Source organism: Hyla sarda, chromosome 2, assembly GCF_029499605.1.
Source record: "Hyla sarda isolate aHylSar1 chromosome 2, aHylSar1.hap1, whole genome shotgun sequence".
NCBI classification, from domain to species: Eukaryota; Metazoa; Chordata; class Amphibia; order Anura; family Hylidae; genus Hyla; species Hyla sarda.
Window position 1 is genome coordinate 228,744,389 of NC_079190.1, and position 288,358 is coordinate 229,032,746.

Here is a 288,358-nt window from a genome sequence, read left to right on the forward strand (position 1 = left end):
TGTTGTAAACCCAAGGCATTCTGTTTGATGCCTTGTGTATACCTGTTTTTGCTGTTGTGGCATGCATTAATTGTCTGCCATCTTGATTCCTATTCCCCTCTGACATGATTTCCAACAACTGCCTATATTTTGTCTAATGATTTTGGTAGGGATGAGCGAATCGAATCTGACGAATCCAAATTCGTTCAGAATTTCAGGAAAAATTAGATTTACAACAAAAAAATTTGAAAAATTTGATTCACAACAAATCCAAATAGTGCCGCAATTCAATCGCATTTAGTGCGGTCCAGGCTCCAGGGCATCTAAGATGGCGGCTACACATGTCACGACATGGGGGAAGGAACTCTGGGAAGTTGGGAACAACTGTAGGCGGGATGACCCTGAATCACATGCAGCATGCAGCCTATCAGCAGCCAGCCACCCCTGTGATGTCACTGTAGTGATGAGCAGCAGTGGCCATATTCGAATTCTCGAATGTATGGACGAATATTCGTCCTGTGCTCGCAAAATTCACATATTCGCTATGTTTGTTCTCTTTTTTTTTTTCCATGCGAAAATTCCTCATGAAATTCGCATAGTGCGCATCACTTAAAAGAAGGGAGGGATCAGTGTCCTCTGACTGGAAGTGCCGATATTCGTGAATATTTGCATATTCACAAATATTTGCATATTCGCATATCCGCAGATATTTGTATATTCGCATATGTACTCATATATTTGCACTTCGCAAAAAAATATATATTCTTCATTGCGAATATATCACTATTCTAAATATTCACAAAATCTGATATTTGCGTTACCAATTTGCATTTTGAATATTCACGCTCAACACAAGTCCCAGCCCTATATAATCAGCAGCCAGCTTGAGGCCAGTCACTTCAGCGTTTAATTGCAGAGAGAGAGGGACAGAGAGCAGTGTGTGTTGCACAGAAAAGCTTTTTTATAGCAGCGATTACTCTCAACCCCAAATCCAGCCTAGAAGCACTGATAGGGAAGGGAGAGAGATTGAGAGAGAAAGTGCAATTTTGGGTGTAGTACACAGCGACTGTGTGCTGCAGCACTGGTGTGTACAACAACCGAAAAGCTAATAGTAGCCAGCCAGTTAGGGTGAGCAGAGCACAAAAAGTTATAATCACCTGCTATTAGTGCCTAATGGTTGTGTAGCGGAGCGTATTGTCCTCTATTAAGTGTAACCTGTGCGTACATAGGTAGTGTACCATTTTGTTCCTGTTAATGTCTTAAAGGGGTACGCCCCTGGAAAATGTTTTATTTTAAATCAACAGGTGCAAGAAAATTAAACAAATTTGTAAATTACTTCTACTTAAAAATGTTAATCCTTCCAGTACTTCTCATCTGCTATATGCTCCACAGGAAGTTATTTTCTTTTTGATTTTCCTTTCTGTCTGACCACAGTGCTCTCTGCTGACACCTCTGTCCATTTAAAGAACTGTCCAGTGCAGAATAGGTTTGCTATGGGGATTTGCTCCTACTCTGGACAGTTTCTAAAATGAGCAGATGTGTCAGCAGAGAGCAGGTAGGAGGTCGAGATAGGAGGACAAGATAGGAGGACAGGATAGAAGGACGGGATATGAGGACGGGATAGGAGGTCGGGATAGGAGGTCGAGATAGGAGGACGGGATAGGAGGTCAAGATAGGAGGTCGAGATAGGAGGACGGGATAGGAGGACGGGATAGGAGGTCTGGATAGGAGGTCAGGATAGGAGTTCGAGATAGGAGGATGGGATAGGAGGTCAATATAGGAGGTCGAGATATGAGGACAGGAAAGGAGGTCGGGATAGACGGTCGTGATATGAGGACGGGATAGGAGGTCGGGTAGGAGGTCGGGATAGGAGGACAAGATAGGAGGACGGGATAGGAGGACAGGATAGGAGGTCTGAATAGGAAGTTGGGATATGAGGTCAGAATAGGAGGTCGGGATAGGAGGATGGGATAGGAGGTTGGGATAGGAGGTTGGGTAGGAGGTCGGGATAGGAGAGAAAGATAGGAGGACGGGATAGGAGGTCTGGATAGGAGGTCGAGATAGGAGGACAAGATAGGAGGACAGGATAGAAGGACGGGATATGAGGACGGGATAGGAGGTCAGGATAGGAGGTCGAGATAGGAGGACGGGATAGGAGGTCAAGATAGGAGGTCGGGATATGAGGACAAGATAGGAGGTTGAGATAGGAGGTCGGGATAGGATGTCGTGATAGGAGGTCGGGATAGGAGGACAAGATAGGAGGACGGGATAGGAGGTCTGGATAGGAGGTCAGGATAGGAGTTCGAGATAGGAAGATGAGATAGGAGGTCAAGATAGGAGGTCGAGATATGAGGACAGGAAAGGAGGTCGGGATAGGAGGTCGGGATATGAGGACGGGATAGGAGGTTGAGATAGGAGGTCGGGATAGGATGTCGGGATAGGATGTCGGGATAGGAGGTCGGGATAGGAGGACAAGATAGGAGGACGGGATGTGAGGACAGGATAGGAGGTCTGGATAGGAAGTTGGGATATGAGGTCGGAATAGGAGGTCGGGATAGGAGGATGGGATAGGAGGTTAAGATAGGAGGTCGAGATAGGAGGACGGAATAGGATGTCAGGATAGGAGGTCAGGATAGGAGGTCGGGATAGGAGGTCGAGATAGGAGGACGGGATAGGAGGTCGAGGACGGGACAGCAGGACGGGATAGGAGGACGGGATAGGAGGTCGGGATAGGAGGACGGTATAGGAGGTCGGGACAGGAGGTCGAGATAGGAGGTCGGGATAGGAGGTCGGGATAGGAGGTCGGGATGTGGGGTTGGGATATAACAACAATATATGAGGACTGCATATGAAGTCAAAAGCTTCCTCCTTTGTTCATTTTCCTCCCCAAAAAGGATTAGGAAGGAAAAACCGGGCAACGCCGGGTACTCAGTTAGTAAACAATAAAACACTTCTAGTTCAGTGAATCTAGGGAAATTTGGGTCACCCCCATGCGCCTTCTTGTCGTGTTCAATCAGGCGGGGGGATCCTATGCCCGTGTGGACTGACTTGAATTGTTCCTGAATTCTATGATAAAGTCTGCAGGGGGATAGGATCACGTACACAACATATTTTCTTTTACACGTCATTAAATTTCTTACTTTACATTCGATCCCCCCAAGGTTGAGGTATTTTGCTTCAAGATTAAAATTACAATAACACTGTCTACATTTGAAGTTACCTTGAGGGGCAACGGGGCAACCCCCTCTAACCAACTGCACTTTTTGTTTTCTTTAAATTGATTTGTGCCTAGAATACTAGCCGAGCTTTTATTTCTATGATAACTTAAAAGGAGGCGTCTTGTTGCTATTTCTTTTAAATCAGGGTGGCTCTCTATGATGCACCAATGTTTATTACCCACGTTTGTGTGCTTGAAGGAGAAGACAAATCTTATATCTGTTTTCCTTTTTGTTCTTTCCTTCAGCAAATCAACACATCTCAAAGTTTTAGCCTTCTCATAGGCCTTTTGGATTACATAGGTGGGCTAACCCCGTTCCTTTAACCCCTTCATGACCCGGGGGGTTTCCGTTTTTGCACTTTGGTTTTTTCCTCCTTACATTTAAAAAATCATAATTCTTTCAATTTTGCACCTAAAAATCCATATGATGGCTTATTTTTTGCGCCAACAATTGTACTTTGTAATGACATCAGTCATTTTACCAAAAATCTCCAGCAAAACAGAAAAAAAAATCATTGTGCGACAAAGTTTAAGAAAAAACACAATTTTGTAACTTTTGCGGCTTCCCTTTCTACGCAGTAAATTTTTTGTGCCGCGATCTGAAGTTTTCAGTGGTACTATTTTTGGATTAATCAGACTTTTTGATCGCTTTTTATTCATTTTTTCATGATATAAAAAGTGACCAAAAATACGCTATTTTGGACTTTGGAATTTTTTTGCGCGTACGCCATTGACCGTGCGGTTTAATTAACAATGTATTTTTATAATTCGGACATTTCCGCATACGGTGATACACCATATGTTTATTTTTATTTTTATGTACACAGTTTTTTTTTTAAATGGGAAAAGGGGGGTGATTTAAACTTTTATTAGGGAAGGGGCTAAATTATCTTTATTAACTTTTTTTTCCACTTTTTTTTTTGCAGTGTTATAGCTCCCATAGGGGACTATAACACTGCACACACTGATCTTATATATTGTTCGATGGTTTCTCATAGGAAACCATTGATCAATGATTCTGCCGCTTGACTGCTCATGCCTGGATCTCAGGCACTGAGCAGTCATTGTCACGATTCGGCTTACAGGTTGTGGATCCACTGTGTCAACGAGGGATTGGCGTGGACCGTGCCGGTGGACCGGTTCTAAGAGGCTACTGGTGTTCACCAGAGCCCGCCGCAAAATGGGATGGCCTTGCTGCGGCGGTAGCAACCAGGTCGTATCCACTAGCAACGGCTCAACCTCGCTGACTGCTGAGAAGGCGTGGGACAGAAGGACTAGGCAGAGACAAGGTCAGACATAGCAGAAGGTCGGGGCAGGCGGCAAGGTTCGTAGTCAATATGGATAGCAGGAGATCAGCTAACACAGGCTTGGACAACACTAAACGCTTTCACTGGCACAAGGCAACAAGATCCGGCAAGGAAGTGCAGGGGAAGTGAGGTGATATAGCCAGGGAGCAGGTGGAAGCTAATTAGGCTAATTGGGCCAGGCACCAATCATTGGTGCACTGGCCCTTTAAGTCTCAGAGAGCTGGCGCGCGCGCGCCCTAGAGAGCGGAGCCGCGCGCACCAGCACATGACAGCCGGGGACCGGGACGGGTAAGTGACTTGGGATGCGATTCGCGAGCGGGCGCGTCCCGCTATGCGAATCGCATCTCCGCCGGCAATGTCAGTGCAGCGCTCCCGGTCAGCGGGTCTGACCGGGGCGCTGCAGGGAGAGAGACGCCGTGAGCGCTCCGGGGAGGAGCAGGGACCCGGAGCGCTCGGCGTAACAGTACCCCCCCCCCTTAGGTCTCCCCCTTTTTTTGTCCGGCAACTGCTTCACATGGGACGAGGACACCGGGAGTGATAATAGGGTTTCCTCAAAGGCAGGCAGTACAGCAGGAGTGGGAATGGGGAGGGAGGGCAGAGGGTGAAGCTTGGCACGGGGCAGGGTGTCACCAGGACGGGGGCCAAGAGGAGGCAAGGCACAGTCCTGATAAGCCTTGGGGAGACCAGGTGTAGGAGGAGGCACTGAGGCTTGCCTGACGGGACTGGGAGGAGAGGAGAGGCATTTGTGGCAAGCAGAGCCCCAATTCTTGATCTCCCCGGTGGTCCAGTCAAGGGTGGGAGAATGAAGCTGGAGCCATGGCAGACCGAGGAGGACTTCGGAGGTGCAATTGGGAAGGACGAAAAATTCTATTTTTTCGTGATGGGGTCCAATGCACATTAAGAGGGGTTTTGTGCGATAACGCATGGTGCAATCCAATCTTACTCCGTTGACCGTGGAAATGTAGAGCGGCTTGACGAGACGGGTCACCGGGATGCAGAACTTATTCACCAAAGAATCCAGAATAAAATTCCCAGAGGCACCAGAGTCCAAGCAGGCCACGGTTGAGAGGGAGGAGTTGGCAGAAGGAGAAATCCGCACGGGCACCGTGAGACGTGGAGAAGCAGACTTCGAACCAAGAGACGCCACACCCACGTGAGCTGGGTGCGTGCGTGCGTTTCCTAGACGTGGAGGACGAATAGGGCAATCCACCAAGAAATGTTCAGTACTGGCACAGTACAGACAAAGATTTTCTTCCCTAAGGCGATTCCTCTCTTCCTGGGTCAGGCGTGACCGATCCACTTGCATGGCCTCCTCGGCGGGAGGCACAGGCGTAGATTGCAAAGGATACTGTGGGAGAGGTGCCCAGAGATCTAGGTCTTTTTCCTGGCGGAGCTCCTGGTGTCTCTCAGAAAAACGCATGTCAATGCGGGTGGCCAAATGGATAAGTTCTTGCAGGTTGGCAGGAGTCTCTCGTGCGGCCAGCACATCCTTGATGTTACTGGATAGGCCTTTTTTAAAGGTCGCGCAGAGAGCCTCGTTATTCCAAGATAATTCGGAAGCGAGAGTACGAAATTGGATGGCGTACTCGCCTACTGAAGAATTACCCTGGACCAGGTTCAGCAGGGCAGTCTCGGCAGAAGAAGCTCGGGCTGGTTCCTCGAAGACACTACGGACTTCAGCGAAGAAGGACTGGACTGTGGCTGTGGCAGGATCATTGCGGTCCCAGAGCGGTGTGGCCCAAGACAAGGCCTTTCCAGAAAGAAGGCTCACTACGAACGCCACCTTAGACCGTTCTGTAGGAAATAGGTCCGACAACATCTCCATATGCAGGGAACATTGAGACAAAAATCCACGGCAGAGTCTAGAGTCCCCATCAAATTTGTCCGGCAGGGACAAGCGGAGGCTAGGAGCGGCCACTTGCTGTGGAGGAGGTGCAGGAGCTGGCGGAGGAGATGGTTGCTGCTGTAGCAGAGGCAGAAGTTGCTGTAACGTGGCGGTCAACTGCGACAGCTGCTGTCCTTGTTGAGCAATTTGCTGCGATTGCTGAGCGACCACCGTGATAAGGTCACAAGTCTCGCCTTGGCAGCGGCACCTCAGCGGGATCCATGGCCGGATCTACTGTCACGATTCGGCTTACAGGTTGTGGATCCACTGTGTCAGCGAGGGATTGGCGTGGACCGTGCCGGTGGACCGGTTCTAAGAGGCTACTGGTGTTCACCAGAGCCCGCCTCAAAGCGGGATGGTCTTGCTGCGGTGGTAGCAACCAGGTCGTATCCACTAGCAACGGCTCAACCTCGCTGACTGCTGAGAAGGTGTGGGACAGAAGAACTAGGCAGAGGCAAGGTCAGACGTAGCAGAAGGTCGGGGCAGGCGGCAAGGTTCGTAGTCAATATGGATAGCAGGAGATCAGGTAACACAGGCTTGGACAACACTAAACGCTTTCACTGGCACAAGGTGACAAGATCCGGCAAGGAAGTGCAGGGGAAGTGAGGTGATATAGCCAGGGAGCAGGTGGAAGCTAATTAGGCTAATTGGGCCAGGCACCAATCATTGGTGCACTGGCCCTTTAATTCTCAGAGAGCTGGCGCGCACGCGCCCTAGAGAGCGGGGCCGCGCGCGCCAGCACATGACAGCCGGGGACCGGGACGGGTAAGTGACTTGGGATGCGATTCGCGAGCGGGCGCGTCCCGCTATGTGAATCGCATCCCCGCCGGCAATATCAGTGCAGCGCTCCCGGTCAGCGGGTCTGACCGGGGCGCTGCAGGGAGAGAGACGACGTGAGCGCTCCGGGGAGGAGCAGGGACCCGGAGCGCTCAACGTAACAGTCATTAGGCAATTGGACAGCATGGAGGCAGGTAGGGACCCTCCAGTTGTCATGTAAGCTGTTCGGGGTGCCACAATTTCATTGCGGCAATCCAGAACAGCTCCCTGAGCTAACCGGCATTAGTTTACTTTCACTTTAGACGCAGTGTTCAACTTTGAACGCCGCGTCAAAAGGGTTAATAGCGCGCGGCACCGCGATCAGTGCTGTGTGCTATTAGCCACGGGTCCCAGCCATTGCTAGGTGCCTGGCCCGACCCGCTATGACGAGAGGCTACACAGTGGCCCCCGCGTTATAGAATGGGAGCCGACCCATGATGTACATGTATGTCATGGTTTAGGAAAGGGTTAATCTGCCTGGGTTTTTTGACATGCGGGGGATGGAAACTCTGGAAGTGGAGGATCAAATTAGTTGCCGTAGCTTTTCTATAATTAGATGATTTTATTTTTTCATTTTCAATCTCCACCATTACATCCTGGAATTAAATCTCACAACTGCAAAATACATAAGTGAAGCGCATCTCAAAATCTCCATTGCTGTTAAGGTAATCTATGAATTGACTAAATTGAGACTCGCTGCCCTTTCAGACCACAAAAATATCATCCATGTACCTTAAGAATTTACCAATATATCAGGCAAAAGGGTTCCTGGCAGAAAAAACTAAAAACTTTTCAAAAACTGCCAAAAATAAATTTGCAAACTTACAAGCCACGCGCAAAACCATGGCTGTACTAGAGTCTTGCATATACCATTTATCGTTGAATCTGAAAGCATTGTGGGATAAAATAAAGTGAATCCCTTAATGATCCGGGTTTTTTCCGTTTTTACATTTTAGTTTTTTCCTCCTTACCTTTAGAAAATAATAATTCTTTCAATTTTGCACCTAAAAATCCATATGATGGCTTATTTTTTGTGCCACCAATTTTACTTTGTAATGACATCAGTCATTTTACCAAAAAATCTACGGCAAAACAGAAAAAAAATTCATTGTGAGACAAAATTGAAAAAAAAAACGCCCTTTTGAAAATTTTGTGGGCTTCCGTTTCTACACAGTAAATTTTCCAGAAACAATTACACCTTCTCTTCATTCTGTAGGTCCATACGATTAAAATGATACCCTACTTATGTAGGTTTGAGTTTGTCGTACTTCTGGAAAAAATCATAACTACATGCCGGAAAATTAATACGTTTAAAATTGTCATCTTCTGACCCCTATAACTTTTTTATTTGTACGCGTATGGGGCGGTATGAGGGCTCATGTTTTGCGCCGTGATCTGAGTTTTATAGCGTTATTTTTGCATTGATAGGACTTATTTATTGCTTTTTTTTTTTTTTCATGATATAAAAAGTGACCAGAAATGCACTATTTTGGACTTTGGACATTTTTGCGCGTACGCCATTGGCCGTGCGGTTTAATTAACAATATATTTTTATAATTCGGACATTTTGGACCATAAATTCTTTTAATTCGTATAAAGAATGCAAGCAGATACCCAGGGGTTATAAGGAGCATGCCCAGTACCAGGAAGATGAAACCTTCATGAATCAATGGAGAGAGGCACACCTAGACCATGCCTTTAAGCTGATATGTATGATCCTGCAAAGGGATGAAATAGAATACGAAAACATCACAGCAGAATTATGCCGAACCAAAACAGAGTTAAAAGACAACTGTAGTGGAACACTTTTATATATGATATGTGATAGAATGAGCCCACTGTCATGTAAGAAGCCGGCCAGAGCTCCTTATATGACAGTGGGCTCAGCCTATCACAGGCTGGGGCGGGACATCGCTGCGGCCGGTGATACGCTGACGGCTCTGCAGCGTCCCCATCCCCAGGAAGTGGAATGAGGTCAGCACTGCCGGACTGTGAGGCCTGTGCCGGACCAACTGGGGCTCGTAGGAAGGTATGTATACGTTTATTTTGTTTATTTTTTAAGGCACGGGCATATATAAAAGTGTTCCACTACAGTTGTCCTTTAAGGAAGCGCCATATGGAGGAACAACATACCAACTTCATTAAAAAGTTGGAGAAGAAATTACTCATTACCAAAGCTGATGTTAGGGATAAAAAAAAGGGACAAATTTGTCAGGGACAAACTTGATTACGAGAATGGCCGAGTATTTCAATGGAGTCAGAAGAAGGTTCAGAGGTGCAGAAATCAACTTAAGAAGAAAAAACAGGACTATGGCACTACTGATTCAGACTCTAGCTTGTCTGATGAGGCTAAAGATGTCCCTCCATGGGAACAACCTAGATCCCTGTCCCTTCATAAGGAAGATCAGAAGGGGGAGGGAGAGGGGGAGGAGTAAAAGCCAACAGAATGCAGCTTGCACAGAAGCACAAGCAAGTTACATGGAGGGACTAACAGATAATTTGGAGACGCCCCAGGCCCAGAATGTCATTAACCTGTCAGAGTCCATCTTACCTGCTGAATGTGTAACACTTATCTAAAGGGCTTAACTATTGTCTTGCCGAACCTTTTGATATTGTACATTTGCAGATTGACATTTTTAGAGCTGTCAGAAAGATGAATCTGTACAAGCACTTTAAAAGAAGTGGTACCAGTGTTCAACTTCAAAAAATGGGTGAAAGACCCCTTAATATAGAACTGCTTGGTTTTAGAGCTTGTACAGATCTATCTATAGACATCCTAGAAGGAGCTCAATTGTTGGTTGATTTGACCACAGAGGAAAAAAGAAATGTCCAGCCGTTAAATGTGACTGATTTTGAGTCACAGATTTTCACAGGGGGGGAAATACATCAACCTTCTGTCCACCGCTACACCAGGGGGCAGCCTTGAATTGTTCACACAAATGGTAACCAAAGAGGTGAAATCTATTATGTATCCCAAAATAAATAATAATTTATCAAAAACATAAGAAAAAACACTTATTTGGCTTAAAAATTTGAAAAGATTATATTTTTAGGAGAGGGAAGGGAAGGAACCTAGTGGTACATATTAGGGAGCACTACAAAACAGAGGCCCTTAGACTTCTGGGTGATACAAGTACTTATACCCCTTCAGAAGATCCAATGAATAAATATTGTAACCAACTTCAGTCTCTTCTGCGTAAATATGTTGAAATGGGAGTGATTTCACTCAAAACAGCAGAAAAGCTGTTACCAAGATTTCCTAAAAAACCCTATTGGTACTACATACCAAAAGTTCATAAGTCACTGACCCCTACTTGGGATGTCCTATCGTCTCCGGGATCTGGTCAGGGACTTTCTAAATATGTGGACTGGTATAGGCAAGACTCTGGTACAGCCATGGCTTTGCCCGTGGCTTGTACGTTTGCAAATGTATTTTTGGCAGTTTTTGAAAAGTTTTTTTTTTTTTCTGCCAGGAACCCTTTTGTCTGTTGGTAAATTCTTAAGGTACATGGATGATATTTTTGTGGTCTGGAAGGGAAGCAAGTCTCAATTTAGTCAATTTGTGGATTACCTTAACAGCACAATTCGTAGATTACCTTAAAGGGGTACTCTGCCCCTAGACATCTTATCCCCTATCCAAAGGATAGGGGATAAGATGTCAGATCACCGCGGTCCCGCTGCTGGGGAGCCCTGGGTTCCCCGCTGCGGTACCCCGCTCTCATTACAGCACAGAGCGAGTTCGCTCTGTGCGTAATGACGGGCGATACGGGGGACGGAGCAGCGTGACGTCATGGCTCCGCCCCTCATGACATCACAGCCCGTCCCCTTAATGCAAGTCTATGGGAGGGGGCATGACGACCGCCACGCCACCTCCCATAGACTTGTATTGAAAGGGGCGGGCCGTGACGTCACGAGGGGCGGGGCCGTGACGTAACGATGCTCCGGCCCCCGTACTGCCCATCATTACGTGCAGAGCGAACTCGCTCTGCATAGTAATGATAGCACGGTGCTGCAGCAGCAATCCCCGGGGTCCCCAGCAGCGGGACCGGGGCGATCTGACATCCTATCCCCTATCCTTTGGATAGGGGATAAGATGTCTAGGGGCAGAGTACCCCTTTAACAGCAATAGAGATTTTGAGATGCGCTTCACTTATGTATTTGGTGGTCTTTGGATGGAATTCCTGGATGTAAAGGTGGAGATTGAAAATGAAAAAATAAAAACATCTAATTATAGAAAAGTTACGGCAACTAATTTGCTCCTCCACTATATATCCCACACGTTAAAAAAAAAAGCCATTCCCTATGGCCAATTTATTTGTATCAAACGAATAAACAGTAATGATGCTTCCTTTGAACTGTAGGCCAAACAATTGGCAGGCAGATTAAAGGAACGGGGTTACCCCACCAATGTAATCCGAAAGGCCTATGAGAAGGCTAAAACTTTGAGACATGGCAATTTCCTAAAGGAAAGAACAAAAAGGAGAACAGATAAAAGATTTGTCTTCTCCTTCAAGCTCACAAACATGGATAATGTTATACAAAACGCCATTCGTAAACATTGGTGCATCATAGAGAGCCACCCTGATTTAAAAGAAATTGCAACAAGACGCCCCCTTTTTAGTTATCATAGAAATAAAAGCTTGGCGAGTGTTCTAGGCACAAAACAATTTTAAGAAAACAAAAAGCGCAATTGATTAGTATTGAAGCAAAATACCTCAACCTAGGGGGGAACGAATGTAAAGTAAGAAATTTTATGACGTGTAAGAGCAAATGTGTGGTGTACATGATCGTATGCCCCTGCAGACTCTTTTATATAGGCAAGACAATTTGTTGTCTTTATCATAGAATTTGTGAACATTTCAAGTCAGTCCACATGGGCATAGGTTCCCCCCGCCTGAGTGAACACATCAAGAAGGCGTATGGGGGTGACCCAAATGTCCTTAGATTCAATGGCCTAGAAGTGTTTTATTGTCCATATAATGGTGGTGATAAAAAATAAATTACTACTTCAACAGGCCCCCCAGACAAAATAGATATGTTGGGTTTTCTCTAAAAAGGGTTTTGTTATCAGTATTGTAACTAAATATGTATTTCTACTAGTTTTATTCTTCACATAGAATGTATTTTATCTCTCCCTCAGTGAGTAAAGGGTTAATTTCAAATAGCGTATCTTCCTCCACTTTTTTCCTGCAGTGCGCAGCTGTGGGACAAAGCGGCATCTATGGTTGCTAATCGGGGGATCATGGGTTCAGCACTTTAGTGATGCCGACGTTGCTCCACTGTGCGGGGGGTTTCTCTCTGTGCGGGGGGAGGAGGCATGGTGGTGGTCACGTGAGTCGAATCACATGACCTGGCGAGCGCGGCAACTTCTGGTCTCACCACCTGGCACAGCAGGCATGAAGTAAGATTAAGCCTGATCCAGAACAGTAATCACCATTGCAGCTGAGGAGCAATTATGTCTGTGTATATATACAGCTATGTACTGAAGGGTTAGTAGAGAGCCAGACGATGCGCTGTTCAACGCAAAACATATGTCGCTCCAGTTCTTGAAACCACCCGCACTGTGTACCCCCACTAAACCTAAATAAAGCACAGAAGAAACGGACCGGTGAGTGCAGCCTTTTCTTTCTACCATTGGAATTATTGCATATGTACTGCATAGGCATTGCAACACCGTCAGTTTGCTATGTGTATGTTGCATGCCGCCTACTGATCATTGTATATGGACATTGCCTCAATAATACCAGTAGTGACAGCTTTTTACCTGTGTATTTTGTAATTTACAAATCTGTTTAGCTTTATGGTACCAGTTGATTTAAAAAAAAACAATAAAAAATTTCCAGTGGAGTACTTTAAGGGCCTAGTTACTGTGAAAGGCCAGCCAAAAGGACACACCTGCTGCTGTTCTAGACAAATACTGTTTTTAGTGTAGCGGAACGTATTGTACTCCCCTCATAAGGGCATACCACATACGTACATCTACATGGTGTACAATTTTGTTCCTGTTAAAGTCTTAAGTACCTAGTTACTGTGAAAGGCCAGCTAAAAGTAAACACCTGCTGCTGTTCTAAACAAATACTGTTTTAAGTGTAGTGGAGCGTATTGTACTCCCCTCATAAGAGCATACCCCGTACGTACATCTATGTGGTGTACCATTTTGTTCCTGTTATAGTCCTAAGACCCTAGTTACTGTGAAAGGCCAGCCAAGAGTGCACACTTGCTAATGTTGTAGACAAATACTGTTTCAAGCATAGTGGAGCGTATTGTCCGTCCCTCATAAGTGCATACCACGTACGTACATCTACGTGGTTTACCATTTTGGTCCTGTGTTAGTCCTAATGGCCTAGTAACTGTGAAAGGCAAGCCAAAAATATACACCTGCTGGTGTTGTAGACAAATACTGTTTTAAGCGTAGTTGAGCGTATTGTCCTCCCCTCTTAAGTGCATACCACCTACATCTACGTGGTGTACCATTTTGTTCCTGTTAAAGTCTTAAGGGCCTAGTTACTGTGAAAGGCCAGCCAAAAGTACACACCTGCTGCTGTTCTAGACAAATACTGTTTTAAGCATAGTGGAGAGTATTGTCCCCCTCTCATATACGCACTAAGTTTGTCAGGCAGAAAAGTGCCAGGACGTGCACAGCAGAGGAGTGGCAGAGGCCTAAATTCATCAGGCACAGGCAGAGGTTGCAGCAGACTAGGGGTGAGTGGCAGCAGGAGTCGCAGCGAGAGGCCTGAGCTCCCTGTATAAGCTAGCGGTCATGTCTCGACCAGCAACCCATCTGCCATCATCGATTGGCTAACTCGGTCATCCACTTTATCACAAGTAAGATCTGAAACTCCTACTCAACAGTCAGTGGGTTCCTCACATAAAATTCTCAGTTGGCATGGTCTGGGAGCCGTCCCTGTCCTCCCATTGCCTTTGTCCTATGCTGTTCCCTCCCCCCACAGAAGTATCGTATGCTGTGGGTTCATCTCCAGTATTAAGTGAGGACGATCTACTAGAGGACAGACAGCAGCTACTGCCCAGCCAAGAAGTGGAGGAGACATCCGCCGCTTCCTCCGCTAGGAGGGCAAGTAGTGATGATGAGGGTGGCGTGGGGGGTGGTGTTGCGAGCATTCAGGCTCCAGAAGCAGACACTGTTGAGGAACCTGAGGAGGACATCAGTGACATGCAGACACAATTCGATGATGATGAAGCCTATCGCACTTGGGAGTCATCATCATCAGGTGAAGAGGGTTGCAGGTTGCCCGTGAGGCAGCAGCTGAGCCTGCAAGGTGGTAGCATGGTTGGCTGTCAGCATGATGGCAGAAGTGGGAAGTCTGGAGCCAAACGTGCCCGGGCTAGACCACCTGCTTTGCGGCATCCTACCTTCACGGGAGGTAGTGGAACAGGGGTTTCTGGAGTCAGCGGCAGTAGCAGTCAATCAGTGCAGGCTATTGGTAGGAAAATCAGCTACTCGGCGGTGTTGCAGTTTTTCATCAAACATCTGGAGGAGGTAACCTGACCACATGCAAGATGTGTCGGCAGGAGGTAAAGCATGGCCAGGGTCCCAATGTTGGCACCATGGCCCTGTGTCAACATATGCAGCATCACCATAAAGCGGCCTATGAGAACCATGTCTCCTATGCGGTGGTCCAGCCTGCGGCATCACCTAGTGGCACATCCCTCTCTGTTTTTAGCCAGCCAAGGCTCCACCGCCTCAGCTGAAGGGAGCTGTCTGTCATACTCATCTCCAGTCTCTCCAGATGCTCCTGCTTCTCTTCGTTCGAGTCAGTCATTCCGCCAGCAATCCATCTGCGAAGCCATGTCCAAGTGACAACTTTGTGCCCACACTAATCCAATGGCGCAGATGTGGGAACCAACAACAAAATACATGGTAGGTGGAGGTCCTTGAAGAATAATTACAAGGAACTAGGTGCCAAGCTGAAGGGAAGGACCTCTATGGTTGTGTTCTCTGGAATACTTCCTGTGCCATGCGCATCGCAGGAAAGACAGCGGGAGCTTAGGGAGTTAAATGCATGGCTTAAGTCGTGGTTTAAGGGGGAAGGGTTTGGGTTTTTAGAGCACTGGGCTGACTTTTCATTGGGGTTCAAACTCTATTCTACGGATAATTTGCACCTGAATGGAAGGGGGTCCGCTGTGCTGGGGGAGAAAATCCTGGAAGGGGTGACAGAGTATTTAAACTAGGTGAGTGGGGGGAGGATAATAAAGCAAAGAAAGCAGACAGTGGGATGGATAGGTTAGAGAGGGGTCAGGACATAATGGTGGGTGGAAAGGAGTCCTGTAGGGGGAGGTTAAGAGCAGTGGATAAGGAGATCCATGGGTTACAAACCAGCCGTAAAAATAAATGTAGCCCGAAAAATTGTAACCCCAATAATTCAAAAAAAATTCCATTAGCCCCAATAACTCAATAACTACAATAAGCCCCATTAACTCAAAAAATACCATTAGCCCCAATAACTTAAATAGTACAATTAGACCTTATAACTCAAATAATAACATTAACCCCAATAACTCAGAAAATCCCATTAGTGAGACTATATGTGTAAAACTTAATGGAAATGTAAAGTGTATGTTCACAAATGCCAGAAGCCTAGCAAATAAAATGGGGGAGCTTGAGGCCTTGATACTGGAGGAACATATTGATATAGTTGGGGTCACTGAGACATGGCTGGACTCCTTGCATGACTGGGCTGTTAATCTGCAGGGTTTACATTGTTTCGCAAGGACAGAACAAACAAAAAAGGTGGTGGAGTATGTCTGTATGTTAGAAGTGGTATGAAACTCAGTGTGAACGATGCCATAGTGTGTGATGATTCTGAGAATGTGGAATCATTGTGGGTAGAATTACAAAAGGAGGGAAATACTGAAAAAATAGTATTTGGTGTAATCTACAGACCCCCAAATATCACTGAAGAGATAGAAGGTCAGCTGCATAAACAAATAGAGAGGGCTGCCGGGGCAGGTACAATGGTAATAATGGGAGACTTTAACTATGTAGATAAGGATTGGGGTCCGGGGTTGGCTAAAACTACAAAGGGGAGAAAATTCCTAAATTTATTGCATGATAATTTTATGGGCCAGTTTGTGGAGGGCTCAACAAGAAGTGATGCCATGTTGGATCTGATCATTTCCAACAACGCAGAGCTAGTTGGTAATGTAACTGTGCGGGAAAACCTTGGTAATAGCGACTACAATATAGTTACTTTTGATTTAAAATGTAGAAAACAAAGACAGACGAGGAAGGCAAAGACATATAACTTTAAAAAGGCAAATTTCCCTGGGCTGAGAGCTGCACTACAGGACATAGACTGGGGGGAGGTGTTCTCAATTACTGATACAGAAGGTAAATGGGAAATTTTAAATCAACTCTAAATAACTATACAGCTAAATAAATACCAAAGGGGAACAAATATAAAAGATTAAAACTAAATCCTACATGGCTGACAAATGATGTTAAAAGAGCAATAAACAACAAAAAAATTTCCTTCAAAAATACAAATCTGATGGGTCAGCTATAACATTTAAACAGTACAAGGAGCTTAATAAAATCTGTAAACATGTAATGAAAACAGCAAAAATTCTAACTGAGAGACAGGTGGCCAAAGAAAGCAAAACTAATCCTAAATATTTTTTTAGATATATAAATACAAAAAAAACAAGGACAGAGCATGTAGGGGAGGTTGTCACGCGCGATTAAGAGAAGGCGGAGCTACTGAATGGGTTCTTTAGTTCTGTATATACTATGGAAGAAGGAGGAGCTGACATTGGACAGGTCAGTGCTGGTAACACATCATGTAATGTACTGAACTGGCTTAATGTAGAAATGGTACAAGGTAAGTAAAGTAAAGTAAATGTAAGCAAATCTCCAGGGCCAGATGGATTGCACCCAAGAGTTATTAGAGAGGTAAGTTCAGTAATATCTGTACCCTTGTTCATGATATTTAGAGATTTTCTGGTGTCTGGTATTGTGCCAAGAGACTGGCGCAAGGCGAATGTGGTACCAATCTTCAAGAAGGGCTCTAGGTCTTCCCCAGGAAACTATAGACCGGTAAGTTTAACGTGCATTGTGGGTAAATTGTTTGAAGGACTTATAATGAACTACATACAGGAATACATAGGGGATAATGAATTATAAGTGATAGCCAGCATGGGTTTACTAAGGATAGAAGTTGTCAAACCAATCTAATTTGCTTTTATGAAGATGTGAGTAGAAGCCTTGACAGAGGAATGGCTGTGGATATAGAGGGACATTTATCAACGTTTGCTTATGTATTCCTTTTTTTAGTACTTTTTTCCTTACTTTTTTTTTTTGCTTATGTGTGACTTATTTATCAACTGCTTTCAGCCTGTTGATAATTTTCTTTCACGTAAGCAATTTTTCCTTTTTTACTTTGGTAGTAGCTTTTTCTGCTCCATGTTTGAGCTGGAGTAAATTTAGTAAATTTTTAATGCTGTTGCGACTTTTTTTTGCGCAGTTGCGACTGTCGCAGTTAATAAATACCTGACTACCCGTAGTCCATTTTAAAATTATTACTACATAGTAAATTTTAGGAAAACTTGCTTTTCTCGCTTTCCAGTCAAAATGTCGCACGAAAAAGCGTGTAGTCGCAGTTGCGACAATTTTGCGACAATTATAGTATAGAAAACCTGACTAAACCCGTTGATAAATGTCCATAATAGTGTTTCTGGATTTTGCTAAAGCATTTGATATTGTCCCTCATAGACATCTGACAGGTAAGTTAAGGTCTTTGGGCTTGGAAACTTTAGTTTGTAATTGGATTGAACACAGGCTCAAAGATCGTACCCAGAGAGTGGTGGTGAATGATTCATACTCTGATTGGTCCCCGGTTATTAGTGGTGTACCCCAAGTTTCTGTACTGGGCCCGCTGTTGTTTAATTTATTTATCAATGATATAGAGGATGGCATTCACAGCTCTGTTTCTATCTTTGCAGATGACACCAAGCTTTGTAGCACAGTACAGCCTATAGAGGAGGTGTATAGGTCACAAGATGACTTGGATAGACTAAGTGTCTGGGCATCCACTTGGCAAATGAGGTTTAATGTGGATAAATGTAAAGTTATGCATCTGGGTACTAATAACATGCATGCATCGTATGTCTTAGGGGGGATTAAACTGGCAGAGTCACTGGTAGAGAAGGATCTTGGTGTACTTGTAGATCACAGACTACAGAATAGCATGCAATGTCAGGCTGCTGCTTCCAAAGCCAGCAGAATATTGTCATGTATCAAAAGAGGCATGGACTCAAGGGACAGGGACATAATACTCCCCTTTTATAAAGCATTGGTACGGCCTCACCTGGAATATGCTGTTCAGTTTTTGTCGCCTGTCCATAAAAGGGACACTGCGGAGCTGGAAAGGGTGCAGAGACGTGCGACTAAACTAATATGGGGCATGGAACATTTTAGCTACGAGGAACGATTAAAGGAGTTACAATTGTTTAGTTTTGAGAAGAGACGTTAAAGTATATAAATGGCACATACAAAAAATATGGAGAAAAACTGTTCCAGGTTAAACCCCCCCAAAGGACGAGGGGGCACTCCCTCCGTCTGGAGAAGAAAAGGTTTAGTCTAAAGGGGCAACACGCCTTCTTTACCATAAGAACTGTGAATTTATGGAACAGTCTACCTCAGGAACTGGTCACAGCAGGAACGATTAATAGCTTTTAAACAGGGTTAGATATATTCCTGGAACAAAATAACATTAATGCTTATGCAGAATTATAAAACAACATCCCTCCCCCTTATCCCCTTACACCCTTCCCTTCAATTCCCTGGTTGAACTTGATGGACGTATGTCTTTTTTCAACCATACTAACTATGTAACTATGTAAGAAGCTGAATGTGCTTCTGTCCAAGTTGTTGGTGCTGCAGTCCCTCCCTTTTCAAGTGTGGACTCTGCATCTTTCAGAGAACTGATGGCTTGTAACGAGCCGAGGTGGAGAGTCCCAAGCCGTCATTTCTTTGTGAAAAAGGCAGTACCAGCCCTGCACATTTTTGTAGAACAGAAGGTGGGGCAGTCCTTGAGCCTGTCAGTGTCTACCAAAGTTCCAGGCAGCACCGACATGTGTTTCGCTGTGACTAGAGTCAGGGACAATGCATGTCCTTTACGGCCCACTTGGTAAATGTGGTCCCTGCACAGCCACAACAGCAACTTGGCAGGTCACGCCGCTTCCACTTGCTCTCAGGCCGTTGGTCCTGTGACAGTGTACGACTCCGCCGCCTAATCCTACACCGTGTAATCAGCCTCCACTGCACTGACAGGTTTCAGTGCCCCTCCAGCATACCATGTGTGCAGGGCATGGTGGTGTCATGCTGTTCTTCACATGGTTTGCCTTGGCGAATGGAGTCACCCAGGAGAGGAACTTCTAAAAGTCATTCAGCAAGAAAGTGAATCATGGCTTGCTCCATGTAAACAGGATCCATGGTGACCGACAACAGGAATAACATCTTTTCTGCACTGTGACAAGGAAGCCTGAGCCATGCGCCCTGCATGGCACACATGTTCAATCTGGTTGTCAAGCTGTTCCAGAAGTGTTCACTCCATCTGCAAGACATCCTAACAATGGGAAGGAAACTTTGCATGCACTTCAGCCACTCGTAAACCGCAAAGCACACCCTCCTTGAGCTGCCGGGTCAGAACAGTATCCCCCAACATAGTATATCACAAATTCAATGTCAACCAGTGGCAGCTCATACGTGACACCTGCTGTTTGCTCAGGCCCTTTGGGGAAGCCACATTATTAGTCAGTCCCCAGGATTACGGGATGAACAACGTCCTTCCACCGCTTCATTCACTAGGACACGTTTTGGAAACTATGGCTGGTCAGGGCACTGGAGACGTGGCGCCTACATCTCATGGCCACATGAGCCCTCTGGGGGCTTAACTGGAGGAGAAGGGGGAGGGGGACAGTGGAGCAAAGTTTAGGTTTCAGAAAATGAGCGGTTTTTATAGTCATCTGACACCATGGCTGCTGGGAAGGGGCCGGGTGGCAGGAGCAGTACCAGCTCCATCAGCAGCAGCCTGAATCTACAGTCGCTGATGAGTACCTTTCTTCACTCGCATAGTGAAGCAACTCATCAGCAGCAGGTAGACGTAGAGCAGGACCAGAACCAGCAGGTGGTGGCATACCTTGACATAGTAGAAATGAAGTCTCGGCACTCACAGGTCTCTTGCAAATTCTTTCGGTGTTTATTCACACATAAAATGATATACAAAACGCGTTTCAGCCACAAGCCGTTGTCAACCATAATTACGGTTGACAACGGCTTGTGGCCGAAACGTGTTCTGTATATCACTTTATGTGTGAATAAACACCGAAAGAATTTGCAAGAGACCTGTGAGTGCAGAGACTTAATTTCTACTATTTGGATTTACCTATTGGTCTGCAAGCACCACTTTAACTACACGAGTGCCGACTCCATCTATTCCAGCATACCTTGACATGACCATGCCAACACACCTTGAAGATCCGCTCGAATTTTTGGGCAGCCAAACTTGATTTGTGGCCGCAACTAGCAGAGTTTGCCCTGGAAAAGCTGTCCTGCCCGGCCAGTAGTGTGCCATCAGTACGGGTGTTTAGTGCAGTGGGAGCCATAGTAACCCCAAGGATAAGGCGTCTGTTTATGAAAAATGGGGAGAGACTGACCTTTGTGATGATGAATCAGGCATGGATCAGCCAGAATTTCCATCCACCAATGCCTTATGCATCAGAGTAAATTGACCATGGGGCCAAACCGACACTTCACGAATATGGATATTGCTAAACATTCTTAAGGCGCTGCTCCCCAGTTACAGACATTCCTTGGTATCAGACCACAAGTAAGAATTTAGGATATGAATTACTTAAAATGTAACTTTTCATAATATGTTTAGGATAAAATATATAGACCCTAAATATTTTTTTTTAATTGAACATAAGGAAAGGTGTGCAAAAAACACCATGTGCCACCTACACCACCAAGTATTGATGTGATGCAAAGACCTCTAAAAGGTGGAAGGGAACAACGTATGATCCATTGTAACCGGTGGAGGTAAAAACTTCCCCTGTAAGTCCCTACTCTCGCAATATTAATTCCCTTCTTAGCAAGTGTTAATTGCCATAAATAGGGCAGCTCCACACGGGAACCTATTCCTATTTCCACCTGCAAACACTGCCATTTCCCAGAGATTTTAGGTGGAAATATGGAGAGCTTCCTGTGTGGGGCAGCCCTTTTTAGGGTGAGTAACACTTGTCAAGAAGGGAATTAATAGGGCGAGAGTAGGGCCTTACAGGGAAAGTTTTAACCCCCACCTGCTACAATGGACAATACATTGTTCCCTATTACCTTTTCGAGTAAAGTGTTTCTTGTCCTAAAATGGTAGTGGTTGTAGGTGGAAATGGGGAGAGGTTCCTAATTGGGGCTGCCCTTTTAAGGGCGAGTAACACTTGCCAAGAAGGGAATTAATAGTGCAAGACTAGGGCATTACGGGGGAAGTTTTTACCCCCCCCCCCCCACCGGTTACAATGGACCATATGTTGTTCCCTTCCACCTTTTAGAGGTCTTTGCATCACATCAATACTTGGTGGTGTAGGTGGCACATGATGTTTTTTGCAAACCTTTCCTTTTGTTAAATAAAAAAATAATAATTTGGGTACATATATTTTATCCTAAGAACATTATTAAAAGTTAAGTTTTACGTAATGCATGTCCTTAATACTTACTTGTGCACTCTAACACTTACAAAAGAGACTGTTTTCTTCTGCCTACCTGCCTCAGCTACTATTCTGATACTGCCACCCACCTGATGCCACACATCTGATTCCAAGTTCTCCTTTTTCCACCCACCTTCATCACCAGGTACTGGTATTGCCACCCACTGCTCTTTCTCCGGGTCTTTCAGGACTACTGATGCTGCTGATGCCAGCTCCAGGCTGTCTCATACCGCCACCATATGTTCTCCTCATGCTGAGGCCAGCTCCAGGCTGTCTCATTCTGCCACCATATGTTCTCTTCATGCTGATGCCACCTCCAGGCAGTCTCATTCTGCCACAATATGTTCTCCTCATGCTGATGCCAGCTCCAGGCTGTGCCATTCAACCATTATATTGTCTCCTCTTGCTGCTGCCAACTCCAGGCTGTATAATTCAGACTATATATGGTCTCCTCATGCTTGCGCCACCTCCAGGCTGTGTCATTCAGCCACTATATGGTCTCCCCTTGCTGTCGCCAACTCCAGACTTTATCATTCAGCCACTATATGGTCTCCTCATGCTTCTGCCACCTCCAAGTTGTCATTCAGCCACTATATGGTCTCCTCATGCTGCTACCAACTTCAGGCTGTGTCGTTCAGGTACTATATGGTTTTCTCTAGCTGCCGGCAACTCCAGGCTGTGTCATTCAGCCACAATATGTTCTCCTCATGCTGCCGCCACCTCCAGACTGTGCCATTCAGCCACAATATGGTCTCCTCATGCTGCCGCCACCTCCAGGCTGTCATTCAGTCACTATATGGTCTCCTCTTGCTGCCGCCCACTCCAGGCTGTGTCATTCAGCCACTATATGTTCTCTTCTTGCTGCTGCCCACTCCAGCCTGTGTCATTCTGCCAGATTATGGTCTCCTCATGCTGCTGCTACCTCCAGACTGTGTCACTGTGCTGCCATGTGTTCTTCTCATGCTGCTGGCACATTAAGGTTCGTCTATTTGAAATCTTCAATTTAAATGTTAAAAAATAATTTTAATCTTTTCAATTGTGAGGCCCTATGGTCTTGTCAGGCTGTTGTTACCTCCACGCTGTGTCATTCAGCCACTATATGGTCTCCTCATAATGCATGTTATGGCAAGGCAAAGTGTTCTACACCCCTATTGAGGCTCCCTGTTGACCAGAAATAGCAGTTTTTAATAAATTCGGACCAAACCAACGTTTTCTGGAAAATTCGGCAAATCATCCAAATCACATTTTTACAAAAATTCACTCATGTCTAGTCTTTGGTTGAACAGAACATGTGTGTGTGTGTGGGGGGGGGGGGGGCAGTAATGTCTAGTCACAACATTTGCTTTAACTTGCATCTAATTGCAGGAAGTAACAATGCTCTTCTGTCCCTCACTTACACTATAGAGTATTATATTGTAAGATACAACTGCAGCTGTAGTAAACGTTTCCTTCTCCCCCTGTCAGCTCTTACACACAGGAAAGCAATGACAGACTCCATCACATAGGCATCACTACAGAGTCTGAACAAAGGAGACACTGTCAGTGTGATCAGTTACTATATATATATATATATATATATATATATATATATATATATAATCTGCAGCTGATCAGTGCATGGATTCACCAACTGTTGTGCTTTTTATCTTTTTAGGGCAGATAAGATGATCAGCAGAGGGGACATAGAGATGAAGAAAGAGGGTGAAATTGGGTTTGTAGGGAGGAATCTGGACCATCTGAAGGAATCTTATAGGTGATGATATAATCATGTTGTTTATAGGAAGTCATCTGACACGTGACATATCCCTTCCTGTTACACATTAAGCCTGGCTGGTTTAAAAGTTTAAACCAATGCACAATTGTCTCCTGAAATGTTGCAGGACGGGGAGGGAATCGGGCAACGGCAGCAGGACTCTGGCCCCGCAGAAGCTGCTGCAGCTCAATGATTTAACCCCTTAAGGACTCAGCCCATTTGGACCTTAAGGACTCAGACAATTTTATTTTTACGCTTTCGTTTTTTCCTCCTCCCCTTCAAAAAATCATAACTCTTTTATATTTTCATCCACAGACTAGTATGTGGGCTTGTTTTTTGCGCGACCAGATGTCTGTTGTAATTCCATCACTCACTTTACCATTAAATGTATGGCGCAAGCAAAAAAAATACTATTTGTGTGGGGAAATTAAAAAGAAAACCGCAATTTTGCTAATTTTGGAAGGTTTTGTTTTTATGGCGTACAATTTATGGTAAAAATTACATATGTTTTTTCTTCTCTGGGTCAATATGATTAAAATGATACCCATGATTATACACTTTTTTATTACTGTTGCGCTTAAAAAAAATCGCAAACTTTTTAACTAAATTAGTATGTTTAAAATCCCCCTATTTTGAAGACCTATAACTTTTTCATTTTTCCGTATAAGCGGTGTTATGAGGGCTAATTTTTTGTGCCGTGATCTGTACTTTTTATTAATACCATATTTGATTATACAAAACTTTTATTACATTTTTAATAAATTTTTTTGGGAATAAAATGTTAGCAGCTATTTTGGACTTTTTTTTTTTTTTTTTTACGTTCACGCCGTTCACCGTACGGGATCATTTACATTTTATTTTAATAGTACAGATATTTACGCACGCAGAAATACCAAATATGTATATAAAATAATTTTTTTACACTTTTTGGGGGTAAAATAGGGAAAATGGGACAATTTACGTTTTTATTGGGGGAGGGTGTTTTTCACAATTTTTTTTTACTTTATTTTTTTACTTTTATTTTTACACTCTTCTAGTACCCATAGGGGACTATTTATAGCAACCATTCGATTGCTAATCCTGTTCAGTGCTATGTATAGTACACAGCAATGATCAGGATTATCGGTCATCTTCTGCTCTGGTCTGCGAGAAGGCAGATCAGAGCAGAAGACTCCCGGAAGACAGCGGAGGCAGGTGAGGGGACCTTCTTCTACTGTGCAGGATGATCGTATCGCCGCGGCAGCTCTGCGGGCGATCCGATCATCCTGTTAAGTGATTGTGATGCTGCAGATGCCGTGATCTGTATGGATCACGGCATCTGAGGGGTTAATGGTGGACATCCGCAGGATCGCGGGTTTCCACCATTACCGGCGGGTCCCTAACTGCGATCCACAGCCGGGACCTGCCGCGCATGATGCTGGCATTGCTCCGATGCGTTAAGTACCACATCACCAGGACGTACATTTACGTTCTGCATCGTTAAGAGGTTAAAGCCCCCACTTTAAGTAATTGAACTGCAGCGGCTTCTGCGGGGCCAGAAATAATTTATCAGCGTATAACACGCAGATAGACTTTAGGCTAAACATTTTTGCCTTAAAAATGTGTGTTATATGCTGATAAATATGGTAAATAAGTTTGTTTTTATATAATAGTCTCTCTGCCTAGTTTGGACCATCCTCAAATGCAGCAGTAAGGACTACCTCTTATAACAGCGGTATTCTGGATTGTCCCATATAACAAATTGTTCTGTGTAGTTTTGAGCATCCTCTATAAAATTAGTCTGACAGTATAGTTAAAAAATGCCCTATATAGACTGTGTATAAAATAGTAGACTTTCTCTGTAGTTTGTCACATACCCAGTAACAGTAATCCTGCTATTTTGCAACATTTTATGATTTTACATACTCAAAATGTCAGTCATTCCATACAAATTTGATTCAGTTGAATAAGTTGTTCAATGGAAAACACACCACTTTTTTGTTGTTTGCAATGAATGGAACAGGAAAAGAATACATACTTTATATTTTTATAAAGTTGTGTGTGATATAAAAAATTTTTCCCATAGCTTTCTTATATTAAGATCCAGTATGGTATTCAATGAAAAGTAAGAGTTCATGTTTGCAATTTAGGCCCATAATTATTTTCCCAAATTGGCTGATGTCTAAAGCTTAACTGAGTTATGAGATACAAGTACTTTAACCTTTATGTGCAGTACCGAGAGACAACTTCCCTTTCAGTTTGAGTTCTTAAAGAAGGCTTCGGAGCTGATATGTAATTTAAGAGAGCCGTTAGCTGCAGGGATGTTATTGTCTAGGTAAGGGCCACGAACTTAGCATTGCTGTGTTAAAATTTATGAGCCACTTATGTTACTGAGCCTTGTTGTTCTGCCCATTAATCATAAGATTCAGCAGTATCATGGAGGGAGCTAGCCTGTAAGATGTCCACACTGACAAAAAGAATTGATATTACAGTATTTCATAATTTCTGTTTAGTTCTTACACACATATATTAAAGGAAGCACATAGTTAAAGTACATAGGATAAATAAGCATTTGAGTATATAATTATGTACATATTGTATAATGGCCAGAATAGTATCCATGTTTTCACATTTTATTGCAATTTGCTTGCTTTCTTTAAACAGTCCATTTAGATAAATCAGAAACTATTATTTAATTCATTATGTATACAAAAGAAAGACGTTATCATGAGCTCACCACAGTTCTTTCAGTGGCTCCCACCACTTGTGCTCTTTGCCAATACATAGACCTGGAATTCTGTTGTCGATTGACAGGTGCAAATACCCCATTTTGAGAATACATTTTTATTTTGTCTTGGAAGCACCGGTAAAGCTGGAAGATCCGACACAGGTAGCCAGTTAGGGATTTCAATCGGCTCAACGTCTAAGGCCGCCCACACAGCTCCGAGATCTTCCTGGGACCGAACGGTAAGTCGTTTGCCATGCAGATTCATGGAAAGTCCAAATGGAAACAGCCAGGCATAAGTGATATTATTCGCCCTCAGCTTCTCCAGCAACAGTCTCAACAGCCTCCTCTTGGCTAAAGTTATAGGTGAGATGTCCTGATAAAGGGAGAGTTCGTCCTCACCGTGGACAAGCGGCTTGTGGTCTCTGGTTGCCTGGAGGACACAGCAGTGTCCACATAAGACAGAAGTCCACATATGACTCCCTGGGGGGTTCTATGGGACAGGGCTTGGGCCGCAGCGCCCGGTGTATTCTTTCAATGGTGACGGAGGCAGCCCTCTCTGGGCCCAGCAGGCTTGAAAAGATCTCCCTAGCCACATCTTCTAGCGCCTCCGGTGCCCAGGCCTCAAGGAATTCCTTTAAATCTTATATTTTTTCTGTTCTCTTGGTCTTCAATTTGGGCTACCATCGTATTCACATGCTGCACCAGCCTGTTCTGCTTGGAGACCACAGCGTCTGAGTGTGCCGCTATCCCGTGGCATGCCGCCTCTAAAGCTTCCGTTCTATGACCTATGGCGTGTACCTCTGTCTTGATTTCTGTGAGGTCCGCTATGACGGGCTTGAGGGCATCTGACAGGGCCATTTTCATAAAGGTTTTTAGGAAGTGCTGCATGACAGTTGCTGGGTCAGAGCAATCGTCTTCTCCCTCAAAGCCGTCAGCATCCCCATACAACTGTTGGAGTTTTGGGTTTTCTAGCCTAGGAGACCGTGTTCTTTTTCCTGAGGAACTTCTACATATCGGCTTGATTCTTGCCCGGACCAGATGGTTCTCTGGGGTCCTGGTATATTCCCCTGCCGATTTTGCCCATATTTGCGCTGAAAATAAGGTAGTGGTAGGTTGTAGGAGCGTGCAAGGATGAGGAGCTGCAGGCTCACGCGTCCATCTCGGTCTGCAGCTAGGCTCTGTCCCCCCGAATAACATTTTTATTTAATGGCATTGAATAAGAATGTTAAAAGCATAAGAAATAAAGCAAAGAGTTAAAAGTATCATTTTCATTCCAATGTGATTTTATGTTTTTATATTTTTATTGCAAAATAACAATCCTATTTATTGTGTTCAAGAAGCAAAGTGTTTCTAACATTCATAAATATTTATATTTCCAGAATGTAGTGATCTCATTGGTCTTTTGTCACCACACTGCTTGTCATCAGTTGTGTTATGAGTTGCGTCGAGATCTAGGTTGAGTTCACCTATGCCGGATGCCGGACATACGTCAACCCAGCCTTAGTAGGGCCAAGCACACATGTACAGATCTGTGCTTGTCAACCAATAGATAAACCTGACTCTCTAGCCAACCAGGGATTATGTTAGTGCTGATTCTTCATTTTATCTTGCTCTGCCAGTTATTGTGCTTAATACTACCTAGTACAATTTAAACACTGTTTACTTTCTAACCCGGCTATTATCTAACTTCTAATCTGGACTAACTCTTGCTTGTCTTTAACTTGGATTGTTTGACCTTTTTTGCTTTTCTCTCTATCTTGTTAAAGTGTTCTGGTTTGACTTTGGATTCATTTGGACTTGTATATTTGGACTTGTATATTTTAACTTCCTTTTCTCACCCCATGGCTATGTTATTTCTTTCTAGCCCCTCAACGCTACCTGTCAGTGGCTACTGTGTAGATGAAACCCAAGGGATATGAAGTATCAAAGTTCAGATCCCTGTATAGAAAGAAAACATGTATTGCCTTAGACTAAACTGAATGACCAGAGCAAATAATTACTATAGAAGCACAATTACTTGACAGGTTGTTTCAGCTGGTTATTTCATTCATTGTAATACATAGACATTCAGCATATGTCACTTAAATGTATTACTTATGCGGTTCCTAAAATACGGTCAAGGTTCATTCACACTTCCACATGAAAATATGGATCGAGTACTGATGTGCAATACAGGTAGTTTGTTTTATAGAATTTATTGTGTTTCTGATTCTTTATTGTATCTTTGTTCTGAATATTATTATAGGTTAATTCTTTGTTTACATTTGTTCAGTTTTTTGGTAAAAATCCCAGTAATTTTCCATTCCTACAGTGGGTATCAAAAGTTTGGGCACCCCAGGCAAAAATTTTTTTAATGTGCATAAGAAGCCAAGGTAAGATGGAAAAATCTCCAAAAGGCATCAAATTATAGATTAGACATTCTTATAATATGTTAACATAAGTTAGATTTTATTTCCATCATTTACACTTTCAAAAAAAATGGCATCTGCAAAAGTTTGGGCACCCTGCAGAGTTAACATCTTGTACTGCCCCCTTTGGCAAGTATCACAGTTTGTAAACGCTTTTTGTAGCCAGCCAAGAGTCTTTCAATTCTTGTTTGAGGTATCTTTGCCTATTCTTCCTAACAAAAGTCTTCCAGTTCTTTGAGATTTCTGGGCTGTCTGTCACGCACTATTCCTTTAAGGTCTATCCATAGATTTTCGATTATGTTGAGGTCAGAAGATTGTGAAGGCAATGGCAAAACCTTCAGTTGACGCCTCTTGATGTAATCCCCCGTGGATTTTGAGGTGTGTTTAGGATCATTATCCATTTGTAGAAGCCATCCTCTCTTTAATTTCAGCTTTTTCACAGATGGCATCAAGTCAGCATCCAAAATTTTCGGAAATGTTATTGAATCCATTTTTCCTTCTACTCGTGAGATGTTTCCTGTGCCACTGGCTGCAATACAACCCCAAAGCATGGTTGATCCACCCCCATGCTTAACAGTTGGACAGAGGTTCTTTTCATTAAATTCTGTTCCCCTTCTTCTCCAAACGTACCTTTGCTCATTCCGGCCAATAAGTAAAATTTTAACCTCATTGGGCCACAGAACTTGTTTCCAAAATGCATCAGGCTTGTCTCTATGTTCATTTGCAGTTCAAACGCTGATGTTTGTGGTGAGGACGTAGAAGAGGTTTTCTTCTGATGACTCTTCCATGAAGACCATATTTGTAGTCTTTATAGTGGAATAGTGTACCACAACTCCAGTGTCTGAAAGATCTTTCTGGAGGGATTGTGCAGTCAAACGTGGGTTTTGAATTGTTTTTCTCACAATCATGTGAGCTGTTCTGTCTGATATTTTCTTGGTCTTCCAGATCTTGCTTTAACTTCCACTGTTCCTGATGACTGCCATTTCTTAATTACATTCCGAACAGAGAATACTGACATCTGAAAACATTTTGCTATCTTCTTATAGCCTTCTCCAGCTTTGTGAGCGTCAACTATTTTCAGTTTCAGATTTCTAGACAACTGTTTAGAAGAACCCATGGTGCTGATTGCTGGGGCAAGGTCAGATGAGTCTGGGCATTTAAAACCTTTGAGATTGACATCACCTGGTCTTCCCAGATGTTGATTGAGAACAATCCATGACACTGGTAGATCTCAGCTTTGCAAAGGGGACAGTGAATGCTATAAGTTCTGCAGCGTGCCCAAACTTTTGCAGACACCATTTTTTTGTTTTCTGTTATTTTGAAAGTGTAAATGATGGAAATAAAATCAAACTTTTGTTGACATATTATAAGAATGTCTAATCTGTAATTTGATGCTTTTTGAAGATTTTTCCATCTTTCCTTGGCTTCTTTATGCACATTAATACAAATTTTTACCTGGGGTGCCCAAACTTTTGATCCCCACTGTATATATTTGCTGGATTTTGATGACCAATATTTAAAAAAAAAAAAAGATTTCTTTCTTAGGAGGATACTAACATAGTCAGGGAAAATGGCAGTTAGTGAACTCAGGGCTGTATGTATCCTTGCTCTACATGACCTTTTGGTGATTTTTTTTATATATAACTTTGCATTTACTATCTATATTTTATAATAATCATAAAATATTGCAGTTTCCATTCTGACACTAGACCTAAAACTAAGCTAAGACTTCCAGTTCTGTACAGATCCCTTTTCAGTAATTCTTCTAAACACAGACAGAATCACAGCAAAAAGTGATACCAGTACAGTGATCCCTCAACTTTCAATGGCCTCAACATACAATAGTTTCAACATACAGTAGTCTTTTCTAGACCATTGTAACTTGAAAACAGGCTCAACATATAATGGTACGGACAGTCCAGATCTGCGAAACATGGCTGGAAGAACTGACCAATCAGAATGGGCATTCACTGGGAAAACTCCTGTATTACTGAACTGCAGGCACTGACTGGCTGTCTGGTAGCGCCCCCTACAGTACAGGGAGGTAGTACATGTTCTGTACTGTTTACCTGTGCCCCAGTAAGCTGCTCCTTTGGACACCAGGTGAGGGCGGCTCCATGTTACTTTTTAAGAACACTGTGTACTGTACAGGACCCTGAAGAAGATCCTGTCCTCTACATAGACAGCAATTTACAGCTCCCAGCAGCTCTTTCTTACTTTTATATGGAAGGACTTTCTTTATCTATATTAGTTATCTACTTATTTTTCTTTACTGCGCCAAATAGCAGCCACATTTATCATATTTTTTATAAATTCAAAAGAAAAAACTTTACAACATGGGTGAGTATGCCTAGGTAGTGCAACCTAACATGCTGTATAGGTGTATCCAATCAGAACATAGGATAGTATATAAATAGCTCAGATAACCAGGTATCTTCCTCTTTCTTTGCTGCTTTGGCTAGCAGTCAGTTAAGTATCTTAGTGTCAATTTTGTCATTTGTCAAATTAAATTGCTGGTTATTATATGATTTCTTATTATAATAAATCTGTTCATTTATATCTGTATCCTTTTTTACTCTGTTTCCAAGTGTGACCTATATCTTTTCTCTGTCTGGTTATATATATATTGTAGGAGACCAGCAGGCAAAGTGGTGGAAGGTAGATATGTGCCAAGTAGATTTCTGTATTCACTACTAAACTTCCAGGGTTGTCAAAGAGGCCGATCCGGCACTCCGTTTCAGTGTTGCCATGCAGCTAAGTTAAAGCAAGGAAGCTGCAGTGTATGTGCCACCGAAGTCCCGGGGCTCGGTGGGGGAAAAGAGCATTTTTTGTAATCAGTAACAGTAGGTTACTGATATGTGCATAGCTAGGATAACTGCAATGCAGTTTTAGTGGGCTCTTTTCCTGGAACGGCTGTAGTGTGGGTGGGAGGCCGTTCCCAAAGTCCGGTCCGGGCTTTACTGGACTTAGTCTGTATTAAAACTGCTGCTCCTAGACCTCAGGTGAGGAGAGTGTGGACTAAAGAGTGGGGTTGCCATGTTTTGCTCTGCAGTGAGCTACAGACTGGAGCAGTCCCAGCAGTGCCCTGAGAACAGGACTGAGAGAGCCTTGCTGCCCTGTAACCACCACTACAAGGTCATGTATGGATGGTTATGGGGGAGCAACCTTCTATTTTTTTGTTGTATGGACAGAGTTAACCGGCTGCTGGGAAGCCTTCTGCTGAACTGTTATGTTCCTGCTTGTTTTTTTTAAATAAACCCTTTTGTTTTGCACCAGTCTTCTGCCTGTCAGCCTACCATTTGTTCAGCTAATTCACACAATATAACTATAACTATATATATATATATATATATATATATATATATATTTTTTTTTTTTTTTTTTTTCCAGTCAGTATTCTCTATCTGTGCCTGTTCCTTTACCGCTTCTTCGGCGGTATAACAGCTTGTATACAGCGCACGCGTCCTTCTATTACGGTTACATCGGTCTGAGGCAGCCATTATTACTGCACGCGCTCCCCCCCTTTCCTCCTCTTCTCTCCTTCTCTTCGTGCGACTCCTGTAGTCTCGCGAGACTGTGATGTAAGTAGTCATCACTTACATTGCTCGAGCTCTCTCCTGTCAGATGTGCCCTGGTCGCATGACAGGAAAGTTCTCTCTTCACAACCTCCGCTATCTCCCTCACTATTACCTAATTACCTGTGTTACTATGATACTGTCCTTATTAGGACATTCTTTATTCTACTACCCCATTATTTTTTACCTGATATTTACAAATGTATATTTACTAGTTTATACTTAACCACATATATAGTATTGACATAGTGAATTCCATTATCCCAGTTCAATATTATATATTATATTATCCTCTTCACAAATTATAATGTCTTCTGAACAACAGAAATCTAATACTTCTGAAATAGTCATTAATGACCAATTACAACTGTTAGTGGACCACTCAGTAGCCAGGTCGGTCCATTATGCTGTCAATAATGCCACGGTTGCAGTGCAAGAGACTATTGCTGACTCAGTAGTAAAAGCAATTTCCCAATCCTCCGCCCAACAGTTTAATCAATCCCTTCAGGCCAAAACTACGAATAGGGGAAAAGGTTTGGATACTTCTGACACCAGGCCAGGTGTAAGTAGCCAAATTATTAATGCTGACATAGAACAACCAGGACCCTCTACCCGGGAGGAGTTACATGATACACGGGTTAATAAAACCTCCAATCCTATTATATCTAATGAAACTGAAGAGGATTATTATTATGATTATAAACATGAGGATGATGAGGATATTATATATGAATCCGATATGTCGGATATTAATGACCCCTCTTACTTCCCACATGATTATGAGGGCGATACCTATTTTGACGATAAGACTACACAAGATTCATTCATTTGTGATAGTCAGGGAGTCCCATTTTTTGATCCTTCTCAGATAGTTCATCCTAGGTCTGGAGAATGGACTCCTAACACTGAGGTGGATAAATTTATTTGCCATTGGCTCAGAAAGGGTATGGACAGCTGTACTAGAAGTAAACTTCGGGCTGAGCATCCCAGACCAATCCTATCCACTCTCTCCTCTCAAACCCCGGAAATAGACCCGATCTTAACCAGATATATACAAAAGTCAGGAAAAAATCCAATTAAGGGAATTGATAGAAGTTTTAAACTTTGCCAAGATAAGTTTGTTGACCTTCTTGGCCCCTTAACAAAGATTATGGACCTGTCTGAGGATGCCTTTAAGTCAGTTAATCCTATAAACGTTGGCTCAATGAGAGGTTGGATACAACGGGCCATATGCCTTTTTGGAAGCATTAATGAAGCATTTTGTGTTGAAAGGAGGCACTCCATATTACTAAAATTAGACCCTCAATTAACATATTTAGCCTCCACTCAAATGTCTACCCCCTCTGAGGATCGTCTCTTCGGAGACAACTTCATTAAGGAAATATCAAAATATGTTGGCTTATTCTCTTTGGATAAGGCCAAGTCTTCTTTAAAAAAGCTTTTCCCTACTAGAGTTTTTGGAAGGGCCGGGAGAAGAAGGGGCTGTTTTCCCTGCCGTGGCTCAAACTATAGAGCACAATTCAGAGGTCCCTCTTATCCAGACAGATCCATCTTTGCCAATTACCCTCCCCAACCTCAACCTCAACCCTTCTTCCCTTATCGTCCAAGACCATGGAGAACTCGAGGTCAAAGATTCAACACCCGTTCCAGACTGTCAGGTAAGTTTTTCCCTTCCTCCAGTGGGCGGAAGACTCAATCTTTTTTCCCAAAATTGGGAAGGGATATCTTCCGATCAGTTGATTCTCAATACTACGAAGGGTTACCTAATAGAATTCATTTCTTTTCCACAGCAAATAAATCCCCCTCATCCCATACAATTTTCAAAGATAGATCAGATTTTGATAGAATCAGAGATCAAAGATCTCGTCACCAAACAAGCACTTATTCAGATTCCCTTGGATTCCCCAGGATTTCTAAGCAATCTATTCCTGGTAAAGAAGAAGGATTCAGGTTATCGTCCTGTAATAAATTTAAAAATACTCAACAACTTTGTTCGATACCGACACTTCAAGATGGAGGGCATCCATCTGTTAAGAGATATGCTTCTGGAGAACGATTGGTTGATAAAAATCGATCTCAGGGATGCGTATCTGACTGTACAGATTCATCCCTTTTCTCAACAGTTCCTTCCGTTCATTTGGGACAACAAGAAATGGCAATTCACTTGCCTACCGTTCAGGCTATCATCAGCCCCGTGGTGCTTCACCAAACTAATGAAGCCAGTCACTGCCCTTCTACGCGCCCGGGGTGTTTATCTCATAATTTATTTAGACGATATCCTTATCATGGCCAAATCAATCAATTTAGCCTATCTTCATATGAATTGGACCCTATCTTTACTATCCAATCTGGGATTTCTCATCAATCACGACAAATCCATTCTCGTTCCTTCTCAGGAAGTGGAATTCTTGGGTTTTGTAATCAATACCCAAACATCGTTATTGAGCCTACCGATGAAGAAATTAAAAACTATCTGCAAAGAAATCCTTTCCTTACTCAACAAGGATTTGATATCTCTTCGTGCTATTGCAAGGATTGTAGGTCTCCTGTCAGCATCCATTCAGGCGATATTCCCAGCCCACTTACATTATCGAGCTCTTCAACGTCTGAAGATACAATATCTGAGAGAGGGTTTCGGATATTCGGACGAAACTCATATGGTGGCTTTCAGATTCCAGCGACTGGAAACTGGATCATATGATATTCCTTCAAATTCAACAACTTTGGGGTCCTTTTCATCTAGACCTCTTTGCTTCCAGACTGAATCGACAACTAACAAAGTTCTTCAGTTGGCGCCCCAACCCAGAATCATCAGGAACAGACGCTTTATCTCAGAACTGGCCGAAGAAAACATTATATGCGTTTCCTCCGTTCATTCTTATTCCCAGACTTCTCCTCCAAGTAGCTGTTCAGAAGGCCACGATTGTCCTGATATCTCCATGGTGGCCATCCCAACCGTGGTTCCCTCTGATTCTGGAAATGTTGATAGATTTCCCCAAAATCCTTCCTTCTTCCCCGAATCTGCTATCAGATCCTTCAGGGAATCCTCATCCTTTAATTCTTTCCCATCAACTTCAACTAGTCGCTTGGTTGATTTCAGGTCAACCTCTTCTGAACCAGAGATTTCTCAGTCATCTAGAAATCTCTTATCAGAAGCTTGGGCACCAGATACCAGGATCGCTTGCAGATCAGCCTGGAAACTTTGGGCTCATTGGTGCTCTCAACGGGATCTGGATCCCATATCTGCATCTATCACCCATATTTTGAATTATTTATTGGAATCTTTTGACTCTGGAAAAGCCTATAGCATGTTGAACCTCTACCGTTCAGCTATTTCATTCTATCATTTGCCCATTAATTCTTTCCCGATTGGAAGGCATCCATTAATTTGTAGACTTCTTAGGGGAATCCGTTTTAAACGTCCCCCAACTCTTAAATACCAATCCACGTGGGATGTCAATCTAGTATTAGACTTATTCAATTCTTGGCCAGACAATGATTCTTTATCTTTAAAGCTTTTGTCTTTCAAGCTTACTACCTTGCTTTGTTTAATATCCATAAAAAGGGTTTCGGATGTTAAAGCCCTGGATATAACGCATAGACAATTCTTCCCCCAAGGAGTTTCTTTTTCCATTCACAGAAGGACAAAAACTAACCTACATTCAGTGTCCTGTCCTTCTTTTCCACACAACAGCGAACTTTGTGTAGTCAAGTGTTTGCAATCTTATGAATCCAAAACTCAATTCATTCATCATCCTTCCTCCTCTCAGCTTCTGATCTCCTATTGTAGGCCTCACTTACCCGTATCATCAGCGACACTAGCTAGGTGGATAAAAAATGTTATGTCTATGGCCAATATAGATATATCTCAATTTGGTGCCCATTCTGGGTGGTTCAGGTGGTTCCTTATTAGACTTACTCAAGGTGGTCATCTGAGTCTACTTTTAAAACCTTCTATTATAGACCAGATGCTCATGTCTCTATGAATTTATTTTAATATATGTACTTAATGTTATTTTATTATTATAGCTTTAAACTTGCATATAATGTGAGCCAACTGTCTTTTAACAAAATTGAAGAGTTTCCTAGGTTAGATGACGGAAAATATAGATTTTATAAAAGACCAGAGGCGAACATTATCCCTCCCATACCCTCCCTTCTAATTGTATATATATAATTTTAATATTTTTCAGCTTACTAACCATTCGCGAATGGCAGTTTGTTTAGTCAACTTCATACTCTACTGGTGGATGGCTTCGTTCCTTGCTCAAGTCTTCTTCATAAAAAGTTTAATCTATAGTTGAACTTCTCCACTTCTCATCTCAAGTTCAGAAGAGACTTATCTTCAGTTAAAAAGATTGCTGGGAGTATTCTTCGGTTATTTAAACTGACATATTCTATGATGCACAAAGAAAGAGGAAGATACCTGGTTATCTGAGCAATTTATATACTATCCTATGCTCTGATAGGATACACCTATACAGTATGTTAGGTTGCACTACCTAGGCATACTCACCTGTGTATGATAAATGTGGCTGCTATTTGGTGCAGTAAAGAAAGATGTTGCATATAATGTTCGCCTCCTGTCTTTTATAAAATCTATATTTTCATCTGTCATCTAAAATATTCAATTACCAGGCTTCCATAGAGTTATGGTCTCAACGTACAATGGACTCAACATACAATGGTCGTCCTGAACCGATTAATATTGTAACTTGAGGGACCACTGAATATAGATAACACTGAATCCACTACCATTCATGGCATGGATCAAAATCCTTCCTCTCTGTAGAATGACCTCTGAAAATGCCACAGAGAATGAACTATAGTGTCTGTGGTCCATGGGACCTGCTTTTAAACTGCTTGCAATTAGAAAATAGAAACAGTTTAGAAAAAAAAGGAACATGTTTCTGAGTCTGGCTCTAATCAGGAAAAAATACCTAGGTGATACATTTCCTTCTGGAGTTTAACCCCTTAACCCCGTCCCGCTATAGGACGTATGCATACGTCCAATCATCCGACACGTTCCCGCATTTGGACGTATGCATACGTCCTAGGGATCTACGGTACTGCGGCGGGCATCGCAGGAGATCGGCGAAGGGACCCGGCTGTTAATTACAGCCGGAATCCCACCGCAGCTACCGGAGCCGCGATCGTGCCGGTCCCGGCATCATTAAAGGGATACTCCGGTGCTTAGACATCTTATCCCCTATCCAAAGGATAGGGGATAAGATGCCTAATCGCGGGAGTCCCGCCGATGGGGACCCCCGTGATCTTGCACGCGGCACCCCGTTTGTAAACAGTCCCCGGAGCGTGCTCGCTCCGGGACTGATTATCGGCTACTACAAGGCAGGCGGCGTGTGACGTCATGAACCCGCCTCCGTGTGATGTCACGCTCCGCCCCTCAATGCAAGCCTACAGGAGAGGGCGTGATAGCTGCACGCCCCCTCCCGTAGGCTTACATTGAGGGGCGGAGCGTGACATCACACGGGGCGGGGGCGTGACGGCACACACCGCTCGCCCTGTAGTCGCCGGTAATCAGTCCCGGAGCAAATACGCTCCGGGAACTGATTAAAAAACGAGGTGCCGCGTGCAAGATCACGGGGGTCCCCAGCGGCGGGACTCCCGTGATCAGGCATCTTATCCCCTATCCTTTGAATAGGGGATAAGATGTCTAAGCACCGGAGTACCCCTTTAACCCCCTAGATGCTGTGATCAATCCTGATCATGGCATCTATGGTGTTGACAGGGGAAGCGCCCTCCCCCTGTTCTTCAACGGAGGTGCCGCGATACGATCACAGGTCGCCGTTGGTTGATATGGCAGCTGGAGGTCAGATCATGACCTCCTGTATGCCTGCTACGGAAGCCTGTGAGATCAAGCCAGAGGCTGGATCGCACAGGTTGTAGTGTGTGCAGCTCATCAGGTCATACTGTGCTGCAGTACAAATGTATTGCAGCATAGTATAACTAGTGTAAAAAGTGTAAAAATTAAATAAAAAGTTCTTCAATAAAAGCATGAAGTGTAAAAATTGTTTTAAAAAATGCCCCTTTCCCAATAAAAGCCCTGTATTATATCACCAAAAAAGATCAAAAATACAAATCATATACATAATAGGTATTGCCACATCCGTAATGACATGTACTATAAAACTATAATGTAAATTATCCCGCAAGGTGGACACCGTAAAAGAAAACATAAAAAAAGCGGAATAAAAAAGATCAAAAGGTAGCATGTAGCACAAAAATTAGACCAATAAAAAGTACAGCTCATCCCACAAAAAATAAGCCCTTACTCAATGGTGTTGGACAAAAAATAAAAAAGTTACGGCTGTTGGAAAGTGAATGGCAGAAAAATAATTTTGCTCAGGAAAGAAAAAAGAACATAGAAAGCTATATAAAATGGGTATCGCCATAATTGTACAGAATAAATATAACATCACTTTTACCGCACAGTGTACACTATAAAAAATAAAATAAAATATTTTGAAGTTTTTCAAAAAAAATGCTGCATGTGTCAACAAAAATGCACCACTTATATAAAGTACAAAATGTCTTGAAAAAACTATCTCAGAATCGCTCTGCTCAGAAAAAGCATTCTGAAGTTATTACCATTTAAAGAGATACATTTCAAAAAAAAAAAAAAAAAAAAGAGCCTGGTCATTGAGGTAAAAAATGGGTCCCTCCTTAAGGGGTTAAAGACATAGGATGTAAATGTACATCCTGATGGGCAAAAAAAATTGACATCCTGTACATGACGCGAGTACCAGAACACGTATCAGCAGCCAGGGACCTGGCAATCACGCTGATGTCCGCCATTTATCCCTCAGATGCCGTGATCAATACAGATCACTGCATTTGTGGCAGTGCGGGCATTCTGATGGATGGTCGGATTGCCCGCTGCACGGTCTAGATGGTGGCTAGAAGCCCCCTTACGTAGCTCTGAGATGAAGATCGCTGATAGTACTGAAGATAAAAGAAAAAGTGTGAAAAAGCCTCTCCCCAACTAAAATGTAATTGCCCCATTTCCCCATTTTTCCCAGCGTTAAAAAAAAAGTATAAACATATTTGGTGTCGCCGCAAGCGTAAATGTCCAAACTATTAAAATATAATGTTAACTATCCTGTATGGTGAACAACGTAAATGTAAAAAAGAAAAAAAGTCAAAATTTGCAGCATTTTGGTCACATCACATTCCAAAGAAATAAATAAATAAAATGTATTTAAATAGTCACATATATGTGGTACCCAAAAAACTTCAGATCACGGCGCAAAAAATGCGCCCTCATACATCCGTGTATACGGAAAAAAATAAATTATAGGTGGTCAAAATAGGCCAATTTTAATTAGACTTCTTTTGTAAAAAAAAAAAAAATAAATACAAGTTTAGTTTTTTCAAAGCATTACAATAATAAAAAAGTATGTAATCATGGGTATCATTTTAATCCTATTGCCCCGCAGAATAAAAAAAAAGTGTCATTTTTATCGTAAAGTGCACGACGTGAAAATGAAACCCTGCAAAATTGACATTTACATACATGTACATTTTATAGTAAAATGAGTGATGTTATTACAAAGTACAATTGATCACGCAAAAGAAACAAGCCCTCATATGAGTCTGTGGATAGAAATAAAACATAGTTATGATTTTTCAAGGTGAGGAGGAAAAAAACAAAATTCTAAAATAAAATTAGCCCAGTCCTCAAAGAGTACCTGTCATGATCTTGTTAAATATTATAATCCTCCCAGTTCACTGTCCCCATCATGGAAACCACCCTCTGCCTTTATTTTTATAATTTTTTAGTTTTCTACCTTGATATTTCTCTGTATTTTCTGCTCAGTCAGATTCAAAGACTGGGAAGGGGTGTTACCCAGCAGGCATGACATCCTCTGAAACTATAAAGCGGAGAACTTCCTCTCTTACTCTGCTACACTCAGCCCAGAACAGTTCCATGTGAGATGAACTATGATTGGCTAAGGCTGCACCCCCCCTCTTCAGCACTCCAGACTGCATTTCCTGATTTTGGACTTCTGCCAAGCCAGCAGGAGTCCAAAGTCTGTACAAGAGATAGGGGGACAAGTAGGAAGACACCTAATTGCAGATTTTTTTAAACACAAATAAAACAGATTTTTTTTTTTTTAAACAAAGTACATTACAAAGATTTTTATTTACCATAGGGAGTACAATAACAAAAATTAGTTTTAATGACAGTGCCCATTAAATGCCAAAATGGGCTGTTTCCATAAATAAAATGCTTTAGATTGCCCAACATATGTGTATTTAAAATAATATGTAACTGAAGTTTAAAAAACATGTGCAATGCTACAGCAAAAAGTAAAACAAACTATGTATGATTCAGAGCTTTACAGGTTACAGCTTTTGCCACATTTATCTTGCTTGAAAAGCCTTGACAAATAAATCCTATAGCAACTGGAACCCTAGCTTCAAATAACCTGAATGGCAGGAATTTGTGAATATAGATCAGATCTCTCCCCATATAAAGATTATTCCAGGCCTGCATGTGTCCAGTCTGAATAATTCATACATTTACTTGTGACAGGGAATGTGCAGTGTTGAAGAAGCGTGGACAGTTCCGTTCACGGATCACTTCCCAATCGGGCAGCCTGTGTTCACTGTAGAGGATGTTATGCTACCAGCTTGCTACAAGGCTTTTTTAAGCATTACATCTTTTCATTGTTCAAGCCACCAAGTAGTAGCTGCAGGGAAGATAGTGTTTTGTATCTATGTAACGTAAAGAATGCAACCCCACAAGGCAGATACACAGGGACAAAAAAAGACTTATTCATAATGCTAAGAGAATGTGGAAAATGTCTGTGGTTGTTAAGAAGATCTGGGAATCACTGCTCTTTTATGTACTTCTAGTCTCTCAGAAATATTCACAATATCCTATTAAATGTAAAATAAAACAGCTGTTTGATGATAAAAGAAACAAATGCAAACCGCCTATTATCAAATTGTCCTCTTCCCGCGACATAAAGGCTCATCATTCCTTTTCTCTCCTCGTCTTCATCTTTTCATACAGTCTTGTCGGCTATTGTTGTTCATACTAACTTTGAGATATTGTTTATAATAAATAGCTAATAATCATGATCATCAAATCATTTCTTATGTACGTTACTTGAATTTTCCCTTCACTTGGTTAACCTCTTGGGGAAGCAGGGTGTACCTGTACATTCTGCGCCCGCTCCCGATATATATTGAGGGGTCGTCCAGGTGGCCAATGGTAGCCGGGACCCGGGACTAATAGTGAAACCACGGTGTCCCGATCAGCTAGGACACAGCAGGAGGGTCCCTTACCTGCCTCCGGCACGTCGATACTGAGATCGAGGCTTGAGCAATCGACGGCCGATAACACTGATCAATACAGCATTGAACAGTGCTGGCAATCAATGTACTGCATGTTATAGCCCCCTATGGGAGCTATAACAATGAAAAAAAAGAGTTAATAAATGTGATTTAACCCCTTCCCTAATAAAAGATCAAATCACCCCCCTTTTCCCATACAAAAAAGTAAATAAAAATAAATATAAACATATGTGGTATTGTCGCATGCGTAAATGTCCGAACTATAAAAATATATAGTTAATTAAACTGCATGGTAAATGGTGTACACGTAAACATATTCCAAAGTACAAATTAGCTTATTTTTGGTCACTTTTTATACAATAAAAATAAAAAGGTCAGATCAAAACAAATATGGTACCAATAAAAACTTCGGATCATGGCTCAAAAAATGAGCACTTATACTGCCCCATATGCAGAAAAATAAAACATATAAATTTTCCTGCATGTAGTTATGATTTTATTCAGAAGTAATACAGAATCAAACCTATATAAGTAGGGTATATCATTTAAATCATATGGACCTTTAGGATAAAGCTAAGGTGCCAATTTTACCGAAAAATGTCCTGCGTAGAAACGGAAGCCCCCAAAATTGACAAAATGGCTTTTTGTCTTCAATTTCATTGCACAATGATTATTTTTTTTGTTTCAGCATAGATTTTTCGGTAAAATGACTGATGTCATTATAAAATAGAAATTGTGGTGCAAACAATAAGCCAACAAATGAGTATGTATGTGCAGGAATAAAATGAAAATGCAAAAATGGAAAACCCCGGAGTCCCCAAGGGGTTAGATAAGTGCAGCTATTCTCAATTCTACATTTTTTTTAAAATAAATATATTTATTACGTGTATGTTGAGTGTCCAATGAAATAATCAGCATGTACAACAATGTATGGGTCTCAGCAAAGACTTATAGCACTTGTAAGAGATCATTTCTATCCACGCATAGTATTATTACAAAAACTATAATCACTAAAACACTAAAACCTCTTATAGACCTGGTTAGTTTTCCCATTCATGGCCAGACATGGTCAGGAATAGCTAAATATAAACATTGAACTGATATTGAACTTTATTTTTAGGACTTTTGGACTACATTTTGTCATGGTATAGGATTCCAGCTTTTTCATTATGATTACATGTAATGAATAAACAGAAAATAGTCCATTATTTGGAAGTAAGGAGGAAATATTACATGCATTTTGAAATCATTTACAAAAAAAATCTGAAATGCATTGAATGTGCATTTGGGGAAGATTTATCAAAACTTGTACAGAGGAAAAGTTGACCAGTTGTCCATGGCAACCAATCAGATAATATTTTAAAATTTTAAGAGGCCTGAGTAAGAATGAAAGAAGCAATCTGATTGGTTGCTATGGGCAACTGGTCAACTTTCCCTCCGTACAGGTTTTGATGAATTTCCCCCCTAGTGCGACCAATAGCCTTTTTAAGTCACATTTGCAAGCCAAATAATTTGTGTCAGAAACTGTCCTGAGCAGGAGAGGTTTGGTATGGGGATTTGCTCCTGCTCTGGACAGCTTATGTCCTTGATAGAAGTGGCAGCAAAGAGCACTGTGATTAGATTGGAAAGAACTACACAACTTCCTCTGGAGCATACAGCATCTAATAAGTACTGGAAGGCTTAAGATGTTTAAATAAAAGTATTTTGCAGATCTGTATGACTTTCTTGCATCAGTTTATTTAAAAAAAAAAAATTCCCATTTTTCCCAGAACAGCAAAAAAAAACAAAAAAAAAAAAACACATGGCACACTATTTTGGAAACGACACCCCTCAAGGAACGTAACAAGGGGATCAGAGAGCCTTCATACCCCACAGGTGTTTGATAAATGTTCATTAAAATGGGATGTGAAAAGAAAAATTACATTTTTTTACACAAAAATGCTGGGATTACCACAAATTTCATTTTCACAAGAGGTAATAGAAGAAAATATCACCGATAATTTGTAAATACATTTCTTTGGAGTAAGGACATACCTCATATTAGGACGTAAACTGCTCTGCGGGTGCACATCAGGTCTCGGAAGAGCAGGAGCACAGTCAGGGGCCTTGAGCATTTACATGGAGCTAGAACGGCGGGACCCCCCCCCCCCTTAAAAGGAGCATTACATGGGGTACACTAAGTTGCTAAAGTGGGGTATAGTGGGCAGAAAAATTATAAAATAGGTTATGTTCCCAGAATGATGACCCAAAGCATAGCCAAAACTAAAAAATATGCCCACCCCAAACCCTATGCTCTGAATCATCATTCTGGGAATGTGATGTGTGTGGCCGTCCCTAACCTGTTGCCTCAAAAGCACACCCCGCTCAGGGGGAAATAGAGTGCTGCGCATTTGAGGCAACATAAAAAAGTCCCTGATGATAGTGACTCAGTAACCCATGACCCATTTTTGAAAAAAAAACAGAGGTCTTATCAGGTTTATTTTTTATTTTTTATTTGGAATTCACTCTGGACTTGGTACATTGGGGTCAAATTATGGAAAATTAAAATGAAAAGGGAAAATTTTGTACTGCATGGAAGTGTGATACTCCCTGAAGCAGTTTTTAATGCAGAGGCCCGGATGATCGGAGGAAGTGTCACACTTCCGCAAGTGTCCTTCCTTATCCCCCTCGTTTGACACACTCTGCATTTTTTATGAGATTGTCCCTTCTTTCCAGTGTGGGGGATCTCACCTGGAAAGTGTTGGCCTGGGACGATCCTGGCACCCATATTTCTAGTTCCTTGGGAACTCTGGCCTGCTCTTTCTCGGTCGCCAAAGATCAGGACATTTAGGACTTCTTCTTGGAACTGGAGGAATGTCCCTGTGTTGGACAGTGCATTGTTACAAATGGATCTGGATAGGTTGGAGGCTTGGGCTGGGAAAGGGCAGATGAGGTTCAACACTGATAAATGTAAGGTTAGGCACATGGGGAGGAAAAATCCGGGCTGAGATTATGAATTAAATTGGAGCACACTTGGGACGACTGATGTGGAAAAGGACTTGGGAGTTTTAGTTAAAAGTAAATTTAGCTGTAGTGACCAGTTTCGGGCAGCTGCTGCCAAGGCAAATAAAATCATGGGGAGCATCAATAGGGGCATAGATGCCCACAGCAAGGAAATAATTCTACCGCTGTACAAATCACTAGTCAGACCACACATAGAATACTGTGTACAGTACTGGGCACCAGTGTACAAGAAAGATATAGTGGAGCTGGAGAGGGTTCAAAGACGGGCAACCAGAGTAATAGGGGGAATGGGAGGATTACAGTCCCCAGAATTAGGGTTATTTAGTTTAGAAAAATGAAGGCTTAGGGGAGACCTAATAACTATGTATAAATATGTCAGGGGACAGTACAGAGATCTTTCCCATTATCTATTCATACCCAGGACTCTATGAATAACAAAGGGGCATCCTCTACGTTTAGAGGAAAGACGGTTTCTACACCATCACAGTTCTTTACTGTAAGAGCAGTGAGACTGTGGAATTCTCTCCCTGAGGAGATGGTCATGGTGAACATGTAAAAGAATTTAAAAGAGGTCTGGATGCATTTTTGGAGAATAATAACATTGCTGGCTATGTATATTAGATTTATGGGAACAGAACGTTGATCCAGGGATTTATTCTCACTAGACATGTGCAATTCGTTTCGGAACGAATACTAAACTTTACGAATTTTCCCGTTTTCGGGTGTTCGTTACAATCCGAATGCACGAACAAAAAAAATTTAATATTTCCGAAAAAGAATACGAATATAAAGTTAACGAATGCATTCGTTAAATAACGTATAACGAATAATGCATGTTAACGAATAACGAATGCATTCGTTATCAGTAAACCGAATGTAAGGAATGAATTAGATTTTTTTTTCATTAGGTTTACCTGAGGAAAACTTGCCTTCCTACACAGAGAAAACTGCAAAAAAAGGTGAAAACAACAAGAATCCTAAGGTAACACCTGCTATTTATAACAAAGGAGGATCAGCAAGTGAAACTATTTGCATTTCATTTAGTAACGAATGCTAAATTTAACGAATTTTACAGATATAACGAAAGATCCGAATTAACAAATGCATTCGATGTTATTAACAAATGCATCCAAAAACGAAAAAAAATTTAGCCTATACATCCGAAAACCGAATATAACGAATTAACAGCATTCCAAATATTCGAAGTACCGAAAATTTTAAAAAACGAAAACGAACGAAACGAAAAGAAACAAAATTTTGGGTTCTGCACATGTCTAATTCTCACTGCAACATTTGGAGTTGGGAAGGAATTTTTTCCTCTAGTATGAGGGTTTTTTGCCTTCGTCTTGATCAACTGAGTAGGGACTCAGAGTTATAGGCTGAACTTGATGGACTCTGGTCTTTTTTCAACCTTATGAACTATGTTACTATGTTACTATGTGTTGCCAGCGTACTGGGACAGTACAAAAGAGTTGTACATGGCAACCTGTGCAAGTAGACCGCAACTTTTTTATAGCATACCCATGTTTTCCACATGGCCATGTATGGCTTGAGGACTTGATAAGAGAGATCAATTCCCCCCATATACTGATTTTAGTCCAGAATACAATCGGGCTTGAGGACCGTTGTTGTGGTACCTCGCACAGGGACAGGTGAGCTGCCGTTACCATGAATAGTGGTCAGCATAAGGACATCCCACTTATCCTTATACCTGTCCTGCAACAGGTTTTCATGGGTAAGGGCACGGGACCCACCCTTGGGCATAGTGTCTGAACAAAATTTAGAGGGAGGCCTCTCTGGTTCTCCTACATGGTCCCATAAGCAGATGTGGATCTGGCGGCAAGGGTTGTGAACAGAGGAATGCTGGTATAAAAGTTGTTCACGTACACGTGGTAACTCTTATCCAGCAATGGGTGCACACGGTACAAAACAAGTTTCCCGCTAATACCCAGAGTAGGGGGACATTCTGGGGGGTTCAATACAGGAATCCCACCCCTCTAAACATGCAAGTGTACCCAGAGGTACTCTTGCAAAGTTTATAGAGTTTCACGCCATACCCTGCCCACTTCAAGGGAATTTACTGGCGGAAGATGAGTCTCCCCTTAAAACTGATAAGAGACTCATCTATCGAGAGCTCCCTGAGGGGTACGTAGGCCTTCCAAAAATTGGCCCCAAAGGGATTGATGACCGACCTCACTTTGTAAAGCCGGCCATAGGTGGGATCAGCTCGGGGGGGGGGGGGGGGGACATGCCACATCATCAGCGTAATGCAATGATCAGCGTAATGCAATGATCCCCACCTCCCTCTAGCTACAAGAGGTGATTGGCAGTGTATAGAACACCACCAATCACCATCTAATTCCGGGTCATCTGGTCACACGTGACCCATAGGACCAGAATCGCCACAGATCGCCAGTGTGAATTCACCAGCGATCTGCGGCGATCGCCAACATGGGAGGTATCAGGATCCCCCTGGACAATGTCACGGGATGCCTGCTGAATGATTTCCCGTGGCGGAGACCAACATTCCCATGGGCGTACAGATACGCCCTGTGTCCTTAGCTACCAGAACGCCAGGGCGTACTTGTACACACTGAGTCCTGAAGGGGTTAACATCCATGAGAAGATAAAGATGGAAGCAAAAAGGTTAAAATCAAACCAAAAAAAAATCATACCAAAAAAATATTTAAACAAAAAATATAAAGCTGTAATAACCAGTCATCCAGTCAGTGTCACAGATATAAAGCACATGAGTGCGTGAAGTGTAAGAGTTACTGTTAAATCAAAGGATCTTGGCAACAATATAGAAGTGCAATGGTATGGAGAGGATAGCTGGATTAAGAGGTCTGAAAAACCTAAACTTAAACGATTTCTATGTTTTTTCTTTCAGTTTCATCAGAACAATATATGATAATACATGTATAGAAATGTGCCGACAGACCTTTCCAAATGTTACAGAGAGACCTTCCCAAATGCTTGTGATGTTGTGATGTCAAATTGAAATACACCATGTTCCAAATCGTTATGCAAATTCTATTTAAGTGTCACAAAGATTAAATATTTTGTTTTTCAGTTTAACTCATGGATGGCATTCTGTATCAGGGCTCTTTTCTTTTTATCACTGAAAACAATCTTGGACACCTGTGATAATAAGATTGCCAGGTGAGCCCAATTTAAGGAAAAACTACTAAGGGTGAGTGTTCCACATTATTAACCAGAGCCCCATTTTCAAGCAATATGGGGAAGAAAAAGGATCTCTCTGCTGCCAAAAAGAGTGAAATAGTTCAATGCCTTGGACAAGATATGAAAACATTAGATATTTCCCGAAAACGTAACCGTTATCATCGCACTATTAAGAGATTTGTGGCTGATTCAGAGCACAGACGGGTTAGTGCAGATAAAGGCACATTGAGGAAGATTTCTGCCAGATCCACGCATCGGATCAAGAGAGCAGCTGCTAAAATTCCATTACATAGCAGCAAACACTCTACACGGACATCAAGGTGTAGAGTCCTCCAGAGTCTTGCATCTGTGCATAAACCTTTAATTCGCCACCCCTAACCAACACTCACAAGGAGAAACAGCTGCATTGGGCCAAAAAATACATGAAGACTAATTTTCAAACAGTCCTGTTCACTGATGAGTGCCATGCAACCCTTTATGGTCCAGATGGATGGAGTAGTGGATGGTTGGTGGACGGCCACCCTGTTCCAACAAGGCTGCGTCATCAACAAAGCGGTGGAGGAGTCATGTTTTGGGCCGAAATCATGGGAAGAGAGCTGGTTGGCCCCTTTAGGGTCCCCGAAGGTGTAAAGACAACCTCTGCAAAGTATGTGGAGTTTCTGACTGACCCCGTTCTTCCCTAGTACATAACGAAGAACTATGCTTTTCGTAATAAAATCATCTTCATGTATGGCAATGCACCATCTCATGCAGCAAAGAATACATGTAGCATCAATGGCTGCTATGGGGTTAAAAGGAGAGAAAGTCATGTAGTGGCCTCCATCCTCCCCTGAACTCAATCCTATTGAGAACCTTTGGAGCATCCTCAAGCAAAAGAAGCAAACAAATCCAAGCAGAAACTGTCCAAAAACTCACAAGTTCAATGAATGCAAGACTTGTGAAGCTGCTATCAAATAAGGGGTACTATGTTAAAATGTAACTTAACCTGTTAACTTGTTGGGGACTGAGGGCGTATGGATATGCCCTCGCGTCTAATCGCATAAGGACGGAGGGTGTACCTGTACACCCTTCACATTTCCGATCACCGCCGCTCGCCGGCAATGCCTAGGGGGTCCTGTAAATTCAGACCAGCGATTTGCGGCGATTTCGGGCCAATGGGGTCCCCCGAAAAATAATAGTGATCGACCATGCTAAAGGATAGGAGCGAGGTGGCAGTGCTGCAACCTCCTCTATCCCCTGCCATTGGTCGATCAGGCTGACGACCAATGGCAGTTGGGGGCGGGAGGGATAAAATTAATTTCCCCCGCTCTGCCCACCGATCGAAGTTCGGGCAGAGCAGGGGAGAAACAAGGGGCGGGGGAGAAACAAGGGGGTGGGGAGACCGGACTTACCAGAGTGGTGGCGGCATCGGGAGAGACCATCGGGCAGCGGCAGAGACCTCAGGAGTGCGGCCGGAAAGTGCGGCGGAGCGGGAGGAGATTGCCGGTAAGTGATCTTCACTGTGGCCTTCTTAAAGTTGCAAAACTATAACTCCCAGCATGCCCAGACAGCCTTTGGCTGTCTGGGCATGCTGGGAGTTGTAGTTTTGCAACATCTGGAGGGTCACAGTTTGGAGACCACTGTGTAGTGGTCTCCAAACTGTGGTCCTCCAGATGTTGCAAAACTACAACTTTCAGCATGCACTGACTGTCTGGGCATGCTGGGAGTTGTAGTTTTGCAACATCTGAAGTGGCACAGTTTGGAGACCACTATACAGTGGTCTCCAAACTGTAGCCCTCCAGATGTTGCAAAACTACAATTCCCAGCATGCCCAGACAGTCAGGGATGCTGGGCAGTGTAGTTCTGCAATATCTGGCCCTTCAAATGTTGTAGAACTACACCTCCCAGCATGCCTGGACAGTCTAGGCATGCTTGGAGTTGTAGTTTTACAACATCTGGAGGGCTAGAGTTAGAAGACCACTACTTAGTGGTCTCCAAACTGTTCTTCCCCAGTTGTTGCATAACTCCAACTCCTAGCATGCCCAGACTGTCCAGGCATGCTGGGAGTTGTAGTTCTGCGACATCTGAAGGGCCAGATATTGCAGAACTACACCGTCCATCATCCCTGACTGTCTGGGCATGATGGGAATTGTAGTTTTGCAACAGCTGTAGGCACACTGGTTGGGAAACACTGAGCTAGAGTCAGTGTTTCCTAACTCAGTGATTCCAACCCGTGTGCCTCCAGCTGTTGAAAAACTGCAACTCCCAGAATGCACTGACAGACCATACATGCTGGGAATTGTAGTTATGCAACAGCTGAAGGCACACGGGTTGGAATCACTGAGCTAGAGTCTGTTTCCTAACTCAGTGATTCACCACCAGTGTGCCTACAGCTGTTGCAAAACTACAACTCCCAGCATGCATGGTCTGTCAGTGCATTCTGGGAGTTGTAGTTTTGCAACAGCTGAAGGTTTGGGGTGACCCCCTCCGATGTGAATGTACAGGCCATGTGCGTTTTCAAAGTCCCCATGGTGCCAGAACAGTGGACCCCCCACATGTGACCCCATTTTGGAAACTACACTATTACTTACATGTAATGTATTAAAGGGTGCAGTGAGTATTTACACCCCACAGATGTCTGACAGATTTTTGGAACAGTGGTCCGTGAAAATGAAAAATGTAATTTTTAATTTGCACAGCCCACTGTTCCAAAGATCTGTCAAATGCCAGTGAGGTGTAAATGCTCACTGCACCCCTTATTACATTCCGTGAGGGGTGTAGTTTCCAAAATGGGGTCACATGTTCTGGCACCATGGGGGGCTATGTAAACGCACATGGCCCCCGACTTCCATTCCAACCAAATTCTCACTTCAAAAGTCCAATGGCGCTCATTCTCTTCTGAGCATTGTAGTGTGCCTTCAGAGCACTTTACATCCACATATGGGGTATTTCCATACTCAGAAGAAATGGTGTTACACATTCTTGGAGGCTTTTTCTCCTATTACCCCTTGTGAAAATTAAAAATTGGGGGTAACACCAGCATTTTATTGAAAAAAAAAATGTTTATTTAATTTTTACGTCCCATTTTAACAAAAGTTTGTCAATCACCTATGGGGTGTTAAGGCTCACTTTACCCCTTGTTACCTTCCTTGAGGAGTGTAGTTATCAAAATAGTAGACCATGTGTTTTATTTTTAATTTTTTTTTACTGTTCTGGCATCATGGGGGCTTCCTAAATGCGACATGCCCGCCAAAAAACGATTTCAGCAAAATTCACTCTCCAAAAGCCAAACGCTCAATCCCTTCTGAGCCCTCTAGTGCACCCACAGAGCACTTCACATCCATATGTGAAATATTTCCCTACTCGAGAGAAATGGGGTTACAAATTTTGGGGGGCATTTTCTCCTATTACTCCTTGTGAAAATGAAAAGTTTGGGGTAACACCAGCATTTTAGTGTTAAAAATCAAATTTTTCATTTTCACGTCAGACTTTAACGAAAGTTCGTCAATCATCTGTGGAGTATAATGACTCAATTTACCCCTTGTTACATTCCATGAGGGGTGTAGTTTCCAAAAAAGTATGCCATGTGTTTTTCTTTTTTTACTGTTCTGACATCATGGAGGCTTCCTAAATGTGACATGCCCCCCAAAAACCATTTCAGCAAAATTTGCTCTCCAAAATCCATTTATCGCTTCTTCCCTTCTGAGCCCTCTAGTGCACCCACAGAGCACTTTACATCCACATATGAGGTATTTCCTTACTTGAGAGAAAATTAATTACAAGTTTTGGGGGGCCTTTTTACCTTTTACCCCTTGTAAAAATGAAAACAATGGGGCTACAATAGCATGTTAGTGTAAAAAATTTAGATTTTGATTTTTCTCCTCCATTTTGCTGCTATTCCTGTGAAACACCTAAATGGTTAACAAACTATTTGAATGTCATTTTGAATACTTTTAGGGGTGTAGTTTTCATAATGGGGTCCATCATAGGGGATTTGCAACATGAAGACCCTCAAATTCCCTTCTAAACTTAACTGGTCCCTGAAAAGATCTGATTTTGAAATTTTCGTGGAAAATTGCTGCTGAACTGTGAAGCCCTCTGATGTCTTCAAAAAGTAAAAACATGTCAACTTTATGATGCCAACATAAAGTTAACATATTGTATATGTGAATCAATATGTAATTTATGTGACATGTCCCTTTTCCTTACAAACAGAGAGCTTCAAAGTTAGAAAAAAAAACTTTTCGAATTTTTCCTGAAATTTTTGAATTTGATGCAAGAAATGATGCAAGTATCGACAAAAATTTACCACTAACATAAAGTAGAATATGTCATGAAAAAACTGTCTCAGAATCAAATTTATAAGTAAAAGCATCTCATTATAATTGTTTAAGCTTTTTTGAGTAAAATAGGGGAAAGGGGTGATTTAACCTCTTAAGGACGCAGGGCTGTCCTGGTGTATAACGTGGGGTCACGCTGTATGCCTTGCACCAGTCACGCTAATGAAAGCCGGGACCCTGGGCTAATAGCGTGCGGCACCAATCGTTGTGTCGCGCGCTATTTACCCTTTAGACGCAGCGTTCAAAGTTGATCGCCGCGTCTAAAATGAAAGTAAAAGCTTCCCGGCAGCTCAGTTGGGCTGATCGGGACCATCGTGGTAAAATTACGATGTCTCGATCAGCTAGGATGCAGCAGGAGGGTCTCTTATTGTCGTATCCGTATCCGATTGATTGTTCCAAGCCTGAAATCCAGGCTTGAGAAATCGACTGCCGATAACACTGATCTTTGCCGTGCTAATGCACGGCAATGATCTGTGTATGAGATTGGTATGTGAAGTGTAATAGCCACCAGGGGGGGCTATAACACAGCAAAAAAAAAAGTGTTAAAGAAAAGAGAATAAAGATCATTTAACCCCTTCCCTGATAAAAGTTTGAATCATCCCACTTTTCCCATTAAAAAAAACGTGTAAACATATGTCCAAAATAGCTTATTTTTGGTCACTTTTTATTTAATCAAAAAATGAATAAAAAGCGATCAAAAAGTCCCCTCAATAAAAAAAATGGTACCGATAAAAACTTCAGATCACGGCGCAAAAAATGAGCCCTCATACCAGCCCGTACGCTGAAAAATAAAAAGTTATAGGGGTCAGAAAATGACAATTTTAAACGTATACATTTTCCTGCATGTATTTATGATTTTTTTCAGAAGTACAACAAAATCAAACCTATATAAGTAGGGTATCATTTTAACCATATGGACCTACAGAATAAAGATAAGGTGTCATTCTTACCGAAATATGCACTGCGTAGAAACGGAAGCCTCCAAAATTAACAAAATGGCCTTTTTTCTTCAATTTTGTCGCACAATGATTTTTTTTTCGTTTCGCCGTGAATTTTTTTGTAAAATGACTAATGCAAAACAGAATTGGTGGCACAAAAAATAATCCATAATATGTTATATTAGGTGCAAAATTGAAAGAGTTATGATTTTTAGATGGGGAAAAAATGAAAATACAAAAACGGAAAAACCCTGCATCCTTAAGGGGTAAAATTTTTATTGAGGAAGGGGATTTAAAAAATTTTTTTTTATTTTTTTTAAACTTTTATATTTAACCTATTATGTCTCCATAGAGGCCTATCTATAGCAATCTTTAGATTGCTAATACTGTTCAGTGCTATGCAGAGGCATAGCACTGATCAGTATAGTTGTCGATCTTCTGCTCTTATCTGCTGGAAGGAAGATCATTGTATAAGGCCCCCGGGAGAGCGGCAGAGGCAAGTGAGGGGATTTCCAGCCACCATCTTAGCTGATCTGTATTGATCACGGCATATGAGGGGATAATGGCGAACATCAGCGCAAACACTGATGTCCGGCATTATTAGCAGATCCCCCTGCCATTATTGACGGGACCTGCCATGCATAGTGCAAGCACCGCTCCGCTGCTCACGGTCATGTGCAGAACATAAATGTACGTCCTGATGCTCTTAGTACCAGTGGATCTGGACCTACATTTACATCTATTGTTGTTAAGGGTTTAATCCATGTAAGTGGACACATTAAGACTGCGTTCACACTAAATAAACTTTGGCGCAAGTTTTATTTTATGTGCAATATTGCAATGAAACTGCATCTGCAATCTGTAAAATGTGGTTGAATTTTGCTAGAATATCCGCAGGCAATGTTGAAATTTTAACGTTGTGTGAACTTCCTGACAAATAGGTCATATTGAAAAAATAAGAAACACCATGAAAGTGGTGAAACCATAAAAGCTATGTGGACAATTAACTTCATATACACAATCTCCCTCCAGGACAATCATGCTGGCTTTCTGTAGAGGCACATCCATCTACATACATTTGAATGTACTCACTAGTGTTGAGCGGCATTGGCCATATTCGAATTCGCGATATTTTGCAAATATATGGACGAATTTTCGTCATATATTCGCAAAATTCGCATATTCGTAATATTCGCGTTTGATTTTCTCATATGCGAAAATTCGTGTATGCAAAAATTAGCATATACAAAAATAAGCAAAAGTAAAAATTAGCATATCCGAAAATTAGCATATGCAAATTTTCGCATATGCGAAAATTTGCACGCCTGTCTCACACAGTAGTATTAGAGCCTTCTTTATACCACACAAGCTGGAAGTAGAGACACATGATGTGATGTGTACTGGGGAAAAAAATTAAAAAAAATAAAATGAATATTCGTAATTATGAATATATAGTGCTATATTGGTGAATTCGCGAATATGCGATAGCCGCGAATAAAATTTGCATTGCGAATATTCGCGAGCAACACTAGTACTCACAAAAAATTTATGCCAGCTCGGAATGGCGTAGACACCATGCCTACTTTATATTAAGCTCCTCCTACTTGGTGAGTTTGGCACAAATTGTTAAAAAGTCACAACAACTATACAGTTTATGCCAGGCACTGGGATTATAACCCTTCCCCTTAACTGACCCCCCCCCCCCCCCACACACACACACACATTTCATTACTAAATAAATTAGCCCAACTTTCCTCTTGCTGGAAAAGAATAATCTAAAAAAGCTAACTTCTTTTTTAGTATTGGAATTCCATTTAAGGCATACTTGTCATATCACAGATAAAATAATGCTTACATATGTTACTTACTAAGTCATGTAGATGCTTTACATGTCTTTTTGTGTGCCTAGCCTCTGTATTTTACACTCCCATGTTCTTGTAAACCCATTTTTTTTATTTTTACAAGGGGTAAAAGGAGAAAATGTATACTTATATTTGTAGCCCAATTTCTCTCGAGTAAGGACATACCTCATATGTCTATGTAAATTGTTCGGCGGGCGCAGTAGAGGGCTCAGGAAGCGAAGGAGCGACAAGGTGATTTTGGAGAGTAAGTTTTTCAGAAATGGTTTTTGTGGGGCATGTTGCGTTTAGGAAGCCCCTATGGTGCCAGAACAGCAAAAAAAGAACACATGCCATACCATTTTGGAAACTAGACCCCTTGAGGAACGTAACAAGGAATTAAGTGAGCCTTAATACCCCACAGGTGTTTCACAACTTTTGCATATGTAAAAAAAAAAAAAAATGTTCACTAAAATGTGTGTTTCCCCCCAAATTTCACATTTTTCAAGGGTTAATAGCAGAAAATACCCCCCAAAATTTGTAACCCCATCTCTTCTGAGTATGGAGGTACCCCATAAGTTGGCCTGAAGTGCACTCCGGGCGAACTACAATGCTCAGAAGAGGAGGAGCGCCATTGAGGTTTTGGAAAGAGAATTAGTTTGGAATGGTAGGTAGGGGCCATGTGCATTTACAAAGACCCCCATAGTGCCAGAACAGTGCCCCCCCCCACATGTGCCCCTATTTTGGAAACTACACCCCTCACAGAATTTAATAAGTGGTGCAGTGAGCATTTACACCCCACTGGCGTTTGACAGATCTTTGGAACAGTGGGCTGTGCAAATGGAAAATAAAAATTTTCATTTTCACGGATCACTGTTCCAAAAATCTGTCAGATACCTGTGGGGCGTAAATGCTCACTGTACCCCTTATTACATTAAATGAGGGGTGTAGTTTCCAAAATGGGGTCACATGTAGGGGGAGGTCCATTGTTCTGACACTATGGGGGCTTTGTAAACACAAGTGGCCTTCAATTCTGGACAAATTTTCTCTTCAAAATCCCAATGGCGATCCTTCTCTTCTGAGCATTGTAGTGCGCCCGCAGAGCACTTTACATCCACATTTGGGGTATGTTCTTACTCAATAGAAATGCGGTTACAAATTTGGGGGGCTTTTTTCCTATTTCCCTTGTGAAAATGAAAAATTTAGGGTAACACCAGCATTTTAGTGAAAAAAAAAATTTCTTCTCATTTTCCCATCCAACTTTAATGAAAATTTGTCAAACACCTGTGAGGAGTTAAGGCTCACTATACCCCTTGTTACATTCCGTGAGGGGTTTAGTTTCCAAAATGGGGTCACATGTGGGTATTTTTTTTTTTGCGTTTATGTCAGAACCGCTGTAAAATCAGCCACCCCTGTGCAAATCACCTATTTAGACCTCAAATGTACATAGTGCACTCTCACTCCTGAGCCTTGTTGTGCGTCCGCAGAACATTTTACGCCCACATTTGGGGTATTTTCTTACTCAGGAGAAATTGCGTTACAAATTTGGAGGTCTTTTTTTGATTTTACCACTTGTGAAAATAAAAAGTATGGGGCAACACCCCCATGTTAGTGTAAAAAATAAAAAATAAATTATACCAACAAGCTGGTATAGACCCCAACTTTTCCTTTTCAATACGGGGTAAAAGGATAAAAAGCCCCCCAAATTTGTAGTGCAATTTCTCCCGAGTACGGAAATACCCCATATGTGGCCCCAAACTGTTTTCTTGAAATACGACAGGGCTCTGAAGTGAGAGCACGCCATGCGCATTTGAGGACTTCATAAGGATTGCATAGGGGTGGACATAGGGGGATTTTACGCCAGTGATTCCCAAACAGGGTGCCTCCAGCTGTTGCTAAACTCCCAGCATGCCTGGACAGTCAGTGGCTGTTCGGAAATGCTGGGAGTTGTTGTTTTGCAACAGCTGGAGGCTCCGTTTTGGAAATACTGCCGTACGATACGTTTTTCATTTTTATTGGGGGGACAGTGTAAGGGGGTGTATATGTAGGGTTTTACTCTTTATTATGTGTTAGTGTAGTGTAGTGTAGTGTTTTTAGGGTACATTCACACTGGCGGGCGTTTACAGTGAGTTTACCACTAGGAGTTTGTGCTGCAGCGACAAATTTGCCGCAGCCCAAACTTGAAGCAGAAGACTAACTGTAAAACTGCCTGTATGAATGTACCCTGTACGTTCACCTGGGGGGGAGAACCTCCAGCTGTTTCAAAACTACAACTCCCAGCATGTACTGACAGACCGTGCATGCTGGGAGTTGTACTTTTGCAACAGCTGGAGGCACACTGTTACCTAACTCAGTATTTTCCAACCAGTGTGCCTCCAGCTGTTGCATAACTTCAACTCCCAGCATGTACTGATCGCCGAAAGGCATGCTGGGAGATGTAGTTATGCAACAGCTGGAGGTACGCAACTACAACTCCCAGCATGCAGAGACAGCTGTTTGGGCATGCTGGGATTTGCAGTTTTGCAACATCTGGAGAGCTATAGTTTAGAGACCACTGCACAGTGGTCTCCAAACTGTGGACCTCCAGATGTTGCAAAACTACAAATCCCAGCATGCCCGGACAGCAAACTGCTGTGTGGGCATGCTATCATTTGTAGTTTTGCAAGATCTGGAGGTGCACAGTATAGAGATCACTGTGCAGTGGTCTCAAACTGTAGACCTCCAGCTGTTGCAAAACTGCAAATCCCAGCATGCCTTAAAAGCTCTCTGGGCATGCTGGGAGTTGTAGTTTTGCAACATCTGGAGGGTTACAGTTTAGAGACCACTATAGTGGTCTCAGACTGTAGCCCTCCAGATGTTGCTAAGTAACTCACCGGCTTCCGTAGGATGCAGGCAGCTGCGTCGCCATCCTCTTCTTCCGCCGATCGTCGCCCACTGCCACCGCCGATTGTCGCCCGCTGCCGTCGCCGATGGGTGAGTGGACTTCGGCACCCAGTGCCTGTCGGTTTCCCCGTCCTGCCCCGCCTATTGTGGGTGGGCAGAACGAGGAAACCGAAAGTAAAGCCCCCCGCCCTCGATCTGCTATTGGTGGCCGCGTCTAGACCAACAATAGCAGGGATTGGAGGGGGGGCACCCCTGCCACCTCACTCCTATCTCTACAGGGGGATCCTGGGTGTCATGGACAACCGCAATCCCCCTTCTATTCCGAGTCACCGGGTCACCATAGACCCGTATGAGCCGGAATCGGCGCAAATCGAAAGTGTAAATTCACTCGCGATTTGCGCCGATCGCCGACATGGGGGGGTCTGATGACCCCCCTCTGCATTTGCACGGCATGCCTGCTGAAGGATTTCAGCAGGAATGCCATTCCGATCTCTGCCCGGCGGGCGGCAGAGACCAGAGAAACACCAGGATGTCCGGGGACGTCCTTGGTCCTTAAGAGGTTAATAAACTACGGCAGTATTCAGATTCTTATCAATATGCCTTTATGTTATCATTGCATAGTTTTCTATTGTAGCAGGAAGTCCTTTGTTTGAAGAATAAATTCATTTATAAACTTGGAAACTAAAATATTTTCATTTAAGATTTAGATTACACAAATGATTCTGAATGTTTTCCAATTTACAGCTTACATGTCAGGACGCAATACAAATTAAATGAGATCCTATGATGCTTGGACGTATCTGTAACCAGATCTGTAAGGGGTTGTTCAGAATTACAAAAATATGGCTGTTTGCTTCCAAAAACAGTGTAATGCCTGTCCATGGGTTATGCCCAATTTTGCAGTTCAGCTCAAGCAACTGAGGCTGAGTTGCAATCCCCACACAAAATTTAGGGATAAGCATGGCACAGCAAAAAAACAATTTGACAAATAATCTTATTTGTCCTTTTACAGCACTAGAAATTTGCTAGTAAATTATTTGCAGTGAAGAGTATGGATCATAAATGATAGAAAGATGTGTCTTTAAGAAACAACATTGCATCTGAGATACATTGTGGAGGTTCTACTCCTTTGCAATGTTCCAAAAAAAAAAAAAATACTCCTATATTTACTCCCTCTGCTTTCCAATGACTTGTGTTAATTGCCCCCTTGCTATCAATCTCCCCTTCATTAACTTACAGGGTGCAGAAGTTTAAAAGAAAAAGAAAAAGAAAATGCTATGGCTTTTATGTTCTTATTCAAATAACAGTTTTAGAAAATAATGATGTACTAGTGGATCTTTTATGCTTATTAACACTAAAATAAAGTGGCATAAAGTATTCCTGGTTGTTGGAAGATACCTACTGGTGATCTTAACACAAAAGTATCAGAAGGTGCAATGGCTTTTTCTAAGCATTCCAAAAATTATCATTTTTTGGAAGCAGCAACAGGTTTTGAGTCTAGCAAGGGAAGAAGATTCCATGGATTTTTCCAATGATTTCAAAAATTAGCTCTTTTTGGGAGAAACAACAGAAATGTCTCAAAATAGTGATGAAAAAATTGTTTTTATATGAAAAGCAATGGTGATGGCAGACTGGTGGGATTATTGTGTCCAGCATACAGCAGAAGATTGCGGCCAGTAGTATCCAGCATACAGCAGAAGGTGGCGGCTGTAGTACCCAGCATACAGCAGGAGGTGGTGGACTGCTGGAACTAGTAGTAGCCAGCGTACTGCAGGAGCTGACTGATTCTGCTTTGGGGAGTTGCAGCAGGAACCTGTACACAGTAGTTTTTTTCTATTGTTTTGTAACATTTTTACAATTTCAATTAATTATATAAAATTCTGCCTTTAGAGAAGTTGTAATACCACTATGAAGATGAAAAAACTGTACAAAGTTAGTTCACATTTTCAAAATTAAAAAAATTATAACAATTTAACTTTTTGAGAGTTACAACAGATTTGTACATGAGAAAAAGCTCTTTCTAATGATGTCATCCTGGCCATTGTTACTACTCCACGTATCTAGTCTGGAATGCACTGTGCTGCACACTGACAACTACATGGAATGGCCCACCCTCTGCACCACATGATGGTACAAAGCGAGGACTAGTGGTAGCTGTAGGCAGTGGACAGCAGGCAGTGGTGAAGTAGTGCTAGCTATAGCCCCTAGAACTAGTGTTACTTGTAGACAAGCTTTGTAATGCCTCTCCATGGGGGACATTTATCAAGGGGTTTAGTCAGGTTTTCTTTACTATAATTGTCGCAAAATTGTCGCAACTGCGACTACGTGTGTTTTCGTGCGACAATTTGTGTGAAGAACAAGAAAATTCAAACTTGCTTGCGTAGTAAATTTTTCAAAATGGATTTGCTTTAGTCAGGTATTTATTAACTGCGACAGTCGCAGCTGCGCAATAAAATGTCGCAACGGCTGTAAAAATTGACAATATTTACTCCAGCTCCAACATGGAGCAGGAAAAGCTACTGCCGCCCGGGCTGCGGCATACTATCTCCCCGCTACCCTCACTTCGCTACAGGGATACTGCAGTGATTTACATCCCACCCCTCTCACCTGCCAGCGCCACACAACTCCCATCTGTCTGCTAACTGTTGCAAGACTACAAGTCCCAGCATGCCCTTATAGTGAGGACACGCTGGGAGTTGTAGTCTTGTAGCAGCGGGAGCTGAGCGGCGCGGGCGGGAGACAAGGGGGGGATGTATATCACTGTCCCGATCATTATTAAGTGAGGGTAGCTGGGAGGCAGTATGAGGAGCCCGGGCAGCTGCACTGTAATGTCAGCCCGGGCTCCTTATAACATATACCAGCGCCGCAGACTCCAAAATCCCCTGCTGTCATTTCACATTTCCCGCTGGGTCATGTGATTGGCCAGGACCAGCAGCAAATCACAGGACCCGAAGAGTGACATAACATTAGGGGATATAGAAGTCTGTCAGGGGGGGTCCGTCAGCTGTGCCTGTCTGTAACACATACCCCCCCCCCCCCGACCTTCACCTGCACTGTGCCCAGCTTCCGCCCCCACCAGCCCCCCCCCTCACGGCTTTCACCCAAATCCAACCCCCCCTCCAGCCTTCACCTGCACTGTGCCCGGCCTCCGCTCCCACGTCTTCAGTTGCGCCGTTGACGTCCCTCCATCAGTGATGTCACTCGCAGGGCGCCCGGAGAGAAGGAGCGCTGCGCTGGATGGGTGAGTGTGTGTGTCTGTCTCTCTGTCTGTCTCTCGGTCAGTCTCTATCTCTGTCTGTGTGTGACTGTCTGTGTGTGACTGTCTATGTGTGACTGTGTGTGTGTGTGTGACTCTGTGTGTGTGTGACTCTGTATGTGACTCTATGTGTGTTTGTGACTCTGTGTGTGTGTGACTGACTGTGTGTGACTCTCTGTCTGTGTGTGTCTCTGTGAGTGTGTTGTGTGTCTCTCTGACTGTGTGTGTCTCTCTGTCTGTCTCTCTTTGCAGGACTACAACTCCCAGCATGCCCTTACTGTAAGGACATGTTCAGAGTTGTAGTTGTGCAGTGCAGGTGAATGACAAGCTTGTCCCCTGCCCCCAGCTGCAGGACTACAACTCCCAGCATGTCCTTACTATAAGGGCATGCTGGGAATTGTAGTCCTGCAGCTGGGGGCAGGGGACAAGCTTGTCACTTGCCCACACATCTCCTGCACCACACAACTACAACTCCCAGCATGTCCTTACTGTAAGGGCATGCTGGGAGTTGTAGTCGTGCGGGGTGGGAGATGTGCGAGCAGGTCATAATAAATGTACTAACCCATTTTTTGTGTTTTTTTTTTCTCCTCTCATTTCAGATCCGTGTATCCTGTGTACTCCTCCGGATTCGGTGGACTACTTCGATGACCAGCGTTTTTCTTTGTTTGATTTTAATAAAATGGTAAACGAGGACATGTGGGGGAGTGTTTTTTGTAATAAACAATGTTTTAAACCTCTTGTGTTTTTTCCTTACTTTACTTGACAGGCTTAGTAGTGGAAGCTGTATTATAGAGGGAGTCCATTACTAAACCGGGCTTAGCGTTAGCCACAAAAACAGCTAGCGCTAACCCCTAATTATTACCCCGGTACCCAACGCCACAGGGGTGCCGAGAAGAGCCGGTACCAACAGACCCGGAGCATCAAAAATGGCGCTCCTGGGCCTAGGCGTTAACAGGCTGGCGTTATTTAGGCTGGGGAGGGCCAGTAACAATGGTCATCGCCCACCCTGGTAACGTCAGGCTGTTGCTGTTTGGTTGATATTTGGTTGGCATTTGGTTGGCATAGGGGACCCTATGGTTTTTTTTTTTATAAATAATTAAATATTAAAAAAACGCATAGGGTCCCCCCTATTTTTATTCTCAGCCAAATACCAACCAAACAGTAACAGCCTGACGTTACCAGGGTGGGCGAGGACCATTGTTACCGGCCCTCCCCAGCCTAAATAATGCCAGCCTGTTAACGCCTAGGCCCAGGAGCGCCATTTTTGACACTCCGGGCCTGTTGGTACCGGCTCTGGGTACTGGGGTAATAATTGGGGGTTAGCGCTAGCTGTTTTTGTGGCTAACGCTAAGCCTCAGCTTGCTAATGGACTCCGTCTATAAGACAGCTTCCACTACTAATCCATTCATATAAAGTTTGAAAAAAAACACAGCAGGTTTAAAAAAAAAATTATTACAAAAAAACACTCCCCCACAAGCCCTCGTTAACCATTTTATTAATACCGAGCAAAGAAAAACGCTGGTCATCGAAGTAGTCCACCAAATCTGAAGGAGTCCACAGGATCCACGGATCTGAAATAAGAAGTAACAAAAAAGAAATAAAAAATGAGTAAGTACATTTAGGTAGAAAAATCAGTGGTAAAATTTTTTTTTTATAAATAAATACTCACACACGTGTGTATATATATATATATATATATATATATATATATATATATATATATATATATATAGCCGCAAAGTGGTGTTCTGTAGTCATTATTTGGTTTTTGCTTATGTGTGCTAAAAAAATGGTATTTAAAAGTGATTTATTGATTTTTGCTCATGTAAGCCAAATTTATCAATCCCCTGTGATAGTATGATAAATATGTCATACATAAGCAAAAAAATATCAAGAAAAAAATGTCTACAGAACTTGCTTACCAAAGCAACGATGATAAATGTCCCCGCATGTGTTTATGTACAGGCCTAGTTCCCTAATATTGGACCCTTGCTGTGCCTTACTTTTCTCTCTGCAGAGATGGCACTGTATCTGTTTCTTGCATCTAATAACATAGTTAAGAATTTCCACATGACAGGATACTGTAAAGTACATCTCCAGCTAAATGTGTCCCTTCTCTGAAATGCTTTTTTTCTCAAACCTGCAGATGTAGCAGCATTATCGATGTAACCTGCTTCTCAGCCGATCAGACCAACATGCCTGCTGACATCCTAATCCTCAAACTCCTCCTTATCGTCCTCACCACTCCTCTCAGTAAGAACTTCTGATGTCTGATTGTGGGCTTCTAGTTTCACCTCAGCATACCCACTCTGATGTCTTACAGTATCCCTACCATGCCTACCACCTCAGTCCCATTAGTGATTTGCTCAGCAATTGCTTCCCCCTCCAGCGCATCAGCAACACACTCCGAAGGCTGACCATGTCAAAACTCCTCCTCTTAGCTAATGCTATTGTTCAGCTTAGGACTAGGGGGGAAGCAAAGACAGAGATGATGAAACAAACCATCTAGAACAAATATTTCCAAGGGCCATGTAACTGTAGACAATAAGAAAACATGTATACTGTGTGTGCGATTAAACAAAGAATATACAGAGAGGCACTTTAGCTGGCTAATGCATGTTCAATGTACACACTTTAAACCCATATCACAACCAGGTAGAAATACTTTGTGTGTGAATAGACCCAGAAAATATACCTTAATGTGCTTTAGATGACTAATGTCTGTTGAATGTACACACTTTAAACTGCCTTATCTTATAATCAGGTAGGTATACTGTGCACGTAATCCAAGAATACATACGGTAAGGCATTATAGATGGCTAATGCATGTTCAATGTACAGATTTTTTTTTATTGTGTTATTTTATGACCAGGTAGAAATACTGTGTGCATGATTAAACCCTGAAAACATAAGTAATATAACGCTGCTGGATGAGGATCCTCTAACCTGTGTGGTAGATGACACGGGCAGTATCGTGGAATGGAGTCTAAGGTGCTGCTGGTCTTCACCAGAGCCCGCCACAAGGCAGGATGGGCTTGCTGCAGGAGGCAACACCCAGGTCGCTACACCCAATACGACACAACCTCCCAGGTAACTAGGCAAGACGAGGTACAGAAGGATGAGACAGAGGCGTAGTCGGACTTAGCAGAAGTTCAAGGTAAACATACAATTGGGAATGCATAATCTCAGGCTAGGGGCACTGAAGATTGGGCAGGGAAGAAAGGGTGGAGCTGCCTTATATAATTTTGGCAGAAGGACTAGGCACCAATCAGTGGTGCACTAGCCCTTTAAATTTCATGAAGCCGGTGCACGCGCGGCCTAGGAGGTGGGGGCGCATGTGTCTGGAAGCGGAGGCCAGAGTGGAGGCAGGTGAGAAGCGAGTCACGATTTGCATGCAGGCCTGGATGGGAGAGCGGGGAGGTGAGCGCTCACGGTCAGAAAGTCGGACCGGAGCGCTCACCGTAACAAGTAAAGGTACTTTAGATGGCTAATGTCTGTTAAATGTACACACTTTGAACTGTGTTGTTATCTAACAAGCAGGTAGGTATACTGTTTGCCCAATTTAACCCAGGAAACAAGGAGCTTTAGATGGCTAAGGCGTGTTTAATGTACACACTTTTGATTGTGTTATCTTAAAACCAGATAGGAATACTGTGTGTACAATTAAACCCCGAAAACAAAGGTGCATTAGATGGCTATGCTGCATTTACAGTGCTCTTTATACTTATTGCTATCACACAGGTCAGCCCACAGCTTTGCTCAGTTGTACAGATATTTGTATGTAATACTATTTATGGCCAGAAGCAATGCTGTCAGGGATTTGTAGTGCACAATCAGACTTGTGCAGGTAGGGACAAGAGGTCCCTGAGATTTTCCCACAGATAAATGCTGTGCTTATTGGTAATTAATGTGGTATTACTTCAGTAAAAGCTAAAGATTTACCCCAATGAAGTAAGTGGAAACTGTTTCCCAATTAACCATCTTGCTGTACTTATTTATAGCGTAAAACTCTGTGCCCCTTTCTACTTGGACTTTTACTCCCCTCTCCTGTGTTCCTGGATTTCACTTTCAATAGACTTTGTAATGGTTTTACCATTATGTAAATATATGACAACAATGTAAGCTATGGTTGATCGAGATGGCTCATATCTTTCTGCTAAAGTAAGAACAGAAATAATGATCACACAAGATGCTCAGGTTTTTCAGCTGCATTGAGTTCTTGATGATATGGTCTCTATTGAAATTCATTTCTTTCTTTTAGAAAAGGTTTTATTCTGTTCGCAGTCTTAATATACTGTATCAAATGTATTCCATCTGTAATTCAACAGTCATAGAGAATGAACAAATCAGTCACTAGAACAATATCCTTTTTATACATGCCATCTACAAAAGGTATGACTGGGAAAATAGCCAATAGCCGAGGTTTTACTTCAAAACCCCAACAATCTTCAGTTTAAAGGGATTATCCATGTATTTTATCATTTCCATTTTGTTACAGTGGTCCCCTATCAATATACTGATCAAATTATATCTCACTTCTGAAGACCCCAGCAATAAAGCTAAATATGTCATCAGGTGTTAAGTTTCTCTTTAGCACCACCCCAAGGGAAGTAACACATTGCACAGTTCAGTGTGCTGTTCATGAATTGCAAAAACTCTCTGGGTCCCCCAGAGTGAGATATATTGTTTGTAGCTACTGTCTCACAACCTTTACATTCACACTGTGAGGGTAATATTCAAAACTCTTCACGTGAAATATATCACATTTTGTGACAAAATGTTGGCAAAAAGTTTTCCATCAGATATTGAAAGTGTTTTAAGTGAAAATGATCCAAGGTTCACACTAGTCACGCCAGTTTTTCCAAAGTGGGCGTGCTTATGTAAATTTTATGTTTTACATGATATTTTCAAAGGGGTGAAAGTCCATTTTGCATCAAAAATTTCACACTAGCTCTTTGCTAGTGTAGAAATCAAAATAAGGTAATTTTTTGATAGTTTTTTTGTGAAAAAGGTGTTGCTTAATTGGTTCTTGAAAAAAAATATTATTGGAAAATGTTCATAAAAAATAATAATATATATTTTTTTCATGTTGACTACACCTGCACTCACATTTAACCCCTGGTCATGTTTTATTCATACAGTGAATGCTTGTCATGGCTCTAGTAATCATGGAATATTACACGAGATGCTTAGTCCAGAATTTTATGCGATTTACAATGTGGCAGAAAAATTGATAATTTTGGTGCAAAAAAGATTCAATGTGGTGGCAACAAACAAAAAAATTGGCAATATTGGCCAAAACAAAACAAATAAAAGTGGCACGAAAATGAACTGTCACATATTTTCATATTTTGAAAGCAGCAGAAAAGAACTTTGAAAATGTGAGGAGAAAAAAAAAAAGGGTGATGAAAATCGGTTTCACAGAAATCACAGTAGTTTTTGCACCTGTACCTTCATTATAAGTTTCTGCACCTCCCCCCATTCCCTGCTGGATCTTTCTAGCCCTAGTGCCTGAGATAAAGTGTTTCTGTGTATTGCCTTGCCGTGTATCATACCCTTTGCTCCGTGACCTGACCATGCTCCTTTGCTGCCTGCCTACTGATCACGTGCAACATTCCTGACTATGCTACTGTGCCACCTGCTTTGACCTTTTGCTATCCTGACCACGAGTTGCCATATCCTACCTGTGCCTCGTATTCCTCAGCCGCCTGTGTGGTCAAGCCGTGCCAGGGGTAGCGATCGGGGTGGCGCCTGCTGCAGCAAGTCCATCCTGCTTTGCGGCGGGCTCTGGTGAAAACCAGTGGCACCTTAGATTCCGCTTCCTGGTACGGTCCGTGTCATCTGCCACACAGGTCCAGCGGATCCAATGTTCCTGCCTACTGAAACATAAGAGTTACAGAAAGATCCGGCCATGAATCCCGCTGAAGTACCCCTGCCTTAAGTCCCGGGTGTTCCTTCCCTTGTTGGATGTCAGTCTCAACAGTTAGCTCAACAGGCGCAGCAACTTACCCAACTTTCTGCTATGATACAACAGCTATTGGCCATTCAGCAACAACAGTCTACTGGATCCCTGCTACGTCTGCCTTTACCCTTAAAGTTTGATGGTAATTCCAAGTTATGCAGAGGCTTCGTTACACAGTGCTCCAATCTTAATCCTTCCAATAATTATCAGCTGCTAAAGTTGAGTTGTTCTTTTCTGTCTAAGTGCTCTCTGATGACACGTGTCTCGGGAGCTGTCCAGAGTAGAAGCAAATTCCCATAGCAAACCTATTCTGCTCTGTGCAGTTCCTATGGGAATTTGCTTCTACTCTGGACAGCTCCCGAGATGTGTCATCAGACAGAAAAGAACAATTCAACTTCAGCAGCTCATAAGTACTGAAAGGATTAAGATTTTTTAATAGAAGTAATTTACAAATCTGTTTAACTTTCTGGAGCCAGTTGATATATAAAAAAAAATGTTTTTTTCCTGGATAACCCCTTTAAAGATGCCCTTGCAGCACATGATCCTCCATTCTCTTTGACTGAACTTATCCATTTGGCCACACGCATTGATGTATGTTTTGCTGAGTGGCAAGAAGAACTGTGCTTAGAGAGAGAACCTGCCCGAACACAGAGATATCCTCGTCTGGCACCCTTGTTTCAACGTCCACCTCTACAGTGGGAGGCGTCCCTAGGTGTGAATACTACCTCTCCACACTTGACCATATCAGTACAAATCTACGTTTCAGTCTAGACTTCTATCACTACTTCAACATTTCTGGACTCTGGATCCGCAGGCGACTTTATTGATGCCTCCTTGGTCCTGGGCTGCAAGGTGCTATTCCGCACTGAACCTCTCATTATGCAAGTGGGTGTTTTGCATCAGGAAAAAGATTGAATTCTATGTGCTACCTCCCTGTACTCCCTGAACTTCTTCTAGGACTTCCTTGGCTTAAACATCACTCTTCACAGCTTGATTGGAGAACAGGAGAAATTATTCGCTGGGGACAGTCCTGTCAAAATCATTGTTTAAAATCAGTTCTGCCTAAAGTTGTTTCAGCCCATCCTGCTATGCCAGGTCTGCCTCCTTTTTATGATATAGCGTCAGATAATCTCACGTCCAGATGAGGTCTGTGATAGAGTGGTGAAATTTTTTTAGGAGCTATATGGGTCTGAGGTGTGTGTATCAGAGGGGCAAGTGTTAGAATATTTAAAAGATTTGGGACTCCCAGTGTTATCCACAGAACAGATCAAAGAGTTAGACCGGCCTTTAAACTTGGTAGATGTTAAGGAAGCTTTGAGATCCTTTTCAGGTTCCCTCCACCCCTGGATCAGACGGATTTTCAATAGAAATATATAAAGAATGGGAAGAGGTGTTTGTCCCAATCCTCCTCCAAGTTTATAATGAATCCTTAATGAATGAATCCTTAATTAACAATGGCCTACCTTCATCAATGATGAAGGTGGGTATTGTTCTTTTCCCAAAAAGAAGAGGATGTTTTTGAACTAGCAGCATATTGACCTATTTCTTTATTAAACGTTGACAGAAAAATATTGGCTAAACTGCTGGCGCATAGGATTAAAAATGTAATCCCTGATTTTGTTAAAAAATAGTAGACTGGGTTTATGTCAGGTCGTCTTATTCAAGATAACATACATAGAGCCATGTTGAATTTGATTATTGGGGGAGACCCGTTAAGTTCCACTCTGTCGTTGGACGCGAGGAAAGCCTTCAACCTTTGAGCAATGGATATAGTGGAGGAATATGGGTCCTTGTCTGGAGCAAAGTTAAATTGGTCAAAATCGTTTCTGTTACCAGCGGTAGAGGGAGTAACACAGGGGATTGGCGGTGTAAAGATAGTAGGAAAAGGCAAATCCATGAGATATTTAGGTATAGAATTGGGCAACGCAAACTATTTTTTTTTTTGAGGAAAAAAATCTTACACCATTAATAAATGAAATAAAGTCAAAAATGTTTGGAGTAAATGTATGGAGTAAATTACCACTATTGCAGGCAGATCAGGTTTCATTAATAGAAATGGTGATCCTTCTTCAATATTTGTTTATGTTGAGAGCTTCAACGGTGTGGGTTGGAGGCTGAGATGAATAGATTAATTTGGGGGATAGGTAGGGTAAGAATGAAATACGGTACATAAATTTTACCCTTCCGGAAGCAGAAGGAGGATGGGGTCTCCCAAATTATATTTTTTATTTTTTAGCAGCCAAAATTCAAGATTTGGCACGGGGGGGTTGATATGGAATTGGGTATAATATGCTTGAACAGTTTGGTGGTTGTTACGAGAATATTTGGGAATTGATGGAAGCCCAAGCAGGTAGAAAAATTAGGAATGGTACAGGAGGAGGTCTGGGTATGGTTTATTACAAGGTATGGTGTAGATTAAAGGAGGTGTGTCGTGTTGAGTTAATAATAGTTTGGAATTTACTCTATCATGGAAAAATAACAAACTTGTTGAATTTAATAAAGGGTTAGATAAGATGCTTTGGTTAAAAAAAAGGGGTAACATTTGTAAATCAATTATTTAGTCACAGGGTTTTGATCCCCTTTGAAGAAAGGAAAAAGTTGTTTGGGTTGAGTGAAAATATGAAGTTTTGGTTTCTTCAATTGAAGGAAGCAGAGAGACTAAGAGTGGGAAAAATATATTTCATTGTGGAATCACATCCATTATTCACGAAAATAAGTCAGGGTGTAGAGGGCACAAAAGTGGTGAAATTTTTTTATAAAAATTTAATATTGGAGACTCAAAGACATTTTCACAAAAAAATTTGTAATAAGTAGACACAAGAAGTAGAAGTAGATGAAGTAGCATGGAATACAATATAAAAAAAATGCCACCAATTGTACAAGTAATAAGCGACTCCAATTTCAACAGTTAAAGGAGAACTCCAGAATATAAAAATTGTCCTCCATACTGCTGGCAGTAAAAAAATAAAGCTGTACATACCTTCCTTCGCTCCCCCGGGGCCTCCGGTTAAAGGTTCTGGTCTCCGCCGCGATCCTCTTCCTGGTTGCTGGTGATCGGCGAGTCATACTGCGCTCTGCCAATCACCGGCCGCAGCGAAGTCCCGACTCGGCCGGCGATAGGCTGAGCGGCAGTGTGACGTTTTCCGCCCCGGCAGCAGGTGCCGGTGTAGTGAAGAATTTTGTGTCTTGAAGCGTTCTCACACTGCCGCTCAACCTATAGCATGCTGAGTGGGGACCTCACTGTGGCCGGTGATTGGCTGAACGCAGTATGACTCACCGACCACCAGCAACCAGGAAGAGGATCGTGGTGGAGACCGGAGGCCCCAGGGGAGCGAAGAAAGGGATGTACATCTTTATTTGTAACCCCATCTATTCTGAGTATTGAGGTACCCCATAAGTGGACCTGAAGTGCACTGCGGACGAACTACAATGCTCAGAAGAGAAGGAGTCATATTTGGCTTTTTGAGAGCAAATTTTGCTCGGGGGGCATGTCGCATTTAGGAAGCCCCTATGGTGCCAGGACAGCAAAAAAAAACACATGGCATACCGTTTTGGAAACTAGACCCCTTGAGGAACATAACAAGGAATAAAGTGAGCCTTAATACCCCACAGGTGTTTCACGACTTTTGCATATGTAAAAAAAATATATATTTTTTTTCACTAAAATGTGGATTTCCCCCCAAATTTCAAATTTTTTGTAAGGGTTAATAGCATAAAAGACCCCTCAAAATGTCTAACCCCGTCTCTTCTGAGTATGGAGGTACCCTTTAAGTGGACCTGAAGTGCACTGCGGGCGAACTACAATGCTCAGAAGAGAGCTTTTTGGGAGCAAATTTTGCTCGGGGGCATGTCGCATTTAGGAAGCCCCTATGGTGCCAGGACAGCAAAAAAAAACACATGGCATACAGTTTTGGAAACTAGACCCCTTGAGGAACATAACAAGGAATAAAGTGAGCCTTAATACCCCACAGGTGTTTCACGACTTTTGCATATGTAAAAAAAATATATTTTTTTTTCACTAAAATGTGGGTTTCCCCCCAAATTTCAAATTTTTTGTAAGGGTTAATAGCATAAAAGACCCCTCAAAATTTGTAACCCCGTCTCTTCTGAGTATGGAGGTACCCTTTAAGTGGACCTGAAGTGCACTGCGGGCGAACTACAATGCTCAGAAGAGAGCTTTTTGGGAGCAAATTTTGCTCGGGGGCATGTCGCATTTAGGAAGCCCCTATGGTGCCAGGACAGCAAAAAAAAAAAAAAAAAAAAAAAACACATGGCATACTATTTTGGAAACTAGACCCCTCACAGAATCTAATTAGGGGTACAGTGAGCATTTACCCCCCACTGGTGTCTGACAGATCTTTGGAACAGTGGGCTGTGCAAAATTTTTCATTTTCACGGACTACTGTTCCAAAGATCCGTCAGACACCTGTAAATTCTCACTGCACCCCTTATTACATTTCGTGAGGGATGTAGTTTCCAAAATGGGGTCACATGTGGGTGTGTTTTTTTTTTTTTGCGTTTGTCAGAACCGCTGTAACAATCAGCCACCCCTGTGCAAATCACCTCAAATGTACATGGTGCACTCTCCCTTCTGGGCCTTGTTGTGTGCCCCCAGAGCACTTTGCGCCCACATATGGGGTATCTCTTTACTCGGGAGAAATTGCGTTACAAATTTTGGGGGGCATTTTTCCCTTTTACCTCTTGTGAAAATGAAAAGTATAGGGCAACACCAGCATGTTAGTGTAAAAATGTTTATTTTTTTACACTAACATGCTGGTGTAGACCCCAACTGTTCCTTTTCATAAGGGTTAAAAGGAGAAAAAGCCCCCCAAAATTTGTTAGGCAATTTCTCCCATATGTGACCCTATTCTGTTGCCTTGAAATACGACAGGGCTCCAATGTGAGAGCGCCATGCGCATTTGAGGCCTGAATTAGGGACTTGCATAGGGGTGGACATAGGGGTATTCTATGCCAGTGATTCCCAAACAGGGTGCCTCCAGCTGTTGTAAAACTCCCAGCATGCTTGGACAGTCAATTGCTGTCCAGAAATGTTGGGAGTTTTTGTTTTGCAACAGCTGGAGGCTCCATCTTAGAAACACTGCCGTACAATACGTTTTTCATTTTTATTGGGGAAGGGGGGGTGGTAGGGGGCAGTGTACGTGTGTATATGTAGTGTTTTACTCTTTATTTTATGTTAGTGTAGTGTAGTGTTTTTTTAGGTTACATTCACACTGGAGGTGGATTACACTGACTCTCGAGCTAGGAGTTTGAGCTGCGGCGGAAAATTTGCCGCAGCTCAAACTTGAAGCGGGGAACTCACTGTAATCTGCAGTCAGTGTGAATGTAGCCTGTACATTCACATGGCAGGGTGGGTCACAACTACAACTCCCAGCATGCACTGACAGACCATGCATGCTGGGAGTTGTAGCTTTGCAACAGCTGGAGGTACACTGGTTGGAAAACCTTGAGTTAGGTTCTATGACCTAACTCAGTATTTTCCAACCAGTGTGCCTCCAGCTGTTACAAAACTACAACTCCCAGCATGTACTGATTGCGGAAGGGCATGCTGGGAGATGTAGTTATGCAATGGCTGGAGGCACACAGGTACAACTCCCAGCATGCCAAGACAGCCTTATGCTGTTCCTGAATGCTGAGAGTTGTAGTTTTGCAAGATTTAGAGGGGTTCAGGTTGTAAATCACTTTCCAGTGGTCTCAAAACTGTGGCCCTCCAGATGTTGCAAAACTACAACTCTCAGCATGCCCAGACCGCAAACTGCTGTCTGGGCATGCTGAGAGTTGTAGTTTTGCAACATCTGGAGGGCTACAGTTTGAGACCACATAGTGATCTACAACCTGAACCCCTCTAAATATTGCAAAACTGCAAGTCCCAGCATGCCCAGACAGCAAACAGCTTTCTGGGCATGCTGGGAGTTGTAGTTTTACAACATCAGGAGGGCCACGGTTTAAAGACCACTGTAAACTGTGGCCCTCCGGATGTTGATAAGCAACAACTCACCTAGCAGGACCCGAAAGTATTGATGCCGCCGCCGCACGTGGGGGAGGATCGCGCTCGGGGATCCGGGATCCAGGTAAGGGACCTTCAGCGCCGACCTTCCCTGGACGGTTCCCCCATTTTGCCCGGACACCGATAGGTGGGCAAAGCAGAGGAACCGAACTTTAACCCCCCCTCCCCCGGTCTGCTATCGGTCGGTCGCTCGGCCGACCAATAGCAGGGATAGGAGGGGTGGCACCCCTGCCACCAAACTCCTACCCCTTCAGGGACACCCCCGATCACTCTTATTTTCCGGGTCACTGGGTCACCAGTGACCCGTATGACCCGGAATCGCGTAGATCGCAGGTCTGAATTGACCTGCGATTTGCGCCCATCGCGTTCATGGGGGGGTCTCAGGACCCCCATCGGCGATGTGCCGGAATGCCTTCTGTTAGATAACAGCAGTCATCCCGGCCCGATCACCGCTACCGGTGACGCGGCGCTCCTGGAACCCCGCGACGTACATGTATGTCGCCTCGCGCCAAGTGACACTTCGCGGCGCCGTACATGTACGTCGCTCGTCATGAAGGGGTTAAAGGGGTACTCCAGTGGAATTTTTTTTTAAATCAACTGGTGCCAGAAAGTTAAACAGATTTGTAAATTACTTCTATTTAAAAATATTAATCTTTCCAGTACTTTTTAGGGTCTGTATGCTACAGATGAAATGGTTTTCTTTTTGGAACACAGAGCTCTCTGCTGACATCATGACCACAGTGCTCTCTGCTGACATCTCTGTCCATTTTAGGAACTGTCCAGAGCAGCATATGTTTGCTATGGGGATTTTCTCCTACTCTGGACAGTTCTTAAAATGGAGAGAGATGTCAGCAGAGAGCTCTGTTTTCCAAAAACAATTTCCTCTGTAGTATTCAGCAGCTAATAAGTACTGGAAGGATTAAGATTTTTTAATGGAAGTAATTTACAAAGCTGTTTAACTTTCTGGCACCAGTTGATTTAAAAAAAAAGTTTTCCACGGGAGTAACCCTTTAAGGACAACAGGGTTTTCAAATTTTTGCACTTTTGTTTTTTCCTCCTCCTTCTAAAAATCATTACGCTTTCAATTTTACACATACAGCCTTTTATTTTGCGCCACCAATTGTACCTTGTAATGACATCAATAATTTCACCCAAAAATGTATGTCAAACCCAGAAAAAAAATATTTGTGGAGCAAAATTGGAGAAAAAAACACCCCACTTTGTAAATTTTGGGGGCTTCCGATTCTATGCAGTGCACTTTTCAGTAAAAATTACACCATATATTTATTTTGTAAGTCCATACAGTTACAAAGATACCTAATTTATACAGGTTTTATTTTATTTTACTATTTTAAACAAATTATAACTACATCAACCAAAATTAGCATGTGTAAAATTGTCATCTTCTGACCCCTATAACTTTTTTATTTTCCATATACTGGGCTACATGAGGGCTCATTTTATGTGCCGTGATCTGAAGTTTTTATTGGTACCATTTTTGTTTTTATGGGACTTTTCAATAGCTTTTTATACATTTTTTTAAGGTATACAAAGTGACAAAAAATATGCAATTTTGGACTTTGGAATTTTTTTATGCGTACGCCATTGACCATGCGGTTTAATTAACATTAGATTTTTATAGTTTGGACATTTACACATGTGGCAATACCACATATGTGTATTTTTATTATGGTTACATATTTTTATATGGAATTTGGGAAAAGGGGGGTGATTCAAACTTTTAATATGGAAGGGGTTAATGGGTGATTTTTTTTCTCACTTTTAGTCCCCTTATGGTATAAAGTCCTCTTTCATAGAACCACATTGATCTGTGTGCTCTGCGCTCGATTGATGAAGCCTGGTCCTGCCTCAGCAGTGGATCGCCCCTCCGCAAAGCTCTGGGGGGGGGGGGGATCCACCTCACTGGACCACCAGGAATGGTTTAAATGTCAACTTTGACAGCAGCGAGCGCCCCATGTCAGCTTTTAACACCGGCCCTCAGCTACAAGAATCATCTGTGGACCGGCCAGTATGACGCTGGCTTGAGTCAGGAGCCTGCGTCATACAACGCTTGCCATCTCAGGACGAGCAGTCTGGTCTTGAGATGGAAACTGGTTAAGGCAAAGGTAAGGTCCAGTTCTTAAGAGGTCAACCCCTTAAGGACCAAACGTTTTTCAGTTTTTGCACTTTCGTTTTTTCCTCTAAAAATCATAACCCTTTACATTTTTCACCTAAGATTCCATATGATGGCTATTTTTTGTGCCACCAAGTCAACTTTGTAATCAGTCATTTTACCCAAAAATCTATAGCGAAACAGAAAAAAAATTATTGTGCGACAAAATTGAAGAAAAACGCCATTTTGGGGGCTTCTGTTTCTATGCAGTACATTTTTCGTAAAAGTTATACCTCATCTTTATTCTGTAGGTCCATACAATTAAAATGATACCCTATTTATATAGGTTTTATTTTGACATACTTCCAAAAAAAAAAAATCATAACTACATGCACGGAAATGAATATGTTTAAAATTGTCATCTTCTGACCCCCTATAACTTTTTATTTTATTTTTCCATGAGCGGGGTGGTGTGAGGACTCATTTTTTGCGCCGTGATCTGAAGTTTTTATCAGTATCATCTTTGTTTTGATCAGACTTTTTGATCGATTTTTATAAATTTTTTTATGGTATAAAAAGTGACCAAAAATACGCTATTTTGGACTTTGGAATTTTTTTGCGCCTACGCCATTGACCATGCGGTTAAATTAACTATATATGTTTTTTGTGGTTTAGACATTTACGCATGTGGCGATATTAAATATGTTTGTTTTTATTTACACCCTTTTTTTAATGGGAAAAAGGGGGTGATTCTGATTTTTATTAGGGAAAGGATTAAATCATATTTATTAACTTTTATTTTTACTTTTTTTATGCAGTGTTATAGCTCCCGCTAGGGGCTGTAACATTGCATATACTGATTGCAGGCACTGTTCAATGCATTGCCATGGGAATGCATTGATCAGTGTTTTCTGAGCTTGATTGCTCAAGCCTGGATTTCAGGCTTGGAGCAATCAAAAGCCAATCATACAGCCAGGAAGAAGGTAAGACACCTCCCGCTGTCCTCTCAGCTGTTCGGGATGCCATGATTCCACCTCGGTGGTCCTGAACAGCTCTGCTGAGCTATCGGCAGTGTATTTTCACGTTTTAGACACCGCGATTAACTTTGATCATAGCATCTAAAGAGTTAAAACTTGAAATCAGCCCAATCGGCCATGTCCGGTATTAGTCACGGGTCCCGGTTGCTGATAGAAACCGGGACCCCGCAGAGAAAAAGTGCGCACAGCTTCTGATCGAGCTTCACAGATCAGGAGCAGGCCACAGGACGTACATATACGTCCGTGGTTGTTAAAAGGTTAAACAGTATCTGGACAGCTTAATGCACCATACCAATCTCCAGAAAAGGATTTATTTCTGCATGCTGGTGATTTATAAAACACCTGTGTGGTTGAAATACATGTTTCTTTAGTATTCCAGAAAATTGGCAAATATTTATTGTGTGAATCCCACATGCTTTAGAATATTTATAAAATATACAGACAAAGTCAATCGCCTTGTAAATAAGTATGGCTCTAACAGCCCGGCATTTTAAATGAGTTATTGAAATGTTTTTAAACCCCATCTGGAACATATTCAATAAATAGTTTACTCATTAAGTGCTCTAGATAAGGTTGCCACCTCAACAGCTGGAATACCACCTTCTGTTGATAAGGGAAGGGAATAAAAGCAACAACAGTTTAGATTTGTCAGTGTTTAGGGAACAATCAGGAGAAAAAATAATTTACAATTATAATTAAATGAACTAGTATATCAATTTATTGCCAGGTTTTAAGTAACATGAAGTGTGGCAGAAAATGATGGTGACAAAATAATAACATATAGGTATTTGACTAGATTACATTTATTATGTGTCCGATCAAAATGTAACGGCAGAAATACTAGTAAATCAGTAGTTTGTGGGATGTCATAGTTTTGTCATTATGTCTTATCTCCTCTATAGAGATATAGATTTTTTTTTTAATGTTTTGTTGTGGTAGCCCATTTTATAACAGGAAGAACCTTCACATTAGTAACCTGTTACTTTTAATTAGTTTCTCTATACGTGATAATAGTACTGTCATACCGTTAGCATGACACCGTATGACAGCTTTACATATGTTTCTGAGAAACTAATTAGAAAGTGACAGCTAATATGGTTTGTCATCACTTTTGCACTTATAGTCATCACAGCAGAACAATAAAGTATCTCTGTCTCTGTAAGGTTATGTTCACACACAGTTTTTGCTGAAAAAAAGAACCAAAACCAAAAAGTAGCTAAACAATAGTGTTGCTCGCTAATATTCGCAATTCGAATTTTATTCGCGAATATCGCATATTCGCGAATATAGCGCTATATATTCGTAATTACAAATATTCGTTTTTTTTTGTTTTTTTTTCACAGTGCACATCACAGTGATCATCCCTCTCTGCTTCCAGCTTATGTGGTGTAAGAAGGCTCTAATACTACTGTGTGAGACTGATGTGCAAATTTTCGTATATGCGGAAATTTGCATATGCTAATTTTCGCATATGCGAATTGTCGCTTATGTTAATATTTGTATATGCAATTTTCGCATATGTTAATTTTCGCACATGCGAATATTCGCATATGCGAAAATAAAACGAGAATATTACGAATATGTGAATATTCGCGAATATGACGAATATTCGTCCATATATTCGCGAATATTCGCGAATTCGAATATGGCCTATGCCGCTCAACACTACTAAACAAAACTGTGTTTGAACACAAAAATTGCTGAAAATAAGGCTCAAATAACTGTGAAAATAGCCTAAGAAAATGAAGCTTAACCCCTTGGGGACGGAGCCCATTATAACCCTGACCACTGTCACTTTAAGCATTAATAACTCTGGGATGCTTTTACTTATAAATTTGATTCCGAGATTGTTTTTTTCGTTACATATTCTTCTTTATGGTAGTGGTAAATTTTTGTCGATACTTGCATCATTTCTTGGTGAAAAATTCAAAAATTTGATGAAAAATTTGAAATTTTGCATTTTTCTAACTTTGAAGCTGTCTGAAAATAGACATTCCAAATAAATTATATATTGATTCACAAATACAATATGTCTACTTTATATTTGCATCATAAAGTTGAGATGTTTTTACTTTTGGAAGACATCAGAGGGCTTCAAAATTCAGCAGCAATTTTCCAATTTTTCGCAAAATTTTAAAATCAAAATTTTTCAGGAACCAGTTCAGATTTTAAGTGGATTTGAAGGGTCTTCATATTAGAAATACCCCACAAATGACCCAATTATAAAAACTGCACCCCTCAAAGTATTCAAAATGACATTCAGTTAGTTTGTTAACCCTTTAGGTGTTTCACAGGAATAGCAGCAAAGTGAAGGAGAAAATTCAAAATCTTCATTCTTTACACTCGCATGTTCTTGTAGACCCAGTTTTTGAATTTTTACAAGTGGTAATAGGAGAAAAAGCCTCCAAAAATTTGTAACCCAATTTCTCTTGAGTAAGGAAATACCTCATATGTGTATGTCAAGTGTTCGGCGGGCGCAGTAGAGGGCTCAGAAGGGAAGGAGCAACAATGGGATTTTGGAGAGTGAATTTTGCTGAAATGGTTTTTGGGGGGCATGTCGCATTTAGGAAGACCCTATGGTGCCAGAACAGCAGAAAACCCCTCATGGCATACCATTTTGGAAACTACACCCCTCAAGGCAAGTAACAAGTGGTCCAGTGAGCCTTAATACCCCACAGGTGTTTGACGACTTTTCGTTAAAATCGGATGTGTAAATGAAAAAAAAAATGTTTCACTAAAGTGCAGTTTCTTCCCCAAATTTACCATTTTTACAAAGGGTTATGGGATAGAATGCCCCCCAAAATTTGTAACCCCTTCTCTTCTGAGTATGGAAATACCCCATGTAAGGATGTAAAATGCTCTGCGGGCGAAATACAATGCTCAGAAGAAGAGGAGCGCCATTGAGCTTTTGGAAAGAGAATTCGTTTGGAATGGTAGTCAGGGGCCATGTGCGTTTACAAAGCCCCCTGTGGTGCCAGAACAGTGGACCCCCCCACATGTGACCCCATTTTGGAAACTACACCCCTCACAGAATTTAATAAGGGGTGCAGTGAGTATTTACACCCCACTGGCGTTTAACAGATCTTTGGAACAGTGGACTGTGCAAATGAAAAATAAAATTTTTCATTTTCACTGAGAATTGTTCCAAAAATCTGTCAGACACATGTGGGGCATAAATGCTCACTGTACCCCTTATTACATTACACGAGGGTTGTAGTTTCCAAAATGGGGTCACATGTGGGAGGGGGGTCCATTGTTCTGGCACTATGGGGGCTTTGTAAACTCATGTTGCCTTCAATTCCGGACACATTTTCTCTTCAAGATCCCAATGGGCTCCTTCTCTTCTGAGCATTGTAGTGCGCCCGCCGAGCACTTGACATCCACATATGGGGCATGTTCTTACTCAGAGGAAATGGGGTTACAAATTTTTGGGGGCTTTTTTTCCTATTTTCCCTTGTGAAAATGAAAAATTTAGGGTAACACCAGCATTTTAGTGAAAACATTTTTTTTTTTCATTTTCCCATCCAACTTTAATGAAAATTCGTCAAACACCTGTGGGGTGTAAATGCTCACTATAACCCTTGTTATGTTCCGTGGGGGGTGTAGTTTCCAAAATGGGGTCACATGTGGGTATTTATGTTTTTGCGTTTTTGTCAGAACCACTGTAAAATCAGCCACCCCTGTGCAAATCACGAATTTAGGCCTCAAATATACATGGTGCGCTCTCACTCCTGAGCCTTGTTGTGCGCCTGCAGAGCGTTTTACGCACACATATGGGGTAATTCCGTACTCAGGAGAAATTGCGTTACTAATTTTGGGGGGCTTTTTTTCCTTTTACTGCTTGTGAAAATAAAAAGTATGGGGCAACACCAGCATGTTAGTGTAATTTTTTTTATTTTTTACACTGACAGGCTGGTGTACCCCCAACTTTTCCTTTTCATAACGGGTAAAAGGAGAAAAAGCCTTCAAAATGTGTAGTGCAATTTCTCCCGATTACGGAAATACCCCATATGTGGCCCTAAACTGTTTCCTTGAAATACGACAGGGCTCTGAAGTGAGAGAGCGCCATGCGCATTTGAGGACTAAATTAGGAATTGCATAGGGGTGGACATAGGGGTATTCTACGCCAGTGATTCCCAAACAGGGTGCCTCCAGCTGTTGCTTAACTCCTAGAATGCCTGGACAGTCAGTGGCTGTCCAGAAATGCTGGGAGTTGTTGTTTTGCAACAGCTGAAGGCTCTGTTTTGAAAACCCTGCCATACAATACGTTTTTCATTTTTATTGGGGGGGGGGGGCAGTGTAAGGGGGTGTATATGTAGTGTTTTACTCTTTATTATGTGTTAGTGTAGTGTAGTGTGGTGTTTTTAGGGTACATTCCCACTGGCGTGTTACGGTGAGTTTCCCGCTAGTAGTTTGCGCTGTGGCAAAAAAATTGACGCAGACCAAACTTGAAGCTGGAAACTTACTGTAAACCTGTCCATGTGAATGTACCCTGTACGTTCACATGGGGGGACAAACCTCCAGCTGTTTCAAAACCACAACTCCCAGCATGCACTGACAGTGCATGCTGGGAGTTGTACTTTTGCAACAGCTGGAAGCACACTGGTTGGAAAACCTTCAGTTAGGTTCTGTTACCTAACAGTATTTTCCAACCAGTGTGCCTCCAGCTGTTGCAAAACTACAACTCCCAGCATGTACTAATCACCGAAGGGCATGCTGGGAGATGTAGTTATGCAACAGCTGGAGGTTATGCAACTACAACTCCCAGTATGCCGAGACAGCTGTTTGCTGTTTCAGCATGCTGGGATTTGCAGTTTTGCAACATCTGGAGGGCTACAGTTTATAGACCACTGTCCAGTGATTTCCAAACTGTGACCCTTCAGATGTTGCAAAACTACAAATCCCAGCATGTCCAGACAGCAAAGAGCTTTTTTGCAAGATCTGGAGGGATACAGTTTAGAGACCACTATATAGTGGTCTCAAACTGCAGCCCTCCAGCTGTTGCAAAACTACATATTCCAGCATGCCCAAACCGCTAACAGCTGTCTGGGCATGCTGGGAGTTGTAGTTTTGCAACAACTGGAAGGCTACAGTCTCAGACTGTAGCCCTCCAGATTTTGCTAGGCAATTTACCGGCTTCCGTAGGATCCAGGGAGCCGTCCTCTTCTGCCGCCCGCCGCCCGCGCCGATCTCCGTCGCCGCCCGCCGATCCCTGTCGCCCGCAGCCTCCGGAGGGGTAAGTGGACCTTCGGCGTTCGGTCCCCGACGTTTTTCCTGTACTGCCCCGCCTATTGTGGGTGGGCAGGACGGGGAAAACGAAAGTAAACCCCTCCGCCCCTGATCTGCTATTGGTGGTCGCGTCTAGACCACCAATAGCAGAGATAGGAGGGGTGGCACCCCTGCCACCTCACTCCTATCGCTGTAGGGGGATCGTAGTTGTCTTAGACAACCGCGATCCGCCTTCTATTCCGGGTCACCATAGACCCGTAATGACCTGGAATCGGTGCAAATCGCAAGTGTGATTTCACTTGCGATTTGCGCCGATCGCCGACATGGGGGGGGTCTAATGACTCCCCTGGGCATTTGCACGGGGTGCCTGCTGATAGATATCAGCAGTCACCCCGGCCCGGTCCCCGGCCGGCGCGCGGCGGGGACCGAAATTCCCACGGGCGTATGGATACGCCCTTTGTCCTTAAGTACCAGGACGCAAGGGCATATGCATACGCCCTTCGTCCCCAACAGGTTAAAGGGGTACTCAGCTGGAAAACATTTTTTTTTAAATCTACTGGTGCCAGAAAGTTAATCGTATTTGTAAATTACTTCTATTAAAAAATCTTAAGCCTTCCAGTACTTATCAGCTGCTTTATACTCCACAGGAAATTATTTTCTTTTTGAATTTGTTTCTGTCTGACCACAGTGCTCTCTGCCGACACATCTGTCCATTTTAGGAGCTGTCCAGAGAAGAGAAAATCCCCATAGCAAGCCTATCCTGCTCTGGATAGTTCCTAAAATGGACAGAGGTGTCAGCAGAGAGCACTGAGGTCAGACAGAAAGGAAATTCAAAAAGAAAAGAACTTCCTGTGGATCATACAGCTGCTGGTAAGTACTGTAAGGATTAAGATTTGTAATAGAAGTAATTTAAAAATAAGTTAAACTTTCTGGCACCAGTTGATTTAAAAAAAAAAATTTCAGTGGAGTACCTCTTTAACCCCTTAAGGACGCAGGGTTTTTCAGTTTTTGCATTTTAGTTTTTTCCTCCTTACCTTTTAAAAATCATAACCCTTTCAATTTTCCACCTAAAAATCCATATTATGGCTTATTTTTTTGTGTCACCAATTCTACTTTGCAGGTACATTAGTCATTTTACCCAAAAATTCCCGGCGAAACGGAAAAAAATATCATTGTGCGACAAAATTGAAGAAAATGTAACACTTTAACGTTACATTTCTGAAGACAGGAACTCCGGTGTATGTGGATCCGCTGGACCTGTGTGGCAGATGACTCGGACCGTGCCAGGGAACAGAGTTTAAGGTGCCGCTGGTCTTCACCAGAGCCCGCCGCAAAGCAGGATGGGCTTGCTGCTGCAGGCGACACCCAGGTCGTAACCCCCGGCAACGGCTTGACCACACAGGCGGCTGAGGAGATGCGAAGCACAGAAGGGATGAGACAACTCGTAGTCAGGATAGCTGTAGGTCAGGGCAGGTGGCACAGTAGCGTAGTCGGGACATAGCAGAAGTTAAGTAGGCAGGCGGCAGAGAAGCAAGGTCAAGGTCACAAGAGCTGGAGATCTGATACATGGCAGGGCAATACAAAGGAACGCTTTTTCTAGGGCACAAGGCAACAAAGATCCGGCAGAGAACTGAGGAGGGTGGAGGAATTTATCAACAAGACACAGGTGGTTACACTAATGAGCGTACTGGCCCTTTAAATCTTAAAGCTCCGGCGCGCGCACACCCTAAGGGATGGGGACACGTGCGCCGGAGCAGAGAGGTGGAAGCAGAGGCAGGGGAAACATCCGGAGAATGACGGACTGGGGCTCGCATGCAGGTGCGTCCTGCAGTGTGAGTCCCAGCCCTGTCGGCAGCAGAATGTAAGGGGACCATGCGCTCACGGCCAGGAGGAATCACAGCGGGTGTCAGGACTGACATCCGCAGTGATCTGTTCTTACCTGCAGGTACTACTACTCCCAACATGGAGCACACTCTTCTCCATGCTGGGAGCTGTAGTACCTGCATTAATAGACAGATTGCAGTGAGTGTAACTTCTGACACCTGTTGCAATCTATCTATTAATGCAGGTACTACAGCTCCCAGCATGGAGCAGAGTGTGCTCCATGTTGAGAGTAGTAGTAAACGCAGTTACGGAAAGATCACTGCGGATGTCACTCCTGACACCCGCTGTGATTCCTCCTGTATAATGTATAGATACGGCCGGTGCTCTTCTATGGTCCCCTTCACTGACGTATATATACACATATTCATATATCCCACAGAGAGTTGTGATTGGCTGGAACCATCTGGCCAATCACAGCTCTCTGCAGGAAATATGAATAGGTGTATATATATGGCAGTGCAGCGGACCATAGAAGAGAAGCCGGCCGCATCTATACATCATACAGGAGGATTGCAACGAATCCCGGTATCTGTCAATTAGTACAGGTACTACTACTCCCATCATGGAACAGTGTGTTTCATGCTGGGAGTACAAGTATTACCTAAAAAAAAAAAGAAAAAAAAGGGAAAAACACACACACACACTACATTTTTATTTTTGTCGGCTACATTTTTAGTGCCCTGCCCGCCCACATAAATTGATCCCTGTTTAAAAATGTATAAAAAATGTGTTATAAAAAAAAGATTAATTTTGTTAGATACAATTTTTTCCTTCACTACTGAATCTTTTTTATTTTAGTTTTTTAATGGTACCCTATGAAATTTTATTTAAAAAGGAATCTCCATCTCCAATAACCATAAAAACGAATAATGAAATCGGCCGAAAACTAAAATAAAACTAACGGCATGTATAATGAATAGATCCGAAATAACAAATTCATCCGAAAGCCAAACAGTTTCCGAATAGAACCGAAAACAAAATATACGAATGCATCCGAAAACAGAATACAACTAATTACTGTATTCAGAAGGTTTAACAGAACCAAAAAATGTTTCATCCGAAAAAAATGAAACAAAACTAAATTTTTGGTTGTGCACATGTCTACCAATCAGATCGCTTCTCTCATTTTTAACAAGGCCGCTGCAAAATGAAAGAAGCGATCTGATTGGTTGCTATGGGCAACTGGGCATTTTTTCCTCTGAACAGGTTTTGATAAATCTCCCCCACAAATTTGGGGGGTTTGGTTTTTACCCAGTGCACTTTATGGTAAAAATGGGAAAATTAGGTTGACTTGATTTTATTTTAGGGAAGGGGGTTTTATATAATTTTAACAGACTTTTTTTTGTTGCATTTATTAAGACTGCAAAGGGGACTTTTATATATAACATTAGATTGCACATACTGCATTATGCTATGTAATAGCATTACACAGTGTGATCGGCAATCCACTGATAAGCTCAGCCAGGCTGCATCATAAGATCGGTGATGGGCAGCGAGAGGCAGGTAAGGGGACCCTCCTGCACTATTTGAGCTCACGTTGCGATCACGTTGCGGTGGTCCGGTAAGCTCCACTAAGCTTCTGGCAATTTACACTTTCCCTTTAGATGCCATGATCGCCATTGATCACAACTTCTAAAGGTTTAAATGCCAGGCAGCGGTGGTATCATCATAAGCAGTGAGGGTCTGGCTACTCATAGTAACAGACACTGCTTTGAAGCGAGCGCAGCTCCTATGCCAGCCTCAAAGTCTCTTTAAGATTCTGGGCGTACAGTTGTGCCTTTGTTCCTTTAAGGGATATTCCACCCATAGACATCTTATCCCCTATTCAAAGGATAGGGGATAAGATGTCTGTTCACGAGCGGCCAACCGCTAGGACTCCCCGTGATCTCCGTGCAGCAGTGATCCTATCCTTTGGATAGGGGATAAGATGTATGTCTATGGATGGAAGACCCCTCTAACAGGTTAACAGGTTAAGGAGAAAGTATTTTTGAGAAGGAGAAAGATTTGTTATGTGTTTTTTTTTCTAACACATAAGTATATTATTCTGGTTCAATTGTTTTTTATTAAGAAGAAGTTTTTGTTAACAATAAACTCAAAGGAAAAAATAACAGTGCAAATGTTCGTTCCACACAGGGAACGCCAAGATCAATATAATCCAATATTCATAGGTGGAACTAGGAGGAGAGGGAGGGGAAGGGGGAGAGGCGAGAAGAGATAAGCAGGGGATTGGTGTGGTGGGAGGGGGCTGCATCATATGGAGGAGGAGGAACATAGGTGTTAATACAAAATACACAGAAAATGTGGCGAGCAACCGAATACAATAATATTATAACACGTCTGTGAAAATTTTCTACTAGTGCATAGCTATGTAGATAACCTTATTGTCCATAATAATTTGCCTCAGGAAGCGTTTGTCCACAAGTCTGAAATGGTAAAAATATGTGATAGTGTACAGTTATATACCATTAAGTGGGAACATGAGGTACTGTGTTGTATGTTGAGAGTAGCCAAGGTTTCCGTTTAGCGTGAAATTCGTTATAGGAGCCTGAACCCAGGAAGATGGTCTTTTCATATATAGGCATGTAGTGTTGAGTTTCTCAACTCTATCAGTTACTGTAGGTATATCATGTGTTTCCCATCGGCTAGCAAGTGTGACTTTAGCTATTGTGAAAATGAGGTAAGCTATTGGTCTAAGAAGCGGGGGGATAGTATCTACACCCAAAAACAGTAAGGCCACACTAGGTGTAACGTTCACTTGAAGCTGGAGAACTCTTCTCAATAGGTAGATGCAAACATCCCAGAAGGGGCGTACAGATGGGCATTGCCACAAAATGTTTAACAATGTACCCTTGTGTCCGCAGTTACGCCAGCACTCCCGAGAGGAGCCCGGATACATGACTGCTAAGCGGTCTGGAGTGAAGTAGCACCTGAGAGCAGTTTTTACAGCCGATTCAATGTGGGAGACATAAGGAAACATTTTTTAAATGGCTTGAAATGCACGCCTCCATTCTTGTTCAGTAAAGGTGGTGTCCAAATCCCTTTCCCATGGAGTGAAGTAGCACCTGAGAGCAGTTTTTACGGCAGATTCAATGTGGGAGACACAAGGAAATATTTTTTAAATGGCTTGAAATGCACGCCTCCATTCTTGTTCAGTAACGGTGGTGTCCAAATCCCTTACCCATGAGCGTAGAAGATGGAATAATTTAAAAGTAGTAGAGTAAGCCATAATGGAACACAGTGGCTTAAGACCTTTCAGGTTGCTAGCTAGGAAAGTAACAGTTGCTTTATGAGGGTTAATTCCAGATGGAGTCAGAGAGGCCAAAAAATGACGTATTGGTAGGTATTTGTAGAAATCCCTGTTGGGGATGGGCCTGTATGTTCTGAAATGTACGTATACCAGCTGGAGTGCATATTTGACCCATAGAGGTAATTCCTGCTGCTTTCCATCCATGTAAATCAGTAGCAGTTTTCCAAGCTGCATACAATGCCCTAATTATTGGGTAAGAAGTATTAAGAGCGCACTCGGCACCATCTTGGGGCCGCTCCTTGTGGCTAGTAAAGTAAAATTTAGCTAGCATGCCTTGCTTGGACACCTTTTTTCTTCTCACCGGCATGATCACGGGTGATCTCAGGATTGGTGGGTACCAAATATGTGTCGGCACGTGCTTGTTTAGCTGCTTATCTGAGCTTAGGGTTCCGGAGCTCAGCTAGTCAGCATCCATGCAGTCTGGCAGGCAGGCCACACCCCTATAAGTTTATTACTCCCGTGTGCATTTCATAACAATGTGTCAACAAATAAACTTGAACAATAGCAGCAACATTTTGGGTCAAAAAAGACTCTTCCTCAGGCTGGACTTTAAATGAATACTGAAGTATGGTAAGGTAGTTTAAATGTATTTCTCAGAAGCTCCAGGATAATACAGACATAACAAGGTAAGGAACACCACAGCCTCCAGCACAGTGCACAGTTTAGTTATGTTGATATCAGAATAATATTTCTCTTTTTTCTAGGTTGTGTTGTTTTTTTATGATGTCATAACAGAGTATGTCTCATAAATCTTCATTTTTAATTTAATTTGTCACTAATATGTAAATCCATTCAACTTACATTGTAAACAATATTTATGAGTAAACACTTAAGGTCACAAGTATTTTGCATTTTTGCACTTTAACCCCTTCCCACCCCAGAAAATATGCATGCCACCGATTAGGCAGTACTACCACCACCCCTGCTGGATGCTAGTGACATCAGTTCCCCATCTCATGCTGTACGCTAGTGACATCTTTCCACCATCTCATGCTGTATGCTAGTGACATCAGTTCACCATCTTGTCCTGTACGCTATAAACATCTGTCTTTTATCTCATGCTGTACGCTATTAACATCAGTCAGCCACCATCTGCTGTACATGGGCTACTACTAGACTTTCTTCTTCAGTCTTCACTATTTTAGAACACTAATTCTGTTACCACTCCCAAAAAAGGGATAATTTTTGGCACGCTGTGATAAAGCCATGGTGTCTTCTGATGCCCTCACGTGCATGTTTACACTGGCAGGCAAATACCGACAACCAACTAAGCCTAAAAAATGGGTTAGCTGGAATAGTTACAATGGGTTACCACATGCAGCCATAACTGAGCCTTAAAAACACTTTAGAACTACTTGAATATACTCCTAACAGTGTTATACTGTTATAGAGCTGTTGGGCAGTGTTTTAAATGTGTTTAGGGGCTTATACATTACAAAGCGCATGTGCATCTAAGAGAAAAAATATATATACAAGGTAAACAAAAAAGTACAAGCATAAAATAACTATACTGGCCATGAGAAGCCACTGACCCCACAAGACCCCTCACATTCTGCTGCACACAACAGCAGCTTCCTTAGGAGACTTAGACTGAGTGTAGTAGGTGAGATATATTTATATGCCTCCACTCTGTACATGCTATTTTTAATTGTTGGTGTCCTCTTTCTGAGTAAATAAAGGTTTTCCATTTTTTGCATATAAGGTGGTGTGCGATATTTTTATGACTACCAGCTTTACTCTTTGGTATTATACAGTTCCTCCTAGTGGCAGCCTTTGCACCCTCATTTCCATTTACCTTGTAACTGTGCCCATCTATACATTTTCCATTACTACAGGTTACTTAGGCTGCCTGCAAATTTGGAGCCTAGGTCGGACAAGGAAGAAGGCAGGTAGGGACCCTTTGCCCTATCTTTCAGGAGATCGCGACCCTGCAATTTTTTTGTGGTGGTCCCGATCAGCAACCCTTCAGCTACTACAAACTAATTTCTGCACTTTTAGATCCCTCATGATGTCTAAAGGGTTAATGCCGGACATCAGTCAATACAGCAATGTCATGGATCCATAGCCCAACCCTGTACATGGAACACTCAGCTCCTGAGCGCACTTCATATACTGGGAGTGGGAAAAGGGCGTACATTTAGGCCCTGTGTCCTCTAGAGTTTCAAATTTTATTGTGTCATCACAGTCTAAAAATACAATCATTGATTGTGATATCAAGACAATAAAACACAGCTTAGAAATTATGTAATATACTATAATGACAGCACGTCAACCACGTCGACCACGTTTTTGCCTGCGGTCGGGAAACCGCATACGGCCAAAAAAGCAGCCGCGGTTCACTCCGGTCGGCTCATAGACATACATTAACTACGGTTCCCGAATGCTACTGAGTGCAGGCGCCACGATTAAGCCCCGCCCACCCCTCCTTCCAGCCGTATACGGGAACCGTAGTTCAAATCGTAGTGTGAACCCAGCCTTATAGACAAAAAAACAAGCCATTGTTATATCATTGCAAAATAATTCAGTCTTGGAAAAACACAAACTCTATTGTGACATCTTACACAACCTAGGAATAAACATGTTTATATCTTCGTTCATGCATTCACAGTGCCAAGATATAATGCAGTGCTGTACAAACATTTCAGTCCCTGTCTTAAATGGGGTTCATAGTTACTTATATAGCTCATCATTTTATCCTATCTAAGATATTAGGGTCAGTTTTATAGGAGGCCAGGTAACCTATGTTCTTTGGAATGTAGGCAAACATATGAAGAATATATAAACTCCATGCAGATGTTGTCCGTAGCTAGATTTAACCTATTCAGGATTGGGCAAATATAGGCCTTTGGCTTTATAGGCTACTGCCTGTTTTTACTTTAATGACAAAGCCTAATTTTTCAAATCTGGCCGGTGTCTGTTTGTAAAGTGGTAATATCTCTGACATGTTTTTACTTAGCAACGCAATTCTGAGATAGTTTTTTTGTGATATTGTTCTGTATATTAGTGTTAAATCTTTGCTGATCAATGCAGCATTTTTTGTGAAAAACTCCAAAAAATGTAGAAAAATTTGAACATTTCTGGTGTTTTAAAAAAAATATATTTTTAATGGCATTTACTGTATTGTAAAAATTTACTTTAACCCCTTAAGGGCCAAGGACGTACCGGTACGTCCTTGGTTCTGCTCTTCTGATATAACGCGGGGTTACACAGTAACCCCGCGTCATATCATGGCGGGCCCGGCGTCATAGTGAAGCCGGGACCCGCCTCTAATAGCGCGCAGCGCCGATCGCGGCGCCGCGCGCTATTAACCCTTTAGCCGCGCGCTCAAAGCTGAGCCGCGCGGCTAAAAGTGAAAGTGAAAGTTCCCGGCTAGCTCAGTCGGGCTGTTCGGGATAACCGCGGCTAATCGCGGCATCCCGAACAGCTGACAGGACAGCGGGAGGGCCCCTTCCTGCCTCCTCGCTGTCCGATCGCCGAATGACTGCTCAGTGCCTGAGATCCAGGCATGAGCAGTCATGCGGCAGAATCGTTGATCACTGGTTTCTTATGAGAAACCAGTGATCAACATAGAAGATCAGTGTGTGCAGTGTTATAGGTCCCTATGGTACCTATAACACTGCAAAAAAAAAGTGAAAAAAAAAAGTGAATAAAGATCATTTAACTCCTCCCCTATTAAAAGTTTGAATCACTCCCCTTTTCCAAAAAAAAAAAAAACACAGTGTAAATAAAAATAAAAATAAACATATATGGTATCACCGCGTGCGGAAATGTCCGAATTATAAAAATATATCATTAATTAAACCGCTTGGTCAATGGCGTGCGCGCAAAAAAATTCCAAAGTCCAAAATAGTGCATTTTTGTTCACTTTTTATATCATTTAAAAATGAATAAAAAGTGATCAATAAGTCCTATCAATGCAAAAATGGTACCGTTAAAAACTTCAGATCACGGCGCAAAAAATGAGCGCTCATACCGCCCCATACACGGAAAAATAAAAAAGTTATAGGGGTCAGAAGATGACAATTTTAAACGTATTAATTTTCCTGCATGTAGTTATGATTTTTTCCAGAAGTCCGACAAAATCAAACCTATATAAGTAGGGTATCATTTTAATCGTATGGACCTACAGAATACATATCAGGTGTCATTTTTACCGAAAAATGTACTACGTAGAAACGGAAGCCCCCAAAATTACAAAACAGCGTTTTTTTTTTCAATTTTGTCGCACAATGATTTTTTTTCCCGCTTCACCATAGATCTTTGGGCAAAATGACTGACGTCATTACAAAGTAGAATTGGTGGCGCAAAAAATAAGCCATCATATGGATTTTTAGGTGTAAATTTGAAAGAGTTATGATTTTTTAAAGGCAAGGAGCAAAAAACGAAAATGCAAAAACGGAAAAACCTCCGGTCCTTAAGGGGTTAAAGTTACTTTTATTCTGTAGGTCAGTACGATCATGGCGATACCTACTTTATTTCGCCTTTTTATGTTCTTTATCCTTTTCTCAACAAAATCCTTTATTCACTTTTTTTTTGTGTTGTCATGTTCTGACAGCCATAACTTTTAAAATTTTCGTCCAACTGCATTGTGTTGACTTTTGATCTTTTTCTATGCTTGTTTTGGATCAAAATTTGCGTTTTTTTTTTTTTTTTATACATACCATTATCGTTTTATTGTACAAGTCATTGTGGATGCGGCGATACCTATTATGTATAGGTTTGGGCTTTTTTTGGGGGGGGAGGGTGATAATATAGGGTTTAATGGGGAAAGGGGCATTTATTTATTTTCACTTTATTTATTTCAAAACCTTTTCTTTTTTTACTTTTCCCTTTTTACAGGTTATACTGTGCTGCAGTACATCTGCAAATTATGTAGTACATTTGCAAAACAGTATAACTGTCATTATCAAACTGACATGCCTATGGCTGGACCTCAGAGGCTGCTGTACTAGGCAGAAAGGAGGCCATCTGCTGGCCTCCTGCTGCCATGGCAACCAATGGAATTTCGCGATTGCATCGTGGGATCACTGTTGGTGAACAGTGTCAAACCCATAGATTCAGTGATCATGACTGATCACAGCATCTATGGGTTTAATGCTGCTGAGAGCGGTGCGATCCTGGTCTTGGCAGCTGCCACAGGATGATGGCTGTGATTGATAGCTAGATCCCGCACATTGCGCTGAGCAGGATATTTCCAGGATGTATACATACGTCCAGTTGTGCTAAAATATTAGCAACTGGGATGTATACATACGTCCCAGGGTGGGAAGGGGTTAAGGACCAATTTCCTTTTTCCTAATCTGACCTGTCCCCACTTGAAGCTGTGATAACTTTGGGATAGTATAATTTATCCAATTGATTCGGAGATTTTTCGTGACATATTATACTTAATGCTAGTGGTAAATTTTGGTTGATGTGTTCAACTTTTTTTGTGAAAAACTTCAAAATTACATGAAAAATGTAAAAAAAAATAGCATTTTCCTAAATTTCTAAATCTCTGCTAAAGATAGCCATGTCATTTAAATTAGTTATTAAGTCAGATCTACTATATATCTCCATTATTTTGACATAATTTGTTGATTGCCCTTTTATGTTTTGGGAAGTTAGAGGGCAAATAGATTTTGCAGCAACCTTTCAAATTTTCCAGTTTTTAAAATCAAATTTTTTTGGATCCCCAATAAATCACCCCATTTGAAAAATTGGACCCATGATAGTTTAAAATTACATTTTTTTTTTGCAGAATTTCCATTTTAAGGAGCACCTTGTGAATTTCAAGATCTCCTTTTATTTAGCATATGTTGTAAACATCATATCAAGATGCAGAGGTCTTAGGGTTTCAAAATATTTTTGCAAGACAATATGATGTTTTCATTGGCACCATTCTGGGGTTTTCTGTGACACTCTGAATATACACATTTATGGCAGCACCTAATTTACATATTTTTATATGGTTTACCTTTACACCATGAACAACATTGTGTGTTGCCATATCCTGAGAGCTGTAACAGAGCTGTGTGAGGGCTTGTTTTTTTTTTTAAGAGATGAGCTGAAGTTTTTGAACAATTTTGGGGCATGTGTGATATTTGGATCACTTTTGATTTGTTTTAATATTCATTAGTTCAAGTCTGAGGATGTATTTTTTTATATGATTTTCAGAATTGTCAAGTATTTAAATATATATATATATATATATATATATATATATATATCTTGTCGTGGTTACTGGCATAGGAGTAAGAAGATCACTAGAAAGATCTTTATACTTCCCATTTATATAATTTTTTCTCCAAACTAAACAACCCCAAACTTCATAAACTGTTTTGGTACTCTAATCCATCCATACTATTAATTACCTTTCCCTCATCCTTCCATGCACTTTTCCAATTTACTTTTCCAATTCAACCATATCCTTCTACTCACAATACACAATAATAGCGGAAAGAGGGATTGCTTTTTTTTATATTGTGTTTTTTACTTTTTTTTTATTTTTTACTTTTATTTATTGTCTCACTAGGGGAATGTGCAATCTACTTATCACACACATAATACACTGCAGTACAGATTTGTACTGTAATGCATTATAACTGTCAGTTTTACAGTGGCAGTCATAGTCAATTAGACTCAGACAGAGCATGATTGGTTTTCATCCAGACCAGAGGCTATTCTCAGTCCTCTTCAGTTACCAGATACCATCAGCACCCTGAGATCACTTTGTGGGGTGCCGATGGAGAACAGAGGACAATCCCTCCCCCTGTCATCCTGCCAGATGCTGTGATTGGCATCAACCGCAGCATTCAAAGGGTTGAATGTCATGATTGGAGCACATCTCCACTTCTGACATTTAGGGCGGGAACCTGGCAATATGTCACAGCCAGCTCCTGCCATGGAGGACACTGGAACAGCTCCTGTGCTGGTTTAATCCATGATCATTACTGTACATACATAAGCAGGAACACACTGCAAAAATGGCTGTATATTTACATTCTTAAATAATAACAGGTTAAACCACTGAGCAATTGTGTTTCTGATTAACACTATTGTAACTTATAACAGGAAACTGTCTAGGAATATTATCAAATACATGCTGCTTAGACATAAAAACAATCACAAATGTATCATAAACAGAAAACAGTCTAGGAATAAATCTAAATAACTTGTGACATAAGGACAATAGAATACAGTCTAGAAATAGAAGCAAATTCTATTGTGATAATATTAAACATGTTTTGCATCTCTCTTATTGTTCTCAAAATAAAACTCCATTGTGCCTAGTGTACATCCTATGTGGAGTACATTCATAAATCGGACTGTTCCAGCGATCTCCCTACAGCATCCGCATTATGTGCGGAGCTGCGTCTCCAGGCTTGGAAACCGGAAGTTTTCGGGACTGGAGACGTAACCCCACGCCCCCTTAAGACATCACATCACGCCCCTTCATGTCTATCCTCTATCCTTTGGATGGAGGATAAGATGTTTTTGACCAGAATACCCCTTTAAGTTGAACTTCACCATACAAATGAATAGGATCAGTTCAATGATCAGTTTCCCTTCTGCTCTTTTCCAGTGCCAGAGTCAAACTATGCTGGATCGCGGGACACATGTCATGGCACCCTAAGAAACTTGTTAAAAAATCTGGATCACATCCCTTTCTGAGGTGGCAGGAGAAGTCTTGGGCACCAGTTGTGTGATAACAAGTTGTCATTTTTGACAGAAAGTAAAGTTCAAATAAATGTGATTGAACCTTTTTGACAGAGATAGAGATATACAGTATAATTTGTACCAATAGGAGTGGAGAAACTTGCTCTTGTTTTTCAGATCTGTTGAAATATTACATTATATGTCAGTATTAATGCTACAATTTTGCTATTAGAAATGCTATGTCTGTGTTTAATAGCTTTGTAGAATCCCACTTGTTATATATGTTAACACTAAAGCATTGCACTAGCTGCTCTATAAATCAGGGGAGTGAATAGTCTTCTTCCAGGGGATAAATTAATATTTAATAAAATTTACTTTTTTTTATGATTTAAACTCAATTATGTAAATTTGTATTGAAAACGCTGAAATTATTGAATTATACTTGAAAAGCTTAGATGAGCTGCACAATAGGATTATGGTGGCTGAGCTCTTTAGATTATATGAGCGGATCCAGACTAATGTCTGTCTTTTATTTAGCCGCTATTCATTTGTGAAGATTATTTGATTTTAATAGCTTATAAATAAAGAACTAATGTAAGAAACATGCTTTTCTGACATATGTATCATAGGCTTGTTTTATTTTTGCAGTTTCATAATATTTAAATAAATATAATAGAGAAATATTGTTTCTTCAAGTTAATATATTGTTGTAGGAAAAGCCTTTTAATAATAAACAATAGACAAATTATCTGTTCTTTTTTTTTTTTCTTTAGGGGATACTCCGGCCCTAAGACATCTTATCCCCTATCCAAAAGATATAATATATATCTGCAGCCATCTTGTGGTCAGTTATTTCAGCCTTTTATTCTAGAGATATAAAAAGGGACAGACAGTGCTGTGTGTTGCACAGAAAAGCATTTTTCCAGCAGTGATTCACCTTGCAGGCACATCAGCGTTCTGTTGCACAGAGAGAGGGAAAGAGAGCAGTGTGTGTTGCACAGAAAAGCATTCTTGCAGCAGTGATTCACCTCCCGGTCACTACAGCATTCTATTACAGAGAGGGATAGAGAGTAGTGTGTTGCACAGTGTGTTGTACAGAACAGCAGCGATTCACCTCAAGCCCAAATCCTGCCTAGAAGCACTGATAGGGAAGAGAGTGAGATTGAGAGATCGTGCAATTTTGGGTGTAGTACACATCGACTGTGTGCTGCAGCACTAGTGTGCACTGCTGGTGTTGTACACAAATACTGTTTTAAGCGTACTGGAGCGCATAGTCCTTCCCTCATAAGTGCATGCCACATACGTACATCTAAGTGGTGTACTATTTTGTTCCTTTTAAAGTCTTAAGGGCCTAGATACTGTGAAAGGCCAGCCAAAAGTACACACCGGCTGGTGTTGCACACAAATACTGTTTTAAGTGTACTGGAGCGCATTGTCCTCCCCTCATAAGTGCATACCACATACATGCATCTAAGTGGTGTACTATTTTGTTACCATTAATTAGCCTGGAGGGCTAAAATGGCAGCAACACGTGGGAGGACATGGTGCAAGGAAGTCTGGGAAGGCGGGTAGGCGGGATCACCCTGAATCACATGGCGGGATCACCCTGAATCACATGGCGCCATGCAGCCTACCAGCAGCCAGCCCTGTAATGTCACAGCCCTATAAATTCGGCAGCCATTGCCAAAGACGGGCATTTCCGAGAGCAGAGACTGTGTGTGTGCACTAATCACTGTTACTGACAATACAGATCTTTACAGCGGCGAATCCATTCACCTCAAACCCGCATTCATTCTGGCTAGAGAGAGAGCAGACACTGTGTGGTCACTAATCAGAGTTACTAAGCATACAGATCAGCACAGGGGATATCCATTGACCTCAAGCCTGTATCACTGCAGGCAGGTAGAGTTTAGAAGTAGTTTCATGGTTTGCCAACTGAAATCATCACAGGAAGCACTCCCCAATCAAGACTGTCATTGTGCCGCTCTGCAGCAGTGATTCTAATAGCGATGCCTGTAATCTGCATGTCATACTGAATAACAGTATTATTTCACTACCCCAGCACACACCCTATGCATGTTACGGCAAGACAAAGTGTTCTACATCCCTATTGAGGCTCTCTGTAGCCCAGAAATAGCCATTTTTAATAGTGCTGCACCGTGAATATATCCGGATCAAACCAAATTTTTTCCAAAAATGTGAATTTCTGAAAAATTTTCCCATCTCTATAAATGAGGGCCATTATGTCCCAATATGGGCTCTGTGTGCCAACCTCTTTTTGTTTAATTCTGCTTTTATTTTTGACAAGTAAAGCAAATCAATAATAAATACAATTATACTAATGCAAGTAAATATATTTCTAACCCAAATTTCTAATTTGGGATAACATATAACATTTTATGATAAGGTAGTATAATCACTAATAAGCATAATAATAGCATATAATTTGAAATAAATATTTTGTCTTGTTTAGAACACAGTAATAATAATACTATAAGCGATGAAGAACACAGAGAACACAAACCTGCAGTACAAAAGACATTTCCCCCACAGTTGGTGCTTCACAGAATTATTTGTTTCCTAAGGAAAAGAACTGTGGGAACCTGTTCCTTAGGCTCTCATTACATAAACAGTGATCAATTTGGCAATTGCACTTCATCAAATGTTTACTTTTATGGGCTATAAAAAATGTTCTATAGCAAATATATTTCATTTCATTTTCAGTTAGGGCTTCTGTCAGTTAGGGCTGGCAGAGAGTAATGTGGGATTTATTCCACTATAAAATGTAGGTGTGATTTTTACATAAAACCGGGATTATTCATTTCTTGTTCAGGTAGAAAAATGTGAGAAGAAAATGGGAGAATTTCTCACACAGGGACCATTTCACTCATGACCAGTTTATTCATAACATTGACCATACGTAAAACAATATTATAGCCCATTACGCTAGTTATGGAACTTTAAATGATAAGCTTGATATGATCAAAGGTCATGAAGGGCTCAATAGTACAGAATGAGACAAATTATTCTTGTAATGTTCTCATAGGAATGGTAATAATCAATCCTTGTGTGCACAGACTGCACCTCCTTGGCACTAAAAGGATGATTTCATACACAGCAATTTTTGGAAAAAATGTTACTTCGGTATTTCAACACTTTTTTTTTTTTTTTGCCCCCCAACAAAAGAAACAGCCAATAATCCTCAAAAAAAAGAAAACAGATCTGTGTAGTGTTAAATGACACAAAAAAAAAAAAAACTAATTTAACACTACCACCAGAGATAATTCAATCATATAAACCTTTATTGTAAATATAAATGTAATAAAATCATTAAATAAAGATTTCATACAGGAATACAGAGCGACGGAAGGCAAAGGATGTCAAATAATAATAAACAGTAAATAACTATGTCTCAATTCATATATACATATCATGCATAACATAAAGAAAGTCCCTGCAAAATACTGTACAAACACGCCTTACCATCATCCGCATAAACCCCAACATATGTTTCGCTCAATGCTGAGCTTCCTCAGGGCACATGGTTAACACCGGGTCTCGTACCCTCTGATATACATGCACTTAGCCAATCCGCTAGCTCTTCATATCAATGCCCCATCATAAGGACCAATCGAAGATCACAGTTATTTATTAATCATTATTACTTGCCCTACTTTACCTTCCATTGATCCGTATTCCTGTATGAACTGTTCTTTGGTACCTTAATGAAAATATACATGTTTTTTTAATTATTTTTTATTTTTTTATTTTAATATATTTATATTTACAATAAAGATTTATATGATTGATTTATATCTGGTGGTAGGGTTATAATTTGGGGTGACATTTTTTTGTCAAAACCAGAACTGAATACAAAAGAAGACAAATAATTGAATGACTGGATCTGCTTCTGCCTTTGGCGACAAAAGCTGTGTAAAAAACTGCATTGCACAGTCCACACAGCCTGCTTTATTTCAATGTGAACTTAGCCTAAGGCTAGGTTCAAACAACTAAATGCTTGTTCATCGCCTGATTGCATCTTTCTGTCTGGTATAGAAAATGTTTTAAGGAATACGTGGGCAATGTATGACAGTAGCAAAGGGAAGCATGAACAATCAAATGATCATTCATGGAGCCCGACCCTCAGGATTGTTGAGGCTCTGTAAAGGAGTGGCAATCTATGAGATTTGTGTTTTTTTCCCTGAATGTCAGGAAATCTAATAGGATCTTTACAATATTTTAAAGGAGTAGTATCATGCCTGAAATTACAGAAAAATGTATCCCCTATCCCATAAGAAAAATGTATCCCCTATAAGTTTTAGATCGCAGGGGGTCCGACCACTGGGGCTCCCAGCAATCTCCTGTATGGAGGCCCGGTTCTCCCCCACAGCGGCACATCATGACCCCCACTCGAAGCAGGGGCTGCCACACCTCCTTCATGTATCTCTACAGAAGAGCCGAAGATTGCCGAAAAGATAGGGGATAGTGGATAAGTTTTTCTGTAATTTCAGGGATGAGACTTTTCCTTTAAGGATGGGAAGCAAAAAAGGTATTACTACACCCTCCCACACTCACACGCAGTGGCCAATAACCACGTAATATTGCAGGAACATTGGCAACATCATGTGATTTTGCCCCCATGTGGCAATTGTTTTATGGTACACCCCCCCCTCTTGTCATGGATGGTTTACTTTTGAGAATACAGGGAGCAGAAAGTGAAGCATTATGGAGCAAGAAAAGGTAATATCTTTTTTGGTCCCCAGACAATTCCTTTAGTGAGTCAGAGCTGATTTGACAGCATTAGGGGGGACCTATATAATGTTAAGAGGTACCTATAAGGACTGTGCCAGTGCACAAATTTCTTTATAAAATTACAAACAACTTCTGATCCTGTGACTTCAAGACTAGTGTGCTCTGGAGACAGATTTTCCAATCTACGTCTTGCACTGTGCATGCAAATTGTGTGCAGGTGTGAGATTCGGAAACAGGGCTCAGTTTCCAACTGACTGTCAATTAAGCAGAGATAGAAATCTGGAGGGAGTCCACAGCACTTCAGTGGCTTGGATTTTTCTTCATTACGACAGCACAGATAGATAAAAGAAGGGTACCATGTGAATCCTTGTCCTAACAGCTAACTAAGTGTGAGCAGTGGAACATGAATTGCAGCTGACAGATTCCCTTTTAATCTTGAAATTGGGACAGCTCTTCTGCCCAAACTATTATCATGAGACCTGTACCCATAGATATATAATCCCTGCCCCACAAATAATATGCTTTGCTATAAACACTGATGTCTCTTAATAATACAGTAATGCACTTATTAAATAATATCACTATACAAGAATAAAGAAAACCCTCCACACAAAGACCCCAAATATGTATCACAAAGACCAATATAACCAATAAAATGATCATATAGTACCCAAATATTAGTCACATGGAGATGTGCAGGGTATAATCCCACTGATTACAATACAATAATATCCAGTGTCATCTTCTATGACTGCATTTGTTCATGGTCCCATTTTTCCCACAATCTCTGAAGAATTAAGTGCTCGCGTTAGTGCACCACTTGGTAATAGTGCCCCCTTTGTTCCCTACACAATACTGGTTTCTCTGTGTGCTTCCCCACCCGCAGTAATGGTGTACCCTTTGGGTCCTCACACAGTAATGGCATCCCTTAATTACCCCAACAGTAATAGTGAGCCCACACAGTCTAAAAGTGCCCTCTGCTCAGTAACACATCTGTACATTTTAAGAACTGTCCAGAGTAGGAGAAAATCCCCATAGAAAACATGCTGCTCTGGACAGTTCCTAAAATGGACAGAGATGTCAGCAGAGAGCACTGTGGCCATGATGTCAGCAGAGAGCACTGTGTTCCAAAAAGAAAAGAATTCCCTCTGTAGTATTCAGCAGCTAATAAGTACTGGAAGGATTACAATTTTTTAATAGAAGTAATTTACAAATCTGTTTAACTTTCTGGCACCAGTTGATAAAAAAAAATAAAAAAAAGTTTTCCACTGGAATACCCCTTTAAATGCTACCATAACATAGAATTGATCAGTGTTATCTGCGCTCCACTGCTCCTGCCTGGATGTCAGGCACGGAGCAGTGAATCGGTGATTGGACAACAAGGAGGCAGGTAGGGACCCTTCCTAATGTCCTAACAGCTGATCAGGACACCTCTGTATTGTTTAATAAAACCCTCTTTGGATATGTAAAAAAAATAAGTTCAGCCTATTTTCCTGCATTTTAAATCCAGAGGAAGGCAGACATGAGGTAAAAGCAAATCTTTCTTATTTTATGGAATATAATTCCTTCCTGAATCCAAACCTGACAATTGGAATAAATCCCTTTTTTACTGGTCCTTCCCCAGAATCTAGTAATGTTATACAGTGACCACCCGACCAACGATGGCCCCGACATATGATAATTTCAACATGCGATGGCCTCTCAGAGGCCATCGCATGTTGAAGGCAGCATCAACATATGATGCTTTTGTATGTCGGGGCCATCGCATAAACGGCTATCCGGCAGCACAGACTGCTTCAGCTGGCGCCGGATAGCCGTTTACGGTGCCCCTTGTGCTCTGGTGATGGTCTCTTACCTGTCCTCGGGGCTCCGGAGCATCCTCTTCGGGATCTCCTGCATCGCCGGCGCTCTCCTTCGTCATCATCACGTCGCCACGCACGCCGTCCCTTCATCCAATAGGAGTGGCATGCGTAGTCACGTGATGGCGGCGACGGAGAGCTAGGATCCCGGGGAAGCAGAGATGACCGGAGCATCGGGGACACCCCGGGGACGTGGCAACAGCGATGGAGGGCGACATCCAGGGCAGCGGTGATGAGCGGTGATGGTCCGGAACGGCGGGGACAGGTGAGTATAACTTCCTATTATTTCCATTACATGGATCCCTCAACATAGGATGGTTTCAACAAACGATGATTCATTTGGAACGGATTACCATTGTATGTTGAGGGACCACTGTATATTTAAAAAAAAATCAATACATTTATCCAGTACACTTTTGAAAATTTCCTCTAGCAGATGGATTCATTGCTGAACTGCTCTTACAGTAAAGAACCCTGTTCCTTGTTGATGGAGAAACCTTCTTTATTCTGGACATGAAGGGTGTATAGGTACAGTCTTCAATAAACTGTAAATAGCATAGGGCAGATCTATGTGTTGACCTTTAATGTATGTATGAAGTACAATGTTTTTCCTTAATTGTCTTTTCTCCTTATTTTAATGATCTTTCTGGGCACTGTAGTCCACCCGTTCTATTTATTACTTTTGGTTGCAAGCCTTTGAGTTTGCAAAAAAAAAAAAAAAAGTACAAAGTGACCGAGGAAACTATCACACAGAGAATTTATAGAGATCTATGAACTGTGGAGTTAGAGAGAAAGAGACAGCAAAAAAGATTAAAAGAGATGCATTGTGCCATATGGCTGAGTTATTGCTACATCAGAGCCACTTAAAAATGTTTGAATATGAAAACTTTGATTCATGCAGTGACTAGTTTGTTGCTGTGTCATGCTCCACCGATTCCCTGGTTTTGACAAATAGCAGCACTTCCAAATTGTACGACACAATAGATACAGTGAATATATGGTGTACACTTTACAGTAACTGAATTGGCTTGAATACACGCGGCTCTAAATACCCACAATGTCTTTAAGAATATCATCTGCATCATCCTGCAAGGAAATCATGAAAGCAAAGAAGACGAAAAAAAAAAAAAAAAAAGTTTATGAGCCTCCAAGAAAGTATTCTTGTTGGAGGGCGGGGGAGGTTTTCGTGGGGGTACAGATGCTATTAAGACAAAGCCTCAGACTTTGTTTAAATGCTGCATGGCACCAAGAAGCCTTCTAGCCTTTCATATTGATATCTAATAAAAAAAATTACATCTCATTAAAAAGTACTCAGAACACATTATTATAGACTATTTAATTACGCTTCATTGTGCAGGAAACGCACCATACAGTTCACGGAATGTTGTTGTCTTTTACTATCCAAACTGCAAGCAAAACATGCAGTGTAATGTATGGGTCACTTGTGCAGGGAAAAACATTTGTTTCATCCCAATCGTTCCCATGTCCTTGAAAAAAAAAAAAAAAAAAAAAAACAATGCCTTAAAGCAGTTAGTCTTATCCACAGCAACTAAAAGAAACCTTTCAAAGCAAAAAGGTTCACGAAAGAGACCGCTGAAGGGAAATTGTGTTGGTAACTACAAGAATACAGTGGTCACAATGGTCACCTCGGGTTACAATCATTACACTTACAATTGACTTTCCTGAGAATTCGTCGGGTGATAACAATATGTGGTACATGTGATTAAACCAATCAGCTGGTACATTTCCCTGATGAACAAACTGTGATTGGAAACAGTGAAGAGCCAATCAGTGCTTCAAATTGGTTGTCTTTAGTGTCTTCGCGAATATCGCAAATTTGCGAATATTGCAAATATATTCACTATATATTCAAAATGACGAATATTCACTTTTTTCTGCATATGCTCATATTCACCAATTAGAATGATGCAAATACACTTGTCAGAGGTTATCAACAACATCCCTAGAAACCAATAGTAAAGTTGCCCACCCCCTCACTGTTTTCTTCCTTGAATACGCGAATATGTGAATATTCACATATGCGAATATAACAAATACGCAAAATTCTCGAATATTGGATGAATATTCGTCTATATTGTCGCAAAATATCGCAAATTCGAATATGGGCAATGCCGCTCTTGTCTTATATCACCTCTCTGAGCATTCTACCAGTGTTGTCTGTATTGTACTGCTCTCTGCCTGTGCTACATGTTCTTTGTTGCTATCGACCTGTTCCATACATGCAAATAGAAAGAAATTTCCAGCTACCGGCAGTTATTTTGAATTTTTGTATGTAAGTATTTGCTTTACCTTTATTAGACTTTTTTTTTATTCTTCTTGGTTGACATTGGGGCAAAGGATATCTGCATCCAGTTTCTAGTTTTGTGTTAACTCACGTAGCAATATTTTCAAATGTAATTGGCCATCCAAGTGCCAGTTAATACTGTAACTTCAGGGAATACTGGGAAAAATAAATAAAATAGCAAATTGTTAGCTTAGGCTAAGTTCACATGACCGGTGAGCTCCAGTAAAGGGAATGACGTTAGCAGAGAGCACTGTGGTCAGACAGAAAAGAACAACTCAAATTCCTCTGTAGTATAAAAAAGCTGAAAAGTACTGGAATGATTAAGATTTTTTAATAGAAATCATTTACAAATCTGTAACTTTCTGGGACCAGTTGATATGAAAAATATTGTTTTCCACTGGAGTATGTCGGACAGAGTGCAAATCTTGAATTCTTTTTGTCTAATTTATTTTGAAAATCTACAACAGATTTTGAACTCGAAATCCCCCCTCCCCCCCCCCCTTCCCCCACTGTAGTGGCTAATGCTCATAATCAAACTTTTTTTGAAAGACATATAAAGCCTTTGCCATCTCTGAAAAGAGCATTTTGTATGATAATGTGTTTATTAAACTTTCTCTAATATTGTGTGATTGTGAATCAAAACTATGCCCATTGTGTGGGATAAAAAAAAAATCCATTGCTCACCTCAGCTCTCCCACTGTGCCTCCAGTGTCCTGCCCTGCTCCGATCATCCCGATCATTTTTTTGGAGTTGCAGCGTGGCTGTCAGTGTCATACTATCACTGGATAACCATTTAAAGAAAATCTGTGAGTTCTATTTGCTGCTAAGAGCTACAGACACTATTTGATAGCTGTTAGGGTATAAAAGCAAGGAAGCAGGGCTGAGATGCCCTCACTTGCCATAAAGTGCAGATTGGTGGAGTGCTGCAGTGATGGTGTATCTTATGGAAGTTTCTCCTGTCTGCACATCTTTGGATCTTTGGAGCCCGAGTGACCATTGAGTTCTTTGTAATTTCTCTTGCCAAGGCCCATCTTCCCTGATTACTTAGTTTGGTGGGTGGCAAGTGCTAAGAAGAGTTTTGGTTGTTCCAAACTTATTGCATGTAAGAATTATGTAGGCCATTGTGTGCTTGAGATTTGTAAGTTCAGTAGAATGTTTTTTTTTTTTTAACCTTTTCTTGATCTGTGTCTCTACACCATCCTTTCTCTGAGTTTTACAGGCAGCCCTTTCTTCCTCATGGCTTGTTTGGCTCTGACATGCATTGTCAGCTGTGATATATTACATACAAAGGGGGGGGGTGTTTTCCAAATCATGTTCAGTCAACAGAATTTACCACTAGTGACTCCAATAAAGATATTCAAGACAAATAGAAGGTCCTAGAGCTACATTTCAATTGTCACCACAAAGGGTCTGAATACTTATGTCCATATATTTAAGTTTTTTCCATTTTAATACATTTTCAAAAATGTCTTACATATATTCTCCATAAGGAGAATGGAGAAAAATCATTTATTTATTTTGATTTATTTTAGTCTAAAAACTTTCCAAATGCAATGTACAGCCAATAGATTCTCTTTAAACTAGGAGAATTATGTTTTCTTTTTTCTTAGCTATTATCCAAACATCACAATATATTCTGTGCTGTTTAGTCCAGTAGTATAGTTAGCTAGACCTTAAATGGGGCAGCATATTTTCATGACAGATCCACTTTAATGACATTATTGCATTTGATTTACTATTACATGGCTCTTTATTGTGTTTTCATTATGTATGCATCCATTGGGATACTTGAAGTTAATTCACATATCTTTAGTTTTACTTCTTATTATAATTCTCCTTTATTTCTTAAAATCTTAAAAATAGACCATAATATAACCAAGAAATGTTGTGTTAATTAGAACGTTCTCCTAGTTATTTTGATTAAATCAGTTTGGCTGACCTGCTTTAGGCTGTAATAATCACTGTCCATGAGCAAAAAAGATCATGTAGAAATGTGATTGTCTTAATACTGGAATAAATCTTTCTCTAGGTTTCCAATACTATTCAGGCACCGTAAATACAGAAATGAAAACTGTAAATAAGGACAAAACTATAATTTACTATATAATGGATAGCAAGTACTATATGCTATGTAAATGATGGGCAAAACTATAATGAAAAATGTAAAATCAAATCATAACTTAAAGCTACTGAGCTCCAATGCGAAACTTGTAATTGTGGTGAGCCACGGGGTTTGAAGATGAGGTGGATGGGGCAGATGTTGTAGCCCAGGGGCAGATGGTGTTAACCCCTAAATGTTCATGACGCCAGGGCATGGTTTGAACCAAGAACCACCCGAACGGTAACACCGCTAGTCCTAGTTAGGCAGGGCAAATAAGGCCAAGGCCAAGTCAGGGCCGGATTAACAATGGTGCATATGGAGCTTGTGCTCCGGGCCCCTGGGCACCCAGTCAAACAAGAGGGCCCTTTGATGTCTGATTATTTTTTTTATTAAATTCATTTGCAGCTTTGGAGTTCTTTTCACCACACTACAATCGCGCCCCCCCCCCCCCCCCCCCTGCACTTGGTATCTTCCCTCAGCTCCGGACTCTTTGCGTCTGAGCAGGAGGAGGGGGAGGAGGGAGGGGAGCACAGAGCTGGCTGTGAGGAAATGAGAGCACTGCAGAGGCTGTACAACATGAGGCCTGACTAAAGTAGGTGTCCCTTCATGTATATATGTGTATAAGCATGTGTGTGTGGATATATAAGTGTGTGTACATATATGTATGTCTATGTACTGTGCGTGTTACTACTGTGGATGTCTATGTACTATCTATCTCTATGTACTATGTACATATGTGTATGTATATGTACTGTGTGTGTTACTACTGTGGATGACTATATAAAGTGCATGTGTTTATCTATACCAGTGTGCCCCCAGTTGTTGCAAAACTACAACTGCATGCCTGGGCAGCCAAAGGCTATCTGAGTATGCGGGGAGCTGTAGTTTTGCAACAGCTGGAGGCTCACTGGTTGGGAAATACTGATCTATTCTATGTGTGTGTATGAAGCATGCATGTACAGTATGTAATGTGTGCTGTGTGTGTATAATGCATGTACAGTATGTAATGTGTGCAGTATGTGTGTTGTGTGCATATAATGCATTTACAGTAAGTAATGTGTGCAGTATGTGTATATAATGCATGTACATAATGTAATGTGTGTAGTATGTGTGCTGTGTGTATATAATGCATGTACAGTATGTAATGTGTGCTGTATGTGTGCTGTGTGTATATAATGCATGTACAGTATGTAATGTGTGCAGTATGTGTGCTGTGTGTATATAATGCATGTACAGTATGTAATGTATGCAGTATGTGTGCAGTATGTCTATATAATGCATGTACAGTATGTAATGTGTGCAGTATGTGTTGTGTGTATATATAATGCATGTACAGTATGTAATGTGTACAGTATGTGTTGTGTGTATATATAATGCATGTACAGTATGTAATGTGTACAGTATGTGCTGTGTATATGAAGCATGCATGTACAGTATGTAGTGTGTACAGTATGTATGTTGTGTGTACATGATGCATGTACAGCATGTAATGTGTGCAGTATGTGTATATAATGCATGTATGTATGTAATGTGTACAGTATTTGTGTTGTGTGTGTATAATGCATGTACAGTATGTAATGTGTACAGTATGTGTGTTGTATGTGTATAATGCATGTACAGTATGCAATGTGTGCGGTATGTGTGCTGTGTGTACATAATGCATGTACAGTATGTAATGTGTGCAGTATGTGTGTTGTGTGTATATAGTGCATGTACAGTATGTAATGTGTACAGTATATGTTGTGTGTATGGGAAGGCAGATGTCCCGGCTCAATCCCTGGTCTGAATGCTGGGCACGGAGTGGGTGTGGACCTCACCCGGATAAATCACGAAGAAAGAGAGGGACTCCAGCTCGGCTCAGGAAAATACGGCTTTATTCACATCAACGAGGCAACAGGTAACAGGGAGGAAGTGACACGTTTCGGCCAGGTGCTGGCCTTAGTCGTACCAATACGACTACGACTAAGGCCAGCACCTGGCCGAAACGCGTCACTTCCTCCCTGTTACCTGTTGCCTCGTTGATGTGAATAAAGCCGTATTTTCCTGAGCTGAGCTGGAGTCCCTCTCTTTCTTCATGTTGTGTGTATATAATGCATGCATGTACAGTATGTAATTTGTACAGTATGTGTGTGTGATGCATGTACAGTATGTAATGTGTACAGTATGTGTGTTGTGTGTACATGATGCATGTACAGTATGTAATGTGTGCAGTAAGTGTATATAATGCATGTACAGTATGTAATGTGTGCAGGATGTTTGTTGTGTGTGCATGTAATGCATGTACAGTATGTAATGTGTGCAGTATTTATTATTTATTTATTTTATTTATTTATATAGATCCTACAGATTCCGCAGCGCTTACAATTATGGGGTAAAAACAAAGACAAGTATCAGACATAAAATTACACAATAACTATTCAAACAAGCGGTGTGGGGATATATTGAGCATATGTTGGGGATATGTTGGGGATATGTTGGGGATATATTGAGGATATGTTGGGGATATGTTGGGGATATGTTGAGCATATGTTGGGGATATGTTGGGAATATGTTGGGGATATGTTGAGGATATGTTGGGGATATGTTGAGGCCAATTAGAGACTGTTGTAGGCCTGTCTGAAGAGATGTGTTTTTAGGCCACGTTTGAAACTATGGATGTTGTTGTTGAGTCTGAGGGATTGAGATATAGCATTCCAGAGAACCGATGCAGCACGAGTGAAGTCTTGGAGACGGGAGTGAGAAGTTCGGATTATAGAAGATGTTAGTGTGAGATCATTAGCAGATCGGAGAGAACGTGTAGGATGGTAGACGGAGATGAGAGAGGAGATGTAGGGAGGATCAACATTGTGGAGAGCTTTGTGTGTGAGACTGAGGATTTTGTACTGTATTCTGGACTGAATTGGTAACCAGTGTAGTGACTGGCACAGGGAGGAGGCGTCGGTGTAGCGGCTGAAGAGGAAGATGAGTCTGGCTGCGGCATTAAGGATGGACTGGAGAGGAGAGAGTTTGGAGACAGGAAGGCCTATTAGTAAAGAGTTGCAGTAGTCGAGGCGGGAGTGAATCAAAGCAATAATGAGAGTTTTAGCAGTTTCAGTAGTGAGAAACGGGCGGATTCTTGAAATGTTTTTGAGATGCAGGTGACAAGAACGTGAAAGAGACTAAATATGGGGAGTGAAAGACAGATCAGAGTCAAGTATAACTCCAAGACTGCGAGCCTACTGCCCGGGAGTTATGGTAGTACCACATACCGAGATGGAAATGTCAGGGTTAGGAACAGTATCAGTTGATGGAGAAAAGACAAGAAGTTCTGTTTTAGAAAGATTTAGTTTCTGATATAAAGAGGACATGATGTCTGAGACGGCAGAGAGACAGTCACTGGTATTCTGTGGGAGTGCAGGGGTGATGTTGGCGGAGGAGTTATAGAGTTGGGTGTCATCAGCGTAGAGGTGGTACTGGAAACCAAATCTACTGATTGTTTTTCCAATGGGGGATATGTAGAGTGAAAAGAGTAGAGGACCCAGGACCGATCCCTGGAGAACCCCAACAGCAAGGGGAAGAGGAGAAGAGGTAGAGCCAGAAAATGAGACGCTGCAGTATGTGTGTTGTGTGTATATAATGCATGTACAGTATGTAATGTGTACAGTATGTATGTTGTGTGTGTATACAATGCATGTACAGTATGTAATGTGTACAGTATGTGTGTTGTGTGTATATGATGCATGTACAGTATGTATTGTATACAGTATGTGTGTTGTGTGTATATGATGCATGTACAGTATGAATTGTGTACAGTATGTGTGTTGTGTGTATATGATGCATGTACAGTATGTATTGTGTACAGTGTGTGTGTTGTGTGTATATGATGCATGCATGTACAGTATGTATGTTGTGTGTATGAACATGTATGTATGACGTCACATAACAAGGATAATACACAGTGCTGTAATAGTACAGGGACAGGACTCAGGAAACAGTATGTGGGGAACAGAGTCTAAATAAAAAGGACAAAAGGGTCTGGAGAAAGGGACAGTGGGGTGATGAGGATCTCTGGAACAGTACTGAGGGGTTGGGGAAGGATGGAAGAGAGAGATCTGGAGGAGGAAGGGTGATGACGTAGGGGTCTAGGGGTGACTGAGGGATCTGTAGGAGGACTGAGGAGTCTGGGGGTGACTGAGGGGTCAGTGGAGGATGGGAAAGAGGGGTATTGAGGAGGGCTGGGGGTGGCTGAGTGGTCTGTGGGGAGGTGACTGAGGGATCTGTAGGAGAATTGGGGTGTCTGGGCGTGACTGATGAGTTGGGGGAGGAGGGGACATAGGGGTCTGGAGGAGGACTAAGGCATTTGAGGTGACTGAAGGGTCTCGGGTGACTGAGGGGTCAGGGAGGAGAAAACAGGGGTCTGTAATACCACACAACCTGGAGACATATGGGGAGCTGTTTTTGAATGAAATTAGCCCGGTTTTTCTATTCCTGGATAGCCCATTTAACAGCTGGCATTTAAAAAAAAAGTTGGACTTACCTAACGCTGCTCTTCCGTGGCCTCCGCCTTTGCATGTAGATAGACTTATCTACATGCAAAATGATGGTAACAAACTTTTGTCTTGTTGTGGCCTTTTTGGTGTTTGGTGCCAATTTATTGAACAGTCCTTACTTGAAGCAGATAAAAACATCATCATGCTCCAGTTTGAGGGACACTGAATAGTATTGATTAGAAGATCCTATAGGCCTTTTGGGCATTTTGAAATTGTCTTAGCTGAAGACCTAGCTGACTGGTACTTTAGAATTAAGCTATTTAATGTTTTTATTTGGACAGTTTTACTCTTGTCAATGATTATGGTAACAAAGTTTACAATGCATATTTATTTATGACTAAAAAAATATTCCTCTGTTTTTTTTGCCCCACTGGCCACGATTACGTAGACAAGCAGCCCATATGTAGTAGATAGAATGTGGTGGTACTGGGCTGTCTTTTTTCTCATGTGTTTGTTAAAAATGCCTCTTTTTTAACAGATTTATTTATTTTTTGCAGCCAGATTTTTGCTTTTTTGTAATGCAGTATGCTTTATAAGCATGGTGAGATTTTTTATCTGTATCTGTTACTTTATTTTTTTCTGTGCATTTTAAATGCATGTAAGCTGTAACAGTCAATAAAAATTGCTACAAAATGTCATAAAGCATGCAGCATAAAAAAAATAAAAAAAATGTTTTCATGCTTTTTAAAAGCCAGAAAAGAACACTATGAGAAAAAGCCCTTAATGTCAGAACATTGTTTTCTCTCTCCACTTAGAATATTATGAAGACATTGAAGTCTTTAATTGCCATGCATAAATGCCTCTGCTTCTCAGAACTGGCGGTTGAATTGGTTTTTACTCTAATGCCATTATATCTGACTCTGCCAGAAAAAAAAGTATCCATACTAGAAGCAGAAAAAACATTCTATGATTCATCCAGTCCTAAGAAAAATTCTAGGAGATTTAAGTCTTTAAAGAGAAACTGACAGCTAGTTTACTAAACTCAATATACTAGTATATAGTGTAAGTAAATAGCTGTAAAAAAGAGGAGTTACTCACATATTTAGGTAAAGTATTTCCGGAATCATGCCTGTTACTAATATTGTTGCCATTGCACTCATGGGTGCAAAGGAGGCAGTGAGCCGGCTGGCCCAGCAACCTTGTCTCATCAATATTAGTGAGGCAGGGGAGCTGGGCGAGCCAGCTCCCCACCTCCATTGCTTGCAGGAGTGCAATGGCAATGATATTAGTAACAGGCACTTAGGAAATACTTTACATACATATGTAAGTAACCTGTCTTTTTACAGCTATTCACCGGCACTATAACCCAGTAAATTGAGTGCGGGTGAACTAGCTGTCAGTTTCTCTGTAAGAAACTTGATGCAACACAGATTTTTTTTGTTATATTTTATAATTAACATCATGGGTAATGAATGTCCACATATAGACATACAGTATTTAGTATGCATATACTCCTCAACATTGAAGAATGACCAAGCCATAAGGTTATGCAGTAATCGAGAAAGTAGCAGGTGTTGCTAAAATCTGCAAATGACAAAATTTTCAAGCACCTCCAATCTGTGGCATGGTGGAGGGGCTTTGATGGTTTTAAAATAATATAGAAAGCTATTTTTTTTTCAGCCACATGAAACCTCAGAAATCAGATCAAGTCAGTAGAGTATGCTTGTGGGATATCTGTTCATTAATGTGCCGGCTATCCCCACTTGACTGTCAGAATACATGAACTGAGAGACCTTGGTTTATCACTCCTGCAGAACACTACACATGTATGCTGAGCATGTCAGCACTATGAGGGACATTTATTATTGTTGCTTTGGTAAGTGAGTTCTGTAATAATTTGCTTTGGTCTTGCTTATGTGTGACATATTTATCATACTATCATAAACAGTTGATAAATTTGTCTCACATAAAAAAAATACAATATATCACTTTTGAATACCATTTTTTTAGCACACATTAGCAAAAACCAATAAATGACTCTAGAACACCCCACCTCAAGTTGCAGCTGTGAACAAATATATATATATATATATATATATATATATATATATGTGGGTGTGTGTGTGTGTGTGTGTGTTTATACATGTTTTTATCACTTTTTCCCCCTAAATGTACTAACCCATTTTTTTGTTTGTTTTCTTCACTACGATGACCAGCATTTTATTTTTTTAACCCCTTAAGGACCAAGGACGTACCGGTACGTCCTTGGTCCTGCTCTCCTGATATAACACGGGGTTACACGGTAACCCCGCATCATATCACGGCGGGCCCGGCGTCATAGTGAAGCCGGGACCCGCCGCTAATAGCGCGCAGTGCCGATCGCGGCGCCGCGCGCTATTAACCCTTTAGCCGCTCGCTCAGAGCTAAAACTGAAAGTGAAAAACCGAAACTGAAAGCTGCCGGTTAACTCAGTGGGCTGTTTGGGATAGCCGCGGCAAAATCGCGGCATCCCGAACAGCTTACAGGACAGCGGGAGGGCCCCTACCTGCCTCCTCGCTGTCCGATCGCCGAATGACTGCTCAGTGCCTGAGATCCAGGCATGCGGCAGAATCGTCGATCACTGGTTTCCTATGAGAAACCAGTGATCAATGATGAAGATCAGTGTGTGCAGTGTTATAGGTCCCTATGGGACCTATAACACTGCAAAAAAAAGTGAAAAAAAAGTGAATGAATATCATTTAACTCCTCCCCTATTAAAAGTTTGAATCACCCCCCTTTTCCCATGAAAAAAAAAACACAGTGTAAATAAAAATAAAAATATATGGTATCACCGCGTGCGGAAATGTCCGAATTATAAAAATATATCATTAATTAAACCGCACAGTCAATGGCGTGCGCGCAAAAAAATTCCAAAGTCCAAAATAGTGCATTTTTGGTTACTTTTTATATCATTTAAAAATGAAATCAATAAGTATCAGTGTAAAAATGGTACCGTTAAAAACTTCAGATCACTGCGTTTTTTTTTTCAATTTTGTCGCACAATGATTTTTTTTTCAGTTTCACCGTAGATTTTTGGGCAAAATGACTGACGTCATTACAAATTAGAATTGGTGGCGCAAAAAATAAGCCATCATATGGATTTTTAGGTGCAAAATTGAAAGAGTTATGATTTTTTAAAGGCAAGGAGCAAAAAACGAAAATGCAAAAACGGAAAAAACCCCGGTCCTTAAGGGGTTAATACTAATTAAATGGTCCATGAGAGCTTGCGGGGGAGTGTTTTATGGAATAATAGTTTTTTTAAACATTTTTTTTTACTTTACAGGATTAGTAGTAGAAGCTATGTAATAGATGAAGTCCTTACTAAGTCGGGGCTTAGTGTTAGCCTCAAAAACCGCTAGCGCTAACCCCCAAATATTACCCCGGTACCCACCGCCACACGGGTGCTGGGACGAGCCGGTACCAACAGACCCAGAGCGTCAAAAATGGTATTTAGGCTGGGGAGGGCCAATAACAATGGTCCTCGTCCACCCTGGTAATGTTAGGCTGTTTGGTTGATATCTGGCTGAGAATGAAAATATGGGTAACCCCACAAATTTTGCAATAATAATAAAATAATAATAAAAATAAACACATAGGGTTCCCCCTATTTTTTTTCTCAGCCAGATACAAACCAAGCAGCAACAGCCTGACGTTACCAGGGTGGCCCTCCCCATCCTATATAGTCCACAGAATGCACATATCTGAAATTAGAAGAAAATAAACAGAAACTAGGTTAGTACATTTCTTGTCACCCGCCCGCACATCTCCTGCCCGCGCTGCACAACTACAACTCCAAGCATGACCTTACTGTAAGGGCATGCTGGGAGTTGTAGTCAGGTTGCACGTGTTGGGGATGTGAGGGCTGGTGACAAGCTTGTTAACCACCAGCAAATTTTCCACCCGCCCGCTGCGCCCTACAACTCCCAGCATGTCCTTACTGTAAGGGCATGCTGGAAGTAGTGTTCCCTGGCTTCCCATCCGGAAAAATTAAGTTATGGCACTGTAACTTCATATTTTCTGCTAGCAGCTTTGATTGGCCAGACGACATGGGCAAATCACTGGTCCATCCAGGAAACAAAATTACAGTGCTGTAATTTCATATTCCAGTCATCCGGCTCCATGCCTGTAAGCTGTTGGAACTATAACTCCCAGCATGTCTGCACTGTAAGGGCATGCTGGGAGTGATAGTCCTACAATAGCTTGCGGGTGGGTGGTAGATGCGGGCGGGTGGCCGGGGAGTAGAGCTGTGCAAAAAAACGCAGTTTGCGACTTTTTGTGCGACTTTAAAAAAATGCTCTCAAAGGCGAGATTGTAAGCCAGGTCTGACCTGGCTCATAATTGCAACTTTTTAAGGGAGTTTATGGGGGCCTGGGAACCATTTTCCAACACGTCAACATGGCTGGTCTTCCATTGAGAATATCTGAGACATCATTGATTGGCAATTGTAAAGCAGCTTAAAGCAGCAGATAATGATGACTGACCAGCCCTAGTGCATTCAGCGTGCCAGAGCATCCCACAATTAACCATAATTAACCTCATTAATAGATGACTAGGCATGTAAGTGCCTGTATTTCTACATGTGAAATTCATACTGAATAAAGTAAAATGTTTAAAATGTTTAGAATTGTGTTCCTGTTTCTTTATTATTTGCATATCATTAACATGTCAGTTAGTCATCTTCTTTCCTTAAAGAAGTACTGCAGTCTTAGACACTTGTCCCCTATCAGCAGGATAGGGTCCGACCGCTGGGACCATGCTGGGACCCCCCGCAATCTCCTGTACGGGGACCGAGCATTGCTCCGGCTCTGCACGGCTAATGCGCGTGTTGTCGACCTCACTGAGGTAGACGCCATGCCACCTCCATAGAGCTCTATGGGAGAGGCAGGAATACACAAACGCTGCATCTCCACCTCTTCCATTGAGATATGTAGAGGGGACAGGATCATTCTGCAAGGAAGAGCCGTGGCAGAGCTGTGCAGAGGAAAAGTTGGCCAGTTGCCCATTGCAACCAATCTTCCTTTCTTTTGCAGAGGCCTTTTTCAAAAATGATACAAGCAATCTGATTGGTTGCTATGTGCAACTGGTCCACGTTTCCTCTGCAAAGGTTTTGATGAATCTCCCCAATTATGTTTTACTATAATAACAGGGCTGACTCTCATAGTTGACTCTACATTGTTACATTGTTTCGTAAGGATAGAATGAACAGAAAAGGTGGTGGAGTCTGTCTGTATGTTAGAAGTGGTATGAAACTCAGTGTGAACGATGCCATAGTGTGTGATGATTCTGAGGATGTGGAATCATTGTGGGTAGAATTACAAAAGGAGGGAAATATTGAAAAAATTGTATTCGTGTAATCTACAGACCCCCTAATATCACTGAAGAGATAGAAGGTCGGCTTCATAAACAAATAGAGAGGGCCGCCTGGGCAGGTACAGTGGTAATAATGGGAGATTTTAACTATCCAGATATAGATTGGGGGCGGGGGCTGGCTAAAACTACAAAGGGGAGAAAATTCCTAAATTTATTGCAGGATAATTTTATGGGCCAGTTTGTGGAGGACCCAACAAGAAGTGATGCCTTGTTGGATCTGATCATTTCCAACAACGCAGAGCTGGTTGGTAATGTAACTGTGCGGGAAAACCTTGGTAATAGCGACCACAATATAGTTACTTTTGACTTAAAATGTAGAAAATAAAGACAGGTGGGGAAGGCAAAAACATATAACTTTAAAAAAGGCAAACTTCCCTGGGCTGAGGGCTGCACTACAGGACATAGACTGGGGGGAGGTGTTGTAAAATACTGATACAGAAGGTAAATGGGAAATTTTTTAATCAACTCTAAATAACTATACCGCTAAATATATACCAAAGGGGAACATATATAAACGATTAAAACTAAATTCTACATGGCTGACAAATGATGTTAAAAGAGCAATAAACAACAAAAAAATAGCCTTCAAAAAATTCAAATCTGATGGGTCAGCCATAACATTTAAACAGTACAAAGAACTTAATAAAATCTGTAAAAATGTAATAAAAACAGCAAAAATTCAAAATGAGAGACAGGTGGCCAAAGAAATCAAAACTAATCCTAAATATTTTTTTAGATATATAAATACAAAAAAACCAAGGACAGAGCATGTAAGACCCCTTAATAATGATAATGGGGAGGTTGTCATGGGCGATCAAGAGAAGGCGGAGCTACTGAATGGGTTCTTTAGTTCTGTATATACTATGGAAGAAGAAAGAGCTGACATTGGACAGGTCAGTGCTGGTAACACATCATGTAATGTACTGAACTGGCTTAAAGGAGTACTCTAGTGCAGAGTATTCCTGCTCCGTTCTGCCCGGGCTGCAAAATAAATTAAAATTAACCATCACTCGCCTCCCTGGGTTCCCGCGGAGCGCCACTACAGCTGTTCGGTCCTCCGGTCCATCCTCTTCATACTTCTGGGTGTAACGAAGCATCACATGGCGCTCAGCCTGTCGCCGGCCGCCGCGATGTTCAGCCTCGGCAGGCGATAGGCTGAGCGCCATGTGACGCTTCGTTACACCCGGAAGTACGAAGGAGATGCACCGGATGACCGAACAGCTGTAGTGGTGCTCCGCGGGAACCCAGGGAGGTGAGTGATGGTTCATTTTCATTTCTTTTGCAGCCCGGGCAGAACGGAGCAGGAATACTCTACACTAGAGTACTCCTTTAATGTAGAGATGGTACAAGGTAAGTTAAGTAAAGTAAATGTAAGCAAATCTCCAGGGCCAGATGGACTACACCCAAGAGTTCTTAGAGAGGTAAGTTCAGTAATATCTGTACCCTTGTTCATGTTATTTAGAGATTCTCTGGTGTCTGGTATTGTGCTAAGGGACTGACGCAAGGCGAATGTGGTGCCAATTTTCAAGAAGGGCTCTAGGTCTTCGCCAGGCAATTATAGACCGGTAAGTTTAACGTGCATTGTGGGTAAATTGTTTGAAGGACTTATAAGGGATTACATAGAGGAATACATAGGGGATAATTGTATTTTAAGTGATAACCAGCATGGGTTTACTGAGGATAGAAGTTGTCAAACCAATCTAATTTGCTTTTATGAAGAGGTGAGTAGAAGCCTTGACAGAGGAATGGCTGTGGATATAGTGTTTCTGGATTGGATGACAGGTAAGTTAAGGTCTTTGGGCTTGGAAACTTAAGTTTGTAACTGGATTGAACACTGGCTCATGGATCGTAACCAGAGAGTGGTGGTCAATGATTCGTACTCTGGTTGGTCCCCGGTTGTTAGTGGTGTACCCCAAGGTTCAGTACTGGGACCGCTGTTGTATAATTTATTTATCAATGATATAGAGGATGGTATTAACAGCTCTGTTTCTATCTTTGCAGATGACATCAAGCTTTGTAGCACGGTACAGTCTATAGAGAATGTGCATAAATTACAAGATAAGAAAAAAAAGCACACGTGCAGGGGTGGGCCTCCAGCTGCTCCAAAAAGTCCAATTAGAAAATTAAAACTTCACCTTTAATGTAGCATGTTAAAAACAAAGGATATCCATGGTGGAAATTAAAAGAAGGAAGGGAAACCGACGCGTTTCGAGCCTGTACTGGCTCTTAGTCGTGGCACATAGTATATCGGGCAAGTGCCCCCTTATATAGTGTAACTCCAAATGATCCCAAACGGAAACCCCGGAGGCCCGGGTTCCGGAGGGGTGATGACGTAGGTCAATGATGAGAACAAGTATAAGACCTGGACTGGATGGATGATCATGTGCTGGGTAAGTGCATAATATTTAACACTATGTGTGCGGAGGCCATATCAAATTCATGAGTGCCAACCCCGGCAGCATAGCGTAGCCCGTATATGGGCATAATTACTCAGACCTAGTTTAGGTTGCCGACCGGTTGCACATATGTGAAAAGGTCTTATATGGGACGTCAGGATAAACCGCATCCATAAGGCGCGTAGTGTGAATACTCTGTAATGTGTGTACACACCGTTTGGTCCAGAATTAAAATATTTTTGGAACCATGCTCTGTCCTCATAGATCTATAGGGATAATAATGGTTAACGTATATTCATATGCACGTGGACCATGTGCATCAAGGGCAAATACCACAAGTATCCAATATAATAGTATATATAGCAATGCGCACACGTATATATCTACGGGCCATACTGTGCCTTTGAGTCATAAAAAACATATGCAAAACATATATTGTAGAGAAACCGCAACGGTAAACAGTTCCTAAAAAAGAGGGATAATTCTTTCTACTTGGACAGAACATGAAAGACCTGTCATAAGCCTACAAAGGCACAGTACCAATCCCAGTCTGGTAGAAATAGTAATAATGGTATACGTGTCTAGTCCCATATAGCATACATAGTATTGTAGTATGAAAAACTTTTTCATACTACAATACTATGTATGCTATATGGGACTAGACACGTATACCATTATTACTATTTCTACCAGACTGGGATTGGTACTGTGCCTTTGTAGGCTTATGACAGGTCTTTCATGTTCTGTCCAAGTAGAAAGAATTATCCCTCTTTTTTAGGAACTGTTTACCGTTGCGGTTTCTCTACAATATATGTTTTGCATATGTTTTTTATGACTCAAAGGCACAGTATGGCCCGTAGATATATACGTGTGCGCATTGCTATATATACTATTATATTGGATACTTGTGGTATTTGCCCTTGATGCACATGGTCCACGTGCATATGAATATACGTTAACCATTATTATCCCTATAGATCTATGAGGACAGAGCATGGTTCCAAAAATATTTTAATTCTGGACCAAACGGTGTGTACACACATTACAGAGTATTCACACTACCCGCCTTATGGATGCGGTTTATCCTGACGTCCCATATAAGACCTTTTCACATATGTGCAACCGGTCGGCAACCTAAACTAGGTCTGAGTAATTATGCCCATATACGGGCTACGCTATGCTGCCGGGGTTGGCACTCATGAATTTGATATGGCCTCCGCACACATAGTGTTAAATATTATGCACTTACCCAGCACATGATCATCCATCCAGTCCAGGTCTTATACTTGTTCTCATCATTGACCTACGTCATCACCCCTCCGGAACCCGGGCCTCCGGGGTTTCCGTTTGGGATCATTTGGAGTTACACTATATAAGGGGGCACTTGCCCGATATACTATGTGCCACGACTAAGAGCCAGTACAGGCTCGAAACGCGTCGGTTTCCCTTCCTTCTTTTAATTTCCACCATGGATATCCTTTGTTTTTAACATGCTACATTAAAGGTGAAGTTTTAATTTTCTAATTGGACTTTTTGGAGCAGCTGGAGGCCCACCCCTGCACGTGTGCTTTTTTTCTTCCATTGTTCTCCGGGACACGGCCCGCATCCTGCCTGCCTTGCTCTCCTGCAACTACGGAGCTCCTGCATCCAATACCGCACAGTGGTGAGCTGAATCCCCTCTTTTTCTTCTTTTTTGCATAAATTACAAGATGACTTGGATAGACTAAGTGTCTGGGCATCCACTTGGCAAATGAGGTTCAATGTTTATAAATGTAAAGTTATGCATCTGGGTACTAATAGCATGCATGCGTCGTATTTCTAAGGGGGGATGAAACTGGCAAAGTCACTGGTAGAGAAGGATCTGGGTGTACTTGTAGATCACAGACTATAGAATAGAATGCAATCTCAGGCTGCTGCTTCCAAAGCCAGCAGGATATTGTCATGTATAAAAAGAGGCATGGACTCGAGGGACAGGGACATAATACTCCCCCTTTATAAAGCATTGGTACGGCATCACCTGGAATATGCTGTTCAGTTTTGGTCGCCTGTTCATAAAAGGGACACTGCGGAGTTGGAAAGGGTGCAGAGATGTGCTACTAAACTAATATGGGGCATGGAATATCTTAGCTATGAGGAGCGATTAAAGGAGTTTCAATTGTTTAGTCTTGAGAAGAGACGTTTAAGGGGGGATATGATAAACGTATATAAGTATATAAATGGCCCATACAAAAAATATGGAGAAAAACTGTTCCAGGTTAAACCCCCCCAAAGGACGAGGGGGCACTCCCTCCGTCTGGAGAAGAAAAGATTTAGTCTAAAGGGGCGACACGCCTTCTTTACCATAAGGACTGTGAATTTATGGAACAGTCTACCTCAGGAACTGGTCACAGCAGGAACAATTAACAGCTTTAAAACAGGTGTTAGCCAAAGAACTATCTAGATAATAGTACTATAGGCCACTATAGCATACTCTCACCAAAAACAATGAGGCCACATATGGAAAAGATTCATATACTTTATTGAAAATACAGTAAAAACTTGTACTAAAAAATTACATGACAATAATAAGTTGGTGGTCATACAACACACACTGCCACAAAATTATGAGAATGTCCCGTATGAATAAACAGAATGCACATAATACAAAAAGTCTCATCCAGAATGGGGTACCACATGGGGTATGTCAATATGAAAAACACATAATATGTATGAGAATGAGACTATGAAGAACAGGAATCAAATGCGAAGAAAAAAGTATATGAATCTTTTCCATATGTGGCCTCATTGTTTTTGGTGAGAGCTTTAAAACAGGGTTAGATATATTCCTGGAACAAAATAACAGTAATAACGTGTGGAGAAGAATGAATCGGAGCACTCACCCAGTAGAAGTATGCAAAATCTTCAGGCTTTATTCAATATTGGAGCAGGTAACAAACACAGTGCAGGAGAGAGGATTGGCGTGGGGGGTTGGGCAAACGGACCGTGTCAGGCCACTCTGAGTGAGAGTGGCCTGACGAAGCACGATCTCGCGCGAACACGGTCCGTTTGCCCAACCCCCCACGCCAATCCTCTCTCCTGCACTGTGTTTGTTACCTGCTCCAATATTGAATAAAGCCTGAAGATTTTGCATACTTCTACTGGGTGAGTGCTCCGATTCATTCTTCTCCACACGTTATTGCCAATGTTGTTTATCAGTTCGTGCAGCACCACTCTTAGCTTTACACGAGGAGTTCAGGATATTCACAGCTGTTGCAGTGGGCATTTAAATTAAGGAACTCCAGCGGTGCCAAGGTGCTTTCTCTCTCTTATGTCGAAAATAACAGTAATGCTTATGCAGAATTATAAAACTACATCCCTTCCCCTTATCCCCTTACACCCTTCCCTTCAATTCCCTGGTTGGACTTGATGGACGTAGGTCTTTTTTCAACCATACTAACTATGTAACAATACTTGGCTCTACAACTAAAATTAAAAAGATTAAGTGGCTAAGAGTTTGGAAAAACAATAGTTGCCTCTTAAACGCGTTACTGTCATCAAAATCACCTTTTGGCATATTGCTTAGACTCGACAAGGGTTGTTGATAGTGGTGAGTCTCAGGAATGAGTGAGATATATGGTAGGGTCACACATGCCGTATTTTGCTGCGCATTTGTTGCTGAGTATCTTCTTACCCATTGAAGTCAAATCAATGCAAAATATGCAGCTGATTTTGCTACCCATTGACTTCAATGGGTAGAAAAATCTGCAGCAGTAAAAATGCTGCAAAATACAGAACGTGTGACCCTACTCATAAGCCAGGAAAGCAGGCCATTCCCTGGCTGGCTGATTGCAACTTTTCTCTACTGGCCGGATCTGCTGGACAGCCGGCAATGCTTATAGCCCACAATTGCGCTAGTTGTCAGGACCGAGGCCCGGTTTTATCAACCACTTTTCACATGTCTGCGCAATACACCAAAAAGTTGCTTTTAATGACAATAACACTTTAAGGACAAAAAATTTACCTTAAAAAATCCTCACAATTTGGGTAATTTTACGCATATGATCTAGTACAGATCTTTGAAACCAGTCTAGACAACCCATTTATTATATATTACTATTCTGTTTTTTTATATATACGGAACAAAAAGGTTAAGCAATAACCTTAAAATGTCATAATCTAAATTCTTTGTAGGAGAAGGGAGGAAGTCTCATTGCAGTAGGTCAACATAATCTATAACCCCCAGATTTACTATCCATTTATTAAATAAGTGGTTTACCCAGGGATTTTATTTTTTTAAAACAACATTCTTCTTTCATTTTAGTTTTAGCCGGGACTGTAGATAGCTCCTCTCATCATAGAGTCCCCCACTGAATGTAGAAAAAAATAAACAACTGGTCTCTCATATGCATCAGGAGGGAGAAAGGAAATAATAATAAAAGTGTTCATTGAAATAAATGGATACGTTTTTGGTGTCCATTGTTTTAATAAGTATACTGTGATTTTCAAGTAGTGTTGAGCGCGAATATTCGCAAATTGAATATTTATCAAAAATTTCACATATTCACGAATATGGCGAATATAGTGCTATATATTCTAAATTATGAATATTCGTTTTTTTTCACAGAACACATCACAGTGATCATCATCCATCCCTGCTTCCAGCTTGTGGTAAAGAATGCTCCAATAGTAGACAGTGAGACTGTGGAGCGCAAATACTATGGGTACTATAGAAGTGTCCATAAAGGTTTAAAAAAAGAGTAAAAAAAATATGAATAAGCCCCTCCCCCAATAAAAATTAAAATCCCCCTTTCGCCTTTTTCCATAAAAAAAAGTGTAAAAAATAAATAAATAAGTGAACATATCTGGTATCGCTGCATGTGTAAATGTCCAAACTATTAAAATATAACTTTAATGATGCCATACGGTGAATGACGTGAACATAAAAAAAATGAAAAAGGTCAGAAATTGCTGAATTTTGGTCACATCACATCCCATTAAAAATGTATTAAAAGTCATCCAAAAGTCACATATACGCAAATATGATTCCAATAAAAACTACAGATCCATTATATAGGTCTGTGGGAAGAAAAATAAAAAATGTATGGATTTTAGAAGGCAAGGAGGAAAAATGGGCTTAATCCTTAGGGGATTAAAGCACTGACAATTTACATTGACATCTTATGGATACAAAATTCTAATGCTGCTTGCACATATTTACCCTCCTGGCGGGGAGACAGGACAACTTCCTCCTCCTCCAAGTCATCATCACCAGCTTGGGGGGGGGGGGGGGGGGGAGGGTTCGGCTCCTCTTCTGCCTCCACCTCCACATCAGGTAGTGTTGCTGGAGCAGGTTCCTGATGGGAGGATCCTGCCTGCTCTCCGACATTACCACCACCTCCATCTCGTCGGCTGCTCTCCTCTGCCGTCGTATAGCAAGTGGAATTTCAGCCTCTGTAATCACACAATGTTCAGAATGTTGATAAACAACTTTAACAATAGACTTTTTCATGAGCAAAACATTTCCCTTCTATTAACCCCTTAAGGACCCAGCCATTTTACACCACTGTCACTTTAAACATTAATAACTCTGAAATGCTTTTAGTTAGCATTCTGATTCCGAGAATGTTTTTTCGTCACATATTCTACTTTAACATAGTGGTAAAATTGTGTGGTATCTTGCATCCTTTCTTGGTGAAAAATCCCAAAATTTGATGAAAAATTTGAAAATTTTGCAGTTTTCTAATTTTGAAGCTCTCTGCTTGTAAGGAAAATGGATATTCCAAATAATTTTTATTTTTATTCACATATACAATATGTCTACTTTATGTTTGCATCATAAAATTGACGTGTTTTTACTTTTTGAAGACACCAGAGGGCTTCAAAGTTCAGCAGCAATTTTCCAATTTTTCACAAAATTTCCAAACTCACAATTTTTCAGGGACCAGTTCAGGTTTGAAGTGGATTTGAAGGGTCTTCATATTAGAAATACCCCACAAATGACCCCATTATAAAAACTGCACCCCCCAAAGTAATCAAAATGACATTCAGTCAGTGTTTTAACCCTTTAGGTGTTTCACAGGAATAACAGCAAAGTGAAGGAGAAAATTCACAATCTCCATTTTTTACACTCGCATGTTCTTGTAGACCAAATTTTTGAATTTTTACAAGGGGTAAAAGGAGAAAATGTATACTTATATTTGTGGCCCAATTTCTCTCGAATAAGCACATACCTCATATGTCTATGTAAAGTGTTCAGCGGGCGCAGTAGAGGGCTCAGAAGCTAAGGAGCGACAAGGGGATTTTGGAGAGTACGTTTTTTTTAAATGGTTTTTGGGGGGCATGTTGCATTTAGGAAGCCACTATGGTGCCAGAACAGCAAAAATCCCCCACATGGCATACCATTTTGGAAACTAGACCCCTTGAGGTATGTAACAAGGAATAAAGTGAGCCTTAATACCCCACAGGGGTTTCACGACTTTTGCATATGTAAAAAAATAAAATAAAAATTTCACTAAAATGTGTGTTTCCCCCCAAATTTCACATTTTTGCAAGGGTTAATAGCAGAAAATACCCCCCCAAACATTGTCACCCCATCTCTTCTGAGTATGAAGGTACCCCATAAGTTGACCTGAAGTGTACTATGGGTGAACTACAATGCTCAGAAGAGAAGGAGTCATATTTGGCTTTTTGAGAGCAAATTTTGCTCGGGGGCATGTCACATTTAGGAAGCCCCTATGGTGCAAGGACAGCAAAAAAAAACACATGGCATACCATTTTGGAAACTAGACCCTTTGTGGAACGTAACAAGAAATAAAGTGAGCCTTAATACCCCACAGGGGTTTCACGACTTTTGCATACGTTAAAAAAAAAAAATAATAATAATTCACTAAAAGGTGTGTTTCCCCCCCCCCAAATTTAACATTTTTGCAAGGGTTAATAGCAGAAAATACCCCCCGAAATTTGTAACCACATCTCTTCTGAGTATGGAGGTACCCCATAAGTTGACCTGAAGTGCACTACGGGCAAACTACAATGCTCAGAAGAGAAGGAGTTATATTTGGCTTTTTGAGAGCAAATTTTGCTCGGGGGGGCATGTCGCATTTAGGAAGCCCCTATGGTGCCAGGACAGCAAAATAACCCCCACATGGGATACCATTTTGGAAACTAGACCCCTTAAGGAACGTAAGAAGGCATAAAGTGAGCATTTACCCCCAACTGGTGTCTGTCATATCTTTGGAACAGTGGGCTGTACAAATGTTTTTATTTGCACAGCCCACTGTTCCAAAGATCTGTCAGACACCTGTGGGGTGTAAATTCTCACTGCACCCCTCATTACATTCCGTGAGGGGTGTAGTTTCCGAAATGGGGTCACATGTGGGGTTTTGTTTTTTTCGCGTTTGTCAAAACCGCTGTAACAATCAGCCACCCCTGTGCAAATCACCTCAAATGTACATGGCACACTCTCCCTTCTGGGCCTTGTTGTGCGCCCTTAGAGCACTTTGCGCCCACATATGGGGTATCTCCGTACTCGGGAGAAATTGCGTTACTGTCACGATGCCGGCTGGCAGGTAGTGGATCCTCTGTGCCAGAGAGGGATTGGCGTGGACCGTGCTAGTGGATCGGTTCTAAGTCACTACTGGTTTTCACCAGAGCCCGCCGCAAAGCGGGATGGTCTTGCTGCGGCGGTAGTGACCAGGTCGTATCCACTAGCAACGGCTCAACCTCTCTGACTGCTGAAGATAGGCGCGGTACAAGGGAAGCAGAAGCAGAAGGTCGGGGCAGGCAGCAAGGATCGTAGTCAGGGGCAACGGCAGGAGGTCTGGAACACAGGCTAGGAACACACAAGGAACGCTTTCACTGGCACAATGGCAACAAGATCCGGCCAGGGAGTGCAAGGGAAGTGAGGTATAAGTAGGGAGTGCACAGGTGGAAACTAATCAAGGTAATTGGGAAGATTGGGCCAGGCACCATCATTGGTGCACTGGCCCTTTAAATCGCAGAGACCCGGCGCGCGCGCGCCCTAGGGAGCGGGGCCGCGCGCGCCGGGACAGGACCGACGGAGAGCGAGTCAGGTACGGGAGCCGGGGTGCGCATCGCGAGCGGGCGCAACCCGCATCGCGAATCGCATCCCGGCTGGAGGCAGTATCGCAGCGCACCCGGTCAGTGGATCTGACCGGGGCGCTGCGGGAGCGAGAGTGTAGTGAGCGCTCCGGGGAGGAGCGGGGACCCGGAGCGCTCGGCGTAACAGTTACAAATTTTGGGGGGCTTTTTTCCCCTTTACCTCTTGTCAAAATGAAAGTATAGGGCAACACCAGCATGTTAGTGTAAAAAGTTTATTTTTTTACACTAACATGCTGGTGTAGACCCCAACTTCACCTTTTCATAAGGGGTGAAAGGAGAAAAAGACCCCCAAGATTTGTTAGGCAATTTCTCCTGAGTACGGTGATACCCCATATGTGACCCTAAACTGTTGCCTTGAAATACGACAGGGCTCCAAAGTGAGAGCGCCATGTGCATTTAAGGGCTGAATTAGGGATTTGCATAGGGGTGGACATAGGGGTATTCTACGCCAGTGATTCCCTAACAGGGTGCCTCCAGCTGTTGCAAAACTCCCAGCATGCCTGGACAGTCAACGGCTGTCCGGCAATACTGGGAGTTGTTGTTTTTGCAACAGCTGGAGGCTCCATTTTGGAAAGAGTGGCGTACCAGACGTTTTTCATTTTTATTGGGAGGGGAGGGGGGCTGTGTAGGGGTATGTGTATATGTAGTGTTTTTTTTACTTTTTATTTTATTTTGTGTTAGTGTAGTGTAGTGTTTTTAGGGTACAGTCACACGGGCCGGGGATTACAGTGAGTTTCCGCTGCGAGTTTGAGCTGCCGCACAAAATTTGCTGCATTGCAAACTTGCAGCCTGATACTCACTGTAAGCCCCCTGCCCATGTGAATGTACCCTGTACATTCACAGGGGGGGGGACCTCCAGCTGTTGCAAAACTACAACTCCCAGCATGCACAGTCTCAGTGCATGCTGGTAGTTTTAGTTTTGAAACAGCTGGAGGCACACGGGTTGGGAAACACTGAGTTAGGAAAAAGACAATGTTTCCCAACCAGTGTGCCTCCAGCTGTTGCAATATCACAACTCCCAAACATTCTCAGGCATGCTGGGAGTAGTAGTTCGGCAATATCTTTAGAGCCAGATGTGGCCGAACTACAACTCCCAGCATGCTTGGAGTTGTAGTTTTCCAACATCTGGAGGACTACAGTTTGCAGACCACTTATACAGTGGTTTCCAATCTGTGCCCTTCCAGATGTTGCAAAACTACAACTCCCAGTATGCCAAAACTGTCCAGGCATGCTGGGAGTTGTAGTTCTGCAACATCTGAAGGGCCAGATGTTACAGAACTACAACTCCCAGCATGCCTGTACAGTAAGGGCATGCTGTGGATGTGTAGTTTTGCAACATCTGGAAGGGCACAGTGGTCTCCAAACTGTGGACCTCCAGATGTTGCAAAACTACAACTCTCAGCATGCCCAGATGCCAAGAGCTGTCTGGGCATGCTGGGAGTTGTAGTATACATGGTCCCAATACAGCAACGCATGTCGCTTTACGGCGACGTGCATTGCTGTAAAGGGCCCGACCGCGGCTGAAGATCTACTCACCTGTCGCCGCCGCCGCCTTCACGCCGGGATCCGGGTCTTCAGGGATGAGGTAAGTACCGGGGCCGGGCCCCTGCACTCCCCCGTCCCCCGCCGCGTCCTCCGGTCTTCCTCCCGTCCTCTCCGGACTTCAAGGGGCCGGGCAGGACGGGAGGAAGTAACCGCCCCCCCCTGCGATTGGTCGGTTAACTAACCGACAGATCGCAGGGAATAGGAGGAGGTGGCCGGCTTGCCACCTCGCTCCTATTCTTTAGCATGGTCCTGGCTGTCTGTGACAGCCGGGATCATGCAAAATTACCGGGCGGTCGGGTCCCAGAGACCCGATCAGCCTGGTATCGCCGCAGATTGCAAGGGCGATTTCCCTTGCGATTTGCGGCGATCGCCGACATGGGGGGCCTACATGGCCCCCCTCGGCGTTTGCCCTGGATGCCTGCTGAAGGATTTTTAGTAGGCATCCAGTTCCGATCTCTGCCCGGCGCGCGGCAGGGATCGGAAAACGCCAGGACGTACGGGGACGTCCTGGGTCCTTAAAGCCCAGGGTGCGGTGACGTCCCCGTACGTCCTGGGTCCTTAAGAGGTTAATGGATGATCAGACTCTGGTGCATGTGTTGCTGATATTGATTATATTGTGAATCCCTAGCTACCCATATAGCAGTCACAGAATGTTGATATCGTATTTTTACATGTATTTTTACATGTATATAGAGTTTGTGGCAATTTGGAGGGCTGCGCTATTGTTTTCTATTTTCATAACTGTATATATACATTACCGTGTTGGCGATAGAAAGAAAAGTCATGTAAGCATTATAACTGGGCAATGTTGGTTATGGATCCTTTTGATCCTATCAATGTTTCGTCTCTTGCCATCTGACCATCATTTTACAGGGGCCAGATATGTGGAATGTTGCTTATATTTACAATTCAGCTCCTTTTGCACCTCTTTGGCTATCACCTGCTTCTCTGACTGGACCCAGATTTGGTCGTAGCCTCTCTCCAAAAAGCGCTGCTTTAAAGGGGGCCCTGCTGTGAGTGTCATCTAATGGGGGCCCTGCTGTGTTCCCTGTCATGTATGACAGTAGCAGGCCCCCTTTATATGACAGTAGCATGTCCCCCTTTATATGACAGTAGCAGGTCCCCCTTTATATGAAAGCAGCAGGTTCCCATTTATATGACTGTAGCAGGACCCCCCTTTATATGACTGCAGCAGGTCCCCCTTTATATGACAGTAGCCGTTCCCCCTTTATATCACAGTAGCAGGTCCCCCCTTTATATGACTGTACTAGTTCCCCCTTTATATGACTATAGCAATTACTTACAATGATTAGGAGTTCTTCCTCCTCCTCACGAAATTTGCAGGGACCCATTCTCTTACACTGTCTTCTTGCATGCTATATTCGAATGTAAGATAAGGCGAGAAATCGCTAATGCGTGCGTAAGACATAGGCAACGAATATGCGAATATGCTGTGAATACGCACATGCGCATTCGTGAATAAGCGAATATGCGACAAATACACAAATACATAACGAATATAACAAATACTGAAAATTTGCCAATATAGAATGAATATTCGTACATATATTCACGAAATATCGCAAATTCTTAAAGTACTTGAAGCCAGTATTGTTTTCTCCTTTGTCTTTAACTAACATGAGACAATCTCAATGATGAGACATTGTAGCTCAATATGCTCGAACAGGCCATTTTAGAACAGTGTGTTTATTGCATTTATCCAATTGAAATTATATAACTAAAGATGAGCCAATCGAAGCTGACAAACCCGAATTCATTACAAATTTCATGGAAAATTCGATTTGCAGCAAATGCGAATATCGCCACAATTCGCCTCACGAATCGCCTCATTAAACTCCATTTACTGCAGTCCATGCTCCAGCGCATCTAAAATGGTGCATCCACATGTCAGTACATGGGGCAAGGAACGCTGGGAAGGCAGGAAGGCAAGGCTGGAAGGAAGGTAGGCAGGATGTCCCTGTATCACATGCAGGATGCAGCTTCTCAGCAGCCAGTCACCCCTGTAATTTCACAGCCCTATATATTCGGCAGCAATTTTACGGCTCGTCATTTCATTCATTACCCTCCATAGAGATAGGGCGGACATCGTTGTGTGTGTTACACAGAAACGCTTGTTGAAGCAACATTTCACCTCATAGGTGTCAGGATTCGGCAGGCTGGAGGTGGATCCTCTGTGTCAGAGAGGGATTGGCGTGGACTGTGTCGGTGGACCGGTTCTAAGTTGCTACTGGTTTTCACCAGAGCCCGCCGCAAAGCGGGATGGTCTTGCAGCGGCGGTAGCAACCAGGTCGTATCCACCGGCAACTGCTCAACCTCTCTGACTGCTGAAATAGGCGCGGTACAAGGGATTAGACAAGAGCAAGGTCGGACGTAGCCGAAGGTCAGGGCAGGCAGCAAGGATCGTAGTCAGGGGCAACGGCAAAAGGTCTGGAACACTGGCTAGGGATACACAAGGAACGCTTTCACTGGCACAATGGCAACAAGATCCGGCAAGGAAGTGCAGGGGAAGTGAGGTAATATAGGGAAGTGCACAGGTGAACACACTAATTAAAATCCATGCGCCAATCAGTGGCGCACCTGCCCTTTAAATCGCAAAGAACCGGCGCGCGTGCACCCTATGGAGCGGGCCGTGCGTGCCGGGACAGCACAGACGGGGAGCGAGTCTGGTAAGCGGGTCGGGATGTGCACCGCGAGCGGGCGCGTCCCATATCGCGAATCGCATCCCGGCTAGGGACATTATCGCAGCGCACCCGGTCAGCGGGTCTGACCGGGGCGCTGCGAACAGGAGAACGCTGTGAGCGCTCCGGGGAGGAGCGGGGACCCAGAGTGCTCGGCGTAACAATAGTCACTTCAGCCTTCCGTAGGAAACAGAACACAGCATTTTTGCACAGAAATTCATTCTCACAGCAGCGATTAACCCCTCAGTCACTGTGAACAGCATTGCATTACAGAGAGGGGCAGAGAGCTGTGTGTTTCCTCAGCTGCAGAAACGTTTTCCCATGTGGGAGAAATAATTTTTTTGTGCAAATCTTTGTCTTTGTTCCACAACAACTGGTCTGCTGGTTACACTAGTCTGTAGATGGTATAATCAATACCCAGCAGTCCATTCGTAATAGTATTTGAGTGAGAGTCTTTTTGCAATTTTGGGTTTAGTACAGAGTGATTGTGTGCTGCAGCATTGTTGTGTACTGCTGGTGCTGTGGGTGATTTTTTTTTTACGCGTACTGTGGCACATTTTTCTGCCCTCATAAGTGCATACCACATACCTACATCTAAGTAGTGTACTATTTTGTACCTGTTAATCTGCCAAGGGCCAACATACTGTGAAAGGACAGCCAAAAGTAATCACCAGGTTTGTGTGTTTTACTCCAATACGTTTTTTTAAGCATACTGTAGTGCATTTTTCTGCCCTGTTTGTTCCACCACAAATGGTCTGCTTGGTAATACTAGTCTGTACATGGTATAATACATACCCAGCAGTCCATTCCTAATAGTCTGTGAAAGAGTGCAATTTTGTGTTTAGTACACGACTGTGTGCTGCAGCACTGTTGTGTACTGCTGGTATGCAAAAATAAGTCCATTCTTAATAGTTTTTGAGTAAGAGTCTTTTTGCAATTTTGGGTTTCATACAGAGTGACTGTGTGCTCCAGCATTGTTGTGTACTGCTGGTGCTGTGGGCATTTTTTTTTGCGTACTGTAGCGCATTTTTCTGCCCTCATAAGTGCATACCACATACCTACATCTAAGTAGTGTACTATTTTGTATCTGTTAATCTGTCAAGGGCCTAGATACTGCGAAAGTCCAGGCAAAAGTACTGACCGGCTGGTGTTGTTATTTTTTCAAGTGTACTGTAGCGCATTTTTCTGCCCTCATAAGTTCAAACCACATATCTACATCTAAGTAGTGTATAATTTTGTACCTGTTAATCTGTCAAGGGCCTATATACTGTGAAAGGACAGCCAATAGTACACACCTACTGCTGTTCTAGACAAATACTGTTTGAAGCGTAGTGAAGCGTATTGTACTCCCATCATATATGCAATAAGTATGTTAGGCAGAGTAGTGCCAGGAGGTACACAATGGAGTGGCCAAGGCCTAAATTCATCAGGTGCAGGCAGAAGTTGCAGCAGAGTAGGGGCATGTGGCAGCCGGAGTCACAGCGAGAGGTTTGAGCTTCCGGTGTCAGCTAGCATTCGTGTTTCGACCAGCAACCCAGTAGCAGTGATTGATCGGTTCACTCGGTCATTCGACACCCCCAGTCAACAGTCGGTGGGTTCTTCAGACTCAACCCTCCTTTGGCACGGCCCTCATGCTGCTGCTGCCACCTCAAGGCTCTCTCATTCTGCTGCCTTGTGACATGTGCAAACATGAAATGGGTGGCTCAATTCAGTACTCTATTACAATGGGTACTACCCATTGAATTCAATATAGTCAATGGAAAGAAAGCTACACTGAAATACAGTAGCACACCAAAAATATATAATATAAATATACAAGTAATCTTTATTGCACAATTACATAACAGATATGTGAAAAAAGCAGGCGCAAAAATGTTATTAAAAACAATTAAAACTGGCCAATTAGAGCCAAAGTACAATTCAGAAGCCATGAACCCCCTCCCCTGGAGAAAAGCACCCGCCCCAAAAATATTATAAGATGTAATACCTGATGCACCCCAGTCTGTACATATGACCAATAGTTAACCAATTTATAAAGGTCAGTGATGTTCTAATAACATATCCTAATCCACATCAATAAATAAGTGCCATAATGCAGTATAATGTGTCAAACCATATGAAAAGTACATATAGTAATAATAATCCGGTGGATCGTATACACCTCCTGTAATGCGTGTCACCAAGTTTGTGACCCACCCCCTCACCGATCTTCCGCTATTATATCTTACTAAACATAATAAATGAAACAGCGGGGAACATACATATTCTAATAAGGGTGTAGACCAACTACAGCATAATATAAAAGTGTATCTATATATTCAAAGATGTAGAGTGTAATAATAAATGGCAAACGTGTAGATCATTACATGCATAAAAAATATAAATAAAAAATATGAAAGAAAAAAAGATAAAAGGAAAAAAATACTGTAGAAAAAAAGGACATTTTTTTATATAAAAGTGTATTAAGAAATAATAAAAATTAATAAGAAATAAAAAATAAATAAGAATAAAATATAATAAAATAATAAAAAATAATAATAATAAACAAATATATAAATAAAATTAAAGATGAAAAGTAACAAATGAGAGAATAACAAATACAGAAGAAAATAATCTATAAAAATATATATAGAAGAAATACTATAAAGAAAAATTTAATTATGAGAAAAAGTTAAATAATAAAAAAATATACAAAGTAAATACTAATGAAAATGATGAGAAAATAATAGTCAAGACAAATAAATATATATATAGATATATATATATCTATATATATATAGATATATATATATATATATATATATATATATACACATAAAATGGGGTCAGTACTTTCCTTAGGGGGAGGACACCTCTTCAGGTGTAACGGAGATTCAAGTTAGGCCATATAGCACTCCGCGGGCTTCTGTGTAAAAAAAATATATATATAATTTTGAATATGGCGTGTTGTACACAGAAATACCAAAAATCCAAAATAGTGCAATCATCAAATAGACAGTGTCATTAATAGACACAAGCATAACTTATTAAATTGTCAATACCACCTAAAGTGATCTACAACAAACAAACCCAAAATTTTTCTTCCCACCCTTGTATTTGACCAAAACCATGATATAGATATCAAACTCTAAGGCCTACTCTCAGGCCTACTCATTATGCTTAATACCCATACATTGATACACCCTAGCATTAAAGCGTAACTGTCATGAGTTTTAACCCCCATAAAGCAGCCCCAGCTTGACAAAGTTGTTAGAAATAACAGTTAAATCATACCTTTTTCTCCTTTCTAGCAGCTTTAATGATGCTAAAAAATGCTTTTAACGATAGTCAGCAACAGTCGGATAGGCAGGGCTATGCCCGCAGCCGCCACACCTATCCCCTGTATGTCAGTGCTAGGGACCCTGAGTGATTGGTCCACAGGTCCCAGCACTGAGAGCCCTTATTACGCGGCGTAATGCTGTAGCGGAATGATCTGGCCGCCCGCATTGCATCACAGCAGTAGATCAGACCGGGCCAGATCATTCCGCTACAGCATTATGCCGCATATTGGGCTATAGGGAGCAAGTACTAGCAGAAAGAGAGCTAGTGCTTGCTGTAAGTGCTGGGTGCTCGCCTCACCGGAGTGCATAGATGAACGGGTGACGTTTATTCTTATACAGTACAGTAATAAGGACTCTCAGTGCTGGGACCTCAGTGTAAATTGTGCGTGTCATTTATAGTTCAATTAGTATCAAAAAGCATATATATCAAATACTACGCATATCTATGCAAAACAAAAATATACAAAAATAGTGCCCTCACTGTAGGGGATAAAGATATCTCTAATACATCTCTGGAGTAGTCTGTAGCCATGTGCCACTGAGTCCATAAGTAAGGAATGGCTGAGGAGACTACATAATCCAATAATGCCCCCCTCAAAGGCATACGTAATTCAAAGTCCATAAAGGGGAAGTCCATGCCATCCAGTACCGTCCTCCCCAAGAAGATATATACATATACATAGTTTGGAATCCACCATAGAAAATGATATGATCCGTCAGATACTATAGATGCTGTAAGTGCCCTAGTTGGTGTTCCAACCAGGAAGTCCATCTTATTCAGTCCTTCCAAATGTTAAACTCCCGGTGCCATTTTTTAAAATAATTGTTATTTTTGTAAATAATTTTTTTTATTCTTATTTTTTTTTGTTATAAATTTTTATTATTTCTTAATACACTTTTATATAAAGAAAATTTCCTTTGTATTTTTTTTCTACAGTATTTTTTTCCTTTTTTTATTTCATATTTTTTATTTATATTTTTATGTATGTAATTATCTATATGTTTGTCATTTATTATTACACTCTACATCTTTGAATATATAGATACACTTTTATATTATGCTGTAGTTGGTATACACCCTTATTAGAATATATATGTTCCCCGCTGTTTCATTTATTATGGTTAGTAAGCTATAATAGCGAACGATCGGTGAGGGGGCGGGTCACGAACTTGGTGACACGCATTACAGGACGTGTATGCGTTCCACCGGCTTGGTGATGTGCACGCGCATTGACGTGTGCGTCTCACTATGCGCTCCATATTGCGCATGCATATTGACGTATGCATTTCATTATGCGCTCCACTATGCACAGGCGCACGTTATTCTTATTATTACGTTCTATACCCCTAATTGACATGTGATGCGTATGGGAGGTGACTCATACACAGAGACCGGAAGTGACTCTGGCGTCTCACTATGGCTAGCACACCATGAAAATATTTCCATCTTCAAGGTATGTCTGTACTAATTAGGAGACATATATAAGGGCACATGTATTAGGTAAAGCACAATACCCCTGAGGAAGTTGGCAGGAAGCGACGGAACGTGTGGGGTTCTCGCAGCCCCGTCCTTGTTGCACTAGTGTTACCATCTTGGATACCCTCCAGTCTGGGTTGCTTGTCTCGTATTGGGTTGTATACGTTATTTCCATATGATTATTATTACTATATGTACTTGTGACTTTTCGTATGGTTTGATACATTATACTGCATTATGGCACTTATTTATTGATGTGGATTAGGATGTGTTATTAGGACATCATTGACCTTTATCAATTGTTTAACTATTTTTCATATGTACAGACTGGGGTGCATCAGGTATTACATATTGTAATATTTTTGGGATGGGTGCGTTTCTCCAGGGGAAGGGGTTCATGGCCTCTCCTCTGAATTGTGCTTTGGCTAAAAACTAAAACTTGGGAGTTAAAATTTCAATTTCAAAATCCTCAATTTCACTTTAAAAAACTTAAATTTAAAAATCTTAAATTTCAATGGTCTCCTCATGCTTCAGCCACTTCCAGGCTTTGCTATTCAGCCACTATATAGTTTCATAATTCAGCCACCTCCAGGCTGTGTCATTCAACCACTATATGGTCTCCTCATGCTGATGCCACCTCCAGGCTCTGTCATTGTGCTGGCATATGACATGTGACTCCTTGCTTGATTTGTTCCTTTGTACCCACACGCCGGGGTCCGGGGCACTAAAACTTGGGAGTTAAAATTTCAAGTTCAAAATCCTCAATTTCAATTTCAAAATCTTAAATTTCAATTTCAAAATCTTAAATTTCAATGGTCTCCTCATGCTTCTGCGAATTCCAGGCTGTGCCATTCAGACACTATTTAATCTCCTCATGTTCAGCCACCTCTAGGCTGTACCATTCAGCCACTATAGGGTCTCCTCATGATTCAGCGCCTGCAGGCTGTGTCGTTCAGCCAATATATGGTTTACTGATGCTGCTGGGCCTGGACCTAAAAACATGTATGATAGCTCTAGCTACCATAAATCTTCAATTTAAATTTCAAAATGCATCTTTTAATCTTAGGGATTGTGAAGCCCTAGTGTCTACTCATGCTGCTGCCAGCTCCAGGCTGTGTCATTCAGCAACTATATGCTCTCCTCATGGTGCCAACACTTCCATGCTGTGTCATTTAGCCACTATATGGTCTCCTCATGCTGCCAACACGTCCATGCTGTGTCATTCAGCCACTATATGGTGCCCTTATGCTGCCAACACCTCCACTCTGTGTCATTTAGCCCCTATGGGGGACATTTATCAAAGCATTTAGTAGTTTTTTTTTTTGCTTAAAATTGTCGCAAAATTGTCGCACGTGCGCTTAGGCTCTTTTTTCTGCGACTTTTTGTTGTTCAAAATAAAAATCTTGCTTACCAAAGCAAAAAGTGATTTTTGATTTGCAGTGGTCAGAGATTTATCAAGTGCGAAAGTCGCAAAAAAGTCGCATCGCATGAACAAAGATACTAAATTTACTCCAGCTCAGACATGGAGCAGAAAAAGCCACTACCAAAGCAAAATAAGAAAAATTGCTTACGTGAAAGAAATTTATCAACAGGCTGAAAGCAATAGATAAATAAGTCGCACATAAGCAAAAAAATTGTAAGAAAAAAATAACTAACAAAAAGGAATACATAAGCAAACATTGATAAATGTCCCCCTATATGTTCTCCTCATGCTGCCAACACCTCCACGTTGTGTCATTCAGCCACTATATGGTCTGCCCATGCTGCCAACACCTCCACACTGTGTCATTTAGCCACTATATGTCTCCTCATGCTTCAGCCACATCCAAGCTGTGTCATTCAGCCACTATATGGTCTCCTCATGCTGCCAACACATCCCTGCTATGACATTCAGCCACTATATGGTCTCCTCATGCTGCCAACACCTCAATGCTGTGTCATTCAGCCACTAAATGGTCTCCTCATACTGATGCCACCTCCAGGCTCTGTCATTGTGCCTCTCAGCAGCAGTGATTCTAATAGCGATGCCTGTAATCTGCATATCATACTGAATAAGTGTATTATTTCACTACCCCAGCACACTCCACATGCGTGTTAGAACAAAGCAAAGTGTTCTATACCCCTATTGAGGCTCTCTGTAGGCCAGAAATAGCCTTTTTTTTTATATAGATTTGTTGCAAAAAAAATTCAAAAATTTGCTCATCTCAAAATATAACCCACATTTTAAAAGAAATGTGGTTAAGAGAAACAAAAGAATAATTTCTGCGTTTACAATCAGAATTGTAGGAGTTTACACTTCCAAATAATTACAATGTACAAAGATGCCAATTATTTTTTAAAGGGGCTTTTTGCCATTCTTGTATAGATGATTGAATTATCCCTATATAAATGTTGTTGACTTGCTCATCTGCATTTATAATAATGGAGAAGACAAATAATCTTTCATTATTACAAGCAATCCAAATACTAAATTTTATAATAATACTTAGATTACAGCTGTGAATCTGTTCATCTTAGCAAACCTAAATTTGTTCTATTCAAGCTTTCTCTATTATGATATGTGCCACAGGCTAAGCAAGAGATGGATGAATGTCTTGTCAATGATACAGTCTGCACACTCTTCCATCTTTCAAACATTTCCAACAGATAATCATCCATAAGAGTACATTATTTTCAGCCTAAAATGGTTCATTATAAAAATGATGCACATTAAACTGACAACAGTGTAACCGGAAAATGATATATGTTGTGTATATCAGTCTTATTCCGGTGTACATTTTCATAAACATTCAAATGCAAATAAATACAAGAACTATGCAGCTGAAACATTTGAATGATGTGTCTCATGTTATGGAATTTAACCATTTTCATTATCCAATAGATATATTCAGGTAATATATTAGGAGTTAGATACTCTCAGGTAATAAATTAGAAGTTGGCCATATTCACAGGGGGCATTTTCACAGCAATACAAGCTATGAAAAATGAAATAAGGTTGACATATATAACAGTTGAAGGGTCCTAATTTTGGGGATCACTATTATAAAGGGTCCAATGTGCTAGTCAAGCAGAGTGAAAAGATAATTTTCTTACAATGAACCATTCCCAAACCAGTACTCTACGAACGCAGTATCCCTTCTCTATTCACTTAAATGATACCAAGCATCTCTCTTTTTCTAGATTTTATACTATGGGCAAAACTGGGGATATGATATGTATATGAAAAACTTATTCCCAATTCCCAATACTAGAACATGCAAAAAACATGCATGTCGAAACGTTTTAATACCTTAAGGATGCAGGGCGTATCTGTACGTCCTGAGTCTCATTACCAGGGTTTAAAGCCTTCTCATGAGCGAAGAACGCTTCAAACCCCGTGGGTCCCAACTGTTACTAGCAGCCGGGACCCAGGGTTAATGCCAGGCACCGCCGATCGGGCCGATACCCGGCATTAACCCTTTAGATCCCGCAATCAAAGTTGATTGCGGTGTCTAAAGTGAAAGTAAAACTATACCGGCAGCTCAGCGGAGCAACATGATTGCAATGTCCTAATCAGCTTACTGGATGACAGGAGGATCCTCACCTGCCTCTTCCTCGTCTGATTGGCGATCTACTGCTCCAAGCCTGCTCCAACACTGATCAATGCTATGCTATGGCATAGCATTGATCAGTCTAAGCATTTAAAAGAATGCATAGTATAGCCCCCTGTGGGGGCTAAAAAAAAAAAGTTTAAAAAAATTAGAATAAATTTGAATAAGCCCCTACCCTAATAAAAGTTTGAATCACCCCCCTTTTCCTATGTTTAAAATAAAATAATGTAATGAAAAAATCATATGTGGTACCGCCACGTGCATAAATGTCCGAACTATTAAAATATAAGGTTAGCTATACCGCAAGGTCGATGGCGTGCACACAAAAAATACTAAAGTCCAAAATTTAGCATTTTTGGTCACTTCATATATCATAAAAATATTAATATAAAGCGATCAAAAAGTCCCATCAAAATAAAAATGGTATCGATAAAAACTACAGAAAAAAATGAGCCCTCATATAGCCCTTTACGTGGAAAAATAGAAAAGTTATAGAGGTCAGAAGATGACAATTTTAAGCATACTCAGTTTGGTGCATGTAGTTAACTCCTTAACGACGCAGGACGTATATTTACGTCCTGCGCCGGCGTCCCGGCGCTCATCAACAGCCGGGACCTGCGGCTAATACCACACATCGCCGATCGCGGCGATGTGCGGTATTAACCATTTAGAAGCGGTGGTGAAAGTGACCCGGCTCAGTCGGGCTGTTCGGGACTGCCCCGGTGAAATCGCGGCGTCCCGAACAGCTGACTGGACACCGGGAGGGCCCTGCCTCCTCGGTGTCCGATCGACGAATGACTGCTCCGTGCCTGAGATCCAGGCAGGAGCAGTCAAGCGCCGATAACACTGATCACAGGTGTGTTAATACACGCCTGTGATCTGTGTAAAAGATCAGTGTGTGCAGTGTTATAGGTCCCTATGGGACCTATAACACTGCAAAAAAAAGTAAAAAAAAAGTGTTAATAACGGTCATTTAACCTCTTCCCTAATAAAAGTTTGAATCACCCCCCTTTTCCCATAAAAAAAATAAAACAGTGTAAAAAAAAAAAGAAATAAACATATGTGGTATTGCCGCGTGCGTAAATGTCCAAACTATAAAAATATATCTTTAATTAAACCGCACGTCAATGGCGTACGCGCAAAAAAATTCCAAAGTCCAAAAAAGCATATTTTGATCACTTTTTATACCATTAAAAAATGAATAAAAAGTGATCAAAAAGTCCGATCAAAACAAAAATCATACCGATAAAAACTTCAGATCACGGTGCAAAAAATTAGCCCTCATACCGCCCTGTACGTGGAAAAAAAAAAAAGTAATAGGGGTCAGAAGATGACATTTTTAAACATATAAATTTTCCTGCATGTAGTTATGATTTTTTCCAGAAGTGCGACAAAATCAAACCTATATAAGTAGGGTATCATTTTAACCGTATGGACCTACAGAATAATGATAAGGTGTAATTTTTACCGAAATATGCACTGCGTAGAAACGGAAGCCCCCAAAAGTTGCAACATGGCGTTTTTTCTTCGATTTTGTTGCACAATGATTTTTTTTTCCGTTTCGCCGTGCATTTTTGGGTAAAATGACTAATGTCACTGCAAAGTAGAATTGGCAATGAAAAAATAAGCCATAATATGGATATTTAGGTGGAAAATTGAAAGGGTTATGATTTTTAAAAGGTAAGGAGGAAAAAACGAAAGTGCAAAAACGGAAAAACCCTGAGTCCTTAAGGGGTTAAAAAACAATTTAAAGTAGTAAATACATAATGCCTACATAAATTGGGTATCCCTGTAACCATATGGACCTACAGAATAAAGATAAGGTGTCATTTTTACTGAAAAGTGTACTGCGTAGAAACAGAATCCCTAAAAAATTTCAAAATGCCTTTTTTTTTATTTCCCCCCACAAATAATATTTTTTGTTTCGTCACAGATTATGTTATAAAATAAGTAATGTCATTACAAAGAACAATTGGTGATGCAAAAAACAAGCCCTTATATGGCTCTGTAGGTGCAAAATTGAACGTTATGGTTTTTAGAAGGTGAGGAGGAAAAAATTTAAGTCCAAAAATGAAAATTGTTTTGAGTCCTTAAAGGAGTACTCCGGTAGAAAACATTTTATTTTAAAATCAACTGGTGCCAGAAAGTTAAACAGATTTGTAAATGACTGAGATTGAGGGCTTGAGAAAGCACAGTTTGGTGTGAAACGTCGCCCCGGCGTTCAGTCCTTTTCCCCTGCCTTCGCCATCCTGCCTCCCTGCACCTTTACTCCCTCTGTGTATGAAGTTTCAAGAATAAATATTTGAAGACTATCACCTACACATTGATGTGGTGAGTGCTTTCATTAATGCTTTGTTTTTGACATCTACTTGCTTGAACCACATTCCATGAATTTGCACCACCTGAATACGTCCTGAGAGGGAGTGAACCATTTGCTCACACAATGAAGACATATACATCCGCTTTAAGACAGCAGTGCTGAAGATTTCTGTGTTCTTTATATTGCAATATTTGTAAATGACTTCTATTCAAAAATCCTTACCATTCCAGTAATTTTTAGCTGCTGTATGCTACAAATTATTTTCTTTTTGAATTTCTTTTTTGTCTTGTCCACAGTGCTCTCTGCTGACACCTCTGTCCGTGTAAGGAACTGTCCAGAGCAGCATAGGTTTGCAGTGGGGATTTTCTCCTGCTCTGGACAGTTCCTGATACAGGCGTCAGGTGTTAGCAGAAAGCACTGTGGACAAGACAAAAAAGAAAAGAAAAGAAAAAAAAGAATTTCTTCTGTAGCATACAGCTGCTAAAAAGTACTGGAAGGGTAACATTTTTTTTTTTTTTATAAAAGTCATTTACAAATCTTTTTAACTTCCTGGCACCAGTTGATTTATTAAAAAAAAAAAAAATGGTTTTACACCCAAGTACCCCATTAAGGTAAAAATTTTCTGAGTTCTTAAAGGGTTAAGGGCTTGTTTAATAATATGTCAAATACTGTATATTGACTCAAAGCAAATTATTCTGTACAGAAATGAGGTCATGTTTTCATGTGAAAGAAACAGTACATGATAAAACAAAAAATAATTTGAAAATAATAAAGAGCTTTCTGCATAGGATGGAATTACACTTTCCCAAGTTCCCCTAGGGACGTGTATGCACTCACCTCTCCATGTCACACTCTTAAAGCACAACACTCAGATATGCATTAAGAAGTTAAGTAGCAGCTTCCAGTCCTTTTTGTTGGGTTGCTGGAATGTTTAAGAGGGATCCTGTGGCCAGTAGAAAAGTTTATGAAGTTCACACTCAACTGACTATTCAGGGAAAAGTGCAGATAGCCAACCAAAAAAAATCAAATCTTTATACCTCAAAAATTAAGGAGGAGAAAGTTTAAACAAGGGAACCAGATGCTGCAAAATGGATTGCAAACTGTATTTTTTATACTGACCACAGGTCCTTTTTTATACTAGGCCCTTTGTCGGGCACTTTACTTGATCGGGTACACACCGCAAGAAGTTGATTCTTTATCTTCTATCAAAAGTTTTACACTGAGATTAATCAATCCCTGTGGTAAAATAGAAATGGAAAAACACTAAATGTACTTAGGATTTTCATGGTGAAGGACCTGATGAAGAGAGTTGTCCAGAACTTGTACAATGAAATCTGTTTATTAATTTATTGCTCCCTGTCCAGAACAAGTCTTTAACTTGTTACCCACCAGTTAGCGTCCTGAAGCATCTTTTTTCTATGATTCTTCTGAATCATTTCTACAACCATTGGAACATTTCAACACTGGACTGCTGTCCTGATACAGGCAGCTCCTGGTTCTTTTTATGTTGCTATATTGCAAAGCACATATTGGTGTTGTGTCTAGGGCACAACACTTGAAGGTGAACATATTACCATTGTTCCCACACTTCATCTTAGAAAAAGTTTTACGGCACATATTTTCTTTTCTTACATTTACTTACCTTCCTACCTAATGTCACTTTAAAATTATCTTGTTTCAATCATAAAACAGCATTTTGGTCTGAACAATAAAAACTGAAAGCATCAAAATTTTTATAAACTGCATTAACATTCTCTATTTTATAAAGAACCTTCTAAATGTTCCTAATCATATTAAGGAAATGAATTATCCTTCGGGTAGATAACAGTTTTAGAAGTACTTCCACTATAAGTGAGCTGGATTTAACTGTAGGCACAGAAGGTCTAAACCTAAAGGCAGCCCTGGGCGAAGCATCCCTGATGAAAGGATCATGTTCATGAAGATATTGAACAACTGTATATTTATATATTAAAAATCGAGTACTGAAATTTACCTAAGCTTTCACATCGCTGTGGGAAAAAGAGGATATTATCTGGGAAGGACAACAGGAGGGTTGCATAAGACGCTAGAATAAGGGGTGTGTGTATCAATGTTCTTCCTTATTGTGTAACAGCAGACTTGTAACAATGGGTTAGTAAAATATTAGTAATGAATTACATACAGCAGATTTTCTATAACTTGTCTGTCAGGCATAGGGATTTTTGCCACAAATTGAATTTATTAGAAGTATTCCAAAAATCCATTTACACAATTCTTGAATTTAATGAATCTGGTCAATAGCATGAATTTTCATATCCATGTCTGAAATTTAAAAGCAAATAATGAATAACAAGAATCTTACTGCTACTTCAAATGTTTTAACACAAAAAATGGAATATGTAATAGTGAGAAGTGTTGAATGTAAAAAGTGAAGGAAGCTGGAGAAAGCATTCACATTTTGTAATGTATAAAAGTCAAGGAACCTGATATGAAAAACAGCACTTTCTAAATGTAATTCCCACATGTCATCTATACTACTTAAGAAGATATAAGGATAGAAAGAAAGATATCGATAGAAGATAGATAGATATACAAAGTAGGGAAGCAGCAGGGAAGATAGATAGATAGATAGCCATGGCACAGATAGCCATGGCATAGATAGATAGATGAGATAAACAAATAGATAGATTTGAGATAGACATATGATAGATAATAGATAGATAGATTAATTAAAGATAATAGATAGATATGAGATAGATAGATAGATAGATAGATATGAGATAGATAGATAAGCAGATATGATAGATGAATGAATGATAGATAATAGATAGCTAGATAGATATGAGATAGATAGATAGATAGATAGATAGAAATTAGATAAATAGATATGAGATAGATAGATAGATATGAGATAAATAGATATCAGATACAGGGTGGGCCATTTATATGGATACACCTTAATAAAATGAGAATGGTTGGTGATATTAACTTCCTGTTTGTGGCACATTAGTATATGTGAGGGGGGGAGGAACTTTTCAAGATGGGTGGGGACCATGGTGGCCATTTTGAATCCAACTTTTGTTTTTTCAATAGGAAGAGGGTCATGTGACACATCAACATTATTGGGAATTTCACAAGAAAAACAATGATGTGGTTGGTATTAACGTAACTTTATTCTTTCATGAGTTATTTACAAGTTTCTGACCACTTATAAAATGTGTTCAATGTGCTGCCCATTGTGTTGGATTGTCAATGCAAAACTCTTCTCCCACTCTTCAAACACTGATAGCAACACCGCAGGAGAAATGCTAGCACAGGCTTCCAGTATCCATAGTTTCAGGTGCTGCAGAATGGGCAAACAAAATTTGGAACAGGACCATCAGATAACGCAGAAGATTTTGTTCATTGACGAGGCAAACTTTTATGTGAATGGTGAAGTTAACAAACAAAACCACCGCTATTGGTCTGACACTAACCCACATTGGATAGATCCCTCCAAGAGTGTTGGAACACAAAAATTGATAGTATGGTGTGGTATATGGGGTACAAAGATAGTGGGGCCATTCTTCATCAATGGAAACCTCAAGTCCACTGGATATGCGAAATTGCTACATGATGATGTTTTCCCCTCTTTATGCACTGAAGCTGGCACGTTCCCTGAGTTTTTCCAGCAAGATGGTGCACCACCACATTATGGGTGTCAGGTCCGAGCATTCGTAGATGAACAGTTTCCTGGAAAGGGGATTGGTCGTCGTGGGCCAATTGAATGGCCCCCAAGGTCTCTCGATCTGACCCCCTTAGACTTGTAAGTCATCTGAAGGCAATTGTCTATGCTGTGAAGATACGAAATGTGCAGCACCTGAAACTACGGATACTGGAAGCCTGTGCTAGCCTTTCTTCTGCAGTGTTGCTATCAGTGTGTGAAGAGTGGGAGAAGAGGGTTGCATTGACAATCCAACACAATGGGCAGCACATTGAACACATTTTATAAGTGGTCAGAAACTTGTAAATAACTCATGAAAGAATTAAGTTACGTTAAAACCAACCACATCATAGTTTTTTTTGTGAAATTCCCAATAAGTTTGATGTGTCACATGAGCCTCTTCCTATTGAAAAAAACAAAAGTTGGATTCAAAATGGCCGGCTTCAAAATGGCCGCCATGGTCACCTACCATCTTGAAAAGTTTCCCCCCTCACATCTACTAATGTGCCACAAACAGGAAGTTAATATCACCAACCATTCCCATTTTATTAAGGTGTATCCATATAAATGGCCCACCCTGTAGATTGATTGATTGATTGATAGATAGATAGCAACAGAAGAATACAGCAGCACACTGCTAGCACAAAGATATAGATAAAACATGAGTATATAGATACAACATGAAAAGCTATACAGCTATGGTGCAATAAATGGAAATATAAAGTTATTAAATAGTGAGGTACTTAGCTTGCGATTTGGCGGCCAAATAGCTTGAACCATTCCACCGCGGTAAGGTGACCTCATTGGGACGGACCCTACACCATGAATATGCCTCTGTGTGATCAGTTCAGCAGGCATTCCAGGATCTGAAACATCCAAGACACCTTATATACACCTGATAGAGGTGGGTGGGGTGGAAGAGCCAACATGGAGGTAGCCACTCCCCCGTATGTGTAATACAACCAAAGGATAAGTGAGCCAGCACTGTTGATTCCAAACTATTATATGGACCTGGCTTACAGGTGCACGCTGCTGGCCTAAATATATAGCAACAGAAGATCAGCAAGTACAGCAAGTGTCAGATCCTGCAATGTCTGCTGAACTGATCACACAGAGGCATATTCATAGTGTAGGGTCTGTCCCAATGAGGTCACCTTACCGCGGTGGAACGGTCCAAGCTATTTGGCCGCCAAATTGCAAGCTAAGTGCCTCACTTTTTCATAACTTCATATTTCCATTTATTGCACCATAGCTGTATAGCTTTTCATGTTGCATCTATATACTCATGTTTTATCTATATCTTTGTGCATGCAGTGTGCTGCTGTATTCTTCTGTTGCAGTATATTTAGCCCAGCAGCGTGCACCTGTAAGCTAGGTCCATATAATAGTTTGGAATCAATAGTGCTGGCTAACTTATCCTTTGGTTAGATAGATAGATAGATAGATAATAGATATGAGATAGATAAATAGATAACCGAAAGATGATTAATAAATAAATAGTAATTAGATAGATAGATAGATAGATAGATATAAAGAAAAAAAGTATAAAAGATTCTTAGATGCTTATATTTGTTCGAAAATTTTTGGTGGTATTTTTTTTTTTCTACTAACACATATAAATAAAATATATGAGAAATGCCCAGTCAAATTTCTGTCATTTATATTAACTTATTTTTCATATAGATTTTCTTTTTTTTTTTTTTTAACTTAAACTAATTATTTTCTTAGGATGTGAGAAATAGCAAATTAATTTGCAAATCACTAGGTCTTTATGGTAATAAATATGCATATGTATACAATGTAAGGAAAGTTATGTGTAATTGAGGATATTACTAATTTTTTGAACCCTCTGTCTCTTGACTTTACATCACATATAATATTAAGCATCTAAAATGATTCCTATCTAGAGAAGAAAAAAAACATTTAATGAAAAATCTTAACAATTCCTTATTATTAAGTAGGACAAGAGAAGCAATAATAAAATATTTCATTTGCAATGGTTAAAGCTATAAAAACATTTGTGCAAAATAGTAATGGGTAATGCAGAAGCCATATTTAAATGACAAAAGATGAGCTGAGATTAATTATATATGAAGGGAAACATGGGAAATAATTCAGCCTTAAATGAACAAATTACTGCAGTTGTAGTAATTTTAAACCCAAAAGACCTTCATTCATCGTACAACTTTAGAATCAATTTAACTACATTTCCTTTGTTCATCTAGGACTAGTTTCACATGAACACATTTGTGCTCATTTTATGGCTGTGTTCTTTGGGTTATTTATTAATCCCTTAAGGACACAGCAATTTTTTTATTTTTGCACTTTTGTTTTTTCCTCCTCGCCTTCTAATAGCCATAACACAGGCGATATGAGGGCTTTTTTTTTTTTATTTTTTTTTTAGCAAACATTTGTACTTTGTAATAGCATCACTTTTTTTTAACCACAAAATCTACAGTGAAACAAAAAAAAAATGATTTGTGGGGGCAAATATTTTTTTTATATTGCCGGTTTCGGTGGCTTCCATTTCTATACAGTGCACTTAAATAGACACATTGGCCCTGATTTACTATGAGTGCTGTGTAGTTTTCTTTGTAGGCTTTAATTCCCTACAATTTCTTCTTATTTACTAAGGTTTCCCTACATTTTGCTCTTTTCCCTACATTTTGCATTTTTTTACACGTGCTCTGATCTGTGGGGTTTTCCTCAGTTCAAATCCACCACAATTTCTGTGGAAACCTTAGCAAATATGTTGGGTTTTTGTGAAAATGTCAGGGACATGCCCCAATTTCTGTGACCACTCCCCATTTTCATGATGGCCACACCCATTTTTCAGGTTTTCTCAGTGAAATGGAGAGTTGGTCGGGTTTTTTTTCCAATTCTGACGTGCGCGAATACTTAGTCATATACAGCCACTAACCAGGAAGCTGCGCGAAAAACATATGCGCCGGCACTTAGCCGATTTTTACCTTCATTGCATTATGGTGTGCACATGGCTATAGTTATAGAGACTGTGATACACAATACAACCACTCAATGTTGACACACAACTGCGCAGCAGGAGTATCGCTAACCTAATTCGAGAACACTAAATTAGTTACATTGGGGCAATTAACCTGGCAACAGTGGTATAGAACATCAAGGCAAAGGAGTATTATTCATAATACCGCTAAGATCGTGTGATCAATAGTAAAAAGGTGACTAGTACTCGTCATGTTCTGCATGGGTTTAGTCATAATTAATTCATATCATCAAACGGAAAATAATCATGAGTGTAGTTATTAGTAAAAGGTTCATAACGGCTCTTCTGTATAGTATCAATTGTAATGAGTGATTCCTGTCCTACAAGAAGGCTGCATAGGTGAAGCCTTCATTCAGTCCACTTGGACTTTGGGATTTTAATCTCCAAATCCATCGGGCTTCTTCTTGAAGCAGTCTGGTGTTAAGATTGCCACGTCTCGGACCCAGTTTACACTGAGTAATGCCACAGAAACGTAATTCAAAGGGAGCATCATTGTGTACAGTCCTCATATGCCTCGCAATTGGCGTATCTTGATAGGTGTTAATAGTACTTATATGTTTTGAAATGCGCCTACGCAATTGTTGGACTGTCTTTCCTACATAAACTTTAGGACAGTTGCATGTGGCTAAGTACACTACTCCCATCGTCTGACAGGTAATGAAATCCCTAATTTGATATTTCCGATTATCAATCGGATTAGAGAATTCTTTTGTACGTGGCATGTACTTACAAAAATTGCACCGTCCACATGGGTGTGATCCTTGGATTGATGATTTCAACCAACTGGATGCAGACTCCTCTGCATAAAAACTCCTAACTATTTGGTTTTGAATGTTAGGTCCTCTACGATAAGTTATAGAGGGGTGAGTAGAGATCACCTCCCTAAGGTCATTGTCCACCTGTAATATAGACCAATATTTCTTTAGTATATTCATGATTTTTGATTGTGTTGATCAAAAGTTCCGATGCACCTAATGATCTTTTGGCCACTATTATCTTTAGCCACATTGTGATCACGTAATAATTCAGATCTTGGAGTAGCCCTAGCTCTGGCAAAAGCCTTATGGAGGATTTTCTTGGGATATCCTCTATTGGTGAAGCGTCTATACAGGAGATCACATTCTTCTTGAAATTTAAGAGGATCAGAGCAATTCCTTTTAGCTCGTAGATATTGACTGATTGGGATACCTCTCTTCAATGGTACAGGGTGATAACTCTTCCAATTAAGAAAACTATTGGTTGACGTGGGTTTACGATATATAGAAGTGGGAATGTGACCAAGTGAGTCGATGGTGATAGTGAGGTCAAGAAAGTGAAGAAATTTATCATGAATTTCAGAAGTAAAGTGCATATTGATATAATTAGTGTTAAGTGCTTGAACGAAGGATTGAAATAATTGTGTAGTGCTGTCCCAAAAAATCAATATATCATCTATATAACGACCCCAAAATAAAATGTGAGAATTAAATTCTTGAAAAGTGTCAGAGAAAACGTGAGTGTCTTCCCACCACCCTAAGAATAAATTAGAATAATTCGGTGCACAAGGAGTGCCCATAGCAGTGCCCTTCAACTGAAAATAAAAGTGCCTATCAAAAAGGAAAAAATTGTTAGTAAGTAGAAAACGTAAAAGAGTCAAAACAAATTGATTGTGTGCTGTGTACTGACTCCTATAACACCTTTATTTTTTCATATAGGGAGATGTATGAGAGCTAATTTTTTGTTGTAATCTGTAGTTTTTTATTTTTTTGTTTTAATGGAACTTTTAGACATTTTTGTTTTAATGGAATTTTTTGATCACTTTTTGTTCATTTTTTTCTGGTAAATGAAGTGACCAAAAATAAGCAATTCTGGACTTATGCTTATGCCATTGACCGTGACCGCCGATCTCACAGAAGCCAGGTAGCCAGAAGCCAGGTAAAAGTCCTCTATCTATGCTCTCAGCTGATCAAGACCCCACAATTTCATTACTGTGGTCCCGATCAGCTCTTTGAGCTAATCACATTGTATTTTTAGCACCTTTGGATGCCGCACTCAACTTTGATTACAGGGTCTAAAGGGTTAATGCCAGACCTCGGCTTGATTGGTAATGTCTGGCATTAGCCATGGGTCCCAGCTGCTGAGCACATATCATAAACCTGTATGCCATGTGTCCTCTAGAAGTTAATCAGATTGCGACATTTGGCAGTAAAATGGGTGAAAAAATAAGCTTGTATTATGTTTTTGTGAAATTGCCCTAAACAATAGTGATATAGATGAGGAAATTAAGACCTTAGAACCCAAGTTTGGCCAGAACTTTATTAAAAGTTTGGTTCAGCTAGAAATCAAACTTTGAGTGGTTTGTTTCTGCATAGCCTTCTAAAATTACAGGCTATGCAGACCCAAACCACTCAAATCAGCCACATGTCAGTAAGAGAAGGAAAGAAAAATCACATGACTTCAGGAAATCTTATAATGTCATTCAAACAGCTCTCCTAGCCTATCAGGAGGCAGTATAGTGGTGATGTCAAAGCCACTATAAATGTCTATGCACATAGCTCCAGCAGCCATTTTAGAGATAGCAAGTGTTAGGTGAAGATTTCTGTGAGGGACACTAAGCAGTGAACAACACAGATATGAATACAGCCACACATATATAACTGTAGTAAAGCAGCAGAGATCGTTCTGCATCTGTTCTGTCAGTGCAGAATGGGTTTTATTGAAAGTTAAATGTAAACTTTTTTTTGTTTGTTTTACAGTAACTGTGAAAAAGCTGTGCATAGAGTTTGTGTCACTTTTGCACATTTCTAGGATCCTAATCTTGTTGTTCTGCCCCCAAAATGGAAAAAAAAATCACAGCTTGTAAATAGCCATTGCTTCCTCACTTTTCCAGTCACAAAACCTGTTGCTACTCCCAAAATGGGACAATGTTTGGGGAGCTTGTAAAAAAGCCATTGCTTCTTTGGATATCTCTGTGTGTAGATAAACACCGGCATTCTTCTGTCTCCAAAAAGGGATAACTTTTGCCATAAAAACAGCTCAGAAGTACATAGATACACTCCTAGGTGACCTAACAGTGTTATACGGTGCATTTATAGCTCTTATATATACGTTTTTGGTAAAGTACAGGTTTGGACAGAACTAGTTCGGTCAGAGCCAGAACTTTTTGACAGAACTGAACTTTTCAAAAGTTTTACTCATCTTAAATTAGTAATAATGAAGCAATATGTAAAGCCAAGCTATGAGTATTTGTGGGGGCAAGAGCCATATTGCAAAATATTTGATAATTTTATATTAATATGTTTCTATTTTTGTGGAAGGTTTTAAATGCAATAATACTTTTTCCAGCACTGCAGTCATTTTTCATTTGGTAATCACAATGGAACATGTCTATTTTGAGGCAATGACATAAACATATAAGTGAAGGGGGAAAAAAAAGCTTGCCAGTCATTTAGTGATCCAATTTCAGTAAATAACCCTTCTCCTCATAGGGTCTGTTTAAAATTCCACATTTCCTGTTCCCGCAGCTTTCTGGCATATTTGTCAGCATGCATCATGTTATAACTGGATGTGAATAAAATAAATGCTTCGATAAAGAACTGACAAATGAGGGATAACACTGAAAAATGCTAAGTATTTACATGGGAGGAGACATATCAAGATAAGATTACCAGCAGTGTAAAAGGGGTTATTAAAGGGGTACTCCACCCCTAGACATCTTATCCCCTATCCAAAGGATAGGGGATAAGATGTCAGATCGCCACAGTCCCACTGCTGGGGAACCCCAGGATCCCTGCTGCGGCACTGCGCTATCATAACAGCACAAAGCGAGTTCGCTTTGTATGTAATGACGGCAATACAGGGGCCGGAGCATCGTTATGTCATGGCTCCGCCCCTCGTGACATCACGGGCCGCCCCTTTCAATACAAGTCTATGGGAGGGGGCGTCGTGGCCGTCACGCCCCCTCCCATAGACTTGCATTAAGGGGACGGGCCGTGATGTCACGAGGCTCTGTGCTGTAACGAGGCTCTGTGCTGTAATGATAGCGCAGTGCCGCAGTGGGGATCCCGGGGATCCCCAGCAGTGGGACCACGGCGATCTGACATCTTATCCCCTATCCTTTGGATAGGGGATAAGATGTCTAGGGGTGGAGTACCCCTTTAACTGTAAGAGCAGGGAGAATCAGGAACCATCTGCTGGAGGAGTTCGTTGGGGAGGGGATTCAGTAATATGCGTCAGTGGTTCACATGCCCAAATTTTGCAAATTTTTGCGCATAAAGAACACCCCCCCCCCCCCTTCATCCAAAGATGGCTGGGTTATAGCACAGAAAATGTAATAAAGATAGATAGATAGTACACATATATTTCTTTAAATAAATATTATTTTCAGTGGCTATATAATACTAATATACAAGAAACAAGTATCACTATGACATCAGACTGTTACTCAACAAATCCCAGTTCTCCAAGATACAGTATACAAGGGTCACCTGATTATATCTTGTTATCAAATAATGGTGTCTCACCATGACCATTACCATTGCAATTCTGATAATATATTTGTTCTTTATATCTTTTCTATTGTGTTTTTTATAATACGTTTTACAATGTATGTACGTATATGTATATTTAATTTTGTGTTCCACTACCATGTGCACTTTACTGTTTGGTTCTCCCACTTACCCTGGGTGCCATTTTTTTGGTTATTTAAACCTGGCTGAGACTTGTTGTACCTTACCAATTTGAGGAAGGAGTACAAACCCCTAAAACTGCATCATCCTGATACCCATGTTTGTTCTTTTACTTAACAATAAATCATCTATTGAATATACATAAGGCAGTCACAGGTGTACTCGGCACAGCAAGGTAGACATAATCAGCAACAGTGTAGGCTTTTCGCAAGTGGATACAGCTCATATAGGTGACACCTTCTTAACATATAGAGAAAAAAAAAGCAAGAGACCAGCGGGGGCACCTAGTGTGATACCGTATAGGTAAACGGAAGTGGAGTGGGGGGGGAAAGAAGGAGGGGTGCGGGGGGTGCTGAACCCTTAGATAGTAAATGCTCACCTTGGAGCAAGTTTAAACTTGCATATCAACCCACATAAGGGGACAAACCAAAAAGACCTCTGTGTGGCACTGCTGGTTCCGTGGATTTTGGTAATAAACCGAAGTCCAGAGTAGAGTAGATATAAAAGCTTGGAGATTTATTGCAAATTCATAAAACAATAAAACCAATACAGATTGAGATTACGTGTTTCTGGGGAACCACCCCCTTCTTCCGATCAGTGTGCAGGCATTAGTTACATTCACTCTATAAATATGTGTGAAAAGGGTGTAAAGTACATTGTGGGAGGAGCTATGCAAAATCACATATAGTGGAAATACATAGAATTTAAATAAAAAACATATACAGTAGATCCAAATATCATACATATTGTTGTGGTAGCAAAAGTAGAGGAAGGAAGTGCTGAAATTTGATATTAAGTATATGGGTACTGCTCCGTGTTAAGCTGAACATCCGGACCGCAGATGTAAACATCCGGGGTCCAGATGTGAGCCAGCGCAGCGTGGCAGCAAATACACTATAGCGCTCGTGCCGGCACTGGAGAGCGTTGCCATGGACGCATCGCTAGGGAGTGGCCGTCACGTGGCTAAGCCGGCCAATCAGGGTGCAGAGAACACGCAGCGCTGTCAGTGTAAGCCAACAGCGCTGCGAGTAGTGACTCGGGCTAGATAGAGATAATGTCTGTAGGTAGATTGAATAAAAAACTGTGAAGAAAGCTGTAGATGAGCCCTGGCAGTAGCGAGGGAGAGGCACAGCCCTGCATCTGCTGGGACCGGAGATAGAAAATATGTGCACAGTGGTGGGTTATATATATGCGCATAGTGGATGCTGAGGCTAACAGAAAGTGCAATATAAGGAGACAAATGATGGCCAGGGAGGCACAGACAGCATCCCATTCGTGGCTCAAAGAAGGGTGCCAGGCTAGTGAATAAAAAATGTAATTCATATACCTAATACAAAGGGAATTGATTAGTATGAAATATAAAAAAAAATAGAGAATATGAAATAATAAAATATAGAGAAAGGTTCAACTTCATGGCATATCTTGAGGGATGGTGACATGCAAGGGGTAATATATTCTATATTCTATATGCTATCGTCTCCTGACGCCCCGCTATTGTACGATTGTACCTGCACCGTTGATTTAAAGAAGCCTGTTACCTGATCACCGATACGTGAGTGCCCCCGCTTTTCTTTTCTTGTGTTATATAAGAAGTTGCTTCTTCTCTGCGGGTAGTAGCACCAGGGTTTGACGGGAAGAGGGCCTGGAACCGAACTTAATCGCTAGGCTGTACCGTGCATTGAAGTGCTAAACTACACAGGAACAGTGCCAGCCATCTGCTGCTTAGTCTTGCGATTGGGTAATATATTCTATTGGCATAGGCGCAGCGGTGGGAATCATAGGGGGATGAGAGGTAATCTATTGGAAAGTAGATACACAAGGAATCTAGGATGGATGAATGAATATTTGTGGATACCATATATATGAATAAAGACAAAATGAAGATATGGATGCATTAAAATAGAAAAAAGAAAAAATAGAAAAAATAATAAAAGAATATAAAAATAATAATAATGAATCAGTACATATAGATACATATGGATAGAGCCGAAACAACATAAAGCATGGGGCGGCTGTATGAATAAAGTAGCAAGGGCATAAAGCAGGGGTGAGCTGCATGAGTTGATAAACTCCCTAGTCCATAATAATAATAATAATAATAATAAAAAAATAATCCTTGGCGACATGTTCAATAGGGGTAGCTTGGATGGCACTGAAGTTCCCCTTGTGGTGTTCCGTTATATTTCGTGAGACTCTGTGTACCATGTGATTTGTAGCTATGGTGCTTGTTTAAATGTTCTCTGAAGCACCGTATAGTCCTGCCCACGTATTACTTTTTGCAGGGGCATTGGAGCAGATATATGATGTACTGAGGATCCGCAGTTGAGTAAAGATTTGATGTGAAAGGTTTCGCCAGTCACTGTGGAGGAAAATATTCTACATTTATGCATAATGTGTGGGCAGCATTTACAGAGTGGTAGCCCACACTTAAAACTTCCAGTAATAGCTGCGAGTATGGAAGAGGAGGATTGCTGAGGTGTGGACTTTAGTTTGATTGGAGCAATCATATTCCAAAGTGTCCGAGCCCTGCGGAACGTGAGGGAGGGTTTTGTTGGAAGAGTGCTCTTAAGGTATGGATCTTGCAAGAGGACTGTCCAATGTTTGGTCAAAATTTTCCTGATGTCCTTATGTTCCCTGCTGTAGGTGGTGATGAAATTAGAAGCATGTTCTGTGGTGTTATTGGTCTGACCAGATTTAGGGAGTAGGCAGATTTGTTGATTGAGTGAAAGGGCTCTGGTAAAGGAGGGCTGCACAAGGACCCTTTGGCTTTGAACCGGGCCTTTAATATGTTGCTTTGGGAGATGAAATCACTGTCCCTGGTGTAGTTATTCCTAATTCTCTTGAACTGTCCATAGGGCACATTGCTCAGCCATCTTTGGAAATGGCCACTATCAAAACTCAGGTAGCTGTTGCTGTCAATGGGTTTGAAGAATGCTCTGGTGTGGAGTGAATGACCATCATGTGAAACAAGTACATCCAGAAATTCAGCGTTGTTGGTGTATATGGATTGAGTGAACCGTAGTGACCAGTCATTTGAATTCAGATGCGTAATGAAATTGTTCAAGCTTGACCTGTCACCCTTCCAGACAATGAATATGTCATCTATATAATGCCTGTAGAAGATGCTGTTGGAGAAAAGGTCATGGGGGTATACAAAGATTTCCTCAAATAATCCCACAAAAAGGTTTTCAAAACTGGGGGCCACTTTGGACCCCATAGCAGTCGTGGTGTGCTGTATGTAAAGTTGGCCCATAAATTTGAAATAATTGTGCGTAAGTATGAAGCGAAGTCCCCGTAGTATGAAGTCCACTTGTGCTGCAGGCATAGACGGATCTTTGAAGATGAAGTGTGAAATGGCATTGATCCCTGCCTCATGTTTAATAACGGTGTAGAGTGAGGTGATGTCCATGGTGACGAGAAGATATTCCGGTTTCCAATCGACTGCCAGGATTGATTTGATGAAGTCCGTTGTATTTTTCAAGTATGATCCCAGGTGGGTGATATGGTTTTGCAGAAGTAAATCTATGTAATGTGATAGGTTAGATGAGATGGAATTTATGCCGGATATGATGGGTCGGCCGGGGGGATTGGTGGTGCTCTTATGTATTTTGGGGAGATAGTAGAACAGTGGGAGGGCAGGTTCCATGATGAGGATATTGTCCCTTTCGGACTTTGAGAGAACCCGCTGAGACACGCCAGAGTCAACCAGAGCTGTGAGTTCATCCTGGAATAGATTAAGTAGGGTTGTGTGGTATGTAGTATCTGATAGAGTCTTTTGGCCTCGGTGATGTAATCGTCTCTATTGAGGATAACGATTCCTCTACCCTTGTTGGCCGGACGGATGGTGATCAGTTTATTGTCGGAGAGTGACTTAATAGCTGCTCTTTCTGCACCTTTCAGAATGTACGGGTATTTTTTCTGTTTTTTTTTTCTTGGGGAGGTCGTCAAAGTCAGCTTGCACCAGTGCCAAAAATGTAAAAGTTAGACCTTGGGTGCAGTCCTGTGGTAATAGTACAAGGGCAGAGGCAGAAAAATCTTTTTATCGTCAGCTTCCAAATGAAGCTATTTAAATCCAAAAACAGGTTGAAGTTATTGGATTTAGAGGTGGGGCAGAATGAGAGCCCCTTTTTCTGTTTCATTTCCTCCAGTACATATTTAGAGAGATTGAAGATTTTCACTGTATTCAGTGCTTTGGCTTGATCTTAAAGTATTCCCTTAGTTTCTTTTCTTTCCTTGGCGCTGGCTCCTCCTCTGCATCCCCTCTTTCTTGTTTTTTTCTTTTTGTGCTCGGGGGGTGCTATGTGGATCTTTTCCAGCGGGGGAGTCTGATTGTTGTGTGGAGTCCTAAAAAAAACTGTGGTGTTGTTGGTAGGAGAGGCACCTGATGCTGTTGAGACCTGGGTATGGCTGGGAGGTGCTGACCATAGTGAAAAACTGGTGTACAGAGAGACGCCAATGAGGTGTGTCTGGGTTAGTAGCGCTACAGTGTATTTGCTACCACGCCGCACCGGCTCACATCTGGACCCCGGATGTTTATATCTGCGGTCCGGATGTTCAGCTTACCACGGAACAATATCTATATACTTAATATCAATAGGATTATGAAATTTCAGCACTTCATTCCTCTACTTTTGCTACCACAACAATATGTAAGATATTTGGATCTACTGTATATGTTTTTAAAATGTTTTTTTTTTTTATTCTATGTACAGGGTGGGCCATTTATATGGATACACCTTAATAAAATGGGAATGGTTGGTGATATTAACTTCCTGTTTGTGGCACATTAGTATATGTGAGGGTGGAAAATTTTCAAGATGGGTGGTGACCATGGTGGCCATTTTGAAGTCGGCCATTTTCAATCCAACTTTTGTTTTTTCAATAGGAAGAGGTTCATGTGATACATCAAACTTATTGGGAATTTCACAAGAAAAACAATGATGTGGATGGTTTTAACGTAACTTTATTGTTTCATGAGTTATTTACAATTTACAGTTATTTTCTGACCACTTATAAAATGTGTTCAATGTGCTGCCCATTGTGTTGGATTGTCAATGCAACCCTCATCTCCCACTCTTCACACACTGATAGCAACACCGCAGGAGAAATGCTAGCGCAGGCTTCCAGTATCTGTAGTTTCAGGTGCTGCACATCTCGTATCTTCACAGCATAGACAATTGCCTTCAGATGACCCCAAAGACAAAAGTCTAAGGGGGTCAGATCGGGAGACCTTGGGGCCATTCAACTGGCCCACGATGACCAATCCCCTTTCCAGGAAACTGATCTAGGAATGCTCGGACCTGACACCCATAATGTGGTGGTGCACTTTCTTGCTGGAAAAACTGCCAGCTCCAGTGCATAAAGAGGGAAACACATCATCATGTAGCAATTTCGCATATCCAGTGGCCTTGAGGTTTCCATTGATGAAGAATGGCCCCACTATCTTTGTACCCCATATACCACACCATACCATCAATCTTTGTGTTCCAACAGTCTTGGAGGGATCTATCCAACGTGGGTTAGTGTCAGACCAATAGCGGTGGTTTTGTTTGTTAACTTCACCATTCACATAAAAGTTTGCCTCATCACTGAACAAAATCTTCTGCGTAAACTGAGGGTCCTGTTCCAATTTTTATTTTGCCCATTCTGCAAATTCAGTGCGCCGATCTGGGTCATCCTCATTGAGATGCTGCATTAGCTGGAGTTTGTAAGGGTGCCATTTTTGAGTAGCTAATATCCGCCAAAGGGATGTTCGACTAATGCCACTCTCCAGTGAGATGCGGCGAGTGCTACGCTGTGGGCTCTTGCTGAATGAAGCTAGGACAGCCACTGATGTTTCTTCATTAGTGACAAATTTCATGCATCCACATTTTGGCAAATCCAACACTGAAACTTTTCACGAAACTTAACAAGCAGTTTGCTAACTGTAGCATGGGAGATGGGTGGTCTCGTAGGGTCTGGCATTGAAATCTGCTGCAATGACCCGGTTACTGCGTTCACCAGACATCAACACAATTTCTATCTACTCCTCATGTGTTAACCTCGACTACATGTCAATGGCTGTAAACAAAGAGAAACTTGTAAATAATTCATGAAAGAATATAGTTACGTTAAAACCAAGCAATCATTGTTTTCCTTGTGAAATTCCCAATAAGTTTGATGTGTCACATGACCCTCTTCCTTTGGCCGCCATGGTCACCACCCATCTTGAAAAGTTTCCCCCCCTCACATAGTATATATGTGCCACAAACAGGAAGTTAATATCACCAACCATTCCAATTTTATTAAGGTATATCCATATTAATGGCCCACCCTGTATGTCCACTATAAGTGATTTTGCAGAGCTCCTCCCACAATGTACTTGGCATCCTTTTCACACATATTTATAGAGTGAATGTATCTAATGCCTGCACACTGATCTGAAGAAGGGGGTGGTTCCCCCGAAACACACTATCTCAATCTGTATTGGTTTTATTGTTTTATGAATTCACAATAAATCTCCAAGCTTTTATATCAACTCTACTCTGGACTTCGGTTTGTAACTACCATCCATGGAACCTTTTTAACATGGGGAGGTGCTCAATCCCAACAAAAGACATAAAACATATATAAAGACCAGGATGGCACTCACCGAAACCGATGTGGAAGGGATTTGCTTTAATAAGATAGCGGTACAAAATACATATGAGTACAGGGGGATGTGGACGCCTGTTAAATACCCCCAGGATCTGGTGACGTCAGACCGGAGCATACTGTGACAAGACTCAGTGAAATAAAAACTTAAATATAGAGTTAAAACCAGGGCTCGAGTCCTGCAGGAACGCACAGGAATGGCGTTCCTTTGCTTTTTCCACAGGAGGAACGCCGTTCCTGTTACATTAGTCCTGCAGGACCGACCTCTGAATTATTCTTACCCTCCCTCCGTTTTTCCCCTGACCCGGACTGCTAGATGCTGGAGATGTAGGACCTGTGATGATGTCACCATCACATGTTGGGGGCGGAGCTTAGCTGTGGAGGAGAGGAAAGATCATGGCTGAAGGACCTGTGTGATGCTGTGGAGGAGGTGGGGCTGAGCTGGAGGAGACATGTCACTCCAATAAGGTAATTACATTGAAGGAGGTTTGTTGCAGTGTGTCACCCCAGTAGTAAGGAGATTACATGAGGAGGATGTTTGCTACAGTGTCACCCCAGCAGTAAGGCAATTACATGAGGAGGGGGTTTGTTGCAGTGTTTCACCTCAGTAGTAAGGTAATTACATAAGGAGGAGGTTTGTTGCAGTGTGTCACCCCAGTAGTAAGGTAATTACATGAGGAGGGGGTTTGTTGCAGTGTGTCCCCCCCCCCAGTAGTAAGGAGATTACATGAGGAGGAGGTTTGCTACAATGTGTCACCCCAGTAGTAGCTAATTACATGAGGAGGAGGTTTGTTGCAATGTGTCACCCCAGTAGTAAGGAGATTACATGAGGAGGGGGTTTGTTACAGTGTGTCACCCCAGTAGTAAGGTGAATACATGAGGAGTGGGTATGTTACAGTGTATCACCCCAGTAGTAAGGAGATTACATGAGGAGGAGGTTTGCTACTGTGTGTCACCCCAGTATTAAGGAGATTACATGAGGAGGAGGTTTGTTACAGTGTGTCATCCCAGTAGTAAGGAGATTATATGAGGAGGAGGTTTGTGGCAGTGTGTCACCCCATTAGTAAGGCAATTACATGAGGAGGAGGTTTGTTACAGAGTGTCACCCCAGTAGTAAGGAGATTACATGAGGAGGAGGTTTGTTACAGTGTGTCACCCCAGTAGTAAGGAGATTACATGAGGAGGGGGTTTGTTACAGTGTGTCACCCCAGAAGTAAGGTGATTACATAAGGAAGATGTTTGTTACAGTATGTCACCCCAGCAGTAAGGAGATTACATAAGGAGGAGGTTTGTTGCAGTGTGTCACCCCAGTAGTAGCTAATTACATGAGGAGGAGGTTTGTTACAGTGTGTGACCCCAGTAGTAGCTAATTACATGAGGAGGAGGTTTGTTGCAGTGTGTCACCCCAGTAGTAAGGAGATTACACGAGGAGGAGGTTTGTTGCAGTGTGTCACCCCAGTAGTAAGGTGAATACATGAGGAGTGGGTATGTTACAGTGTATCACCCCAGTAGTAAGGAGATTACATGAGGAGGAGGTTTGTTACAGTGTGTCACCCCAGTATTAAGGAGATTACATGAGAAGGAGGAGGTTTGTTACAGTGTGTCACCCCAGTAGTAAGAAGGTTACATGAGGAGGTTTCTTACAGTGTGTTATCATGATGTTAGGGACATAAGGAGGTTTTTGTTACAGTGTATTATGAGAATGATAACCCTTTAAGAACATTTGGGCAGATATATAAAGACCTGTGCAGAGGAAAAGATCGCTGTTTTCATTTTCAGAGGCCTTTTTAAAAAATGAAGAAGTGATTTGATTGGTACTCCTCCACTATGAAACACAATTACCCCAAGACTCTTGGCTTGGGGTGCAGATATCCCTATATAAGAGGATTCCCTAAAACATAACTTTTATTGATATGTATTAAACAAAAACAAAAAAAAAGCAGAAAATTGGTGCTCAAGGTGAGTTTTAAAATTACACGCACTTATGCCTGTTCACATAATATTAACAGGTGGAAAACCACTCACTGAAATACTCATAGTGGGAAATCAGGCATAGTCCTACATTAATTGGCATATATGGCATGAGCTAAAAACATATGATGCCTCCCCAGGCATCATATGTTTTTAGCTCATGCCATATATGCCAATTAATGTGGGACTATGCCTGATTTTCCACTATGAGTATTCGGTTTGGTAAAAGTTCACTATGCTAAAAGTTCGGTTTACCAGGCTTCGCAAACTTTCTGAAATTGTTTTGATCGAGGTGAACAGGTTTTCCATAAACTGGCAATAAAATAAGCCTTAAGACACATGTAGAACACTTCCTAAGAGCTCTAAAGCCCTGTGTAACACGCTAGAGTCACTTAGAAATAGTGTTGCTCGCGAATATTCGCAATGCGAATTTTATTCGCGAATATCGCATATTCGCGAATTCGCGAATATTCGCGAATATAGCACTAAATATTTGTAATTACGAATATTCTTAAAAAATTTTTGGGCATTTTTTTTTTCACAGTACCCATCATCCCTCTCTGCTTCCAGCTTGTGTGGTGTAAAGATGGCTCTAATACTACTGTGTGAGACTGGTGTGCGAATTTTCGCACATGCGAAAATTAGCATATGCTAATTTTCGCATATGCCAATTTACGCATGTGTTAATTTTTGCATACGCGAATTTTTGCATATGTGAAAATAAAACGATAATATTACGAATATGCGAATATTCGCGAATATATGCCGAATATTCGTCCATATATTCGCGAATATCCGCGAATTCGAATATGGCCTATGCCGCTCAACACTACTTAGAAACGTATTCAAGTAGTTTTAAAGTTGTTTTAAGACTAAGTTAATGTAAAAGTTACAACAACATGCTGTAACCCATCGTAACTAACGGGTGGTTTAAAATCGCACTGCACTAGCAGCTTTTGCATAATTTGTACTTAAAAATAAAGGTGCATAAAGTACCCCTGGTTGTTGGCAGATGCCTACCAGTGCTAAAATGCACACTGAGGTATTGGAAGGTGCACTGGCTTTTTCCATGTATTCCCAAAATTTTACCTTTTTGGGAGTTGCAACAGGATTGGTGATGATATCTCAAACCAGTGAAGAAATTGTTTGTTTGTTTTTTAATTTAGAAAATGTAAAAATGTTACTAAATTCTTATATTTGGGAGTTGCAACAGGATATTTAAGAACCTGTAGACCTGTAAAGGAATTGCTTTTGTAAATTTTAAACATTTGTAAAAATTATAATCCCTTATTATCCCCTACTATCCCTTTTTTTGAACCATGGTGGGTTGTCTACATGCAGGTCTGGCTGATGTTAGCAGTACATCCCTTTGGTGACGTTTCATATAAGGTACGAATACCAGATTTAAAAAATGTTGCCATCATGTATTCTGACATGAAGATGCTGCTACTGCTCCTACCTCTTATAGGGGTAACTTGTATTAAAGAGCATGTGTTAAAGAGGTACTCCCGTGGAAAACATTTTTTTTTAAATCAACTGGTGCCAGAAATTTAAACAGATTTGTAAATTACTTCTATTAAAAAATCTTTATCCTTCCAGTACTTTTTAGCAGCTGTATGCTACAGAGAAAATTCATTTCTTTTTTAATTTCTTTTTTGTCTTGTCCACGGTTCTCTCTGCTGACACCTGATGCCTGTATCAGGAACTGTCCAAAGCAGGAGAAAATCCTCATAGCAAACCTATGCTACACTGGACAGTTCCTGACACCGACAGAGGTATCAGCAGAGAGCACTGTGGACAAGACAAAAAAAGAAATTCAAAGAGCAAATAATTTTCTCTGTAGCATACAGCTGCTAATAAGTACTGGAAGGATAAAGATTTTTTAATAGAAGTGTTTACAAATCTGTTTAACGTTCTGGCACCAGTTCATTTAAAAAAAAAAAAAAGTTTTCCACCGGAGTAACCCTTTAAGGCAAACCATCTGCATTGTTATTTAAAGGCATTGTCTCATGGTGACAATCCATTTACATATACTTTGATCAGACTTCCCTTTAGCCAGAACAGATGACTACTAAGAAAAAGAGCTGGTAGACCCAGCACATGATTGGCCATTTGAACTGCTAGCTTAAATGAGTACTCTGGTGAATATTTTTTTTTTTTAAATCAACTGGTGAAAAAAGCTAAACACATTTGTAAATTACTTCTGTTAACATTTTTTAACCCTTGAATAGTTATTTTCAGTCTAACCACAGTACTCTCTGCTGACACCTCTGTCCATGTCAGGAACTGTCCAGAGCAGGAAAAGTTTGCTATGGGGATTTTCTCCTACTCTTGACAGTTTCTGACACAGACAGAGGTGTCAGCAGAGAGCACAGAAAGAACTACACTGCTTAAAAAAATAAAAGGAACACTAAGATAACACATCCTAGATCTGAATAAATTAACTAATCATATGAAATACTTTGATCTTTACATAGTTAAATGTGCTAACAACAAGATCACACAAAAATTATCAATGGAAATCCAATTTATCAACCCATGGGGGTCTGGATATGGAGTCACACTCAAAATCAAAGTGAAAAACCACACTACAGGCTGATCCAACTTTGATGTAATGTCCTTAAAACAAGTCAAAATGAGGCTCAGTAGTGTGTGTGGCCTCCATGTGCCAGTATGACCTCCCTACAATGCCTGGGCATGCTCCTGGTGAGGTGGTGGATGGTCTCCTGGGGGATTTCCTCCCAGACCTGGACTAAAGCATCCACCAACTCCTGGACAGTCTGTGGTGCAACGTAGCGTTGGTGGATGGAGCGAGACCTGATGTCCCAGATGTGCTCAATCAGATTCAGGTCTGGGGAACAGGCGGGCCAGTCCATAGCATCAATGCCTTCCTCTTGCAGGAACTGCTGAAATACTCCAGCCACATGAGGTCTAGCACTGTCTGGCATTAGGAGGAACCCAGGGCCAACAGCATCTCGGTACCTAATGGCAATCAGGCTACCTCTGGCAAGCCCATGGAGGGCTGTGCGGCCCCCCAGAGAAATGCCACCCCAATCCATTACTGACCCACCACCAAACCAGTCATGCTGGAGGATGTTGCAGGCAGCAGAACATTCTCCACAGCGTCTCCAAATTCTGTCATATCTGTCACATGTGCTCAGTGTGAACCTGCTTTCATCTGTGAAGAGCACAGGGCGCAAGTAGCGAATTTGACAATCTTGGTGTTCTCTGGCAAATGCCAAACGTCCTGCATGGTGTTGGACTGCAAGCACAACCCCCACCTGAGGACATCGGGCTCTCATACCACCCTCATGGAGTCTGTTTCTGACCGTTTGAGTGGACACATGCACATTTGTGGCCTGTTGGAGGTAATTTTGCAGCGCTCTGGCAGTGCTCCTTCTGCTCCTCCTTGCACAAAGGTGGAGGTAGCGGTCTTGTTGCTTGGTTGTTGCCCTCCTACGGCCTCCTCCACATCTCCTGATGTACTGGCCTGTCTCCTGGTAGTGCCTCCATGCTCTGGACACTACACTGACAGACACAGAAAACCTTGCCACAGCTTGTATTGATGTGCCACTTGTGCTACTACTAGAGTGAAAGCGCCGCCAGCATTCAAAAGTGACCAAAGGTGGTCAGCATTCAAAGGTGGTCACCACCTGCAGAACCACTTCTTTATTGGGGGTGTCTTGCTAATCGCCTATAATTTCAATCTGTTGTCTGTTCCATTTGCACAACAGCATGTGAAATTGATTGTCAATCAGTGTTGCTTCTTGAGTGGACAGTGTGATTTCACAGAAGTGTGAATGACTTGGAGGTACATTGTGTTGTTTAAGTGTTCCCTTATTTATTTTTTTGAGCAGTGTATACAACTTCGTCTGTAGAATACAGCAGCTGATAAGTACTGGAAGGATTAAAATGTTTATAAAAAAGTAATTTACAAATGTGTTTAACTTTCTGGCACCAGTTGCTTAGAAAAAAATACTTTTACTTCAATGGCCAGTTACATCTGGGAATAGTTGATCATCAGAGTTTTTTTTTTATTCTTGACAATGCTATTAGAATTGACAACAACTGCAAACCATATTTATGCTGAATTTCTTTTCAGATTTTATTTTCCAGAATAGTGGAGTGTACAATTAGTTTTTTTTGTAATGACAATGGTATCAGGGGATTACTCAGTTGGCTTTAATGTATTTATTTCTTTTTTGTGATGAGAACATTCCTTGAACACATCTTTTTAGCAGGAACTCAAAAAAAAGCTGTTGTAGTCTTAGCAACTGTCAATTTAGATATTCTTTTACTATGTACTCTCATTTTATCTATGCATCTGCTCAATTTACTAAACTGAAGCATTTATTCTAATGAACATTAAAATGATGGCATTTCTTATAAACTTTAATTTAAAAATAGTAATTAAATGACATAAGTTTTATGAAGGAAATAGACCAGTGCAATAATTATTGGAACAACTTTATAGGCAGTCTTCTAGGTTGTCAGACTAGGTAGCACATCATCATCACTTCTGTTTCGTGTAACCATGGATCCAGAGAAAGAAGAAATGCAAGTGAGAATAAGGTTTTTGATTTTGAAAAGCACAAACTGAAAGATCTCGGATACACATTATATTTTTAACAGCCTGTTTAAAGTGCAATTCCATATACCAAGATGAAAATAAAATATATACACAACGTAAAGGTTCATTTGAACATAATAAAAATGATGTAAAAAGTTTTGTTGTCACTAAGGCTCTAAAGCTAGCCATAGATGTTAGATATGTGTTAACCAACCCTTCTGATTTTTACAGGACTAGACAACGTTCAAATGGGTATGGTGGCCTCCTAATTCTCACTCAGTGGCATTTGGCATATGTCAGGGGATGAAAAGATTTGGGAATTTTAGAATTTAACTGCCGAATAGTTTTATTCCCTGGAAGAAAATATGGTGGTGGCTTTCTTTCCTCCCTCCACTGAGAACACATTCCTCTTCACCATGTCTTGTGACTTTAGTGGGGATGGAATGATGGAATTGAGGGAGAATGCCGACTACAAAAGACAACTGTCTTTTTAGAAGACAACTATCTTATTTGTGTGGTCATATTTACTCCTGTCCAGAGTTCTATCCCAAGTACTTGTTACAGTTATCAATATTCAATCTATTTTATCCTCCTATTGAAATGGGCAGACACTTCCAGAAGCTGCTGAACGTGTGTTCTTGTGAAAATGTGGTGTCCCAGCACCAATAGCTATCCTGTGGCCCTGGACTGTCTCCAGCAACACAAGGTGTTGGGCCCACTAGAGTTCTACAGTTAAATGAATTATGTGTGTATTATAATGTCAGTCAATATATTTTCTTAAATTATTTATATTATTGTTATATGCACATATGTTTTGCCATGTTACTGTACCTTTCATTGAGAGCAGTGAACCCCATGTGACCCTACCTGCCAATGGGAACCCCTAAATTTCCACCCATATAGAGTAGTGGGGGGAAAAGTTGGTCTGTCTAGTGGCTCCTGAGCTACAGTTTGGTTCAGTTGCTGTGTGTCGTGTGCTCTGAGGAGAGGTCAAGCTCAAATCTAATCTCTCAACTGGTCATCCTGCAAGGATTATTTGCAAGGAGGAAATTCATGCCCTTGCGGAAAAGTCTTCAATACCTTGACAGGACCCTAGCTACCAGGATTCAATCTTCCATCTCACAAGTCAGTATTAATCTGTTTGGTATACGCACCACAAGTCCCAGCAAGACAACAGGGCTCCCAAGGAGTCACGCTGCACTCTCTCACCTAAAGCGATCTGTGCGTGTATTACCATCTGCACCCAGCTCAGTAAAGACAGTTATCTATAACTGTTACACTGAGCGCTCCGGGTCCCTGCTCCTCCCCAGAGCGCTCGCGGCGTTCCCCTCTCTGCAGCGCCCCGGTCAGACCCGCTGACCGGGAGCGCTGCACTGACACTGCCGGCGGGGATGTGATTCGCATAGCGGGACCCGCCCACTCGCGAATCGCATCCCAAGCTACTCACCTGTCCCGGTCCCTGGCTGTCACGTCCTGGCGTGTGCCACTCCGCTCCTTAGGGCGCGCGCGCGCCAGCTCTCTGTGAATTAAAGGGCCAGTGCACCAATGATTGGTGCCTGGCCCAACCAGTCTAATTAGCTTCCACCTGCTCCACGTCCATATAACCTCACTTCCCCTTCCCTGCTTTGCCGGATCTTGTTGCCCTTGTGCCTAGAGAAAGTGTTTACTGTGTTTGCCATACCAGTGTTCCAGACCTCTTGCTATCACCATTGACTACGAACCTTGCAGCCTGCCCTGACCTTCTGCTACGTCTGACCTCGCCTCTGTCTAGTCCTTCTGTCTAGACGCCTTCTCAGCAGTCAGCGAGGTTGAGCCGTTGCCGGTGGATACGACCTGGTTGCTACCGCCGCAGCAAGACTCTCCCGCTTTGCGGCGGGCTCTGGTGAATACCAGTAGCAACCTAGAAGCGGTCCACCGGTACGGTCCACGCCAATCCCTCACTGACACAGAGGATCCACATCCAGCCTGCTGAATCCTAACAGAAGATCCAGCCATGGATCCCGCTGAGGTCCCGCTGCCAGTTGTCGCTGACCTTACCACGGTGGTCGCCCAGCAGTCTCAACAGATAGAGCAACTAGGACAACAGTTCGCCCAACAAGGACAGCAGCTGTAGCAGTTGACCGCCATGCTACAGCAACTTCTGCCATAGCTACAGCAGCAACCATCTCCTCCGCCAGCTCCTGCACCTCCTCCGCAGCGAGTGGCCGCTCCTAACCTCCGTTTGTCCCTGCCGGACAAATATGATGGGGACTCTAAACTCTGCCGTGGTTTCCTGTCTCAATGTTCCCTACATTTGGAGATGTTGTCGGACCAATTTCCCACAGAACGGTCAAAGGGGGCTTTTGTCGTTAGTCTCCTGTCTGGGAAGGCCTTGTCATGGGCCACACCACTCTGGGACCGCAACGATCCTGTCACTGCCACTGTTCAGTCCTTCTTCGCTGAGGTTCATAGTGTCTTCGAGGAACCAGCCCGAGCCTCTTCTGCCGAAACAGCCTTGCTGAACCTGGTTCAAGGAAATTCTTCCGTAGGCGAATACGCCATCCAATTTCGTACCCTCGCCTCTGAATTATCTTGGAACAACGAGGCCCTCTGCGCGACCTTTAAAAAAGGCCTATTCAGTCACATCAAGGATGTGCTGGCCACACGAGAAATTCCTGCCAACCTGCATGAACTTATCCATTTGGCCACCCGCATTGACATGCGTTTTTCTGAAAGACACCAGGAGCTCCGCCAGGAAAAAGACCTTGATCTCTGGGCACCTCTCTCCCAATATCCTTTGCAATATACCCCTGTGCCTCCCGCCGAGGAGGCTATGCAAGTGGATCGGTCTCACCTGACCCATGAAGAGAGGACTCGCCGCAGAGATAAAAATTTATGTCTGTACTGCGCTAGTACTGAACATTTCCTAGTGGATTGCCCTATTCGTCCTCCACGTCTGGGAAACGCACGCACGCACCCAGCTCACGTGGGAGTGGCGTCTCTTGGTATGAAGTTTGCTTCTCCACGTCTCACTGTGCCCGTGCGGATTTCTCCTTCTGCCAACTCCTCCTTCTCAGCTGTGGCCTTCTTGGACTATGGTTCTGCGGGAAATTTTATTTTGGCCTCTTTTGTTAATAGGTTCAACATCCCTGTGACCCATCTCGTCAAGCCGCTCTACATTTCCTTGGTCAACGGAGTAAAATTGGACTGCACTGTGCGTTACCGCACAGAACCCCTGCTTATGAGCATTGGACTGCATCCTGAAAAAATGTAATTTTTTGTTCTGCCCAACTGCCCCTCTGAAGTCCTCCTCGGTCTGCCATGGCTCCAACGCCATTCTCCTACCCTTGACTGGACCACTGGAGAGATCAAGAGCTGGGGTGCTTCTTGCCACAAAAAATGCCTCACGTCTGCTCCCAGTCCCGTCAGTCAAACCTCAGTGTCTCCTCCTATACCAGGTCTTCCCCAGGCCTATCAGGACTATGCCGATGTTTTTTGCAAAAAACGAGCAGAGATTTTGCCTCCTCATAGCCCCCTTCCTGGTAACACTCTGCCCCGTGGCAAGCTTCACCCTCTGCCCCCCCCTCCCCATTCCCACTTCTTCTGGACTGCCTGCCATTGATGAATTTACCCAGGACTTCTCTGTCTTCCAGAAAGAAACTCAAGAGTCGCTCCCAATGGCCTCGTCTCATGTGAAGCGACAAGCGGACAAAAAAAGGGGGAGACCTAAGGGGGGGTACTGTTACGCCGAGCGCTCCGGGTCCCTGCTCCTCCCCGGAGCGCTCGCGTCGTTCCTCTCTCTGCAGCGCCCCGGTCAGACCCGCTGACCGGGAGCGCTGCACTGACACTGCCGGCGGGGATGCGATTCGCATAGCGGGACGCGCCAACTCGCAAATCGCATCCCAAGCTACTCACCTGTCCCGGTCCCCGGCTGTCACGTCCTGGCGTGCGCGGCTCCGCTCCTTAGGGCGCGTGCGCGCCAGCTCTCTAAGATTTAAAGGGCCAGTGCACCAATGATTGGCCTGGCCCAATCAGTCTAATTAGCTTCCACCTGCTCCACGTCCATATAACCTCACTTCCCCGTCCCTGCTTTGCTGGATCTTGTTGCCCTTGTGCCTAGAGAAAGCGTTTACTGTGTTTGCCATACCAGTGTTCCAGACCTCTTGCTATCACCATTGACTACGAACCTTGCCGCCTGCCCTGACCTTCTGCTACATCTGACCTCGCCTCTGTCTAGTCCTTCTGTCCCACGCCTTCTCAGCAATCAGCGAGGTTGAGCCGTTGCCGGTGGATACAACCTGGTTGCTACCGCCGCAGCAAGACCATCCCACTTTGCGGCGGGCTCTGGTGAATACCAGTAGCAACCTAGAACCGGTCCACCGGTACGGTCCACGCCAATCCCTCGCTGACACAGAGGATCCACATCCAGCCTGCCGAATCCTAACAATAACCTGAAGTCAGTGGCCCTCATTTACTCGGGTTGCCCTCGGGTTGTAAGTCTATGTTGCTTTCTTACCCGACTACTTTTTTCCCCTGGTATTTATTATTATGTTGCATCCTGTTTGTCGCACGTGGGTTTTGTTGGTTTTGGTTTCCAACTCCTCTGAGTTGTCAGGAAAAAATCCACAACAATTCAACAAATTCGGGTTGGAAACCTTTATAAATACGTGGGAAAGCTCACAAATGTCGGGTTACGCACCTTTTTCGGGTTTGGGAGAATCCACATCGGGTCCGTCGGGAAAAAAAATGTTGCATCATGTCGCAGACTGGCGCACGATGTCTGCGACATGTCGCAGACAAAGATGCGCCAAAAAAACCCGACAAAACAAGTCGGGTTTAGAATAGTAAATGAGGGCCAGTGTGTTTATTAACTCCCCGTGTCTGGCCCAGGAGAAGCTGTCCCCAACCTCGCACAGTGTATAGAACAATGGTGCCCTGGCGTCATTAAGCGATCAGGTATTTCCACTAATACCACCCCGTGTCACCAGAACTCTTTTTGGCATGCACGAAAAGGATTCGGGTGTGTGTCTACAAAAAACCCCAGTCTGAACTGTATTCTAGAAGCCACATGAAACGTGCGACAGTTTATGCGCCAGAATAATTGTACGGGACTTTGCTTACATGCTGACCAGCGCTAAGGAAATAGAGGGGGAGCACTTTATTCAAGGCCATACAGTGTGTGAAGATTGTAATTGACTATGTAACTCAAGTTTTCCAGCATGTGCAAGCACTGCAACAAATTCATGCTGCGCCACAGAATCCAGTCAGCCTCACCAGGGGTTAATGCAGAGAGGGAGAAGTGTGCAAATAATTCCCACCTGACGAAATGCCCTGCCCCTGGGCTCAGGAACCAAGTTGCTGTGCCAAAGCCTAAGTGGAACTCAAAGGACCGCCCCCTTGTTGCACAGGGGGTGGTTGAAGAGGCTGCACAGAGGACAGATTTCCAGTTCTCCATCATATTGGGGAAGCCTGCTATAAAGTCAGTAGCAGGACTTCACCTATCAGTTGTGCCTCGTGTGACCGGAGTGAAGAAGATGGCGGACAACACCTCATGTGAGAGTACTAAGATGGAAAACCTGACATCTCTGAGTTGGCGCAACTGCTTGCGGAGCAAATGGCGCTCCTAACCTTAAAAGAGAGCTGGTTGTCCGCCCTGCTGCCAGAGGAGGATTCCTGGTTGGATGCCCCAGCACCCTGGGAGGCGGAAGAGCCTGTGGCCTCACAGCTACCCACGTGGGGCTCCATAGTGGACCTGGCTGTGCCTCCAGAAGCAGCACTTTCATATGACAAGTAAGCGACAGAGCCCAGTAAGCGACCCAAGTCACCCCTGCTGCTTCCATAAAAGCTTGGATTCTCCTCCTGGCAGACCAATAGTGGCTGGGATCGGGGCACCTCTTGAACACCTGTCCAGCTATCTTGACTGGTTACTCCGACCCATCCTTCAGGACATACCGTCATACCTGAAGGACACCGACAGCTTCCTTCTTGAACTGGATGAATTTCAATGGGAAAATCCTTTAAAATGGCCACTATACATGTGAAAAACTTATATACCCAGATCCCACAGGATTCAGGGGTACATGTAGTTAAAGATTTAATTCTAGCTGCAGAGAAGAACAAAGAATATATTGACTTTGTCACCACAGGTCTGGAAATGGTCCTTAGCAACAATTGTTTTGTATTTGACGGTCAATGGTACACACAGAAGACAGGGACTGCGATGGGCACACCTGTCGCATGTACCTATGCTAATCTCTACTTTGCCGCCTTGGAACAAAAGATGACCTACAACTCCAATAATCCCTTTACTAAACACCTAAAACTCTATACTTGTTATGTGGATGGTGTCTTCGTCATTTTGGAGGGCAAAGAAGAAGATTTTATGGAATTCCTCACCTATCTTAACGAAAAGAATCATATGAACAAGTTTTTTACCTGCAAATTTGCCTCCGATACCATTGATTTTTTGGATGTCAAAATCCATATCTGCAACAATGAGATCACCACCACAGGCTTCAGGAAACAGACAGTAACCAACTCTTATCTGCATTTCAACAGTTACCACCCTGCACAAAATAAAAATTCTTTATCTTACAGCCAACTTCTCCGCTTGAAAAAAATCAATAGTACTGATGAAAAATTCCACACTCAAGCTGAAGAGCTTATCACAATATTTGCCCAGAGAGGCTACCCCAGTGATCTTCTAGCTTCATCTCTAGAGAAAGTATCCCAAATTCCTTGCACCAAACTTCTCCACAAAAGATACAAGAAAAAGAAAAAACTGAAAAATAAAGACACATCCAAGGAAAAATGATTCATATTCTTCTTTCAGTACAATCCTTTGTAAAAATCTGTACAAAAACTGGCATATCCTCGAATGGGACCCTGCCCTGCACGATACTGCCATCAACAAACCTTTAATTACCTTCAGGCATAGCACCAGTCTGAAAAACCTGCTGGTATTGTCCAAATTTTCCCACCAGACGAAAGGCCCCGCCCCTGGGCTCGGGAACCAAGTTGCTGTGCCAAAGTCTAAGTGGAACTCAAAGGACCGCCCCCTTGTTGCACCACAAAACCACAATTTTGCACATTTTGGAGGGTTTCGATTTCATACTGCACACTTTACGGTAAAAATGAAATGTGTTCGTTATTCTGTGGGTCAATACAATTAAAATGATACCCATGGCTAGATACTTTTATATTTTTGTAACGCTTAAAAAAAATCTAAAACTTTTTGTACATAATCAGTTGCTACGCCGAGCGCTCCGGGTCCCTGCTCCTCCCTGGAGCGCTCGCGGCGTTCTCCTCTCTGCAGCGCCCCGGTCAGACCCGCTGACCGGGAGCGCTGCACTGACACTGACGACGGGGATGCGATTCGCATAGCGGGACGCGCTCGCTCGCAAATCGCATCCCAAGCCACTTACCCGTCCCGGTCCCCGGCTGTCATGTTCTGGCGCGCGCGGCTCCGCTCTCTAGGGCGCGCGTGCGCCAGCTCTCTAAGATTTAAAGGGCCAGTGCACCAATGATTGGTGCCTGGCCCAATCAGTCTAATTAGCCTCCACCTGCTCCCTGCTCATATAACCTCACTTCCCCTTCACTGCTTTGCCAGATCTTGTTGCCTTGTGCCAGAGAAAGCGTTTAGTGTATGTCCAAAGCCTGTGTTCCAGACCTTCTGCTGTTGACCCTAACTACGACCCTTGCTGCCTGCCCTGACCTTCTGCTCCATCTGACCTTTCTCTTGCCTTGTCCTTTTGTACCGCGCCTGTCTCAGCAGTCAGAGAGGTTGAGCCGTTACCGGTGGATACGACCTGGTTGCTACCGCCGCAGCAAGACCATCCTGCTTTGCGGCGGGCTCTGGTGAATACCAGTAGCAACTTAGAACCGGTCCACCAGTACGGTCCACGCCAATCCCTCTCTGACACAGAGGATCCACCTCCAGCCTGCCGAATCATAACATCAGTAATCTAAAATCAGTAATCTAAAATTTTGACCACCTATAACTTTTTCATTTTTCCATAAATAGGGCTATAGGGCGGTATGAGGGCTAATTTTTGCGCCGTCATCTGTACTTTTTATCGATACCACATTTGCATATATAAAACTTTTAGATAATTTTTTTGTATTTTTGAACTTTTTTTTTCATATTTTAAGTTTACGCCATTCACCGTACGGGATCATTAACATTATATTTTCATAGTTCTGACCTTTACGCAAGCGGCGATACCAAGTATGTTTCTAAAAAATATATACGCTTTTTGGGGATAAAATGGGAAAAACTGAAAAATGTCATTTTTATTGGGGGAGGGGAATTTTCACTTTTTTTAAAACTTTTTTTACTTTTTATTTTTACATTTTCTACATTTACCAGAGAAGGAGACCCCGGGAGACGGCCGGAGCCAGGTGAAGGGACCTCCGGCCGCCATGCTGGATGATCGGATCGCAGCAGCGATTCAGGCGATCCAATCATCCATTTAAAGTGCCCCACTGCCGCAGATGTCGTGATCTGTATTGATCACGGCATCTGAGGGGTTAATGGTGGACATCTGCGCGATCGCAGATGTCGGCCATTACTGACGGGTCCCCAGCTGCTGCTAGCAGCCGGAACCTGCCATGTAGGACATGAGCACCGTTCCGATGCTCGCAGTCATACACAGGATGTAAATGTACATCCTGGTGCGCGAAGTACCGCCAAACCAAGACATACATTTATGTCCGTGGTCGTTAAGGGTTAAAGATACAACAGTCCTATTCACAACATAACAATCATACAAAGGCATAAATAACAAATTTAAAAACAATACATTCTCACAAAACCTCTTCCCTGGAGATGTGGGCTGGAACAGACACCTGAGGCAACATGATAGGGCTGGCAGTGTAACATGTCCTGTACCGGGACACCAAACAGAGAGGACCTGAGTCTGTAACTCCTGAACAAACTCATGAAGTAAATGAATACCATAGGGATTATAAAGTCCACTGAAGAAAGAAAGCTGGAATCTAATTGGTTACTATTGGCAACTTCCTCACTGTTCCTTTGCACAAGGTTTGATAAATATCCCCCAAACAGTACATACTGTTCATGCCAAAAAGATAACATAAATAAAATAACAGATCCACCATGTACACAGAGACTCTCATACACTCATCACTTACAGATACACACTCATGTATATACTCATTATTTGCAGACACACTTGTACATTCACCTGCTATTTATATAGACACACAAATTCATACATACACACACACACAGCTTATAAAGACTATACACACCTGCACCACTGTCACACCGTACTAAATAGATTCATATATATGTATAGAAATGAGAATTCCACTTGCTCCTGGTGTCCTGGTGTGGTCTGCTAGCTGCCATTTTCCAGGTTCCAAACTTCCTGGTAGTGTAAGTAGAGTGGTGTAAGCCTTCTTTTCCTTTATATAATGACTATGTCTTCCCCTAACTAGACAGCACTAATACAGTGTGTTAATGGCATTTAAAGGGGTACTCCAGTGGAATAAAAAAATAAAAAAATTGAATTAACTGGTGCCAGAAAGTTAAAAGGATTTGTAAATGACTTTGATTCGGCCTATTCGCCGAATTTTCACAAAAAATTTATTTGCGGCAAATCGCTTTTAAAACGGGTATTTCTGGCCTACAGAAAGCCTCAATAAAGTTTGCCTCACTGTAACATGCATAGGATGTGTGCTGAGTTAGTGAAATAATACTGTTATTCAGAATGACATGCAGATCAGAGGTGTCGCTAATAGAATCACTGTTGCAGAGTGGCACAATGACAGAGCCTGGAGTTTGCGGCAGCATGAGGAGAACATATAGTGGCTGAATGACACAGCGTGGAGCTGGCAGCAGCATGAGGAGACCATATAGTGGCTGAATGACACAGCTTGGAGTTGGCGGCAGCATGAGGAGACCATATAGCGGCTGAATGACACAGCGTAGAGTTGGCGGCAGCATGAGGAGACTTTATAGTAGCTGAATGACACCGCCTGGATTTGGCCGCAGCATGAGGAGACTATATAGTGACTGAATGACACAGCCTGGAATTGGCGGCACCATGAGGAGACCATATAGTGGCTTAATCAAACAGCCTGGAGTTGGTGGCAGCATATAGTGGCTGAATGACACATCCTGGAGTTTGTGGCAGCATGAGGAGAACATATAGTGGATGAATGACACAGCGTGGAGGTGGCGGCTGCATGAGGAGACCATATAGTGGCTGAATGACACAGCCTGGAGTTGGCGGCAGCATGAGGAGACCATGTAGTGGCTGAGTGACACAGCCTGGAGTTGGCGGTAGTATGAGGAGACCATATAGTGGCTGAACGACACAGCCTGGAGTTGGCGGCAGCCTGAGGAGACAATATAGTGGCTGAACGAAACAGCGTGGAGGTGGCGGCAGCATGAGGAGACTTTATAGTGGCTGAATGACACAACATTGAGATGGCGGAGCATGAGGAGACCATATAGGGGCTGAATGACACAGCCTGAGGTGCGGAAGCTTAAGAGGATCATATAGTGGCTGAACGACACAGCGAGGAGGTGGCGGCAGCATGAAGAGACCATATAGTGGCTGAATGACACAGCTTGGAGCTGGCGGCAGCCTGAGGAGACCATATAGTGGCTGAAGGACACAATGTGGAGGTGGCGGCAGCATGAGAAGACCATATAGTGGCTGAATGACACAGCCTGGAGTTTACGGCAGCATGAGGAGAACATATAGTGGCTGAATGACACAACTTGGAGTTGGCGGTAGCATGAGAAGACCACATAGTGGCTGAATGACACAGCCTTTAGTTTACAGCAGCATGAGGAGAAGATCTAGTGGCTGAACATATAGTGGCTGAATGACACAGCCTGGAGTTGGCGGTAGCATGAGAAGACCACATAGTGGCTGAATGACACAGCCTGTAGTTTGCGGCAGCATGATGAGACCATATAGTGGCTGACTGACACAGCGTGGAGTTGGTGGCAGCATGAGGAGACTATATAGTGGCTGAATGACACAACGTGGAGATAGCGGCAGCATGAGGAGACCATATAGTGGCTGAATGACCCAGCATGGAGGTGGCGGAAGCACAAGGAGATCATATGGTGGCTGAATGACACAGCATGGACGTGGCGGCAGCATGAGGAGACCATATAGTGTCTGAATGACACAGCCTGGAGTTGGTGGCAGCATATAGTAGCTCAATGACACAGCCTGAAGTTTATGGCAGCATGAGGAGAACATATAGTGGCTGAATTACACAGCCTGGAGGTGGCAGCAGTATGAGGAGAACATATGGTGGAAGAATGACACAGTCTGGAGCTGGCATCAGCATAAGGGGAACATATGGGGGAAGAATGAGACAGCCTGGAGGTGGCATCAGCATGAGAAGAACATATGGTGGCAGAATGAGACAGCCTGGAGGTGGCTGAAGCACGAGGAGAGCACATGGTGGCAAAATGAGACAGCCTGTAGATGGCAGCAGCAGCATCAAGAGTCCTGAAAGTGACTGAGAGTGGTGCTGCAGTGGTGGAAATACCAGTACCCGGTGACGAAGGTGGATGAAAAAAAGGTCTTATGCGGAGGAATGCTTCTAACTGGTGAGCAGCACCTTAAATCTGTTAAGCACTATCCACATTTGTGAAGTGTTGGTGTGGCACCATGGCCAATCTACTCTGATGCATCAGGCATTGGTGGATGGAAATCCTTGCTGATCCATGTCTGATTCATCTTCAAAAAGGTCAATCTCACCACATTTTTCGTGGACAGACGATAGGTGACTATAGTCCCCGCCGCACTAAACACCCGCTCTGATGGCACACTACTAGCCAGGCAGGACAGCTTTTCCAGGACAAACTATGCTAGTTGCGGCCACAAATCAAGTTTGGCTGCCCAGAAGTCCAGCAGATCTTCAAGGTGTGTTGGCATGGTCATGTTAAGGTATGCCACCATCTGCTAGTTCTGTGCCACCGGTCCTGCTCCAGATGTACCTGCTGATGATGAGTTGCTTCACTATGCGGGTGATGAAAGCTACTCATCAGCGACTGTAGACTCAAGCTGCTGCTGATGAAGCTGATACTGCTTCTGCCACCCCTCCCCAGCAGCCATGGCAGTGGAAAGGGAGCGCAGAGGGCCCCCCGAGTCAGACCTGCGAGAGGATGGACAATGGCACAGATAGGCATCGGCCAACTGACTAGGTAGAATGTTTCTGTAGTAGGTTATTTTGTCCTTCTTCTCAGTGGGTCTAAAAAAGGCCCCCATTTTGTGCCGGTAGAAAGGGTCCAATAAGGTGGAGAGCTAGAAGTCATCCCTCTGCCGAATGGTGACAATTCAGCGGTCACTACGCAAGCAAGTGAGCATGCATCATGTTATTTGCGCAAGTGACTCGGAGGGAGAGGGACTCCCTGCCTCCATCTCCACTGCATACTCACACAGTGTGTCTGGGTCCTCTGTCTCGCCTTCCTCATAACCATCTAGCTCCTCTAGCTGTTCCTGCTCCTCCTCTCCTGTCAGATGACTAGAAAAACTGCCCATCTTGCAATACCTAAAATGTGCTCCACTGTGCCCATCCCCCTCCTCCTCCAGTTCAGCCCCCCACAGGGCTCATGTGGCCGTGAGATGTAGGCACCATGTCTCCAGTGCCCTAACCAGCCATCGTTTCCAACATGTTTTGAAGTAGATAAAGCTGTGGATTGACATTGTTCATCCCGTAATACTGGCGACTGACTAATAATGTAGCTTCCTCAAAGGGCCGGAGCAAAGGGTATGAGCTGTCACTGATTGACATTGAAGTTACACAGTGGAGTCCCCCATTAAGATATCAGTGATGGCTTTTCTCTGTTCGTATGGTCGGTCCAACATATGGAGGGTGGAATTTCCCTGTGTGGAAATGTAACAAATCAGACTATGTTGGGTGATGCCGTTCTGACGCTGCAGCTCAAGGAGGGTGTGCTTTGCGGTGTATGAGTGTATAAAGTGCAAGCAAAGTTTATTTCCCATTGTTAGGATGTCTGGAAGATGGGGGGAACACTTTAGAAACCGCTTGACAACCAGATTAAACATGTCTGCCATGCAAGGCGCATGGCTCAGGCTTTCTTGTCGCAGCGCAGACAAGATGTTCTTCCCATTGTAGGTCACCATGGTTCCCATTTCCTGTTTTTGTGTAGTAAGCCATGATTCGATTTCTTGATGAATGACTTTTAGCAGTTCCTCCCCTGTGTGACTCCGTTCGCCAAGGCAAATTATGTGACGAACAGCGTGACACCGCCGTGCCCTGCACACATGGTATGCTGGAGGGGCATTGATACTGGTCCGTGCAGTGGAGGCTGAGGACAAGGTGGAGGATGAGAAGGCGGAGTCGCACACTGTCACAGGACCAATGGCCTGAGAGCATGGAGGGGTAAGCGGCGTGACCTTTCCAAGTTGCTGTTGTGGCTGTGTAGGAACCAAATTCACCCAGTGGGCCATGAAGGACATGTATTGTCACTAACCATAGTTAAAGCTCCACATGTCAGCGCTGCCGTGCACTTTGGTACACACCGACAGGCTCAAGGACTGGCCCAACTTCTCTTCGGCAAAATTGTGCAGGGGTGTTACGGCCTTTCTCGCAATGAAATGATGGCTTAGGACTCTCCACCTCGGCTAGACACAAGCCATCAGTTCTCTGAAAGGTGCAGGGTCCACAACTTAAAAAAGGAGGGACTGTAGCACCAGCAACTTGGACAGGAGCACATTCAGCTTCTGCACCATTGGATAAGTAGGCCTATACTGTTGTCTCTTGTACATGTCTTCACCAATGGATTGCTGGAAGAATGACTGACTCGAAGTAGGAGGAGCAGGAGCATCTGGAGCGACAGAAGATGGGTATGACACACAGCTCCCTTCAGCTGAGGTGGTGGAGCCGTGGCTGGCTTAAACAGGGAGCTGCGTGCTACAGGATAATGCAGCAGGCTGGACCACCACATCAGAGCCACGGTTCTCCCAGGCCGCTTTATGTTGACGCTGCATATGTTGACGCAGGGCCCTGGTGCCAACATTGGGACCCTGGCCATGCTTCACCTTCTGCCGACACATCTTGCATGTGGCCAGGTTAAACTCCTCCGTTTGCTTGATGAAAAAATGCCACACCGCCGAGTAGCTGATTTTCCCATCAACAGTCCGCATTGATTGACTGCTACTGCAACCGTCTCCAGGAACCCCTGTTTCACTACTTCCCGGGAAGATAGGCTGACGCGAAGGAGGTGGTCTACCCCAGGCACGTTCGGCTCCAGACTTTCCACTTCTGCCACCATGCTAACTGCCAACCATGCTACCTCATTGCTGGCTCATCTGCTGCCTCACAGGCAACCTGCAACCCTCTTTTCCTGATGATGATGAAGCCAATTCTGCACCCGGCTCCCAAGTGCGATCAGCTTCCTAATCATTGAGTTGTGTCTGCACTTCACTGATGTCCTCCTCATGTTCCTCAACAGTGTCTGCTGCAGGAGCCTGAACGCTTGCAACACCACCTCCCATGCCACACTCTTCATCACTACTTGCCCGCTTAGCAGAGGAAGCGGCAGACGTCTCCTCCACTTCTTGGCTGGGCAGTAGCTGCTGACTCTCCTCTAGTAGATCGTCCTCACTAAATAGTGGAGCTGAACTCACAGCATAAGATACTTCTGTGGGGGAGGGAACAGCATAGGACAGAGGCAATGGGAGGACAGAGACTGCTCCAGGTTCATGCCAACTGAGAGGTTGTGTCTGAGGAACCCACCGACTGTTGACTGGGGGTATCAGATGTCACTTGTGATGAAGTGGATGACCGTGTTAACCAATCAATGATGGCATATGGGTTGCAGGTCGAGACACGACCGCTAACTGATACCGGGAGCTCAGGCCTCTCGCTGTGACTCCTGCTGCCACTCGTCTCTAGTCTCCTGCGACCTCTGCCTGATGGATTTAGGCCTCTGTGACTCCTCTGTGCACTTCCAGTCAGAAACTGTCCAGAGCAGAAGCAAATCCCCATAGCAAACCTATTCTGCTCTGGACAGTTCCTTACATGGATAGAGGTGTCAGCAGAGAACACTGTGGTCAGACAGAAAAGAAATTAAAAAAGAAAATAACTTCCTCTGTAACATACAGCATCTGATAATTACTGGAAGGATTAACATTTTAAAATAGAAGTAATTTACAAATTTGTTTAACTTTCTGGCACCAGTTGATTAAAATAAAATAAAATAAAAGTTTCCACCGGAGTACCCCTTTAAGAGCATATTTCCCCTCTTTCCATGCTCCTAGTGCATCTTTACATTAAGCTTCTGCTGATATTTTATATAATATAGACAGCTCAGCAGTCAAGACTGAGAGGAGGAAGAGGGGTTGGGATACTGTGCAAGATGTCAAAGATTTATTGACATAAGGTAAGGACAGCCCTGGCTCCTGACTCTCTAAATTTTTCTAAGTTCCCATTCTCTCAGTCCCGACTGCTGAGATGTCTACATCACATACAGCAGAATTTGATTGTCAGGAGACATCAAATGCATGGGGGAAGTTACCTCTTATACCTCCCTACATTGTATCTCCTTACATTGCAGGGGAAGAGGGAGCCCTGCAGGCTGCATGTAGCAATCCTAAAAGGAGTACTCCAGCGCTAAGACATCTTATCTTATTTATTTGTTCAAAAATATTTGCCCCTTCCCTGCAGTTGTTAGGTGGCAAACTAAATTAGGCAAGGCGGCAACCAGGTAGCAAACTACGCAGCTGCCTATACTCCTGGCCTCTACTCCTACTTGAATTTGAAAGCTTCTGGAATTTGGAGGTAGGGTATTGTTAAGTTCTTCATTATTGTAATTAGGTATTAAAAAAAAGGTTATAAAGATGGTAAAGTACAAATGTTCTATATTCTAGTAAAAGCAATATTATCAGGAACAACTGTTGCAGCAACAGCTTGTTATCCTGCTTATAAATGCACAACAGACTTTTTATCCACATTAGATTTTTATACAGTTCTTTCTTTATGCTAACAGGGTTTGTGAATTCTTCATCTTCTCTTAAATATTGATGTGATTTAGAATTTTACTAAATGAATAGGTCCAGATTCGCAGTTGGTATACTTTATTGTTCATATTATCTATACTGTATCCAGATCTATAAGTTTATAAGGAGGACATAAATTTAACAAGTTGATATGGCATAATAAAATTTAAGCAATTAGCTAGGTAGATTTGTGACATACATGAATGCCAGTATTTGGTATAAAAATGGTGCCTTTCTCTAAAATGTGGCATGTTTTACAAAGAGGGGAAAATAGCATAACATACAAACAATGCACATGAGATAAACTGTTCAACCCACAATAAATACTCAAGAAAGTAAGGCCTCGGCTTTCTTACAACCTTTGGTAAACATTCAGGTGCACTTAAAGGAAAATAGGGTTGTCGGTTTTCTTAGATAGCTAAATCTACCGTATATACTCGAGTATAAGCCGAGTTTTTCAGCACAATTTTTCGTGCTGAAAACACCCCCCTCGGCTTATACTCGAGTGAACTCTCCACCCGCAGTGGTCTTCAACCTGCGGACCTCCAGAGGTTTCAAAACTACAACTCCCAGCAAGCCCGGGCAGCCATCGGCTGTCCGGGCTTGCTGGGAGTTGTAGTTTTGAAACCTCCGGAGGTCCGCAGGTTGAAGACCACTGCGGCCTTCGACATCATCCAGCCCCCTCTCACCCCCCTTTAGTTCTGGACAGTACTCACCTCCGCTCGGCGCTGGTCCGGTGCTGCAGGACTGTCCGGAGAGGAGGTGGTCCGGTGGGATAGTGGTTCTGGGCTGCTATCTTCACCGGGGAGGCCTCTTCTAAGCGCTTCGGGCCCGGCCCCAGAATAGTCACGTTGCCTTGACAACGACGCAGAGGTACGTTCATTGGCAACGTACTTCTGCGTCATTGTCAAGGCAACGCCTCTATTCCGGGCCCGCAGCGCGGAGAAGAGGCGCCCCCAGTGAAGATAGCAGCCAGGAACCACTATCCCAACGGACCACCTCCTCTCCGGACAGTCCTGCAGCACCGGACCAGCGCCGAGCGGAGGTGAGTACTGTACAGAACTAAAGGGGGGTGAGAGGGGGCTGGATGATGTCGAAGGCCGCAGTGGTCTTCAACCTGCGGACCTACGGAGGTTTCAAAACTACAACTCCCAGCAAGCCCGGACAGCCGATGGCTGCCCGGGCTTGCTGGGAGTTGTAGTTTTGAAACCTCTGGAGGTCCGCAGGTTGAAGACCACTGAGGGCGGATGATGACAAGAGGATGATGAAGGGGGGGTGTGGGATGATGACAAGAGGATGATGAAGGGGGGGTGTGGGATGATGAAGGGGGTGGGATGATTACAAGGGGATGATGAAGGGGGGTGCGGATGATGACAAGAGGATGATGAATGGGGGTGGGGATGATGACAAGGGGATGATGAAGGGGGGATGTGTGGGATGATGACAAGGGGATGATGACAGGTGATGATGATGAGGGTCTGGATGATGACAGGCGGTGATGATGATGAGGATGTTAATGACGGGTCTGGATGATGACAGGGGGGGATGATGTATTTCCCACCCTAGGCTTATACTCGAGTCAATAACTTTTCCTGGGATTTTGGGTTGAAATTAGGGGTCTCGGCTTATACTCGGGTCAGCTTATACTCGAGTATATACGGTACATTGTATGAAGTGCCAACAAAATGTCGGCCATACTGCTCTCTATAATGCCTGCCACTGCATCAACAAAACTATACAATGAATTAGGATGCAAGTTTTCGTACCCTTTCACATTGTTTTCCCATTTTGTTGTGTTGAGGCCCTGTGTAAAAAAAAGTAAAAATGTCCCCATCATTTTTTACTCAGTACCCTATAATCAGAAAAAAATATTTTCAATTTTTTATTTTTTTTTGCAAATGTAACAAAAATGAAAAACTGAAATTTGGCATGGACATAAGTTTTCAGACCCATTGCTATGATTCTTGAACTTTAACTGTAATGTCTGTTTATTTGTCTTTTGTATTTTCTGTTTTGGGGTCTGTTCAGACATGCATTTTATGTCTGACCCTTTGCATTCACTTCCAGTCAGTGGAAGAGAGAGGTGGTGTCTGGTAATTATAAAAGAAAGTATACTAAGCGATTGTCTGAGCTATTGATTGTGTGTCTGTATACAAGAGTGTGTAAGTATAAAAGTGAGAGGGACTTAAAATTAAGGGACTTTAAATTCAGGCAGTTTAATTGAAATATTTGATTTTTTTTTACGGTTAATTTTTGCAATGTTGGAAAAGGCAGTCCAGTGTGCATCTTGCACAATGTATGCAATCCTTGCACAGCAGTTTGAGGGTGCATATTGTTGTGTGAAATGTGTGCGAGTTGTTCATTTGGAAGCCCAGATCCTGGATCTAGAGGAGCAACTGGCAACACTGAGATGCATTGACAACTTGGAGAGGAGTCTCCTGCTCACTGAGCAAGTACTCTCTTGGGGTAGAGGTGGGAGAGGATATTGGGACGGAGGTGCAGGACAGTCAGGCAGCTAGCTGGGTTACGGTTAGAAAACGGTGTAGAGGGAAAAGTGTCAGGGAGGCTAGTCCTGATCTAGCACACACCAATAAGTTTGCCCAGTTGGCAGATGAGGGGGGTGCCATTTCAAAGCTAGCAATACTAGAGCAGGACTCTGCCTCTGACCGCCTGAGGGTGTCTGCTCCAGTAAGGAGGGAGGGAGGAGTGCAGGTCAGGCCAGACAGGTACTGGGAGTGGGGGACTCAATTATTAGGGCAACAGAAAGGGCGATCAGTCACAAAGACCGGGATCGCCAAACAGTGTGTTGTCTTCCTGGCACTCGAGTTCAGCACAATGTAGATTGGGTTGACAGGTTGCTGGGTGGGGATGGAGACGACCCAGCAGTCATGGTACATATTGGCACAATTGACAAAGTAAGAGGTAGGTGGAGTGTCCTTAAAAATGATTTCAGGGACTTAGGCCGCAAGCTTAAGGCAAGGACCTCAAAGGTAATATTTTCTGAAATATTACCTTTACCATGAGCCACACCAGAGAGGCAGCGGGAGATTAGGGAGATAAACAAGTGGCTCAGAAGTTGGTGTAGGAAGGAGGAGTTTGGGTTCATTGAGAACTGGACCAACTTCGCTGTTGGATACTGGCTCTACTGTAGGGACGGGCAGCACCTCAATGGGGAGCGTGCAGCTGCGCTTGGGGAGAAGATGGCTATAAGGGTGGTGGAGTGTTTAAACTAGGGACTGGGGGTAGGGAACCTACAACGTAGAGGAGGAAGATAGTGTAGATAGAGAGGGGGGCTTATAAATGTACCTGGGGGTGGAGCAGAGGGAGGGGTTAGAATAGTTAATAGGGATAGGCTTCATAGGAAGAAAAAACATACACCTTTGAACTGCATGTTGACTAATGCCAGAAGTCCGTCCAATAAAACAGAGGAACATTAGTGGTTGATGTCTGAGGAAAATTATGACATAGTGGATATAACAGAGACTTGGTTGGACAATAGCTGTTACTGGGCGGTCAACATACAGGGTTATAGTCTATTTAGGAAGGATCGGACAAAAGAGAAAGTGGGAGGAGTTTGTCATTATGTGAAATTGAGTCTGAAGGCCTCACTGCGGGAGGATACATGGGAGGGAAACGATAATGTGGAGTCATTATGGCTAGAAATATATGGAGATAAAAAATTTAAAACATTCTGATAGGGGTATGCTATAAGCCACCAAACATAATGGAAAAGGTAGAAGATCAATCACTGAGGCAAATAAACAAGGTACCACAGGAGTCAGTCTTGGATCCTATTCTATTTAATATATTCATTAATGACCTTGTAGAGGGGTTGAATAGTAAAGTAGCAATCTTTGTAGATGATACTGAACTCTGTAAAGCGGTAAACACTATAGAGGACAGTGCACTGTTACAAATTGATCTGGATAGGTTGGAGGTTTGGGCTGCAAAGTGGCAGATTAAGTTCAACACTGATAAATGTATTGGTTATGCACATGGGCAAGAAAAAAACGGTCTGGGATTATGTATTAAATGGGAGCACACTTAGGACGACTGACATGGAAATGGACTTGGGAGTCTTAGTTAACAGTAAATTTACCTGTAATGACCGTCGTCGGGCAGATGCTGCCAAGGCAAATAAAATCATGGGGTGCATCAATACGGGCATAGATGCGCACGACAAGGAGATAAATCTACTGCTGTACAAATCACTAGTCAGACCACACATAGAATACTTTGTACAGTACTGGGCACCAGGGTTCAAAGATGGGCAACGAGAGTAATACAGGGAATGGGAGGACTACAGTACCCAGAAAAATTATCAGAATTAGGGTTATTTAGTTTAGAAAAAAGAAGGCTTAGGGGAGACCAAATAATTATGTATAAATATATCAGGGGGCAGTATAGAGATCTCTTCCATGATCTATTTATACCCAGAACTGTATCTATAAAAAGGGGGCATCCTCTACGTTTAGAGGAAAGAAGGTTTATACACCAGCACAGATGGGGATTCCTTACTGTAAGAGCAGTGAGACTGTTGAGGTTTTCATGGTTAACTCCGTAAAATAATTTAAAAGGGGTCTGGATGCATTTTTGGAGAATAAGAACCTAACAGGTTATGGATTCTAGATCTATAGGGACAGAAGGTTGATCTAGATCCATTCTGATTGCCATATTTGGAGTCGGGAAGGAATTTTTACCTTGAGTATGAAGGTTTTTTGCCCTCCTCTGCATCAACTCAGTAGGGATTAATTAGGGTTATAGGTTGAACTTGATGGACTCTTTTTTCAACCTTATGAACTATGTTACTATGTTACCAGTTTTTGTGCTAACCTGAGCTCTTCAGCACTGGGAATGTATATAAGGCCTTCTCAGGTGTTGTTCTGGGCTGGTAATTTCACCTGTTACTCTGACCATGTTTCTTTATGCACCTTTGTCTGTCTGAGCACATTTCCTGAGTTTGACCATGGTTATCTGTCCTGTCTATGTTTTGATATCTAGATTTTAGCCTGCCATGTTTGAAGTACTTGTCGGTTTTAGAATTTTGCTTCATATATATTTAGTGTTCCTTGTTTAGATCCGTGTTAAGATTGTATTCTGTTTTGCCTGAGTTTTGTGAATCTTAATCCATGTTCACATCATGCCTTTGCATCAATCCTGTTTGACCTTGTTGGATCCTGGATCTCCTAGGATAGAATCCTGTTTTGAGCTTTGTGCTAATCCGTCTATTTAGGAGTATGTTGGAATCTGTGCCCGTGTTTCATATATTTTTATTTATGTTTCCTCCTTGGCTGGTATTCGTTCCACACTGTTGAGTGTGCCACTAGCTAGGAGTTCATTTGGAGTAATTACTGCTGTCCACTCCTTTTATGAAGTGGGGTGTCCATTGTGTTCCTTATTCTGAGTCCAGTGTGAACAGTGCTTTTGATTTCCTGACCTGTGTCAGTGTTCTGATATTCAGTTAACATGCATCTCCTGGTTCTCTTGGTCATGGTATCATATCTGCCGTTAATCTTGATCCCTGTTTCTGAACGGTATGTTAAACTTACTATGATGAAAAAGAAGTGCCTTAAACTAATTTTTAAAACGTCATGTTTGCCTATTATTTGGTGGCTTTTAACTGACTCAATAAAATTAGTTTTAGGCACTTCTTTTTCATCATGGTAAGTTTCTAGTTCGCCAAGAAGTTTATGTTACATGGGGCGGGGACAGACCATAATACTGGCCTGTTATTTTGCATTTTGATCTGTATGTTAGTATGCTATATCCTGTCTTGATATATCTGTTTGTTGCTTTGTAGTATTTTCATTATGTTCCTGACTTGTTCTCCGACATACAATTTTTCTCTGATCATCTTTGAGATGTTTCTTTACCTGTGCTAAAAACCCAATGGTCAGTCTGGCTGAGCTTCAAAGATCCTGTGTGCAGGTGGAAAAAACTTCTAGAAGGTCAACCATCACTGCAGCACTCCACCAATCTTGGCTTTATGGTAAAGTGGCCAGAAAAAAGCCTCTCGTCAGTAAAAGACACATTAAAGCCCAACTGTAGTTTTTAAAATAGTACATATAGGACACTCAAACTGTGAAAGACAAGATGACATGGTCTGACAAAACCAAAATTGAACACTCTAGCGTCAATTTTAAGAGCCATGTCAGTTTGCCATGGCCCACTGGTGTGACACGGAAGTCCAGTAGGGAAGATGGTGATGGGACACTCTAGGACCACTGTGGAATAACAGTGTCACAGGGGTCCTAGCATATCCTAGCTCTGAGGTGCAGGCCACGGAAAGAAGCTGGAAAAGATACCAATCACTGCAGGGGAACTAAAGTGAGTAGGTGTGTTTTTTATACTTTAAGGAGGGAGAGCCCTTCCTACAGGGGGAAAGCTTCCAACAGGGGCAAGCTAACCACATGAGGCCCTATATACTGAGGAAAGGCTACTTACAGGGGCAAGCTAACTACAGGGGTCTTATATTTAGGGGGCAAACTACCAAAAAGTGGATTCTACATACAGGTGGCAAACTACCTACAGGGGTGTCCTACATCTGAGGGCAAAAATACCTACAGGTCGGTCCTACAAACAAGGGGCAAACTGTATATGGAGGGGTAGGTGAATCACTAGAGGACATTCATAGAGTTGTCCCTAGGCCATTGCTGTGTTGTCTTGGCAATGTGCATAGGGTCATTGGGGGAGATATATCAAAACCTGTCCAGAGGAAAAGTTGCAACCAATCGGATTGCTTCTTTCATTTTTAACTTTTCAAAAATGAAAGAAGCAATCTGATTGGTTGCTATGGGCAACTCAGCAAATTTACCTCTGGACAGGTTTTAATAAATCTCCCCCATTGTCTTGTTGGAAGTGAATCTTCAGCTCAGTGTGTAATCCAGAGCACCAGTTTTTTTTTTTATTTTTTTTAGGAATATCCATTTGGATTTGCCTCAACCTTGACCTGTCCCAGCGGCTGAAAAACACCCCATAGCATGATGCTGCCACCACCATGCTTTATTGTATGGATGGCACTGGGCAGGTGATGAGCAGTGCCTGCTTCCTCCAGATATCATGCTTAGAATTTTGGTTTAATTAGACCAAAGAATCTTATTTCTCACAGTTCTTTAGGTGCATTTTGCAAACTCCAGGTGGGATTAAATGTTTCTTGTACTGAGGAAAAGTTTTTTTTTTTTTCTGGCCAGATTGGTGGAGTGCTGCAGTGATGGTTAACCTTCTAGAAATGTATCCTATCTGCACAAAGAATCTTTGGAATGCAGCCAGAGTGACAATTGGGCTCTTGGTCACCTCTCCTATCAAGACCCTTCTCAAGTGATAAGTTAGTTCAGTTTGATAGAGTGGTCAGCACAAAGAAGAGCCCTAGTTGATCTAAACGTCATTCATTTAAGAATCCTGGAGGCTACTGTGCTCTTGGGAACATTCAGGGCGGCAGAATTTTTTGTACCATTCTCAAGATGTGTGCTTCTCTACAATTCTGTTTCTGAAGTAGATTTTCTGCAGACATTACTGCAACTGAAAGTCAACTTCCTACACCTGAAAACGGTTGTTTTTTTGCGAGAATCACATAGATCTCTTTAAGTTCCATTCAGATCAATGACAGAGTTGCAGAAATGTCTGCAGTTAATTTACTGTGTGGGTATGCTGTTAGGCCATAAACCTAGGGATTGGCAATGTAATGTGCATGTGGTTTACACAGCAGGCAATTTATACACAGAAGTCTCCACAGATATTTGAGAATTACTCTCAATTTATAAGCCATAAAATTCATTTTTCACTAAATAAACAATTCACTAAGAATTACATGTTCTCAGTGTTTGACAAGTACGTTTCATGAATTAAGACAGGTCCACCAGCTGACACACTATCTCTGTGGTAAAGTAAAAAATAATGATTTGGCACTCTTTATGGGGGACTTTATCAGTCCTCCCACCAATGTGCCAATAGATTTTCAGTTTCCCAGACATGTCCAGGATGCCAGCAGAATAATATTCACTAATTCTGCAATAGAGTAGGGGAATGGCTGGAGAGGGTGTTCAGAAAGATCAGAGAGAAACCTGCTGGAGCTAAATATGGCCGAGATGAAAGAAAACCTCGGTCAATAGAAAATGCTAATGTTCAATAATGAGCGGCTTGTCAATAACTCGTGTATGGTCACAGTGTGTGTCCTGTTATTCTTTCAATAACTAACCTGCTTATACTGTTATTCTTTCAATAACTAACCTGCTTATACTGTTATTCTTTCAATAACTAAATGTACAGTTGTGGGTAACTTGGGTCAATTAGAAAACTATTATTTCCCACAGTACTATTTATCTTTTTACTCTGCTTTTCATGTTATTTACAAATCAAAATTATTAGAAAGATGACGGAGCAGCAGGACAGCATGAATAGGATAGATAAAATATTAACAGAACTTATTTGTTTTTATTTTTTTCATTAAAAAGTAACTTGCTTTTTCAGGCATTGAAATTAATAGAATGATGTAAAGGCAAATTATAACACATGAATACTTTTGATTCATGGAAACATTTTTAAACAAACAAACAAGTCTAAACCATTTTGACTCACACAACTAATTTCTTTAGCTCTGAGTTTGTGTGACACAATTTATTAGTGCGACACAAAAAAACGTGCAACATAATAGGGAATAACCCTGAAAGAAAAGACGAGTGATATTGAAATCACTCCAGAATAAACACTCCACTCTTAGTAAATCAGGGCCATTGTTTTTACGGCCCAAGTGCGCAACCTTACATTTATGCCATGTCTGTGCCCAAGCCTCCAGCTTCCCCAGATCCCTCTGTGGTGATCACCTTATACCCAGGTTAGTTTCATTTGCAAATATTGTAATTCTGCTCTGCAATCCCTCTTCAAGGTCATTAATAAATATATTAACCTCCTTAGCGATTATCCCGAGCGTGACTCGGGGTTAATTTTCCCTGCCAGGAGCGGTAACCCGAGTCACACTCGGGGAAGAATTGCAGAGTTGCCGGCCGGGCAGCATGATATATTGCAAAAGCAATCGAATCACGATTTTTGCTTTTTGTGATATAGCGATACGGCCCCCCGGGAAAACATGCGATTATCTGCTCGAGTCGGCTCCCGTGGCAAGGGCCGGCCAGAGCAGATAAAGACAAATACTAAAAGTCAGTGTTTCTCAACCAGGGGGCCTCCAGATGTTGCAAAACTACAACTTTTAGCATGCCCGAAAAGCCAAAGGCTGTCGGGGCATGCTGGGAGTAGTAGTTTCACCATAGCTGGAGGCACCCTGGTAGAAAAACACTGAGCTAAGTGTAAAAGGCCACCGGGAGGAAAAAAAAAAAAAAAAAACTTCTGCTCACCTACTCCCAGTCCCTGCAGATGCCGTTCCCCTCCGTGTGTTCCGGTCCCTGCTCTCTTTATTATTCATCTTGTAGGACCTTTCCCTTTTCAGCGAATCACCGGCCGCAGTGGTGTCACGTGTCAAGCCAATGATTGGCTGAAGGGGAAAGGACTTGTTCTGCAGCAAATACACTAGGTTTGAAATCTGCACGGCAAACCTAGTGGGTGTTGCTGCAGGACAAGATGACAAGGGGGGATAAATGTGACGGGGGGGGGGAGAAGAATGTGACAAAGGGGGGAGGGGAATGTGACAAGGGGGGGAGAATGCGACAGAGGGGGGGAATGTGACAAGGAGGGAATGTGACAGAGGGGGGAATGTGACAAGGGGGGATGTGACAAGGGGAAAGAATGTGACAAGGGGGGGATGTGACAGGGGGAGGGGAATGTGACATGGAGGGGGCAATGTGACAAGGGGGGAAGAATGCGACAAGGGGGAGGAGAATGTGACAAGGGAGGGGGGAGAATGTGACAAGGAGGGGGGAGAATCTGACAAGGGGGGAAATGTGACAAGGGGGGGATGTGAGAAGGGGAAGGAGAATGTTATATGGGGGGGGATGTGACAAGGGAGGGGGAATGTAACGGGGGGAGATTTGAAATTTCAATGCAAAAAATTGTACCGCTTTTGGTACAAATTTCCCCACATAATCATACCGCCAGGAAGGTTAAAAAGAAGTGGACCATTTATCTGCGGTACCCCACATTTAACTGACTAGGTTCCATTGATCTCCACCCTCTGCTTCCTATCACTAAGCCAGTTTCTAAACCATTTACATATATCCTCCCCTAATCCCAGCAATATAATTTTATCTACTAACCTTGTGTATGGCACAGTGTAAAATGCCTTAGAAAAGTCCAGATATATAACATCCACAGCTTCACCTTGGTCAAATCTATAACTAACCTCCTTATAGAAGCTGATCAGATTAGTCTGACAGGACTGATCCGCATAAACCCATGTTAGTGCTGTGTTAGGCTGGGTTCACACCACGTGTTTGCAATACAGTTCCCGTATCAGGTTTTTGATGAAAAACGGATTTCTCAAAACTGGACTAAACTGTATCAAAACGTGTGTACAAATTTTAAGCCATATACGGTTGAAAACCATATACGGTTTGAAAAATGATGTCCGGTTGCATCCGCTTTTTAAGAAAAAAATATATATACGTTTTTAACTTTTCACTCCATTATGAATAAAGTTTAACTTGTTTGATTGAAATTCCAAGAAAAAAACTTTTGGTGTGCACTGCGCATGTGCAAAGTCAAAAAACGTATGGTACAAACCGGATGGAAGTGTACGCACATACGGTTCTCTACGGTTTGCATTGACTCCCATATAAAAAAAAAAAAAAAAAAACGTATACAGTTTCAATACGGTTTTTCACCCGGACCAAAAACTGTGGTAGCCTACGGTTTGTGTACGTGAAAAAAAAAACAGACACAACCGGATGCATTGTTTAGCATGCGGTTTTCAATGGAGAGTCAATGCATACAGCTTTCAATGCGGTTCCATACGGTTTTCAAATTGAAAACGTATACGGGAACTGTATTACAAAAATGTGGTGTGAACCCAGCTTAAGAAGGTTATTTCCATTAAGATACTCCCAAATAGCATCACTCAGAAAACCCTTATAAATCTTACACATAACAGATGTTAAACTTACAGGCCTAAAGTTCCCAGGATTCCATTTTGACCCCTTTTTGAAAATCGGTAACACATTTGCCAAGCGCCAATCCTGTGGAACAATCCTTGTCATTATAGAATCTTTAAATATAATGAATAAGGGTCTGTCTAGCACAGAACTTAATTCCTACAAAACTCTTAAATGGCATCTGGGCCTGGTGATTTGTGAGTTGTGATGTTAATAAGGTGGCGTTGCACTTATCGATGGGTTACACAGGTGAGATTTGCTGAAAAATTTACATTATCTCTACTCATATCATACTGTAAATACAGTATAGAGTTTAGTAGACTGGCCATTTCCACTTCTTCCACTACCATTACGCCCAGATTCTTTCTCAGAGGTGCAACATTTTCAGTTTATTATTTATGTAGGTGAAGTATATTTTGGGGTTCTTTTTATTTTATTGTGGCAAATGTTCTCAGATATTTTATCATTTTCACTTTTTCCTCATCTCCTTCTAAAAATCACAATGCTTTTGCTCCTACAGACCCATATAAGGGCTTGTTTTTTGCGTCACCATTGTACTTTGTAATGACATCAATAATTTCATAACAAAATCTATGGTAAAATAAAAAATATATATATTTGTTGGGTGAAATAGAAAAAAAAGGCAATTTTGTAACTTTTGGCAGCTTCCACTTCTACACAGTGCACTTTTCTGTAAAAATTAGACCTTATTTTTATTACGTGGGTCCATACATTTACAAGGGTACCCAATTATAACTACATGCACCAAAATGAGTATGTTTAAAGTTGTCCTCGTCTGACCCGTATAACTTTTTTATTTTTCCACATACGGGGCTATTTGAGGGCTAATTTTTTGTGCCTATAGTTTTTATCATTACCATTTTTATTTTGATGAGACTTTTTGATCGGTTTTTATTAGTTTTTTGTGGCATATGAAGTGATCAAAAATGCACAGTTTTGGACTTTGGTGTTTTTTAACATGTACGCCATTGACCGTGCGGTTTAACTAACCTTATTATTTAATAGTTCGGACAGTTACACACGATGCGGTACCATATATGATTATGTTTATTTTTTAATACATTTATTTTACACTTTAATTTTGTGCTCACAGGGGGCTATAACATGCAATCTTTTGATTGCATACATTGAACAATGCTATGCCATATCATAGCATTGATCAGCGTTATCGGTGCACTGCTGCTCTAGCCTGCAATAGCTGGCCATAGCCTTAGATCACCAATTGGACAGTGAGGAGGTGGCTAAGAGCCCTACCAGCTGGCTACTCAGCTGAGCGAGATCTGCAATTTTGCAGAGGATGTACTGATCAGCTGCCCTGAGCTAACCGGCACCTTTAATCCTGCACTTTGATTGCGGTGTCTAAAGGGTTAATGCCAGCATCGGCCCAATCGGCAATGCCTGGCATTAACAGTGGGTCCTGGCTGCTCATAGCAACCATGACTCTCTGTGTAAGAAGCATGCTCAGCTCGTGAGCATGCTTTAAACCACGGTAAAGGGACCAGGGTGTACAGGTACGCTCTCAGTCCTTAAGTACAAGGATGCAAGGGCGTACCTGTACGCCCTTTGTTCTTTAGCGTTTAATTTATCATTTGCGATTTTTTTTTTAAAGATGCAAAATTACAATGTAATGGTTGAAGATAAAACACAAACATAGACCAGTGCTGCTCTAGAAACCTGCTTTGCAAAGTAAGATGTCAAGTTATTTTTTTAGTTTTGTTGGACTTGCACATTATTTATCACATATATGATACATTTTAAGTGTGTCCACTAAAAAACCTGCATCTAAAGTTTCTTTAAAAATGACATACACAACAACACAGTGATGAATTCCCCCAATATGTTTTTGTTTTCTTCTATGTTACACACCGTTATTTGGTATGAGTTAGGCTGGGTTCACATATGTCCGGCATCTGGCATAGGTGAACTCAGTCTAAATCTCGACGCAACTGATGCCACAACTGATGACAACTTGTCGTCAGTTGTATGGCATGCGTCGTCCATTGCAAGCTGCGTTCCCCTGTCCGGTGCCCTCCGGCATGTCCAACCATCCGGCGTCACAATTGAGACGCTGGATGATTGTGAACTGTCCCATTCAAATGAATGGGATCAGTTCTAGCATCAGTTTCCCTCCGGTGCACGCCGGAGGGCAAATTTGCCGGACGACTGATATATGTGAACCCAGCCTTAATGTGACAGCTCTGGTGTCTTTCACCTCTCCTGTCAAATTAATCCAATTTCAGAAAACAGAATCAATGTATTATTTATACACCCGATACACATAACTTCATGATCCACGAATTGTGTCTGCTTTAGAATTTGTGGCACCATATGCCAAAATTGACCCTAAAACCCTACAAATTGGAAAAACAAGAGGCATATTCTCACAACCCGACTTTTTACTATTGAATTTACAGAAAAATCCTGTGAATAAATGGCTGGAAATTTCCATTAAGAAAAAGCTGGTCAGAACTTTCCTGACCTATGAATCCCCATAGAAAATAGAGATAAATCTTTAAAGGGGTATTCCAGGAAAAAAACTTTTTCATATATATCAACTGGCTCCAGAAAGTTAAACAGATTTGTAAATTACTTCTATTAAAAAATCTAAATCCTTTCAGTACTTATGAGCTTCTGAAGTTAAGGTTGTTCTTTTCTGTCTAAATCCTCTCTGATGACACCTGTCTCGGGAAACACCCAGTTTAGAAGAGGTTTGCTATGGGGATTTGCTTTTAAACTGGGCGTTTACTGAGACAGGTGTCATCAGAGAGGATTTAGACAGAAAAGAACAACCTTAACTTCAGAAGCTCATAAGTACTGAAAGGATTAAGATTTTTTAATAGAAGTAATTTACAAATCTGTTTAGCTTTCTGGAGCCAGTTGATATAAAAAAAAAAGTTTTTTCCTGGAATACCCCTTTAACAGAGAGAAGTCTAAAAAAAAAACATTCCACACTAATAAAAACTCAACACTTTTAGTAAATCAGGGCTACTGTCTATCCAAGCACAGGTCATGTAGGCCTTCCCTTACTGGAAAAACAGTGCTAACAATAGCAATTTCCCTTTAGGGTCACACAGAGTGCACACGCAGAATATTTGACACTGCGAGAAATCTGGTGAGCAGCGAGAAATACGCTGCCCATGTGCTATGAGCATATACACAGAGCTATTTCGCCGCAACTTTGTGTGTGCAGTGAGGTTCGGAGGCGGGCTAAGCGCACCAACATAATCCTGACTCGCAGTCCGCCTCCAAATTGTATTGTACACTGATATGCTTTTCACTATTCCATTGCACACTATTTGTGACGCTACATACTTTGTAATTTTTCCTCAGCATGAGGACTAATATTATATATGATAGTATTTCTTATAACATGATAACATGATATCTATAAACGCTTTCTGTTTTCTTCCTTGTAAGGTTGCATCATTGTTTTTCGCCAATAAGACAGGACTGTGTGCAAGGACATGTTTGTAATGTGGCCCTGTGTTATTTCATTAATATGAAAATGTATTCGCTGACAAATTGCTCATTGTGTCAGAAATCTGTTGTCTCTGAGAAAATTTCAACAACATAACAGAATTACATCCAAGGAGCTGTCAAATAGACTGAGCCAAGTGCAGAATGAGTACTGTATCCTGGATTCACTGTGACATTTGATTCTGAAATTTCACTACACGGACGTACCTTCCTCATGACACAAAAGATATGTTGACATGGGCAGGACACCTATACATAGTGACTGAAAGAGAATGAAATACAACCCAAGCATAAAATTACTGTACAGGTCTTCAATTTGCCAATTCCATGATCTGTGATAACATTATCTGCAGAAAACAAAAAGGAGATCATAAAAATACCTATGTGAAAAATAAAAACAGATAACATGGTACTGCGAATAAGGGGCTGTTTCCTCATGTTCAATTAAGAGTAGCTAAGCCATTATTTTTCAAGCCTCTAACCTCTTTAGGACTTATTTTTACATTTTCGTTTTTTCCTCCTCGCCTTCAAAAAATCATAACTCTGTTATATTTTCATCCACAGACTAGTATGAGGGCTTGTTTTTTGCGCGACCAGTTGTCCATTGTAATGCCATCACTCACTTTACCATAAAATGTATGGTGCAAGAAAACTGCAATGTTTGGAAGGTTTCACGCCGTACAATTTACAGGAAAAATGACATGTGTTCTTTATTCTTTGGGTCAATACAATTAAAATGATACCCATGATAACATACTTTTCTATTACTGTAAAAAAAAATCGCAAACTGTTTAACCAAATTAGTACGTTTAAAATCCGCCTATTTTGAAGACCTATAACTTTTTCATTTTTCCATATAAGTGGCGGTATGAGGGCTCATTCTTTGCACCGTGATCTGTACTTTTTATTGATACCCTATTTGCTTATATAAAACTTTTATTACATTTTTTATTCATTTTTTTTAAATAAATTAATAATTTTTTACACATTTTGGGGGTGAAATAGGGAAAATGGGACATTGGTTTTTATTGGGGGAGGGGGTTTTTCACATTTTTTTACTTTTATTTTTACGCTTTAATACTGTTCAGTGCTATACATAGGACATAGCACTGATCAGTGTTATCGGTCATCTTCTGCTCTGGTCTGGTGGATCGCAGTCCAGAGCAGAAGACCTGTGGAAGGCAGCGGAGGCAGGTGAGGGGACCTCCGTCTGCCCTGCTGGATGATCGGATTACCGCTGGCGATCCGATCATCCATTTTAGTATCCGCAATGCTGCAGATACCGTGATCTGTATTGGTCACGGCATCTGAAGGGTCAATGATGGACATCCGCACGATCGCAGATGTCCGCCATTACCGGCGGGTCCCTGGCTACTATCAGCAGCCGGGACCTGCCACGCATGACACGAGCATCGCTCAGATGCTCGCGGTTATGTATAGGACGTAAATGTACATCCTGGTGTGTTAAGTACCAGCTCACCAGGACGTACATTTACGTCCTGCGTCGTAAAGGGGTTAATGGCTTTTCCATTTATTTTTTCAATCTTTCGCACACAAAAATAAATAAAAAATTTTAATAAATATGCAGCCTGCTACAAACCCAAAACAATGGAATAATAAGTAGCAGATGTTTACTATTTTCAAAACAGATGGGCTGGGTTCACACAGCATAAAACTAGCCATCAAATTGAATTGTACAATGCTTTTTTTTACCGTAATTGAGGGAAAAAAAACGGCAGTGAAAAAAAGTGTCCTTGCTTTTCCCAGTAATGACTGAGAAAATATGTAAAATAAAATATGTCAGCAAACACTGTGTCCAGCCTAAAAGTGTCAAAGTCACATGATTGATTCTTGGGTTATCAAAGTCAATTTCCAATCATCATATTTAAACATGTTATATTTTTGTCTGATTGCAGGGGACCACTGGGACTTTCTCCCTTTAGCGCTCCAACCCTCACCTTCCAAAACACACCCATGGTTAATAGCAGTGATGGCTCTCTCTGCCAATAACCGGCTGAGACGAGACCCTTACATTTAGACATTTTAATGTTGTTTGGATCAGGGCCAACCGGGAAGAGGAGCACAATGCCGTCTGCTTCCCAGGCTTAATAACTCACAATTGTAGTGGGTCTCCGGAGTGAGACCCGATGCGTTTAACAACATTTGACATGTTTATTTGACATGTCAAAAGATGTTTTTAATGACACTAGCACTTTAAACTCCAATTCCAGGGGAGACTGCTGCACACAAACTCCTAAAGGAAATTCAGCATGGAGCTTCCATAGTGTGAACATACCCTGAAGTTCTAAAAGTTTTGTATGTTGTATCAGGCAATTCTACCTGCTTGTGGCCAAAATGGTGCTAAGAAACAGAAGCTGCTGCTACATATTCTTCCAGAATCAGCTTCTCACTGTTGCTATGCGCTGTTGCTATGAATGCTGTGTACAGGTTACAGGGGCTGAAGTACTGGGAAGAAGGGCTGCTGTTACAAATAGAACTAACCTCTCTCTTACACGTTCTGCAGCCTCGCCTACCCTTGTAAAACTACCATGTAAAACTACCATACTTTTCACCGACTCTATGACTGGTTGCTGACCGGCTCTATGACTTGCTGATCTGAGGGTAACCTTCAGTCTGTATGAGCTCAGTACATTTCAATAACAAAATTATATTATAATAAATTATATTAATGTTTTGCAAGGGTTCAGAAATAAGAATATTTAAATGGGTATTCCTGAAGAATTTTTAATTTAAAAGTGCCCTGGATGGGAGTATAACATAAAAAAAAGCTGTTTTCACCTGCTGCCAATCCGCTGATGGTGCAGTTCCACTATTTCACTATTATATACCATTATAGGGTGTGTTCACATGCTATTTGTTTTTGCGGTTTTCTGCTGCATATTTGAAAGTGGGCGGGCTCTTCTCGGCTGTCCGTAGCAGATTTTCTGTGACGGAATTTACGCTGCAGAAAATCTGCCGCAGTCCCTACCGACTTCAATGGGGCTTGCAGTGGATTTTCCGCAGCATAAATTCCTCCATGGAAAATCTGCTGCGGACAGCCGAGAAGAGCCCACCCCCTTTCAAATACCTAGCGGAAAACCCACAAAAAAAATAGCGTGTGAACGCAGGCATATACTATAACTTTTTATTCTACATCCATTCCTGACCTATAGAATATCCAATATAGTAGAGAGCAGTGTCTGGCACAGCCGACACACACATTCACCAGTTTAATACAAGTGCAAAAATCTTACAGCTTGGTGCAGGTGAAATCTTCACATCACATCAAATGGTACTCTGCTCTCCGCGGCTCTTGAGCAAAACATATTCCGTATAGAAATAAAATAGCAGCACTCACCATAAGCCATGGTATATTCTTATTTATTGAGTTGAATACTCACTAACATATTTACAACAGGGTGAATGTGGACAACAGTAGGGGTGCACAGCTGAATGGAGGCCACGGTTGTTTCACATGCCTTAGTGCGCCATCGGGCCTGATGAACATTAAGACGTGTTTGAAATGGCTGTTTCCTCAATTCAACTGTGCAACCCTACTGTTGTCCGTCTCTATTCTGTTAATATGTAAGTGAGTATGTGAGTCAATAAATAAGAAGATACCACGGCCAGTCATTGGCAAGTTTTTGCTTCAATGATTGACTGACTAAATGGCTATTTCCTATGTGTCGGGACAGTAATGAGGAGCAGAGATCAGCTAGGTAGGAAAAGCACCATCAATAGATTAGCTTACTTACCATGATAACATGCTGTCCACACACTCCCCATGATGCCCCAAACACACAGGAGCCTCAGGGTTTGGCCTTAGTAATTGGCTGTATTGGGTTTAGAACATCATCAGGAGTGTGGACAGCTTGTCATCAGCGTAAGTACACAGTGGGACTGGAGCAGATTGGAGTGTTGTGGTTGGAGCGGGCATGGTGTGTATAGTGTTTATATTCTAGCCCCAGCAAGGAGAAGTTATTGTTTTAATTATAAATAAATAAATAATAGTTGTAGTAGAAATTCATGGATACATTTATAGCCACTAGAATGACATAGTTTTAAGCCTCGGTTTACACATAACATTTCCGTCAGGTCAGTGTTTGTTCTTCATTTCAGAGATCATTTTGGTCAATAGTTTTAGCCAATGAAAGGAGAGGAACTCCTTGTTTTGTGTAAAAGAATTCTGTTGAAAATACTGGTCAAATAATATGTGAACAAAGCCTAATAGTTTTGGCCACATTTATCTGCTTTAATTTTAATTCAAGTACCTGGTACAGATCTTAAATATTTGCTCATCCTTTTTACAGATGTACATTAAAATACTACTTCTTTTACGCTCATGATATAATTACACTTTTTTCTTCTACGGCAAATTCCACATTGGATAAAAGCTAGGTCCACATAATTCTTCTTCAATTCACAATTAAATGCACAAAACAATAATCCATAAGAGGACAAAGTTTAGTTTAAATGGTTATAGGACAATTTTGTATATGATAAAAATAGTACTATAACAATACTGTGTTTTTTATATGAAAATGTTAACATTTTGTTATTTGTTGTTTATCATCCTCCCTTGTTTATGCAACTACAAAAATTTACTGATTTGGCTCTTTTTTCTTTAGATATTTGTGTTTTAGATATTTGTCACTTTATCTTCGGGAGGATTGTATTATACATCTATACTCTTAGTTAAAATGAGTGTTCTTCGTGTTACAACTCAATGAAGAAACTCATGAGCCAAACACTCACCCCTCACAGCTCCTGGATGTATCTTGGCTGGTATCTTCTGCACTGCACCCTCTTGGGACCATTAGGTGATCCCTAGATGCTGTAGTCCAGCTGAAGTTAACAGGAGCTTGGAGAAGTAAAGGGTAAGTAGGAGTAAGTCTCCATAAAGGGGGGTTTAAAGTATTGTATTTTCTATATTGTTACCTTAACCCCTACAGGACCCATGACGTAACGGTACGTCCCGACACCCTGGGTCTTAAGGACCAGGGACGTACATTTACGTCATGGGCAGTTTTAGTCCCCGCCGTGTGCCGGGCGGGGATCAGAGCGGGATGCCTGCTGAAATCATTCAGCAGGCATCCCGTGCAAATGCCCAGGGGAGTCATCAGACCCCCCCATGTCGGCGATCGCGGCAAATCGCAAGTGAATTCACACTTGCGATTTGCGCAATTCCGGGTCATTACGGGTCTATAGTGACCTGGTGACCCGGAATGTAAGGGGGATCGCGGGTGTCTAAGACACCCACGATCCCCCTGAAGCGATAGGAGTGAGGTGGCAGGGTTGCCACCCCTCCTATCCCTGCTATTGGTGGTCTAGACACGACCACCAATAGCAGATCGGGGGCGGGAGGGTTTACTTTCGTTTTCCCCATCCTGCCCACCCACAATAGGCGGGGCAGGATGGGGAAAGAGACGGGGACCGGCGCCGAAGATCCACTTACCGATCCGGGCGGGCGTCGGAGGCTGCAGGCGACGGAGATCGGCGGGCGGCGATGACGTGCGGCTGGATCCGACGGAAGCCGGTGAGTTGCCTAGCAACATCTGGAGGGTACAGTTTGAGACCATTATACAGTAGTCTCCAACTGTAGCCCTCCAGATGTTGCAAAACTACAACTCCCAGCATGCCCAGACAGCTGTTTGGGCATGCTGGAATATGTAGTTTTGCAACAGCTGGAGGGCTACAGTTTGAGACCACTATATAGTGGTCCCTAAACTGTAGCCCTCCAGATCTTACAAAACTACAACTCCTAGCATGCTCAAACAACTGTTTGCTGTCAGGGCATGCTGGGAATTGTAGTTTTGCAACAGCTGGAGGTCCACAGTTTGGAGATCACTTTGCAGTGTTCTCTAAAACTGTAGCCCTCCAGATGTTGCAAAACTGCAAATCCCAGCATGTCCAAACAGCAATCAGCTGTCTCGGCATGCTGGGAGTTGTAGTTGCGTACCTCCAGCTATTTCATAACTACATCTCCCAGCATGCCCTTCGGCGATCAGTACATGCTGGGAGTTGTAGTTTTGCAACAGCTGGAGGCCGACTGGTTGGAAAATACTGTTAGGTAACAGAACCTAACTGAAGGTTTTCCAACCAGTGTGCCTCCAGCTGTTGCAAAAGTACAACTCCCAGCATGCACGGTCTGTCAGTACATGCTGGGAGTTGTAGTTTTGAAACAGCTGGAGGTTTGCCCCCCCCCCCCCCATGTGAACGTACAGGGTAGATTCACACGGGCAGGCTTACAGTAAGTTTCCTGCTTCAAGTTTTGGCTGCGGCAAATTTTTCGCCGCAGCTCAAACTTCTAGCGAGAAACTCACCGTAACCCGCCAGTGCGAATGTACCCTAAAAACACTACACAACGTAACACCTAATAAAGAGTAAAACATTACATATACACCCCTTACACTGTCCCCCCAATAAAAATGAAAACCGTATTGTATGGCAGTGTTTCCAAAACAGAGCCTCCAGCTGTTGCAAAACAACAACTCCCAGCATTTCCGGACAGCCACTGACTGTCCAGGCATGCTGGGAATTTAGCAACAGCTGGAGGCACCCTGTTTGGGAATCACTGGCATAGAATACCCCTATGTCCACCCCTGTGCAATCCCTAATTTAATCCTCAAATGCGCATGGTGCTCTCTCACTTCGGAGCCCTGTCGTATTTCAAGGAAACAGTTTAGGGCCACATATGGGGTATCTCCGTACTCGGGAGAAATTGCACTACAAATTTTGTGGGGCTTTTTCTCCTTTTACCCCTTATGAAAAGGAAAAGTTGGGGCTACACCAGCTTGTTAGTGTAAAAAAATTTAAAAAAATTTACACTAACATGCCGGTGTTGCCCTTTACTTTTATTTTCACAAACGTTAAAAGGAAAAAAAGACCCCCAAAATTTGTAACGCAATTTCTCTTGAGTACAGAAATACCCCATATGTGGGCGTAAAATGCTCTGTGGGCGCACAACAAGGCTCAGGAGTGAGAGCGCACCATGTACATTTGAGGTCTAAATTGGTGATTTGCACAGGGGTGGCCGATTTTACAGCGGTTCTGACATAAACCCCCCCAAAAAAATACCCACATGTGACCCCATTTTGGAAACTACACCCCTCACGGAATGTAATAAGGGGTACAGTGAGCATTTACGCCCCACAGGTGTCTGACAGATTTTTGGAACAGTGGTCCGTGAAAATGAAAAATTTTATTTTTCATTTGCACAGCCCACTGTTCCAAAGATCTGTCAAACGCCAGTGGGGTGTAAATACTCACTGCACCCCTTATTAAATTCTGTGAGGGGTGTAGTTTCCAAAATAGGGTCACATGTGGGGGGTTCCACTGTTCTGGCACCACGGGGGGCTTTGTAAACGCACATGGCCCCTGACTTCCATTCCCAACAATTTTTTTCCCAAAAGCTCAATTGGGCTCCTTCTCTTCTGAGCATTGTAGTGCGCCCGCAGAGCACTTGACGTCCACACATGGGGTATTTCCATACTCAGAAGAGATGGGGTTACAAATTTTGGGGGGTCTTTTCTGCTATTAACCCTTGCAAAAATTTTAAATTTGGAGGGAGACACACATTTTTGTGAAAATCTTTTTTTTTTTTTTTTTACAAATGCAAAAGTCGTGAAACCTCTGTGGGGTATTAAGGCTTGCTTTATTCCTTGTTACGTTCCTCAAGGGGTCTAGTTTCCAAAATGGTATGGCATGTGTTTTTTTTGCTGTTCTGGTACCATAGGGGCTTCCTAAATGCAACATGCCCCCCAAAAACCATTTCAGAAAAACGTACTCTCCAAAATCCCCTTGTCGCTCCTTTGCTTCTGAGCCCTCTACTGCGCCCGCTGAACAATTAACATAGACATATGAGGTATGTCCTTACTCGAGAGAAATTGGGCTACAAAAATAAGTATAAATTTTCTCCTTTTACCCCTTGTAAAAATAAAAAAATTGGGTCTACAAGAACATGCCAGTGTAAAAAGATTGTGAATTTTCTCCTTCACTTTGCTGCTATTCCTGTGAAACACCTAAAGGGTTAAAACGCTGACTGAATGTCATTTTGAATACTTTGGGGGGTGCAGTTTTTATAATGGGGTCATTTGTGGGGTATTTCTAATATGAAGACCCTTCAAATCCACTTCAAACCTGAACTGGTCCCTGAAAAATAGTGAGTTTGAAAATTTTGTGAAAAATTGGAAAATTGCTGCTGAACTTTGAAGCCCTCTGGTGTCTTCCAAAAATAAAAACTCATCAATTTTATGATGCCAACATAAAGTAGACATATTGTATATGTGAATCAAATTTTTTTTTTATTTGGAATATCCATTTCCCTTACAAGCAGAGAGCTTCAAAGTTAGAAAAATGCAAATTTTTCAAATCTTTCATCAAATTTTGGGATTTTTCACCAAGAAAGGATGCAAGTTACCATAAAATTTTATCACTATGTTAAAGTAGAATATGTCACGAAAAAACTATCTCGGAATCAGAATGATAACTAAAAGCATTCCAGAGTTATTAATGTTTAAAGTGACAGTGGTCAGATGTGCAAAAAACGCTCTGGTCCTGAGGTGTAAAATGGCCTGGTCCTTAAGGGGTTAAGAAACCTGTTTTTAAGAACCTTGTTGTTGAGGGGAGTAAGCAGTGCTGAACACGTGACTTATCTGGCCAATGGGGTCTCTCTAAATTCCTCCGATATATACTGAGGTCAGGGTTCAGTTCTCTCTCTTACTGAGGTACAGTTTGGTGAGGAGTGAAGTCTGTCTGTGAGGTGGATCTGAAAGGAGGCCTGAGGCCTAGTCCAGCAACCACACATCAACTACAAGTTAACCCCACTACCCAGGTGAAATCAAAGCCTTGCGGTAAGCCTACAGTCTCGGGGATTACTTCAGTCAAGTTGGTCAAGTCCAAGTCCCTAAAGTATAGCGTGGGCTGCATACCAGTCAATTCAATTATATACAGCACAATAAACTATAACTCCCAGCAAGCCGATTAGCTTCCCTAAATTCACCCTGCAACTCCTTCACGCTAATCTGAGCTGTAACGGATTGTACCATCTTTCCAACCTCAGTAAAGCAAGCCAGTTAACTGTTATTTTGCATTGGAGTGATTATTTGCCCCTTGTCTGGCACAGGTGAAGCTGGCCTACCTTGGATAGTGTATAGGTCAACCACGCCCTGGCATCACGATAAGGTTACCCCGTTCAACACCACAGCTGTATACAGGCTATGAAGCAAGAGCAAAAGTGAATAAGATGGGGCCATCTTAAATGGGTTGTCCCACAAAGCAAAACTGGTAAAATGATATGTGTACCACATACAAATGAAAAATAGAGCAAAAGTGCTATTTCCATGTAAAGTATCAAACATCCCTGTAGAGTTCTTCTCCCAATGGATCTGATCACCTTCTTTCTGAGCTCTATCCCAGCTGTTGCCAGGCATCAGATCACACACTTTTCCACAATCCCCCTTGCCTTCATGTGCAGTGGAGAGCAACTGTCATTACCCTCAGGAGACTGCAGTCTAACTGAGCATGTGTGACCCACCTTAGTGGGTTCTCAGTGGGTCGGAACCAAGAGCAACAGTTATCAAAACAAAACAGGAACATTGGGGATTAACATCTTTAATATGTCTAATTTTACATACTGCATTAGTATTGACCAGCTTTTCTTATTGGACAACCCCTTTAAGGGCACGTTCACAGGAACGCAGAGTTGATGTGCAGGATTTTCTGCTGCAGATTTCAATGTAAACTAAATGACTGAACACCACTTCTAATCGGAAGTTACATATCCTGCGCATCAAATCTTCGCAGGATCCTGTACGTGTGAACGTACCCTAAAGAAGCCTTTTGGGATTTATTTATTTTTTTATTATAAAGTGGTTCTTGCATATACACAGTATACACAAGGTTCTTGTGTATACTATGTACTTACCTTTTTTTTAGCAGATGGGGCATGCATGACATTTCAGACATGTTGTTTGTGATTCAGCAAAGCTGGATTTGTCATTCTGCCTACATGTCCCATAAATTTTCTACCTTTACAAAGAGAAAGGGTGGTTCAATCTCTAACGGGGAAAACCTATTTACCTGCTAGATTGCAGCAACCAGAAGCCTAAACAGCTCAGACTCATAAGTAGGTAGGTGACAGTTCACACTACATGCAGTTTTATGTATTTTCTTTTCAAAGTGTGTTTTTAGGGAACTATTACCATGAAGTAAAAGTGGTTCAGGTGTTTTATGAAGATTTGAAGTCTTTAGGCTATGTTCAAATTTCTAAGAAATTATGATTTTTACAATTTTGTTAAATAGCACCTTTCCCACGGTGTTGGGAAATTGTGACAAAAACATAAAAAATTTAGCAAAAATGCGATATGTGAACACATACTCAGGGGTGGTGTATAACAACTACATATCCTGATCCCATAAAGATAGCAGAGAAATCTGGAAGGGACGGGAGGGATCTGGGAGCTAGTAGGAGGGACCTGATAGGTGATGATGTCACCTTGTAGCTCACAGGAAGTCAGCCCCAGAACTTGAGTTCTGTTCTTACACATATGTGGTGGCCCAGTAAATAATGTTGTCCTGTCAGGTAAACATTGCCTCTGGCACTGTTTGCATCTCTGCTCTGGGCCCACTACTCCAAGATATATTGTATGTTATTTTGTGATTTTAATTTATGTAAATGGTTATCAGTGTTATTTTGCCTTTAAGGGAGATCATGCTGAGTAAACCATGTGACCCTGATGCCCAATGACATGCCTCCTAGCCTAGTCTTTAAGTAGTTTATGGGGAGGAGTTAATCCATTCTTAGAGTTGAGGTACAGTGGGGAGAGTAGTTAGGAGAAGTCTGTGGTAACCTGAAGTAGTCCTAGTAGTAGTAGTGGAGAAGTTTGGGAAAAAAGCTTTGGGGGAAACAACAACAGTCAGTCTTGGGTGGTTTTAAGTCAGAAGGCTTCAGCCTAAAAGTCTAAAGTCTAGAATATAAAGTCTTCAGTAGCTAAAAATCAGTCAAGTGAAACGTACCACAAATCCCAGCAAAGCAAATGGCTCGTGAGGGTTACTCTGCACTTCCCCTGCTCTTATCTGTACTGTAAAGGACCACAACATGTATCCTTTCCTCAGTAAATGTTCAGTTCCATAACCCTGCGTCTGCGGTCATTATTGTTCCCAGCACTTGGCCCAAGATAACTGTCTAACCTTGGAGTGTGGTGGTTAACACTACCCTGGCATCACAAACTGTGCATCACCTAAGTAGTGCACCCCACATTAAGCAATATAAGGTTTGTAAAGTCAGACTAGTATTCACATGATCAAACTCCTGTAATGAAACACATAAATGAAGTTGTGCTAGAATAAAGCAAATGGTCTAATGGCAGTATGCTACAGTAATGCCAGCCCCCTAACATCCTACATAGTAATGACAACTTTATAACATGATTTTATTTGATTAAAAAAAAACTATTTGGTGACACATATCTTTTAACCCATTCATGACATCGGGCTCAACTGTCTCGGGAATTCCTATAGAGAATGCATGTAGGGCATGTGTCAACCCTGCACCATGCATGAGGGGACCATTCAGGAGATCAGATAAGTGTTTAACTACTGGAGTACCCCTTTAAGGATGCACTGATTTTTATCCTTGAGGACACAGCAATTTTTTAATCACTACATTCTGAGAGCTACTCAAAGAAATATAATAAAAAAAAATTAAAAATAGCATTATTGTATTTAGGGTAGACCGAGGACGACAAAGAGATAGCAGGGAGCCAGTGGCTCTTTGCTTTGTCAGCTTTCAGGTGTGCATTTACACAAGTCATAATACAAGTTATGAGGACAGATCACAAGGTTTAAAGGGGTTATCCACCATAAGGTGATTTTAGTATGTACCTGCCAGACAGTAATGGATGTGCTTAGGAAGGATCTGTGCTTGTCTTGGGGCTAAATGGCTATGTTGTGAGATTACCATAACACTGTGGCTAGATTTTTGTGAACTGATATTTCCTGTTTGAGTTTTCTTCTTTTGCCTACAAATCCTATAATTCCCTTTTCCTCCCTCCCACAGATTAGCCACCCCATCCATTGAAACATAAATGAGCTGCGTCCATTCAAAGACCTGTGATTTTCAATCAGGGTGCCTCCAGTTGTGGCATTAGTTGCAGATTGATCCCGCCACCCATTGAAGCAGACAGGCTCCCTATCATTAGCTGAGACAACAGTCATTTTGTATGCTGTTAAAAATAAATATTGGGGTGAAAATCACATACAGGTACAGACACTATATTATGAACTACACTAACTTTATAGCCACTGTAGCATAGTCAAATAAATAAAAAATCCTAGAATACCCCTTTAACTAGGTTGTGTGAGGTAGATTTTTTTATATTCAGATTTAAAGGGGTTATCCAGCATAAGGTGATTTTAGTATGTACCTGGCAGACCGTAATGGATCTGCACTTGTCTTGGGCTAAATAGCTATGCTGTGAGATTACCATAACACTGTGGCTAGCTTTTTGTGAACTTGTATTTCCTGTTTTCAGTTTTCTTGTTTGCCTACAAAGCACATGATTCCATTTTCCTCCTTCCCACACATCAGCCACCCCACCCATTGAAATATAAATGAGCTGCAGACCTGTGGTTTTCAATCAGGGTGCCTCAGGATGTTGCATTACTTGCATATTGCTCTCTCCAGCTGTCATCAGCTGTCATCAGCTGTCATCAGCTGTCATCAGCTGATTAGTGAGTCAGGTCTTGACTGCATTGCAAGCTGGGAAAAATCTGAGACAGCAGTCATTTTGTATGCTGTTAAAAATAAATATTGGGGTGAAAATCACATAAGAATTGGGAGAAAACCGTCACACACAGGTAAAGACACTATATTATGAACTGCACTAACTTTACAGCCCCTGTAGCATAGTCAAATAAAAAAAAAATTCCTGGAATACCCCTTTAAGGATTAACCCCTTAAGGACCAATGACGTACCGGTACGTCATTGGTCCTGCTCTTCTGATATAACGCGGGGTTACACAGTAACCCCGCGTCATATCATGGCGGGCCCGGCGTCATAGTGAAGCCGGGACCCGCCTCTAATAGCGCGCAGCGCCGATCGCGGCGCTGCGCGCTATTAACCCTTTAGCCGCGCGCTCAAAGCTGAGCCGCGCGGCTAAAAGTGAAAGTGAATGTTCCCGGCTAGCTCAGTCGGGCTGTTCGGGATAGCCGCGGCTAATCGCGTCATCCCGAACAGCTGACAGGACAGCGGGAGGGCCCCTTCCTGCCTCCTCGCTGTCCGATCGCCGAATGACTGCTCAGTGCCTGAGATCCAGGCCTGAGCAGTCATGCGGCAGAATCGTTGATCACTGGTTTCTTATGAGAAACCAGTGATCAACATAGAAGATCAGTGTGTGCAGTGTTATAGGTCCCTATGGGACCTATAACACTGCAAAAAAAAAGTGAAAAAAAAAGTGAATAAACATCATTTAACTCCTCCCCTATTAAAAGTTTGAATCACCCCCCTTTTCCAATAAAAAAAAAAAACACAGTGTAAATAAAAATAAAAATAAACATATGTGGTATCACCGCGTGCGGAAATGTCCGAATTATAAAAATATATCATTAATTAAACCGCTCGGTCAATGGCGTGCGCGCAAAAAAATTCCAAAGTCCAAAATAGTGCATTTTTGGTCACTTTTTATATCATTTAAAAATGAATAAAAAGTGATCAATAAGTCCTATCAATGCAAAAATGGTACCGTTAAAAACTTCAGATCACGGCGCAAAAAATGAGCCCTCATACCGCCCCATACACGGAAAAATAAAAAAGTTATAGGGGTCAGAAGATGACAATTTTAAACGTATTAATTTTCCTGCATGTAGTTATGATTTTTTCCAAAAGTCTGACAAAATCAAACCTATATAAGTAGGGTATCATTTTAATCGTATGGACCTAAAGAATACATATCAGGTGTCATTTTTACCGAAAAATGTACTACGTAGAAACGGAAGCCCCCAAAAATTACAAAACAGCGTTTTTTTTTCAATTTTGTCGCACAATGATTTTTTTTCCCGCTTCACCATAGATTTTTGGGCAAAATGACTGACGTCATTACAAAGTAGAATTGGTGGCGCAAAAAATAAGCCATCATATGGATTTTAGGTGTAAATTTGAAAGAGTTATGATTTTTTAAAGGCAAGGAGCAAAAAACGAAAATGCAAAAACGGAAAAACCTCCGGTCCTTAAGGGTTTAAAGGAAGTTGAAATTGTGAAAATGTTCATTTTTGCATTTAAATTAGTTAACACATAGTAGGAAATTGTTCAGCAGTTTTCCCTTTCTGCAAGTCCCACCCCTATTAGTATTTTTTGCTTGTTTGTTTATTTTTTTTGGAAGGATCAAGCAATACCTGATGTAATATCCTTCCACGCTCAGGAGTGCTGCACCCTATTCCTGGCCCACAGATGTGGATTTGCATCTTCTTTCTAATATATACAAAAGCAGAACACAGATGAGTAGTAATCTCCCAAAACAATGCATGGTAGCAGTTAATAGTGTTGGTAAAGACAGCTTAGCTTTTGGTGTTTTTTATTATTATTAGATTAAAAGAAACATCTGTTGTGAGGATAAACCTGACATTATTTTGGACCTTCAGGCAGGAATAATTACATTTGGTTGAATGCATTCATCCCCAAACAATGTTTACACATATAATTTGTCATCAATCTTAAATTCATCCGTCTTAAAGAAAAGATGGCCATATACTCTCATGAGAGGTTCTAGGAAGAGTCAAAATCAACAATGGATTTAACCCCTTAAAGGGGTTATCCAGGAAAAACTTTTACATATATATATATATATATATATATATATATATATATATATATATCAACTAGCTCCAGCAAGTTAAACAGATTTGTAAATGACTTTTATTAAAAAATCTTAATCCTGTAAGTACTGTCCTGGAACTGTCCAGAGTAGAAGCAAATCCCCATAGGAAGCCTCTTCTACTCTGTGCAGTTCCTGAGACAAGCAGAGATGTCAGCAGAGAGCACTGTTGCCAGACAGAAAAGAACAACTCAATTTCAGCAGCTGATAATTATTGGAAGGTCTAAGATTTTTTAATAGAAGTAATTTAAAAATCTATTTAACTTTCTGGAGCCAGTTGATATTAAAAAAATAGTTTTTTCCTGGAATACCCCTTTAACCCCATTAACGACATAGGGCGTGAATGTACATCCTGGTGAGGTGGTACTTAAAGGGGTACGCCGCCCCTAGACATCTTATCCCCTATCCAAAGGATAGGGGATAAGATGTCAGATTGCCGTGGTCCCGCTGCTGGGGACCCCAGGGATCGCCGCTGCAGCACCCTGCTATCAATACTGCGCAGAGCGAGATCACTCTGCACGTAATGACGGGCAATACAGGGGCCGGAGCATCGTTCCGTCACGGCTCCGCCCCTCGTGATGTCACGGCCCGCCCCCGTCAATACAAGTCTATCGGAGGAAGCATGGCAGTCGTCACGCCCCCTGCCATAGACTTGCATTAAGTGGACGGGCTGTGATGTCATGATGGGCAGAGCCATGACGTCACGCTGCTCCGGCCCCTGTATCGCCCGTAATTACGCACAGAGCGAACTCACTCTGTGCAGTAATGATGGCGGGGTGCCACACCGGCGATCCCGGGGTCCTCAGAAGCGGATTGCGGCGATCTAACATCTTATCCCCTATCCTTTGGATAGGGGATAAGATGCCAGTGGCGGAGTACCCCTTTAACGCACCAGGACATACATTTACTTCCTATACATAACCGCGAGCATCGGAGGTCCTCTCACCTGCCTCCTCTGCCTTCCACGGGTCTTCTGCTTTGGTCTGAGATTGAGCAGACCAGAGCAGAAGATGACTAATAACACTTATCATTGCTATGCCCTATGCATAGCACTGAACAGTATTAGCAATCAAATGATTGCTATAAATAGTCCCCTACGGGGACTATTAAAATGTGAAAATAAAAGTAAAAAAAAAAGTTTAAAAAAAAGGGAAAAATCCCCTCCCTTAATAAAAATGTAAATTGTCCCATTTTCCCCATTTCAGCCCCAAAAAGTGTAAAAAAAAATAAATAAAATTATAAACATATTTGGTATCAACGCATGTGAAAATTTCTGAAATATTAAAATATAATGTTAATGATACCATATGACGGTGAACGGCTTGAACGTAAAAAAAAAAATCAAAAATGGCTGCTTTTTTAGAACATTTGATTCCAAAGACTTGATAAAAAATGTTATAAAAGTTTTATATATGCAAATATGGTATCAATAAAAAGTGCAGATCATGGCGCAAAAAATGTGCCCCATACCGCCGCTTATACGGAAAAATGAAAAAGTTATAGGTCTTCAAAATAGAGGGATTTTAAACATACTAATTTGGTTAAAAAGTTAACAATTTTTTTTAAGTGCAACAGTAATAGAAAAGTATGTTATCATGGGTATCATTGTAATCATATTGACCCAAAAAATAATGAACAAATGTCCTTTTTACCATAAATTGTACAGCGTGAAAACCAAACCTTCCAAAGTTTGCAAAATTGCAGTTTTCTTTTTAATTTTCCCACACAAATAGCATTTTTTTGGTTGCGCCATACATTTTATGGTAAAGTGAGTGATGGCATTACAACGGACAACTGGTTGTTCAAAAAACAAGCCCTCATACTAGTCTGTGGATGAAAATATAAAAGAGTTATGATTTTTTGAAGGCGAAGAGGAAAAATGGAAAAATAAAATTGTCCTTAATGCCAAAATGGGCTGAGTCCTTAAGAGGTTAAGGACGCAGTCTGTTTTAGCCTAAATGATCAAGCCCAATTTTTCAAATCTAACGTGTTTCTTTAAGACTAGGTTCAGACTACGAAATTCCACTTGCTAAAATGTATAGTGTAGTGAATGGTTTTCCATTCACAAATTCACACTTCGGAATTTGTGAAGCGGAATTTGTGAACGGAAAATCCGCTTGGAAATTTCCGCCTGAAGAAAGGGGTTGCTCTTTCTTCAGGAGGAAATCTGCCCGGAACACATTGCAGTCTATTGAAGATTGCAGTGTCCGCGCGGTCCTAGCGCCAACTGATTCAGTCAGCGCTGGCTGCACTCGGAATCTCCGGGCGGAAATTTTCTGCCCGGAGATTCCATAGTCTGAACCTAGCCTAACTGTTAAAAACGTGGACATGCTTTTACTGAGCAAAGCGATTCTGAGATAGTTTTTTTTTTTTTTACATATTTTACTTTATATTAGTGGGAATTTTTTGTTGGTTCATGCAACATTTTTTGTGAATTACTTAAAAATATTGAGGAAATTTAGAAAATTTCAGCCGTTTTTTTGCATATTTTTTTATGGTGTTCACTGTTACGGTAAAAATGATGTTATCTCTATCTGGGTCGGTACAATTATGGTGATACCCAATTTATATAGCTTTTATGTTCCTTTTCACAAGAAAATTCCTTAATTTTTCTTTTTTGTGTTGCCATGTTCCGACAGCAATAACTTTTTTTATTTTCATCCAACCGCATGTGTGTAAGGGATTTTTTGTGGGAAGAGTTGAGCTTTTTATTGATATCATTTTTGCTATACAGGCTACCTTTTGATCATTTTTATTCCACATTTTGGACCAAAATTAGCGATTCCTGCACTTGTTGTTGTTGTTTTTCTTTTCTTTTTCAGCATTCACCGTGTGGTATAAATAACATTATTGTTTTAATTGTACAAGTCATTACGAATGTGGCAATACCTATTATGTATTGGTTTGCTAGTTTTTGGTGATATACAGGCCTTTATTTGGAAAGGTCCATTTATTTGATTTTTTTATACTTAATTTTTTTTGATAAATCTTTACCTGTTATACTATGATACAGTACATTTGTACTACAGCATAGCATAACTGTCAGTATCACACTGACACTCAGCCTGTGAACTCCAGCCTATGGCTGGACCTTCCAGGCTGCCATTCAGCTGGCCTCCTGCTGCCATGATAACCATTGGGTCCCCCCTGTCAATCCCATATAAGTTCTGGTAAGTACGGACTAAGGTCTCTATTGTGTTAATACTGCGGAGAACAGCAAATCATGGTCTCGGCAGCTATGGCAGGATCCCGGCTGTGATTGACACTTGAGCACAGATCAGTAGGACCTTTACATATGTCCTATTGTGCAAACCTCTCAGAAGATAGGATGTATGCATACGTCCTGTAGCGGGAAGGGATTGAAAAAAACTTTTTCAGGGGTTAAAGAAAATTATGTTTATTATCTTACATGTTGTTGAAAGCTAGTGTTGCTCGCGAATATTCGCAATGTGAATTTTATTCAACAAGATCGCATATTCGCGAATTCGCGAATATTCATGAATATAGCACTATATTCACGAATATATATAATATATATATACTATATATTCGCAATTACGAATATTCCTTTTTTTTTCACAGTACACATCACAGTGATCATCCCTCTCTGATTCCAGCTTGTGTGGTGTAAAGAAGGCTCTAATACTACTGTGTGAATATTATGAATATGCGAATTTAGCGAATATATGACGAATATTCATCCATATATTTGCTAAATATCGCAAATTCGAATATGGCCCATGCCGCTGAACACTATTGAAAGCACCTTAAATATAGAAATGCTGCAGAAAAAAAAAAAAAATTGTTTCAACAATTCCCAACTTAGCTTAAATCATGTCATCTCATCTCTACGTCTTGACTGGCTTTTTGGTATAGACTAGCTATAAATCAGTTAGCAATTACTTACTCTTCTTATAATTTACATCTAGGCTGTGTAGCAGTTGAATTCCTATTTTGATGCATTTCGTGACCACATCAGGTGCTGAATGAGAATACATGTTGATATTTGAATTGGCTAAAATATATACAGACTTGCCACATTATACCAATTATTAGAATAGTTTATGAATTTTCTAAAGCAATTACCTACCAAAGAATACAGCAGAAGCTGTGTGTTGGGAACAAGATTGATGGGTAATTGCTTCAGAAAATACAGACTTTTCTATTAATTGATTCAATGTTGTAGCCTCTCAGATTATATTTTAGGCAATCACAAAACGCATGTGTTTTCTCATGCAGTACCTAATGCAGTCAAGAAATGCTTCAACAAAATGCAATTCAACTACAATGTGAGAATACGTTCTTGTTTATTCAAAGTAATCCAGTCCAAATTCTGAATCTCATTTTGATATGTATAGTCATCATCTATTATGAGGGGTAATAAAAATTAAATGGCTGCAGTAATAAAAGAGGAATATGGATGAATATAGAGGTGGGTAATAGTGGCATAAAACAGATCTTCTGCAAGACAAAAACATAGCAATATCCGTCAAATCTTTTTCAATATAAAAATGTCTCTTAATGACAATGGACGTTAACGACAATGGACGTAAATGCACATAATGGTGCAGTTGGGCTTAACGCACCATGATGCACATTTACACTCTGTCATGCACGGCAGGTCCTGGCTTCTATCAGCAGCCAGGGACCCGCCTGTAATATCGGACATTCCGCGATCCACCATTAACCTCTCAGATGCCGTGATCAATACAGATCACGGCATCTGCGGCAGTGCGGTGCTATAAATGGATGATCGGATAACCCACAGCGCTGCTGCGGTGATTCGATCATTCAGCATAGTGGCCGGAGGTCTCCTCACCTGCCTCCGGCCATCTCCTGGGGTCTTCTGCTGTGGTCTGAGATCGAGCAGGCCAGAGCAGAAGATAGCCGATAACACTGATCAGTGCTATGTCCTAAGCATAGCACTGAACAATATTAGCAATCAAATTATTGCTATAAATAGTCTCCTATGGGGACTATTAAAGTGTAAAAAAAAATTCGAAAATGTAAAAAAAAAGTTAAAAAAATGTAATCCCCTCTCGCAATAAAAATGTAAATCATCCGTTCTTCCAATTTTACCTCCCAAAAAAGGATAAAAAAAAATAATTAATAAACATATTTGGTATACCTGCGTGCGTAAAAGTCTGAACTATCAAAATATATTGTTAATTATCCCATACGGTGAATGGCGTAAACGTAAAAAAAAGTGAAAACTTGCGGCATTTTTGTCACATTTTATTCCCACATTTAAAAAAAAAAGTTAAATATAAGCAAATGTGGTACCGATACAAACTACAGAAAGTTATATCTGGTCAAAATAGGGCAATTTCAAACATACAAATTTTGTTTAAATAGTTTGAGATTTTTTTCTAAAGCGGTAAAATTATAAAAAGGCATATAACATGGGTATCATTTTAAATGGCTGACCCAAAGAATAAAGAAAACGTTATTTTTACTGTAAAGTGTACAGCTTGAAAACAAAACCTTCCAAAATTTACTAAATTGCGGTTTTCTTTAAAATTTTTCCATACATTTTATTGTAAAATAAGTGATGTCATTACAAAGTAAACTTGGTGACACAAAAAAACAAACCCTCATATCAGTCTGTGGATGGAAATATAAAGGAGTTATGATTTTTAGAAGGCGATGAGGAAAAAACTAAAAAAATAAAATAAAATTGGCCTTAAGGCCAAAATGGGCCTGGTCCTTAAGGGGTTAAAGGAATGGTTGACAAAGAAGGGGTAGAGCAAAGAACACACCTGCCATGTCCTTTGCCAGTAAACATGTTGGTGGCAGTAGCAGCTCTGTGGGCACCACCCATTTTCCCAGGCCCAGGACAGGTAGCAGCAGCAGCAGCTGGGTTCCTGGTGGTAGTAATAACAGCAGCATCAACAAGGAGGAGTTTTCACTGTCTTATAGGGGTTGTGTAGTCTTAGAAAATAATATGGCCCTTGATGACTGCGTGACTGCTTGGTGTTCATTGAAGATATGACATTGAGACAGGGGTCAGTGGATTCCTGATCGCCTACAGTTACATGGTGCAGTGCAAGTGGACTTTCTAGACGCCTGTTGCATCATCTCTGTCTCTGCTTTTCCCTACAAGTGCTATGTAGCCATTAAGGTAAGTAGGCAGATAAGTAGCTGATACTCATACAGCTGAAAATAGCACTCACTAGCCTGGGGCAAGTGTCCTGAATTTCTCATGAGCAAGCAAGCTCCTGTAATGGGCAGGCCCCCTGGTGATATTAGTGTGGCTCAATGGACAGATTCCTTTGGCAGCTTGAGATACCCCCTGGGGAGGGAGGGGTGGGGGGGCAGGTTTGCCAAAGAGTCGGTACACCACTATTATTAAAAGCTTACCCCCTTCAATGCTGTCAGAAAATGGCAGGATTATTTAGATGGCTTTAAGATCTAAATATAAGTATTGAAGCTTTACTGCAATTTGGATTGGTAAGAGTCTTAGTGCCAAGGCCCCATCCTATTGTAAGGTATAGCTCGGTGAAGTGAAAGGCACTGTATTTCACTCCCTGGCTCACCACTCAGTTTGGCCGATTGCAGGAGAAAGGCCCCATAGACTTATAATAGTGCCCATCTCCTGCCATCCGTCAGACATAGTGCCAAGCCAAGGAATGAAGATTACTGCTGTGGACATCTGATAACTATATATATATAGTGATTGGAGGGGGTCTCAGAACTGGGACCTCGATGGATCTAAACTTTTGACATGTCTGCGTGACATAGTTTTTTTTTTAATTGACAGTAAGACTTTCAGTTTTGTGACAAAGAAGAGATAGTTGGCAGTCCAATGCTGACAGCTTTTGTGCTCAACCAATTGGTATAAGAGAAGTTACAGAGTCTGAAAATGTCCATCTAACAACAATATACAGAAATGTATATGCTGCTGTGTTGAAAAGGTGGAATTGTACATACTGTCTTTAAGCTACCTTATTTCATGGCTGATATGGTAGGCCTCACTCATTATAAAAAGTATTCACATAGTATAGATGTAACACTGCTGGTTGATGACCACAAGTGTACCATGTTTCCTGGTTCTTACCAGCATCAGGTGACATCCTCTGTGCCATGTTTCTGCCGTGCTTTGTGGCTTTTCTTCTCTGGAGTGTCTCCTGCTGCAGTTTACGCTCTGTTCTCTAGGGTCCACGCACGAGCACTGGCTGCTTCATATAGAGGCATAGCGCACTCACTAATGGATCCCCTTTCATCCCTGCCAGACATATAAATCTGCTCCACTTTTGGTCTCAACAAGTTTGTATATTCTGCATTACTAAGGTCCCTGATCCTGTGTTCCTGACCTCTGCCATAGATTGTCAACTATGTTCCTGTCTGCTAGCAGTGTGTTCCAGCCAGCCTGGACCTGTAGCCTTGGCTAGCTGTTCTCACAGTATTTGCTCAGCTATTAAAGGGGTTATCCAGGAAAAAACTGTTTTTGATATATCAACTGGCTCCAGAAAGTTAAACAGATTTGTATATTACTTCTATTAAAAAATCTTAATCCTTTCAGTACTTATGAGCTTCTGAAGTTAAGGTTGTTCTTTTCTGTCTAAGTGCTCTCTGATGACACGTGTCTCGGGAACCGCCCAGTTTAGAAGCAAATCCCCATAGCAAACCTCTTCTAAACTGGGAGATTCCCAAGACACGTGTCATCAGAGAGCACTTAGACAGAAAAGAACAACCTTAATTTCAGAAGCTCATAAGTACTGAAAGGATTAAGATTTTTTAATAGAAGTAATTTACAAATCTGTTTAACTTTCTGGAGCCAGTTGATATATGTATAAGTTTTTTTTCTGGATATCCCCTTTAACTGGCTACCATCAAAGGACAAGCTGGCTAGCGGCAAGCGATGTATGATGCGGGCTCCTGACTTGACTGGGGATCACCGTTAATAGCTGACATGCAACAATCGCCACGGCCAGCTATTAACAAAGTTGACAGCGGCGTCTAAAGGGATATTTAAACCCTCCCTGGTAGTCCAGGGGAGTGGATCAAGCCAGAGGGCTTACCTCTGCTTCCTGCTCGTCCACTACTCTGCGATTGATAGAGCGCTTTATCAATCTAGTGCAGAGCACACAGATCAATGTGGTTCTATGGAACCACATTGATCTGTATGAGGAATCTAGTGATTCCTCCTAAAAGTCACCTAAGGGGACTAAAAGTATATATATATATATATATATATATATATATATATATATATATATATATAAAGTTGAATAAAAAGTTTTAAAAAACACCCATTAACCCCTTCCATATTAAAAGTTTGAATCACCCCCCTTTTCACAAATTCCATATAATAAATATGTAAACATAATAAAAATAAACATAGGTGGTATTGCCGCATGCATAAATGTCGGAACTAAAAAATAAAAATAAAATGTTATTATTAATTGATTCCAAAGTCCAAAATTGCATATTTTTGGTCACTTTGCATACCCTAAATTTTTTTTTATAAAAAGTGACCAAGAAGTCCCATCAAAACAAAAATGGTACCAATAAAAACTTAGAAGGTGATGAGGAAAAAACGAAATTGGAAAAACCCTGCGTCCTTAAGGGGTTAAACACCTAGTCAGTTCTTCTGCGTCTGATGCTATCTTTAGTGTCAGTTTGCCCGTTCTGCCTGGCCAGCCGCCTCTTGTGGCACAGTGGGTCCACACCTAGGGGAGATTTTCAGTGGATTTCCTAAAATATATTTTATTAATCAAAATGTTGATTCATCAATATACAGTACTAAACAAAGTTAAATATATCTTTTAAATATACTGTAGCTTAGTATGAACAATGATGCCACAAATAAGAGAGTAGTATGCAGAAGCCACTAGTGCCAGTGTATACTGAGTGATTAGTGTTATGATCTTTCCATTTTTGATTATTTAAAATTATAAGCGATTTTAATGTAAATAAAAAACTATCACAATAAAAATGATCTGTCCTCTGTATAGCACAATGCAGCTGCCAGCACAGCGTGAAGACAAACAGAGTCAGCGCAACATCTGTTTTCTGTTATGATCAGATTTTTTCGCAACAGCTACTGTCAAAAATACACAGCTTCTTTTTTGTTTTCTGATAAGAAGTAAAGTTTTCCAACGGTGTTGGGATTATCTGTCCCAAGACCAGCTCTTTCAGTAGCCTTATTTATCAAAATGTGAATATTTTACCTAAAAATGAAGACAATTGGAAAGGTCAGTACATAATACATCTAATCCTAGGTTTCTTAAAAGAATTCATATTTGGCAGTGTTTATATTTTTTGCCTTTTTTCCATTAAAATTCCTAATAGTTCCTAAGCGTCAGTGTATTTGTGAAATGTCAAGCTTATTAAATGAAACTTGTTAAGGATCATGGGATGAAACTGTAAAGTGTATAGTCCTGAGCTTTCAGCTCACAGAAACGTAAATTTACACTGCAGATTTAACCATTGCTAGAGAGGAAATGTTTCGTTTTTTTCCATTTACATTCGTTTTATCAAAGGAGAACTATAGGGAAGTAAGTAAATGTGCTTTTTATTGCACACCTCTATTCTAACATAAAATGTAATGTCAAATGAAAAAAATTTGGGAAGCATTTATTTTTATGCTGTTCACTGTATAGTGAAATTTACATGTTGCCTTTATTACGCAGATCAGTAGAATTACAGTGATATTCAATATATATTGGTTTAATTTAGTTGCACTATTTTTAATAAATTAAAACTTCTTTTTAATGCTTTATATTGTTATATTCTGATTAAATATTACAAATAATCAAGTATATAGTTATATATATATATATATATATATATATATATATATATATATATATATATATATATAGTATCTCCCATTTTTCCAAATATTTTATTACATGTTTTCACTTTCACAAACACTAAAGAAATGACACTCTGCCACAATATAACATTGTGAGTGCACAGCCTGTATAAGAGTGGTTAGTGGTCAAAATAACTCAACACATAGCATTTTATGTCTAAACCTTGACAACAAAACCCCAGTAAGTGAAAATGCCCAAATTAAGCCTAAAATGTTTATATTTTGTGTGACCACCATTATTTTCCAACCCTGCAAGGGGTACTCCGGTGGAAAACATTATAATTATTATTGGTGCAAGAAAGTTAATCAGATTTGTAAATTACTTCTATTTAAAAAGCTTAATCTTTCCAGTACTTATCAGCTGCTGTATACTACAGATGACGTTCTTTTTGAATTTTCTGTCTGACCACAGTGCTCTCTGCTGACACTTCTGTCCATGTCAGGAACTGTCCAGAGCAGGATAAATTTGCTATGGGGATTTGCTCCTGCTCTGGACAGTTCCTGACATGGACAGAGGTGTCAGCAGAGAGCACTGTGGTCAGACCGAAAATAAATTCAAAAAGAAAAGAACTTCATGTAGAGCATACAACAGCTGATAAGTACTGGAAGGGTTAAAGGGGTATTCCAGGCCAAATCTTTTTTTTATATATATCAACTGGCTCTGGAAAGTTAAACAGATTTGTAAATTACCTCTATTAAAAAATATTAATCCTTCCAATAGTTATTAGCTTCTGAAGTTAAGTTGTTGTTTTCTGTCTAACTGCTTTCTGATGACTCACATCCTGGGAGCTGTGCAGTTCCTATGGGGATATTCTCCCATCATGCACAGCTCCCGGGACGTGACATCATCATTGAGCAGTTAGACAGAAAACTTCAGAAGCTAATAACTATTGGAAGGATTAAGATGTTTTAATAGAAGTAATTTACAAATCTGTTTAACTTTCCAGAGCCAGTTGATATATATATATATATATATATATATATATATATATATATATATATATATATAAATACCCCTTTAAGATTTTTAAATTGGAGTAATTTACATATCTGTTTAACTTTTTGGCACCAGTTGATTTAAAAAAAAAAAAAAATTCCACCAGTGTACCCCTTTAAGCCTCTTGGGCATGGAGTTCACCAGAGCTTCACATGTTGTCACTGGAGTCCTCTTCCTTTCCTCCTTGACTACAGAAGGGAGAAAAAGCAAAAGCAGAGCTTCCCATAGGATAAAATCTTCTCTAATATATAGCTACCAATAGTGTGTACAGGTAATCGGCTCATCTTGTGTTGTGTGAAAGACACAATGTTTTATATATAGCGTAAAAAAAACAAATGGTGGTGCTGCCTTACCGGGTTCAGTGGTGCAGGGGCATCCTGGCCGATGAAAATACAGTAATAGTCCAAATTGGGATACATTGAAAAAAGCGGTGTTCTGAATGGAACCTGTCCTGTAAATCCCCAGCATAGTCTGCCTACTGTGCTGCAGCTGAGCTTTAGGGTATTGGCAATCTTCTAATAGCATAGGCCATCTTTATGTAGATGAATAACAATAATAACAATACAATAATGAGTTTTTAGTCAAGGTTTAGACATTAATGACAGTTTTCTGAGTAATTTTGAGGGGATGCAACATTACACATGGTTATACAGGCTGTACACTCACTACTTTACATTGTAGCAGAAAAGATAGAATAAAATAAATAGAAAAATGTGAGGGGTGTACTAACCTATGTGAGATAATGTTTATATATATATATATATATATATATATATATATATATATATATATATATTTATTTATAAGGGTATGCGATAGCCCTATGGGTCACAAGAAGTGCTAAAAATAATATAATGGTTGCCAAACTAATGGCTGCTAAGCAATCAACTAAAATATATCTAGTTTGGGAGTGTATTAAAATAATTGTATTATTAGACTTCAGTTAAACATTGCTTATGTGACCTTGCAAAATTTAATATGGAAATATGTGCATAATATGTTGTTTTTGTTGTCCATGTCAAAATGTTTACAAGCACAAAAAATATTCATCATTATCGAAGCACTTTCAAAATGACAGCTTTGTTTGGCCTTTTCCTGCCCTTATTACTGTTTGTGGCAGCTTTCTCTGTACATTGTTTCTCATCTCACTGTTGAGTGATATCAGTCATTGTAGACAGAGAGAATTATTCTGAAGAATATGTTGAAGTCAAAAGCCTAAGTTCAGTGTCTTCTATGTAAAAGGGTGTTAGAGAAGTGGCGCAAGATCTTTGTGTGTTTCATTTGTCCTTGATAACCTTCACACTTGTTTTTTTTATTTTTATTTTTATTCTATGCATAACTAATATAGAATATTATAATTCCTCATTGAGCTAAGTGTCATACAGATGACCATTTACACATTATATCATTGTGAAAAGTATCCCCCATGGTACAGTCTATAGAAAACATGCATAAGTTACAAGCCGACTTGGAAACATTGAGTGTGTTTGGGCATTCTCTTGGCAAATGAGGTTGAATTTAGATATATGTAAAGATACGTATCTGGGTACAAAAAATTTGCTTGCATCATATGTCTTCGGTGGAGTTCAACTGGGAGAGTTACTGGTAGAGAAGGATCTGGGTGTATATGTAGATCATAGACTGCAGAATAGCATGCAATGTCAGGCAGCTACTTCTAAGGCCGGCAGAATATTGTCATGTATTAGAAGAGGCATGGACTCGAGGGACAGGGACATAATACTACCCCCTTATAAAGCATCGGTACGGCCTCACCTGGAATATGCTGTTCAGTTTTGAGCACTGATTCATAAAAGGGACATTCTGGAAATGGAAAGAGAACAGAGATGTGCAACTGAACTAATAAGGGTAATGGAACATCTTAGCTTTGAGCAAAGATAAAAATAATTACATTTTTTTAGTCTTGAGAAGAGACGTTTATTGGGGAGCTTTTATGATGAACTTATTTAAAGGGGTACTCCCGTGGAAAACTTTTCTTTAAATCAACTGGTGCCAGAAAGTTAAACAGATTTGTAAATCACTTCTATTAAAAAAATCTTAATCCTTACAGTACTTTTTAGGGGCTGTATACTAAAGAGAAATCCAAAAAAAAAATGCATTTCCTCTGATGTCATGACCACAGTGCTCTCTGCTGACCTCTGCTGTCCATTTTAGGAACTGTCCAGAGCAGGAGAAAATCCCCATTGCAAACATATGCTGCTCTGGACAGTTCCTAAAATGGACAGAAGAGGTCAGCAGAGAGCACTGTGGTCATGATATCAGAGGAAATGCATTTCTTTTTTTGGAGTTCTCTTTTGTATGCAGCCCCTAAAAAGTACTGGAAGGATTAAGATTTTTTAATAGAAGTGATTTACAAATCTGTTTAACTTTCTGGCATCAGTTGATTTAAAAAAAAAAGTTTTCCATGGGAGTACCCCTTTAAGTATACAAATGGCCCATACAAAAAATATTGGGAAAAACTGTTCCAGGTAAAACCTACTAAAAAGGCAAGGGGCACTTCCTCCATCTGGAGCAAAAAAGGTTTGGTCTCAAAGGGCAACAAGACTTCTTTACAATAAGAACTGTGAATTTCTAAAACAGTCTACCTCAGGAACTGGTCACAACAAAAACAGTTAAGGGCCTCAAAACAGGATTAGATACATTCCTATTCCAAAAAACCTTTTTTGTATATGCAAAAATATAGAACCGATTCTCCTTCATTCACCCATATCCCTTCCCTTCACCTCCTTGGTCTTTTTTCAATCGTACTATGTAACCCTCTAGTCCAGTGATTCTGAACCTGGGTTCGATCGAACCCCAGGGGTTCGGTGGGCCAGTCCCGGGGGTTCGGCGGGGGAGGTCGCAACAGGACAGGCAAACCAAGCAATTGGTCCTGTAGCGACGAGGCAATTCCCCCCATCACTATTAACTCCCTGCTGCCCCGCGGTAAGATTAAAAACGCAGGGCCGCTGGGAAATAGCGCACGCCGGGACGTCACTGACGTCCCGTGCGTGCGCCCATGGAAACAAAGGCGCCAAGGAAAGGAGGATGGAGAAGGAGGAAGACGCGCGCTGGTCAGCTTGGTAAGTGACCAGCAGCACGTCATCTTCAGTGCTTTGACCACCGGTCCCGAGACCTTGGTGGTCGGAGCATTGAAGTGGGCAGTACACAGGCATACAGCCTCCAGCCATACACTGTATATGGCTGGCGGCTGTATATCTGTGGGGGAATACTGCCTACATCAGTGGTGCAAAATGTAATATAGAAATATGTGCATAATATGTTGTTTTTTGTTGTCCATGTCAAAATGTTTACAAGCACAAAAAATATTCATCATGATTGAGATACTTTCAAAATGACAGCTTTGTTTAGCCTTTTCCTGCCCTTATTACTGTTTGTGGCAGCTTCCTCTGTACATTGTCTACAATGACTGATATCACTCAACAGTGAGATGGGAAACAGAGAGAATTATTCTGAAGAATATGTTGAAGTCAAAAGCCTAAGTTCAGTGTCTTCTATGTAATAGGGTGTTAGAGAAGTGACACAAGATTTTATGTGTGTTTCATTTGCAAGTTGTCATCAGTTGTATGGCATCCGGCGTCCATTGTTTCTGCATGACAGACACACACACAGCAAGCTGCGTTCCCCTGTCTAGTGCTTTCCAGCGTGTCTAACAATCCGGCGTCAAAATTGAGATTCTGGATGATTGTGAACTTTCCCATTCAAATAAATGGGATCAGTTCTAGCATCAGTTTCCCTCCGATGCATGCCGGATAGAAACTATGCCGGATGCCTGATATATGTGAACCCAGCCTTACCATGCTAGGTTGTTGACTGGCTGTTTATGTGCACCTGCTAGAGGAGAACATTGGAAAGGGAATGTGGAGAAAGTTACTATTTATATTACTATGGTGAAGTCTAATTGGTATTCATTTTCCAGTTTCCAGCCTGCCATTTTCTCTATCGATGGGCAACAGAAACGTCCATGCAAGAAGGTTTGTCTGACTTAAAAATCTTCCAAATTTCTGGTGCATAATATCAGCAATATCATAGCTTCTCCTCCTTTATGTCTTAGCTCAATGCAAATGTGGCAACAACCATTTAATTGGTGTTAATTGACAACATAATTAAATGTTGCAATAAAGACAGTTTTACTGTGATTCCAGCTAGAAGGCAAAGCATTGCATAATGATATTACTCTTGCTAATGATACACAAGGGGCAGCGATAAAATGGTGATAGAGTACACTGTAATTGATCACTCACATCTGACACCCCACTTATTTACTTTAGTTCCAATATCTGCTCTGTACTTTGGGATATGTTTCTCTAACAAAAAACAAGTAGTCTGTGGATAAAGGATTTCATAAAAAAATTAAGCAAAAGATTATAACATCTGAAAAATACTATGAAATCCCTACACATAGAGTGTGTATATGCAGGTTTTATTACTCTGTAGCAAATACAGATATTGACGATATTGTCCCTGATTTACTAAGAGTTTTGGGTTTTTACTAGTGTAAAATGTTGTTTCCGACTGACCAGCTTTATTTTATTGGAAATTTTCAGCCATTTACTCACAGGATTTTCTGTGAATTTAATAGTAAATAGGTCAGGTTGTGAGAACACGCCCCTTTCTCTGGTTTCTCAGGTTTGTAGGTTTATTTTGGAGCGCTACCTGACAAAAACAGGTCTCGTTCACAATAGTAAATCAATGCTATTGTATGACACCAAACAATATAACAATATACAACATAACTTTTTTATTTTTCCGCATGTAGGGGGTTGTATGAAGGATAATTTTTTGATCTGTTGTTTGTATTGTCCCACTTTTGTCTTGATGGGTTTTGTGATCACTTTTTATTACATTTTTCTGATATACCGTATTTTTCGCCCTATAGGACGCACCGGCATATAAGACGCACCCAATTTTAAAGGTGCAAAATCTAGAAAAAAAAGATTCTGAACCCAACAGTGATCTTCAACCTGCGGACCTCCAGATGTCGCAAAACTACAACTCCAAGCATGCCCGAACAACCGTTGGCTGTCCGAGCATGCTGGGAGTTGTTGTTTTGCAACATCTGGAGGTCCGCAGGTTGAAGACCACTGGTAGGAGGTAATACTCACGTGTCCCCGCCACTCCGGACCCGTCACCGCTCATCACCGCTGCCCTGGATGTCGCTCCATCGCTGTCGCCACGTCCCTGTGGTATCCCTGACGCTCCGGACGTCTTCTTCCACGGGATCCACGCTCTCCGTCGCCGCCATCACGTCGCCGTCAGCACGTCCCCGTCATCACATCGCTCCGCACGCTGCTCCTATTGGATGACGGGACGGCGTGCGCGACGACGTGATGACGTCGAAGGAGAGCGCCGGCCATGCAGGGGATCCCAGCCCAGAGTAGACACCGAAGAGGCAGGTAAGGTCCCTCCCGGTGTCCTGTAAGCTGTTCGGGACGCCGTGATTTCACCACGGCGGTCCCGAACAGCCCGACTGAGCAGCCGGGTTAGTGTCACTTTTGCTTCAGACGCGGCGATTATATGGGAAAAAAACTATTTTATTTTTTATTAGGGAAGGGGCTTTTATATAATTTTAAAAATATTTTTTATCTTTTATCCTCATAAACAGAGTTTTCTTTCAAAAACAGCTCCACTTCTGTCCCCAGGTTGTGTGGGGTAAAACAACTTGGCTCCATTTACTTCAATGGAACTGAGCTGCAGAACCACACCCAACCTGGAAACAGACGGAGCTAAGTGTTTGTGCTTGTGTACACTTTGTTTAACTGTCTAAATTACTTTCCCTGGTTTTATTAGATGCCAATTGTGAATCAAGAGAATAAAAAAAACAATAGGATAAGGTAACGATAGATTATACATTTCTTAGGTAAGAGGAACACACATTCGGTCACATAAAAAGCAATGCAGGTTTTGACAGGTGACCTAACCTGGTCATAGATGTAATGATTATCATGAATGATGCAACTAATGTTAAAGTTGTCATCGACATTTGTTACATCCACGGTACTACACAATAATACATTACAGTAGATGGAAATATGTTTTATTAGCCAGATAACTTATTGTTCATGCATAAAAATATTCTCGCTTGTCAATAGTAAAAGCTACAATCATTGCACTTAGTTAACATCATCTGAGAAAATTATATGTGGAGAAATGCAAATGCCTGATATTTCACTTGACGCAAATGGCTTTCCATGGAAAAAATAATTTCAATGTTTGAGTATAAAAAAAAAAAAATTAGAAGCTTATTGTGTTGTGGTCAAAGTTTGTCATGTTTATGACTAGCCAAAAACAGACAAGCAACCATGCTCATAGAAAAAGAGGGGAAAGACAAAATAGCAATTAGATATTAAATATTTTCTTTGCTACCCTTATTATTTTGCTATATTCAGCCGCTGTTTTTGATAGCAGACACTAACCTCCTCTTAAAATATTGGGAGCTGTCTCAGGTAGAGCTGTCTTTCTCAAGGCCACCATGTGGAGACTATTTCTAGCTCATTATGAAGTCTTCTCCATACTCTTTTTCCCTCCTTTCTTGTTAAGTACTGATTTCTACAATGGAAAATTCACCTTCAGTTCAACAGACAGCAACTAGAATAGTTGTATTCTTCGGCATAACTGTTGGATTCAAAGAATGTTGGCACAGAAAAAGCAGTAATCTGAGCTCTGCATAACTGACAAGCCCAGGAGCAATCTTATCTATCAGCTTTTTAACTGCGCAGGTCTTAGATCCTGATTAAATCAGTTTGCGGCAGTGATTCCTTTTGCCACATAGACAAAGAGCTACATTGGTGGGTAAGATTTTTTTTTATAAGTATGCTACATTGGAAACTATGAGAAAATAAATAAAATACTTATGTAAAAAATCTAAACATATTGATGCAGACTTTTCCCAAGTTAGGAGCCAAGCTTCATTGTATGGAAAGTTCCCTTGTAAAAAAAAAAAAAAAAAAAAACACAAGACTCTTAAGCTGGTAAATATTTGTTGTCCTTAAGAAGGTTGTAGTTTCTTATATGTATTCTCTCCTTTATTCTGCTCATTTATCTGCTTTAACTGCTCCTTGCTACATTACTTGAAACACCTATTCACACTGTGAGACATTACCTCCCTTTATCTGAAAAGAAAAGGGAAATAAATACAGTGACTAAGGTTTTCGTCACATGGCACAGGTATGCGTATAGACCCTGTAGATATGGCACCTGGATCTACAGTTCTATAGAAATAAGCACTCTATAGGTCATGTGCTATGCTTGGTGTTTTGGTGTGTCCTAGATAAGTCAAGCTTCGCTCATCTACTCTAAATTGGTTTTACTAAGAGGTGCAAGCTTTAAATGTTGCAAGTCTTCCCCAGAGTCACACGGGAGGAGGACACACCCCTGTCAAGCACCCCTGTCATGCCCCCTCCATACGAGGTCAAACCTCCTTCATGGCCCTTCACACGCCTTTGGCACAGGTGACATACATTCTAAAAAAGTCATAAATTTTTGCACAGAAATTGCATATTTGAGAAACACTGCCATTTCCATGTAAAAATTGGCTACTTTAGAGCATGTCCATGCCGAATGATAGTACGTGACCCCCTTTATGTGTTGGTCCTGTAGTGCCATTATATGGTGCTGTATTATTAAAGCTTAACACCAACATTGCTCTCCTATCTGTTCTGCAAAGTTAGGCATAGAGAGGTGCTGCACATACTGGTTGGTAACCATACCACACACAGCCAGTTTTGTGCACAAGCACTATCCAAATAATAGGACTCATGCACGAAACTCTTAGGGCATTATACAGTAGCCTTGGCAAGTCTACAACCCTGCAAGACCTGTATCTCTCTACTCCGAAATATGCAGGATGGACGGGTGAGAGTATTAGTTACACTTTTACTATTCTGCTATATAGGCAATTCTTTTAGGGGAATATATCTTTGTAGAATAGTATTGAATAAGGCACCGTAGGTTTTTTATCTGTGTAAAATTATCATGTACAGAGATTAAGTATGTAACTGAAGACTTTTATATGTGCTGTCTTCTAGCTTTATATAAATCAGTATGTGTATATAATCACAATACAGTCTGCTAAAAGTTATGTGGGAATTCATGTAGCAACTCAAGATTACCCAGAATAGGACAATTAGATTGTATTATACTACGTTCTCCGTTTTTATTAGAATTGAAATCAATATCCAAGAATACAGTACCTTTATAAAACAGTTTTGAATAGAGCATGGTAGACTTTTTTCTCTTGAATTCCAAATGACATCACAGGGTACTGTATGGGTCTATATATTTTAAAGAGTGCTATCTTCTAACTTAACTCCTTAAGGACCAAGCCCATTTTGCCCTTAAGGGCCAGGCCAATTTTATTTTTGCATTTTCATATTTTCCTCCTCGCCTTCTAAAAATCGTAACTCTTTTATATTTTCATCCACAGACTAGTATGAGGGCTTGTTTTTTCCGTGACCAGTTGTCCTTTGTAATAACGTCACTCATTTTACCATAAAATGTATGGCACAACCAAAAAAGTACTATTTGTGTGGGGAAATTAAAAAGAAAACTGCAATTTTGTTAATTTTGGAAGGTTTCGTTTTCACGCCGTACAATTTACGGAAAAAATGACGTGTGTTATTTATTCTGTGGGTCAATATGATAAATATGATACCCATGATTACATACTTTTATATTACCGTTGCGCTTTTTAACCAAATGAGTACGTTTCAAATCCCTCTATTTTGACGACCTATAACTTTTTCATTTTTCCATATAAGAGGTGGTATGGGGCTCATTTTTTGAGCCATGATCTGTACTTTTTATTGATATCACATTTGTTTATATATAACTTATTTAAATTGTTTAAATACAAAGTGACAAACAAGCTGCAATTTTTGACTTTTTTTTTACGTTCACGCCGTTCACCATACAGGATCATTAACATTATATTTTAATAGTTCAGACATTTACGCACACGGCGATACCAAATATGTTTATAAAAATATTTTTTTACACTTTTTGGGGTCAAATGGGAAAAAAGGGACTTTTACATTTTTATTGGGGGGGGGGGGGGATTTAAAAAAAATGTAAACTTTTTTAACTTCTTTTATTTACACTTTTTATGTCCCCATAGGGGACTATTTATACCAATCATTTGATTGCTAATACTGTTCAGTGCTATGCATAGGGCACAGTACTGATCAGTGTTATCTGCTATCTTCTGCTCTGGTCTGCTCGATCTCAGACCAGAGCAGAAGAAGCCAGGAAGTCGGTGGAGGGAGGTGAGGGGACCTCCCTCCGCCATGTTAGCTGATCTGATCCCTGCGGCTGTGCCATGGGCGATCAGCATAAAATGTAGCCACGCTGCAGCAGATGCCATGATCTGTATTGATCAAGGCATTTGAGGGATAAATGGGACATCCGCGCGATCGTGGATGACGGCCATTATCGGCAGGTCCCTGGCTGCTATCAGCAGCCGGGACCTACTGCACATGACCCTGGCATCGCTCCATTACAGGACGTAAATGTATGTCCTGGTGAGGGAAGTACCTCTGCACCAGGACATATATTTATGTCCTTGGTCATTAAGGGATTAATATAACTAATTACTTGTATGGAATCATTTTATGATCTACTGAAAGCTACAGTATGGGTTGAGTACTTTGTACTTAGAAGAGATAGCAATAACCAATTACACAATGCAAACAAAAGATAAGTGAAAAGCAGTTAAGAAGAGCGTGGTAAAGCATACAAAATGTATTACAAAGATATAGGTGTAAAAACAGAAGAACAATTGCATTTCTATGGATCAAAAAATTATTTATTGACACTGAAGTTACAAACAATACAGACAAGAGCTTAAGAACCATTAAAAAATAAAATGAAGGGCAATCCAGAAGTAGTAGTCCAGTGGACAAGAAATAACAGGCGGTGACTGGGATCATAAGTAAGTATTGCAATAGAGATGAAAGCCTGATCATAATAAGAAAAACACCAGGGAAGTATTAAAAAAAAAAGTGCATCAATCTGCTCATGCATAAAAAAGTTTACATGAGCATGATGTAATAAAGTGCAAATATCATATACATCAAATACCCCCACATTTCCCCTTAGTTACCAAAGGTAGGTATATCAAAATAAGGTACAATAAATAAAGGGAAGAGAAAAGTGCATAGTGATAATTAAGGCTGGGTTCACACTACGGTTTGTCATTACGGTTCCCGTATACGGCTGGGAGGAGGGGTGGGCGGGGCTTAATCGCGGCGCCCACACTCAGCCGTATTCGGGAACCGTAGTTAATGTATGTCTATGAGCCGACCGGAGTGAACCGCAGCCTCCGGTCGGATGCTTTTTCGGCCGTATGCGGTATCCCGACCGCAGGCAAAAACGTGGTCGACCGCGTTTTTGCCTGCGGTCGGGAAACCGAATACGGGCGAAAAAGCAGTGTGGGCGCCACGATTAAGCCCCGCCCACCCCTCCTCCCAGCCGTATACGGGAACCGTAATGACAAACCGTAGTGTGAACCCAGCCTAACACAGCCTATACTGCCTGTATAGGAACATATAGGAGAAAACATGTAAAAGCATGAGAGGAATTGCATACTACAATCTGGTGTGAGATACCCTGGTCATCCGCCAGGATTTAATAAATATAATCATTTATATATATTTTGATTGGTATAAAATGTCATATTTTACATCTGCTTAGTTCTTTTGCTTAGTTCTAGCTGACCTGACAGAAATCATAAGCCTTACCCCCAGTGTAGCCTGACAATCAAGATTGAACTGTTTGCAAAGAGATGAAGTAATGTCAAAATGACATTTGGATATTTGGGGAGAAGAACAAGGTTAAACATTGCTTAGTGCTTAGAAGCAAAACAAGTCAAACTTGCGCATGACAAAAAAAACTATGTACACACACCTCACTAATAATTAATAATGTGGGTGGTAATTTATGTTAATTCTGAAGTCAACATAAAATCCTGTGAAATGCTGTAATAAAGAAAAAAAGAAGGAAGAATTTCTGTACTGAACAATGTGTCAGTGTGTTTTTCATTTACTTCGATGCATGCATCAAATAATAATTGATTTAGACGGGAACAGATATCCACTAAGTCCTGAAGGAGAGTTCCACTTCATGTTAACCCCTTCATGACTAGGGGGTTTCGCTCCTTAAAGGGGTACTCCGTCGAAAAACATCTTATCCCCTATCCAAAGGATAGGGGATAAGATGTCGGATAGCAGGTATCCCGCTTGGAGCTTCCATGTTGGTGATGTAGCCATCACACGTCCTCTGATAGACATAAATGGAGGGGGCGTTGGGGCTGTAGTCACCAGTCATCTGGCACTGAGCGGAGTTTGATCCGTGCATGGATGACTGGGGTGCCGCATCAGAGATTGCAGGGGTCCCCAGCAGAGGGACCCCCGCAATCAGACATCTTATTCCCTATCCTTTGTATAGGGGATAAGATGTGTTTAAGGGCCAGAGAAAAATGTGTTTTATTGGAACATTGTAGTCTAAACTTGTATCCGGTTTTAATTATTTTTCTACACAAAATATGTTTTGTGCTTATTTTTTAAGGAACACAAAAGGCTTCCCTATGGTTTCAAATGGATTTAGTTTACAAAATGAAAAGTAAGATCATGCACAGCCAACATCCCTTAAAGGCTATGGACACCTTTTCACTGATTTTTAAACTCGTTAAGCTATGTTCACATGGTGAAAAATTAGCAAAATGTCCGTCTGGAAAACACAGGTGGACATTCTGAAAATTGCATGTTTCGCCAGTGCTAGGGACACTCAGAAATGGGCTTGTCTTCATAAATGGCAGTGCATTTCCAAGCGGAAACAACTGCCATCTGCATTGTTTTTATGTAACGTTCTGCAGAATATTTCAGTAATGTGAAACTAATAAAAAAATTGTAAATTTAATATCTTAACTCCTTAACAACCATGAGATTTTATTTACGCTTGTGGTCGGCTCCCGGTATGTGAAGCGTGCCCAGGAGATGAGCGTTCTTTGTACCTGTAGGGTCCCGGTTGCTATAAGCAGCCAGTACCCGTGGCTAATACCAGACATCGCCAATCAAAAAAATTGATTGTGGCATCTAAACTGGGAGAAAACACTGTCGGTTAGTTTGGGACCTCCACCGTGAAATTGCAGTGTCCCGGACAGCTGAGAGGACAGCAGTAGGGAACTTACCTTCCATCCCGTTATCCAATCAGCATTTGATTGCTCCAAGCCTGTGATCCAGGCTTGAGCAAACGAGCACAGATAACACTGATTAATGCTATGCTATGGCATTGTTACGGTCTGCACTCCGGCCAGACACGCTGGCTGTGAGCGCTCCCCTCCTCTGTCCTCCTCTGCCGGCGGGACTGCGATTCATATCACGTGATGCGCCCGCATGCGAATCCCAGCCCGTCACTCACCTCTGCTCTCTGTTGTCCCTCCAATACTCTCGTAGCACTGGCGCGCATGCCCCTGCCTCCTAGGGCACATGCACAAAGAGCTCTAAGATTTAAAGGGCCAGTGTGCCAGTAATTATCCTCTACATCTGCACCTATCCTTTAAGTATTAGCACCTCCCACTAACCCCTGCAGGATCTTCGTTTGCCTCTCTGCCTTAGAGAAAGTGTTTGTAGTCTTGCCTTGTCATGTTCCTGACCCTATTGTCCCGTGACCAGACCTCGTTCCTGCGCCTATTGACCTCCTGTGCCTCGAATCTCCTCAGCCGCCTGTGTGGTCGAGTTGTGCCAGGGATAGCAACTTGGGTGCCTCCTGCCGCAGAAAATCCATCCCTTTTTTGGTTTAGTTCCAATACACCAAAGGGAATAAACGTGTATAGCAAAACATGTGTTACTGCAATCCTTTTCTGTGAGAAATAACAAATTTTCTTGAAAAACTTTCAGGAGTGCCAACATTTACAGCCATGACTGTAGCTATGGACTTTATTACCGATCTGCCTCCTTCCTGTAATATCACGGTCATCTGGGTGGTGGTCGATCGATTTGGTGGTCGATCGATTTTCCAAGATGGCTCATTTCATTCCGCTACCAGGTCTTCCTTCTGCTCCACAGCTGCCAAAGCAATTTCTTCAACATGTTTTTCGTCTTCATGGCTTTTCGAATCATATCGTCTCGGATCGTGGAGTGCAGTTTGTTTCCAAGTTTTGGTGTGCTCTCTGTTCCAGTCTTGACATCAATCTGGAATTTTCCTCTGCCTACCACCTGCAGTCCAACCGTCAGGTGGAGAGGGTAAATCAAATCCTGGAGAGTTATCTGTATCATTTTGTATCAGCCTGACAGGACCTTCTACCTTGGGCAGAATTCTCCTACAATCATAAGGATTCTGAGTCTACGAGAACTTCCATGTTCTTTGCTGTTTATGGTCATCATCTTCATTCTCCTCTTCCTATTCCAGTCTCCTCTGGTGTGCCAGCTGTTGATGAACTTGTCCGAGACTTCTCTTCCATTTGGCAACAGAATCATTATTCTCTGTCTCAAGCCTCTTCATGTATGAAAGCCCAGTAAGATAAGAAAAGAAGACCTCCTCTGTCCTTTTCTCCCGGTGATAAGGTGTGATTGTCCTCCAGATACATCCATTTCAGGATCCCCAGCTACAAGTTAGGTCCTCACTTCCTGGGTCTATTTGAGGTGTTGCAAAAAATGTATCTGGTCTCCTATAAACTTTCATGTGTCCCTTCTCAAGCCACTAGTGATCAACCGTTTTTCTCAAAAGAATGTTGTTCCCACGCCTGTCTCTGGTTCATTGGATGTCTTTGAATTCAAAGAAATTCTTGCCACTAAAGACAATACTTTTTGGTTGACTGGAAAGGATTTGGTCCAGAGGAAAGATCTTGGGAGCCGGAAGAGAATATCCTGGATCGTGATTTACTCCAGAACTTTTGTGCCAAAAAAAGAGGGGGAGACCAAAGGGGGGTGGGGTACTGTTACACTCTGCCCTCAAGCCAGACAAAGTGGCCGTGTGTGCTCCCTCCCCCTGTGCTCCTCTGCTGGCAGGGCTGGGATTTGCACCTTGGGCCGCGCCTGCATGAGGATCCCAGCCTGTCACTCACCTCTGCTCTTTGTTGTCCCTCTGGTCCTCTCGCAGCACTGGTGTGTGTTTGCCCCCACCTCCTAGGGCGCGCATGCCGGAGCTCTAAGATTTAAAGGACCAGTGCACCTGTAATTATCCTCTACACCTGCACCTATCCTATAAGTATCAGCACCTCCCACTAACCCCTGTTGGATCTTTGTTTGCCTCTGTGCCCTAGAGAAAGCGTTTGTAATCTTGCCTTGCCGTGTTCCTGACCCCATTGTTCTGTGACCAGACCTCGCTCCTGTGCAGCCTGCCTATTGACCTCCTGCTAAGTTCCTGACTTTGCACCTGTGCCTCCTGCCCTGACCTTCTGCTATCCAGACCACGAGATGCCGTATCCTTCCTATGTCTTGAATCTCCTCAGCTGCCTGTCTGGTCGTGTCGTGCCAGGGGTAGAGACCTGGGTGCCGCCTGCCGCAGAAAATCCATCCCGCTTTGTGGAGAGCTCTTTTTAAAACCAGCGGCACCTTAGGCTCCGCTCCCTGGCATGGCCCACGTTATGTACCACACGGGTCCAACGGATCCACTACTACCCTTAATACTACAGCCTACTGCCGTGAGTCTTACAGGCATAGCATTATTCAGCATATGCAATCAAAGGATTGCATGTAATAGTCCCCTATGGGGGGGGGTAAACAAAAGTGAATAAATGTGATTTAACCCCTTCCTAAATAAAAGTTTGAATCACCCCCCTTTTCCCATGAAAAAAAAATAACCCCTTAACAACAATGGACATAAATGTACGTCATGGTGCCGTAGTACTTAAAGCACCATGATGTAAAATAATGCTCCGCCATGACCGCAAGCACCGGACCCGTGTTCTCTTCATGCGCGGCAGGTCCCGGCTGCTATCAGTGGCCAGGGACCCGCTGGTAATGGCGGACATCCGCAATCGCGCGGATGTCTGCCATTAACCCCTCAAATGCCGTGACGAAGACAGATCACGGCATCTGCGGCAGTGCGGTACTTTAAATGGATGATCAGATCGCCCGCAGTGCTGTAGCGGGGATCCTATCATCCATAATGGCAGATGGAGGTCCAATCACCTGCCTCCATCCATCTCCAGGGGTCTTCTGCTCTGGTCTGAGATCGAGAAGACCAGAGCAGAAGATCACTAATAACACTGATCAATGCATAGCACTGAACAGTATTAGCAATCAAATGATTGCTCTAAATAGTCCCCTATGGGGACTATTAAAGTGTAAAAAAAAAAGTGAAAAATCTCCTCCCCCAATAAAAACGTAAATCATCTGTTTTTCCCATTTTACCCCCAAAGTGTAAAAAAAGAATTAATAAACAGATTTGGTATCGCCGCATGTGTAAAAGTCTGCACTATCAAAATATATTGTTAATTATTCCGTATGGTGAACAACGTAAATAAAAATAAAAAATTCCCAAATTGCTGCATTTCTGTCACATTTTATTCTAAAAAAAACAAGCCCCCATATTGGTCTGTGGGTGGAAATATAAAAAGGTTTTTAGAAGATGCAGAGGAAAAAAACAAAAATGCAAAAATAAAATTGCTCTGGCCCTTGAGGCCAAAATGGGGCCTTAAGGGGTTAAATAAAAATAAACATATGTGGTATCGCTGCGTGTGTAAATGTCCGCTGCGTGTGTAAACTATAATGTTACCTAATCCACACAGTCAATGGCGTACATGTAAAAAAAAAAAATTCAAAGTCCAAAATTGCGCATTTTTGGTCACTTTGTATACCATAAAAATATGTATAAAAATTAAGAAATCCCCTCAAAACGAACATGGTAACAAGAAAAATTTCAGATCACAGCACAAAAGATAAGCCGTCATATAGCCCCGTATATGGAAAAATAAAAAAGCTATAGGGGTCAGAAGATGACAAATTTAAACATACTAATTTTGGTGCATGTGGTTATATTTTTTTTAAGTAGTAATATAAAGAAAACTAAATAATTTGGGTATCATTGTGACCATATAGACCTACAGAATAAATATATGGTGTCATTTTTACAGAAAAGTGCACTGTGTAGAATTTGGAGCCCCCAAAACTTACAAAATAGCGGGTTTTTTTTTCAAATTTTGTCCCACAAAATTTTTTTTCCTGGTTTCACCATAAATTTTTGTGTGAAATGATTGATGTCATAACAAAGTAAAATTGGTGGCGCAAAAAAACCAAGTCCTCATATGAGTCTGTAGGTGCAAAGTTGAAAGCATTCTGATTTTTAGAAGGTGAGGTGGAAAATCCGAAAGAGCAAAAAGGAAAAAACCTCTGGTCATTAAGGGGTTAATATATTAGTACTAGAGATATGGACAGAATGCAGAACAGCCAGTGGTAAATGATGTGAACTTTATTCGGATCCCAGTAAAAACCGCAGGATATGTGGGACAGCCTGTATAAAATAGTAATGCGTATGGTTTCCATAAATCTGGTTCCTCACGGTTTGTGGTGTGCAAGTATGCATATCAAACTAATGTTATCATGGATCTAAAAACTAAGGGTAGTTTTCCCATTCTTACTTTCACAAACTGTCTATCTACATATGTGGTTTACAGGATTTATTGTGACACTTGCCATTCCTCCTACATTGGCAGCAACATACATCCTTTGAAGAAAAGGATTTAGAAACATATACGTGCCATCACAAATCCGCACCATGTGAACATCTCGGGTGCCTCTCAGCATTTTTGCGATGTTCATCATGGTGATTTATCTTCTCTAACTTTTATGGTGTTGAATTAGTACGTAGACCAGTGCGTGGGGGTGATCGTGTCAAACTTCTACGTAAAATAGAGAGGTGTTCTGGATTTACACTTTGCATACCACACAACTGCATGGATTGAATCTCAGGACTGACTTAATACTCCATTATTAACCTGCAGAAACCCCTTTTTGGGTTTAATTTGATTTCCTGTCTTTATTTTTGAGGTTTCATTCATATATTTTTCCTTGCAAGTCGTGAATTTTTGATGAAAAACACATGGCCTGTTTGATGATGTCAGGGTAGCCCAGCATACCAATTAGGAGACAGCATAGTGGTGGGCTGATAAAGCTCTATGCACTGCATTGCGGTCACCATCTTGGAGACAGAAAGCTGAGAGACAGCAGGAACTACTGATCCAGGAAAGCCTTTACAAATCCAGGAGAATTTGAAAGCCAGCTGAATAAAGAATTGAGCAGTGGGCTGACCTTAGACAGGGGGCTTCTGTCACCTGCATTACTGTGTCCAGTTGGTGTACTGCAAATCCCAGTCAGCAATGCCACTGCAAAACGAGCCAATAAAAGCTATAACATTACAATACCTAGCAAATTGAGCAAAGCTCAAATGAATTGTTGGAAGGGGTAGAGGACAGTGCATCCTTGCCACGTCTTCTGCCAGTAAGAATGTTGGCGGCAGTACCAACGCTGGTACAAGTAGAAGCAGGAGCAGATAAGTGCAAGTATAGTAGTAACAGCAGCATTGGCAACCAAAAGGCACTGTCTACCAGAGGTTGGTTCATGTTTTCGGAGGATATTACAGCCATTGTGGATGGTTTAGTGCTTGCGTGAGAAATGTATATAGAGTCTGACGATGTGACGTTGAGCCCGGCGTCAATGTATTCCTTCCTTTTGAATGTGTGTCAGAGGTAGTGGAGGTGGAAGCAGTGGCCAAGCATAGCACTAGTGGGGCTGGTGGTGGTAGGCATGGAGGTAATACTAAAAGGCATCATAGTGGATATGCTGCCGAGGGGCCAGGAGTCCACGATCAGACATCAGAAGTTCAAACTGAAAGGAGTGGTGGGGATGATGAGAAGGAGTTTAATGATGATTTCAGCAGGCCTGTTGTTCTGATCAGCTGATGAAGGCAATGCTGCTGCATCTGCAGGCTTGAAAAAAAAAGCGCTCAAGAGGAGGGGTACAGACGGGTGGTGGTGTAGCTATCTCTATATGGTATTCTGCTGTGCAGAAATACGTTACTATTTTATAAGATGTTGCAAACCAGTCACAGGACAAAAAGAAAGTAAGGGTCAGAGTTTAGGAATTACGGCTCTATGCAAGCACATGAAGAGGCATCACAAGACCTGGCTAAAAGTATTACTAATCCTGCTACTACTAGCACTAGTCCACCACTGCATGCCTTTTGCTGGCTACTACAACTACCACAAGTCCACCATCCTTGCTGCTGCTACTACCAAGCAGGTGTACACTACACAACACATGATTAAAAAAAAAAAAAAAAAAAGGGATAATTTCTTTCAGCTTTTCATGCAAAAGATATTTATTCTTCACCATTACGGGACACAAATCCTGTTGCAACTCCCATAAAAGGAGAATTTTGTCAACCCCTTACCCCGAAAAAGGGATTTTTTTTTCAGCTTTTCATACAAAGGCTATTTCTTCTTCCTCTGCACCAATGCTGTTGCAATTCCTATAAAGGGACTTTTTTGGGACAATCTCTGACCCTAAAATAAGGGATAGTTTTTCAGCTTGTCATACAAAACCTATTATTTCTTCAATGCCTACAGGTTCTTCACTATTTTGAGACACAGTCACCAATCCTGTTGCTACTTAAAAAAAAAAAAAAAAGAGAACTGTTGGAACACTCAAATAAGCTATTGTGTCTTCCGATACCTTCCTAGTTGACCCGAGCAGTGTTACATAGGGCTTTAGAGCACTTAGGCAGTGTTAGACACGTTTTGAAGTTTTCTTTATTGCTGATTAGCCAATAACCTGTTTGTCCCGTATTTTAAACAGTTTGACGTCACTTTATTAGTATCACATTTTAGGACATATCTATTTAATGTTGTATAACAGCACTATTCTCATTATGAGAGTTCTTACAAAAGCCAGAATTGGTAGATATTAAAATATATTTGTAAAGTAAAGCATAAATCACATTACTCATAAATGGTTGTTATAATTATTAATATTAAGCTAAGCTAAGGCAGCAACTTTATAACATAACTAGCTGAGTACCCGGCACTGCCCGGTTTTTCCTACCTAAACCCTGTGGGCGAGGAAAAGCAAAAAAAGGAGGAAGCTTTTGTCCTCATATACCGTCCTCAAATTCTGACCTCATATCCCCTCCTTATATCCCAACCCCAAATCCCCTCCTCATATTCCGACCTCATATCCCAACCTAATATCCCGACCTCATATCCTGTCCTCATATCCTGACCTCATATTCTGTCCCCATATCCCGTCCCCATATGCCATCCCCATATCCCGTCCTCATATCCTGTCCTCGTATCTCAACCTCATATTCCGTCCTCATATCCCAACCTCATATTCTGTCCCCATATCCTGTCCTCATATCCTGTCTCCATATCCTGTTCCGACATCCCAACCACATATCCCGTCCTCATATCCCATCCCCATATCCGACCTTATATCCAGACCTCATATCCCATTTCCATTTTTGGTAACCATATTCCCTTCCCCATATCCTGTCTCCATATCACAACCTCATATCCCGACCTCATATTCCGTTCCTATTTCCCGTCCCTATATGCTGTACCCATATCCTGTCCTCATATCCCGTCCCCATATTCTGTTCCCATATGCCGACCTCATATCACGTCCTCATATCCCATCCCCATATCCAACCTCATATCCAGACCTCATATCCCTTCCTCATTTCTAATCCTCGTATCCCGTCCTCAGGTGGGGCTGAGTTGTGATGAAGATATTGTATATTTACAAAAATACATAGTTTTTAATGCATATTGTAGCACATTTTTCTGCCCTCATCAGTGCATACTGCAAACGTACATCTAAGTAGTGTACCATTTTGTACCTGTTAATCTGTCAAGGGCTTACATACTGTGAAAGTCCAAGCACTAGTACTCACCGGCTGGTGTTTTACAAAAATACAGAATTTTTTATGCGTTTTGTAGCGCATTTTTCTGCCCTCATCAGTGCATAGCGCATACATACATCTTAGTAGTGTACCATTTTCTACCTGTTAATCTGTCAAGGGCCTACATACTGTGAAAGTCCAAGCACTAGTACTCACCGGCTGGTGTTTTACAAAAATACTAAGTTTTAAATGCATGTTGTAGCAAAATTTTCTGCCCTAATCAGTGCAAACCGCATACGTACATCTAAGTAGTGTACCATTTTGTACCTGTTAATCTGTCAAGGGCCTACATACTGTGAAAGTCCAAGCAATAGTACTCACCGACTGGTGATTTACAAAACTTACAGAGTTCTTAGGCTCATTGTAGAGCATTTTTCTGCCCTCCTAAGTGCATATCGCATACGTACATCTAAGTAGTGTACCATTTTGTACCTGTTACTCTATTAATCTGAATAGCGATTAAATGGTAAACCTTAGATGCATTGGGGAATGCGTGTGAATATATGGGGGCTCAACCCATTCAAAGAAGTATCCAAAATAGAAAACAATTCACACTAGACAAGTATGAACATTTTAAAATTGCTTTAGTGAATTCTTAATTTTTAAATTTTTCGTACAAATTCGGAGCTAGCTCCACTTTTTTCAAATGCATTGAAAACAAACAGTACTTCAGCCCAAGTGCTCACTAATGAACATCCGACATCTCCTAATCCAGCCACCGATACATTTTCACCCTAGCATGGGCATAGCAGAGCGGATCCTCCTTCCTCTCATGAAGGGGCAAGCAGGTGAGTGTGTAGGCCGGACACTTCCGACGTTTCGGAGGACATGAACCCTTTCTCAAGTGACCCTATCGTGCACCCATCACCTATTACATAGCAATAATCTCTCGCGAGAGCTCATTTCTGGAATGAGAAATTTTGAATTTAAAAAACATATTTATGTTTAAAACAATTTCGTAACAGTAAAATTCAATCAGATGTTAACAACCCTTGCAAAAAAACTGAAAAATTGCATAATTCATTGAGCCCATCCGGGCTCAATGAATTAAGGGATTCTATCCAATATACCTCATGTCGGAGTAATTTCCTTTAGTTTTTCTTTTTTCTTTCATGTCTGCACGCGACTAAATAATTCACCAACGACTTACCTTTTTTATATATAAATCTAGGCAATTTTTCAAACATTTTTCCATATGTAGGGTCCGCACGTAACAGTCTCCAATATTTTTTCACTGTCTTTTTAATTAATTGTGCATGGCAGTCATATGTAGATGTGAGAGAAAAATTCTTCTCTTCATCCCTTTTTATTTTTATCCCTTCTCTGTCAAAAATTTTCTTTTGGTATTTTTTGAACCTCCTCTCCTACTTTTCTTATTACCTTTTCTTCATACCCTCGTTGTACGAATTTCCGTATCAACATTTCTTTATTTCTTACATATTCTTCATCATTACTACATATTCGTCTCGTTCTTCTAAACTGGCCTCTCGGTATTCCATTAAATGTTTGTGGTGCATGCTGGCTTTGTCTAAGAAGAACATTATTTCTATCTGCTTGCTTTTTAAACAATGTAGACTCCAATTTTGTACCATTTTTAAATATTTCCACATCTAAATAGTGAATCTGCTGGTGATGTACTTCCATCCAGATGACGTGGATGACGTGTTTTTGTAATGGGCAGGTTCAGTGGAACAGCTAGGAGAGTATGTACAGTTACTTAATAGTTGTCATCCACTTATCGAATACACAATGGTATTCGATAAGTGGATGACAACTATTAAGTAACTGTACATACTCTCCTAGCTGTTCCACTGAACCTGCCCATTACAAAAACACGTCATCCACGTATCGAGTCCATTTGATGTCATATTTACTTAAAACAAAAGAATAAACAAATGCTTCCTCAAACTTATACATAAAAATATTTGCTATACTTGGTGCGACAAGGGACCCCATCGAGGTCCCCTGTATCTGCAAATAAAAATCTTCTCCAAATCAAAAAAAAAATCACTATGAAGGCAATTTTAGAGATTATTTAACAACATTTTTTTTTAGATTTGGAGAAGATTTTTATTCGCAGATACAGTGGACCTCGATGGGGTCCCCTGTCGCACCAAGTATAGCAAATATTTTTATGTATAAGTTTGAGGAGGCATTTGTTTATTCTTATTATGCATTTTTTCAGTTTTTCTGTAAGTGTTGTTAACATCTGATTGAATATTATTGTTACAAAATAGTTTTAAACATATATATGTTTTTAAATTAAAAAATTTTCATTCCAGAAATGAGCTCTCGCGAGAGATGATTGCTATGTAATAGGTGCACGATAGGGTCACTTGAGAAAGGGGGCGTGTCCTACAAAATGTCGGAAGTGTCCCGCCTACACACTCACCTGCTTGCCCCTTCTTGAGAGGAAGGAGGATCCTCTCCTCTATGACCGTGCTAGGGTGAAAATTTATCGGTGGCTGAATCAGGAGATGTCGGACGTTTATTAGTGAGCACTTGGGGTGAAATACTGTTTGTATCGAATGCTTTTGAAAAAAGTGGAGCTAGCTCCGAATTTGTACGAAAAATGAAAAAATTAAGAATTCACTAAAGCAATTTTAAAACGTACATACTTGTCTAGTGTGAATTGTTTTCTATTTTGGACTCTGTTAATCTGTCAAGGGCCTACATACTGTGAAAGGACAGCCAAAAGTAATCACCTGCTGCTGTTCTAGACAAATACTGTTTTAAGAGTAGTGAAGCATATTGTACTACCCTCATATACGCACCAAGTATGTCAGGCAGAGAAATGCAAGGTTGTGCACAGAGGAGTGGCAGAGGCATAAATCCTTCAGGCAGAGGTCGCAGCAGATTAGGGGCGAGTGGCAGCAGGAGTCGCAGCAAGAGGACTGAGCTCCCGTTATCAGCTAGCCATCGTGTCTCGACCAGCAACCCATCTGCCATTGTCGATTGGTTAACACGGTCATCCACTTCATCACAAGTGACATCTGACATCCCCAGTCAACATCCCCAGTCGTTAAGTTCCTCAGACACAACCCTAAGTGGCATGGCCCGGGAGCAGCCCCTGTCCTCCCATTGCCTCTGTCCTATGCTGTTCCCTCTCCTACAGAAGTATCTTATGCTGTGGGTTCAGCTCCACTATTCACTGAGGATGATCTAATAGAGGACAGTCAGCTGCTACTGCACAGCCAAGAAGAGGAGGAGACATGCGCCGTTTCCTCCACTAGGCGGGCAAGTAGTGATGAGGAGAGTGATGTGGGAGGCGGTGTTGCCAGGGTTCAGGGTCCTGAAGAAGACACTGTTGAGGAACCTGAGGAGGACATCAGTGACATGCAGACACAACTCAATGATGATGATGAAGCCGATCGCAATTGGGGGCCGGGTGCAGAAGGGACATCATCATCATCAGGAGAAGAGAGTTGCAGGTTTCCCGTGAGGCAGCAGCTGAGCTAGCAAGGTTGGAAGTCAGCGTGGTGGCAGAAGTGGAAATTCTAGAGCCAAACGTGCCCGGGGGATACCACCTGCTTCGCGACAGCCTACCTTTCTGGGAGGTAGTGGAACAGGGGTTCCTGGAGACGGCGGCAGTAGCAGTCAATTAGAACGAACTGTTGGTGGGAAAATCAGCTACACGTTGGTGTGGCAGTTTTTCATCAAGCATCCGGAGGAGGTTCACATAGCCACAAGATATGTCAGCATGGCCAGAGGGCCATGGTCGATGTGGCCAGAGTCCCAATATTGGCACCACGCCCCTGCGTCAACACATGCTTCGCCACCATAAAGCGGCCTGGGAGAACCGTGTAGTGTTCCAGCCTGCTGCATCACCCAATGGCCATCCACTCCCTCCTTCAGCCAGCCAAGGCTCCACCACCTCAGCCGAAGGGAGCTTCTGTCGCTCCAGATGCTCCTGCTTCTCCTACTTTTAGTCAGCCATTCTGCCAACAATCCATCCACGAAGCCATGTCCAAGAGACAACAGTATAAGCCCACTCATTCAATGGCGTAGAAGCTGAATGTGCTCCTGTCCAAGTTGCTGGTGCTGCAGTCCCTCCCTTTTTAAGTGGTGGACTCTGCACCTTTCAGCAAACTGATGCCTTGTGCCTTGCCGAGGTGGAGAGTACCAAGCCATTATTTCTTTGTGAAGAAGGCAGTACCAGCCCTGCACAACTTTGTGGAAGAGAAGGTGGGCCAGTCCTTGTGCCTGTCGGTGTGTACCAAAGTGCATGGTAGTGCCGACGTCTGGAGCTGTAACTATGGTCAGGGAAAATACATGTCCTTTACGGCTCACTGGGTGAATGTGGTTACTGCACAGCCACAACCCCAACTTGGACAGGTCACGCCGCTTCCTCCTCCACGCTGTCTGCCCATTGGTCCTGTCATCCTCCAATGTGTCCTCAGCCTCCACTACTCAGACAAGTCTCAGTGGCCCTTCAGCATACCATGTGTGCAGGGCATGGCGGTGTCAGGCTGTTCTTCACATAGTTTGCCTTGGCGAAAAGAGTCACACAGGGAATGAACTGCTAAAAGTAATTCGTAAAGAAATCGGAGCATGGCTTACTCCATGAAAACTGGAAAAGGGAACCATGGTGACCGACAACAGGAAAAACATTGTGGCAGCGCTGCGACAAGGAAGGGTGACCCATGCGCCCTGCATGGCACACCTGTTAAATCTGTTTGTCAAGCAGTTCCTGAAATGTTACCCCCATTTGCAAGACATCCTAAGAATGGGAAGGAAACTTTGCATGCACTTCAGACACTTGTACAAAGCAAAGCACACCCTCCTGCAGCGTCAGAATGGCATCCCCCAACATAGCCTGATTTGTGGACCGACTGCACGAACAGAGAAAAGCCATCACCGATTTCTTGATGATACAAGCAGATAGGCGTAATCTCATGTGTAACTTCAATGTTAACCAGTGGCAGCTCATACGTGACACCTGCCATTTGCTCAGGCCCTTTAAGGAAGCCACATTCTACATAAGTCGCCAGGATTATGGGTTGAACAACGTCATTCCACTGTTTCATTTCCTACAACAAGTGTTGGAAACAATGGCTGGTCAGGGCAATGGAGACGTTGCGCCTACATCTCACGGCCACATGATCCCTGTGGGGGCTGAACTGGAGGAGGAGGATGAGGGGCACAGTGGAGCACAGTTTAGGTTTGATGAGATGGGCGGTGTTTCTAGTCATCTCAAAGGAGAGGAGGATCATGATGAACTAGAGGAGCTAGAGGGTTGTGAGGAAGGCAAGATAGAGGACCCAGACACACCGTGGCAGTATGCAGTGGAGATGGAGGCAGGGAGTCCCTCCGAGTCACTTGCACAAATGACACGATGCATGCTCAGTTGCTTGAGTAGTGACAGCCAAATTATTACCATTTGGCAGTGGGATGACTTCTGGGTCTCCACCTTATTGGACCCTCGCTACCGGCACAAAATGGGTGCCTTTTTTACACCCACTGAGAGGGAGGACAAACTGACCTACTACAGAGAGATCCTACGTAGTCAGTTGGCTGATGCCTATCGGCGCCATCGTCCATCCACTAGCAGGTCTTACTCGGTGGTCCCTCTGTGCTCACCTTCCACTGCCATGGCTGCTGGGGAGGGGTGGGGTAGCAGGAGCAGTACCAGCTCAATCAGTAGCAGCCTGAGTCTACAGTTGCTGATGAGTAGCTTTCTTCACCCACATAGTGAAGCAACTCATCAGCAGCAGGTAGACCTGGAGCAGGACCTGAACCAGCAGGTGGTGGAATACCTTGACATGCCCATGCCAACACTCCTTGAACATCCGCTGGACTTTTGGGCAGCCAAACTTGATTTGTGGCCGCAACTTGTAGAGTTTGCCCTGGAAAAGCTGTCCTGCCCGGCCAGTAGTGGGGCATCAGAGTGGGTGTTTAGTGCTGCGGGGGCCATAGTCACCCCAACTCAACTGCCCACGAAAAATGTGGAGAGACTGACCTTTGTGATGATGAATCAGGCATGGATCAGCCAGGATTTCCAGCCACCAATGCCAGATGCCTCAGAGTAGATTGACCATGGTGCTACACCAACACTGCACAAATATGGATAGTGTCAAACAGATTTAAGGCACTGTTTTCCAGTTACAAACATTCCAGCCACCTTCATCACTGGGTACTGGTATTGCCACCCACCACACCACTCTGTCACCGGGTGACTTTCAGGACTCCTGATGCTGCTGCTGCCACCTCCAGGCTGTTTCATTCAGCCACTATTTTGTATCCTTATGCTTCTGCCAACTCCAGGCTGTGTCATTCAGGCAATATATACTCTCCCAGCATTATTGCCATGTTGACACCAGACCAGTAATAAAAGGAATATTGCCAAGGACTAGCAGAAACAGGGAACTGTGGATACTGACCACTGTCTGTTTGAATTGACTGACTGTCACAGGATGTTAGATTTACAATTTTGAAGTTCCTCAGTTCCAATAGGCTATAAGTTGTTCATTCTTTGTTGTGGTTCTTCAGTTGCAGAATTAAGTTGTATCATGTCTTCCTGTTCCTCTGATGAGCTAATGTCACTGGAACACACAATACTTATATTGTCATATAATGAAGGATCCTTTTTTTCATAGAATGTATCTATCATTTTATTATTTTGAATGTCAAGTGGTATTCTGACAATTTTTGTGAAGCCCTGGGGTCTCCTCATGCTTCAGCCAACTCCAGGCTGTGCCATTCAGATACTATATGGTCTTCTCCTACTGATGCCACCTCTAGGCTCTGCCATTCTGCTGACATGTGACATGGGACTCCTTGTTAGATTAGGTCCTTTGTACCCACAAGCTTGGGCCTAGGCCACTAAAACTTGGGGGTTAAAAGTTCCATTTCAAGATCCTCAATTTCAATAGCTTAGATTTCTATTTAAAATTCTTGTATTTCAATGGTCTCCTCGTGCTTCAGCCACCTTCAGGATGTACCATTCAGACACTACATGGGCTCCTTATGCTTTCTCCACCTCCAGGCTGTGTCATTCAGCCAATATATAGTTTTCTGATGCTACTGGGACTGGGATATTAACTCCAAATATGTTCTGGTAGCACTAACTAACATAAATGCTTAATTGAGATTTCAAGATTGATCTTTCAATGTAAGGGGTAATGAAACCCTCTGGTGTACTGCTGATGTGTGGCTCCTGACTGCTCCTGTTTCTTTCAGGAATTACTTGTGTCTTTCAGGCTTACTGATGCTTCTGGGCTTGAACCTTAAATTTTTGGATGTTTAGAACTAGCTAAATACCTGCTTAATAGAAATTTCAACATTGATCTTTCAATGTAAGGGGTTATGAAACCCTCTTGGGTACTGCTGATGCCTTTTCCTGACTGTCTTTCAGGAACTACTTGGCTTACAGATACTTCTGGGCTTGGATGGTAGCACTACCTAACAAGCATCTTCAATAGAGATTTCAACAATCACCTTTTAATTTTAGGGGTTGTGAACCCTTCTTGTGTATTCACGCTGCTTCCTGCTCCACTCTGTCAGCCCGTTGGTCCTGTGACAGTGTGTGAGTCCGCCTCCTCATCCTCCACCGTGTCCTCAGCCTCCACTGCCCGGACAAGTCTCAGAGGTCCTCCAGCATAGCATGTGTGCTGGGCACGGCAGTGTCACGCTGCTCTTCACATGGTTTGCCTTGGCAAAAAGTGTTGGAAACAATGGCTGGTCAGGGTAATGAAGATGTTGCACCTACATCTCACTGCCACATGAGCCCTGTGTGGGTTTGTTAAATTTGGCCCTTTGTGCCCACACGCCGGGGTCCTGGACACTAAAAACTGGGAGTTAAAAGTTCAATTTCAAAATCATTCATTTAAATTTCAAAATCTTAAATAAAAAAATTAAAAAATCATACATTTCAATGGTCTCCTAGTGCTTCAGCCAACTCCAGGCTGTGTCATTGAGGCAATATATGGTTTACCGATATAGCTGCTAGGCCTGGGTCTGGGAATAAAAATTTTGTTATGATGGGTAGCACTAGCTATCCAAAACCTTCATTTTAAATTTCAAAAATTATTGTGTTTTTTTTTTTTTTTTGGGGGGGGGGGGGGGATGTGAAGCCCTGGTGTGTACTCATGCTTAAGCCAACTCCAGGCTGTGTCATTCAGGCAATATATGGTTTACTGATACTGCTGCTGGGCCTGGGAATAAAAATCTTGTTATGGTAGGTAGCACTAGCTATCCAAAATCTTAATTTTAAATTTAAAAAATTCTTCTGTTGTTTTGGGGGGGATTGTGAAGCCCTGGTGTGTATGCTTCAGCCAACTCCAGGCTGTGTCATTCAGGCAATATATGGTTTACTGATACTGCTGCTAGGCCTGGGTCTGGGAATAAAAATGTTGTTATGGTAGATAGCACTAGCACTGAATTAATCTTTTAATCTTAGGGATTGTGAAGGCCTAGTGTCTACTCATGCTGCTGCCAACTCCTGGCTGTGCCATTCAGCCACTATATGGTCTCCTCATGCTGCCAACAACTCCACAGTGTGTCATTCAGCCACTATATGGTCTCCTCATGCTTCAGCCACCTCCAGGCTGTACCATTCAGACATTATATGTGCTCCTTATGCTTTCCCTACCTCCAGGCTGTGTCATTTCACCAATCTATCATTTTCTGATGCTGCTGGGACTGGAATATTAACTCAATATATGTTATGGTAGCACCAGCTAACATAAATGCTTAATTCAGATTTCAACATTGATCTTTCAATGTAAGGGGTTATGAAACCCTCGAGTGTACTGCTGATACCTGCGCCTGGCTGCTCCTGTCTCTTTCAGGAATTACTTGGCTTACTGATGCTTCTGGGCTTGTGCCTTTAATTTTTGGATGTTTAGCACGAGCTAAATACATGATTAATAGAAATTTCAACATTGATCTTTCAATGTAAGGGGATATGAAACCCTCTGGTGTACTGCTGATGCCTGTTCCAGACTGCCCCTGTGTCTTTCAGGAAATACTTGGCTTACTGATGCATCTGGGCTTGGGCCTTACATTTTTGGTTGGTAGCACTAGCTAACATGCATCTTCAATAGAGATTTCAACATTCATCTTTTAATATTAGGGGTTGTGAATCCCTCTTGTGTACTCATGCTGCTGCCTGCTCCTGTATGTGTCATATAGCAACTACATGGTTTAGTGATGCTGCTGAGCCTAGGACATTACCTATATATGTTTATAGTAGCACTAGGTACAATACATCTTCAATTGCAATTTCAAAATTCATCTTTTATTATTAGAGATTGTGAGACCCTATTGTCTCCTCATCTGTTGCCAACTCCAGGCTGTGCCATTCAGACACTATATGGTCTCCTCATGCTTCAGCCTCATCCAAGCTGTGTCATCCAGCCACTATATGGTCTCCTCATGCTGCCAAAACCTCCACGCTGTGTCATTCAGCCACTATGGTCTCCTCTTGCTGCTAAAACATTCTAAACCCTTATGAGGCTATCTGTAGGCCAGAATTTTAATATAGACTTGCCGCAAATAAATTCGGATCAAAACAAATTTTTTAGAAAATTCGGTAAATCGGCCGAATCAAATTTTTGAAAAGTTCGCTCATCTCTAATCACAAGGCTAGGCTGGTAGCCATGGAAGAGATGGAGAAGGAGAAGGTGATAATGGCTCATAAGGTGCAGAGCCGGCATGAAACGCAAACGCACATTAAGTCTCACGCAGCTACCTTGGATTTGCTGGGAACGCAGCTCTCCGAACAAAAGGCTCTGCTAAAAGGCAATGAGCAGTTGAGAGAACAATTGCTGTCCCTGGAGGATACAGTCATAAACTTGACAGAGTTGCTGGAAAGTGAGATGAACTCTGCTTAGCTCAAGAGTGAGAGCAGAAACATTTAAAGCTGGAAGGGGACATGAAGGTCCTAAAAGAGAGCAGAGACCAAGCTGTAGCAGAACTGGCTAAAGAGAAGCTAAAAGTGACTCAGATTGAAACTGAGGCCAAAGCCACAGCCGTCCATGTAGAAAAAGAAAGGCTGCTTGTGGGGCAAAAGCTACTGGAGACAGGGATGCTTTCTGTAAAAGTAACACAGTCTGAAGCTGAGACTGAGGTGAAACCATATGGGAAGTCCTCTGAAGCTGAGACTGAGGTGAAACCATATGGGAAGTCCTCTGAAGCTGAGACTGATGTAAAACCCTATGAATGGTCCCCTGAATCTGCAGAGATATGGACATTCGATAGTGAAATTTCTGAGGCTGAGAAGTTCTCTGAGGCAGAAGCCAAATCAGACATAACTGCAGAAGTCCTTCAAATCGGGGATACAGGCTTGGTTGGCCACCAACAAAGTTTGGGCGATGGCCATACCGGTGACAGAAGACAAAGGCCTGGAGCATCTGTTTTGTCCACACCTAGTGTCCAAAGCACTGCACAGACCAAGGGGAAGAACATGGCGTTAGAGAGGTCTGACATGAGTGGAGCCTTTGGCAAGGAATTTGTCAAAAGTAACCAAGAGACTTGTGCTTGGTGGCTGTGAGAGTGCGTATGAAAGAGGGGTGCACCATTGGAGTGGTGCAGGTGGAGTTTGCTGTAGAAGGAAGCCAAGGGTCTCAGAACCTGTTCGAAAGAGTTGCCCAGGGAAAAGGAAAGGCAGTTGAACTCTGCCTTTCCAATGCAAGTGCTCCTTCCTGGTGGTCTGAGCAGAGGGGGGGGGGGGGGGATATGTGATACTGTGGCAAGGAAAGGGTGTATTTATTTGGCTCACCCTGGGGAGGCCTCCACCTCTGGCCTAATTAATGAGGAAGCAGAAAAGGGAAGTGTGTTTTAAAAGAAGAGAGACACATTAGCTGTGGCTCTCCCTAGGAAACTGCAAGCTGGCTGTAGGGGAGAGACAGGGGTCCTGCTGAGGAGCACACAGCCCGAGCTGTGAGTGGCCCCAAAGAGTGGTGTGAACAGTGAGTAGAAGGTTGCAGGAGGCATAAGTTTAACTAGCCGAGAGAAGCTCACTAGTTGTTAGTCAGGGCATGCTGATCTGTTTAGTTAGTGACCAGACGGTCTAGGGTTTTGTTTTGTTCCAGATTTTTGTTTATTTATCCGGCAACCAGTCTAATAAAGCTGGCAAGGTGCCAGACTTTCATCAAGAACTGTCGTTTGCTGGTTATTGAGAGGAAACGTGTCCTGTGGCAGTGTCAAGGATGATCCCAGAGCTATCCCCAGGGAGGAATCCTTACAATATATATAGATATATATACATATATATATATATATATATATATATATATATATATATACATATATATATATATATATATATATATATATATATATGTATATATGACATATGTCATGCATAATAAATGCACAGTGTTACATGAAAAGTAGGGGGAGGGGAAAAGGAGTAGGGAAAACGAAGAAGAGGGGAAGAAAATTGAAAAGGGAGGAATGGGGAAGAAAGAGATAAAGGGGCAAGAAAAGGCAAACAAAAGAGAGATGGGCCTCATAAGAACGAGGAACACACATACATAGAAAATTGGCAGAGCCAAACAATTATCAATAAAGAGGAGGGAGAATCACTGTGGCCAGACGATGTTATCTTTAATTGCCCCAAATATAAAGGATGAGTAGATGCACACCAGACAAGACGATATCCTATGAATTTAGCTAAGGGGCATGCACTATAGTCTTTACATAATATTACAGGGAACTCATTAAAGGGGTACTTCATTGCTATGTTAAGGATAGGGGATAAGATGTCTGATCGTGATCTCCATGCTGGGTTTGAGGGTCATGATGTCATGCCACACCCTATTGTGATATCACACCACACCTCTCCATTCATGTCTATGGGAGAGGGCGTGGCAGCTGTCCTGACCACTTCCACCAAACCCAGCGTTCTAAACATAATGTTTTGAACACCGGGTGTCTTCACGGAGATCATGGGGGGTCCCAGCAGCCGGACCCCCACGATCAGACATCTTATCCCCTTACCTTTGGATAGAGGATAGGATGTCTAGCAAAGTACCCCTTTAAGATCAATTGTCAGCTATGTAATAAATGTTAATGGATTGACTCCCTCATAGCATGAACTCTTTTTTATAGAACAATCCTTTCATTTTGGTTTGATAAAGAAGCCCCAAGTGGCATAAACACCTCTATGATGAGAAAACTCATTTCGGGAACGTGAACACTCCTGTGAACATGGAAGTAAAGCTTGGTTCCAATCATTTATATGATATTATACTTAAAGAGGTACTCCGCTGCTCAGCATTTGAAACAAACTGTTTCGAACGCTGGAGCTGAGACCGGGAGCTCGTGACTTCATAGCCCTACCCCCTCATGATGTCATGCCCCACCCCCTCAATGCAAGTCTATGGGAGGGGGTGAGGCGTGACAGTTTGTTCCAAACGCTGAGCAGCGGAGTACAGCTTTAAGCTCATATAGAAAATGAAAATAACAAAACATTGAATTTCATTTAGATTCATATTTTGGTATCGCTGACACCAGCTAGTGAAACATTTCTTTCTGAGAAATTGGTCAACAAACTTGAGACATAGAGAAAGGTATTAATTAGGCAATATTGCCTCTTCTCTGGATGTTGTGCCGAGCTCCGGTAACAGGAAATCTGCATTATGCACAGAATTATCTAAATGAATTTGAAGTTTTGACATTTGGGAGTACACAAAGAAGCAATAGTCTATGCTAATGGAATGTTATTAATTAAATAGTGATTCAGACAGTCAGGGCACTAGTACGCAGGAAGGTTCATTAGAGGTAGGGGAAGGTTCAGTGCGATACCAGCCCATTCAATATGCTAGCAGTTTAATTAATGCCACTATTCTGATCACATTAACTTAAGTCATAATTTGCCAGAAAAGAACAGCATAGCACAGTGGATGCCAAGATATTTATTCCTAGCTGTATGTTCCCTCAAAACTCTAATAAAATCTAATTTGCATAAGATCAAAAAGTAATATTACACAATGTTTTAAATGTTTCCTTTTGTTAATTATTTATTAGCACCCAACTCTATTTTTATATTGCTGTCTTTTAATGGTGCATTAAATTGATATACGGTATTATTAAGAAGGTGTAACAAAATTATTTTTTTTAAATAAAATTCAACAATGTATTCCTTCCTACTGCACCTTGTCTGACTGTAGGGGATCGGGAAGAGGACATTGATGACTTGTCTAATAAATGACAAAAAAGTTAACTTGCCATTGAATGAAATTACTATCACTAACAACAGGTACAAGTCATTAACCCCTTAAGGACCCAGCCAATTGTCAGTGTAGGACTTGGCCATTTTTTGCACATCTGACCACTGTCACTTTAAGCATTAATAACTCTGGGATGCTTTTACCTTTCATTCTGATTCCGAGATAGTTTTTTCATGACATATTCTACTTTATATTAGTGGCAAAATTTTGTCGATACTTGCATCATTTGTTGGTGAAAAATTATAAAATTTGATGAAAAAATTGAAAATGTTGCATTTTTTTTTACTTTGAAGCTCTCTGCTTATAAGGAAAATGGATGTTCCAAATAAATTATATATTAATTCACATAAAGAATATGTCTACTTTATATTTGCATCATGAAGTTGACATGTTTTTACTTTTGGAAGACATCAGAGGGCTTCAAAGTATAGCAGCAATTTTCCAATTTTTCACCGAATTTTCAAAATCGAAATTTTTCAGGGACCAGTTCAATTTTGAAGTTGATTTTAGGGGCCTTCTTATTAGAAATATAAATGACCCCATTAATGACTCCATTATAAAAACTGTACCCCTCAAAGTATTCAAAATGGCATTCAAAAGGTTTGTTAACCCTTTAAGTGTTTCACAGGAATAGCAGCAAATTGAAGGAGAAAATTCAAAATCTTCAGTTTTTGAATTTTTGCAAGGGATAATCGGAGAAAAATTGCCCCAAAATTTGTATTTGTAACCCAATTTCTCTCGAGTAGGGAAATACCTCATATGTGTATGTCAAGTGTTCGACGGGCGCAGTAGAGGGCTCAGAAGGGAAGGAGCGACAATGGGATTTTGGAGAGTGAATTTTACTGAAATGTTTTTTTGGGGGCATGTCGCATTTAGGAAGCCCCTATGGTGCCAGGACAGCAGAAACCCCCCCACATGGCATACCATTTTGGAAACTACACCCCTCAAGGCACGTAACAAGGGGTACAGTGAGCCGAGTACGGAAATACCCTATATGTGGCTCTAAACTGTTTCCTTGAAATACGACAGGGCTCTGAAGTGAGAGAGCGCCATGCGCATTTGAGGACTAAATTAGGGATTGCATAGGGGTGGACATAGGGGTATTCTACGCCAGTGATTCCCAAACAGGGTGCATCCAGCTGTTGCTAAACTCTCAGCATGCCTGGACAGTCAGTAGCTGTCCGGAAATGCTGGGAGTTGTTATTTTGCAACAGATGGAGGCTCAGTTTTGGAAACACTGCCGTACAATAAGTTTTTCATTTTTATTGGGGGGGGGGGCAGTGTAAGGGGGGTATATGTAGTGTTTTACTCTTTATTAGGTGTTAGTTTAGTGTAGTGTTTTTAGGGTATGTTCACACTGGCGGGTAAGGTGAGTTTACCGCTAGGAGTTTGCACTGCGGCGAATTTGCCGCAGCTCAAACTTCAAGAAACGTACTGTAAAACTGCCTGTGTGAATGTACCCTGTACATTCACATGGGGAGGGGGGCAAACCTCCAGCTGTTTCAAAACTACAACTCCCAGCATGCACTGACAGACCGTGCATGCTGGGAGTTATACTTTTGCAACAGCTGGAGGCACACAGGTTCAGTTAGGTTCTGTTATCTAACTCATTATTTTCCAACTAGTGTGCCTCCAGCTGTTGCAAAACTATAACTCCCAGCATGTACTGACCGCTGAAGGGCATGCTGGGAGATGTAGTTATGCAACAGCTGGATGTACGCAACTACAACTCCCAGCATGCAGAGACAGCTGTTGGAGTCTGGGCATGCTGGTATTTGCAGTTTTGCAACAACTGGAGAGCTACAGTTTAGAGACCACTGCACAGTGATCTCCAAACTGTGACCCTCCAGATTTTGCACAACGATCGACGGTGGAGATCGGCGGGCGGCTATGTCGTGCTGCTGGCTCCCTGTATCCTAAGGAAGCCGGTGAGTTGCTTAGCCACATCTGGAGGGCTACAGTTTGAGATCACTATACAGTGATCTCCAAACTGTGACCCTCCAGATGTTGTAAAACTACAACTCCCAGCATGCCCAGACAGCTGTTTGGGCATGCTGGGATTTGTAGTTTTGCAACAGCTGGAGGGCTACAGTTTGAGACCACTATACAGTCCAAACTGTGACCCTCCAGATGTTGCAAAACAGCCTGGGCATGCTGGGAGTTGTAGTTTTGCAATATCTGGAGGGTCACAGTTTGGAGATCACTGTATAGTGGTCTCAAACTGTAGCCCTCCAACTGTTGCAAAAGTACAAATCCCAGCATGCCCAAACAGCTGTCTGGGCATGTTGGGAGTTGTAGTTTTACAACAGCTGGAGGGTCACAGTTTGGAGATCACTGTATAGTGGTCTCAAACTGTAGCCCTCCAGATGTTGCTAAGCAACTCACCGGCTTCCTTAGGATACAGGGAGCCAGCAGCACGACATCGCCGCCCGCCGATCTCCACCGTCGATCGTCGCCTCTGCCGCCATGGATGGGTAAGTGGACTTCGTCCCTGGTCCTCTGTCGTTTCTTCGTTCTGCCCCACCTATTGTGGGTGGGCAGAACGGGGAAACCGAAAGTTAACCCCCCCGCCACCGATCTGCTATTGGTCGTTGCATCTATACGACCAATAGCAGGGATAGGAGGGGTGGCACCCCTGCCACCTCACTCCTATCCCTTCAGGGGGATCGTAAGTGTCTTAGACAACCCCGATCCCCCTGATTTTCCGGGTCACCGGGTCACCATAGACCCGTATGACCTGGAATTGCACAAATCGCAGGTGTGAATTCACCATCAATTTGCAGAGATCGCTAACATGGGGGGGGGTCTGATGACCCCCCAGGGCATCCCGGTCCGATCCCCGCCCTTGGCACGTGGCGGGGACCGGAATTCCCCATGATGTGCAAGTACGTCATGGGTCCATAAGTACCAGGGTGCCATGACGTATACAGTATTGCACATAATGGATTTAGATACACAGGCTCAGCATACAGTATTGCACATAATGGATTTAGATACACAGGCTCAGCAGACAGTATCGTGTGGTAGCCCTTGGGGGGTGTATGGTAGTGGTGGTATGGTATAGGTATATAAGGGGTTAATGTTAACCCTAGAAGAGTTTGTGACGCCAGGCTGAGGGCTGGTATGCTGAATCAGTGTTCCGACCTATCGCCGCCCTTCCCAGTAACGATAGGTGCATAAAATAACTGAAGGTCCACAAGGAGATTTGAACTTGAACTTGAATAATGTTTACTGAAGTGCTTGCAATATTCATGGCACAGTAACAGTCTCATATAAACAGTCCTTTGATTACTTAGCGACTGGCAGTAGTTGCGGACCTTGAGCTAGACAATAAGTCTCTTAATTTAGGAAGAGATTTGCAGATCCGTCCGGATTTAGGGGAGGTATTAGATCCGGTGGTGCTGCAGAGTGTTTGGGAGGTGATACACTCTATAATTATAATTGTTCAGCCGTTGCCGCAAGGCTCAGGCCTAACTCACTGTACAGGTCTTCTCTCATTAAGAGCACAGGAGCAAGAGAGAGATAAGATGGCCGCCGCTCCCTTATATGGGCAGGGGGCGTGGCGAATCTGATTGGTCCGAACGTCTGCCATTCACCATTACATGGTGAGATGGGATTGCTTACGTCACAGGGCCTCCAAAGGTCCCTAAGCTAAATACCATAGAGTTCACCTGTCACATGACCTGCGGGTCCTGCAACGGTAATGGAAATGAGTAATTAACCATTTATTTACATCTACAATGCTATTTACATTAATCTATGCATAAATTACTAATTATACATTAGGATAGAGGAAACTAGGGGTAGACTGGATTAATAGGAATCCCTACATCCTAGGGACTCTGGCTATGGGGACCCATAAATACACAAGTACCGTATAGAATGCGGTGCTGGGACACCACAATCGCACATAATGGATTTAGATACACAGGCTCACTATGATCACACAGGATCACACATGACAGGATCACACATGACAGGATTAGATACACAGGCTCAGCTCACAGTATCGCACATAATGGATTTAGATACACAGGCTTAGCATACAGTATTGCACATAATGGATTTAGACATACAGGCTCAGCCTACAGTATCACACATGACAGATTTAGATACACAGGTTCATCGGGAAGTATCACACATGACAGGATTAGCTACACAGGTTTAGCAGACAGTATCCCACATGACAGATTTAGATATACAGCTCAGCAGATAGTTTCACACATTAAAACATTAAATCAGTGATTTCCAACCAGGGTGCCTCCAGCTGTTGCAAAACTACAACTCCCAGCATGCCCAGACAGCCAAAGGCTGTCTGGGCATGCTGGGAGTAATAGTTTTGCAACAGCTAGAGGCGCCCTGGTTGGGAAACACTGCATTAAATACACAGTTTTGCAGAGAGGTCTCACCAGTCTCTTGTCTTCACTTTCTCCTCTCCCAGGGTGGCTCCAGGTCCAGGAATGTCCGGGGGTTGGGGAGGAATTTATCACCCATGAATCCTCAGAAGACGCGGAGCACATGAGGCAGGGACACATCGGGGGAGGGAGCAGACGTGCGCACGGCACTTCTGTTCCCAGAAAGCATTGCAGGCCTTAAAGAGGCAGCTTCCTGGGGCTGGGGGATAGGATTTTGTGTCGGGGGCTGAAACTGGAGTGCGGCAGCCTGCAGGTCATGAAAGAAGCGCTCTTCTGTCTGGGGATGCTGCTCAGTCCGCCCCATGGCCGGTATTTTTCATCCAAACGTACCGGCACAGCCCGGAATAAGAATGAAAATACCGTCAGGGTGGCAACCCTAGGTAGAGAGCATATGACTACACAATGAACTCTGTAAAAATGAAACCCTCAACTGTTTGCATTGTTTTTATAATATATGAAAAAATAGATGGTGCCATTAAAAATACAACCTGCCCAAGTCTCAAGAGGTTAATGAAAAAACATTAATTTATTTACTTACATAATACAACTATATATGGGGAACAATATAGAGTACAACACTCATACTTACTATGCCAGCTAACCAGATATTCCCAAGGTGATAAAATAGGAATAGGTCAACTATACCCAAGGTGATAAAATAGGGCAATAGAATGTGCAATAACAAGCATATAGCACTGCACAAAGCTTATCATTACTCTCTGTCCACAATGGGACATTATCAGTACACAAACGTCGGAAGAACATATAAACTCCTTTCAGGGTTGTCCTTGATTGAATCTTAACCCTGGACCCCAGCATAGCAAGACAACAGTGCTAACCAGGTCTTTTGGGATATAAGATTAACACGGTTGCCTTAAATCCCTGCAACGCAAAGGGGTTAAATGGGCACTGTCAGATATAAAAACTTTTGATATGTTGTAAAGCATGCAAAACCAATAGGTTTTGCAATTGCTTACATAAAAGAAATGTCTGTATTTCATACTGAAAAAGCCAGTCAAAGAACTGCCCCTCACTGCCTCCTGGGATACATACTAGTCCTGCAACTACAACTCCCAGCATGTCTGTGCAGCCAAATCATGTGGGCATGCTGGGAGTTATGGTTTTGCAACAAGTGGAGGAGCAGCAACTGCAGCAACACTGCTCAAAATCAGTTTTACCAATCATATGCCTCCAGCTGTTGCAATACTACAACTCATAGGATGTGTGGGCATGCTTGGAGCTGTAGATTTGCAAAAGCTGTAGGCACACAGTGGCCCTCATTTACTATTCTAAACCCGACTTGTTTTGTCGTTTTTTTTTGGCGCATCTTTGTCTGCGACATGTCGCAGACATTGAGCACCAGTCTGCGACAGGATGCAACATTTTTTCCCGACGGACCCGATGTGGATTCTCCCAAACCGAAAAAGGGGCGTAACCCGACATTTCTGAGCTTTATCACTTATTTATAGAGGTTTCCAACCAATTGTTGTGGATTTTTTCCCGACAACTCAGAGGAGTTGGAAACCAAAACCAACAAAACCCACGTGCGACAAACAGGATGCAACATAATAATAAATACCAGGGGAAAAAACAGTCGGGTAAGAAAGCAAGATAGACTTACATCCCGATTTTCTAAGTAAATGAGGGCCAGCGTGTGTGTGTGTGTGTGTGTGTGTGTGTGTGTGTAGCATAAAACCAGAAAGGAAAGGGTTACCACTCCCAGAGCAGTGAGATAGGGGGAGTGGTCATCACAGTTAGGACCCACCCCCCTACCGTAAATTAAAAGTACTTTCACTTTGCAATCACTCCAAGTAAATAAAGTGAATTCTAGGAGACATATTGGTCACAGACACATAAAGATTACATATACATGATCAGGAGGGGATACTGAGCAACATATAACAGTTTTCTATTTTTTATTTTTGGGTGATCTTACAGGTACACTTTAAGGCAGATTGGAATCGAATATGTTAAATGCGGGGTGTCATGAGGAGAAAGTCACATGTTATACTATTTCAATGAGTGAGTATGCTAATATAGTTGACAATCAAGCAGATTATTCATTGACATGACAGATCCTTTGTTTTCCCAGTAAAATGAAGAATGCAGTAATCCTTTGCTTAAATGATAGGTGTCTTTATTTCAAAAGGCACTAACATAATGACACATTCCTAGTTAAAAAGAAAATACAATTTTAAGCATTACATCAGTTTATTGCAGTTTTGAAGTTTTGTAATGGAACTGCTACACGGAATATGATGTTTCTATTTAAACAGCTTGAAGTTTAAAATGTTCTGTTGATCATTGTATCTGTTTTTATAAATAAACTAGCTGAATACCCGGCGTTGCCCGTTTTTTCCTTCCTCATCCTTGTTGGGGAGGAAAATCAACAAAGGAGAAAGCTTTTGACTTCAAATCCCATCCCCATATATTGTTGTCATATCCCAACCTCCTATCCAGTCCTCATACCCCGACCTCCTATCCCGACCTCCTATCCAGTCTTCCTATCCTGTCCTCCTATCCCGTCCTCCTATCCCGTCCTCCTATCCCGACCTCCTATCTCGACCTCCTATCTAGACCTCCTATCCCGTCCTCCTATACTGTCCTCCTATCCTGACCTCGAATCCCGACCTCCTATCCCAACCTCCTATCCCGTCCTCCTATCCCGTCCTCCTATCCTGTCCTCCTATCCCATCCTCCTATCCCATCCTCCTATCTCGACCTCCTATCCCGACCTCCTATCTCGATCTTCTATCCCATCCTTCTATCCTGTCCTCCTATCTCGACCTCCTATCCCGTCCTTCTATCCTGTCCTCCTATGCCGTCCTTCCATCCCGTCCTCCTTTCCCGTCCTCCTTTCCTGTCCTCCTTTCCCGTCCTCATATCTCGACCTTCTTTCCCGTCCTCCTTTCCCCTCCTCCTTTCCTGTCCTCCTTTTCCGTCCTCCTATCCCGTCCATCTATCCCGTCCTCCTATCCCGACCTCCTATCACGACCTCCTATCCCGTCCTCCTATCCCATCCCCCTATCCCGTCCTCCTATCCCGTCCTCCTATCTCGACCTCCTATCCCGACCTCCTAACGCGACCTCCTATCCCAACCTCCCATCCCGTACTCCCATCCCGTACTCCCATCCCGACCTCCTATCTCGTCTTCCTATCCCGTCCTCCTATCCCGTCCTCCTATCCCGACCTCCTATCCCAACCTCCTATCCCGACCTCCCATTAATTTGCATGGGACTTTATACAAAAACCCCGACCCTCACAAATGGGGGTAGTTAAATTAACTATCCTATATTTTAAGTGGACATATAAGTAACATGTGACCAAGTATTATCAAAATATCTCCAGCCGTTTGGAAGTTATGCCGTAACATATATTTCCCACTGACTTGTATGGGATTTTAAACATAAACCCCGCCCCTGGCAAATGGGGGTGAGTAAGGGTTAAATCACCTATCCTATGTTTGTTGTTGACATATAAGTAACATGTGTGCCAAGTTTCATGTTAATATCTTTAGCCGTTTGAACGTGATGCTGGAACATACACACACACATACATACATACACACACGTTGAGTTTTATATATATAGATAAAGATATATGAATAGATTTTCTAGTAAAAAGCATTTTAAATCCCACAGTCTTTGCCACTTTTAGGTCATCTTTTTGGTTGAGTTAACCTAACTGATCCAGTAATAGTGAAATCATAGAGAAAATATACATGTAGGGGTTCACAAGGTGCGTAAAATATTTTTAAGGTTGTCCACCCTAGTGAAAATTATGGGATTTTATCATTCTTCTAAAGCCTACAGAATTCTATTCATGTGTTAAATGTATCACATTTTAAAACTTTGAAAACGTTGTAGTTTAAATAGGTTATCCAGTCCCCCCCCCCCCCCCCAAACTGACATATTTATTCCAACGGCTTGGATCCCCACAATCTCCAGAATGCGGCCTCAGCTCTCCCAGTTGCATAAAGCAGTTGACGGCACATGTCATTTGCCACTCCATGTATCGTCTATGGGAGCACCAGAGATACTCAAGAACAGAACTCAAGTATCTCCGGCACTCCCATAAACAGTGTGTGAAATGCATGCTGTGTGCCGCTTCATGCAGCAGAGAGAGCTGGTGCCCCTGCTGGAGATTACTGGGGGCTTCTACCAATACCCCCCCCCCCTCCCCCCTGGACAGAAGAATTTGCTACTGCTGGAAACTTTATTTTAAATGTAGTAAATGTATGCACAGGGTCTTTTTCTTCTTGCTTATGGAAGAGGGTTTCTGAACAGAGGACCTCTCCCTCTATAATGTCCATATACCGTAAGAGGTCAAATGAGCAGAGTCGTAATAAGGAAAATTTCTATAAAAGTTATTCTGTGTATATTGAATTTTCTTAAAATCAGCTTTTTTCAAAGAAGGGTGTATTGAATCATTGTTTAGCTGTGTTTTCAGGGAATTATTAGAGATCACAAAGCAGTTTTAATGCATAAATACTCAGTAGCATGGAGACATAAGAACTTGTTTTGTTTTCCTCATTTAATGTTGTTTTTCTCATTTAATTCTTTAGATAAGTTGCACATAGCAGCAAATGACATTGGTATTCACATAGATCTGCGTGTCAGTTTAAGTGAAATCTACAGGTGGTCTATTAAACATGTAGATAATGGCCCTGATTTACTAAGAGTTGGGTGTAGTTTTCTCTTTCGGTTTTAATATCAAGTAAGTATTTTTCCAAGGTATTTACTGTTTCCCTACGTTTTGTACTTTTCCCTACATTTTGCTTTGTTTACACATGCTCTGGTCTGTCAGGTTTTTCTTAGCTCAAATCCACCACATATTCTGTGGAAACCTTAGTAAATAAGTTAGGATTTTTTTTAAATGTAAGGGATGCGCCCCCTTTTTGGAGGTCACACCCCCTTTCTCTGTCGGCTACAAGATCTGTATACCATTTAGGTAAATACCAGCTGTATATAGGGTCTGTATACCATATTACTAATTATATACAGGACCATATAGAGGTCGATACCATCTATACACAGGATCTGTTAACCATATAAGTGAATATACAAAGGACCATATAGAGGTAGATACAAGCTGTACACAGGATCTGTATACCATATAAGTGATTATATACAGGACCATATAGAGGTAGATACCAACTATACACAGGATCTGTTTACCATATAAGTGATTATCACCTTAAGGATGCAGGGTGTACAGGTACACCCCCGTCCCCTTGTACTTAGCACAGGGCGTATATACACCTCAAGCCTTAAGTGACTTTGAAGTGAGCACAGGAGCTGTGCTCGCTTCAGAGCAGTGAGTGTCGGGTATCATCAGTAGCCAAACACTCACTGCTTATGACGGACAGCTGCAATCCCACTGCTTCCCAGCATTTAACCAATGCTGACCACGGCGTCTAAAGTGAACATGAAAGTTGCAGATAACTCAGTAGAGCTCATCGAAGCTCTGCAATGTGATAACGGGGGTTCCATGAGCTTAAATGGTGGAGGAGGGTCCCCTTACTTGCCCCCTGCCGCCAATGATCCAATGATGCAGCAGCCAATCCTGGCTTAGCCAGGCTATATCAGTAAATCAGTTATCACACTATATAATGCTATGGCATAGGCATTGCATTATATAGTGAATGCAATCTAATGATTGCATAGAAAAGTCCCCTATATGGACTTTTTATCAATCTGAAGAAAGTGTGTGGCTCACTGAAAAGCATTATTGATGTATTGTTGCACTCAATAAAGACAAATATTTACCCCCCCCCCCCTCCCCCAATTCTTGGTTGTGACACTTCCTGGAATTCCTGTGTGCCTGAAGAAAAAGTTCATTTTTGTTCCATAACTAAGCACTCATCTTTTAGGCCACACCCCTATATTTTTAGGATTTTTTATTTATTTTTGAGGCTGGGCCATTTTCACGTAGGGGACTGGAGCACCTTGACTCACTATTAAAAACAAATTGGTACTGGAATACACCTTGACTTTTTAAGGATGCTCTGTAAACTTCAGGTTGTATCCTACAGTTAAAAGCCAAGGGGTTTCAGAGGAAAACTCCAATAATCAATACGATAAAGAGAATGAACTCAGTAGGTAGTATTAACTTGGAAAATATATTTACATACTTGCAGTTTGTGGTATGGCATTGAGTTTTTATCCAGGGACACACAGTCATTTCTTAACAATACTTGAATTATTTAATGCATTTAACAGGCCTTTGCTCCTTATACATTTCGAGCTGTAATAAAAAGTACCAAAGTTCTTCCCAGATGTGTCTAACATAACAGGTTTTAATGTGATGTGAGATAGCAAGAGATGTGTGAATAAGTTCCTCTAAAGAAGGCACTGGTAACCAAAGGTGGAGAATTAATTCTTTATTTGCTACGCGTTTCGATCCCGAACCGGAATCTCCATCATGCATGAGGCAAATAAAGAAGTAATTCTCCACCTTTGGTTACCAGCACCTTCTTTAGAGGAACTTATTCACACATCTCTTGCTATCTTACTCCACCGGTCCGACTGACGTCACACCGGGAAGTTCCTCGTGGCAGCGGTTCCATCTAACTTTCTACATCCAGATGCCACTGTAGGTGTTGTGCTCTGAGCGCAACCCCTAGGGGTAAGAACCCATCTTTGTCTCATCTCTTCACTCATGATAAACGGTCCTCACTAGGGGCGCACCTCTTGTTGCCTTCTTTCGTTTATATATTAGGTAATGTGATGTGAGGAATACAAGAGATAGCTTGAGCACTGATACCATGATTAAAAAGATCGGGCAAAAAGGCTCGAGTAATATCCAAATGTTATACATTGTCAAACCTCTACTATAACATGTAATAATATGATGCACCGAGGAAGCATGTCAAATGCTCTTCAAACTCTTAACAGGTAATGTTACTTCTATGTATACATAAACATTTATATCTATAATGATATAATAGAAACAATTTCTCTAAAGCTTTATCCTTATAAGGGTGGGTTCACAGTATGTGTGTACAGTTCCATCCAGTTTTCAACATACGGTTTTTGACTTTGCACTGTTTTTTTCTTATAATTTCAATCAAACAAGTGAAACTTTATTCATAATGGAGTGAAAAGTTCAAAACGTATACGTTTTTTTCTTAAAAAACAGATGCAACCGGACATCATTTTTCAAACCATATACGGTTTTCAACCGTATACAGATAAAACTTTGTACACACGTTTTGATACAGTTTAGTCAGGTTTTGAGGAATCCGTTTTTTTTATCAAAAACCTGATAAAAAAAACTGTATTGCAAAAACGTGGTGTGAACCCAGCCTAACTCTAAATATATGTTTTTATTTCTGATCCATATTTATTTTTATATGTTCATGATTGGCAGAAATTTGCAATCCACATTGATACTTATTTTATTCTATGTGAAAAATATATTTAAATATATTCGGTTTGATATTGTTCATAACAAACTTCAATAAAATTACTTAAAGAAAAAAGGATATAAGTATACCGTTTAGTTCTTATCTAGGAAATGGTTGCTATTTCATTTTTCTGCCACGGTTTTTCCTGCCTGAGACAGACACCTCGGATTCCTTATACAAACAGCTGCAAGAGAAGACGTCAAATATTCATTTGGAACAATACACAGTATTTTATCTAGTCTCATTTCAAACTTTCTCTAGCTTGTTATAAAAAAAAAAAAAACTTTGACAATATGTCTTTCTGTGGTATGGCATTCGGTTTTTATCCAGGGACACACAGTCATTACTTAACAATACTTGAATTATTTTTCAGATGGTAAAACATTTTCTACTGTGTATTTACTTTAAAAAAAAAATTCACCCATAAGATATATTTGATTTGTGTATTCTTGACATGCATTATATACAGCCGGTGAACAATAACAATTATATTTGCTGTGTGATCTGAAAGAGTTTGTCACATATGTTTATGCCTGTTCTAGCATAATTCAATGAAAAATATTGCTGGAATGAAGACATCCGGATATAAGGCAAACAATGGGCAATTGTAAACCTTTCTCCTGAGCAGTATGTTCCAAAAAGGATTTTTTAATATTGTGTTGTCCAAGGACAACTCTTTTATAAGGTGACAATCGCTCTAACTAGGCATACATAACAGACTTGTCTATAGCTATTAGCAACTCGCAAAATGCAATAAAGTCATGAAGTTATCAATCATTTATAAACTTTATTTTTTATAAACTTTGCATTATATTATTGTGTATGTTACAACTACATACTTGAAAAACAGTTTAGGTTTAGAGGTGCACAAGTTATGGCGGTTCAGGGCCAGTTAGGCAGCCGCCTAGAGCGCCCTTTTGATGGGGGCGCCGCTCTGCCCAGCCAATACCGCCATCTTTACAATGTATGTGTGTTACAGTGTGTCACCCCAGTAGTAAAGTGATTACATGTGGAGGGGGTTTGTTACAGTGTGTCACCCCAGTAGTAAAGTGATTACATGAGGAGGAGGTTTGTTACAGTGCGTCACCCCAGTAGTAAGGAGATTACATGAGGAGGAGGTTTGTTACAATGTGTCACCCCAGTAGTAAGGAGATTACATGAGGAGGAGGTTTGTTACAGTGTGTCACCCCAATAGTAAAGTGATTACATGTGGAGGGGGTTTGTTACAGTGTGTCCCCCCAGTATTGAGGAGATTACATGAGGAGGAGGTTTGTTACAATGTGTCACCCCAGTAGTAAGGAGATTACATGAGGAGGAGGTTTGTTACAGTGTGTCACTCCAGTAGTAAAGTGATTACATGTGGAGGGGGTTTGTTACAGTGTGTCACCACAGTAGTAAAGTGATTACATGAGGAGGAGGTTTGTTACAGTGTGTCACCCCAGTAGTAAGGAGATTACATGAGGAGGAGGTTTGTTACAATGTGTCACCCCAGTAGTAAGGAGATTACATGAGGAGGAGGTTTGTTACAGTGTGTCACCCCAGTAGTAAGGATATTACATGAGGAGGAGGTTTGTTACAGTGTGTCACCCCAGTAGTAAGGAGATTACATGAGGAAGAGGTTTGCTACAGTGTGTCACCCCAGTAGTAAGGAGATTACATGAGAAGGGGGTTTGTTACAGTGTGTCACCCCAGTAGTAAGGAGATTACATGAGGAGGAGGTGTGTTACAGTGTGTCACCCCAGTAGTAAGGAGATTACATGAGGAGGAGGTTTGTTACAGTGTGTCACCCCAGTAGTAAGGAGATTACATGAGGAGGGGGTTTGTTGCAGTGTGTCCCCCTCAGTAGTAAGGATATAACATGAGGAGGAGGTTTGTTACAGTATGTCACCCCAGTAGTAAGGATATCACATGGGGGTTGTTTCAATGTGTCACCCCAGTAGTAAGGAGACTACATGAGGAGGAGGTTTGTTACAGTGTATCATCCCAATAGTAAGGATATAAAATGAGGAGGAGGTTGTTTCAATGTGTCTCCCCAGTAGTAAGGAGACTACACGAGGAGGGGGTTTGTTACAGTGTGTTCCCCCGGTAGTAAAGAGATTACATGGAGAGGGTGTTTGTTATAGTGTGTCATCCCAGTAGTAAGGTAATTACAAGGAGGTTTGTTACAGTGTGTCACCCCAGTAGTAAGGAGATTGCAAGAGGAGTGGGTCTGCTACAGTGTGTCACTCCAGTAGTAAAGGTGGGGCAGAGCCAATAGGAGGGTTCAAGGGACGTCAAAACTAGCTTTCGCCTAGGGTGGCAAAAATCCTTGCACCAGCCTAGGGCAGTTACATGGTTCAAACTTCTCCCTTGTATTCATTTCAAGTGGACCCGCGTCTTTAGGAAATGTGTACATTTAAATACTATGAATAATGATACTTGCATCACCATACACAGTTGTAGGACACAGACACTTCAGGTCTTCAGCCAACGAGTTGTAGTGCAGTGAGATGTAATGGCACCATCACACCTACAACTAACAATACAGGCCACAGGCCAGAAGTGGACTATAACTTACTTCCTTCATTGGAGGAGAAAAATAAGGTAAATAGTCTTCTTTTCTGGCACTTGGTACTGTGTACAGATAGTGATAGAACACTATAGATGTGTGTAGTGCACTGTGTAGGAGTACTCAGGCTTAAAGGGGTTATCCACCATAAGGTGATTTTAGTACGTACCTGGCTAGCAGTAATGGACATGCTTAATAAGGATCTGTGCTTGTCTTGGGGCTAAATGGCTATGTTGTGAGATTACCATACCATTGTGGCTAGCTTTTTGTGAACTTGTAGTTCCTTTTTGAGTTTTTCTTTTTTGACTACAAATCCCAGAATTCCATTTTCCTCCCTCCCACACATCAGCCACCCCACCGAACATAAATGAGCTGCATCCATTCAAAAGACCTGAGGTTTTCAATCAGGGTTCCTACAGCTGTTGCATTAGTTGCAGATTGATCTCTCTCCCAGCAAGAGATCCCTCCACCCATTGAAGCAGACAGGCTCCCTGTCATCAGCTGACTAGTGAGTCAGGTCTCGGTCGCATTGCAACCTGGGAAAAATCTGAGACAACAGTCATTTTGTATGCTGATAAAAATAAATATTGGGGTGAAAATCACAGAAGAATTGTGAGAAAACCGTCACACACAGGTACAGAGACTATATTATGAACAACACTAACTTTACAGCCCCTGTAGCATAGTCGAAAAAAAATAAAATTCCTGGAATACCTCTTGAACTATTATTTTGTAGAGGCAGTAGAGACACTATTACTCTGTGGGAACAAAAAAGGGAGGCACATGTGGGAGGTTATATGTGGTCCTGGTGTAATGGTTAGTCTTATTCAGCTAATCATGCCAAACACTTGAACACTTCCAGCTGACCATGGCTGAGAAAATCCAAACTGATAGATCACATTTTCCAAATAACAGTCTGCTGTTTATGATTAGTGTTGAGCACGAATATTTGAAATGCAAATTTTTACCGTGATTATCGGCACTTCACGATTTCCCGAATATTTAGAATATACCGCTATATATTCGTAATGACGAATATTCTTTTTGTTTTTTTTCTTCACAGTATCACAACAATGATGTGTACTGTGTAAAAAACAAAAAAAAAAAAAAGTAATCATCCCTCCCTGCTTCCAGCTTGTGGTCCAAAGAAGGCTACAATATTACTTACTGTGTGAGTCGGAGCGCGAATATTTCGTATATGCAAATATGCAAATATTTGTGAATATTGCCACTTCCAAAAGGACACTGATCCCTCCCTTCTTTTAGCTTTAGATAGTGTGCCTTAGTTTAGCAGATAGGTTCTAGTGTGGGCTATAGTGTCAGATGAAAGATATAATCGCACATGCGCACCATACGAATTTCATTACGATTTTCGCATGGAACAAGAAGTGAATGAACATAGCGAATATGCAAATTTCGTAAACATAGGACGAATATTCGTGCATATATATTCGCGAAATATCACATATTCTAAGATGACCCCTCCTGCTCATTACTATTTATGACAGCCAAAATCTGCGATTTGGATGATTTTGAGTGGAGAAGAATCAACATGGAGAAAAACTGAAATGAAAAGATTTGCACTTTTTTGCAAGTTCTTTGCTCAAATACTGACCAAAATACTGACCAAGTACTAATAAAAAATATGTGTGAATCCAGTTAAACACTATGGGGGAATTCATTAAGAGTGCAGTAGGTGAACGTCTTTTTACCCATTAATTCATGTGGTGGAAACTGTGCACCTGCACCAGATTATTTACATGGTGCAGAGCTAGTGATAAATATGGTGCTGATCACATTTCTTTCTTCAGTACTCCACTTTGAATATGGTGATTTCTTTGTGACTTTTTGTGCGACAAGATGTGTGACTTTTTAAAAATGCTGACCACAGTCTGTTCTGTAAGCCAAGTCAGGGCTGGTGTAGATTTGCGCCTAAGTTAGCACAGTTGCGACAAAATATGCGACAAACTGAAAAGTTGCATATGATGAATTCCTTACCACTGCATGATGTCAACTGAAATCACAACTTGGTATGTTCCTTTTGAAAAACCTTCTAAAGCAAAAGTCGCAATGAAAAGTCTCAAAACATCATCTGAGACAAACTGTGAGACAAATGTACACCCCAAAACCAGGGTAAAACCAATGATAAATTCGCTCCTATGTCAACTGTCTACACATCTTGTGTTGGACACAGAAGAAAGCCAATAAGGTGCACTGATAAGTAAGAACACTAGAAGTAAGGGACACTAGTAGGAAACACCCAGAAATAAAGAAGAGCATCTACAAATGTGGTGACCCAGGGAGAACATGATGAAAGAGATGCTGACACTTGTAATTATAGTCATTCCTGAGTGAGGAAAGTCACAGTTGTTAAAGATGTGGATCGAAGTACTGTAGACCCCAAGTGACCCCCTTTAGAGTCACTACAAATTGTCAAAGGAGACAGGTTGCATTGTTGATATAAAGTCTATGGGGGAGGTTTATCAAAACCTGTCCAGAGGAAAAGTTGCCCAGTCGCCCATAGCAACCAATCAGATCACTTCTTTCATTTTTCAGAGGTTGTTAAAAATGAAAGAAGCAATCTGATTGGTTGCTATGGGCAACTGGGCAACTTTTCCACTGGACAGGTTTTGATAAATCTTCCCCTTCATATGTGTATATGAATGTAAACAAATGAAAGTGAATGGGTTTAACTTCTTGTTACCATCTGCCATTACCTGGTAATCATACAAAAGTGCATTCTGAAGAAAATTCCAGTGCATTTACATACAGTATAATAAGGTGTGCTACTGCTACTTCAAACCATACAAAACATACCGCACTGGGACCCTACACATAATTAGAGATATCAAGGGACATTTATCATTTGGTAAGTGAGTTCTGTAGTCATCTTTTTTTTTTTGCTTTGGTTTTGCTTACGTGTGACATATTTATCATACTATCACAGGGGGTTGATATATTTGGCTACATAAGCAAAAAACAATAAATCACTTTGGAATACCATGTTTTTAGCACACAAGGGCAAATGTGTTTATTACATTTTTTTACCACTTTTTCCCCCCTAAATGTCAATTTTTTTTTGTTAAATATTAATAAAATGGTTAACGTGGGGATTGTGGGGGAGTGTTTTTTTTTTTTTTTTATAAAAGTTTTTTGAACGTGATGTTGTTTTTTTAAATCTTATTCACTTTACAGGCTTAGTAGTGGAAGCTGTCTTATAGACGGAGTCCATTACTAAGACAGGGCTTAGCGTTGGCCCCAAAAACAGCTAGTGCTAACCCCCAATTATTACCCCGGTACCTACCTCCACAGGGGGTAATGGTGCTCCTGGGCCTATGCGGTAATAGGCTGCTGCTATTTAGGCTGGGAAGGGCCAGTAACAATGGTCCTTGCCAGAGGCAGACCTACTACCTGTGCAGCCAGTTCAGCTGCACAGGGGTCCAGCGTGTGAGGGCCCCCTCACATGCCACACACGAGAGCAGCAGTGCTGCACTGCCGCTGCTCACTGTTCTAAAGCGGCACTTTAGACAGTGAGTCTGCAGCTGGCTGACCTGGGTCTGACGAGGGATGTCATGCAAGTGACGTACCTCCGCAGACCCACGCAGGAGGACGTCAGTGATGTCACTCGTCAGGCCGCCGCCAGAAAGGAGAAGCGCTGTGCAGGCCATGTAAGTGTGTCTATGTGTGTGTCTCTGTGTGTGTTTCTGTGTATGTGTGTTTGTGTGTTGGGGGGGCTATGCTACCTAATGTGGGGAAACTGCTACTTAATGTGGGGAATCTATGCTACCTGATGTGGGGATTCAAGTAGGATCTGCATAAGCAGCAGAAAATTATGATCTTGGCGCTCTCCTGGTTGTATATTGCATAAATACCGAAGCAGACAGGGAAGTAATAAATAAAATGTATTCAAAAAGGGCTCTGGACTACGCGTTTCAAGGGGTGGGACCCCCTCTTCATCAGGTCTTCTCAATGAAGAGAGGGTCCCACAACTTGAAACGCGCAGTCCAGAATGCTTTTTGAATACATTTTATTTATTACTTCCCTGTCCGCTTCGGTATTTATGCAATATACCACCGGGAGAGTGCCAAGGAGATCATTATTTTCTGCTGCTTATGCAGATCCTACATGAATTGCATTTGACCGCCCTAAGGACTTCAGAGACGGGCACGATCCAGGCAGCACCCCGGCCATCCAGCCAGAGATTGGTGATTAAAGCCTCAGCAGGTGTTAGCACAACTTTATCGTTGATAATGGTAACCACTCTCTTACCAGAGTAACGGCACATGTTTGCACTTTTCTCAGTTTTTTTCTTTTCTCTCTAAGTACCTAATGTGGGAAACGGCTACGTAATTTGAGGAATCTATGCTACCTAATGTGGGGAAACTGCTATCTAATGTGAGGAATCTGTGCTACCTAATGTGGGGAAACTATGCTACCTAATGTGGGGAGTCTATTGCTGAACAATTCCTGAACAATTGATGTATGGGGGGGGGGCAGGCACATTCTTTGGACAGGAGCCTTCTGCTGTCTTTGTCTGCCCCTGGTCCTAGCCCACCTTGGTAATGTCAGGCTGTTGCTGTTTGGTTGGTATTCAATTATTTATGGGGGAAATTATTTATGGGGGGGAAAATGCATAGGATTCCCTGTATTTTCATTCTCAGCCAGATGCCAACCAAGCAGCAACAGTCTGATATTACCAGGGTGGGCGAGGACCATTGTTTCTGGCCCTCCCCAGCCAAAAGAATGCCATTCTGTTACTGCCTAGGCCCAGGAGCACCATTTTTTTATGTTGATATTGGCTCTCACTGGCACCCCTGTGGTGGTGGGTACCGGCTGAATTATTGGGGCTTAGCGATAGCTTTAATAGGGGCTAACACTAAGCCCTGGCTTGTCTATAAGACAGCTTCCACTGCTAAGCCTGTAAAGTAAATGAATAAAAAAAACAACACGTTTTAAAAACTTTTATTTAAAAAAAACACTCCCACACAAGCCTTCATTAACCATTTTATTAACAGTCAACAAACAAAAAACTCTGGTCATCGGCATAGTCCACCAAATCTGAAATAGCCCTCTGCATACACAGGTCTGAAATGAAAGGAAAACTAAACACAAAAAAAATGGTTAGTATATTTATGGCACTCTCCCCTATGGAGAACGCCCATAAAGCAGGGTTTCGCAAACAGGGAGCCTCTAGCTGTTGCTAAACTACACAACCCATAATTTTAAAAGATGGGAGTTGTAATTTAACAACAGTGAACCTTCTGTTAAGCACCAGCTCAAATATTGCTGTTCCTAAACTACAACTCCTGTGATGGGAGTTGTAGTTTAGCAACAGCTGGAGGCACCCTGGTGTTAAAATGTCTCCCTGGCAACCCAACCGCATCTCCCACCTGCCCGCTAGCTGTTTCAACTACAACTCCCAGCATGTCCTCACTGTATGGGCACTAGAGGGTGGCGCTGGCTAACTGTTGCAAGACTACGACTCCCAGCATGCCCTTACAGTGAGGATAAGCTGGGAGTTGTAGTCGAACCAGCTAGTGAGCAGGTGGCAGATGAGGGCGGGTGGCAGGGGAGCAGAGCCAGCCCACTCACAGAAATATACAAGTATGGAACTGCAATTTCAGATTTCCAGCCCGGGGCCCTGATCACCGCTCCGGCGGGAAACATGAAATTACATTGCTGTGCTTTCATATTTCTGTGAGCCGGCTGGTTCCACTCCCCAGACAGCAGCCACCCGCCTGAATCTACTACCCTCGAGCTGTGGCAACTACAACTCCCACCCATGCCCTAACAGTGAGGACATGCTGGGAGTTGTAGTTGCAACAGCTAGCAAGTGGGTTGTAGATGCTGGCAAGCGTCGTGGAGTAGAGCCGGCCGGCTCCCAGGAATGCAAAAGCACAGCACTGTAATTTCATATCGCCTGCCAGAGCAGTTATCAGGACTCTGGGCGGGAAATATGATATTACATTGCCGTACTTTCATATTTGTGAGTGAGCCGGCTCTGCTCCCTGGCCTGCCGGCCGCAACTACCACCTACCCGCTAGCTGTTGGAGGACTACAACTCCCAGCATGCCCTTACAGTGAGTTGGAGTTGCACCAGCTAGTGAGCGTAGGAGGTAGATGCTGGTGGGTGGTCTGGCAGTAGACTTTTTAAAATGCTGTCAAAAGCAAGTTTTGTAAGCCAGGCCTGACCTGGCTTATGCTTGCGACTTTTTGAAGGGGTTTGTGACTTTTTTTTTTGCTTATGTGCGACATTCGCTCTTGATTAATTCCCAAACATTGCAAAGTGAAAACAGTTTTTTTTTTTATGCTTACCCACAAAAGTAGCACAAAAAATTGCTTAGGCACACGTACAACTTTTTTTGTAAGTGAAAAAATCCCTTTTAATTCCTTGATAAATCTCCCTCATCATGTTGTAAAATGTGAGGAGCCCTTGAGGAGCGGTAATTCAATATTAAAGGGGTACTCCCCTGGAATTTTTTTTTTCTTTTAGAGCAACTGGCTCCAGAAAGTTAAACAGATTTGTAAATTGCTTCTATTTAGAAATCTTAATCCTCCCAGTACTTATCAGTTGCTGTGTACTACAGAGGAGGTTCTTTTCTTTTTGAATTTCCTTTCTGTCTGACTACAGTGCTCTCTGCTGACACCTCCGTCAATTTTTGGAACTGTCCGGAGCAGAATAGGTTTGCTATGGGGATTTGCTTCTACTCTGGACAGTTCCTAAAATGGACAGAGGTGTTAGCAGAGAGAACTGTGGTCAGGCAGAAAAGAAATTCAAAAAGAAAAGAACTTCCTCTGTAGAATACAGCAGCTGATAAGTACTGGAAGGATTAAGATTTTGAAATAGAAGTAATTTACAAATCTTAAATACAAAATTAACCACACCTCAAGGATACTGCCCTACTGGGCACACAGTGAAAAATAATTGGAAACAGTTTGTTTGAAAAAATGTGGAAATATTTATTAAAATACAATTAAAACATACCTAAAATAAAGCATATTAATTAGAGCGATACTGAAAATATATTGCAATTCTATGCCATTGGGCCCAAATGGCAAAAAATAGAAAGAGAAGTGTGGCACTGCCAATTTTATGAAAGTCAGCAATACTGGTTATTGAAAAATGCCGATGATCTGGAAGAGACTGGTAATCCGGCAATTGGATGTTACATGTATTTAAGTCTCTGCTGAGATTAAACTAGGCTGCCCATAGTCTTTGCACAAATAAATGGTTTTCTCACTGTGTCCAGAGCCACTGGTCCCATACTGTGACGGGCCGTTGTTATCAGATCCTGCGGTTGCTAGAAAGTTACCAGCAGTTGTTGTATAGAGTAATCCTCATGAGCCTGTAAGATGTGGAGCTCTGGAATGAGACTCCTCTATGCGGGGTATTCTGAATGAATTCTCTTAGTGACACAGACATTATGTTTGAAACAAAAAAATACCAGGCTATTCCAAGATACAATTGTTGTTATTATGCTTGTGGTTCAGGATGATCAAATGTAACAATATGCTTTTAATGTTGGGGAAATAAGGAAATTAGTTTTCATAACACGAAAGCAGTGCTGAATGATTTACCCATGTACTGCATATGCTCACCTTGAACACTGGCAAGGCATTGCATACACTCTGAATGATTAACTAAACCATGCTGGAGGAAATGCACAGGATAGCAGTGTGAATTTTTTTCTGTTTTTTTACATAACACCTTAAACTTTTTCTATTTTTCCTCTATTCTTAAACAATTTTTGTAGTGTGGAAGGGAACATTTTGCTGCTTAACCCCTTAACGACCACGGACCTAAATGTACGTCCTGTTGTGGCTGTACTTTGCACACCAGGACGTACATTTACATCCTATACATGGCCGTGAGTATCGGAGCGATGCTCGGGTCATGCACGGCAGGTCCCGGCTGCTGATAGGAGTACCTCTTTAAATGATACGTGTACTTAATAAAGTACCTGTCATCAAACCATATTTTTTAAACTGACTCAGATTATATCCCCCAATTAATCCTAACACCCCTCCTGCCCTTAAAAAAAAATTTCAGAGCTTTAAAAAGCTGTGTATCATACCTTTCCCCTTTCTCACATTGTGTGAGTTCCTGGCAGGAAAAAGTGGGCGTTCCCCAGCAGGTGCAACATCACTGAAGCCTGCGAGAGCTGTGCCTTGCCATGCCCCGCACGCACTTCCTTTGTTTGGTCTCCTGCCAGGTCGGGAGGAGACCAAACTAACTGTTTGACTTGCGGCAGGGAAAAGAACAGAGCCATCTAGTGACCGTTTTTTCAATCACATTAAAAACATATAAAGGTTGAGAATGTTAACAGCAAGTAAATAGCAAAGTGTCTTATAATTACATGAGAAACAATATATTAAAAGTTTAGTTTGGTGACAGGTACTCTTTAATGGGCAGACCTTCATGCCAGATAGATAGATTGATAGATAGATACAGTTGATAGATAGATAGATAGATTCATATTAATTTGACAACATACTTTAAAAAGCATAATGCATGTGATTGTGTAAGACTAAAAACAAAAAAATAATCTTAAAAGGTTTGCTGGCATGAACAATGGAAAATGGCATAGATCTCCTGAACCATCATAACTCAATGAATTTAGCAGAAAAAAAGCTATAGAAAAAGACACATGAGTATTGTCTGCAAACACTTAACAATTTTAAATACCAGACAGTAATAAATCACCGAGAAGTAAACTTTCCACAAGTTTCTCCAAAAATTATGACCTGTTTAAAAAAGAAACAAAAACTGTTAATATCTAGATGTCTATATATTCCTGAATAAGCAAAGCTAGCATAATAAATAAAGTAAACATACAATAAATTGGTTCATTTGAATTACATTATATGAACAGTTACCAGTCAGACAGTGACTTTGGATATCCAGACATCCGTCCATAGCCAAAGTCAACCCTGACACCTCACACCTGCTGGATCAGCAAGAAGCGGCCAGTGTAAACCAAGCAGTAAAGATAGCTTTCAGACTACCCCTTTCCTGCATGGAAAGATTGGAATATACATTCAGCATAGTCTAGAGCAGAAATGCTAAATGTTCCTGTGGCTGCAGCTACACATTCGTATTTGTATGAATGCATATTGTATTGGTGAAAAGACTCTTCCACCAAGGCATTGCTAAGAGAATAAGGGCAGTCTATAGAATCTCCCACAGAAGCATTGCTGAGAGAATATGGTGCCAAACAGAATCCCTACAGGTCCATAAAGCTGGTCTGGAAGAGCAGTCTGTAGGCACAGAAAGAGTAGGTTTTCTTTTCCTAGCTGACTTTTTTGTGGTAGTGTTACTCTAGGTGGCACTATTAACAAAACTATTCTGTATCTTAATAGTAATGGGGCACATTGGTGGCATTATTGTTGAGCGGGTTCTTTTCTGGCTCTATTAATGATCGTGTACATTACCAGTACTATTCATGGAGGACACTATTTTAGTGTTCTAATAGCTTTGGTGGTATTGTACTGTAACTATGGAGGAAACCTTATGTAACTATGGAGGAAACCTTATGTAACTATGGAGGAAACCTATTAAGAAGGGGCACCCCATTCTCATTCAGTGCTGGCTTGCTAAGCTACCTTAGAGAGTTAGGACCATAACTACACATTTAACTTCACATTTAGGACAGATGTTCCTGAGTAAGCAATGAAGACTTAACTTTAAGCTATACTTACACCACCATCATGGATTCCGTTACAGTGGAAGTCATGACAGCAGTGCCAGAACCATCACAAACCCAACTGACTTATGATGTTCCATAAAAGATATCTGTGTATATAAAAGAAAGATGGTGATGTAGGCTGGAAGGGCTGCTCAGACATGATGACATCACTCAGAGGGCAGAGCTTGTGCTCAGAGACAAAATCCAAGCCTCCTGAGACAGCAGATGATGTGTCTGCTGATGTGAGATTTCTGAGCTAAATACAGAAGCTAGACACACGAAAAGACATTTAAAGAATCTGCATGACCTAGTGAGTCAGGTATTTAAGCCTTTTTTTTCTGTGATAACAGATATGCTTTAAGAAAGCAGCAAATTTTCATTATTGCACTTTTGTTTCTGGCCTTCTAATAGCCATACCGCTTTCACTTTTCCACCTATAGACCCATATGAGGGTTTTCTATTCTCCACCACTAACTGTACTTTGTAGTGACATCATATTTTACCTGAAAATCCATGGTGAAAATAACATTGTGGGGCAAAATTTAAAAAGCAATGTTTGCACTTTTTGGGGGCTTCTTTTTCCACAAAGTACACTTTTCAGTAATAGTGACACGACACATTATCTTTCTTTTGTAGGTCCTTACGTTTACAATTTATCCTAATTTATATAGGTTTTGTTTTGTTTTACTACCTTAAAAAATTCAAACTTTTGTCCTATTCTGACACCTATAACACTTTTAGTTGATGATATAAGATGTACACAGCAGTGCTCATTTTTTGGTGCTGTGATCTGTAGTTTTTATTGGTACCATTTTCTTTTTGATCACTTTTATTGATTTTTTTTTCTGGTATATGAAGTGACCAAAAATTAGCGATCCTAGTTTTCAGTATATTTTTACATTTACACCATTGGATGTGCAGCTTCGTTAATTTTATATTTTAATATTTTGTACATTTCCATACGTGGCAATGTCACATAAGTTTACATTTTTATTTGTTTACAGTATTTTATTTTTTAAAAATTGGGAAAAGGTGGGTGATTCAAACTTTTCGTAGGAAAGGGGCTTATTTTCAAAAAATGTGCTCACTATTTTTTAGTCCCCTCCAGTGACTATTACTATGTAGATAATACCATTATATGTATATTTGCATACATTGGTTAAAAAGTGTGTACATTTTTGGGTGAATAAATGCTGTCCCTGCAGATATCTGTGTGTCTCTATGAGGAGTCCAAAAACAGGAAGTGAGGGTGGACAAGCAGGGATCTGTGCAGACTCCTGGCTTGTCAGTCATCCTGCTGTATGAGCCAGGAGCATGTTATAGAGTTTCAATGCACACTGTCCTGCTTTTTGTTAATGCACAGACCCCAGCATGTCCACCCTCACTTCCTGTATTTGGACTCCTCATAGAAACACACATGCAATGGCTGCAGGGTCAAAAAATATACACATTTTTAACCAATGTATATTACAAGTATACATACAATGGTATTATCTACATTATATAAAAAGATTTGGTTGGTGACTAGTACACTTTAAGGAGTTAATATGAATATACAAAAAAGGGGGAAAACAGGGAATGAAATGGTGTTTCTAAAGTTTGGACTGGTACTTTATTTAAGGAACGTTGAACAAGTTTATACTCTTTTATAGTTTCATTGGAAATAGTGAAAACATTTATTTTGTCATGGTGTAAGCTTGTCTTGTCACTTACATGGCAAAGAAAGGTGACTATGTAGAACAGTTATGAAATTTCCCTTTTCTGTCATTTGCTTTGAAATAAATAGGGATTAAAATAAACTTTAATTGTATATTTGTTTAGATTCATCAGCAATAGCTATAGAATCCTATTCAGATTTTGGGTACAATATGGGTGTATATTTTGAATTTAATAAATAGTTATTTACATTATCTGCTCTAATTTCTAAGTTGTGTGTTAAATGTTTTTTTAGGCTGAAGTTTCGGAACACTTAAGGTGGTGGTGTTGCATGTATGTATATATACACACATATATATATATATATATATATATATATATATATATATATATATATATATATATATATATATATACCACCAACACTTAAAATTAGGATTTCAGTCAAAGAAACATGGTGGTTGGGGCATAAAATAAATTTAGAAGGGTCAATAATATTTATAGTGTCCTTCTTAGTGTTCTACATTTTTGTTTCATAGTGAAAAAGGCACCAAAAATAGCCAGTCCAGGAAAAATACATACTTGAAATACATTCTGTTCTGAAAGTAACAGATGGCATAGTTAGTAGTTTATGAGGAGAAAACTTGAATAAATAAAACAATTTTGAAAACTAAAAGTTTGTAAAGATAATGCTAGGCAAACACTGACAGAGGAAGCATAGGGTGACAACTAGGATATAGATAATAAATTCAAATATAGGGCTACCACTACAAGATTTGTATGCTCCCAATTGCAAACTAATACACTACTGACAAAATTAAGACACTTAAAGAGGCACTGTCATTGTTAAAAACTTTTCATATATTGCAGGACTCATTATAATATGACATTTCACAATATACACCTGTTAATTTTATTTATTTTTTTCACCTGAAATTCAAGCTCAAAATAGCCACCACTAGGGGTTGCCTCTGTCTTTTAGCCAGACAGACTAGTCTAGATTTTACAGCATACTGTATACCAGCCATAAAGCATACCGTATCCAGTATAGGAGATTTCTATTGTGTATGCAAAACTACAGATAAAGGTGTGGACATGCTGGGAGCTGTAATTTTAAAACAGCTGGAGGCAACACTGCACTAAAACAGTTATTTACAAACATTGCAGCTTCAGCTGTTACTAAACTACAACTCCCAGCATGCTGAAATAGTCAAAGCTTTCTCGGACTCCTGAATGACAAAGAAGTTGATCAGACATTCAGGAGTCTGTGAAAGATGAATGACACACATAGTGACAGCTATGCTGTACTTTTATCTAAAAAATCCTTGCACTTATTTAGATCTATTCTTATATTTATACATTTTATCCTGTGATGAATTCACCATAATGTCTTCTGATTACTGCAGGCAAGCTCCAAGTATCTTTCTCTGTGTAACATGACACAGCATAAAACCAGAGAGGAAAGGGTTACAGAGTAGAGAGTACTGATTGGCTGACTGCACAGGCTTGCTCCTGTGAGGGAGACAGACTGACACGCCCCCTCCAGCCTGCACAATGAAAAAGTAACTCACCAGCAGATAAATGCTTATATCTCTGGATATATAGGTCCGAGACGCATAAAAATTATATGCACATGATCAGGATTGGGTCCTGAGTAACATATCACTTTTTTCTTTTTTTTGCACTATGACAGGTACGCTTTAAAGGGGTACTCCAGATAGCAAAAAGCATTCATATTTTTTCTGCTCATGGCGAGACCAACTATATTATAATATATACTCATTACCTGTACTGGGTCATTTTCCTTGTGGAATATGCTGTGATAGGCATAAGTGAAAAAAAACTGGCATTCTTGGTCCACTCTGTGTGCTCTTTCCCGGCTTCCAACAGAGACAGAGATCATGTGACACTCCGTTCTGGCTTTCAGTGTCTTTGCCTTGTAAGCCATGCACCATTCTGTCATCATAGTGACAAAACACGCCCCCTTTTTAACATCAACCAAACAAGCTACCCCCTTCTCTATCATAGCTCTTAAAGCCACGCCTACTTTTCACATTATACCAGCAAGCCACGCACCTTTCCAACGGTCTCGGCAGTAAGGACTGCTAGGAAATGTAGTTTTAATAGAATGTGCAGGAGGAAGAATGAAAGAGAAAATGAAGCAGTCGACAGAGGAGGACGGTGCATCTGGAATTAGTGAAAGGTGGCAGAAACCTTCCAGGGGGAGTATGTAAGTACATTCCACACCATGTGGAGTACTTTATTTTTATTTTTTTTTAAGGTCCCCAGATAACCCATTCAACTGAATATAATCAAAAAGCATACCATGTATTTAATCAATTAAAAATCACATAGCACTTACAAATACAAAAGAGAGAATGCAACAGAAAAAATTAGTCGGCTTCCCCAACCCAACCAAACACCACAGGAATACACATTATACAATGCAATATTAAAATTTCTATAAATGGTCATGTACATGTGATCATGAAAAGCATTGGTCTAGAGCTGTGCCGAAACATGTGTTGGGGTGGTGTAATCCCCTTCCCCTCCCACACCTTATTGTTCATTGTCATTGGTTTGTAACCCTAATCGCAACTGATCACAACAATATCTGCACATTTTTGGCTAGTATGCCATGAAGTCAAAAGTTATGAGCCAGCACAATCTTGAGCTCCAGCGTGGGAAGGTGTAGGCCATGTTGGGCGGTACAGTTGCTGAAGCAATCGCATCACGCTGTGCATGAGTCTTGTTTGTCAGGAAAGGACACATGCACAGAACTTCGCTGAGTGTAGTATGGTTGCCTCGGAGGACTCAGAGAGGCCTGTATGTCCTCCCACTGGATCTCCTCAGCCTAAAATCACTTGAGATCACTACCGTGGATGCACTCTTCAAATCTCAGGGGGAAAAAAAAAACACTCAACTGAACATTAGGCATATCACCTATTCCGATGCAAGAAAAAGCTAAATAAAAGACATAAAACTGCAAGGTATAATGGAAAATTCCATTACTCATCTTTGCATAATTCACAGAGTTTAGAAATGTAATACATTTAAAGAAAAAACAACTGAAGTGTAATAAGTGATTTTTATGTCTCCATTTAGAGATGATAATGAGAGAAAAGCATACCTCATTATGACAAAATAAAAAAAAAATACAAAAGAATGAATACAAAATGGTCTTATTCAGACTTAATGTAGAATTTGTGAAGCTTGATTCAGCATATTTGTTCCTTATAGACATAGATAAAAGACAATTGATGTGGAATAAATACTTTCCATCTTTACAATTTAGAGGTAGCTACTCATGAGAGAGGAAACATTGTTTGTATTGTACTTGGCTTCTCTGTTGTTCTTCACGATTTATTAATGATGGATGCTTACAAACTTTATTGAAGTTTATGAAAATGGCAATGAAATATTAGTGTTGCTCGCGAATATTCGCAATTCGAATTTTATTCGTGAATATTGCATATTCGCGAATTCTCGAATATTCGCGAATATAGCGCTATATATTCATAATTACGAATATTCGTTTTTTTTTTTTTTTTTCACAGTACACATCACAGTGATCATCCCTCTCTGCTTCCAGCTTATGTGGTGTAAGAAGGCTCTAATACTACTGTGTGAGACTGGTGTGCGAATGTTCGCATATGCTAATTTTTGTATATGCAAATTTTCGCATATGTTAATTTTCGCACACGCGAATATTCACATGTGCGAAACTAAAACGAGCATATTACAAATATGCAAATATTCGCGAATATGACGAATATTCGTCCATATATTCGCGAATATTCGTGAATTCGAATATGGCCTATGCCGCTCAACACTATGAAATATAAGAAAGTAATAAGATAAGAAAATGTGATAAGGAAGTATTAATTGAAAGCACAGTTAACCTAGACTTTTGTTTGAAGACATGGCAGATAAACTTAGTATGAGGAGCAGGTGAAGTTACTGTTGAATAGACAATTTCTAAAATCCCACAAAGATCCCATCAAGTAGCTATAGATTGTCAAAACTGTTTTAAAGGGGTATTCTGGAAAATAAAATATTTTCAAATCACTGGTGCCAGAAAGTTATACAGATTTGCAAAAAATCAAGTATTCCTCTATATCTGCTGCTGTATGACCCATGTAGTTGTGTAGTCTTTTTAGTCAGATTCCCTTGTGCTATCTCTGTCCATGTCGGGAGTAAATTTTCATAGCAAACCTTTCCTGCTCTGCACAGTTCCTGACATGGACAGAAATAGCAGCACTGTAACTGGAAAGGCTACATGACTTCCTCTGGGACATATAGCAGCTGATGATTATTGTAGGGGAAAAAGCACACAATGCGGTTGTTTTATGGTTGGTCATATGAAGTATGCACTGGAATGCTGCTGTTAACCTGATTTTAAAATATTTGCAATTTTAGCTATTCAACAATTAAAAGCTAAAGCTGGCAAGTATAAAAAAAAAACTGGTTAACAGAAACATTTTAGAAGTAAATACTTTATATGGCCTAATGTCATGGAACCTCAAGGTGTGTTTTCACTGAAAGGCTTGAGTTTTTTAAAGGTGATATGGGCCCAGTGGTCGGACGCGTTGATCAGTGGTGCTGCACTCTTTTGCACGGGGCCCCCGGCTTTCCCCGTGAGTGGGGCATGCTGACCCCCACATGAAGCGGCAGCCAACACACCCCCTCCGTGTATCTCTATGGAAGAATTGTTCGGCTATCTTTGGCTCTCTCATAGACATATATAGAGGGGGAATGTCATCTGCTGCTTCATGCCGGGGCCCTGTACAGGAGATTGTGGGGTTCCCAGCGGTCAGACCCCCTGCGATCTAAAACTTATCCCCTATCCTTTGGATAAGTTTTTCAGAGTGATACTTTAAATGGGCACTGTCAGATACAAAAACTTTTGATATGTTGTAAAGCATGTATAACCAATAGGTTTTGCAATTGCTTTCATTAGAAAATGTTCAGTATTTCATACTGAAAAAGACAGTAAAACAACTGCCCCCCCCCCTGCCTGCTTGGACACATACTAGTCCAGCTGTGTCCATGCATCATCACCTATGTCATGGACACACTTCCTTGATTGACAGCTGTGAGTGCAGGGCTCACAGCTGGAGGAATAATCTGCCCACTGTCAGCTTGTGTCCCGCTACTGAGTGAGGACAAGCTGGGAGTTGTAGTTTTGCTAATGCTAGGGGAGATGTGAGCAGACAGCATGTTGAGGGAGGGGGTGGAGACCTGCACAGTGAGGCCACTCCCCCTGCCTTTGAGAGGAATTCAGACTAGTGAGCTAAATTAAAAGTGTAATAAAAAATAAATAAAGGTGCTAGACACATAAAAAATTGATACATGGTCAGGATTAGGAACAGAGTGATATATAAAAAAAAATGTTGTTTGATATGACGGGTATGCTTTAAATACAAATCATTTACAAATTTGTAAAACTTTCTGGCAACAGTTGATTTGCTCCAGAGTACCCCTTTATTGTTGTTATTCATTTAAAGGAAGATGTAACTTAAAGGAGTATTCCAGCCCAAAACCTTTTTTTTTATATATATATATCAACTGGCTCTGGAAAGTTAAACAGATTTGTAAATTACAATGTGGGTTTGGAGAGGCTCTTGTCAATCAAATAACCAAACGACCTGGGCTACCCAATTATATCACCTATACACAAGGTGATGAAAATAGTTAAGTGTAAATAGAAAATAAATTGGGGCTCAAGGTCTTGAACAAATGGCCATAGGATATAGTTTGATATATAAACAACTATTTATTAATATATATATAAAACTAGTGGAGATAGGTGTACCACAAGGCCCTTGTGATGACACCACTCCAACAAGTATAACGATAAAATGATATAGCAAATAATAAAATATTAAAAAATTAAAAAATGTGACCACTATAGGAAGGCAGATAAATTCATCTAATTGATGCGCTCGTTTTTTTCCTTTCCGATTGGCGCAAACTGTACAAATAGCAACTCAATGGTTGTAACCAGTAGCCACCATATGTGAGACTGTCAGGCGGCAGTAGTAAATCTTAATAGGTTCCTTCAGTCCTTAATCAACGATAGATATAGAAAAGGATATAGAGAAAGCTGGCCAGCATAGATATTTTGTTTCAACATATACTTTGAGTTCAAGTTTTTAGCGCAGTCAATTTGTAACACGTTGAACAGATTTATACTGCTGCAGCAAATACGATCTTTGATGATTGTCAACTATGCAAGAGATACTGGCAGTTATGACAAGTAATTTTGTATCTCACCACTCCCGGGTATGTTCGGTTGCGATCACCTCTACGATCCCTTCTAAGATGCAGTCCCCGCTGTAAGTTGTATACGTATCAGTGGCGGTGGATGCCGGGTCGCGGACCTGCAGCGCCTGCAAGTGGCGTCAAAACAGCGGTCCTGCAGCTCCTACGTCTGGATAGTAGAATGTGGCGGTGGTCGCCAGATGGTGAATCCGCAGCGCTGCCGCCAGCAGGTAAGTGGCAATGCTGGTAGCGTCCTCGTGGCAGCGAGGCGCGCGTAGAGATAGTAGGTTGATTGACAGGTATCTCCACTACTGTCTGGTTGCTTAGAAATGGAATATAACTATATGAATTCCATATGAAAATGGTCTCAGTGGTCACAGGGGACGCTGAATGCGTTTCAGGACTGTCTCAGTCCTTTCTTCAGCAGCTATGTATATCCATAAACGCGTATATCCCTGTGACCGCTACTGTCTGGTTGCTTAGAAATGGAATATAACTATATGAATTCCATATGAAAATGGTCTCAGTGGTCACAGGGGACGCTGGACGCGTTTCAGGACTGTCTCAGTCCTTTCTTCAGCAGCTATGTATATCCATAAACGCGTATATCCCTGTGACTACTGAGACCATTTTCATATGGAATTCATATAGTTATATTCCATTTCTAAGCAACCAGACAGTAGCGGAGATACCTGTCAATCAACCTACTATCTCTATGCGCGCCTCGCTGCCACGAGGACGCTACCAGCATTGCCACTTACCTGCTGACGGCAGCGCTGTGGATTCACCATCTGGCGACCACCGCCACATTCTACTATCCTGACGTAGGAGCTGCAGGACCGCTGTTTTGACGCCACTTGCAGGCGCTGCAGGTCCGCGACCAGGCATCCACTGCCACTGATACGTATACAACTTACTGCGGGGACTGCATCTTAGAAGGGATCGCAGAGGTGATCGCAACCGAACATACCCGGGAGTGGTGAGATACAAAATTACTTGTCATAACTGCCAGTATCTCTTGCATAGTTGACAATCATCAAAGATCGTATTTGCTGCAGCAGTATAAATCTGTTCAACTTGTTACAAATTGACTGCGCTAGAGACTTGAACTCAAAGTATATGTTGAAACAAAATATCTATGCTGGCCAGCTTTCTCTATATCCTTTTCTATATCTATCGTTGATTAAGGACTGAAGGAACCTATTAAGATTTACTACTGCCGCCTGACAGTCTCACATATGGTTGCTACTGGTTACAACCATTGAGTTGCTATTTGCACAGTTTGCGCCAATCGGAAAGGAAAAAAACGAGCGCATCAATTAGATGAATTTATCTGCCTTCCTATAGTGGTCACATTTTTTAATTTTTTAATATTTTATTATTTGCTATATCATTTTATCGTTATACTTGTTGGAGTGGTGTCATCACAAGGGCCCTGTGGTACACCTATCTCCACTAGTTTTATATATATATATATTAATAAATAGTTGTTGATATATCAAACTATATCCTATGGCCATTTGTTCAAGACCTTGAGCCCCAATTTACTTTCTATTTAGATTTGTAAATTACTTCTATTAAAATATCTTAATCCTTCCAATAGTTATTAGCTTCTGAAGTTGAGTTGTTGTTTTCTGTCTAACTGCTCTCTGATGACTCACGTCCCGGGAGCTGTGCAGTTCCTATGGGGATATTCTCCCATCGTGCACAGCTCCCGGGACGTGACATCATCATTGTGCAGTTAGACAGAAAACTTCAGAAGCTAATAACTATTGGAAGGATTAAGATTTTTTAATAGAAGTAATTTACAAATCTGTTTAACTTTCCAGAGCCAGTTGATATATATATATATATATATATATATATATATATATATAT